The sequence below is a fragment of the Rhinolophus sinicus genome, linkage group LG01 (assembly GCF_036562045.2).
Source record: "Rhinolophus sinicus isolate RSC01 linkage group LG01, ASM3656204v1, whole genome shotgun sequence".
NCBI lineage: Eukaryota > Metazoa > Chordata > Mammalia > Chiroptera > Rhinolophidae > Rhinolophus > Rhinolophus sinicus.
The window spans coordinates 24822646-25111003 of record NC_133751.1 but is presented as its reverse complement, the minus strand read 5'-3'; the positions used below and the strand labels follow the sequence as shown (position 1 = coordinate 25111003).

The window sequence follows — 288358 nt, the reverse complement described above, 5'->3', positions numbered from 1 at the left end:
TATCTTTCTGTGTTTTCTTGCATTTCGTTGTGTTTTTGAAGAACTGCAATCTTGAATTCTCTGTCATTTAAGTCACATATTTCCATGTCTTTAAACTCATTTTCTGGAGACTTTTCATTTTCTTCCTGAGCTGTCTTATTATCTTGGTTATTCATGGCAATTAATGACTTATTATTTCTCTTCCTAGACATCTACAGGAATGGGTTCTGCAACAGGTTGATAGAAAGAGGTCTTTCTTTTGTTTTCTAGTAGGTGTTGGTAGAATGTTTTGTTTTCTCTCCAACTGCAGCCTTTTATTCTCTCTCACACTATAGTGTTATGTCTTCTCTGCATTATTCTGGCTTCTCACACAATGGGGGGAGTCCCTGGAAGGCAGGCTTCCCCTCTGTGAACTGTTTGCCTGGGTCATAGGTCGCCGCTTCCATGGGGGGATGTGGAAAGTTTCTGAAGTTCCAAAGTTCAGAGCCCGTGTGTTTCAGCAGCTTTGTTTACTCCTGCAGGGATCTTCCCAGATATGTGGGGACAATGGTAGGGTGGGTTGTGAGAGGTGGCCCAGAGCAATGGCAGTGACCACCACTATAGCCAGCCCTTCTTCCATGGCTCCCTCCCCCTTTACAGGAACTAGTTGGGCTGCAAGTCTGTGTCTGTGGACCACAGTTCTCAGAGCTGCAAATATGCTGTTCTTTTGATCCGACACTGCTACTGTTCCACTTCTAGCACTGGGCAGGTGGGGGCGGGGAGAGCTCTGGGAGGGTCAGGAAGGGGCGGCAGGCTCAGTGTCTAAGTCTTCCATTCTCTCCTAGGCAGTGAGGGCTTAAACCACCGTTTTCAGTCATCTTCACTCAGTCTTTGCTCCGAGGTCTCTGCCGTGAGCGTTGGGTTCAACCGTGTTATATGCTGTCCCCTCATCCCTATGGGCCATAAGCGGAGCCCTAGCAGTCCGAGTTCTTCCCTCTCCTGCAGCTGCAGTAGGTCCAGGAAGCAGCAAGCTTGGACCACCAAGCTAGTTCTGCACCCTACACCCCACTGTCCCTGTCTCCGCACTTATTCCTTCCCTCCTCCCCTGCTGGCACAATTTGCCTACCTTTAGATGATTTCAGTAGTGCACTTTTTAGTCTTGACTGTGCTGCACAAGGAGTCCTTTGTGGAATTATAATTGTTCAATTTGTTGTAAATTCTAGGGGAGATTTCAAGAGGCTCACCTCATGCTGCCAATTTTATGATGTCCCTTTTCAGCGACTTAATTCCTCCAAGTGCACCATCAGTCACTGTTACTGGTAAAGATTTTGTATGGCAGTATTTCACATGGAGAACAGTCCCTAGTACTTGCCATTTTGACATTAATGTTTCAACTAGTCCAACTCACTTTATTAATGAGAACACTGATTAATAATGTGCTCTCATTATTATTAGAGCACTGATGTGCTAATAATAGCATTGATACAAACACCGGAAAGAAGAAAAGAGCTGTTTAAAACTAACACACCTTTTGTTCATCTGTTTAATATTTTACAAGGAGCAATGGCAGAAGAGCAAATGGAAACACACATGAACAAAACATGCAATAGAAAATGGAAAAGGAAATGAGTGTTGATTTGCTTTTCCCTAAGTATGTGAAACAGGAATGCCAGAGCTCAAACTCCCCTAGCCCTGTCCTAGTGAGATAGGCTTCCACCATTCCATTTTCTCTTTGTCCTTTTGTTAACAGAACTTTTTATATACAATGTTACTATTTACCAAATAACCATGTAACAAGGTATCTGTGCCTCCATTTGCTCATTCATAAAAGTGGGATAATACTGGTATCCTATTATATATAATAAGATGATGCACCTAAGATATTTATCACAGTACTTAGCACATATCAATGAATCAATAACTAGCTCTTATTATTAATATATAATATTTACAGATGGAGGTTTAATAAATTTCCTTGGCATCCAATTCCAGTGCCAGTCACCAGTTCTATCAGTTCTTTCTCCAGTTAAACCTGGAAGTTTTGATCTACAATTTAAACTCATCAAATCCATATTCAAAGCCACCATTAAGCCCCATTCACAATAGTCATTGCCCTTTTGTTAATATCTGTGCTCAATGGGCAGTCCAATGACCTGGCCTTTCGCCCTAGCCCATATTTTGCAGCTAGGTTTTATAGGGTGCTATTTTAAGGTCTACACTTTTGCAACCACCTGTCTGCTACTCATCACTCAAAGATGGATGACCAACTGATACGTCATCAGGACAACAAATATTTTTTCTCTTAACACTGCTTTTGTATACAATGTAATTCGTCCACCTCCCAAGTCACTATAGGATGTAAATTCTACATCAAACATCCTTTATTTACAGTCATTTTCATCTTTGTTTCTTTGCCTTTTTTCCCAGCAACATGGACACCTGGCAGCTATCTAATGAAATTAAGGAATTTTTCGTTCTGTTAATAGAATCTCTGAAGTACACTCCAGCACAGCCAGGACCAAGCACCAACAAGTACATCCAAGAGGATATAACACCTGCCTGTCCTCCTGACATGAATGTATTGCCCATCCATGCCAGAAATGGGAGACTCATCACCTCAACCTATTGAGACAACCTGCCAACTCCACTGGCTCCTTCCATGATAATTACTCATCTGGCCCCGCTCCACAGCCTATGACATTCCAAAATGAAGAATCTGAGGAGATTTCAACATTGAAGAGGCACTTGACCATACCAAGAGCCCTTGGCAATACCAAGGATTTCTCTAGGATATAGTTCACTGGGAATGATATTGGGCAGCAGTTCCTCAAAACTCACTTCCTGCCACAGCAAGCACTGAACACCATTATGTTTTCTAGAGGTAAACCCAAGGTGGAGGTTTGGGGAAAATGAGTCCTTTTTGTCTAGGATCTTTTAAACAGAACATGTCTACCCTGAGAATATGGCAGTAACGACAGCTAAATGTTGAGGCAGACAGTTGCCCATAATCTTGTTTGCTCTTTTAGTCTCTAACTCTGACTCCGATCCTTTTTGAATTCTGACTTTGACTCTTAATTAATATTCATCTTCGAAGCCTTACGCTGAGAATCCATTTCAGGCACATTCCTCTAGCTAGATCCTCAGCAATATTTCATGGTTCTGACCTAGTTTTGCTTGCAGGTTTTAAATACTGTGAATGGTAAGAAATCTGCCTGCCTTCTCTCCAGGTTTTGCAGGCCCGGTGGTACCAGGAAGTCCTCATAGGTCAAAGGGATCAAACAGATGCCATTGACAGCATTACTTCTAGGTATATAGGTATGGAGATTTTCTGTTGCTGATACAATAGTGTAAACAACTGTATAAAACTCATTAGCTATGGCATTAACATAAGCATGAAAACAAAACAGTAAAGGGAACAAGGTATATGTTTACCTATTTTCCTGTATTAATCTCTGAAAGAGACTTACAATTCAGTGTCCAGTCACCAACCAGTTCTCTTCAAATTAAATAGAGCTAAATTCTTATATAATTTTAATTAAAAACTAAATATGTACTTTAAAAAATATATGTTTTCTTATGGACTTCCAAATCTGTTTGTAGTCTTCTTTGTTATTTTCATAAATTAAGTCATGTATGCAATTTAGAATCAAATAGTTTTATAAAGCTTTGGGGGGTGGGTGGAGTTCTCTCTCCACCTCGTTTCCTGCCCCACATAAGCTGTTATTTTGAACTTGCTTTGATGATTTTTAATGCTAAATATCAAGCATACTCTTTGTTTTTAATTTTTAGGTACTTTTCTATTGATTTAAAAATAACTGATTAACAATTGCACAATTTTGAATAAAATAAAGTTCTTACTTAACATAGTAATTAGAACATAAGATTTCTATTAGAAACAATTGTTCCCTTTGTACAATTGAGTGGTATGTTGTGATTTAATCATTTTCTCTCCTGTTGGATATTTATTTCCAACTTAGAGGAGGGGTGGACTTATATAAAGCAGAAATTAAAATGCCTGGTTTAGGAAGCCAGGCAGCAAGATGGCATTAACTTTCTCACAGAAGGACTTTCCACCCTGGAGTGAAAATGCCTTTTGGATTCTTGACAGATGGACACTGGCTTCAAGAACAGGGTTCCACAGAGCTGGAAAATGCACTAATATGTCCTTAAGAACTAACACCCAGCAGGCCAGCAGGCCAGCTGGCTGGAAAATAGGACTCTTGATGTCTTGCTGGAAAACAAAAGCAAAAATAACTAAAAAGATATACTACTGTTAAACAACACTTTGATAAAAAAATATGATCAAAATCAAAATGCTTATGAAATTTAAGGTTACCGGTGTCAGCAGAAAAGCTGTAGAGGGTGATGAGTCATTTCAAATATGGCAATGCCTCCTCAATCATAGCAGAATGAAAGCCATCCCAACAGTTCCAGGCAGCTGCCCGCTGTCAGCCAGAATATCAATGGCCCCGAGGGACAAGAGATGAGGAATGATGAAGATGACAAATACTGATGTCACCACAAGCCCTGTTGAAGGTTAGAAAAGCCAGCCAAGAAGCTGTGGCTTAAACAGCCATCTGATGGCAGGTTTCACGTTGTCATTTTTAAAGGTTTGGTTTAGTTATTTTATTTTAGTGAAGAAAATATTTTACTTCTCAAAATTTTAAGAAGTAGTTATGACTCCTGCTGCTATTGGTATCTAGAACCATTTTTCAATTTATTAATTAAAAATGAAAATACCATAAATGACATAAGTGACAATGCCATAAGTGACAACAGTGGCATTACACAAGGACTATGAAAACACTTTTCTCAGAGGACATACACGTGCCATTTTAAGCCTGTATGCCTCTGAATGTTCGGTTTTACCTACCTAGAGTCCATCTCTTCCCGCCCCAATCCCCCACCCCCAGAAACACACACCAACCTGCCTTGCCATTGGCTGGTGAAATAGTTACCATTCAAAACCCAGGCTCCAATCATCTCCTCCCCCACGGGCTTGCCAGAAGTTAATTTTCCTCCGCCCAACTGGCAGAGGCTGCTCTGCGCCTCCCTCAGGACATGATGAGGATGCTGCCTGATCACCTGCCTGCGTTTCCACTCCCCAGCTGTCCTCGCTCAGCCTTGTCCCAAGATCATTGTCCCCATCTCAACAAGCTCTTCCTACATCCCTGTGAATTTGTCAGAGAACTTCTGGACTTTCAGCTGGAGAGGACCTAACCCAGGGGCCTGTTACAGGAGGCTCACTGGGAGGCTCAGTTGTCCAGCTAAGGGTCCCACCTTTTAAGGTCAGAGAACCACCAAAGGCTACGCCATCCACCTCACTGTGGGGACTACTCAGAAGTGTCAGTTCAAAGACTCTGCTGCAACACCAACATCAGCACAAGACATTTTAAGGGGAGGACCAAGAGAGAGAAGGTGACCTTTGGGTAATTCAGTGTTTTCAAAAAGAGACTATTCCCATCATCTTACTTCCACCCTCCCACAGTCATAGAAAGGGAAGGAGGTCCCTTCTCCTTCCAAAAGCAAAGGAGGGGGTCTCCAAAAGCATCACTAATAATATGACTAGAAACATAATGTATAGTTTTATTTTCCTAATTTGGGTTCTCCTAGAAAAAAACTTTGAGATGAATTCAAATGCAAAAGCCATTTACTTGGGAGGTGCAGGAAGCTGTAAGGAAGAGAAGTGGCAAAAGAAATGGAGGGCAAGTAGAAGTTAATCCTCCCAGGAAAACTCAGAGTCAGAGTAAAACACATGCCTGAGTTTTCACCAGCTCCAGTCGGTAATTTATTAAAGGCTACCTGGGGAGAGGGCAGTAGTGCTAATCCCAACACTGTGAGCCTGCCTCAGGTGACATAGTAATGGCAAGTGGACTCCAGGAGCAAGAGAGAAGGCGCTCAGGTGTCTGGCTGTCTAAGGTCCCAGTAAGAGCGTTACCCAGAAACTGAGCTGGTCCTGTATGCTAGCAGTGCTTCAACTACCAATTAAACACTTTTAACCTCTCAACATCCGTTGTTTTCTTTTATTTCATTTGACCTACATATGGAATAACATTTTAGTCAGAGAGGAAACTGAATCATATATTCAAGAGGCTTTAAAGGAGTCATAGCTAATGGCAGTTGGACTTATTATCCAAGACTCCTAACCTCCTGAGCCTTTCCTTGACTTTCAATTTTTAAAAGTATCCAGAATCTGGGGACATTGTGACAATACTAACATCAGTGTATCTCTATTGCCTGGAATGTGATGATACTGATTCTCTTGTCAAACTGACGTTCACTTCATGATATCTCTACTGAAACAAAATTCCCCTCCCATCTCAGACATGATAGGATGAACTGGAGGATCCACATACTTAGAGGAGTTGTGTCCTAAGTTGCTTCAAAATGCGCAGTTCCAAAAAGATCCATTAGTTTTCAGAGTGGGTTTCAGAGCCCCCTTTGGCAATACAAAAGGTAATAAGCTCTTTTTATTCCCTGGGTTCCCAGATATACCAATAGTGGAAAGCAATATTGTAGGGAAACAGCTGGGAAAACACTGCATTAAGAGCCCACACCACAAGCGTGAGGGCCTTAGGTGGGCTTTGTTCTCTGCTCATGATATTCCCATATTCCTGAAAACGGGGACTCAGGGATGTGATGAATGGAGAAAAAACAACCAGACGATGATCCAGTAAAATTTTCCCTGGGAGTAGTAGTTTTCCTTTGCAAAGAGCCAGCACAGAGGTTTTGGATGAATGGTTACTTCAATTAATTTGTTTTTTTCCCTTCAGTGTCTTGGTTTTTATTTTTTGCTTTTTGGATTTTTTTTTCACCTTAGAAGTACAAAGGGCTCACATTGGCTTTCTGTTTGTAAACATTTGATTTCTTTTTGTTATTCCACTTAGACCAATATATTGATGACTGATAGTCATTTAGTAAGAATCAAGAGAAGATTCATGGATGGCTATGTATTTTCAAGAGCTTCAGTAATTATGCATCTGAAGGAAAGACAACAAGCACCACAGACAGCTACAATGCACATATATTAATGTATACAGATTCTACTTAATATCTGGAAAGGCAATAAAACAATTATTGGGAAGGTAATAGGGTGCTGTGGGAATATAAGTGGGGGACAACCAGCCTAGTCTTTGGGATTCAGGGAAGGCTAGCAGTTGGCCTTGTGTGACATGGAGGACCTAGACATATACACCAGGCAAGGGCACTGTTGCAGAGGCAAAGGGAAGTACAGCATTTGGGGGGAACTGAAGCGAGTTCCGTTGGCCCACACAGTAATGAGCAAGGACTACAGACTAGTCACCAATGGGGCTGGGGAGGCGAGGGCTTACAAGTCAGGGGCCTTAAGGAAGAAAGTATAATCTTCTGCACTTCTGAACAATTACTCTGGCTGTACCATGGAGACTATTCTTGGAAAATGGAAGACTTGTAGGCAGAAAAACCCATAAGGATGCTCTAGTAATCATTCAGGCAAAAGACAATGGTGGCCCGAACTAGAGTGGCATTGATAGGTAAAGCGAGAAATAGGTGGATTTAAGAGATAGTTAAAAAGTAAACATTGTAGGCTGGCAATTGGTTGGATGCCACTAGGAAAGACAAGAAATAATCAGGACTTCTGTGTTGGGCAACTGGATAGGGGCTTTGCCACGTACCAAAGACTGGAAACTGAAAAGGAGATGCAGTTGTTCTGTGTATAAGCCACTCCCTGGAAATAAAATTGGTATTTTCATAATAGCAACATTTATAATTGCTTTAAATTATCAAAGTCCTTTACTTTGCCACCAGGCACATAATAATATATATTTCACAGGTGAATTCAAGGTTTACAAAAATTAAATGACTTGTCCAAGATTACATAGATCATAAATGGAAACACCAGAACTGAAGCAAGATTTCCTGGGTCTAGTATCATTGCTTATTGCACTCTGCCTCCCTTCCCTGCAAGCGGCATTAACTCTTATGAGCCAGAGGGATAATATCTTCAGCAGTATTATCAGTGATTTCCTAGGTGATGTTCTGATTACCTGAGAGATGATGCTGCCTTCCAAGCTATTCAATCCACTCATCCAGCAAGGCAATTTCAATCGTCCGAGTTTGCTGTCTTCACTGGGATCTTATTTTTAAAAGAACAACCTTGAAGCAGTTTTTCTACCTTTCTCTTAAAAGTACACCACAACTAAGTTAGAAATACATATTTGTTTTTAAAGGAATAAACATTCAGAAGTAGGTCCTCATCAGATACTTAAATCATCATATGCTTATATTTCCATGATAAAATGTCATGCAGTCCATTTTCTGACTATGAGTAGATTATGTACCATGGCAGTTTTAACGCATTGTTCTATTTTCTGCAGCTATTTTCTCTGTATTACTGTCTCAGCACGATGGAGGTTTTCTGAGACCAGTATCCAGTATCAAAAAGCTGCCCTGCCATATAAATCAACTGAAATCCAATTTTTCCAACTTTTCAAAAATATTACTACTAAAAAATAATAAATAGACTCTTCTCAATTTTAATTTTCTTCCATACATATTTATTAAAATTTGGCACCTGCTACAAATTATCTATATCAAAATCTAGTGTAAGAGGATTCTAGGAAGGTGGTGACAGCAACAAGCCTTGAATCCCAACATAAAAACAGACAGAACAACCCCTCAGGATAACCCATGGACATTAGGTGACAGACTACCCTCATGAACCTCAAAATACAAGCAGGTGAAGACAAACTCTCTATAGCCACATGACTTGATGGTATTGGCACTTGAGCAGAGAAAGAAGAGTAAAGAAACAGGGAATCTTTGCCTCTAAGAATAGGAAAACCCCCCAAAGAATCAACAGTTAATCGCTGGAAAGCACAGCAGGCTGATTTGGAAACAACAGTTAAAATCAGAAGTGGTTTTGCTCAATTCAATATTGGATAAATAAAAGGAGTCTATCTAAGTATTGCATTGTTTTGTACACCTGAAACTAATAATTAATTAAAAAAAAAAAAAAGATTGAGGAGTCTAGCCCATGGACCCTTTGTACTCTTGAAACCAACTTGCCATGCCTCTCTTTCAAGAGAGAGCCCACATGGGGGAGAAACTGATGAGAGTGCAATCAGAATCAAGCAGGGTAGGTGAAACAGAGATGAAAGACACAGAAGGTCCATCCAGATAGTAGTGGGGAGGGGGAAGAGAGCCAGAAAATCTCAGAAAGTCAGTTGCCATCTTTTGGAACACTACACAAAAACAAAAGAGGAGAGAGCATTGTGAAAGGAGAAAAGTTATCTGAGCAAAACCTCCTTTAAAAATTGCAGGAAAACTAATTTCACACAAAAATGAGCAAAGATTTAGTATTGAAATCAAATCCCATACAAACCTATTATAAGCCAAGAAAGAAAATAAGGAACAGGATAATTCACTATAGATATTTTTAAATATGGGGAAGACACGCTCAGAGAATAGACCAAAATAGTAACCATCTAGTTTAGACAGTGCTAAATAAATAAATAAATAAATAAATAAATAAATGAATAAATGAATAAATAAATAAAAATTAAGAAAACCTTAGAAATGAAACGACAGAACTCAGGAAAAAAAACAGATATAAAAGAAAAGGGGGACTAAACCAGAAAAGGATACATAAGTAAGGAAACACCAGAGATGATGATAAAATTCCTTTAAGAGAAATACATGGTTTAAAGGAGAAAAAAATATAAACCAAACAGAAATGATGAAGGTTCAAAAGAATTTGAGAGAATGTGATAAAGTAAAAAAGAAAATAGTCCAATGTATAAATTAAAAAAAAAAAAAAAAAAGTCCTTGAGGAGAAAACCAAAGTAAGGAAACAAAACAAATACTATAAGTCTAAAAAACTTTTGTCAAATTAAAAAAAAAAAGAAAAAATTTGGCCCCCAGAGTCTCTGTGGCTCTAGTTTTGAGATAACTCATCTGACACTTGAGGACCACCACTTTAATGAGCAACGACTTTCCCCACTGGTGATATCCTGCTTTATGTTGATATTCCTACAGCCTGGCATATGTAAATAGTCAAAAATATCCACTAAAATAATAATGGCTGCTTTTCAGATTGCACATTTGGTTTTGAATTTTAAATCATTTGAAATAGACACTTGTTCATTTGCCAACCTTCATTAGAGAACACTACTATGGTATGAGAAAGCCACATAATTCTTTGTAATCTCACCATTAATCTGGGGGAAAGTCTATCTTTTACAGGAAATCCTAATTATTTGACCAATAATAAGTATTAATAATAAGTATTAATCTTGTTTTCTTATACAAAAATTTTCCTAGAGAAACGTTGACTTATTTAATATTTTAATCTCTTTAAAAATATAAATAAGTAAGTAAAGAAATGGTAGGTGACATTATATAAATACAATGTCCATGACACTAGACATTAAAAAAAAATTAAATTTTAGTTGGAGAATAGGCAGTACCAATAGAAGTAATCTTCCATTTATCACCAGAAAATGCACATCAAGATTTTATAAATCAGACAATGATAACCAATATAAAGCTTTCGAGAAAAATAATGTGTGCTTATGGTTATTTGTTTGGTGTTCAAACCTTAGGATCTATTTCATCTATTTCAGATATAGATTCATTTTTAATTATGACCTGAGATTCTCCTAGTAACTTTCATCATGGTTATTTAACTGCTTTCTACATTTTTTTCTTTCCTTTGTTCCTTCTCTTTAGAACTCTGATTTCATTTTTAAAAGTGCAAAATCTACCTCTACATTCTAAATATGACAATTATATTTAGGTCTTTTTTAGAGGAGAGTTATTTTGAGCTGTTGCATTTATTTTCCAAAATCATTACTTTTGTCCTGGACAGAGAAACCTCAGAATAGTCACAGTATCTAAAAAGTAATTATCCTTGATTTTTTCCTTGAGGATGCAAAGCCATTTTTATCCTATGCCCTAGATAATCTCTCCCTGATCAATTCTATTTTGCTGTTTGTGGCGTTGTTTCTAAGATTTGACAAATTTATACTATCCCTCCTAGAAATAGCTTGGCAAATTCCAAAATACAAAGACATTTTAAAGTTTAAGTTTATAATCATGAGCTCTTCTAGTCCTGAGCACTAATTTTGCCAGCAACATCATTTTTTCATACCCTTGAGTTTGTGATCACAGAATATCATCCCGTGCAGAACTCAGTAAATAGTAATATACTCAGAACAGGCAACAAATTCACTAACTTCATAATGATTAGCATCAAAATTGAAGCTATTAATTTTACTCAGCCATAAAAAGTTTAGATAAATCTATAACTTAATAACACAAGTGGTTTATGTGTAGATAATATACTGAACTTAATACTTGGCCTCCTACAAACACAGGTGATGGAGGAGAGTCAATTCTGTACATTAGAACATATCCAATGGGAAAAAAATAGTAACTCAGAAGTTGTAGTTTCCCAACCCACATGTACACAACGAAGAGAGAGGCAGAGGCCTACAGCCAACTTTCACTTAAGGAGAGCTCAGTACAATGGCCTCATGAACAATGACAGAGGGAGAGAATATGCAGATGTCACAATCTATTGTGGGCCCTGCACAAGTGTCTGCCCAAGGAAGCAAAGAGTGCTAAAACCCATCATGTGCTCCATTCACTAAGTCCAGCACCCTGGCCTGGGACTGCCAACCCCAGGATGTCTTCTGATAAACAACCCACGATTCCAAGTCATGGCACCCTCCAAGGGGTTCCTTCTTCTATTGCCACAAAGGTAGTGCTCCTGTAACTGGAACCGCTGAAGGAAAATATACAGCAGTGGCTCCCATCACTTTTTATTTTTAAAATCCCCTAGTGATTCCCAAGCACTTCCCATGGCCAAGGGCATGGGAACACAGAATGTATGTTGAACACATAATGTGGGTGGTGAACACATAATGCGAGATATTGATGATGTATTACAGAATTGTACACCTGAAATCTGTGTAACTTTACTAACCATTGTCACCCCAATAAACTTTAATTTAAAAAAAAAACACAGCATTATTTCTGGTATATCCTTTCAATACATAGAAATAGGTATAGGCTGTGAGAGATGTTTTCCAAGTTGAGTGCTGCCTGTTATGACACAACAGCTCCTTACACTTTGGTTGTCTTTTTTTTGTTGTTGTTTTTGTCATGAAATGTGTAGTACATACCAGAAAGACAAAATTGAGTCTGTCTTGCATTATATCCACAATGCCCAGCACAGAGCCTGGAATAGATTCAATAAACATTTCTGAGTGGTGGAGTACGAATGTATAAATGTGTGGGTGAATCGAAGATGAATGAATAAATATGTTCAGCTGAACCACAAGCTTTGCATTAAACTGCTTTATCCTCAGAATACATGGGCTAAATCTAAGCAGCACAAAATCAATCTAACGATAATTTAAAAATCTAGTCACTCTACAACATGCCAGATATACATATTATTAAATAGATAATTTGATTTCCCTTCCATGGATTTCATCATAAGTTGGTCACTTTGGCATTGAATAGAAACAATATAAATCACAACTTACAGACATGATAAAAGTGAGAACAATATAATGACAGAAAGAAAAAAAAGACACAAGTAACTTTTGAATACTCTTAAGTCAGGAGAATTTGTGGACTATTTTATTTAGATTGTCTCAAATTTGCTTAAAACTGAGATTGCTGTTTCAAGGAAGACAGACACAGAAGGAAATAAAGAAAAGAAAAATTAAGTAAAAAAATTTAATAAACTATGGCAAATTTAATAAAATTTACGTTTTCATGCTATGTAACAGCATGAATGGATTTCTCCATGGTGCCATCAACAGCAACCATTGTTAGACTTGTGTATTAATGTGTCTTATAAATGGTGGTATTAAGATTCCTGACCAAGGTAACAGCATGAGAAAATCAAGGGTTTGCAGTCAGACCTTTTTTAAAGTTCTAGCTCCATTAGGTATTACCTGTATTACATTAATTAATCTTGTTAATTTTCTTCTTCATGCTCCAGTTTATTCATCTATATTTCATAGGACTGTGTGCGAGAGACACACAACAAATGCCTAATAGTGCAGAGTACAAAGCAAACACAAAGCCACCATCTCACTAATTGGCAGGATTGCTACTCCTTAATAGCGTGAGTCTGCAATGCTGAGGGGGCAGCCAACTCCCTCCTTCAGGAGGGATCCAACGCAGAGATGATGAGAGTGAGCCGGGAGTGTCAGGCATGGATGTTTAGAAAGGAGAGAGTCAAAAAGACAGAGCCAGATTTCAGTGTCAACATTTCACAGTTGTAAGCTTACAAACCTCCCTAAAACATTCATTTGCTTCTCACATCCTTCAACTATAATTTCTGCTAGTGTGTTTTAGAACATGTTTTCTCTCTTGCTTTCTCTCTCTCTTTCACTCTCTCTCTCCCTTCTCTTCTCTCTAGCTGATTTTCTGCAGTGTCCCCAGCTCTTTAAATTCGTGCACCTCATGGAAATCTGTTGATCTTACCATTAACCATAAACCCCTTCATGTCTTCACTTCCCTCTTTATCCAGCTGGGTACAGGGAATCCATCGCTAGCATCGCCTTCCTATACACGTCATTCATTCCCTTGCTCCTCTCTCCCTCTGCCCTACTCTTTTGGAAAATACTAACTTCTTATTTCAACTCCTTACTCCTTCTGAGCAGTCTTTCTCCAAACAGAGCAGGAGAAAGACAACTGTAGTCTCCCTTCATTACCATAGGCAGAAAGAATAGGACCACAGGGAAAGAAAGGGGAGGAAAGGAAGGAGGATATGAGGGGAAGACAAAGGAAAACAAGAAGATGAGATCAGTCTTAAGAAAAGTGCAGCTACAGCTAATTGTAATGGGTTATACTGTGTTTCCTCGAAAATAAGACCTAACCAGAAAATAAGCCCTAGCATGATTTTTCAGGATGACATCCCCTGAATATAAGCCCTAATGCATCTTTTGGAACAAAAATTAATGTAAGATCTGGTCTTATTTTGGGAAAACACAGTAATACTAATAGCATTGTAGGCAGGGAAAAATCTCCACCCTGTGTCACCATGACAATTCTGAAAAGGACCAAGTAAGGACAAGGGAATCCCACCTCCCTATGGGAGGGAGCAGTCAGGGAAGACCGGCCTTGGGAATGTCTACAAAGCCACCCCTAAATCTTGAGTATTTTGCACTTTTGTTGAAATAAAATCCAAAGACTCTTTGTTCTTCGAAGCAGTTGTCCTCCTCCTGGCCTGCCCAGTCCCACTATTTTGGGAGTGTACTCTACCTTTCTTTTAATAAATCTACTGCTTGCTTGGCTTGGTTTGTTTGGCTTATTTAGGGCATCCTTGAATTATTTCCTGTGACGATACCAAGAACCCATTCTCCAGTAACACCTTAAATTTGAAAATACAGTGGACACTAGGCCCTGCCCTGCAATCTAGCTGCATTCTCCTAGTAAATTAACTTTCTTCTTCTCTTAGAAAACTAATTCACACCATTTTTTCTTATACTCAAATTTCCATTATCTCCTCCCTCCTCTCTCACTCCCTCCTGATGATCTTGACATCTATATCACTCAGAAAATTAGAAGCAATAGCAAAAAAACTTCTCCAACTTCCAACACACATCGGCTAAACTCCCTGCTTCTGCACCCTTAGCCTCTGCCTTCCCTCCTGTTGCAATCATCTTCTTAATCTATTTTTAAGCCCTAAGACCAATTAGCAGTCTGGTGAAGCCTTTGGACTCTTCAGAATAATGTGATTAAAGGCACTAAATAAAATGCCTAGAATACAAAGGAAACCAATTATATTAAAATTCAACTATCAAAATGTTTAAAAGCTTGTGATATAATAATATAGGTGCTTCTTTATTAATGCATTATATAAGATTATCAAGCAGGTAGTCTAACAGCCACCATATTTTAAGAGAGACAATGATATTTTAACATATTTCCAAAAGTTGATATGTGATTCAAAAATATCTGTATTGGTAGCCAATTCTGATTTGTTGATCACATTCATTACTGAATGAAATATTAAATTTCAATTAGAGATCAGTAAAAAATAAAGATCCAGTTTTTGCCCATTCAAGTTGATGAACCTTCTGAATTGTACCTATGATCTTCTTGGAATTTGAGGAATATGAGATTTAAAATCTCAGAAAAAGCCAACCCTTCTACTTGTACAAAAACTGATCAAATGTTGGGCCAAAAAGCAAATATTAAGGGATTAAAATCTGACCTTAGTGGAGTTACAGTAGAAATCAATAACAAAAAGATTACTAGAGAAATACTAAATAACCCATGTGTCAAATAATGAGTTAAAGTAAAAATTATAAAAACTTTTAATATGAATCATAATAAAGTTACAACAAAAGATTAAATATCAAAAATTTTTTGATGCAGATAAAGAAGTGTTAAAAGAAATGTATAGCCTTTGAAATTAAATGCATGCCTTTTTGCCTTGGCTTTCATTGGAGCCCACTCTAAACTCTTTGGAGTGTACTGTCCCTTTTAATAATGGTACTTGAGCTACAGCTTTCTGCCTGGGCCCACATCTATTTCTTTGAAGTGTACATTTTCTTCTAATAAACTGCTTTTTCATTACTTTAAAAAATAATTAATTAAATTAAATGCATGAATTAGAAAAGAAAGTTTGAAAATTATGAACTAAGCATTCATCTCAAGAAGAAAAACAAAAGCAAAATAAATCCAAAGAAAATGGAAGAGCAGATATAAATAAAATAAACAAATACACATTAAAATGAATAAATAAAGCCACAGATTGATTCTTTGAAAAGACTAATAAATTGGTAAAACTCTTGGAAGAGTGATCAAGAAAAACAAGAGGCAGCATATATAACGCAAGGAACACTGCTGTAGATACAACAGACATTGAAAATAGATATATGAGCATATTATAAGTAATTTTATGCTGATAAACTTCTGAAAAATTAAGTAATGTGGACAAAAGTCTAATAAAGAACATTTACCAATAAGAATAAAGAAGAAATAAAAATGTGAATAGTCCTGTGATTATTAAAGAAATTAAATTCATAATTTAAAAACCTCTTAAAGAAAACTCCAGGTTAAAATGGTTTCCCTGGTGAATTTTTCCCAGCATTTAAGGAAGAGTTATCTTCAATTTTACAAAACCCTTACAATATAGGAAAAAAGTGAGCACCACACTATTGTTTAGTGAAGCTATCATAATCTTATCAAAATCGGACAAGGAAACCACAAGGTAAGAAAATTAAGTCAAACCCTGCTCATGAACATACACATAAAAATCCTAAACAGATGTTAGTTAATCATAGTTAACAAATATAAAATGAATAAAATATTATAATCAAGATGATTTATTCCAGGAAAGCACGGCTGTTTTAACACTTAAAAATCAATGAACATAATTCAGCACATTAACAAAATGAGAAAGAAAAAAACAAAAGTGTGACCTCAGCAGATGCAGGAAAAAATGTTTCAGAAAATTTGACATACATTTATAATAATTAAAAAATACTCCGCAAACTAGGAGCTTCTTTAATATGATTTTTTAAAAATAATGTACAAAATATTAAACTTAGCTAGGTTAGTGAATATGAAATATTCATACAAAATTTTTTTCTTTTTTCAGAATACCAGCAGCAACAATTTAGAAAACAGCCTACATAAAATAGTACCACTCAGAATAGCATGAACAAATATCAAATAAGCAACTGTGTTCCCATTTTCTGGGTGAGGAGACGCCTAAGGTACCCCAGGAGAAATGAGTAGGGGAGACAGAGATAGACAGGGATGGCATTTAAGGCAAAGAGGTGAGAAGGAGGCTGAAACTTTTTAATGAGGAAGTGTCACAGATTGACTAACCAAACATGAGGACTGCAGGTGCTGCAAAGATGGTGGCAGCTTGGCAGAGCTTCTACTGGCATTTTATGTGTTATTTCAAGTACTTGAAAAAAATTTAGGAAATCAGTTGTGCAACATAAGAATTACACACATCTGCATGCTTTGCCAAATCCCCCAAATGAAAAGATTATGCCAAGACGCATTTTTAAAAGAAAGTTAGATTTATTTAGCTACAACATAGATGCAATAAATTTTACTCCTTTTGTTGTGAGTTTTGACAAACACATTCAGTCATGTAACCACCACCAAGACCCAGTTAGAGAATACTGCTGTCACCCCTAAAAGTTCCTTTGTGCCCATTTGTGGTCAATACCTTCCCCTCCCCCTTAGCCTATGGCAAAGTTTGATATGTTTTATGTTCTTAAAATTTTGTCTTTTACAGAATGTCACATGCCTCTTTGCTTTCAGAAACATCTTTTAAAAGAATATGCATAGGTATTTCTAAAACACTTCAAAATTTCCGCATTACAACATTTTTTTTTATTATCGCAATCTCTGGTAACTATACTCTAAGCACAATTCTATGTAAATATCCCATGCATAGAATAGTTACATGTATTAAAACAGACAAAATGCAGCACAGATGAACATACTATATGAGATTAAATTTAAGAGCATTTACGTAGTCTCTTCTATGTGCCAGATACTTTAACATATATTAAATCATTTCATCCTCGACTTTTAGAAATACTTTTACATGTAACAACTCATTTAATCCAACACAACTATGAGGAAATTATTATAATCCAACTTTTATGGATGAGGAAATTGGGGCTCAGACAGTTATTTTCCCAAGGTCACATGGCTAGCAAGTGACAAAACCAGGACTCTAGCCTAGACAAGTAGATTCTGTATCCTTTGGTGTAGAAAAAGAGAAGAAAACAGAATATTAAATGTAACCATAATAGATTTGATCATAGCAACTAGGAGATTGAGGCTGACCTAGTCATGCACCTACACTTGTACACTAACAAATTGATGAAATCATAGCACACGCGTATGGAAAGTAACTCGCAACTCACCCTGTCCAATTCCCTCATTTTATCACTAAGGAAACAGTCCCAGAGAAACACAAAAATTTACCCAGTATTACTAGGCTAATTTATGGCTTACTTGGAAGTAAAATACAGGCGTTCTCTTCCACACTATTTCAAAATACCCTTAATCATCTTGAAGCAGATACTCCATGCAAGCTGTCTGTCATAATCAGAGCCCTCTTGTGAAAACCCTCAAGTGCCTTCATCCTCACAGGCCCCTGTTGAACAAAGACAGACAAGATGCCTTATACATAGGTGATCACGCTTTATTCCATGTGACTTTGCTCGTCCAAGATCTTTGCATGATCAAAGGAGCAGGTAAGGTGCCTGTTACCAGAGCTATGACCTACCAAGCTACTCTCTGCCGAAGAGTGACTGGAATATCCAAGCAAACCATTCCATCCCCCAGGGATTTTGAATGTGACACACCGACACAAACGGCAGGTAGAAACGCAGAGATACAGAGAGTCAGGGAGAAAAAAAGCAAAAAGGGGAAGTCATGAGGCACTAGATTATGAGTAAGCCAAGAACTTAAGATAAAAGTGAGATCTGGTATCAGAATAAATCAAAGAGAAAATGTAGAGGAGAGTGGAAGGAACCAAGTCACCAGTACTAGATTGCAGCGAGGTCAGCAGAGTGGCGTTTGTACTACCCGGTCAGAGCGCTGGAAGCACAGATCCGGTCCAGTAGCATCAGAGTCACTTGGGAACTGGTCAGAAGTGCAAATCCTCAGGCCCCAAGCAGACTTACTGAACCCAAATGGGGCGGGGCCCAAAAACTGTAACAAGCGCCCCAGATGATTCTGACGCACTGCGAAGTTCAAGAACCACAGCGTATGTCAGCAAGCATATCCCCAACAGAGCTCTGAAGGACATTCCATTTCCTTACTTTCTTACTTTCCCTAAATCCTTTAAAATAAAATCCTACGTCCTGGAGTAACCCTGCAGTTTCTGTTCCTTGCAGCAATTTAATTAACATTCAGCTTCAAGTGTTGGAGAACTATATATAACCAATTTTAATGGATTGTTTGAACTTTAATTATTCAAATTATGCTACTCTTTTGCATATTAATACCTCCTTTCATTCATTAATTATTTCAATACATGTTTATTAACTGCTTACCATGTGCCAGACAATACATAGCAGTGAACATACAAAAATCCATGCCTTCACAGAACATTGATTGTGGTGAGAGGAAACAGATAATAAACAGATAAATCAATAAAATATGAACGTATGTCAGATGGTGATAATTATAACGGGAAAAAAATAAGGAAGCAGGGAAGGTAGAAGGAAATGTAGAGAAAGTGTTCTGATTTTAAATAGAAAGACATCTCTACTAAGGAAGCATTTAAGGAAACTCTTGAAAACTGCATGAGAGCAAGCCTTGTGGATACCTGAGGGAAGGGAGATTTTAGAGGATTAAAGGAGTGGCATACAGACGAGCATGGCTGGGAAGAGCAGCAGCATAAAGCCAGGGAAACTAACAGAAGGCAGGATAGTTTAAGAATTCACAAGTGATTATAAAGACTGTGGTTTATGCATTAGTTTTGTGAGGCATGGATATTATATTTATCCAATCACATAAAATTTGGGATTGTTTATTTGATAGGAATAAGTTGCCTAGCCTTTTAACCAACATGTTAGGTACAGTCGTGCCATTTGAGAATGCCAGACTGATCAGGTAGCTTTGTGACCATAATTCCAGGCTGGCCGTGGAGAGAATACCAAAAGAGTAGTCTCAATGATCTGAACCACTGCAACAAGGAGAATCAAAACAGGAATCCCTCTTCTGGTTCTCTGGAGACCGGTAAGTTCTGTGCAGCATTTTGAGTAATGTTACTTTTTCTGAGGTGAAAATGACTCCACAATTCTTTTCAGGATAGAATATAGAATGTATCATTGAGCTGGGAGGATGCATGAGTTGCTTTCTGAAGCCTTTTGTTGCCAAGTACATAGAAAGTTATATGAAAATATAGGGCTTGCCACGGCGCAGAGACCCAAATCCATTTAACAGATGTACCTGAAGAGAGAAGTGATTATAGATGGCACATTCCTTCACTGTTCACTGAACCAGGCACTGGGGGTCAGCAATAAACACAACAGAACAGTCCCTCCATGTGGAACTCATATTACAGGACAGGGAGGCAGGAAACAACACACAAACTGTCAGTAGGTGGATTTTAGTAGTTACAGGTGGTAGAAAAAGAGTAGTAGGGTCTAGGAGTTCCTGGTAGAGGCTGTGAATTTCTACTTCAGATTCATTGGTCAGGGAAGCCATCTCTGAGAAGGTGACATTTCTAAATGATGAGAAGAAGCCAGCATTGCAAAGATCTGGGAGCCAAGATCAATTCAGATGGTTTATAATCCACAGTGACCCTTAACATTTATGTTATGACCTATGGCTGTCACTTCCGTTTCATGTACATTGATGTTTGTTTGTTTGTTTGTTTGCTTTTATCCTCACAATAACATTGTGGAAGATGTACAGTTGATATTTTTTGGCCTGTTTGGCAGATGAGATACCATGTTTCAGAGAGGTCTAAGGGCCGGCCAAAGGCAGGATTCATAAATGAGCCTTGGCACATATTCCTTCCTGACCCAGGTTGTAGCTACTGTGATTCCGAAGAGACTCAATGAATATTCCCCAGTTGAGAAACACCAATGTCACACAGAGGACAGAGAACAGGAGCAAAATTATATTTAGGTTTCGGTTATTTGCAAAAGATGAAAGATAAATAATCTACCTTTAATTTGTTAACGATAGGTTTTAATTGCTCTTTATTTTCATTTAAGAGTTTAGTTTCAGTCATCAAGGTTTGAGGAGTCATAGTAGTCTCTTATGCTAAGTCTTGATTTGCATTTCCTTCTAATTTAAGCAATAATAGATACTTAAATGTTATTTATTGAATGAGGAAGGATTTAATAGGACTTCAACATATAGCCTACACAAATGTCTGCTGCATTTTGAGCTTATGTATTCCTTATATGCATGGATCTTCAGGATAAATGTATGTCCAACTTTCAAATCAAGAGTGATCAGGGCAAGAATATATTTGATCAAATAAGATTATTAAAAGTTAAAGAGTTTTGAACAATACAAATACAAACTATTATACTCTATTATTGATATTAGTATTAAGATCTATGTAATGGTAAGTTTTTCTTCACTTCCTAGAGGCTTATATCACAGAGAAAAAACCTGTGTTTTTCTGAAGAGCCTGTGTTCTAGCATTCTAAAAGCACTGACTATATAAATAACAAGAACTTTTTTCTAGCTATTCTGGAAATGTGCGGTTCTCTTTGTCATTTTACAAAGATAAAATTCAGACAACAAATTTAAGAAATATTCTCGTCATTTTTTCATGAAATGAGAACTTCCTACTTTGTCTTATGGATCTCAGAGGACTACAGTAATAAGTTCGGCTGCTATGCACCACAATTAAATGAGAAATATTTCTAAAATTAACTAAAATAAAATATTTTGAAATTGTAAGATAAAATGTTATCTCATTTACCATTACAGCTCATTTTGCCACAGTAAACTATAATCAGTACATAATAAGCCAGTGTGTACTGTCTAGGCTTTTTGAAAGTCACAGCACAAGGCAGGAAAACAGAGGGATATCCTGTTTCCCTGAAAATAAGACTGTGTCTCATACCATATTTACCTGAAAATAAGACCGGGTCTTATATTAATTTTTGCTCCAAAAGACGCATTAGGGCTATTTTCAGGGGCTGTCTTATTTTTTCATGTACAACAATCTATACTTATTCAAATACAGTCATGTCATCTGCTTCACTGCCCAGCAACCACTCAGCCAATGGAAGCCTGTGACAGCTCAGCCTTGAGAAACCACACTTCGAATTTCCAGTTTCCTCCAATGGATTCTTTATTTACAAAAGCCCCTCTGAAGCTCCTCCTTTTCTCTATAAAAAAACATTCCTCTACTTTGTTCTCTGTAGTTGCACTGGTTCAGCATTAGACTGCATGTCCCTAATTGTAATTCGTTGTTGTTTCCAAATAAACATATTTGCTGAAGAAATATCTGCGGTCTACTTTTTTTTAAGGTAAGCAATTCATTTACTAAATGAATACTTACTAAACATATAGTATATATTATGCACTATTAAATACAATTCCTGCCTTTCAGTGAGACAGACGGACAGGCAGCATTCATGCATAACAATAAGTGCTCTGACAGAGGGGAGTACTGGCTCCAATGACAAGCACAGGCAAACAGCTAGCTCAGCTTTGAGAAGGCATCCCAGAAGAAGTATCATCTGACATTAATAAGATGAGTGAGTGAGCAAGAATTGGAAACATTGTTCTAGGCAAAGAAATATTCAAAGAAATGAGAAAGACCATGCAGGATTGGGTACCAGCAAGTTGATCTTATGGCAACAATGTACCCTAAGGACACAGAATACAGAACAATAAGGCTGAACAATAGCCTAAAGGCAAATTTTGCTGGTCCTAGCATTCCTAAAGAATTGGAACTTTACCCTAAAGTATAGACCAAGGATTGATAAACCTTTTCTGTAGAGGATAACATAGTAAAAATTTTAGGCTTTGTATGACCTCTTTCACAACTACTTCATGCTGCCACTATAGTGAAAAACTAGTCATAGATAATAAGCAAACAAATGGATGTGCTAGTGTTCCAATAAAACTTTATTTAAAAACTGGTGGTTGACTAGATTTGGTCCATGGGCTGTAGTTTGCCTCCCCCCATGCCCAGTATATATCTTTGCTTCTCAGAACTTCATCTGAGGTCCAGCAGCAGCAGCTGGAAACTTGTTAGAAATACAGGATCTCAGACTCCACTTCAGACCTTGTTTGTATATGCATATTCAAGTTTAAGTAGCACAACTGGAAAACACGGAAAGGTTTTAAGCATGAGAATGAAATAATCAGCTTTGTTTCAGCTGCAATATGAATCATTCTGAATATTCACCGTCTAATGATTTCCATATCTGCAAACTCTTAACATTGTTCCAGCCCCAGCTTGAATCTACCTCACCCATGAAATCATAGGTTAGGATCTACTCAAGAATAGGAACTATATCCACGCATCTTTTGTATTTCCAATGAAACCTAACAATGAACTCTATGGAGTAAAAAATGTATTCCAAAAGAATGTTCCTGTTTAGTAATTGCTGTTGGTAATTTAGACTGGGGCTACAGAGTTGTTAACTGTAGCACTGGTATTGCCTTAGGGCCAGCTACCGTTGGGGTGGAAATTCTGTAAAAAGTATACCTCTAAGCCATAAATACTCTCGGATGCAAGAGGGCTGGGTCAGAGGGATTGCATGGCTCAGAATAAACTCATCTAAAATTTTGGGAGAAAAAACTCTGAGCAAGGGCATCGTCTTTGGATATTTCCTCAAATCTTGAAAGTTTGATCTTCAGAAACACCCATCAAAACCTTGTTTCTTCATTTCAAGAAGTCCGTTCAATTCCAAATCAAGGCCCAAAAGTGTGTTTGAATTCACTTCAGACATTTATGGAATTTGTTAATATCTTGGTCTCTAGCATCGTAGGATCATCTCATTTTCTCCATGGTGGGGGTAGAGTGGGATGTAGTGTGTGGGGGTGGGTCTGTGTTGACCCTGAAGGCCTCATTCATACAACCTTGGGTCACTCTGCATAAAAATGAACATGAGCTCCTAGTTCTCCAAGAAAATCTTTAGAATGGAATATTTGAGATTTGGGGTACTTACTGACCCTCAGTCTCTGGACAGATATAGGTCTGGGGTAATTTACTAGAGCCAAGGTTGTGGATGCCAGGATTAGGGATGGAACATAACAATGCTGGTCCATGGGAAGTACAGCATAGAAACAAGGAGTAAGAACTGAAAGAGCGACTGTCCAAAGTCAAAACCAGAATTAGGAAGACTGTCCAGTAAAAATGATCTGGATAGCTAGAGAGGAAACTGGAACCATAAAGCAGAGCAAGTGCATGACTGGGGGAAGATGGAAGGCAGAGCCAAGAGGGATTCCCAGAGGCATGGGAATGGAACAACAGGGCTTTATGGGGTGCCAGAGATGTTTCCTGTGGGAGAAGAAGAAGCTGTTACAAACACTCTGCGTATTGGAACAATTGGAGATTGGTCTAAGTTGAATGTGTTTCACATAGTTTTATAGAGCAGAAGATAGAAAGGATAATGTTAGTCTATTTACCCCACAGTTTCATCTACATAATGGACGTCACAACATTTTAAAAAAATTTTTCATAAATGGTTTTGGAGAGATTTAGATTCATTAACCTTTAAAAGGAAATAGCTTTAAATTCCCTTCCCTGGCCAACTCAGTCCTTCCTCACGCTCATCTATAATACAATGAGGACTGGCACTAAAACAGGGAAATCCCATAAGAAATGAGGCCTGGCAGCCACAGTTCAATTTAATGCCTAAACATTATCAGGTTTTCTTCAAAGAAATGTCATCAGGGAGGCATTAGAAAAGCACTGGGCTAGCATTTCAGAAACTGCCTATAAAAATGACGCTATAAATTATAGTAATAGAATCCAAGTCAACTTTGAGCACTTACAAAACACTAGGCCTCAGCAATCTATACAGATGATCTCACTGTTTCCTCACAAAAAGCTTTTAAGATAATATAGTCCCCAGTGTATTCCCTATTTTATAAACGAGGAAGCTGAGGCACCAAGAGGCAGGTTCACACTGAGCCAAGCCAACTCTGCTTTTCACCACCACACAGGATGGCGCCCCCCATGCTGCCTGCTCAGCACCCTACGGAATCCAGCCTCCTAACATGATCAGTTGTCTAACATAAAAGATAATCACCATCAGTGCAAAAGATTGTGTCAGACATTCCCTTTTTATGAATGGTTTTACTAAAATAAAATACTATTAATTAAATTCACACACTTTTCAAATATCAATGACAGGTTTGTTTGTTTTTCTCACAAATTCAGCCTTAGTGCTGAAACTTGCAAGTTGTTTTGTTTTGTTTTTACAATGCAGATAAGCCTAAATATTTCTCCAAATGTAATGGTTCCATCGATTATCTTTAGATATCTTCCTGTAAAAAGGAAACTAAGATTCCAATGACACTGAATTTAATCAGCATACAATGATTTACAGAAAATTGTAGTATTTGAGCCCACACAGTTTTTATGTAAATGTTTCAGATTGGATTATGACAAGACCTCAGTGAAAAACAAAGTTGAGTGTCCTGAAAATACAGCAATTAATTGATTTTAACATGATAAATGAAAACTAAAGAAGCTCTTTTCATAAGAGAATAAGAATTATTTTATGCCTGCTTCAAGAAATCTATAGTCGAATGGTTGAGTAAAATATATAATTCATTAGAAACAGTAACTGTTTTTTTGTGTGTGATTGCTTCCTTTTTTGTTTTAGCATTGGACACATTCTACTCCAAATTTTTTATAATAGCTGCACAGTCCCGGGTGAAGTCATTAGTCTTTTGCATTTCAGAATAGTTCCTTTCATTCTTCAGGGAAGATAGTAACATTATGCCTTGATTTGCATTTTAAAATCTTGACATTAGGACTTACGAAGTATGTACTCATGCAGAGGTGCATTTGGGTGTTCCGAAGATTTCTCCTATCTCCATTTCTCACAGAGATATTAACTATTTTTTAAAAGACTGTATGTATGTTTCGTATTTATTTAAGTTATTCTTAAGAAACATGGGAACTATAAAATTCTGTATACTTATTCTTATTTATAGATCTTGTTTGGAATGAAAAGAAAACTACTTTAAAACAGCTCATTGTCTTATTCCTTTCAAATCAAACACTCTTTAATTTATAATTCATCTTTTACAAAGTTTTGTTATTTCCATAAACTCTGAATGCAAGAGAAATATGGATCATTTAATAAGGATTTTGACTATAAGTATGTGTACAAAGTACCCGGAATATTTTAATGAGGTTTCAAGATAAACTAAATTACTGAGAGCCAGTTACGTAATAATTATACTATTTGTCCTCTCATACACATTATGAAAGAAACTGTGATGTATATTGCTATCTCCATTTTATAATGAGAAAGATAAGTGACCTACCCAAAGCCATACAGCTAGAATAAAACCTCAAATTACCATTAAACTAGTCCTCATCATATCCCAAATATTTCTGCATTCTCACTGACACAAAACAGATCTTTGTATCAAATCGATCTACAAGAATCTGGAATAAAATGAGAATGAGTTCAGAATAAATGATAACAATTATAATGACACTGATGATATTTAAAATGTTACTATAAGCCAGGTATTATGTTAAGCATTTTATATGTATAATTTCATTTAATCTTAAGACTAGCATATGAAATAAGTAGTTTTATCATCTGCATTTTATAAGTAAACAGAGACAAAAAAGAGTTAAAAAACTTGTCTCACTCCAAAGTTAAAGATGATAATTTCCCCAGGATTAGACAAGAAAATGTATAGGAAAATTTGTCAAACTTAATTTTATATAGTACATTATAAACCTATTAAAATTGTAGTTATGAATCCTATAAAATAATGGAAATGTCTATGATATGAAAGTTAAAAGGATATACATATTTAAATGTACTGCATTATTAAAACTATATAAAAACAGGCTTAATGGAAAACTATACGAAGAAATGTATGCAGTAGGCAGAATTCTAAAACGATCTCCAATGACCCATCCCCTTGGTGAAACCTATGAATATGATAGAATTTCACTCCAATGACTTATTATGTTATATGACAATAGGATTTTTGCAGATGTAATTCAGGTTCCTAATCAGTGGAGTACAGCAAAAGGAAGACGATTGTAATTCCTTCTAATCAGGTGAGCTCATTTTTTTTTAAAGCTCATTTTTTAAAGTTTATTGGGGTGACAATTGCTAGTAAAGTTATGTAGATTTCAGGTGTACAATTCTGTATTACATCATCTATAAATCCCATTGTGTGTTCACCACCCAGAGCAGTTCTCCTTTCATCACTATATATTTCATCCCCTTAACCCTCATCTACCACCCCCCTCCCCCCTTACCCTCTGGTAACCACTAAACTATTGTCTGTGTCTATGAGTTTTTGTTTGTCATTTGTTTATCTTGTTCTTTTGTTGTTTGGGGTTTATACCACATATCAGTGAAATCATATGGTTCTCTCCTTTTTCTGTCTTACTTATTTCGCTTAGCATTATAATCTCAAGATCCATCCATGTTGTCACAAATGGTCCTATTTCATCTTTTCTTACCGTCGAATAGTATTCCATTGTGTATGTATAACACAACTTCTTTAGCCATTCATGTATTGAAGGACATTTTGGTTGTTTCCATGTCTTGGCCACCGTAAACAAAGCTGCAATGAACATTGGAGCACACGTGTCTTTATGGATAAATGTTTTCAGGTTTTTTGGGTAGATACCCAGGAGAGGGATTGCTTGGTCATACGGTAATTCTATTCTTAATTTTTTTGAGAAACCTCCACACTGCCTTCCATAACAACTGCACCAATCTGCATTCTCCACAGCCTCTCCAACACTTGTTACTATTTGTCTTGTTGATGATAGCCATTCTGACTGGGGTGAGGTGACATCTCATTATGGTTTTTATTTGCATTTCTCTGATGATTAGTGATGTTGAGCATTTTTTCATGTCTATTTGCCATTTGTATGTCCCCTTTGGAGAAATGTCTCTTCAGGTCCTCTGCCCATTTTCAAGTGAACTCTTACAAGGGGTTCTAGAAGACAGAAGAGATGCTCGTGATGGCCTGGAAGAACACCAACATCTGTGTTGTGAACTACCTTTAGAAGCCTCATGGCAAGGAATTATGGGCAGCCTCCAGAAGCTGAGAATGGTTTCTGGATGACAAGCTAGAAAGAAAATGAGGACTTTCAATATAGAGCCTCAGGGAACTGAGTTCTGGTAACAACCTTAAAGAGCTTGGAAGAGGACTTTGAATTCAAGATTAGAGCTGCAGCCCCAGACTAAACCTTGGTTCTAGCCTTCTGAGACATGAACAGAGGAGGCAGTAAGCTGTGCCTGACCCAAAACCATGTCTCAATTTTCTCATCTATAATGGAGTTAAAAATAGTACCTACCTCAGTGTTATTACAAGGATTAATGAGTTAATTCATGCAAATTGTCTGCAACAATGAATTTGTTATCTATTGTTATGTAACAAATTACCCCCAAAATTTAGTAGCTTGAAACAACAAACATTTATCATCTCACAGTTTTTGGGTCAGGAATCAGATTGAATTATCTAGATTCTCTATCTTAGGGTCTCTTCAAAGGCTAAAATCGAGGTGTTGGCTAGGGCTGCAGCCAAGGCTTGACTGAGGAAGCATCAACTGTCAAGTTCACTCACGTGGTTGTTAGCAAGATTCAGTTCCTCTGAGATAGTTGAACTGAGGACCTCAGTTCAATGCTGGCTGTTGGCTGGAGGCGGCCCTTAGTTCTTTGTCACATGGGCTTTTCCACGCAGAAGCTTACAACATGGCAGCTTGTTTTATATGAAACAGCAACCAAGAGAGTGTGAACACAATGGAAGTCATGGAAATCATGTTCTCTTTGTAACTTAATCTCAGAAGTGGCAGCCAATCACATTTCTTGCATTCTAATCATTAGAAGCAGGTTATTAAACTCAACCCACAGTCAAAGGAAGGGATTACACAGGAGCATAAATATCAGGAGGCTAGAATCATTAAAAATCATTTTAGAAAGCTGCTTACCACCAGATGCCTGAAACAGTAGCTCTCAATAAATGTTAGTCATTGTTGCTACCATTAAGTGTTTTTAAGAATAAGCACAAAAATAGTGATAATACCAAGATCCCATTAATTAATGTTTATTGAGTACTATGTATCAGACACTATCCTGAAAGGTAGGATACAAGATGAATAGGGCATGTATACTTACCTTTCAGGGAGCTCATGGTCAAGTAGTGGGAGGAAAAAAACCAAAAATGCCATTTGATATGATGGAAGTAGGCTTACGATTCAGTGGGGCTACAAAGAAAAGAGTGAACTGTCATCTTAAGAGGCAAGGAGATGTTTAAGCTAAGCCTTGAAAAATAAATCAGTGTTCACAAGATTGAGGAAGAATACTTCAGGCACAGAGAAATGTGTGGGTGAAGATAAAAAGGGGTCAAAAAGCATGACACATACGGGAAACTACTGGTTGAGCAGTGTGGCTGGAGAGTAACAATAAGTAAGTCTACATAGAAAGTATAGATTTCCAGATGATGATTCTTTCCAAATGAAAGAATTATGGTTTAGCTTAGAATGTAAATATGAAGGTTTAGAGGTGGGACATCTAGGTGTTGAAGTCTTGGAGGCAGACACATACAGGTTTCTAGCTGAAGGGGGTTATTTAAGTTGGAGAGGTAGACTTCAGAACCATTAGCAACCAGGTGTTAATTGAAATCCTGGGAACAGATTAAGTCACCTGGAGAAAGTGTATAGAACAGTTAAAGAATGGGCCTATATTAGAAACCTTAGAAAACCAATATCTAAGGAACAAGATAAGAGCACAAGAAAGATGCAAAGCAGTCAGAGGGTGAGAAGAACAATCAGGAAAGCGTGATGTCTTAGAAGTTAAGGGAATAAAGATGTTCAAGAAATAGAGTGGTTAACAGTGTCAAATGACACAAAGAGGTCAAGTAAGAGTGACTTGGTAAAACGTAGATTGTCAAAAGAAATCTAACTTAGTAGGCGAAGGAAAAAGTCCATTATTAATCCATACCAAAACTCTTTCATCCATCAGCCTTCTAAGATCAGTATTATTATTCTTAGTTTGCAAATGTACTCACTGAACCAGTCACTTGCCAAACATCACACAGCCAGTGGGTAATAGAGCCAACATTTGATCCCACCGCTTTCAGACCCCAAAGTCCATTTCTGAACTCTGAAAATAAACTAAAGTTTGGGTAAAGTTAGTATGGTAAGTTAAATGGTGGCCGCCAAAATGATATGTCTACATCCTAACCCTTAAGACCTATGAATATGACCTTCATTGGAAAAGGCATCTTTGCAGACATAATCAAGTTAAGGATCTCAAAGTGAGAACATTCTGGATTGTACAAGTGGTCCTTAAATCCAGTGACAACTGTCCTTACAGGAAACACACAGAGGAGAGATACACAGATAGAAGAGAAGAAGGCCATGTGAAGATGGAGACAAAGGTTAAAGTAATGCAGCCAATTCTGCCACTAGCTAGCTCCTAACCTTTGGTAAGTCACCTAACCTTTCTAAGCCTCAGTTTCTGCCTCTGCAAAATAAGGCATTTACTAATGATCTGAAAGGTCCTTTGCAGCTCTGTAGATCTTTGATTTTAACAGCAGATTGAGAATTTAAGCTCTTCCAAGGCAACATAAAATACATTTTTTTTTTAATTCATGGAACTATTGCAGGGACCCTATTATCTCCTTTCTGTGTGCAATAATACTGTCTACTCTTAAAATTCATTCTGTATTTTAGACTTTTATTTATAATGATACAGACTGACACCCAGTTTAGGATAATTACTGTGGACCTCGAGAAGGAATATATCTGCCAAGAAGAAGTCTTTGTGGTGAACTGGGCACAAATCCATAACTAGAGTCTAGAAGCCATTGCCGACTGAGGCCTTCCATGCACACTGAACTTCAGAAAAAAACTACAGACTGACCCTTCAGGCTCCTGCTATCTGAGTCAATCCTTATAAAAAAGTTATTGGTATCATCTTTCCACCAATGGGCAGAGACCTGCCCTATCCAATTGGAATTGTACAGCTATATCCTCATTTACATCTACACTGACCAATCAAAGCATTTCCATAATGACCAATCAGAATTTTCAAAGATGTCCAATCAGGAGAATGCTATTTGGACCAATCAGACTGTGTAAATTTGTATTCCTCATTTACATAAAAATAGATCAATTGGGAACCAGGGCAAGAACTTTCCCTATAAAAAGCAATCTCCCATTTGTCTCCAAGGAGCACACTTACAATTTCCACTAGAAGCTATTTCTCCAGTTTGGAAATTGTTCTCTTGCATAAAGTTTCTCCTCTTTCCACATCCCAGATTTAGGATTTTGGTTGACATGAGATTGGTGGCAGCAAACTTTTGTTGAGATTTCCAAACAACAGAACTTAATGCCCTAGATCAAATTTATTTTTAGTCACCCATCACAACTCTGTAATAACAAAATGCTATGAAAATCCTAAGTCTCTCAAGAGTCTTTGTAAAAACTAGCTTGAAAATATTACAATACCTATTTATTCTTGAACAATTTATTAGTAAAACTTAAAAGGCTATTCCCATCATATGGGTTATAGTTGCTCTCTAGACTTAAAATAAAAAACAAAACCATTAACTCTGAAGTGGGTAGGGAAGAAGGATGAGTCACAGTTCTATGACTTTTTATGTTTAGATGCAAAATGCACATAGCATATCTAGGGATCTATGTCAAACTCAGGTTTAAATGGTGGAAAGTTATTTATCTATTTACATGGTTCACAAAGGCTCAGTGTCTCTAGATAATTAATCTCTCTCTTTGCAGAAAGACCTGCTATTTGAGATTTTGACCATAAAACCTACTACGCCCTCCATGTGCTATCTCTAATTTTCTTAAAATCTCAGTTGACAGAAAAGTTTACTATACTCAGGCTTTGACAGCTTCAGAGAAACACTTCACTAGATTCTAAGGCAGTCAAGCCATACCTCCAAAGCAGAGGCCAACTCCCCAGAGTCTCCTTCAAAAATTACTCATAGCTCAGCTACTATTGGGGCCATAAAAGGCATAGCTTCAGAACCACAGAGTGAAGACAGAAATGAGTTCTTTATTTTTCTAATTCCACCAGGGATAGTTTCCATGTTATCAAGATCTCTAAAGCCCTGTAAAATATCACATTCCTGTCAACATCAACTTCAGATAAACACTCCTAACAGCAAAGTAGTTCTCAGCAACTGAAAATCATTTCTTTCTTTGAAATATAGCTGAAGCTTGTCATTCCTAATTCAACATTGATCATATTGAATATTTCTAAGCAATCTAGAAAGTTGGAGCCATGTATTAATTTACCAACAGTTTTTCCCAATTTGTACATGAGAGGTCTTTTGTGTAGGAGGGAGAGATTTAGCTTGTGAGTAAATCTAGTTGAATACACAGCATATCAAACTCTGTAAGTTTTGGTACCTATTTGTGAACATAAAAATTTTGTTCTTTATTTAAAATGTCCTCTGTAAGAGAGTCAAATGCTCATGATGGGGACTAACATGCAGAGACTCATAAGCTTTCCAAAAAGAGAGAAATTATGACCAGAAAAAAAATTATTTGGAGAAATTATATGCCATAGCAAATTATTGTATGTACACACTGAAAATTTTGAAATGTAGCTATAGCAAATGTTAAAGGTCTGTTGTCATATGCAAAAAGCAAATGATAGGGAACTTCCCAAAAGCAAATGGGAAGTATTTGTTAAATCAACTATACTGTAGTGAGAGTATAAATCAGTTTAAAATGTAGGTGAAATTCCTTGATAAACTGTAAATCACTTTACAAATAAACAAAAGTAAGAGCTATGTAAAGAAACATACTAAGAGGCATCATTTTTGAAGGGTGCTGGAGTGTAACAAAAGAGACTATTTCTGTAATCCTGCTGAGAAAACAAAATTCTAGTTACATTTTGCCTCTATGCCGTTCATGTTTCCACAAGTTCTTAAAAGAGAATTTTGTGTTTGGAAGAACCACATTAGAAACAAAAAGAGACAGAGTGAGGGAAGGTAAGAGAGATGATCTTAACTAATTATCTAGAATATTCATATATTACGTATATTTAACTGTGGAAAAGTGGAACTGTAAAAAGAACACTATAGTCTCAAAGCATGCTTGTTGTCTTTTCAATAAACTGACGGGAGTTGGTTACTGGTTATGTTAACAGCAGAGTAAAACTCTCTTCTGGAAATGTGTTTAAGAGAAACAAGTGTGTCTTATTGGTTTTATTAATCAAATATTAAATAGTTCACAATTTTTTTACTTTTGTATGTGTCCCAAAATCTTGTACAGTAAGTTCAAATCTACTGATGACTTCAACATCTCAATATCAAAAGCTTATTCTTTTATTCTAAAGATATATAACTTTCTTTAATGAGATCCAAGAAATAGATTCTAGATCCATAGATTTTTCAAAACTAGAAGTCGCTTTTTATGTCACTCAGTTTAACCTTCAACTGAAATTACGAATTACCTCTAAAATATCACAGGTCAGTGGGAACCCAGGTGTTCTTTGAACACTTCCCATGATAAGGGATCTCACTACTTCAGGAGATCTTCATTTAAATTTCAAAGAGTTCTGGTACGCTCTTTTAAAAATTCATATATTCACTTTAAATCTGCCTCTTTTTGATTTCCTAATCCCCTTCCATAGGAAAACCCCATAAATGTTCAGAAATGGCTATCATAATTAAAGCACTTGGAAGAGACTCTAGTACATAATAACCACTCAATAAAAGCAAGCTATTATTATTTTTATCGTCGAAACCCAAAAAACATTTCTTTTCTCAGACTTTCCATATCTAGTTTCTTCAAGGTCCTCTTATTAAGAATGTTTCAAAGACCTCTTTCAAACTCAACTTTAAGCCACGTTCGGGACACTCAAATTCTTTACAGAGAGGTTGAGAATCTGACCTAATGTGACAGGTTGCTAGTCTCTACCTCCATCTTTATTTTTTTTTCACCTTTTTTTTGTTTATGAAGGCAGCTTACTTCAACTTAATAAAACAAATATTTATTGAGTGTCTACTCTATACATACAATATAATCTGAATTCATCATACCAGGTGGCTCTTCAAATTACCATGCAGGTTTTCCTTTGCTCTTTCATAATCATTATTTATAAGAACTGTTCATCCATTTCCAATATATATCAAAATCCATTTTTATGCTTCATGTTAATTGGTTGTCTTACAAGCTGATACTATTCATTGGCTTTAAGAAAGCTTGACTATAATATTTATATTAAGAATATATTATAAAATTTATAAAATACAAATGCTGAATTTTTTAATAGGCTAAATCCCATTACAACCAAAGTCTATATAAAATATTTCAGGCTTCATTCTAATAATCCTCTGAGAAGATTTGAAGAATCAGAATCTTCAGGACAATAAAATTCCACTATAAAGAGAAAACTGGGGGAGTCCTATAAAGAATTTTTACTATAGAATATGAGTATAATGTATGTTCTTTGCTTTCTTTGGAAGCAAATGCATTATTGAGTTCTACATATTAACTTGGGATTCATTATCATTATTATCTTCAAGTTGTATTTTAAAGTATTTACTAGGGGAACCTCCAATCAAAACCAGTGGTAAAAAGGTATTTCTATTCAATTGTGCTCTACAAAACCAACCACCCCTCCCCATCAAAAGGAGAATGAAAAATAGAGACTACAGCTCCATATTTAATGAAGTGAACTTTGTACTGAAGCTGGTGGGAGGATGACAAGAGCAAACACATGTCTCTATTGTTAAATTAATTAAATAAGGAGGCCATTAGAAGGTGGTGGCTCTAATGCACAATCTACACAAGCAAACAAAAATCTAAGCTTGTAAATGTCTCAAGGTTAGCAAATGGAAATCTAAGGACAACCAATCACAAACAGCCAACTAGGCTATGAGCTACATCCAATCAACAATTTTCTTTCTTTGCGTCTGCGTCTTGTCTATATAAGTGTTCCCCTAGCTCCTGTCAGTAAAGCACTCCTTACCACTTCTGGTTTGGTGCTGCCAATTTGAACCAATTTTTGCTCAAATAAACTCTTAAATTTTTAATATGCTTCAATCTATCTTTTAACACTGTAGTCTAGAGCAGAATTATACAAAAGTCTGTCAAATGCTGTATCTTAAAACAGAGACTATATCTTCTTTTTAAGTGCCCATGGATCTTACATAAAAATGAACCAAATATCAGACCATCAAGAAAACCTAAATTTATTCAAAAATTTGGAAATAATGTGCATCCTTTCCTCTTATCCACCATAATAAAACTAGGAAATATATAAAAAAATATGACCAACAAATCCTCCCACCTGGAAATTAAAACTCTTTCAAATAATTTTGGATCAAAGTGAAAAAAACAGCCCAAACTGCACGTAATTGAAAAAAATGATGGTGAAAGTAATATAAATCCCTACAATTCTCCTTCATCTGCTTCTCTTGTGTTGCACATTCCATGCAAATCTGCTGACTGTTTTATGAGGACGCATCTAGGAAGACTCTAGTGTTCACCACAGTCAGGGAAAAACCCAGGGAAACAATCAAAATCGAAAACAGAAACTTACACATTTTCAAGCAGCAGACAAATTGTGACTGGCAGGGTTTGTCATTGAAATTAAAATAAGATCCTAATTTGATGGTTGGTCATTCAATAAAATAAACACATCCACACAGTCAAAAATGGAGGAGCAAGATTCATCTGAGCTCAAAAGAAAAGATGCTACTTTACTCCAGGATCATTCCCCAATAGACAACAATATATTCACAATTGGAAAATACCCTCTGGTTCCAGCACATACAGACTAATATTTCTGTCCTCACTCTAAATCAGAACCTATGGGATTTAGCTATATCTGAGTATAGATTTTAAAATATAATACTAATTACATTGTACACACATACACACATGTATCCTCAAGAACTCACATTACTAAGCGTGAACAAATGAAGTTAAGTAATTAATTATGCAATCCAAGAAGTTAAAAAATACATTTTTTAATTTAATGAGATAAAGAAGAAAAACATTGAATTGGTAAGTAAATCCAGAAGCTGGTGCTTTGAATAAAGCAATAATAGATTACTCACTACAATCTAATCAAAATAGAAAAATGCCAAAACACAAATATTCAAAATGGAACTCAGAAGGAGAGAGATAGCCAAGATATACACAAATTGTAAAAATGATTTCTTCATTCTATGCAAACATGTTTAAAAACCCAGATGAAATAGATGATTTCATTTTTTTTTCTTTTTCCCCTTTATTTCTATATCCCATTCCCATTTCCCTTACCCCTTAGGGATCCAATCTCTTGTGTTTAATATTTACACTTTTGTTTGTACACACATATGTCCTTACAAACTGTGAGTTCATGTTTTATGTGTATTCATTTCTAACATACATAAATAGTATTGTACTGTACATTTCCCTTCTGTTTCTTAAATGTTCTTTTTTTAAGCACCAAAGTTTCTAAGATCCATTCATACCGCTTTGTCTATAACTAACCAGGACTTTTCATTGCTTCATGCATGCATTCATCACATTTTATATATTTTTCTCTCCACTTACATGTACCCAGATTACTTCAATTCAACACCCACACAGCTAAGACTATAATGAACACACTGTTACATGTCTACTAATGAATATGTGTGAAAACTTCATATAAATATCAGGTAATAGGTATGCATTTCCTTACTCTCTGAGGAGTGCCTTCTCAGAATGGTTGCATCACTCTGTACTCTGACCAGCAACGCCAAAAATCTTTCTGTATTTCCATATGCCTGCGAAACTTTGGCATTATCTAGCTTTCTTATTTTTGTCACTTCAGTAGGTGTAAAATGATAGCTCATCATTGTTTTAATTTGCATTTCCCAACTTTTTACATCTTTTCATATGTTTCTTTTCTTTTAGGATTTCCTCTTTGATAAATTGCCTGTTCATTCCCTTTGCCATTTTTTCCATTGGGAATGTTGTTTGAGAGCTATTCCTTTTCATTTTTTTTTAAATTTCATTTTATTGTTGTAAGAATATTAACATGAGCTCCACCCCCTTAACAAATTTTAATTATACAATATAGCATTGTTAGCCATTTCAAAGAGGTAGTAGTACCCCCATGTTTACTGAGGCATTATTCACAATAGTCAAGATGTGGAAACAACCTAAATGTCCACTGATAGATGAATGAATAAAGAAAATATGGTACATACATATAATGGAATATTCAGCCTTAAAAAATAAGGAAATTTTGTAGTATGTGACGATATGGATGAAACTTAAGGACATTTTGCTATGTGAAATAGACCAGTTACAGGTGGCGCTATTCCTTTTAACAGATATTAGCCATTTGTTTGTTTGTTTTTAATTGGTTTTAGCAATTGCAAAGATAGTTTTTTCCTTTTATTATCTCCCCACAAATCTTTTCCATGCTATTTGGGTTTTTTCCCCTTAATTTTGATGTAAAAAGCTTCATCAATATTTTTGCTTTATGATTTGTATGTTTTCAGTTTTATTAGTAAGACATTCATTGTCCTGCATAACAAAGAAAATAGTTGCCTTTTATATTAGGTCTTTGATCTATCTAATATCACCTCTGTATGTGGTACGAGTTCAGGATCCATTTTTACTTTTCTCCATAAAATAAGCCATCACCTAGACTACAGCTCGTCCTTCATGGGGCCGTGTTTGTGATATAAGTCATCATATATTCATAGGCCTGTCTCTGAACTCGCTTTTCTGTTTAATTGGTAGTTCATGTTTACACACTACCTTTAGAACGATAGCTTTATTGTAGGTATTACTCATCTTTTATAACAGTGACTTAGCTATTCATGAACCTCTATTCTTCCAGACATATTTTAAGTTTACTGAGTTTTTCAAGAAATTCAACCGGAATTTTGATTGGGATAGCATTAAGTATATAGATACAGTTAGAAGGAGTTTATATCATTTTAATACTAAATCATTTTATCTAAAATCATAGAACATCTCTCCACTTATTTAGATTATCTTCTATGGCCTCTTACTACATTTTTCACATTTTCTCTAAGTAGGGCTTGAATGTTAATGGTTAAATTAATTCCTCAAACGTTTCATGATTTTTACTGCTTCAAAGACTGAAATTATGAAAATAAGTATTTCATATATTTTCTAGTTTGTTATTGCTACTACTGATTTTTAAAAATTAATCGTTTGCCCAACAAGTAAGTTCTCTTTTCAGTTGTTATAATTTGTCTATAAGTTCTTCTGTTTCCTAGGTTTACAATCATATCATCTGCATAATTTTCTTTCTTAACTTCCATCCCTTCCAAATTCTTATTTCTGTTTTTACTCATAGCCGTGGCTAGAACCCCCAGCGATATGTTAAAGAGTATTCACAGTAATAGTGGGTATACTTGTTCTGTTCCTATTGGGAGACAATTATCCATGAATATCTTGTGTTTCTGCTTGTCTTACAAACAGAGACACTGACTGCTTTTCCATATTCTATTTTCAATGATGTCTGTATCCAAAGCAAAAGGCAGGTTTGCCTTTTGGAAGAAAGGGAGAGTGTATTCCTCCAGACATGATAAACTATTTGCATACCCCAAGCTAGTTCTGGGTTTCTCCCCTGCAACATAACTGCCGTTGTTTGTGCAGGTGTCACCTGGCCCTCTGTATGTGACTCAGTGGGAATTTAGGCTTGGGATACTGGCAAAAGGAAATTCTGATACTCTACATCTACTGCTCTGAGTAATAAAGTTCTTCCTTTCTGAGGCAGGAATCCCCTGTATTCCACCATGAAATTGATCAACTGTAGAATATGCCTACATTTGGAATACTATACACCCAATAAAAAGAAACACGATGCTCAAACACATGGATGAATCTCACAAGCATGATGTTGAACAAATGAAGCCAGACACACAAGAGCACATGCTTTATCTTTGCAAGGAAAAGTAGCCTATGATTATTGATTAGAAGTCAGGATACTTGTGACCCTTGGGGTGTGGCATGTGGGGGCTGGTGGGGAAGTGGTAGCTGGAAGGACAGAGAGCTTCTGACCTTATGGTATGTGTTTCTCATCTACCTGCCATTTACACAGGTGAGCTCACGCTGTGACAATTTATTTGTACATTTATCGTTGGTACACAGTTCTGCATGTATGTTACACTCCAGTGGAATTTATTAAAAACATATTTTCAGTAGAAAGGCATTAATAGAAAATAATCTGTGACACAGAATAGAAAATCAGAAAAAAGACACAATTCATATGGGAAAACATAGCCGTATATTGAAGGTATGGTATCAAATCAGTCAGGAAAAGGAAGTTACATAAAATTATGTTACAGCAACTGGATAGCTACGTGGGAAACAAAAATCAAGCAAAACTTTTTCTACATCCTTGTACCAAAATATATTCAACAGGTGAAAATTTAAATGCAAAAAGTAATTGCATACTAGTCCAAAAATAATGACAATCTTATGCTTTTGGTGTGAGGTATCTTGTGTGACACAAATGAAAGTATTAATCAATTTGCCTTAAAAGTAAAATTTCTTTTATAAATGAACCATGAAAAGATTAACAAGTACCCCTGAGAGACTGTTTCTTAGACTCTGCTTCTTCCCACTCATGAGTCTTTGATTACCTCTAAGTTGTTCTGCAACAGGATTTTTGAACAAAAGGGAAGAATGACAACGTTAAACTTTATCTGAGCCCTCTGCTCCCAGAAAGCAGTAATGGTTCAAAAATGTTCAGGCTTTAAGTTCTGTGAAATGGCTAAGTCTAAAGGACCACCACATTCTGTCATTTTCCCAGATAAGACCCTCCTCCACCCTTATCGATAATTCCTTTGTTTACATGCCTTTATACAGCCCAGATCCACTCCTTTTCTTTGAGTTGTTTCTCAGTAATGAATGCCCTCCCAATGGCAATAGCCTGAATAAAATAATTTCCTTAAAAATAAAAATTAATCACAAATAAGATCATAATACAATTGATAAACTGAGATCAATTATCTGAACATACAAAGTTCTTATTTCCTTCATATACAACATGCACTTACAAATCAATATTTGTTAACAGAACCACCAAAAATTTCTTTTTAAACTCATAATGTTCAGTACTGGTGAGAATGTGGGAGAAAGAGGCAGTCTTAATATACTGGGGGTGCCCAAAACATGTATATATATGACTTGTATTCATCTTTTGTTATTGGTATATATTATTGGAATTTCAATACAGTTTTTTCATTTCTTAAAATGTGTATACATTTTGTTGGCACCCTCTGCATTTAGGCTGATGCTACTCGTGCTTACTGGTTATGTACTTAACCACGCCTGTTAAAACTTAAAGCAATTTTGGAACAGCAATTTCTTAAGAATTTATCTTTAAGAACATTCCAGACAGAGGGAACAGCTAGTGCAAAAACCCTGGGAAAGATAAGTACTTACAAAAACATGTGCATGTACTTACAAAAGATGCCTTGATATATATACGAGGATGTTCACTCATGTTATTTTTTAGAGTACAACAATAGGGTAAAAAAATCTTACATTCTCTTTAATAAGGAACTAATTAACCAAATTATAGTTCATCCATACAGTCAAATACAAAACAGCTATTAATAGGAATGAAGTGCTGATATAGTAATCTCCAAGATGATTTGATACATAAAAAACAAGATCTAAGTATATTACATATGCATAGAGATTCCATTTGTGTGTACACATGACACTGCAAATAGTCATTACTCCTGCACAGTGAGAGCATAGTTTTCTTTTGCAGTTTTTTGTTTGTTTTTGCCATACCTTTACAGTTATATTTAACCTGTTTTCAAGTCTGACTTAATGGTTTTCTTGTCAAAGTGAGTCCTTTCTGGGACAAATGGATTTTAAAATTTAGAATTTTCACCTATCAATTTGTCTGTATCTCTCACCGCTGACCTTGCTGGGCTGGTCATATTCCCTTTAACCCCAGTGCCTACCATCACCAGTACCACAATCTGTCAGCCCAGCTACCCCAGGTCTCTCTCTCTCTCTCTCTCTCTCCCCACACGCCCCCCCCCCAGTCCTTTCCTCTGCCCTCTTTTCATTGCCCATTTTATTAATTTGAGCATTCAATGGTGAATGGCATAATATGTACAGTGACTTCTGTGATTCTGATGTGCAGTGGACATGGAAGGAAACGAAGGCGATAAATGCCTCACTACAACTACTTCCCCTGTACTGTCATCTACCAGAAAACGCAGAGCTGGTGATGGTGTAGTGTTTCACTTTGAAGAAAACTGCCAGTTATGGAGGTAACTATACCAGAAACTCATTATTCTACGCTCTTCTGATGCTTTTCCTCTGAGCTTTTCAAGTTCTTCAGGAGAGGTATTATTATCCTCTCTAGGAAGATAGAGGAACTGAGCCATAGATGCGATGGAGTGGCTTGCTGAAGGATTTGAAGCATGCCCAGTGAGAGCTAGAGATCACATTCAGGTGGTCAGATTCCGCTTCTCCAACACACGGACCAGAGAATCGATATCACTTTTCAACTCTATAAGACTATTATTCTAGTCCCTTACCATATCTCTCTTTCATTCAAGATTTTAAAAGTCCATAAGTAAATAAAAAATTTTCACTTTAAACACACCCACTACCCTGGGTATTTCTCACCACATAGCTCAGAGATACCTCTGCCCTTATGAGTATACAACAAGTGAGGAAAAGGAGGAGAGTTGATTTAATTTCCACCTCAGTCACTGGTATTATCTTGAACAATCAATTTTGCTTGCATGCATTAACTTCTTAGCAGTAGAGCTGGATAAAACTTCCCTTCCCTTAGGAAAGTAAGAGCTGCTGAGATAATTTCTTTAAAACCCTTGGAGCTCAATGAAACTAAATGAAAAGAAAGAACAGGCTGCCATCTACATCATTCTATTATTCTATTACTGATTTAGGACCTCAGAAATTTGTATTGCCTCAGGAAGTTCTCTTTCCCAGCAATTCCTCTGATTTATTAATACTCACAGGATGTTTGCAAAGACAAGAAATCTACAGAACAGGACAGAAAAACAAAGTACATACAATCCTGCTTCTATAATCCAGGGTTCTGCCTTTGCATAATCCTAATTCCTACATTTACCAGTAGTGTAATTTTAGGGGGGTTATTTACTCTCTGTGCCTCAGTTCCTTCATCTGAAAAATGGGGCTAAATTAGAATTAAATTAGTTACCACATATGAATAACTTAGAAGAATGTTCAGCACACTATAAAAACCAAATATTATCCATTGCTATAATTGTTATTGATATTATTATTATTAATTACATATAATTTATATATATATAATTTATATTATTACATATGTTAGAATACATAAGATGTGGATATGTCTAAGTCTCACAAATGACCCAAACATTCTACCATTGGGAGATTACTTTGCTTTGAAATCTTCTTCTTTTAGGTAAATCAAAGATCAACATTTTTTTTTCTGTAAAAAGCCAGATAGCAAATTTTTGGCTTTGTGAGTCACAAAGTCTTTATTCACAACTATTCAGGATTCAGCTCTTGTTGTAGCTTGAAAGCAGCCATAAAAGACTTAAACAAATGGGCATGGCTAAGTTCCAACAAAATTTTATTTACAAAAACAGACCATAGTTTGCCAATCGCTAAAATAAACCAAGAAATCTTTTAAAGTCACTGTTTCTACTTAGTTAAATAAACAAGGACCTTAATAAGGAAATGACTCTTCCTGCCAAAGGACATGAGATAAAACATATCATTACCGTGCCCCGGATATCACTTTGAGGCATGATGCTCCTATAGGACAGAGTGCTCAGGTTAGGAAGCAAAGCCATGGCAGTGGGAGCAGAAGGAGAAGCCACTCCGAGGGCAATGAGTGGCATTCATTTTGCAAAGGATTAGAAAGAGCAACCGTCTTTGAGAACATGGTTGATGAAGCTTTGGTACTTAAAGCAAACCTTAACCATGTATAGATGTAGCGACTGAGAAGTTTCTGAAAATATGAGGAAAGGCTTTATTTAAAACAAACATCCCAGTACACACTGCTATGCAACAGTAATGATGGCGGGCACACACAATAATTAAGGATTGGAATAACATGGACCATGCAAGATGAAGAGAAATCTGGGCCAGACCAAAACCAAGAACTATTCTCAAAGCTACTTCAAACTTTTCACCAGCTCCCTAGTGGAAAGAAATTAAAAATTAACATCAGAACTTCTTTGTGTATCACTTATAATGATAGTACTTAGTGCAAGATATTATTGTATCATTGAGATTCTGAGATGTTGAAATAATTTCTTTGAAACTTTGTAGCTCAAATGGACCCCCTGAACATAAAGTACAGGGGTCCCCTTGAATTACCAATTTAAGCCTTGGTCAATTTGTTGTTCATCAAGACATTATCATCCTAAGCAATAAATATTTAATATACTGAATCCCTTAGGATGAAAAGTTATTTTCAGAGAGGATTTAAGGGAGAAGATAGTAAAAAATATGACTAGACTGTAAGCTTCACAAGGGCAGAAATTATAAAGCTCTGTTTACCACAATGCACACTGTCTGATCTTTAGCACTCAAATAGATGTTGAATGACTGAATGAAAGAAAGTCTATAGCATGCAATTATGTTTAGAAAAGCTATACATGTTTATATTTATATTCTACAGGATGGGTCCAGTCATTCTTAATCTATTTAAAAGCTTCACGCAGCTCTTTATAAAACCTCTCCTCCAGATATTAGCTTTATTGTAGGGCTAGGCAGACCTTAAGTAACTATCATAGTCCTTGCCCAGAATAAATAAAATTGAACATGCAATGACTATTAATAACAAACCTTATTTCTCTCTGTAGCTGTTCTACATTAACATACACACACACACACACACACACACACACACACACACACACGCAAATACCTCTAAATTTTTCTCTTTTCCAAGGAACAGGTTTTAAAAAAATCACAGAATTTCCCATTTGAGAGATGTCTGAAACAATCTCCACAAATATCAAGGAGGGTCTTTGTGTTGACAATGTATTTAACAGGTTTTCAAAGAATAGATTCATGAAGTTAGCCTCTTTGACTTGGAACCAAGTTAAACTGTGTCCTTATTATAATTATTAGACAGTATTAAATATCATAGGTTTCTGATCAGACATTTAAAAAACAGCTAAATACATTGTCAAAGCAAAGATGCTCCTTGATATTTGTGGAGATTCTTTCAGAGGTCTCTCAAATGGGAAATTCTGCGATTTTTTTTAAAACCTGTTCCCTGGACAAGAGAAAAATTTGGAGTCGTTTGTGTGTGTGTGTGTGTGTGTGTGTGTGTGTGTGATGATTTATTAGATCTTTCACTTAAGCTTTGATGATTAAGTTATTAAGAGTCTTAAACTGGCCTAGTCCTCTAACATGTTTTGGCTACATAACACTGTATTTATAGAAACAGAGAAATATAGTATCTTCATGATTAACTTTATCTGTGATGCTTTTTTTATTTTCATAAAACAAGACAAGACTGTTTCCATTTCATCCTTTGTTTATTTTCTTACTGCCAAAGCCCACATTGCTAGGGATGTTCTTTTGCCACATTCAACTAGAATTCTTTTATGTAGCTTCCTACTCTGAGGATTTTCAGATACAATGTAGACTTTGAAAGAAATGAATTGCCTACAGTCCTTTGCAAAGGTGTAATTACATAAAGGACTGCAAAACCTAAAAAGACTAATGAAATTATTGTCATGTAATTCACTGTGGGTTTTTTTTTATAGTCTGTAATGCTACATTTGATATATATTTTAAAATTTAAAAAAAAGCAGCAGTAAGACAACAATAAATAAATCTTTACTTAAACGGTTCTGTCATAATCATAATTTCTATTTAAATTGATATAAATTTGTAATATTAAGGAATTTGAGGACAGAATTTTAAATAATTGAAGACACAATAATTGAAGCTTTATCATAAGTGAGACAGAGGAATGAGGCTCACTCACAAGAACTAAGTAAAAATTTTTTCTGGCACAGTCTTCTTAGAAATCTTTCTTCTTGGTTTTCTAAAAGTGGTCCTGGTTCTTTGAAAGGTATTTAGAGTGACTTTTTAAAATTATTATTAGAATGAGATTATGTGAAGGGAAGGCTTACAGCTTTCAAGAAACTCCTATGTATATAATATGTATATATTATATGTACACAAATACTCATATGTATATATTATATATATACATACTTGTGTATATATTATATATGTAATATATGTATGTATTATAAAACATAAAGCTTGGTAAACAGTTGTCTACAAATTAAAATTTTGAAAAATGAGAAATTCCAAACATGCTTTCTGAGAAAGGAAAGCAGGAAAAACCTCTATGATTATTAACACCCATTAGGAGTGTTCCCAAACATGGGGTGCTAAGAACAGGTAACCGGAAGTTGTATCTGTTGTGATTCAGAATGCATGGGGTGGCCGGTTAGCTCAGCTTGTTAGAGCGTGGTGCTGATAACACCAAGGTTGCCGGGTCGATCCCTGCATGGGCCACTATGAGATGTGCCCTCCTTAAAAAAAAAAATTAAAAAAAAATGCAGAGCCAGACTATGATTTTAAAATCTGGCTCCACCACTTCTGACCCACGTGTGGACAACAGTATACCTAACCATAACTGGATGAGCTAGGTTACGATCCAGTAAAAATGAACCCGCCCCCCAAGCTTAGTGACTTACACAATAACTTTTACTTCTCACTCATACAAAGCTACTATAGTGTCACACAGACCTCCAGGGCAACCATGATCCTTCAGTTGTCCCAACATTCCAGGCTTCTTGAATCTTATACCATCTTCATATAGATAAGGGCTTCCATGCCATCATAGAAAAAGAGAAAGCACAGAGAATCCAGGCATCAACTCTACAGGCTTCCACCTTTTATTTGATGACAATACTGGTTATTGTGAAGTAGGCAGAAAAGAAAATTAAGATAAAGTTAACCTGAGCTATTTAAAAATTATTAAATATATAGTAATGGAAGAAGAACTAACTCTGGGTGGTGAACACACAATGTGATATTTAGATGATGTATTATAGAATTGTACACCTGAAACATGTAATTTTACTAACCATTGTCACCCCCAATCAACTTTAATTAAAAAAATAAATAAAAATTATGTCGTCCAATTTTAGAACTTGAAAGGGACTAAATACAATCCAGTCAAGCCCCCTTATTTTACAGATGTGGAAACAGACACTCAGAGGAAGCACAGAACTTCTGCCTAAGGTTACACAGCCAACAATAGCAGAGTCTGGAGTCAAATGCTGATATCTCTCCTAGCTCTCAACTGGTTGCAATGTCACCACCAACCTCTGGACATGTGCTAACACTGTTTTCTCTTCTGCCATATCCTAGAGACCAGGGCAACATAGTGGTTAGGTGTCCCTTTTACTTAATTTACATTTAATGGAAAACCCAGGAATGATGGTAATTATAGAAGAAATGTCCCTAGGCCTCAAGTGGTATTGCAACGGCTATCATTTTCCATTCATTGTATTTTAACAATATGATACTTATTGTCCAACCCAACTGAAAATCCAGAATTAAACACCATAGTGAAGAACAATATATTTGCTTATGGCAGGAAAGAATAAGATCTGAGAGACAGAATAGCATGCCACAGAACTTTGAAAATGGCTAAAAATAAGGTCTGTTCATCATTGTGTGCTTTCTGAAGCAGCCTTATTTTAAGATGAATTTACCCCCAGACCTTTCTTACTCCCGTCACACTGCAAGGTCTATTACTCTCCGTAGGGAGAACTAGAGTGCTGAGCTAGCTATCACAGGTGGTTTTGTTTCCATTTGCCAAGTAAAGGGGAAATCAAATGTGCCAAGATACTCCAAGCGCCTACTGTATTTATTGCAGGGTACGGCTGGCAGTGACTAAGACAATCACTGCCCACTTGAATAGATGTAGGTTCAAAATGTAGCTTCAGTTATCTCTAAAATGAAAGGACTGATCAGATCTCTGTTATCCCTTCCATTCATTTAGATCATCACCACATCAACCTTCTCCTTTCCCTTTCCCTGCTTCCATTCAGCTACTCCCCACCCCCCCCGCCCTTATACACACTCTGCGTGGCAAGGTAGCCCACAGGCTCAACTAACGAGGGTGCTTTAGCGTAGGCAAAGAATCTGGGGAAATGGCTGACTGGAACTACTGCTGTCAGTTACTTCTTTGCTAAGCATCCAGCTTGCACAACTGACAATTTTTAAAATGAGTGCAGAGTGCAGTTATTCTACGCAACACCCCAAATACTCTGGCTAAAGATGTTTTTGTGGGGTAACCTCCTTTTTAGGCCCTATAGGTCAACTGACTTTCACAACGAGAAATCTTATTTATTCAAATGGTAGCTCGCTTAGGTGAACATTGACAAAAAATAGTTACATTCCTAAAACTAGGATGGCACTACCCAAAGATTCTGCAGAATTGTGTTTAGATGTAATGGGGACCATTAACGACATTCTTAAGTACTGTATACCGAGCGTGTCAAAAAAATGTATACACATGACTTGTATTCATTTTTTGTTATCGGTATATATTAGTATAATTTTAATACAGTTTTTTCCTTTCTTAAAATCTGTATACATTTTTTTGGTACCCTCTGTATATGTACATATATACACAGACATATATGTATGTATATTAAAGAAACAAATCCTATTCTTTTAAAAAAGGCATTGATGTGTTCCTCCTGTGGACTGTGAAAGAGGTCTAGATAAGCATAAAAGCAGCCCCTTAGTGGAGTGGCTTGGACCTCTCACAGATGGTATTTGTCATTCACATCAAACCTGAGCAAGGATTGGGCTGGTTTTAAATGTCAAAACCAAAGGGGAAGGCTTAGCAAGGACCTTGTTTCTTGTTTCAAAGCAGGCAGGCTGAGAAGATGTACATCGCGTCGCTCCTACACTGAACTCCCCTCCCTTTTGTTCCTGCTTCTCTCCTGCTTGGAGTTGACTCCTCCTTCCTGCAGCTCAGAGGATCACGGCTGATTGAAGAGCACAGCGGTTCAGAAGGGGAGCTGTGCTCTGCCTCTCTCATTCACTCTCATTCTCCCTCTGTCTCTCTGTCTCTCTCTCTGAACCTACACAGCTGAAACCTACCTGATAATCTCTCTGCCTTTGCATCCAGCTCTGGAAACAAACGCATCATTTTACTGCTCTTAAAAAGTGAATAGAGTTTGATTACCTGAAGCTACAAGCTGCTTTGCTCCATAAGAAGGACCCAAAAGGATCCAGGCATCATTGCTTTTCAAGCTACCTGAGGAGTTTTTGCTTTCATGCCTGAAACTTGATGGTTTCAGGAAGGAGCTTTTGGTTTGTTTTTTGTTTTGTTTTTGTTTTGTTTTTTAATTGCAGTGTTGGAAAGTTTCTTGTTGATGCTTTCAATGGAACCCGATTTTTAAACATGGGTTCAGTCAGATTAAAGGAGACATGCCTGACCATTTCCTGCTGGACTGCCCGGGGGAACCTCTAGAGGGAAACTTGGTAGGAGAAAATGAGATCTGATTTGCAACTAACAGCCATGCTTTATTGTGAGAATATTTACAGGCTCGCTGAAAGGGAAATTGAGTATTGACCAAGGACAATGTCTGTATTTCCCAGTAATTTATCAACAAATGACTCTAGCCTATGGAAAGAAAATCATAATTCGACAGAACTTTTAAATCCTCCAGGACCTCTGAATATCTATCTTTTTTGCCTGACATGCTTCGTAACTCTTGCAGCCCTGGCAGGCAGCATTTACTCACTAGTTTCCCTGCTGAAAATGCAGCACAGAACTGTTGTGTCCATGCTTGTGGCTTCCTGGGCTGGGGATGACCTCATGAGCGTCCTCTCGGTGACCATCTTCCTGTTTCTGCAGTGGCCAGACGAGGTCCCTGGCTATTCCCAGTCTCTGTGCACCACCTCTGCCTTACTATATTTATGCCAGGGCCTCTCAAGCAACTTGAAGGCGTCTCTCCTAGTCTCCTACAACTTTTACACGATGCACAAGACTGGAGGGAGCCAGGCAGCCTCCGCAAGATCCGGCCAGGTGCTCTGCGTGGCGCTGACAGTGTGGGCAGCCAGTCTGCTGCTCTCGGCGCTCCCGCTGTGGGGCTGGGGCGCCTTCGTGCGCACGCCGTGGGGCTGCTTGGCAGACTGTTCCAGCTCCTACGTGCTGCTCCTCTTTGCTGTGTACACTTCGGCCTTCGGACTCCTTGCCGGCCTCTCAGTGCCGCTTACTCACCAGCTGCTGTGTTCGGAGGAGCCGCCGAGACTCTATGCCAACTACCAGGAAATTTCCCGCGGAGCTTCCACTCCCGGGACCCCTCCAACTGGGGAGAGAGCGCTCTCCCTGTGTCCAGATGACGCTGTGGGCCCTGCCCTGCGTTGCTCTGCCGGGTGCTCCCCGAGCTCGGACACTGTACTTGGACCGGGTCCTCTCGGGAGGGCCGGAGCCTGCAGGCGTGAGAACCGGGGGACTCTCTATGGCACCAGGAGTGTCACCGTGAGCATAGCGCAGAAGCGCTTCTCTTTGATCCTAGCGCTGACAAAAGTCATCCTTTGGCTGCCCATGATGGTAAAAGTGCAGTTGCTCACAGTGCGCGGGTGTGTGTGCCAGACAGTGTGATTGCGTGTTGGGACCAGCGTCCCTGGTTTGGAGAGTCACCAGGAGACGCGCAGTTAAGTTCGCTTCCAAATGTGTCTCCCACGGTTTTAGGGAAGCACTTGTAGGAAGGCAGTTGAAGGGTAGCGCTAACTGGCAGAGAAGCCTTTGCTAAGTGCTTCTCCTTTGAAAACTGAGGAGGGGGCGGGGAGCACATTCAGGTGTTAGAGTCTTAGTTTTCCTAGCTCTGTCGGGGCCAAGGATGTTCTTTTCTCGTAGCAATATCTGGGAGTATTCAGAAAATAAGGTAGTTGCAAAAAGGGTGTTTGCACTCCCCAACTCCCCCAACCTTCTGTCACCCCCTTCTTTCTGCTCCATTCCTGCCTGTTAAGGATGCAAAGCCCCTCCACAGCAGGGAGAGCAGAGGCTCCATCAGAAGTAGAGAGAAGAGAGGGGACAAAGCATGATGAGGAATCCTAGTTGAGAGGAGGCAGGGTGGCACCCTACTATGACAGGCATGCTGGGACTGAGATGGGGGTTCCAGGGTATTTGGGGTACCAGGCTCAGGTTTCACAGACACCTGCCTGTTTGCCCCCTAAACTCCCCTACATTGAGGACCGTGCTTCGTTGGTGGAGACTTGAGCTGGCAGCAGGTACAGACCAGACACTCAAGAGTGGAAAACCCCAAAGTCATGTATGTCTGGAGCAGTGGGCCTCCTCCCAAGGGACCCCAGCGGTCCACTGCTCAAGCCGCGGTGCCAGCCCAGAAGCAGAGCTCTGGCTCTCAGGCAGCCAAGGGGACAGGAGAAGGGGGTTGGGGCAGCGTGCTTGTTTGGGGGAAAGGCCTGGGGAAGAGGAAAGTGAGATGCGGGGATATGTCTGAAGCTCTGTGACTTTGCAGATCCACATGGTGGTCCAGCATGTGGTGGGGTTTCAGAGCCTTCCCTTCGAGACGCTCAGCTTCCTGCTAACCCTGCTGGCTACCACGGTGACCCCAGTGTTTGTCTTGTCGAAGCGCTGGACCCACTTGCCCTGTGGCTGCATCATCAACTGCAAGCAAGATGCACGTGCAGTAGCCTCCGGTGGGAAAACAAGTAAGTCCTCAACAGGGTGGCTGTCAGGAGCAATTTGCATATAGTCAAACACCAAAACGTGCTCTACAGAAAGAGTTGCCTGAGTAGGATGAAGAGTTCAAGGACAAATGTAAGTGGTAAAGAAATTATAGTGTGAAACAATTCTTAGCATGGTATTGAAGGAAGTTTTAAATGAGGCAGGTTTAAAACAACTCTGTGAAGTGCTGGTACATTGACTGATTATTTTAAGTAAGAAGGGAAGAGAAAATTTATTCAAAACAGCATGAAGTCAACAAATGCCCTTAGGCGTTCTAGCCACCATAGCTCTTAGCCCAGAGTAGAAAATAGATCCATCTTCCAAGTCTACATTAAGAAACCTGTATCTGAAAAAAGATGAACTCTCTAAAGAGTTAAAAACTCATTATATTATAGCCCATTATTATCTAATGGAAGAGTACAGAAAAGCATTGTCATTATTTTGCTGCTCGTATTCTTCCAGTGTTTTGGAAAGTTTTCAGAGAACGCCAGAAAAGTGCCTGGAAACAGTACCCAAACCAATTTTCAGTGTATGCCTCTGCCTTTAGAAAATATATATACACACAAAACAACCTGCCCCCACCCCAAGAGTTTGTCACTGTATGCTATATATGAATCTAGTCATGCTATTTACAGAAAACAAACAAACGAAACTGTTCCTACTGAGTACACCTAGAATGGTAGTCAGTCGATTATAAAATCACTAGAGTGTAATTGTTCCCATATGGAGACAGGAAAGGTTGAGTAAAGGCCTGTATATTTTGACTCTGCCAGGAAGGAAAAAGATATTATTTTGTCATTCCAGACAAAAGATAGGATCTTTTACCCTTTAATAAATCTAAGAATGCATGCCTGTACACTAAATTAACTGTTCCATTAATTGTCCTTTGCTCAGTATAAGGAAGCATATTATTCTTTACCAGAGAAGAAAGGGTAAATAAAAATAGTTCACATCAGACTATTTTAGGAGTATAAAACCTAGATAATATTAAAGTATATTCTGTAATCAATTATACAACAGGGTTATTTTATAAACATCTTATAACCATTTACATAGAGTCAGGAATTGGTCATTTTCCATGTATTGTTAACATTTAAAATTTAGTATGTCTAAATATTTTTCACATGACAGAAGATTTTTAGTGTGTGTTAAGGGTGCCATAAAGTTTTATTGTTAATAAATGCCAAATGTCTTAAATAAAATAACCATAGAACTTAAAAAGAATTATGTGCTTATGGAGATTAATACCCAGAGCAACAGTGACAGAGAAAATTAATAATGAATCTTTTGGGGGCCACACAGAAGAACAAAGAGCTTACAAAAATCATTTACGAAACTGAAAGTGCTAACATTTTCTCCAACGTTAACCTTTTGCCACTAAATCAGTGAAGTAAGGACCGTGCTTCCTTGGTGGAGACTTGAGCTGGCAGCAGGTACAGACCAGACACTGTATTACAGCCCTGTATTACAGTATTTAAGAATCTGAAAGAGACCAAGAGTCTAGTGCCAGCGAAAACGAAGTCTTAGTGAAGTCATTTAGGGCAGTCATTTTAAGAAGTAATGGACACCCATATCAGAGTTGAAAATAAAGCAATGCAACAGACTTATCACAGCAAATGGTCTAGAAAGTACCCTGGTCATGTACTGCCAAGATAGAAGAGCCTATGGCAGGCTACCAGAATCAAGAATCACATTCATATCTCATGTTTGAAATTGAAACCATGCTCATCAAGATCAAAATAATATGTATCCGCTAAAATGAGCATTTATCTTATTTGTAGTTTTAAGATTCAGGGAAGGTATTGAAATATGTAAGCATATAGAAAGAGGCATGGCTTCAAAAACAAAACCTTGGGAGAAACATTAGTTTAAATGCTTATAGTTCAAACGGCTCTATTCTCTTTTAAGATCTCAAGTTCTGAGATAGGGACATTCTTTTATAAGAATGATGTGTTTTCACTGTACGAGGACCCCTGCCCCATAAATTTTCCTATTGGTAGGATGACACAACAACATAAATTTGAAACTCTAAAGATGGCTCACCTTCGGGTAGGCAGGTGCTTGATCAGTTATAAAACTTTGATCTTTTAGGAGTGTGGCACCAGGTTCACATTTAAGCTTTTCCTCCTTAACAAACTAAGATCCTTCCTTTACATTCTTTATCGGTGAACCACAGAAGCAAGAAAGGAAAAGTATTTTCCCTAACTCATATTTACCAGGTTCATTTGCAGATATAAATATAATTCTACATCTCAGCTTCACTGAACGGAAACTGAGAGACATGCAACCAGAAAATGAATGTCAGTCATGAAAAATAATGCACAGCAATTATAATTCTCTCTTGTTTCCAACAATAATCTGTATTACTAGTGTCTCAAAACAATTGTTAGAAAATGGTTTTATAAAGAGGTCTCAAGTGACAGACATATGAATTGGGTGTGGCTTTCGCTCATTTTGTTTGTATGACTTTTTTTTAATTAGTTAAAATAAAATATTTTATATAAAAATCAGATTTTCAGTTTTCATTTTTTTGAATGAAAAATCAGAGTATCTCATGGCATATTATCCTGGAGAATTATTTATTTTTCTAAGCTGATATAATTACTTATGTCTAACTTGTAATTAGCAAGATGTGATTGAAGCAAAAGACTAGAGCTAATCATGTTTTATCTATGAGTTTGTTTTTCAAAAGATACATTATATTTTTCATAAGTGTAGTATAGATTTCAAAAGATCCTAACTGTATTCTGATGGTCTTTAAGTTTCTTGTAAGTTATTAGTCAAACACTGTCAACTGTGTCATATTGTTCTAACCTATTATCTACATTAGTTATCTCAGTTGGAGATACCTGTAGCATCACAGAAAGTCACTAACAATAAATGTTTCTATTGGTTAAACATCACAATTAATATACACCCCCTAATTTAAAGACAACACATCTTACACATTCTGCTTCTGTTAACATATTTCTCTCATGCATCTGATTAGTAGTAAAGCAATTTCACATAGAGGATAATGACTCCAAATCTGGAATCAGTTAGCTTTAAATTCATATCTCTTTAGTAGGTAAGTAATCTTAGGTAGGTTTCCTCTATCAGCCTCCATCTTCGCAGCCGTAAAGTAGGACTGATAAGCTGTTTATTATGTAGGGTTGTTGCTGTGTTAAGTGACGTGACCTACGATATTCTATTTCCCCACAGTCTATCTCAATTCCACTTTCTTCTCATAGCCTACCTCAGGCTGTCTCTTGCACCTCATGACATCTCCATTGACACATTTTGAACACTCCTTCAAAAACATTAGTCATTTTTGCTCTGTATATTTCATAGCTATAATATTCAGCTAATAAAATATATAGCCACAGACATAAATTTTATTGTGCTATATGATAAAATTGGGATTCTATGACAGTTTGCTTAATGTTCCTAAATAGACTATTTGTCACTTTATATGGTTTTTAAAGAAAAGGGAATGCGACCAATAATTAAAACAATATTTTGGCTCCTTCAGTCTTCATACCGGTAGAGTAAGTCGAAAGTCCTAATTCAATTTGACTGGACTATGTTATTAGAAAAAGTAAGTAGACCTATAAATGAGACAGTGTATAAAATGTTTACATTTACCTCTACTTTTCTATTTTCTTTGAACAGAAATTCTTGTGTTCTGGCTCAAAAAATGAATGTTTTGGCTCAAATAATGAATTGTACCTATAAATTCTAATTTTTTAGTCAGTAGAATTTGTTTGTAAATCTTCAGTTCTGGGAAATTCTAGTAATAAAATTACCATGTGAATGACAGTAAGATAGCGCAATGTCTTCTATAAAACACAGAAGTATCCAAGCAGAATTTTTTTTGAAAGAGCCATGTTTTGAATGAAAACCAAAACATTAAATTGCATTTTGTCTTACATCTTGATATAATTTCATTCTTAATACATAAAAACTATCTAGTATCTAATGACATTTACATAAAAAAGTATCACGTTCTGTCACAATCTCACTTGCTATTCTACTAAGACTTTGTACCATACCCACCAAGTAGCAGTGTTAGAGTTAGGATACCATAATATTTCACTTGATTTAAACCATACAAAGTTTTATGTGTTGCAGCTAAACTTATATTCTACCTCCTCAGGTTTACAAACATGTTTTAAAGTGCTTCAGTTCACAGAAATATAAATCTGTTTAATTTTACAATTTATTTCAAATTTATTTGTATCAAAAATGTATCTGTTATTTTAAAAAGTTTCAAAACTGTATTGTATCAATGTCTAATTTTTAATGTAGGCATTTATAAACATAAATGTCAGGAATATTCTACATCAGAATATTTAAAGTAGTTACATCTGTTGACGATATTGTCAGCTGAATAACTCACATAATATTAAGAGTTACTTCATAATTAATTTCTACCAAAATAAAATTTATAAACAATACATTTTGTCCCTAAATAAAGAATGGTACAGATAATTGGTAGACTGGAAAAGCTAACACTAAAACTGAATGCAAATGAGAGTTTTATGGTTATATTTCTGTTATACAAATCTGCTTTGATGACTGCATGATTCTTGGGATGGTACATATTTCAAGCCCCTCATTGTGCAAGTGAGAAAAATCAAGCCCAGAGTGAAAAGATGACTTGAATTTGCGAGGCACAATTGCTTTGCATAATGGACAAGAAGTAATGGAAGATAGCTTTTAAATTCATAGAAATCAGTTGAATGCACTTTCCTAATTTTATTTACAATGTATATATTCAACTGTTGTTTCTATCTACCTTCCTAACCATGGACTTTTGTTTTTGTTTTTACTTAGCCAAGAGGCGAGCCTTTGAATTCAATCTATCATTTGAAAGAAGTTATGGAATTTATAAAATAGCACATGAAGATTACTATGATGATGATGAAAATTCTACATCGTTTCACCACCTCATGAACTATGAATGCAAAACTACAAAAGACTCTCTGAGAGCTGCTCATAATATCTTCAATTCCATAAAAGTGGAAATCAGCACCACACCCTCTCTGGATAGCTCCACACTAACAGGCATCAACAAATGCACAAGTACCGATATTACAGAGGCTAAACAGGATGCTCATAATGAAAAGGGCATGGATCCACTGCTCCTTAAAAAAACAGAAGGTGATATTCACTATGAAGAAACCACCTTTTTGGAAGGACCAGAAAGAAGACTTTCTCATGAGGAGAGTCAGAAACCAGACCTTTCAGACTGGGAATGGTGTAGGAGTAAATCAGAGAGAACCCCTCGTCAGGTACAGTAAAGATTGTTCTTCCTGTAAAATTAAAAGTGAGACCAACTGTGACAGGCATGAAAAAACTATCAGTTGCTTATTTCATTCAATCAAGTCCAAGGCTAATTACATTGGCCTCAAGTAATTTCCATAATACTAAATTTTATTTCAAGGTGTCTTTTGAAGCACTTTTTAATTTTTTAAATCATTTCTACATTTTCACTCAAAATCTTTGTTTTGGCATTGGCCCAGCTAAATAGGCTCTTTGAGAATGGGAGGGAATTCTAGTTTCAATTCAAGTAATCTGTGTAAATTCAGACTAGACCTTCAGAACTTGTTTCAAATTAGTAAGCTTGTAGGTTGTATTTTTCCTTCACCCAAAGAGTTCACTACGAGTCCCCAAGAGAAGTTTTTCTATTTTTTTCTTTTTTACTGTGATGATAAATATTTATACAGCTAGTGATGAGGAGGATAGTCCTGCTGCAACTATACTAGACAGCGTGCCTGTTAATTTTGCTAGGACTAGTCTTTCGAGTACTCAGCAAAGAAAAACAAAGTTCTATTCCAGAATACACTCAAGTGAGTCCTTGCAAGCCCTGATGAATGTTCCATCCCTTTAAAGATCAAAGAATGGTTTTATAAACATGAAAGAATGCACATCTTAATTTTATGCCATTCTCTCCTAGATTCTGGCCTGCCTAGAATGAAGGAAACTTCTTATTTCATTAAAATTACAGTGTGATATTGATATGAGATTGTTCTTTCCTCTAAAGTCTTATATCTGGCAATTAAATTTGCTCTTGCTTTCCACACTATTGATTTACTTGGAAGAGAAGCCTTTTCTACATGATTTAAATGGAAATCAAAGTCCACTTGCACCTCGTCTCTGGAATCAAAACCATAATTCTAGAAATATCTACTAGAGATAATGCATTCATTATATGACCACATAACAGCAATTATGAATATGAGCAGAGTAATCTGAGATTTCCATTATTATTATTTAAAACTACTAGTCTTACTCTGATAACACCATTTTAAAAGTTGGATAATAAAACAAAATATACAATATAGTATATTATTAAGGTAATAATTCATATCGTTTAGTGATTAGGTATCTCAGAAAAACATCACTAAATTATTTGCCATAAACTGAAAAATACAGTGAAATGATTGTGTCCTGTTATGATTGACAGGACAAAATGCTCTGTATTTTTAGAACCATATGGTACCCTACCTAAGAGGGTAACCTCTATAATTTCACCATTAATTTGTTCCTGAATAATCTAAACCTCTTGGCTTTCTCACACTGAAAAATTGTTAATATTCATGATGAGGCGTGTGTGTGTGTGTGTGTGTGTGTGTGTGTGTGTGTGTGTGTGTGTGCATCGCAATAACTTGCAACTATCTACTATTCTACTGCTCTATCCCATCTTCATGCCTACCCCATAGGGATTACAGATATCTTGAATCTTGCTCATGCTTTTTTGTTTTGTTGTTTTATCACAAATGAATATGCTTCTATCACAATACATTGCTTAGTTTTGCTTATTTTTGAGCTTTCTAAAGAGGATATCCTACAGTACCTAGGCTTATGGGACATGCTTTTTTCCCATTGAACATTATTTTAAATGACTGTTGTCTTATATATTTTGTCAAAACATTGGGAATTATTATCTAAAATATCACAACGTATTGCCCTCATTTAAATGTCTTGGTTGTAGTTTGGAAAGCACAATCAATTAACTACACCTAGAAACACATGAAAGGATCAGACACTGTTTACATATAAGTACATAGTCCTATGGAAATGAAGAAGTACAATTTACCCATAACCTCTGTAAATCAAAAAAAATAAAATGATATGTGAAAAGCACAAAAGTTTGATCAATCCAGATATCTTTTAACTACAAAAATTTGCTTATTGAGTATTAATATTTTAACATCTGTAAAGAGCAAGTAGTTCAGGGAACTGATCTAAAATGGTTGTTGTGAAAAAACGATTAGTAAAAAATAGACAATATAATATTCAGGAAAGGTAAAGATTTTATTTTCAGAGACTAATTGAAATTAAATAAAATGCTGTTATAAATTTAAAAACAACAGTAAGAAATCCTTCGGCCACAGGCTGATGTTATGATACGATTTTCCCTTTGCAAACTTGCCTGTGAACTTTAAGGTTCACATTCTAACCAAAACACCCTTAGGCTTGAGAAGCTTACGAGAACTTTTTCTATGACCCAAAACAGGTTTTGGGTCATACTCTATTCTTTACCAGCAGATATTAATATTTCACGCGAGTAGATGGGACTGGGAAAGCACATTCATTTCATCCTTTTCTCCTAAGTCCTATTTTGCTCTGAAATAAATGCTAACTCACGTATCTTATAGTGCTACTGTAACTATAGGAATTGCAGTTACTGTATGAAAACACCATCTCTTGATTTTCAATGGTTGTACTTTCAAACATGTAGGCTCAGTTTATCAGATCATATCTAATGAGACGACATTGAATAGTGTGTGCTCTTTGTTCTTAGGCTTGAAAAAAGCAGGTTCGATTTAAAACATATTTAGTGAGCCTTACTTTATTTTTATAATACATGTTGCTTAATTTTTTCATTAGAGCATATTAGTCAACAAATTCTCAGTATATCTTGTTGAAAATCCTGGTAGGAGTGAGAGTGTTAGATCAAGGTTAAAGTGTAATGAACATGGTAGTAGACTGGCTTAAACACGTTTTAATGTGACTTAATAAAATTTATCAGAGTTGAGAGTGTTTGTAAGATTGAAATTCAGTGTTAAACTTAACCACACAATCACGTCTCTTTGGACCCCCCAGGAGGTAGAATGCTCAGCAGTTCACTATTAAAATGCTCAGAAAAAATAGCCAGAAATGTCAGAGTTTTTCAGTTACAAAGTTTTAATGTGGTAGCCATGGTGTGACTGTTCCTCAAATGCAATAATGATTTTCCAGAATCTGAACGTTTTGCCATCTATGAATAAAGACAACTGGATTTATAAAATAATTTAATGACTTGTGGGTGATCACTCTAATTTTCTTTTTTCTTTACTTTCTTTTTTTAAAATTTTCTCTTTTAATTATAAGTTCATCGAATTACCCATGGGTTCCATTCTCTTGTCTTTTAAGTAGTGTCTTAGAGTTCTAGAGACTCATTCATTATTATAAATCGGAAACAAAGATATGCTGCATCTATGCCACTTAATCCCATTTATAATCCTATCATCACAGCATCTAAAAAATGAAAGGTCCTCCACTATGGCAGGAGAATATAGAAAAACAGATATTGAAACAATCCTCAAATGAGAGACAAAGGAAGGGGAAGTGATTGCATTTGACTAGCTACACGAATCACTTAGCATAAGGTAGACTAAGCCAACAAGAATTAACAATAATGTCACCTGAGAAACAACGAAATTTTATTTTCACTTTAAGGAAAATGTGTTAACTATCTAAAAATAGTTTTACAAATTAAAGTTGTGTTGTTTGCTAAGAGTTCAGCAGCAACAGTGATTTCTATAATCTTTTAAAAATATTATTATTTCTCTTAGCAATTTTCATAGAAACATACGAAACTCAAAAGTTGAACTAGACTATGCTGGGTTCTTTAGATCAATGAGTAAATACCATGTTTCACCAAAATTAAGACCTAGCCGGAGAATCAGCTCTAATGCTTAAATTATTATAAGCTTAATTAATAATAATTAGCTTATAATTAAGTTAATAATAATTAGCTTAAATTAATATAAAACCCGGTCTTATTTTACTATAAGACCAGATATAATATAATATAATATAATATAATATAATATAATATAATATAATATAATATAATATAATACCAGTTCTTACATTAATTTTTGCTCCAAGAGAGCTGACTGTCCAGCTAGATCTTATTATCGGGGAAACACAGTAAGTCAAATGGGGATCTTGTTAAAACGTAGATTGGGATAGAGTAGAACTGAGGTAGGGTCCAAGATTCTGTGCTTCTAACAAAACCCTGATGCAAAATAATAAAAATCCCATACCAGACTTACAGAAACAGAAACCCACAGTTGGTTCAGATGCAAACCTAAGAAATACTGCTTTAGTGTCTAATGACTAGGAGATGGATATTTTAAAGAGCAAGGCTAAATTTGCTCCCAAAAGTGAAACAAGACTAGAAAAAAAAATCATATATTTCTTTCCTCTCCCTAAAAAAATATGCATCTTCTCTTTTCATTAGAAAAAAAATCTATTAAAACATTAAATCAGACATATGATGTGTTTCCTGTGATGTTGTTACCGTGAAAATGCTTAAACCTCTTCATTGAGTGATTTTTAACTGAAGTGACCATAGGAGAAAAAGTCATTCACCACATTTGTAGCCACAAATCATCCTAATACAGATGATTGTCACAAGTACAGATATTTTATATTTGGCTACATCCATTTGTCTGGAGTGGTTCGTTCATTACTCACTGTTCAGAGACCTGAAAAATTGTTACATTGCTTTCTTTTTAAAAACACTTAAAACCCTTATTATTTTATGATTATAAATTAATATAATTATTTTTGAAAATTTAGAAATGTCTGATTAGCAAAGAAAAAAATACATACTTCCAATCACCCAGAGTCAACCACTGTTTATGTTTTATCATATAAAACTTCAGGCTCTTTCCTTTACATGTATTTTTACTTTTAACAAAAATGGATCCTATTGCATGTACTATTTAGAAATCTGCTTTTCTCCACTTAAGAATATAATTTTCACCTGATTTAAATTGTTAGAGTCCTTTGTGTGAATATACGATATAGTTTAGAACGGCTATTTGAAGTACGGCTGAAAACTCATCCATAAATGCAAATTTGTTCACAAGTATTTAAAGTCTTGGAAGTTGAAGCTAAGGGAAATGAAATACAAACTAATTCAAACACCTCATAACACACTTTGTGAACCTCACAGCATGTATCTTTTACTGAAATGAAGTAAAAGTGAACTGTCTAACTCTTCACTTTCAAGGGGATTATTCAAGGGGATTAGCCTGGCATCAAAGCTTGTGTGGAAAGCTATAATTCACCTTTTAAGCTAATAATTCTGTTAACATTCTTTTAAAAAATCCTCACAGTTTAAGAAAACCTTAAAGACTACATATAGAACTTAGTTATGCCTTGAATGTCTTCCACAACCTCCTGTTGAGTGACTATTTTTTTACTTGAGTTCAAATGCCTGGGAACTCACTACATTTTAAAAACTTTTTATTGAGAACTTATTTTAGATTTACAAAACAGTTTTTAAAATAGTACAGAGACTTCTACTATATCCTTCATCCAGCTCCCACTAATGTTAACATGTTATAGGACAATCATGTAATTATCAGGAAATTAGGGATTCATTTATAGATCTTATTTCGAACTTGCCAGTTGTCCTGTTGATCTCCTCTCTCTGGTCCAGAATCTAATCCTTGATCCCATATTGCACTTGTCGTCATGTCTCCTCAGTCTCCTGCAATCTAAAGCAGTTCTTCAGCCTGTCTTTGTCTTACATGACTTTGACACTTTTGAAGACCTCTGGCCAGTTTGTTTTGGTTTGTTTTGTTTCTGCAATATCCTTCATTTGTAATTGTCTTATATTTTCCATTGATTAAATTGACGTTTTGCGTTTTGGGCAAGAATATCACAGAATGTTTGCCCTTTCCAGCACATCGTATCAAGAGTTACATGATGTTGATATGTCTTACGATGGTTATGTAAACTTTGATCACTGTGTAAAGGTGATGCCTGCCAAATTTCTCCATGTAAAGTTACTAGTTTTCCCTTTGTAGTTTATAAGCATCTTGTGGGGAGACATTTTGAGACTATGCAAAGTGTTTTATACCATACTTTTGCCCAGTAAGTTTAGCATTAATTGATGAATCTTGACTGCAACAATTATTATACAATGGTGATTTTCCATTACTATCATTCCTTCTATATTATTGAAAGTTATCTCGTCTCCATTTACTTATTTATTTGTATCAGCATGGACTCATATTTATTTTAATCTATAGGTTATAAGCCACACTATTACTATTGATTTTGTTACTCTAATTGCCCTGGATTTAGCCATTGGGAGCTACTTCAGGTTGATGCCTATATCCATTCAACGTGCTCTCCTTATCTTGTACTTTTATTTGTTTGTTTGTTTGTTGTGTTTTAACACTTCCTTAGTTTCTAGCAGAACAAGATATTCCATCCCCATCTTTCATTTTCCTTGAGCCAGCCCTAGAATCAACCATTTTCCCAAGGAGTTCTGGTTCCTTTTATTGGAGAATGGCATTGAGAAACCAACATCTGGGTACAAGATATGCTCATTGCTGCTGGGGTGTCTTGTTTCTAGACCTTATCATTGGACAGATCTAGGAAATACATATATGTATGCTCATGTACATATCTATATTTCTACATCAATTTCTCTGTATAAATAGTTTAAAACTATATATTTATACTGATACCTCCAAGTCCAATCAAATACCACAGGGTTCATTCATGCCTTTCCCTTTTCTTATTTGTTAATTCTTTATTTGACAGTGTGAAACTGGCTTTCATCTTCACCAATCTATTTACTGATTTGCTCAGTGCTAGCACGCACATAAAGCAGTTTTAGAATTGCTAACTCACATCCCTGAGGGGGGAAATATTAACTACAGTATAATAGTCATGTACAGTTCTTTTTATCTTTAATCTTACAGTTTATATAAAAGTATAACCTTCCACATTTACTTAAATTAGTTCTTTTCATTTCCATTCCCTTCATTTTACATTACATTTTTAGTTCCTCCTCTATTGTTTTTTTTATTTTGATTATTTATGTTAGAGCACGTAAAACCATGTTTCCAAGAGTCAGAACTACATAAAAGATAGAATTTCCTTCCTCATTTCTTCCCTGTTCTCATTTTCCCATTCTTTCCATCCTGTTCCCACCTATCCTCTGTAAGTAACCAATCTCATAGTTTCTGCTTTAACATTCCTTTATTTCTTTTTGCAAAAATGAGCAGATACATGAAAATCTTCTTATAACTCCTTTCTTACTTACACTCTTCTGCACTTTGTTTTTTTTTTTTTTTTTTTTTCACTAAACATTGTATCCTAGAAGTCACTCCATATCACTTCATAGAGATCTTCCTCATTCTTGTTTTATAGCTGCATGATAATCTATCGTGTGGATACACCACACTTAACTCATCCACTGCCTGATAGGGGCCTTTAGTTTGTTTCTAATACTTTACAGTTTAAAACAATATTGCTCTGAATAACCTTATGCATATGTATTTTCATATTGTTGGAGATGTATCTTCAGGATAAATTCCTAGATTAGAATTTCTGGGTCAAAATGTAAGTGTAGTTTTGTCAAGAATTGCTAAATTCCCCTCTAGAAGGGTCATCAGTTTGTACTCCCACCAGTAATGTATAACGGAGGGCTCTTTCCCCACTATGTCAGTAATGAAGTATCATACTTTTTACTTTTTGCCAGTGTGATAGGAGAGAAATGATATCTCAGAGTTGTTTTAAATTATATTTATAAAATTATAAGCGAGTTTCAATAGTTTTCATATGTTTAAGAGGCTTTTTCATATTTATTTTTTAATAAACTGTTTTTATCTTTCTCCCATTTTTCTATTCGGTTGTTGCCTCTTTATCCCTTTTCTTTTTCTTTTTTTTTTAAAGAATTCTTTATATGTTAGGGATCCTTTATGATGTATATTGCAAATTTTTTTTTCCTACTTTGTCAGTTGTCATTTAACTTTGCTTATGGTATTTTTATTTTTTTAGCATGCTTTTTTTTAAATTTGTTTAAGTGAAAACTATCCATCTTTTCTTTAATTGCCTCTGGATTTTGAGTCATAGTTGTTAGAAAGCCAGTTTAAAATGAAATTCCCTGTTTTCTCCTAGTATTTCTCGTTTTAATTTTACATGTAGTGGGCCAGATCCATTTGGATTGCATTTTTCTATTAGGTGTAAGCTATGAATATAGTTTTATAATTTTTCCAAATGGTTACCCATCATTTATTAAAAGGCATCATTTATTTAAAAGTCAATTATTACCCACTGTGTTTTGAGATACAATTTTCATTGTATACTACATTTCCATATTTATTTGGGTCTATTTCTGGGCTTTATATTCTATTCCACTATTTGCCTGTTTATGTACTGGTATCTCACTGTTTTAATTAGAAAAGCTATTATAGTAAGTTTTAATGTCTGGCAGGGCTGCTGCCCCCCCTTTTTTTCTTTTTCATTATTTGTCTCACTATGCTTGTATGTTGCTTTTTCATATCAAATTTACTTTCCACTTGTCTAACTCCATAAAAAAGATTCATAAGGGTTGTGTTAAATTTACAAATTAGCTCAGAGAGAACTGACATCTTTATAGCATTGAGTTGTCCTATCCAAGAACAGGGAATGTCTTTCTATTTGTTCTAATCTACTTTTGTATCTTTCCCCTGAAAGATTTTAAAGTTTCCTTCCTATAATTTTTGTTAAATTTATTTGTAAGTATTCAATCTTCTTGGTTTTCATTGTAAATGAGGTTTCTCTACCATTATGTCCTCTAACTGGTTTTTGTTTTTGTATATTAAGGATATTGATTTCCATCTGTTAATATTATATATGCCACACTACTGAATTATTTTTAAATAAAAGCATCGATTATCATTGATTATCTAGGGTTTTCTAGTTATACTATCATATCATCAACAAACAGAAAGAGTTTTACTTCTTTTTCAATTATCATGCCTCTGTTTAATTTCTCTTGTTTGGTTATATTGGCTGATACCTCTAAAACAATGTTTAATAGTTAAGCAATGTTTAACCAGGCATTCTTGCCTTGTTCCTTATCTTACTGACAGGATTTTGATGTTTTCTCATTAAGGAAGATACTGGTTCCCACTAGTTTGTAACGTATCTAAATTTAATCTTTTGATGATGATGATGATGATGATGATGATGATAACTAATATTTATTGAACATTTGCTATGTGTCACACATAGTGCTAAGCACTTTACATATAATTCTGATTAGTATTCACAAAGATTACCTGGTAGATAGTATTACCCTATTTCACAAATGAAAAACAAACAAACAAACAAACAAAAAACTGGAACATGAAGAAGTTAAGCCTAAAGTCTGTCAGAGCCTGGGAGCAAACTCAGGCCATCTGACTCCAGGGACATTCCTCATACCCAGTACCATAACTGCATCAGAAAATAGTTCATGGTGAGCAAGCCATTTCTTACATTAAATTCTAATCTAGTCACCTTACATGGGAAGATTAAGATCATCTGGGGAACCTTTAAAAATGCCCTGGTCCCACCCACAAAAATTCTGATTTAATTGGTCTGGAGTAAGATTGGGGTTTCAATATGTTTTAAAACTCCCTTTGTGCAGATATATAAAGAACATACAATAAAGAAAGGACTTCTGGTAGAATACATAATTTATAAAGAACACCAATAAATCAATAAGAAAATGACAGATAACCCGATAATGTATAATAAAAGATTTGAACTGGAACTCCACAAAGAGGGAATTCAAATAAACATACATGAGAGTACATCACATCATTAATAATCTGGAAATGTCAATTAAAATAACAATAAGAGACCACTGCACACCCACATGTATAGCTACAATTAAACAGCCTGACAACACCAAGAATTGATGAGAATGCGGATCAATAGGAAATCATATAAACTGTTGGTGGAGTACATTCTTAAAACCACTTTGGAAAACAGTTTGGCAATATCCATAAAAGTTAAATACATACACGACTCATGCTCCAGCAGTGCCCTTCTTAGGTATACAACCTAGAATTGTACCATCTGATACACCAGCCACTAGTCACATGTAGCTATTTAAATGTAAATTTTTTTTTAAATTTAATATTCAGTTCCTTAGTTGCATTACCCACAAATAAAGTGCTGAATATCCAAACGTGACTAGTGGCCACTGTATTAGACAACACAAATATCAGTATTTCCATCATTGCCGTTCTACTGGACAGTGCTACCTGAGAACATATTTATGTTTCTGGAAGCTCTGCTTGTTATAGCCCCAACATTGAAGGTTAAGTCAAAAGTCCATCAACATGAAAATGGATAAATTATTGAATATTTTTATAACAGAATATCATGCACAAAAGTGTATTTTCCAACACAAGTAATATAAACTTCAGGCTTTAAGTCTCCCAAAATCTGGTTCAGCTGCTAACCAAACAACAATGAAATTTAACAATAAAGCTACATAAAATGTGAGTTTTGCAAGTATAATGAAAAAAACAATGCACTCTATGATTGTGTTTAATAAAGCTAAAAAGCAAGTACAACTAAATTACATGGTTTAGGAATACATATAAAAGTGGTAAAAACCCTAAAAATGACCTGGAGGTGGTGATATCACAGAAATCTGAGGAACATTTGCCTTTAGAGAGTAAGCAAGAAAGTACAAATAGGGTTGGTCCCCTAGGGTACCGACAATAGTCTATGTTTCATCTTAGGGAGTAATTGTACTCTCTTATCCCACGTATTTACCCTTAATGCTCTCTTGAATGTACGTCATAGTTCCCAATCTTAAAGAAGGTAAAAATAAATAAATATTGCCCAGATGATTCTCATGAGCATCCATTGTCCTAGGCCTTTCACCATGTCCTTCCTCAGCCCGTTGGGCCCATCTAGAACCATCTGGTCCGTTTTCCACCTCCTGGTAAATTAATGAAATATGGTTATCTAACTCTTCACATTACAGTCTTTTCTCATGTATTCTAACTACAGGTAACCCCCGTATAAACAGTCGTTAGGTTCCTAAAAAATGCCTTGTTATGCAAATCTGTGTTATACGAAACAAATAACTAGAACAAAAAAAGGGGTTAGTTCCAAAAATTAAATAAACATACCATTATATTTTTATAATTAAGAGAAATATCTTTATTAAAGCAATTTTCACCCAAAGTATAACATATTAATATGCATTAAATAATGTTTCCTTCAGCATCACTACTAAGCACTACTAAACAAAGGCATTTCCTTTTTGACAAGGTATCTTCAGCCTCTGAACTTAACTCCATGAACAAAATGGATTTAAAATTCTAATAAATTTTAAAATTCTGCAGTCAAATCTGATACAACATCCACACTCAAATGAAAAATTTCAAATGAGATATCTTTTGCTCCTAAAAGCTCTTACTACGCTCCGTGTTGTTCGGGGATTTCTCTAACTCTTAAACCTTGTTAGAGTGAAACCGTGTTCTAGGATGCCGTGTTGTACGAGGGTTTCCCCCAATTCTCAAACCGTGTTAGAGCAAAACCGTAGTATAGAAGTGCCATGTTATATAGGGGTTACCTTTAAACACTGTTACTTTCCTCAGCCTTCCTCATGATAAACTCACAATAGCCCATAGCCATTTAATCATGTAAAGCCCAGAATCAAACAGAATATTCAAGTTGTCTTCCCTCCTTTACTCTATGAGCTACACTTCTCTTCGTGCCTCTTAAGATCACATTCACTTACTTGGCAGCCACATCGCATTGCTGATGTGTTTAACGTCAGCTATCACCCTTAGGCCCTTTGTTCATGCTGCTACTTAGCCATTTGGTACATTTGTGGTCTATTGTATGGACCCCATTATATCTCTGTTCATTTCTTCTTGTTCCATTTCGCTCTTCTATTACTTTCAATAGCCTTTTCTAATGCTACCAAAAATGGTTTTGGATGCTGATTCTAAGACCTGACTTCTATACTGTCATTCATAAGTTGGTATCACTCATGGTTTAATACGTAATTGTTCATATTTTAACCTAATTATTAATTAAAAGTGTGGAGCAAGATAGGGCCAAAGACAGAGGTCTGCTGCACACTAGTAAAAACACGTCCCCTTGTTCATTTTGGCTTACTTAAAAACACCTTTAGTATTTTGGTTCTAATAGTTATTAATCTCCTTAGTTTCCCTTGCAATTAATATATTTTCCTCCCTCTTGTTCATATGTATATCATTAGGATATTATGAGATGCTTTAATGAAATACTAATATAACTAATGCATTTCTTTTATCTGCCATTAATTAATTTATTTAATAAATATTATTTATAGAAACCACATGGACATAAAGATATAAGCTCCCTGCCTTCACAGCCAAGCACGTGTAGGAAATAGACTTTCAAGGACACCTCTTGACAGGTGTACTTTCACTGAGGGCTGCACTTCAGTAAGAAAAGAGCAGACAGAGAACAGACAATGCACTTTTGGACCACAGAGGATAAAGTCGTAAGTCCATCAGCCATGAGGAAGAAAGGAATTGGTCTCATAAGACAGTCTGAGTGAACTCATGCTGTGTCAACGTTTTATAACTTCTTTTACTTCACTCTCAAACTTTCATTGGTAGATCTTAGAAACTTTCCAGGCATAGACATAAATATCACTTGAATAATTTATTGATTTCACTTTTTCCCATTTTAAAAATGAGAAATATCTGCACGTTTCCAGGGTCCAATTTCCTATTTGCTTAAAGGTCATCAACCGTGTTTATATGGCAACTTTTCCTAGTAACTTAGAGTACAATACTTTCCAGAGAGAAATCTTGTACTCTCTTACAGTAACAGGGTACTCTCCTATTGTTTCTTGTTTTAAATTGTATTTCATTTACCCTCACAAGTGTTTTCTTTATGTTTGAAATTCCTTTACAAAGGACATTTAAGGAAATTAGGACTGAGGATATTTGCTTTACTGCATCACCCCTTGACTTAATGGCAATGGCTGCAAGGAGTAGGCCTATTCCTTCCTTTGATCTTCTTATCTGAACATGTTTCCAGAGGACTTCTTCAATGCCCTTATTATTTTCATAAGCCACAGATCATTTTCTTAATTTAGTCTTCCCAATACCAATCATTCCATCTTTGGTGATGTGTCTTTTGGTCTATAGGTCCCCTTTAAGCCTGACCTAACCTACACCGAATTATAAGATACAATCTTCTTTTCTTCCTTAATTTGATCTCTTATAATTATACAGACAGAATTATAGTCTTGACACTCACATCTGTTTTTTGTGTTTTTTCACATTTGCCTTCTCAAATTTAAAGGTATATAGTTACTCTGTCCAATCATTCCCTTCCTGACAGCATGGATTCTGGGAACAAATAGTTATTTTTCTCCTTATGTATCCAACTCTTCCAATTTTGCCAGTTCTTTCCCCTTATTGGTCAGAATTGGATTCTAGAAAACTGTTCCCTATTGCCTCCTATACTCTATGTGAGATGAAAGTGTCAGCAAAGCAAGGCATAAATATGCTAAACAATCTCCTTTGTAGTTAAATACAACTTTAAGCAGAATCAGTGGAAAACACTGCCTTGCCTCTGGGCAAACATAGACTCTGCCTTCATGACTATACTCTATTCAAGAGTCATCTTTTGTACATCTTAAGCCATGATTTAGAAGTCTAAGTTCAGTTTACTGGCACTATCTGCAAAGCCAGAAAAGTTTTAAAACAACCAGTAAATTAATTCCACTTACAAACAAGTCACCAATATATGATAGTCACCAATTTTAAGCAGTTATAAGAATAAAGGGAAAAAATTGTAAGAATGTTAGAAAATAACATTGTTTTGTATTTCATTATTTGAAGAAAGATAAATATTGAAACAGCCCCCTTCTCCCATGAATCTTACAGCTATAAGTGATAGAACCACGACTCAAAGATACCTCAGGCCATGCCTTCAAATACTTCTAACAGTCATACCTGGGTAAATGGACTACCTATCTCGGGGCCAGAGGAAAGCTGCCAACTACTCTGGAAATACTACAGGAATTTGATTCCAATGTGGAGAGTTATGTTCCAGGAGGGACTTGGGTTCAACATAGGATCCAGAGTGATTGGAAGGGAGGAGTCCAAGACTGGTCTAAGAATAGAGGTGACATTTATTATACGAACTGATGATTGACAATTTTTAAACATTTATGGTAAAAGATAGGTTATAAGTGACTTTTCTTATCTTCAAAATATTAACTTTATAGTAGCATTTATTCACTATTCAATGTTACTTAAGCCCTATTTTTATGTGAGAATTTTAGTGTTGTCCAAAGGTGAAGAAGAAAAATCATTGTAGCTTGAGTCTTTGACAAGATAATCACATTATGGATCCAAGCTTTGACTTATATTTAATGAGCCTGATCGCTGGAGAAGTGCCTAGTAAAGGAAAACATCGGAATCCAGCCAGTGGGTCTCAATTCGTCTGGACATTAAAATTCTGTGAGGTGCTTTTAAAAAAATATCAGTACCCAAGCCCCACTTCAGAGCAACCAAACAAGGATCTCAGCTGGATGTATCTAGTTATTCAATATTTTTTACACCAATGATTCCAATGAGAAACGTAGGCTGAGCACCACTCATCTATACTTTATAAACCAAAATCATAAAGTAATAAGAAAAATTGCTCCAATTATAATTAGATCCCTTCCTCCACCTCTTATTTTTACTGGAGTCATGTTCAGCTCTGTGAATGAGATGAGACATCATTTGTTTCTTTAATCTGAACAAATGGTGAAAACTAAGCAGGATGACTTGATCCTCTCATTCTTCCACCTGCCAAGTTGATCAAGTGGCAATGACTGTGAGCAGCACTCAACTAATGGCATTGCTTCCTCTGAGTCAGTTCCTATATCGATGAGCTGAGTAACGGACACTTTTAATATTTAAGATCCAAGAGCGTATATGGAAACAATTGGGCTTTTGAACTTGCCATTGCAGCCAAATTTCAATTTTAGTAATTATAGTCTGCTTACCTCATTTCCCCATCATGTTTCAGGATTTTCTTTTGTTTTTCAAATTACACTCAAAGCTTTATGTTCTCAGCTGTGGATATTAGGAAACCATAAGGGTTTCAATTCTGACAGACACAGAAATAACCATTCTAAATGATCTATTTTTAAGTTTAGGATAAAAGGCCATAAAAATAAGGAAGAAAATATCAGAAACTGATGAAATTGACACAACTTTACTAGCCCCATAAAGCAACTTTCTTCCCCAGTGAGTGTTTCAAAGAGTATGGATTCTTTCCATTTAAAGTCTTCTAAAAAAGTGTGGATCAGAAGGAAAAAGAAGGTGGTTTAATTTCCCTAATCAAAATCTGAATTTTTATTTGTATAGCTCTTAATTATGGCTTAATCTCATCTGTCTAGACAGTCGTGAAAGATGTTTTCATCTGTTATGAGGAATAACTAAAATGAAATGAGATCAATATTTTCCCTAGGTGTATATGTAGGCATATAGACCTACAATGTTTATTATGAATTTTAATATAAAGGATAGGTAGCACACAATTTACAAATAATATTAAAATAGACATTATTCTTTATTGTATATTCCACATAGCCACTTGATTCTTACAGAATGCTTTCACCGATTTTTGCCAGAATCTTAAATCTATAGCCAACCTATCGATTGGCAAATAGATGTAGTTCCAGGATAAATGTTGGTTAATATTTTCATATATTAATAAGATGAAGGTGAAATAACAAAGACATATGTTGTCTTCTGTTTGTCAATGTATAAATGAATTTTTTTTCATGAATCAGATAATAGTTTTCAATTTTCTGTGCTCTTTACAATATAATGGCTATAGACAGACATACTTCCAATTCTAATATGTAGCATTAACATTTTCTCTATTACTTTAAGTCTAGGCAATTAATTTTAAAAAATCAAGCACTAATTTGTAGCATTTGCTGACTTCTATGATATAAACACTCCTACCATGGCTGATTTCAAGCTACCCGAGTAACATCACTGAAAACACAGTTAGGAAGAGATGTGCAGTAGCACATTGTATGATATTTCCAACATATAGGTACAATAGATGTAAAGAATCTCAAGAGCATATAATATAATAACAAAATGTACGAGTAATTAAATAGGAAGTGGTGAGTTTTGAGTACTCATTATCTTTGTCTTTAGTATAATTTAGTTTACGGAAGTTTATATAATTTAATTTTTTAACAGCTGGCCCTCAACATTGCTGAAAACCTTACCAGTCAGTACAAGCCACTTCCAACTCATCACTGACATAGTCCGTGCTTTAAGAACATCAAACACATACAACAACATCCAGTGTCTGATCACATGAGCTTCAGTCTTTCCTTCCCTGCTTGGCATGAGCATTGTGGACTCTATCTCTCTTAGAATCTGATTCTTTCTCTGTTTTTCCATTGATGAATCTATCCAGGCACCTCGCCCCAAAATTGGTTTAGGCGGTCAGTCTTCTAGCTTGACTCTCAACTTTTCCCAAATAATAGGAGTTGGATTTGCTTCCATTTCAAAAGCAATTGCTAATTCATGAAGATTTACTTTCCTTCCTCCCCCACCAATGGACATACAGAACAGTGGGAAGGATTCAGACACCTACATTACATGGCTAGTATCATAAGCTTTAAACTCAAGACCATATCTTCTAGTTTAATCTTTTAAAAAACTACATTCTTTAAAATAAGAAGGAAGAGACAGAAGAAATCATTCTCATTTTTTCCCCTGTCTCCCTCCCTGCCCACTGGTAGAAATGGTTGATGAAGACTTACCATGTTAACAGAAAGGGAAGAGAAAAAGGATCTCTTACCCCTACAAAGTCAGAGTGAGATAAAATAAAAATCGGATCTTAATATTTACATTTCTAAACATATTTTATTGATATCAAATTTTATCTGAAGTTGTGTTTTTAGAATCACAACATTTTGTTTTCCTCCAGACATAATTTTGATTTTTAAACCCTCTGAATACGACACCCTATCAAAGTATATAATGTTTAATTTAGACGGATAACTCCTAAACTGAGTATTAGATTTAGGGAGCCTTTGAAGCAAAGAAGAGTAATAAAGCCAACAACTTATTACAGACAGAAACATTTTTAAGCCTCCCATTGTAGTAAAACTCACAAAAGTCTCTCTCTCTCTCTCTCTCTCTTGCACGCACGCACACACACACACACACACACACACACACACACAGGCAGATATATTTATAATTAAGAATACTATTTCTTTAGTTATATCTTAAAATATAAATTCCTTAATAACAGAAACCAGTAACATGTGACCTCTACTATTTCTTGATAATTAATTTGCTGCTTGACTTTACTTCTTAGTGTCGAAGTTAGCTACCTCATAAAATGACAAGCTACATTGTTTTCACACTAAATAAAAATTCCCTAATAAGAAACAGAGGTTGATCTAAATAAAATTTTTAAATATAATTTATAAATTGAAGCTTATCTAGCCAACATAAAATAAAAATCTGCTTGGAATGAAATGTTCCACTGAGAATCTTTCAAAATTCCAACCACTTCAGAATTCTTTGAATTTAAGATTCAAAACTAGATACACATTAGAACATTTGCGATTCTTGAGAGTTGCTGCATCTGCCTGAGCCTATGGAGTCAGGAAAGTATTAGTAGTGAAGAAGTATACAACGTTCAGATAGTAAATCAATATTTTGAAACCCCTGGCTGTATTTTCCTATCAAGAAATTACTTTTCCATGATTTCCTGCTTTCCCACATCTGTTTTTGTTGTTGTTGTTGTGTTGTTGTTTTTTTGGCTGTACACATCAAGGTTTGAAAATATTACCTGTACTTGACAGAGTATATGATTTTTTAAGAGAATAGATTTTAGTTTTGTTCTAGAAATTACTAAACAACTTGATTTTAAAGATATTTCCCCAAATCTATCTCCTTACAAAGAAGAAATCAGAGAGACTCACGACTCAAATTCCAGCCTACCCACTCCCAGCCCAAGGTTAGTGCCAACTCAAACCCAGGAGGCTTCAGTCTGCACTAAAAGATCTACAAAACATTTGCTTTCTATATAATGATCTCAGTAGACCCAGTGTTTCCCTTGCTTTTCTCTGACTGGGAAGACTAATGGGAGATAAGGTCATTTCCAAAGATGATTTCAGTAAGATTGGAGGCACTCTATCACCAGCATAAGTGATTGCTCTTCCCGCTACGCCTTTTTAAATGAATCTCTTTCTCTCTACCTTATCTTTAATTCTGTGTGCTTGTAACTATCTGTCTGCCATCTCCATTAGATTATGATTGAATCTTTTTATTTCCCAGAGTCTTGTATGGTGCCTGGTGTGAGCTTAATGTTCCATAGTGATAAATGAATGAACAATCTGGGCATCAACCACTGTCTCCCAGGTTTTCCTACAAGTGGTTACTTTTTCCTGGAACTCGGAGGAAACCTATTTGCTCTTCCTCCTCTCCTGTGTTAATTCCCATTCCCACTCACTAGGGAGTGGCCTCATATGGCAAAGTGATTCCTTTACTTTATATGAGCACATGTTTATGTTTGTTGCATGTTTAGCTTGACAGTGATCTTGGTTTTCCTAATGGTGGTTAATTGGTCAGGAAGAATTGTGCCCTTCCTCCATCTGTGCAATGAATGATACAGTTCTGTGCTAGCACAGTCAACCTCCACGTGTCACACAGATGGACTGGAGTCAAGTTCAGGGCCCCAGAGTTGGGTAGAATAATCAGGGGCTGGTAAGTAATAGAGTATGATCTGCCTGCCCCCATTCCCGCCTGTCAGCTACACAGGCCTTGCTGGGGAGGAGGCAAGAGCTATGTCTTCTGAATGTTTCTTCCAAACTACCAGAAACTTATTCCTGAATTAGTCCTCAGGTAAAAGCATAATTTGAGGCCTGAGTATTTAGAAACTCAGAAAATTAGAAACTCAGAAAGGGCTTGGAGTACAGTGAAAAACCGGGGGAAGAGAGAGAGAAAGAGACAGAGAAGTTGTTGGAAATTTTCCTGATACACTCAGGGGCTACAAAAAGGAAAACTGGATTCCAAATTGCTATTTTCCCACAAATTATAGTTCATAAGAGTACATACACTTTGAAATGTTGCTATTTACTCAGCAATTTACAGTTAATTTTCCACAACCAGTTTTGTAGATGAGAAAAACTAAATGTAAGTGTACTTTAAATGTAAGGTAACAAAGAATCATTGTGATCTTCCGAGTAAGTTATTAACTGAAACAGTTTTCCAAAAAAAGAAAAAACAGTGGTGTTTTAAAAAATGCATTAGAAACTGTGTATGGTTCACACGTCAGTACGCTTCCCTCCATCCAACTCAAAATAGGGGAAAATACTATTTCTTTATTTTAAATGCCTCTGCACCTTGAGGCAAGTTACAAAAATCCGTGGTCCTTCACAAAAACAATGCTTAGGCTTCCTGTTCTCACTGTCTTATCCTCCGCTTCATTTTTCTAGCGTCATAACATAGGGTTTCACAAGATATGTACTGTTTCATAACAGGAAACAACACAGGTAGAGTGAAAATATTTCCAGGTTGTTTTTTCTTCTCAGGATAGATTTTTCGGCACTTTCGAGAGTGCCAGGAGCCTGCCGGATGTGATGGTAATGCATTCTCTAATAAGAAATTGTGGTTGTTTAGACGCGGTCTCATTTAGTTCCTACCACTCCCATGATGGAGGAAAAGGCCCCGTTTTGTGAAGTTTAATAAAACATCCAGAGATAGTAGATGATTGAACCAGGGAAATAATTTAAGCTTACTGATTCCTATGCTACCAAAAGGAAAGGAGACGCAGGGTCTGACCTATGCTTGGGTTCAGTCAGGTTTGAGTTTATGTTAGGTCACTGCATCTTGACATTAGTTAATATGGGGAGAGTGAGAGGGTCCTTTCTGCCTGGGCTTATATTATTGACTCAACAAATATTCATTGAGCCCAGACTTTGGTATTAATATTCAAAGGCAATAAGTTAGAATCCTTGCACTCAAGTAACTCAGAGATAAGGGAGGGAGAAAGGGCACAGATAATGACAATATGTCAAGATAATTGATTACTGCTGTTTGTACAAAAGTGCTACAGGCACAGAGAATTCTGCCAAAGGGAGAACTGAAATCATCACAGCTCTCACTGTGAACCATAAAAGGAATAATAGTTCACGGGGCAGAAAGAGTGGGAGGAAGGGAGAGCTTTCTAACACCCAGAGGCAAGAAAAGTCTAGGAACTTTCCACATTTCATTTTGGTATGAAATTTCTGTTCAAAAATTGCTGTGATAGGTATTGTTTATATATATTCAGTTACACACTTTAAAATTCAACATGTAGTGAGCATAATCCTGAGATTTTCTTGGATATTTCTTTTAAAGGGAAAAGAGAAGAAAAATACTCTTGAACCCTTTTTTTGCCAAAAAAGAAAAGCTGAATTTATCCCATCAGTAGGAGGAACATACATAATCATAATATTTTTAAGACATTGACTCTTCTATTTAGACATTCCTAACTTTACTGATTGGAAACACCTTTGTAAGAACAATTATAAATTGCTTTTTAGATGACCACATCTCAGCGTCCGTCTCAGCTCCATGAGGATTCAGTCTGCAGGGGCTACATGTCTTTTTTGTCCTGAACCTGTGTTTTCTTCAGCAACATCTTCCACAGGGATATTTTGCTCATATAGAATGCACAGTCTTCCTAAGGCAAGTGATAGATGGCATCAAAGAGTGAAACGTGGTCTCTCCAGAGGGGATGATGAACGTTGCCTTAAGGAACAGGTTTACACTACAAAGGGCTTCCCTGTGCAGTCAGGGAGATGAATACAGGCTCAAGTGTGGAATTCTGATCTGTACAAACAGCCCATTTCTATGATCACAGAGTCGCACCCAGAAACAGCACCATCCTCCTCCCTCTACAGGGTATTCCCATTGAGGTCCGGTCTCCATCTTTTTGGTGGGAACTTGTCAGGCTCAGGTTATGTGGATGCAAACAAAGGTAGACAGGTGTACTTGGGTCTTCAGAAACTCTGTCCAGCTCTTTGCAGTTGTGTAGTTGTAACTGTGGGTCTCTGCACTCAGAGCCAGATGCTCCAAGGCTGGCACTTTCTAGTTCTGATCTGTGACTAGTGTTTGACCTCTTTTTGACTCTCAATTTCCTCAACTGAGAAGGGGAATAAAAATACTCACCTCACAGGGTATTGAGGTGAAACAAGCTAAAAGTATGAAGCACCTTTCAAGTATTAGGTGTTTATTGTTCATTAAATATGTATTTATTCATATATTCATTCACCTGTTTGTTATGAGCTGTTAGTCATTCCCCTTAACCCACACTAAAAGGTCAGAAAGTTACAGAAATTTGTGAAAGTTACTATAATACATTGGAAATCTCTGGATTTATGTCTGTCACTCAACCAGTTCCTAAAAGTATAGCCCATGTGTATACTTGATGGTAAACAAACAAAGAAACAAACAAACAAAAAACGAGCTCCCTTAAAATCACACAGCTAGTCAATCAACATTCTGGTCAAGAGCATACAGGAGTGTCAGACTCCAGGATTCTCTTTGACCTCTCTTCTTGCCCTCCTCACTCCCCACCCTGCACCTGCCAATAGCTATGATAGGACTAGGCAGTCATTGAAAGATGGCAATGATTAGTTTCCTGAAATTTTACAGAAAGGACAAATAGTTGGTTTATTGAAATTTTATGAGTTTGTACCCAGGGTGCCATGCCTATGGTAAGAGTTCCTCTTCTGAGTTTTAAGCTTCTTAGTACTCACCATCACTATAAAAAACATGAATGCCTCTTCTGGATTTTCCATTTCAAAACGGTCCCCAGGGACTGGGGATGATAACCAGGTGGAATAACCTGCAAACACATCCTTGCCCTGTCCTATAGCAGGCATATTTCAAGTTTCTTTTCAGCAAACAACTTCTCTACCTAACTACCGCTAAACACCAAGTCCCCAGACACAGACTGACCCATGTACAGCCTATAAACTCAGATATGAACTATACACTTGTATCCTTTAAGAAACACACTCAAGTCTTTAAGACATAATCAGTTCTCAAAACACAGGCATGTATACAAACACACAAAATAAATAATGTATACTCAAGGCTGTAGTTCATTTGCATGTTCATTTGGGGGAAGTTCAGAAGAGAAGTTGATAGGACAGAAGGTGAAGAAGAGTCAGCAATGACTCAAATGTCACCCCTCTTCTGCTAGGAGTAGCACTGATAACTTTTCTATAGTTATTCTGTAGCTAAAAAGAGTAACCATCATGGTGATGGAATTCCAACCACCTAAATGAGTTAGCTCTATCCTGACCAGAGGAGTAATTATACATGAAGGGGCTTCAGCCCCACGACCCCTGAATGGAGTTCTTTTTGCTGGGCGGAATTTGGACTCCAGCTCTGGCTCTGAGATGGATTATGTGACACTGGTCAGGCTCTTCGCCTTTGTTTTCTCATCTGACAAATGAAACATTTAAGGAAAAATGGAAAGTCTGGAACTTAACAACCCTCAGATCTTTTCCAGCCTTAAGATACTACAGCCTATAATTCTTTCACTCATTGATTGCACTGTCCTCCAAATTGACTTCAAAATGCTTCTCTCTCCAGAGTATTAGGGCTTTCTTTCTCCCAGTTATGTAAGCCCAACTTTTAGGCTTCTATGGCCTAAACTACACAATTGCATCACTTGGTATGTCTTATTGTATGTAACTTTCTTTCCTTTTCAAAGGTATGACTGCAGCACCTCTCAATCATATGCCTGTGGAATATAGGGCTCTGAGTACTGGGGAATTGGCTGTACAAAATATAAATTAGAACTTTGTCAGGAGAAAGGCCATAAATGACTTGATAAGAGTTTTGAGAGATATAGAATGGGATCCAGTGAACAGGCATTTTGTAACCTATGTCACTGTGCTCAGTACTGTGCTCCATGTTCACCGCCAAGGACTGAAAAACAAAATGAAAATGAAAATGCCTCTTCCTTTCAAGACAAGAAATCTATATAGAAGCAAGTGCTCATAGCCTCAGCCAAACCCCACTTGAATTGTCTCCTATCTTGGGACCACCCAGGACTGAAAGGAAGCAGAGATGATAGTGTGTAGTCTGAAATGGTTTCAGTGTGGCCTGTTCAGTGGAACTTCTCAGCCCCGTGCCCATTTTCAGAACTTCTGCTTTCCCCAGTTCTCCAACAGCTGAGTCAACATATTTCATTTTCTGCAGATCCAGACTCACTATTTATGTTCATACAATTGGGTTTTAGTCGGCTATAAATAAGTAGCCTCATGCCCAATGCCTCCATTCATTCCGGCTTAGTACAGCATCCCTTTCCTGCAGACTGGCACCAGATACAGGCACTGCGTCCTGGATTGCCCTTACTATGATCTGAATAAATTAGGGCCATTTTCCTCCACTTTCCAGATCTCAGCCCTAATTCTAAACCCCCCCGCAATCACAGAGCTCACATAGAAGACAGAACAATTGACCAAAAAAAATCAATTTCCTGAAGGAGTAATTTTCTGAATGATCAATTCACTGGATTTAATACATTTATCAATATAACAACTATTTGTTTTAAGAAACACTCCTTTTGAATATATTAAATGAATTTAGATATATTCTCATTGAGAATATAGTCAAGAATAGATTTTACTTGAATATGATCAAGAATATACTCTTGTTGGGGCAGCCGGATGGCTCAGCTGGTTAGAGCGTGAGCTCTTAACAACAAGGTTGCCAGTTCAATTCCCACATGGGATGGTGGGCTGCACCCCCTGCAACTAAAGATTGAAAATGGTGACTGGACTTGGAGCTGAGCTGCACCCTCCACAACTAGATTGAAGGACAATGACTTGGAGCTGATGGGCCCTGAGAAACACACTGTTCCACAATATTCCCCAATAAAAAAAATAAAAAGAAAAAAACATTTTTTAAAAAAGAATATATTCTTCTTGAATATACTGAATATGAATACTCTTCTGATGAACCCATTCTTCATGAACATACTCATAAGAAAACTTAATGACCCTTATGACCCTTGGCATTTAATAAATTGAACATTAATTAAAATACAGCTCAAGTAAAATATATTAGTTAAATATATTCAAGAGGTATTTCTCAGTATGAGCTTTTTGATAAATGGTAAATTTGATCAAATGATCACATGATCTTTTAATAAATTGGCTTTCTGAAAAATGATTTTTGGCAAAGGGATCTAGAGGCAGATGGGTGCTGTCTGTGCTTTCCTGGACAGACCTCCTATACCAATGGTCAGCCTTCCCGGATTTCTGAGTATTCCTACACCACCCACCCTTGGCTACCTGGCTGAGTCCTGCTACAGCTGGTCCCCAGTGCTGACTGGAGAACTTCCTGAAGTAGCCGGGTCTTCCCTGTACGATGGAAATGCCGTCACTGGCTACCTGGCCTTCCCCACATGGAGCCATATCGTGCTAACTGCTCCTCCCCACTGCCTCCTGCTCAGCCTCACTGATAAATTTCAAGAGCCAAAGGCCTGTCCTCTTTTTTTTTTTTTCAAGCACTCAGTTTTTAAATTTTTCCTAGTCTCTCGTAATAATGCCAGAGTTATAAGAAAACTTGAAAACCCACAGGGAAACTCACTACATTGAAAAAAGTATATTTCTGAATTTTAGCAGAATAACCTGTGTTGGAAGATTTCTTAGTGTTTGGATGATGACCGAGGTAGATGGGCAGCAAAATGGGCAATGTTAGCATCAATTTGATTCATTTAGGTTGAGAATACTATTTCTCCTTACTCCCTTGTAAAACAAATGCATATTCCTAAGAAATTTGTGCTAGGAAGTAATCAAATATTTTAAGAAAAGTAGTGCATATCACCAGATTTAATTTTGACTCAACAACATATGACTTCCCTGTTCTCGCATAAATGGACTTCATTAATGTTATTTCTCCAATTAGATCTTAGTATGTCCTTATGTTAGTTCCACACCATACATTGTAAAGCGTATTTTATCTTGCAGTTCCTCACCCCCACCAAATATAATGACTTGGTATTAAATATCTTAAATCAATTAGACATTTCTGATACGTTAGGGAACATTTCAAAATAATTACTGGTTATAAGAAAAACCTAAGTGACCAACAGAACTGAATTAATTTTAAAATATAGCAATTCAAACAACATTCTGTTGGCACTCAAGAAAAAGCACATGAAAATATCCTCAACATCTTCAGAGAAATTCAAATCAAAACCAAAATGAGATACCACTACACACCCACTAAAATGGCTACAATCAAAAGGACAGACAGTAGTAAGTGTTGGTGAGGATATAAAGAAACTGGAACATTGCTGGTGGAATGTGAAATTGTATACCCACTTTGGAAAAAAGTTCGGTAATTTCCCAAACTGTTAAACATGAACTTATACAGCCCAGCAATTCCAGTCCTAGGAATTTACCCAAGAGAAATGAAAACATACGTTCATGCAAAGACCTGTACATGCACATTTATAACAGCAGTATTCACAATGGCCAAAAACTGCAAACAGTGCCAACATCCATCAAGTAGAGAATGGATACAAGATGTGGTATACCCACACAACGGCATCCTCTTCAGCAATAAAAAGGAATGAACTAACAATACATACTACCACATGGAAAAAAGTTCAAAAACATTAAGCAAAGTGAGCGAACCCAGACTCAAAAGACTACATATTGTACGGTTCCATTTATGTAGAATGTTCAGAAGATTTAAATCTACATAAAGAGAAGAAGATGAGTGCTTTCCAGGGGCTGGGAGCCAGAATAGGGTTTAACTGCAAATGGGCATGAGGAAACTTTTGTTTTGTTTTGTTTTTTGGTGGTAAGGATGATGAAAATATTCTAAAACTGGATTGTTGCGATGGTTGCACAGCTCTATAATGTACCAGAAGTATGATAAATTGCGTTTACAACGGAGGAGTTTAGCAGTATGTAAATTATACCTTAATAAAGCTATTTGTGAAAATAAAACAATAATTGCAGAGCAGAGCACGAAGATGTTCTAGCCCAGAGCACACTGTTCATATTGGCTGACACTGCCATGCTTTATAAATGTAAAACCAAAACGTCCTTTACCTAAAATCTCTGTTATTTTAATACTTTATTCTTGTTCAAGGACCATTCTCAAATATCTTAATGAATATTCTCAAATATTCATTAAGCAATGAGATAACATACTATCTTCCCACTCATTTTAAAATTATGTTCTGCTGCCAATTCACATCTTCTTGCTTTCTACCACAATTTACTACCCTCACCTACCCGATGTATTTTACTGACTGTTATCTTCATTAGATTTTTTTTTTTTGTTTGAGTTCAGGACTATTAGTGTTTAGAGCTTACAATAATAGCTAACGTTTCTTGAAACATACACTCCTCTAAATACTTGACACATCTGTTTTACACCTCTCATCTTATTTCATTTAACACTCAAAATAAACTTGTGAAGTGGGCATTATTGTTATCCCTATAATATGTTAAAGAAAACTGAGACACAGAGAAGTTGCCTAAGGTCCCCCATATCTAAGGTGGTGCAGCCAAGATGTGAATCCTGAACCCAACCTCCTAACCACTGAAGTGGACGGCCTCTCAGGAGCGTTGTAAGAAACGGAGTGTTCTACAGGTTATCTTCCATTTCTACTCAATAGCCTTGTTGCCTTGGGTATTTTTAGATAAAGCATTCTAAAACAGGAATGCCCTGTAAAATATACACTGCTTCTTCCCTCCAGCTTCCCTAAGAGAAACCATGAAATATGTGGACACATTATATGAATTTGCTATCCATTCCTCCAAAATAAGATTTGTTCAGTATTAATTACATACATAAAATATAAATTAACATACAGTTATACATTGTTTGCCTTCTTGGTAGAACTTTGAATTTAATCCCAATAATTAATCTCTTTATACACATTGCTTCATCCTGACATGTATAATGTATGAGGGGTGATCAAAGAATACAATGAAAGTTTAAATTTAAAAAAAAATTATTACAGTAAAAGATACTTTGCCATTAATCTCCCTCAAAATACTCCCCCTCACTTTGAACACACTCATCCCATTATTCTTGCCACTTTCTGGAGCAGTTCTGGAAGTCCTCTTTCATGTGTGTCTTTAGTTGCACTGTCATGGCTGCCTCAATGTCCTGAATCAATTCAAAACATTTACCTTTCATGGTCATTTTGACTTTGGGGAAGAGCCAGAAGTTGCCCGGTGCCAGATCCAGTGAATAAGGTGAATGAGGACACATCATAATGGTTTTATTTGACAGAAATTGCTGTACCAAAAGCGATGTACAACACGGAGCCATTCCATTGTGATCACAAAATATGGTGAATGCTGCTGCCACATGCCATCCAACAAAAAGGCAGGATCTTCAACATTGGAAGCAGCATGTGGAACCTTAGTAACAGTGGGTGTCAAGTTTCAACTTGTTCGGTACAATTGGGTGTGACCTATGGTTGAGAGAAGGTGTGTTTTAAAGTGTGCCGTAAATCATCCTCCATCATGACAACATTCCGTGTCACACATTGCTTCTGGTATGGACATTTCTGTCAATAAAAACATTATGGTGGGTCCTTATCCACTTTATTCACCGGATCTGACACTGTGTGACTTCTGGCTCTTCCCCAAAGTCACAAGGATTCATGACATTGAGGCAACCATGACAGCACAACTAAAGACACTCACGAGAGAGGACATCCAGAACTGCTTCAGAAAGTGGCAAGAATGACGGGATGAGTGTGTTTGAAGTGAGGGAGAGTATTTTGAGGGGGGATTAATGGTTATGTGTCTTTTACTGTAACTTTTTTTTTTTATTTAAACCTTCACCATAGTTTTTGATCAATATAAGGAGCATCTTGAATAGAAAATTTATTTATAAAAACATAACGCTACTGTAGAAGTGTTTTTAGAAACTTTGATTGTAGTGGAGGAAATGAATCTCACTAAAAAAACTGAAGGCCAGACTATATGACTTCTTTAAAACCAATGAGATGGGTATTGTGAGAAATGCCTCTCCCATCAACTAAAGGTTGAATAACTGAGGAGCAAATTATAAAAACAGAGATCATTTTATATTTTTCATAAACAGAGATGTGAATATACACCCAATTGTGGCATAACTCATCGTTTCCAGTTTTTGTTTAGACTGACTGCCACTATCGATTATAAATTACGAGGAAATATAATGTGATTCATGATAAATTTCAGTATTAGAATTAATTCAGCATATTAAAAATTAATATTCTGTCATATCTAGTCCTCTGGTGAAAATAATGTCCTACATTCTAGGTGATAAAATAGCCTAAAGCAGGGGTGTCAAAACTGCGGCCCGTGGGCCAACTGCGGTCCGCAATCCATTGTTAATTGGCCCGCAGCAAATTCCAAAAATATATTTAGTTTACTTAAATAAACCAGGTGAGGCAATATGTACTTCACCTCAAGTGAGTGGCCCAGTTGTTTGTGTATTTTACCACATATGGCCCTTGGTAAAAAATGTTGAAAAAAGTTTGGACACCCCTGGCCTTAAGGTATCTTGAATAGGAATTTATACTGATGTAATACTTACAAAGATGCCCTTTGTTGAGCTTTTATGATGGTACTAAAGAGTTCAATGAGGAGAAAAAAAAAATTCTTTTAAGATAAAAGTCATTTGCAAAAATGCAATATTTACAAAATATAATATTTTGGCATGAAACTATTGAAGACAAACTGTTCTAAAATAATTTATTAATTTGAGGTAATGTTTCCTATGTAACACAAATAAAACTGCATATTAACATAGATTTTTGTATCTCTACTAGGAAAAGAAAAGGAAGCAAGTGATATTAAAAAGTGACTCTTGGGTGAACATTTGGATTAAAATTTCATATTGAATATTTCCTAAGGAGCGTATGATATTAGAATTTCCAGAAATAAACCTCTGTCAAAAGCTGCTAGTTTTAAATATTTCTTTTTGCTCAAACTGTACCACATAATGTAAGGCTTGGAAGACTAGTCAGAGAGAAGAAGGCTATTAAGCGCCTCTGCGATGGCATTCCATTAGAAAGGATGGGCGCTTTGTTGAAAACGCCAGGAAGTTTGTTCAGTCCAAGAGTTTCTCTGAGGAATGAAGCTGAATTTCCAATGATGGTATCACAAAAGCAAGAGATAGGCTAACAGTCAACTGCTTTTCAATCTTTCCTCACTTCCCAAGATTTGCCAAGAATCGTTTTTTCTCCTAAAACAGAATGAACTGTATCTCTTCTTCTCATCATGTCTAGTCCTAAAATATACAGTGACCATATTTCCTTAAACAACAAAACATCTGATTACCAGTTCTCGTACATGACAAGAAAGGACTTTTAAAACTGAAGCTATCAGAGAAAATCAAAAGCTATATGATCAAAATGTTTGGCCATCAGGGGTGAAGTCTCCTGAATTTCTTTTAAAATTTCCCAAGAGCTTCATCAGCCACTGTCCCTGTATTGGCCCCTAAGAGGAAAGACTATATATGTGCATCTTTTCATTGACTCCGTTTGTGGTAGCCTGATTCCCCATCTCAGATTCCCTACCTCTGCGGGGATCAATGAACTTCTCAGTCCTTACTTTACTTGCAATCTCAGTAGCCTGTGCCACTCCTGTGTCTTTTGTCTATTCTTTCCTTGGTTTCCATTACATTCTATAGTTATGATTATTCTCCTTCCTCTTGGGCTCACCCTTCTTGGGCTCCTTTATGATTTCCCCCATCTCTGCTTATTCCTTAAATGTTCTTGTTTCTCAGGATCCTCTTCTCATTTCACACATACTCCTAAATCAATTTCATCCCAACTATAGGCCCAAATATATATTATATCCCACGTCCAATCTCTCCTGAGCCCCAGGCTCCAATAGCCAACCTCCTGCTGAATTTCTCCCGTTGCATACCTACAGGCGCCTCAATTGCAGCTTTCCAACACTGAACCCTTCTTGATCTCCTGACCCCATGACCCCATCCTCCCAAACTTGTTTCTCCCCTGTGTTCCCTCTTTCTGGAACTAACACCATCACCTCTCCAGTCGCTCAAGCCAGACACTTGGTCAACATTCTTGACTCCTCTTTTCTGTCACAACTCACATCAAATCAGTCACCAAATCCTGCATCCTATGTCTTGCTATTCCCGTGTCTCACCATAGCCATGGTCTCTCCTCTAATTTAAATCTCCATTCTCTCATGACCTCTTTACTGGTCCTCCTGACTCCAGGTTTGAACTCCTCTAATCTGTGTACTGACCACAACCCAGGATATATTTGTAAACATGTAATTTTCATTATGTCAACCCCCTGTTTTGAACATTTTGGTGGTTCTTTTCTCATTCTGGACAGGGTTGAAAATCCTTACTGTGGCTTAAGTGTTTGGTTCCTGTGGCTTCATCTCTCCTCAACTGCCTCTTGAACTCTTTGCTCCAATCCTTCTATTAATAATTTTACTTCCTTGAGTACGCCATGTTTTTTCTTTCCACTAGACCTTTGCACCCTTTATTAAAGTGCCTCCTAGAGGATTCTTCAAAGATGATCTGGTATTTGTATTATCAAGTGATCTCACGTCCAATGTTTCTCCAATAGCACATCTCTAAATAAGCCTGATATTCCTGCTGTGATTTCTTAATACTGACCCTTAAGACAAGCGTGTACACAGGTTATGTGGGACTTCAATATCATATCTGTTGGTGAGACGACTTTTTAAAAAAGTATGCAAATCTTGAATACAAAATTAGGTATGAAAATAAATATTTATTTAGAACAAGAAATCACAGTAAATGTATTGGTGCCTTGAAGATTCAGGCATCTTTCTTCTAAGATCTCTTTCACCATGTCCCAGATACACTTACCTACAAATGCTTTCTGACTGCAAGCTGGCTTCCCCTCCCCATTCAGGACATTACAACTTCCAACAGTAATCAGCACTCAGAGTTGCCCACGCTTGTGAGGGGCTCTGAAACTTTAGTTTCAAGGTAAATTTGTCTCCTCCCTGAGGTTTTGATATTTTAAAATAGTTTTTAAGAGTCCCAGCTAATGCAAATACCCATTTGCTTTTTTAGCTTGGGAAATCACTAAATCTTAGGAAATAACAGGATATAGGCATAAAGGATGCTATTTCGGAACATCCTTTTCTGAGATGTTCAGTAAATTAACCAGGAAATTATTTACTCTGTGTGACATCTCTATGTTTATTTCCTAGTATCTTCTAAGTCAGTGGTTCCCAAATCTGGCTACATGTAAGAATCATCTGGCGATCTCTTTATAAGTTCTTGGTTCCAATTCTAAACCTACTGAGTTAGAATATCTCACAGTGAGGCCAAAAATCTGTCTTTTTAACAAGCTTTGCTGGTGATTCTTACATGGGAAGTTCAGCACCAATGTAAGACTGTCATTTGGAAACAACTAGTCTACAGAACTGAAGAAGCTGATCTATAGGCCTGACTCACTAAAGAACAAATAGTCTCAACCAGTGGATTTAATTTTCTTCAAACACTTTTATAATACAGAGAATCATTGATTCTAAGAACCTAGAAGCCCTATTGCAGATTCCGAAGGCTGCCACATTAGGATAGCCTAACTACTTATTCTGAAACCTTAATAATCATTGATAGGGAAGAGCATAAAACACACTGTGCACTGGCCCATATAAAAAAATAAAAGACTTTGGAGCATCACAAATTTTCCCCCTGTGAAATTAAAATATGCATTCGTGCACATGGTTGTCCAATCCACTACACAAATAACTAATGTAAATTAACACCAAAATCCAGAAAAAATTTAAATGTCAATATCTTAGTAATTCCATCAATAAAAAAAAATCCACCATCAGGCATATTACAAACATGTAAGTTTTAAAGTTTTATCAGGAAAAGGACTTTTATCTATTCCTGATGTTTTTATGTATGTGTATATTATTCTTTCCCTAGGAATAAGAAGGTTAGTCAGATACACCATTTCCACTTTCACAGGAAGGCAAGTGGTTAATTTCAGAGTGTCCATATGGATGATGTCCTATGTATAACGGCATCATTAACATTCTATTTCTTTGAGATCCAATAATATCATAAGATTTTTTGTTAATTCTTTTCTCAAGAACTTCTATAACAATGTGTTTTAAAAGAATTGCTTTAGTATTTGCTGTGTGGGATGGGAAGATTTTAGAGGCCTTGCCTTCTAAAGCAGTCTTAGAAAACAATGTCCACATGTCATCTTCTATTATTGCTTTGTACGTAGTAAGAAGAAAGAAAATTTGTGAGCAGAAAGCACAAAGCAGTCTTTTCATACTCCTTTAAGCTTAAGATTTGAAATTTTACTTTGTGTTTTCTTCAAAAGCGACATGAGTTGCATTACGTTTTGTCTTAAATATAATGACTTTATTGTTCATTATGTTCACTATTTTTAAAACTGAAGAATACAGAAAAGAATGAGGAAGAGAGTGACGACTAACCTAAAATCATACTACCCAGAAAGAACTATAGCTTTCTATGCACATACACAGAGAGAAGGATGGAAGGAAGGAAGGAAGGAAGGAAGGAAGGAAGGAAGGAAGGAAGGAAGGAAGGAAGGAAGGAAGGGGAGAGTGGCGGGAGGGGAGGGAGGTGAGAGGGAGGGAAGGGAAAGAAAATCATTTTATGACCCCAGCCCCTGGAATAGTGTCTGACTCATCTTAGGTATGCAATAAAAATGTAGTGAATTAATGATTTGGACTGTATAATTTTTGTTTCAGGAGCCGTACTGCCCAGATTAGAATCTCATTTCTACTACTTAGTATCTGTTTGACCTTGAAAAAGGTACTTAAGATCTCCGCATCTCAGTTAACTCATCTATGGGTATAATAACACTCACCTCATCAAGGACATTCTTAAGTGAAATTGGAGTGTGTGTGTGTGTGTGTGTGTGTGTGTGTGTGTGTGTTTGCATGCAGCAATGAAATATAAAACACCTACTAACAGAATTTGGTGCCACTGACTTGAATCATTAAAGTGCCAGCAGTTCTACACATCATTTCTTTTGTACCTTCAGTGAACATGTCAACACAGTGAAAATGGTAAATAAAGCTTTAGTATTATTATGAAAATAGTGTGGACTATACAGACCCTTCCTTTTGAGAACAAATGCTTCAAATCACCTCTTGCCAAAATGGAGTCTATATACCAGAATTTTCAAATATTTTCAAATCATCTTCTTTCCATACAACGACCTATGAAAGTGGGCAAATCATTTGTTTCTTTTCGTTAGTAGCCACAACTTTTAGGAGCTTATGCATGAGGTTGAGCCCCTTCTTTATTTGGTTGCTGCTTATCCATGGTTGTTTTTCTTTTTTCTTCATTTTCTTACTGAATGACAGAGATTCTGTGGAACTACACGGTAGCACCTGCAGCCCTAAGTGTATTTGGGTTTTAGAATTAATTAAAAAAACATTGCTTTTTTTTTTTTTTTAACTATTAAAGTTGGGGTTTCTCTCCCATGGACGAGGATTTTGTATTTCCTCAGGAGAGCAGATGCACTATGACTATTACGGGATAAGAGCTTCATGTAGAATTGTGGGAAAAGTTGGGGATGTGCCGGTCTGGATGAGCACCTGGAAGGTCAGAGATGGAGTTACTGAGCATAAGCAGTCAATTTGAGAAGCCAAACATGTCTAGTCACCAAAGCAGGAATATGATGGGGGAATTTGCATAGACGCCTATGAAAAGCTGTTGCCTCTGAATAAACTACAAACTCTGTGGCTGCACTGCCAAACATCTGGATGTAGATCAAGGTCACTGTTTGTCAGGAAGCAAAGCTAGAGGTGCAGCAGGAAAGGGAGATGAAAAGCTGGCACCTGCCAGGCAGCTCTTCTTCTGTCTCTGAATCTACCTTTGAAATGAGCTTCTGATGGTTATGGCCACTGCTTTGTTTCTGCCTTTCAAATACTGAGTAAGACCCTGTCTCGATCAATTCTTACCTAGAAACGTATACAAGGAAGGGGATTCAGGAGACTGTATTTCCCAGCTTAATTACACTGACAAACTACCAGTCTGATCGCATGTATTGCCTTTTTTTAAGGTATAAATATCAGTTTTATTAGATAATTTTCTAGAAGAAGTATAAAAGGAAGGTAGAGAATTTTGCCCCTATTTTGCAAAAAAAAAAAAATACAATTTTGTAAAAAATTAAAATAAAACCCCACTCATTTATATAACTCATAATATCCATATAAGTTATATCGCTATATAGAGTTGAATAATCACTTTTTTTCAAAAGGATTAAAATTATATTCACATGGACATCACCCTTAATTTGCTATAACCTAAGGATTGCTTGGTGCATATTCTTCAGATGGTATTTTAATTGCGAATATTAAGCAGTAATGTGTTATTTTTATTATCAGGAAAAAATTAACTACAAATTATTATACATATTATACATATATAAAACACACACAAACCCATTATATTCATATATGCAGTATTCTACATGGTCTCTTATACCTAGTGTTCAATAAATGCTTCTTATGATTGATAATTTAAACTACATAAGCATCATTAAAATCTCCTTGTAGGTTACTTTCTAAACATTGGTTTACAATCTGTTTCACTTTTTTTCTTATTTTATCTTCCTACCACAGACATTTTCTTTGTACAGTATGCATGGTGGCTTAGGTTTCATGTAGTTTGAAATCATAAAAAAATGTTCCATCAGCAGTAATGCTTTATTGATTAAAAAGGGGGCGAGTCTTTGAAGAAGCTTGAATCCATAATTTATTTTGGCAAGATTTTAAAGGAAATTTTGTGTTGTTAATTTCTTTCAGAAGTGCATCTTACTTAGATATTTTTAAGGAACAATAGTGCTAACTATGCCACCATAGAGAAATAGAATATTAAAATGGGGAGACACAAGAGATACTATGGGGTTCATCTGCCTCACCTCCTTTTTATGTAGACAATGAAAATAAAAGATCTACAGTGAGTTCACTGCTTGACTAGGGTCACACAGCTATTTATTCAGTGGCAGAACAAGTACAGTATTTCAGGGTCTCTCGAATGTCAGTCAAATGCTCTTTAAGACATGGAAACCACCAAAGTGTCCTTCAATAGATGAATGGATAAAGAAGTTGTGGGATATATACACAATGGAATACTATTTGGCCATGAGAAAAGATGAAATAGGACCATTTGCGACAACATGGGTGGATCTTGAGATTATAATGCTAAGCGAAATAAGTCAGACAAAGAAAGTAGAGAACCATATGATTTCACTCATATGTGGCATATAAAACTGAAAACAACAAAAGAACAAGACAAACAAATGAAGAAACAAAAACTCCTGGACATAGACAATAGTTTAGTGGTTACCAGAGGGTAATGGGGTAGCGGGGTTGTAGAAGAGGGTAAAGGGGGTCAAATATATGGTGATGGAAGGAGAACTGACTCTGGGTGGTGAACACACAATATGAAATATAGATGATGTAATACAGAATTGTACACCTGAAATCTATGTAATTTACTAACAATTTTCACCCCAATAAACTTTAAAAAAAAAAAAAAACTTTACTGAGGAATGTTTTACATATCATATAATTCTCCAATTTCAAGTATACGATTCAATGATTTCTAGTAAATTTACCAAGTTGTACAATCATCACCATAAATCCATTTTAGAAAAATTTTTATCACACCAATTAGATCACATGTATCCATTTACTCTTAATCTATCACCAGCCCCTGTCCCAGAATATCCCCCACCCGCCCCCATCAACTGTCTCCATAGGTTTCTTTTTTCTTTTCCTTTTTTTTTTTTTTTTTGGTTTGACCTTTTTGTTATATTATACTGTCTGATAAAAACATTTTTGTCTTCTATACTTTTACAAATGACATCAACATGAATTTTAACACCTTTTCTAGATTAATAGTAATCTTACCAAAACCACTGTATTTATCTTTTGCAACTGTCTTACAAATAAAAATAAACCTTCATTCCTGACCTAATTCTGGTCAATGAGATATGAGAAAATTTTTTCATGAAACCACTTTTAGTAAGATATTCCTAACTGATACAATACCCAATTGAATGAGTGTTTATTATTAAGATAAGAAAAAAACTATTTCATTTCTTAGGATTCATTTATTTCTGATAAAATCTTATTTCTCTTCTAAATAAAATCAATGTATACTCCCTTTCAAATGACAGTTTATTCTCTATTTCGTTGGGAAAACCAGAAAGAATCGGTAACACATGGAAATAAATTTGGATATACATCATATCTGAGTTGAAATGTCATTATTAGAGATAAGACAAGAGATTTTGCTTTATTAGACCAGAGAATGGAAAACACTTGTCCAATAATTCCAAGAGCAACAACACACTTAAATTCAAAATTTCTCGTAGCTTTGATGGTTGTGCTCATGGGCTCAGGTAAAGTCAAAAAAGTATGAATTAAAAATATGAGAATACCAATTTCTGTAAATAATAAATAATTTAAATGAACGCTACATTCATTTCAGAAGCTTATAATTTGGCCGTAAGATCAAGGTAGAATAAAGATTCACACTGGAACTTGACCATTTTTCATCAAAATAGTTCATCATTTGCAATATGTATCACTTGACTAAAGCATTAGAATATATTAAAGGCATTTGAAAAGGTAAGATTTGTTTTTAATTCTATTTAGCTATAACGTTGTCTGGGGGTGTGTGTTCTACTATTCTTTCAACTGATACTGCGTTCCATTTTCTACTTCTCTAAATTGCTAACACTATAAAATAAAATCTATTTACCCAACCCATGAAATAATGTAATTTTAGAACTGTAAGGAGGCTTACGGATTTTATGTCCTTTGCTACTCAAAGTGTGGTCCATGGACCAGCAGCCCCAATACCAAGTGAGAGGTTTCAGTCGTGCAGAATTTCAGACCACTACAGACCTACTGAATCAGAACTGCATGTGCAAAGGACAAAAGTTTTTAATTTTGATGAAGTTTAACTTATCAATTTTTCTTTTATGGATCATGCTTTTGGTACCAATTTTGAGAACACTTTGCTTAGCCCTAGAACTCAAAGATTTTCTCCTTGGGTTTTTTAATTTCAATTAAAGTCTATTGGGGTGATGACGGGTATAAATATCTAACTATTACATTGTTTTCGCCTATGTGTTTCATAGAAGTTTTGCAGTTTTACATTTAAGTTTATGATCCATTTTGAGTTAATTTTTGAATAAAGTATAAAACTTAGTTCTAGGTTATTATTGTTATTATTATTATTTGCCTATGGATGTCCAACTGCTCCCGCACCATTTGTTAAAAAGGCTATCTTATCTCTATTGAATTGCTTTGCACCTGTCAAAAAGCAGTTGCGCATATTTGAGTGGGTCTACCACTCCTGGGTTCTCTATTCAATTCCATTGATCTGTGTGTCTATTCCTCCACCAATAATACAGACTCAGTTATTGTAGCTATATTGAAGTTAGGTAGACTGGTTACTGCCACTATATTGGGTTTTTTCATAATAAGTTAATTATTGTAGTGTATTTGCCTTTCCATAGAAATTTTTAAACAATCATTTCTATATCAGCAAAAAAAATCTTGATGGGATTGTAATAGGAATTGCATTAAACCCATATATCAATTTGGGGAGAACTTACATCTTTACTATGTCAAGTCTTCCAGTCCATATACATGATACATCTCTCCATTTACTTAGGTTTTGATGTCTTTCCTAAATCATGTAGTTTCCAGCATATTAAGTCCTATACAGGTTTTGTTAGACTAATACTTAAGTGTTTTACTTTTTGAGCAATTGTAAATGATACTGTATTTGCAATTTTTATGTCCATATGTCCATTGCTTGTATATAGAAACACAAATGATTATGTATATTTAACTTACAGGCAACTTTGACTAGCTCATTTATTACTTCCAGGTGTTTGTATAGACTCCTTGGAATTTTCTACCAAGACCAATCATGTTATCTAGAAGTATCATCAGCTTTAGTGCTTCTTTTCTGATCTGTATACCTTTAATTTCATTTTTTTGACTTATTCCACAGGCTAGAATTTCCAGCTCTATGTTAAATAGGAACGGTAAAAATTGACATGCTTGCCTTGTTCTTGATATTAAAGGAAAGGTGTCTCTCACCTTTATGTTAGCTATAGGTTCCTTATAGATGAGGAATTTATTCTAGTCCTAGTTTTATCATGAATGGATGTTGAATTTTGTCAAATAGTTGTTTCTGCATCAATTTAAATAATCATGTGATTTTTCTTGTTTCGCATATTAATACAGTGGATCACATCAACTTACCTTTGAATATTGAAACTAACCTTGGATTTCTGGAATAAACCCCAGCCAGTCACAGAGTACAATTTTTTTATTGACTGCTGAATTCCATTTGCTAATATTTGTTAAGGATGTTTGCATCTACATTGAGTGATATCCACCTGTCATTTTCTTTCTATTAATAGTTTAAGTATCAGGGCAAAACTAGCTTCATAAAATGAATTAAAATGTTCCCTCTTCCATTTTCAGGAAGTGATTGTGTAGAATTTATATTAATTATCCTTTAAAGGTTTGGTAGATTCCTCCAGTGAAACCATCTGTGTCTGGAGATTTCCTTTTGAGAGTTTTAAAAATTATGAATCCAATTATCTATTTCATAGTAGGTGCATTGTTGTAGTTTGTGTTTTTCAAAGATATAGTCCATTTCATCCTAGTTGTCAAATTTAAATGTGTGAAGTTGTTTGTAGTATTCCTTTATTATCCTTTTGATGTCTGCACAGTCTGTGCCTTCATTTTTACTTAGTGTTGCTAGAGGTTTGTCAATTTTATCAATTGGTTAAAAAAAACAGCTTTTTGTTTCATTGATTTTTCTCTAGTGTTTTGTTATCAATTTCATTGATTTTTGCTCCCAACTTTAATATTTCCTCCTGTATACATTCCTGGAATTAATTTTGCTCCTTTTTTTCTAGATTGTCAAGGTGGGAGCTTACATTGCTAACTTAAAACTATTTCTGTTTTCTAATATACGCATTTAATGCCTTAGATTTCCCTCTCAGCACTGCTTTAGATGTGTCCCACAAATTTTGATAGGTTGTATTTTCATTTTCATTCAGTTCAATGTACTTTATTTCCCTTGAGACTTTCTCTTTGACTCATGGATTATTTAGAAGTGCTTTGTTTAGTTTCTAAGAGTTTGGAGATTTTCCTGTTGTCTTTTTCGTTATTTATTTCTACCTTGAATCCATTTGTGGCTGTAGAACACACTCTGTATAGTTTTAATTCTTTTAAATTTATTAAGATTTATTTTATGGCCTAGATATGACCTATCTTGGTATATGTTCCATGGAACTTGAAAAATATGTATTCTGCTCTTATCAGATGGAGTTTTCTATAAATGGAAGTTTTTCTTTCTATAAATGTTGATTAGATCATGTTGGTTTATGGTATTCTTCTATATCCTTGCTAATTTTCTGTGTAGTTATTCTATCAATTACTGAGAGAAGGGTGGTCAAGTCTACAGCTGTAACTGTGAATTTAACTATTTCTCCTTTCAGTTCTATCAGTTTGCTTTACATGTTTTGCAGCTCTTTTGTTTGGTGTATACACAATTAGAACTGCTATGTCTTCTTTTTTTTAATTTATTGGGGTGACAATTGTTAGTAAAATTACATAGATTTCAGGCGTACAATCTGTATTACATCATCTATAAATCCCATTGTGTGTTCACCACCCAGAGTCAGTTCTCCTTCCATCACCATATATTTGATCCCCCTTACCCTCATCTCCCACCCTCCACCCCCCCTTACCCTCTGGTAACCACTAAACTATTGTCTGTGTCTATGAGTTTCTGTTTCTCATTTGTTTGTCTTGTTCTTTTGTTGTTTTTGATTTATATACCACATATCAGTGAAATCACATGGTTCTCTGCTTTTTCTGTCTAACTTATTTCGCTAAGCATTACACTCTCAAGATCTATCCATGTTGTCACAAATGTTCCTATATCATCTTTTCTTACCACCGAATAGTATTCCATTGTGTATATATACCACAACTTCTTTATCCATTCATCTATCAAAGGACATTTTGGTTGTTTCCATGTCTTGGCCACCGTAAACAAAGCTGCAATGAACATTGGAGCACACGTGTCTTTATGTATGTTTTCAGATTTTTTGGGTAGATACCCAGGAGAGGGTTTGCTGGGTCATATGGTAATTCTATTCGTGATTTTTTGAGGAATCTCCACACTGCCTTCCATAATGGCTGCACCAGTCTGCATTCCCACCAACAGTGTATGAGGGTTCCTTTTTCTCCACATCCTCTCCAACACTTGTTACTATTTGTCTTGTTGATGATAGCCAGAATTGCTATGTCTTCTTGGTAGATCCTTTTATCATTGTATAATAATCTTTCCTGTCTCTAGTAATTTTCTTTGCTCTGAAATCTATTTTATCTGATATTAGTATAGCTGTTTTGCTTTCCTTCTATCGATGTTTGCATGCTACATCCTTTTCCATCCTTTTACTTTCAGTCTGTCTATATTATCAAATTTGAAGTCAGTTCTGTGTAGACAGTATATATTGAGTCATATTTTTCATCCACTCCAGTAATCACTGGCTTTTATTTAGTATATTTAGACCATTAGACTAAAATGGGGTAGAGGAATATGCTGCCTAAATAGGAGATGAAGATTATAAATGTAGGATTACATGTCTACATCCCCCTAAGCTCCTTATCTCAACTACTGGTACTAGACACAAGCACTAGCAATCTTAAAGGCATCATGGATTCCCCTTATGCACATCCCAATAATAGCTAATACTTTTGGAGCACTTTGTGTGAGGCACTCGGCTAATCATTTTACATGCATTAACTCATTCATTCTTCCTATTTTGCAAACGAGATAATTGAGGCTTAGAGAGGTAAAGGTTACAGAAAAAGTGACTCCTAAATTCAGAGGTAGGTCGATGTATGTAACCCCACAGAAGTACGTCACCATGATCCTGCACAGTCTCAAGTTTTCTCTCTGCAATTCCCCTGTAGTCCATTCCACATTTGTCATTTCTACTCCCACGACTGGAGTTCAAATCCCCTTTTCTTTTGCAAACAGTGATTTTAAAAACCTTCTAATTGGTCTCTCTGCCACCACATTCTCCTTCCTCCAATCTTTCACAAGGTCCCCAATTATCTTCTTAGACCATACATGGCATGGTGGAAAGTATCTGAAATCTGAGCTGAGTTTAGATCACATTTCAAAACTTAACTTTCAATGTAATCTAAGCAAGTTACTTAACCTCTTCACACTTCAATTTACTTCTCTGTAAAATAGAAATAGCTTTACTTCCCTCATGGATCATTATATTAAATGAGATTTCACATGTAAAGTGCCAAGTGCAGTGGCACATAGGAGACGGTCTATAAATCTTAATTTCTTTCCATTCTGCAAATGCGAAAACAAAAATCTCCCTTGTTGCCTGTATGATACAATCAAAACTCACTGTCCTGCTGTGCGGGGCTCTCAGCCCTGGGCCCAGCCTCTGTACCCAGGCTCATTTCCCTCTCCTATGTCATTCCCCCCAAATTCCATTTGCCATTGCTCTTACTGTTGGCTCATCCTGGAATGCGTTTGTCCTATTTTTCTGACTACTGAAATGATCTTTTAGGGCCCTATTTAGAAACCATTTTCTTAAGTATCTTCTCCGAATATTCCCTTCACTTCCTAATGTGAATAAATTCCTCCTCTCCCTAGTTCCCACAGGACACTGAGGGTTCCAACTGGATGAGGAGAGTGAGGTGTTATTCATCTTTTAACTGCTAACACCATGCCCTGAAGTAGCAGACTGGCTAAGGACAGAGGGTGTGAGACAGATTGCTCTGGATTTGGATTTGACTAAGACATTTTCTCACTCGAATTCTCTCTCCGTGAGTCAATTATGTCATCTATAAAATGAGGATGATCAGTGTCTAAAGTTCACAAGGTTGATGAGAAAATTAATAAGAAACTGTATATAAAGTGCCTAGTAAGCAGGCTGATAGATGGTTTATGTTCAGCAGGATCAGTAAATATTTCTCATGATGAATATCAATCCTAAACCTGTTACACAGGTGTGAGACTTGCCACTAAAAAGGAAAAGCATAATTTACAGCTCAAAGGTCTGTGAGGATTAAGTGGGAAGTATATTAAAATACCCGGCATTTTCCATGCCATATAGTAGGTCAGGATTTTCTCGCCTTTTCCTTGAGCAGTTCATGTATAGCCTTCTTCATTGTGGTGTATTAAACATTTAAATGAAGGCGACAGGATGACACAAGGAATATTTTGGGGCTGAATATATGAAAATAGAGTAATCACATAGTTTTAAATAAAATTCCACAAATAATTAAAAATCTACTTTATTGTTTTTCTTAAAAGTTCTTTCTCTCCCTGCTATTTTTTCAGTGCTTCTATCTCTTCTCCCCCAAACCTAGATGGTCTGCTCGACTTAATTCCTCAAGGTCTGTACTTTTAGATGCCTAAAAGCCACCCAAATCACCTAAAGATAACCTATATGATTTTAATTTAGATGAAAATTCTTAGTCACTTGGATTATTCATGAATTAATGACAGAATTCTAGCTGCGAGGACAGAAAACCCATGATCCACTCCTGCTAAAGCAGATTTCTCGTAAAGTGACCACATGGTGAAAGAGCACTAAACTGGGAGTGGAGGAACCTGAATCGTGGTGTCACTGCTACTGCTGTTACCCACGGGACCCTGGGCAAGTCGTGTCACCTGGCTGGCTGTCAGGTCTCCCATTATAAAATGAGAAATTAGAACTCCAGTCCAGTGTACTTTCCACCGGTGAGTGCTATATTTCATGTGCCTAAATTTGTCTTTCTTAAGTGATTCAGATAATCAACAGAATACTTCATCCTGTTAGCAGCAACTCTTTTTATATTGTAATTTCACCCTGAATTCACCTAGAGGCTTATAGTGAAGAAATAAAAAACTTCAATATGCCCAAGGTCAGTAAGTCTGAGTCAATTATCAGAGCAGATTATTTGTGCTAATGTGTTTACATGTCATACCCTCTCCTCCTGAAGCCTTTCTGAGGTTTAGAGACTGCTTTTCATTTCTAAACAAAAAAGCTCCCAGCCACCTACACTCAGGAATACAGCAATAATGGATTATCATTCTTCCTGACAGCATATGCTAATTCACTGACTTTTAAATGGAAATAAAGCAGCAACTACTAAATGAGTAGTTTTATGTTCTCTGAATCTATCGTTTTTTATCATGCATTAAACTTTCATACACATTCAGTCCCCTAATATCCTATTTTATTTTTATGAAAAGAATTTGTTCTAATATGTTCTCCTGATGTACTTCTATCATCATTTATATATAGGGCTGTTAAGATACAAAAAAAAAAAAAAAAATTAAACAGCAACGGTTTTAAAAGGTGATCTTATTTTTTATGCTTTAGAAAGTTAAAATGTGGAATCTTGCAGGCTTTATAGTCCACAAAGTCAATGTCTCATATTTATTTATCCAACAAATATTTTTTGAGGAGCTGTCACGTGCTAGTCACTGTTATAAATGGCAGAGAAAATAAAGATCAACAAGGAAATGTTCCCTTCCCTTGAGGAGGTTACATTCTATGTGGATTTGACAGAAACGCCTCGTAAATCTAGTCTCCTTAGAAGAAAACAGGCAGTTGTCAAATTCTACAAAATGTTTATTTACACATGTGTTTCAGTATCTGTTTGCATAAAACATACCAGCTTCCTAGGGCAGCAGTAACAAACTAACTACCACAAACTTGTATAGCTTAAAACACCAGAAATCTATTGACTCAGATTTCTGGAGCCCAGAAGTCCAAAATCAAGGTGTATGCAGGGCCACACTCCCCTGAGGCTCCAGGAGGGATCCTTCCTTCTTGGCTTATGACAGCTTAACTGCAGTTGTTGTCTCCTTCTTCCCATGTCCATCTTCCCTATGTGAGTCTATGGCCAACTTTCCCTTGTCTGAAAAGGACACCAGTCATTGGAATCAGGGCTCACCCTGATCCAGTATGACTTTATCTTGATTTGATGATATCTGCAAAGACCTTATTTCCAAATAAGGTCATATTCACAGGTAACCAGTGGATAAGAATTTTGGAGGGGACGCTATTGAATTTAGTACAAAGATCAAGATAAATTGAACCAATATTAACAGTCTTTTATATGATCTCCTTTTTGTAATTAATGTTAATTTTCTTTTCAGGTTTTAGTGTTTTTGTTTGTTTGTTTGTTTTTACTTTTAGTGTTGTTTTGAACTTGTTCATGAACTTTTTCAATGGTTTGCAAATCTGTGGGCTACACTGTAGTTTGTAAATCAAGTCCTGCAGTATTATTTCTTTTCTTTTTTCTAAATTTCAATTCTTTATTTGAACTTAATGTTTACTTTGATTGCTTGTGGGACTCAAATGTTTATAACACTTTTTTTCCAATAAAATTAGTGAGGAGAATCTGAATCATTAGAGACCTTCGCCACTTTGAGAGCATGATAAATTTTTGCCTGCCTAGGACCAGTGGATCCTTTTCCTTTTCGATATTTTTTTATTTTAATTTTGCTTGTGATAAGTGCCATTATCTATGCTTTTTAAATGTTAATGGAAAATAAGCTATACCCTAGTTGAAACCCTCACGCTAATCAACCAAACCATTAGGGCAATATTTTGAGACAACACTCTCTACCCAGCTTGTCTCCTCTCTCCTAAACTAAAAATACCGTGTTTCCCTGAAAATAAGACCTAACTGGAAAATAAGCCTGAGCATGATTTTTCAGGATGACATCCCCTGAACATAAGCCCTAATGTGTCTTTTGGAGCAAAAATTAATATAAGATCCAGTCTTATTTTTTGGGAAACATGCTAGCTAGCACAAACCCCAAAGGCAAAAAACAAAACAAAACCCAAATGCCACACAAACACCAAACTATCACACTGAACTCTAAGGATGACCACCATCACAGACAACCCACATTCATTCCCCTGCCCATATTATGTCGTTGATGACCTTTCAGTAATAGTATTTTACTCTCTGCCTCCTCTATTACCTAATCAAATTCCGTGAGCAACATCATCACCATCAAATCATTTAGAAATATGAAACATAAAAGTTGAAATCCTTCCCCCATCCACTTCCCAAGAAAACAATTGTTTGGCATATAAATTTTCAAACCTTTTGTTATGCCTATAACATATATGTGTGTGCTGGTGTATCTGTATATCTATTTTTATTCCTATAAACATATAATTTGGTTGATTTCTGGTGGGTGTTTTTCTACATGAAAACTGGATCGTATTATACATACCATTTTGCAATTTGCTTTTTTAACTTAAAATGTTTTGAAATTATTTTACACTGGCAGAACTTATAGCTTGAACTCATTTTTTCAAGATAGTTTTCCAGTACATAACTGTACCATAATTTATTCAAGTATTTTCTGCGTGATGTACATTTATTTCTAATTTGGGGGCTTACAACAGTGTTGAAATAAACATTATTATGTGTTGAGATTTGGGGTTGGAATTACCTCAGAAATAGAATTGCTGGTAGACGAATATATGTAGCTTTTATTTTACCATCAAACACAATCAAAATGCATTCTAAAGATGTCATCTATCTTTTTATTTCTTGTTCTTTTGTGTGGAGCAATCTGAGATGCTAAAAAATGATCTATGGTTTAGATCCAAGGGGTGGAAAAATCTGTTGATTTAAATTCTGTCAGCTCTCTCTCTGAATCTCTACCCCATTACAGCTCCCTTAGTTCAAATTTTCCCTCACCTAGACCAATGTTTCTCTAACTTAATAGACAAGTCCCTTTAAAAGGAAAGAAAAAATTCTATGAACTTCATTGTGAAATCAAATTTTCACCATTTTGCTTAAAGACATACAAACAAAATTTGGTACAAATGCCTTACATTTATAGTTCTTACACAAATCTAAAACCAAAATGACTTATACATTAAATACTTTCCTAACCAGTAAAATTAAAACTACTAAATTCGCCTAAAGTAAAAGTAGTTTTGCTGAAACTAACTTGCCAATTTTGAGTTACTTTGTTTCTGGATAAACTGTCTCTGTGTTTTTACTTCTATGACTCTCAAAAGGAGACCATGTTTCAATACTTTGAATTATATATATATATGTATGTATATACATATAACCTTTTAGCACATATATCCTGCTACTATAAACATGCATGAAAGAAAAAAAAAGAAAGTGTCACAAAATGATTTTGATAACTCAAGATTCTGTGTGCTATCTCAGATTAATCCGACTTCATACTTAGCTACTCTCTGGCACTATGCATTTCTCAAATGTCAGTTTTAATGAGAGGGATTTGATAACTCAGTAAAGCTTGTTCGTTCATTTAAAGATAAGGTTAGCATGGGGTAGTTATTGTAATCTGCACTATGTGGATGTATAACACCAGATGCAAAGATATTCTTTATTCCATTTGCTTTCATATGAACCACTCACCACTGATGCAGGTTGGTACACATAAAGGCATGTTATGCTGGTGATACTCCAGCGACGGTGCTTTTAAAATAGACATGCCAGTACTGCTTGGCACTCGTAACTCACTTTTCTCATTAGTTTTCTGTTGTTTTTTTTTATTAGTTTTAGGTGAACAAAATAATGTAATAGTTAGATATTTATCATTTATATACCTCACACTGTGTCAACCCCCCTACCCCTATCCACTACCCCTCTGACATTGCACAGAGCCATTGCATTTCCACTGTCTCTATTCTTAATGCTGTACTCTGCTTCCTGTAACTATATACATATATATACATATACACATATATATATACATACATATGTATATATATATGCACTTGTAGTTGACGTTCATTATTGTTCAGCTTCAGCTTCAGGTGTACAGTGCAGTGATCAGGCATCTACATCATCCCTGAGGTGGTCTCCCTAACGAGACAAGTGTCCATCGGATACCCTACAAAATCTTCACAACATTATTGATTACATTCCCCAAATTAACTTTCGTAACCCTGTGGCCATCTTGTGGTTACTGACTGTGCTTTCTAAACCCTCACCTTCCCCCTTATCCCCATCCCCCCACTCCCATTTAGCAAACATTTTTTCTTTTTTAAACTGGTATACTCCATAGGACTTTGGTTATATAGTGTACCATATAAAAGAGAAAACTTATAAACAATTTTTTAAGTAGTGATATAGTTTGTTTGTTTATTTGTTTTCTCTTCTTGCAGTACAGTGTAATGTAAGGAAGTTAGCTTTCAGGTTAACTAGTTCCGGAATAAAGAAGCCTGTATTTATAATTCACATTATTAAGCGACAGTCAAATTTTCTGTCTCAGTCAATTTTGATTTAAGAAAGAAACAGAAGTTTCTGACTTTGTTAACAAGAAATATTTTCTCAGGGTGGAAAGTTTTTAGGTTGACCCTTTAACTCATGACTCAGGAAGCAAGGCTTTTAAAACTGTAAATTTAAAATTGTAAATCTTTTCTTGATTCTTGATTAAGATCTTTATTCTTAGGATCCAAGTCAAATACCACCCCCATATGGAAGCTTTCTATCAGGTGGTCATTCCTGGAACCCGACAGAGCCTGGTTCCTATCGCTATTATGACGGTGACAGATGAAATTTTTATTTTGTTTTCTCACCCAATTATCTGTGAAGTCTTTGAATCAAGCATAGCACATCTTGTACATATTATTTTTATACACTTTTGTACATTTATTATTTTTATATACTATATGTTCAGTGTATAGCATATCTACACATGCAGGCCAAGCTCAGACTCTTAAATAGCCACCCAGAAAATGTTTAATAAATGGTTTAATATTAAGTAAATGAAGGTCACTTCTTTGCCAAAAGTTGCCACCACTCCAACAATGCTCTTGTACAGTAATGAAGCTAAGTATTGTTCCTCTGCCTTTCCTCCTTCAGTCAACATCACACATGTGAAGTTCATGAAGTTTTGTGCCTCAGCAGAAGGGTAAACTGAAGTTCATAGTATGAATTTTCAAAGTTTATGGCCCTTTAGGGTGCAAGGCCATAAAGTTAGATTTCCAGGTCCCCTTACGGACAGAGTTCAAGACTTCTCCATAGGGAATAATGGGGAAAGCCTGGCAACATGTCTCACACGTCCTAGTCTGTACTTTTTGCAGCCCCGAAATTCAAGGAGGCATGACGGCACCACAAATGGAATTCATGAGCATGCTCCCCTAAACATTTATCCGAGTAGACAAGAACCCTAGCTGTTCTCCAATATGGGACATTGGTCTTGGGCTTCCTCTAGCCACTCTTAGGGCCATATACAAAATGCCCATGGCTAATAGGTTGAACAACCATCCTGGTTTCCCCGGGACAGAGAGGTTTCCTGGGATGCAGGAATTTCAGTGCTATAACTAGGATAGCTACTGGCAATCTGGAAAGGCTGACCATCCTAAGATGTGAAAACACCATGAGCCCTCATGTTGACTCATAAGACTAACATGTAATAAAAAAATGAGTCAACTGAAAGTATGAGAACATAAATCAACAAGAAAAAGTACAGACTATTATAGAAATCGGTCTTATTTTCTTCACTTCTGAAGTATTTCTTAGCAGTGAGTACAATTTTTAAAAAGTTAATATACAAAGTTTAAAATATAATATAAAAGGTTTACATTTTTAGGCAATTTTTTGCAAAGATATGGGGGAGTTCTCTATTATTGGTTTTACTTTGATGACTGTGATTTCTCTGCAGAAAAGGAAGCACACTGTAGCACAGTTGTAGTGACATTTGGTTCCTCTTCTGCATGTGCAAACCTAACAGTTGAAATATTTCTTGTACTTAACCTGAATCATACTTTCACAATTATCATTCTCTCTGCCATATCAAACGGGGGGCGGGGGGGTGCATTCTGATAACAAACTATGCATTTCTTTCAACCTATGCAAACTTCTTAATGTAACTGAATATGTAACAAAAATATAAAAGCAATTCCAGATTGTAAATACGCATTCAATTCTATGCTCATATTCTGCTCTTGGAAACACCTACTGCTGCCCGTCAATACACAACTTTTGCCTTCAATGGTGGAAATGTGTCCCATATCTTCAAAGAAAGGTTCCTGACTGACCCTCATTTAGATGTTTTGTTTCTAGGAGAAAGTGAACAGGGATGGTACTTTGATGGCAAAATTTAAATCCCTTGCCTGTAAAAGGTTTCTAGGGAGGTGGGTCTGAAATAGAGAAACGTTATTATGTTGATGAATAAAATGCCTGTCTAAATGGCCTAATGTCAGTAACGAGTTTTCAGTAATAATTGTTTTGTTTTTGTCCCCAGCGTTCCGGTGGTGCCCTTGCTATTCCCTTGTGTGCATTTCAGGGGATGGTGTCTCTCCAAGCCCCGACAGGGAAAACCTTATCTCTTTCCACCTATGAGGTAAGCGCAGAAGGACAAAAAATAACCCCAGCCTCTAAGAAAATCGAAGTCTATCGATCCAAAAGTGTTGGCCATGAACCAAACTCAGAAGATTCTCCCTCCACATTTGCGGACACCAGTGTGAAAATACACTTGGAGGTTCTTGAAATCTGTGACAATGAAGAGGCCTTGGACACGGTGTCAATCATTAGCAACATCAGCCAGTCCTCCCCACAGGTCAGATCTCCATCCTTACGCTACTCACGCAAAGAAAATCGATTTGTTTCGTGTGATTTAGGGGAAACAGCCTCCTACTCACTCTTTTTACCCACGAGTAATCCTGATGGTGATATCAACATCTCCATTCCGGACACCGTTGAAGCACACAGGCAGAACAGCAAAAGGCAACATCAAGAGAGGGATGGCTACCAGGAGGAAATCCAGTTGTTAAATAAAGCTTACAGGAAAAGAGAGGAAGAAAGCAAGGATGGCTTGTGATCACTTGGCCGAATGAAGGCAAGAATGACTGCAACTTCAGACTGCTAAACTGACAGCTTTGTTCTGAGGCTATTTGATTTCCTTTTTTTATTTGTTGATTTACATAAGCTTTACAGATTTACTAGTGATTTTTAGTGTGAACAGCTGAACTAGTGCAAACACGTAAGTGCTTTTGATGTGTTACCTATATAGATCACACACTGTGGTAATTAAAAGATGTTTCTTACCCGATTTCTAAAAATCTTTTCTAAACCAAATCTTGGCCTAGTTTACTAATGTTTTTGCCTATGTTTGTCAACCTCAACGTAAACAAAAAATTGTATAAACTCAATGAGTATACTGTTCCCATGCACGTGTTTCTACACATAATGTTGGCCTTTAAACTGAAAGGAGGAAAAAAGACACTTGGGGAATGGAAGAAATGCAGCAAAACTCTTGAGTGGTATTCAAAGAGGCTTGCCGAAATGTGGCTAGCAACGCAATCTTATTAGTTACAGCTTTAGCATTACAGTGATGTCTAGGAAATATATTCCTGTGTAAAATGGCAAATAGCTTTCAACTTCAAATCATGCATGTCCCTAGTCTGTAAATAGTTGTTTGTTTCCTTCATTTCTATAAAATACAAATTGTTTGTTGACGTTTTCTTTCTTTCTTAAATATAACTGTTTTCCTTTCACCTTTTCAGTATGTCAAGACTGCCCTTAAAACAAATATGCTGTGTGTTACAAGTGGAATTAGAAATAGTCCACCATTTCTAGAATTGTTTTGTTTATTTGAATGGAAATTGGGGGAAGCACTGCCAGATTAAGTTCTGTGAGGTGTGCCCAAATACAAGAAAAACTTCTGGGTAAAGCAGAGGAAAATCCTGTAAGCCCAAAACAGAAGTATCTGTTTTTAAAGCTGCAGATTTGGCAAGCTTTCTAAGCCATTCTTGAAGCACAGGAAATTTTATTTCAAATATTATTCCAAGTTAGGTGGTTTTTAGTTTCTTTCCCAAAGATATGTGTATCTCAAGCAAAGAAACAATCCAATACATTTTATTAAATGATTGTAAGGTATACATTTCAAGATTAATGGAAATCAAGATTTGAAGGACACAAGAATTGGACCGGAAGACAGTAATACCCCTTTTCCCTCTTGGGTTCCAGTCTCCCCTCCCCCACCCACACTGGACCTGGGCCTATACTGCCACAACTGTAAAAAACTAGGATATTCCCAGTTAGTTGCCCTTGATTGTTGAACTAATTATACAATGGATACACTTAAAAGGTCTGCTGTATTGACACAGTACCAGGATAATTTAAGCTCAAAGCCATAGTTTGAAAGGCTAATCAGCATCACATACTAATCTGTAACACTTCAAACTCCAAACCAAGAGTAGTGGAATCTACAAGAAACCTCTACAGGGGCTGTACCTAAGCATGGATGGTTCCTCCTCCCGAGCCTTGTTAAGAGAGACGGGTAGGCTACACTAGTATAAAGTTTACTTACTCGTTAATGTGATAGTGATTGTAAAATGTGTTTCTGGTATAATACCCTTATAAATATCTTGTGCTACATTTAAATATCTTACCCTTGCATTGTTATATTGCTTATTATTAATAAATACTATATTTCGTATAGTTTATGTCTTTTCTCTATAAAGTATGTATCTGAACACAAAAAGTACTTGTTACCTAATAAAAATACCACCATCTTGTGGCGTCTCAGAGGTATATTTTAGTCTCCATCAATTAGCAGAAATACAACTCCCAGAAACTTTAAAAGGTCAGGGTCATAGGTTTTAGACAAATCCATGGTCACACAGTTATAGTAAAGGTACATATCTACATGTCAACAGAAGCCTTAACATCTTATATTTTCATTATATTTTTAAAAACTTAGATTAAACATGTAATTTGATTTTTTTCGTACTCATTCATTTTTTTCCTTAATTTCAAGATGTGTGCTTAGATCAGGCAGAGGAAAAACCATTAATTTAAAGAGATTATGCAGTTTTCAAGGGAAAGTATGTTATGAAAGACACTCAAGGTCTTTAACATGGATCCTGGAATCCCCTGACCTCTAACAATGTTTTCTTTTTTCCTTTTCCTTAGAAAGAAATAGAACTAGCAGATAGTGGCAATTGTTCATAGTTAGAATGACAGAATGTCTGATTTGCCTGGGATAGCCCCAGTTTACAATTGCCATCCTGGCATAACAATTGTGTTCTCTTTAATTATTAAAAGTGTCCCAGTTTGAACATTAAATTATATGGTCACTCTATGTTATGTTAATCTTTATGCTCTTTTCCCCAAAACATAGGACACGTACTGTAACTAAAAAGGAGTTTCTATAATACTCCAAGTTTCCTACTAACAGTATCTCGTTTCCTTTTTATGTTTCTATTAGAGAGTTAAAAGAAATTTCCTTTTCAGTATTTTCAGTGAAATAAGAAAATTACAATAGGATGTCATCAATAACCCACCCTTAGAGAAGATAATAAAAGGAGGAAAGTCTGTCATGCCTTCAGAACTTAGCTGAAAGGTGAGGATACCCCTACTCCCACTCGTAGCTGTAAAATGCCCCAAATGACAAAAAAAGCAATGCCATCCGGAGCTATTGAATACTTGGTCAATTAAATTCAAAAAAGAGGCTGGAAGCCAATTAATATCTGCAATTGTAGAGAATAAAGGGACAGAAAATTCGGATTGCTCTCTGCCTCTTGGTGGTATATTTACAATGCACTGCGACTAAAATATCAAAATATGCATATGCTCTGGATCAGAATGTTGGTTATCTTAACTTTTCTCCTACAGATTCCTCTAGTTTTCTCCATCCTACTGTGCACTAAGAGACTGACCTGCACCAACTACATCAACAGACAGAAGCGAATGCCCTCTACTTCCCATTAGGTTTAGCCAAATGGGACGTCCAGGAAGAGATCAGACAGAAAGATGAGAGTGATTTCAGGGTATTTATTAGTCTAAATCTTTCCCTGCAAGATCACTTTGCAGTGGATTTGCCTCTTTACCAATGGTCACTGCTCCTTTTAGGCAGCTAACTCTAGGATACCAGTACGTGCTCCCTTTTGTTATTCATTTGGGCCTAGAGATGGTAACGTCTCTGTTACTACTAAATCCAGTTTACTGAAACCTTTTATAGTCTCTTTACATTTGCACCCAAGTGCATAGTTGCAATAAGTGTGTGTATGTATGTGTGTGTGTATATATATATATATATATATATATATATATATATATATATATGTATGTATATGTACACACACACACACATATGAGGAGTGATCAAAAAATACGTGCCATCCAATGGAAAGGAAGGGATCTTCAATACGGGAAGCGGTGTATCGAACCTTAGTAACAGTGTGTGACAAGTTTCAACTTGTTTGGTGCAGTCAGTCGGGTGTGAGCTACAGTTGAGAGGTGTATTTTAAAGTGTGCCATAATTCACCCTCCATCATGATAATGCTCCATGTCACACATCGCTTCTGATATACAGCAATTTCTATCAAATAAAAACCTTACACTGTGTCCTCATCCACCTTATTCTCTGGATCTGGCCCTGTGAGACTTCTGGCTCTTCCCTAATGTCAAAATGACCATGAAAGGTAAACATTTTGAATCAATTCAGCACATCAAGGCAGCCATGACAGTGCAACTAAAGACACTCACAAAAGAGGACGTTCAGAGCTGCTTCAGAAAGTGGCAGGAACAACGGAATAAGTGTGTTCTAAGAGAGGGGGGAATATTATGAGGGGGATTAATAGCAATGTGTCTTTTATTGCAATTTTTTTTTAAATTTAAACATTCACCATATTTTTTATCACACTTTGTGTGTGTGTGTGTGTGTGTGTGCATATTCTTGAATTACTTTAAGTTTGCCATCTGTTTTCTGTAAGAACTTTAACTGATATATCCACAATCTATAACCTTTCTTATATGTAACTACCTTTGTTGTACATGGAAAGAGCACTGTGCTAGGAATCAGAAAGCTTAATTTCAGTTTCTGATTCTGACTATGACTCTACCACTGTTTGGCCTACATTTAAACTCTTTAGAACTCAGTTTATTCTAGAATGGATGTTAGAAAGATTAGGATGAGGTCAACCCAGGTAGATTAGATTATCTCTAAAACCTCTTAGCTATTCTAACATATTAAACGAAGGCTATTAATCTTTACATCCTCCTGGGTTATATGAAAACCTACTATGATTTTCTTCTTCATTCAGGAAGAATACCCTTGATGGATTTGGATAGATAAAGGGTTGGCTATTCTGAGATCAAGAGACCTCAGTGTTCACCAATTTTAGGATTAAGGTCAGGAAAAATCCTGATTTGTCTAAATGACTCCCCAAAGGTAAGTGAGGTAAGAATAGCTGGTGGTAGGAACTGACAAAATTGGCATACAGGAGGACAGATCAATTTGAGATAATAAAAAAGTAAAACCTCCTACAATTCCAGGGGAATACAAGGCTTCAGTGAGTGTATATATATACACATTTTACTCAATTAATTATATATATATATATATATATATATATATATATATATATATATATATATATATATATATATATATATATGGCTTCAAAACATGGTCTGCTTGCAGGACTGTAAGCAGGAAATGTGGCAAAAGCTGCAATGGGGGAAGGAGGTCATAATACAAACACATCTTCCCTTCTTTCTCCCCTATACTGTTTCCACATTCTCCTATGATAATATGGCCACGTTGTTGTTCTACTTCCTATGTGCCAGGGATTTTCATTTCTTCGTATCACCCTTCCCCAGGCAGACTTCACTCTCTTGCCTCTCTGGAGTTATAATTGTGAAATGTCTATTGGGGAACATGACTTACGGGGAAGAGAATTGAAAATATGTCTATTTAGTATTTTAAAAATATCTCTGATAAATAGATAAATGAGGTTTCAGTTATGGAAAATGGAAGCTTTATAAAGCAAGGAGGCATAAGGAATGCTAGATTTTTTTTCTAACATTCATAAAATTTCCAGCATTATTTTTCATGAATTACATCAGTGATAGTGATATCCTTTCCTTGGAGAGGTCTCATTCTTTGTAGTCTTTCTGTTCCTTGAGTTTCTTGACCTAATTGTAGTAAAATAGAGTGAAAATAGTACCTGACATAAAATAAACACTCACTAAATGCTACTTATAGTATTATCATTCGTTTCCCTACTTCTGGTTAACACCTGGATAACAGCAGTAGTGCCTGTGATGCAACATGAGAAGTCTGTAAAACTGTCAAAAGGGTGGTATAACATGGTTTTGGAGAAGGCTTGAATTAGCACTGATAGCAGATTGTATCTTCCAAAGATGGGCATGATATCTCCCATCCCACATTGTCCTTTATAATGTGACCTTGACTTTCCTCCCACAGTGTGCTGCGGCCTAACTGCCCTTACACCTGGGTGAACAGCTGTAACTGACTCAATTAATAAAGTATAGTGGACTGACTCAACTACAGTAAGGTATCTGAGGTTAGTTAATAAAAATGTCATGTACTTCCACCCTTCTCTGTGACACTTGCTCTGGGAACCCAGCCGCTATTTGGTGAGGAGGCTGAAACTAGGTCACACATAGAATCCCAATGGACAGGTTATGGTAGGTGTTCCAGCCCACAGGTAGCCAAGATTCCAGCCCCAAATAAGCATCAACTATCAGATGCGTGAGTGAAGATGTCTCCAAATGATTCCAGCCCCCAGCTATCGAGTCCTCCCATTAGAGGGAAGAATGAGAAAGGCACAATAGGAAGTAGACTTCATACTTACCTGAAACAAACAAACAAAAAAATGAGCTGGCAATTTTAAGACGTTCCTACTATTTCTTTGTTGCCCAGAAAGGAGGGAATTTAGATATTAGATCATGTAGGGAAGATGATAAAGAAAATTTGCTTTCATTGGTTGATGTGAGCTTTTGTCTATTAGCTTTTATCTGTCCCTGTATGTCAAGTGATTTCTGTGCCATGATCAGGGGTTGAGTAAATTCCCCCTTTGGTCTCATTCTCCCGAGCAGGGGAGATAGGGGATGATGTTGCTTTGCTGTCTCCCTTTGGTCTCATTCTCCTGAGCAGGGGAGACATGAGATGAGGTTGTTTTTCTGTTTGGTCTCATTCTCTTGAGTAAGGGAGATATGAGATGATGCTTGTTGTGTTGTGAGGTGATGATTAGCTTAGGGTTAAAGAAATTCTTGATCAGGGGTTGACAGAATCCTCTCTTTGTTCTGTCTGTTTCGCCCACACCAGCAGATGAAGTGAAGAAGTAGCTAAGTTATATCAGGATGACATGACAGACACACTGTGAGGCCTTGCAGCTTATCTGGATGAACTGGCCCTTTGGCCGGATGCGCAACATTCGTATCAGTAACTGGCGGACCCTCCCAGAACTGGCCATTCCTGGACGGGGAGGCAGGAACAAGAAACTTGGCTCTAAGGTACATCTGAGAAAATATATAAGACAGACCTCAGTTAGCAGTGTAATAATTATTATTATTTGGTCATTTGGTCATTTATCATTGGTGATTTTTCATCATTCTAACATTTTGAAGACTTCCAGCAACATGCAGCTTACAACACCAGGGGATGTCCTGACTTCCAGCCGCGGACCTGGTGAGCACTGGCTGGTTCCCGGCATCTCCAGTGTTGTTCCCCATGGTTAGCATTTAGAAAACTTGTATGCAGCTTGTAGCTTACAACATCAGAAGACGTCCTAACTTCTAACGTCCTAACAACAACAGCAACGACAACAACCGCAGCATTCTTCAGATTGTTATCACCTTAAAAACTTATATGCAGCTTGCAGTTTATAGCATCAGAAGATACCTTGACTTCTAACAACAACAACAATGCCAACAGCAGCAGTATTTTTTTTTATAAATTTATTGGGGTGACAATTGTTAGTAAAACTACATAGATTTCAGGTGTACAATTCTGTATTACATCACCTATAAATCCCATTGTGTGTTCACCACCCAGAGTCAGTTCTCCTTCCATCACCATATATTTGATCCCCCTTACCCTCATCTCCCACCCCCCACCCCCCTTACCCTCTGGTAACCACTAAACTATTGTCTGTGTCTATGAGTTTTTGTTTCTCATTTGTTTGTCTTGTTCTTTTGTTGGTTTTGGTTTATATACCACATATCAGTGAAATCACATGGTTCTCTGCTTTTTCTGTCTGACTTATTTCGCTCAGCATTACACTCTCAAGATCCATCCATGTTGTCACAAATGTTCCTATATCATCTTTTCTTACCACCGAATAGTATTCCATTGTGTATACATACCACAACTTCTTTATCCATTCATCTATCGAAGGACATTTTGGTTGTTTCCATGTCTTGGCCACCGTAAATAAAGCTTCAATGAACATTGGAGCACACGTGTCTTTATGTATGTTTTCAGATTTTTTGGGTAGATACCCAGGAGAGGGATTGCTGGGTCATATGGTAATTCTATTCGTAATTTTTTGAGGAACCTCCACACTGCCTTCCATAATGGCTGCACCAGTCTGCATTCCCACCAACAGTGTATGAGGGTTCCTTTTTCTCCACATCCTCTCCAACACTTGTTATTATTTGTCTTGTTGATGATAGCCATTCTGACTGGGGTGAGGTGATCTCTCATTGTGGTTTTTATTTGCATTTCTCTGATGATTAGTGATGTTGAGAATTTTTTCATATGTCTTTTTGCCATCTGTATGTCCTCTTTGGAGAAATGTCTCTTCAGGTCCTCAGCAGCAGTATTCTTGAGACTTGTAAGCAGCGGTGTGGGAGACGCCTGAGTTTCTCTCAGCTACAGACCTGGCAAGGTTTTGATTTATGACTTTTCTAGTGCCGTCCCCCACTCCGGTTTGGTGACCTTTTGGCATCTACTGTAATAGTTACTATCCTATAGAGCTTATTACTGCTTTTGGATACTCCTTACTGATGCTATTTGTGTATTTAGCCAACTGATTTTTGATCAGTAGTAAACGTATTGGGATCTCTTAAACGTATATGTATGTGTACTCCTTTGACATGACGTTGTTATCAATGTATATAGTTTAGTCTTAACCACCTTTACTTTCTAACATTAACACATTCTATTAATTGACTTTGTTTTTTGCTATTGCATATTGCTAAATAAGTTGATTAGATATTAAGTAAATTAATTAATTAGCCCCATTCTAGCATGTGTCCCTCCTCCTTCTTTTCCCTGCTCGTCATTACAGATCAGTAATAAACAAACAACAAAAATCAAAAACTGAAAAAACACCCTATATTTTCTTTGCCCATCTGAGTTGTATTTTAAGTAAATTTGTGATTTTTTTGTAAGTTACAATCAAGAAGAGTCCTATAAATACATTTTCAGTATAACTAAAATTTCCCACTTTGAGTTCCAAAATTTTATATGACAAGATATTCTACTGAGGTACTTAACAAGTTCTTCCGTATTTTTCCTGATATATGAGAGAAAGCAACATTTTCTCCCCTTTCCCATCCTCAAGCAGCCAGATCATTATATTCTATAGATGTCTAAGATTACTTTTATCAGCATGTCCCACCCCAACAGGAGGTAAGACTCACTTAAGGGGTCCACTTTCCAAGGAACACTGAAAATAATCCCCACCCAGGCCTTCATGAATATTAGACCCATGAAATATTATGCAAGAGTTATTTCACAGGGTTGGGGTAAATAAGATGGAGAATGAGAGATTCCCTGAGGCTCGGAAAACTGTGATAGCTTCCCACAGTGATGTGGTGTGTGTGGCTCACACTTGCTGCATTTCAAAGGTGGCTGGACTGGGAGGTAGATGCCTGTGGAAGTTAGATACCAAACACCGTAGGTTTGAAACCAAATGATCAATGGAAAGGACATTTGAGAGAGACATATTTTAACTTACCTAGAACACAGCTGTCGTGCAGGGCAGCCTGCGGGATCTCTGCTCCCACTCCCCACATAAGAACGCAGGATATGGCTAGGCCAAAAGGGAACACCCACGGAGCGATAGGTAGGGTAGTCATACCACTATAGTCTCACTGGCGGCTGGGTTCACACGACGTGCGACCTGCTGTCCGCTTTGCTGCCAACCGACCGACTCTCCGTGACTTCCCTAACGCAGCCGCGGCAGTTATATCAGTGGCCAATGGCTCACTGGTTACAGCTGACGGCCAAATAGCCACAGCTGACGGCCATTCAATCACAGTTGATGGCCATATACTACCTGAGCCAGCAGCTTTTCACGTGAGGCCGAGAGCCTGGAAAATGCTCTCTGGGACTCGGTCCCCACAACAGCACATGGCAGAGTACCAGAAAGAGTAACAATGGCAATTATAATGAACCAGTAACTCCATTTACTTTCTGGCATTAGGCAACCTAAAAATTCTTGTGGTCCCAACCAAGGCAGGAAAATCAACAACGACAACAACAACAAAAACCCCAAAGAAAGGAACAAAAAAAAAATCCCCCAAGTAACAAATGACACTTTTCTTCTGACCAATATCTTTCTGGTCTTTCCTTGAAAATCTCCCTTTTGTGCAGATTTTTACTACAATGACATTTACTCTAAGTGTCTGCCTAAAGCAATAGCCTCAATCAATGTCACACTACTTCATGCTGAAGACGTCAGAAAAAAATAGTAATTTTAAATTTATAACCAAGATTCTGCTTAGGATCAACAAACATGAGATGAAGAGAAGTAATATAATTTATCAGGAAATAGAAATAACACTACCTCTTCTCCACAGTTTTCATAAGGATGGTACGAAATACGAAGTGTCATTACTTTTCTATTGCTGCCACAATCAATTACCACAAACTCAGAGACATAACACAGATTTCCTACCTTCCATTTATGTAGCGTAGACGTTTTGACAATGGTTCTCACTGGCGTTGCAAAGGTATTTCTTTCTGGAGGCCCTAGGGGAGAATCCATCTCCTTTTTCAGTTCTAGAGGCTGTCTGCATTCCTCAGTTTTTAGCCCCCTTCATCTTCAAAACCAGCAACAGTTGGTTGAGTTCTCATATCACATCACTATGAAATTCTCTTCTGCCTCCCTCTTCCACTTTGAAGGATGCTTATAATTACATAAAGCTCATCCAGATAATCCAGGGTAACAGCCCCGTTTTAAGGTCAGCTGACTAGGAACTTTAATTTGCCTTGGCCATGCACTGTAACACATTCACAGGTCCTAGGAATTAAGATTTAGCCATCTCTGGGGGTCATTATTCTGCTGATCACTAATGTGAATCACCTAGCATTTGTTGCAAACGCTAAGCAACAAATAATGCTAGTTCTCTCCTCCACTTACTTTCTGCATTAGTCTGCTCAATCCGCCATAACAAAATACCACAGGTTTAACCTCAGTGACATAGACAGCAGACAATTATTTCTCACAGTTTTGGAGGCTGGGAAATCTAAGATCAAGGCGCCAGCTGCTTCGGTTCCTGGGAGAGCTCTCTTCCAGCCTTGGAGACAGCCTCTTTGTGCTCCTGGGAACTTTCTTCTGAGGAAAGAGACAGCAAGCTCTCTGGTCACTTTTCTTACAAGGATCACTTTTCTTACTAATCCTAATGGATCGGGGTCCCACCTTTATGATTTAATTTAATCACTTCCTTAGAGGCCACGTCTCCAAATACAGTCACACTGGGCATTAGTACTTCAACACATACATGTTGAGGGGACACATTCACTCCATAACACTTTCTCACTGAACAGTCCACACTATGCCCCTCACCATCTCCAACATGCCTATGTAATCTTACCTATTGAACAATTCACAACTTGTTGTATCTTGTGTGCCCAATAGATACTTCAATTGGAACTATTCAATCCTATGGTCTTAATAATTGACAAGAACTCCCAAAATGCATAACCTCAGTCTGCTCTCTCTGCTTTTTAACTCACATAACCAACCGCTTTCTGGACATCTCAATTTGTATGTTTCATAGGTTTCTCAAACTCTACACGCATTAATTAAACACATTAACTCAACCCTCCCTCCACCCAACCAAAAAAAAAATTCTCCTCATGCTATGTTCCTCATCTCAGGATATGGTATCTCTTCATTTGATAGTCTTTCAAATCTTAAATTTGAAAGTCATCTATCTGACCCTTTCCTCTCATTCTCCACATTGAATGAATCACCAAGTCTTAATAATTTAATCTCCTAACATCTCTTAATTCCAGTCCTTCCCATATCCCATCTTGCTCTGTCACCCCACATTGCCTCCCCTACACCTACTCTTGCCTCCTCCATTCTTTTCTATGCAAAGCAGCCAAAGTAATCACTCCACTACTTAAAGTGAACTCTTGTTCTTTATGTGACATATAAGGCCCTCCATGATCAGGCTACTTCCTACCTCTTTGGCCTTTTCCATCAGTCTTTACGTTTCAGTGTAGTTTTCCCACTCTCCAATGTTTCATCATCTCTTGTCACACGTTTTCCCCTCCACCTGTAATAATCTCTCCCCTCCCCGTCAGTCTGGTTAAAGTCTACGTATCTCAAAAGTCACTACTTAACTTCTCTTTCTTTAGAAAGGACTCATCTGACTTCAAAACTAGATTCTTTTTGCTGTAACATCTCATGGTTATTGGGGAGGAAAAAACTTTTCCTCTATCTCCTAGGTTTAGCTCTTGGGGGCCTGCAAATTAAACTGACAAAAGACATAAGCAAGAGAAAAGACAGATTTAGTCACACACCTAAGAAAGGTCACAGAAAAATGTGACTCAAGAAGGCAGTTAGAACTTGGGGCTGATGTGCCATTTTAACAGAGGGAGGAAAAGAGGGAAAAGGCATTTATGGGAAAACAAAAGATATTTAGGAAAGATAATTGGGCTCTGATGAGAATAAATGGGAGATATGATCGAGTTTTGTGACAATGTCTGTTTAGGTGTGGTGCTGACTTCTAGTCTCCAGTGGTAAAAGTCAATCTTCCCTGGTTCTTCCCACAAGGAAGGGATATATGACATTGAGTTCTTTGGGGAGGCTCTGCTTTTAGGCAGATATGTGCTTTTAGGAAATCAAATGCTTCTCTCAAAATATGTATATGAGTTCCAACAATTAGGTTCATGAACCTGTTGCAATGACGTTGCTAATCTTTTTTGATATCAGAGGGATTATTCATTATGAATTTGTACCAACTAGATAAACAGTTAACCAAGTTGACTATTTGGAAGTGCTGAAAAGGCTGCATGAAAAAGTTAGACGACCTCAACTTTTTGCCAACAATTCATGGCTCTTGCATCACAACAATGCACCAGCTCACAGGGTACTATCTGTGAGGGAGTTTTTAGCCAGTAAACAAGTAACTGTATTGGAACACCCTCCCTACTCACCTGATCTGACCCCCATTGACTTCTTTCTTTACCCAAAGAGAAAGGAAATATTGAAAGGAAGATATTTTGATGACATCAGGACATCAAATACGGGACATCAGGACATCAGGACAAAAAAACAGGACATACGACACTGATGGCCATTCCAGACAAAGAGTTCCAAAGTTGCTTTGAAAGGTGGACTAGGTTCTGGCGTTGGTGCATAGCTTTCAAGAAGGAATACTTTAAAGGTGATCGTAGTGATATTCAGCAATAAGGTATGTAGCACTTTTTCTAGGATGAGTTCACCAACTTAACTGTCTGAACATATACATACATACATACATACATACATGCATATATATATACACATATATATGTATATGTATGTATTTAATGCCAGTCTTTTTACAGCATACAGCATTTTCCTTTTTTAACTCACTGCACACTGATTTCTTTAGTCTTTATCTTCTACTCTACACTGTAAGCAAACGAAAGCTGATGTCGTACTTATCTTATTCAGTGAGTATCCCCAACACCTTTAAATCAGTTAAATGTGGAAATAAACTGGTTATCCCCCAGTGAATATCCAAGCCTGTGTGGCCCAGAGACTTGATTATTCAAGAACAGCTTGTGCTAGACACTCAGTAGCCTGGTCAATCAACAATAGATGGCTTCATACGAAAATAAGAATCTTCAGCTGATGTTTTATTTAAATTGCCTAATTGCTCTGCACTGAATTTGGGTAGACATGCTCATCTCATGCTATTGGATAAAGGTAGTAAATAATAACCTTTGAAAAGAGGCAGGGACAATTGGTATTTGAAACAAGTGCCAGGCTTTTTCCAAGATATAGCACTAGGAAAAGAAAACAGATATGATGAACTCATTTCACTTCTTTAGAGGGTTTTTAGGAGAGAATGCATCATCCACGGGTTTTGTGCCAACCTATGTTTAGTATCCTGGGCCTACTTGGACGCAAACTCCACAAGGAATTTTACCACAAGGAATAACAAAACAAAACCCACTTCCTCACATGTTGAGAGTGAGAAAAGTAAACCGACGCGCCTTGAGCTTGCTCTCCCTCCAGACGCACATCGCAAAACGACGGAAGGAACATCCAATAGGACCGCACCTCAACACCCTCTCGGCTTCCACGGCTGTCTACCCGTGACGTCACCGGAAATGGATGCTTGTGACGCTCAAGGGCCCTCCTTCTCGCGCTGGGCGCCGGAAGCAAAGTGAGAGTGGACGTGCACCCGCTTCCGGGCCCGTCGCCATTTGCCGTGGTTGCGGGTCCTCACGCGCTGTGGTCCTCTGGGACAATGAGCGATGACTACCATCAGAACTGGGGCCGCGATGGTGGGCCCCGCAGCTCCGGCGTGGGCTATGGAGGAAGCCATGGGAGGGGCCATGGAGGGAATCGGGGCTCCGGAGGCGGCGGCGGCGGCGGAGGTGGTGGTCGAGGCGGCCGAGGCCGACATCCCGGGCACCTGAAAGGCCGCGAAATCGGCTTGTGGTACGCGAAGAAACAGGGGCAGAAGAACAAGGAAGCGGAGAGGCAGGAGGTAATCTGAGATGCGATCGTGCATGAGGCAGGACAGGTTTTCCTTTCTCATCGCGCCCCTAACTTTTTTTTTTTTTTTGCTTTTTTTTTTTTTTAACTTGGTTTCTTAACTGGTATATGTGATTTGTGAAGCGCAATATGAAGTGCAACGGTACACTAAAGCTTTCTGTAGCGAATATTGTATGGCTTACCGTGCCATGCGCATCTGACCTGAAGCAAACAACTTTATGTGGGCTGAATGTATACTTTGCCTAAAGGATGTGAGAACTGTGGACCAAAGAAATGTTAATTTCAGGTTCCGACTGAAATTAACATTATTCGCGTGTCGCTGTCATAGTGCCTCTGGCTGCCCTTTCCCTTAGAATAATTATGGTCACTTTTGTTTAAGATTTTTGCCTGAGGAACTCCAAAATAGCGACCCCCCTGCATTAGATAAAGGTTTGCAGGGAACAAAAGCTGCTGAGCACTATTTTGAATGTAGATCGTTCAAACGAAGAATAGTCCAGCTTTCATTTTTAGTATTAAAACAGCCACACACCCAGGCCTTTTGTTTTCATGTTTAGTTGGGGAGGTTTCAGCTTCTTAGCAGCTCCTCTTTGAGAAGGAAACTTAGGATCCTAGAAGAAAGTGGAAGAACTTTCAGGAGATGGTTTGGCTTAGGACTTTTCTTTTCAGGATGGTGATTGGTTTGTAGCTTGAAGATTTGTAGTAAAGGAAAGATTGAAGTTTCCTGAGTGGCCTATTCTAATAAATATGCAATTAAACAGAAGCTTTCTTTACATAAGTCTTAGAACAGCTTTTTAGTGACTTCTTTAAAAGCACCCTTTATATTAGGTACAGTGTAATTAAATCACCATTTAGGCTTTTGTTTTTAAATCATTTTTTATTTTTATTTTATCCATGTCGTTTTTATTGAAATGTTTTTGAGCGTTACCCATTCATCTTCAGAATTTAAGATATTATTCTCTTCAAGAAAAACCAGCAGGCTTCTCTGGCAACCAAAATTAACTTGTTCATTAAGCAAACTTTATTTTTTTATTACGGAAAGCACATCTAAGTCATCTTGAAATTAGAAGATAATTGAGTGATTACTATAAAAGGAGGTACACAGTAACTTTCTAAGACTCTTTATCAAGTTTTATTTGCCCATTTCACACAAGGTTTTATGCATGTTGCTGTGGGGATCTGAAGAATTATGATATTCAAGGGGCTTACAGTCTAGTTGGGAAATAAAAGACCTAAACAGATGAAAAGTTAAATGAATGAGGAATAATTGTTCATATTATTTCCATCTAAAATCAGTTGTGCGATGGATCATTGTGAATGAAACTTGCTTTCCAACCCCTCCCCAAACTTTCTCCATTTTAGTAAATGTCACTACCATTTATTTATCCATTTGCCAAGGCCAAGATGGGATTTATCTTGGATTCTTCTTTTTTGTTTCAGCAAATCTGTTTGTTCTGCCTTCTTACTATATCCCAAATCCAGCCACTTATCTCCACAGCAATTACCATAGATCAAGCCACTATTTTGTTTTCTGTTCCTGGCCTCCTAACTGGTCTTCTAGTTTCCACTAGTTATCCTTTGTAGAGCCACTCCTGGTGATCATTTAAAAGCAAAAATTAGATCGTCTTATTCTCTAGTTCACAATTTGAAATTAGAGGCCAGGTCACTTCTGTCTCAATCTAATAATACATTTCAGGGCATCCTAACCTGTTGTCCAGGAATCTTGGTAATCTAGCTTCAACATAACAGGTTTCCCTCTATGTGCTTATCTTGAAAGCAGTGGCTTTCAAACTTGTTGATGCTTTCCACAAGAAGGAATATAGTTTAAATTGCAACCCAGTGCACAGGTATTTATAACTGAAAAAAAAAGTTTCATAAAATAGTACTTAATTACCTATACATTGTTCTGGGTTTTGTTGTTATTTGTACCTTTCTGCTCTTTTGTATTAATACTGGTCATGATCCTTTGATTTTACAGCTGGCAATATGAAAAGCCCTGGGCTAGAAATAAGAGGGCTTTGAAATTGATTGAGTTTTCCCTAAGAACTCCAACAAGCCATTAAAGCATTTTAAGGAAAAAAAACAAATGGGTTTGTGTTTAAATCCACTCTGGTAGTATAGAGAATGGATTGAGAAGAGACAATCCTGGGACAGGGAGACTAGTTAAGTAGCCCTTCCAGTATTAAGGTGAGAAATGAGGACTTGAATGAAGACATTGGCAGTGGAGGAGGAGGGAGGTGGACAGATTAAAGTGACTTAAGAGCTAGACTCAGAATGATTTTCTTTGGAGGGAAGGGGAAATGACACTTTTATGACTTTATAAGGAACAGAGTTGATGGAGGAAGATGATGGACTCGGCTTAAGGACTGAGTTTGACGTTGTAGGGCATGCAAAAGGTGATTTGAGGGAGGTAGAAAGCTACGTCTGGATCTGATGCCTTGAGAAGTCTAGTCTGCAGGTGAACGTCTGGCAGTTTGTGGCCCTCTGGCTAGTACTTGGACAGTGCAGGCCTGAATTCTGTATACCATTGCTTCTCCAACTTGAATGTGCATAGGGATCAGTTGGTGTGTTGTTAGAAGGTAGAACTGGGCAGGGGTCAGAGATTGTACTTTTCTGCCAGACTCCCCGTGGTGTCAGTGCTCTGGTCTGCAGATCCCTCAGGCTGCCCAGTGCAGCACAGGGATGTAATGGGCAGCTGAGGGAGCGAAGCTCGGGAAACGATCTAGGAAGCAGCAGCCAGAGAAGAAGAAAGTAAGGAGATGGGTGTTGTTTTGGAACCGAGGAGTTTTGTTTAAGGGGGAAAAATGTAAAAAAGAGAAAGTGATCAAGGGTGGCAAACACTGCAGATGTCACATAGGGAAGAGCAACAGTCTATTGGATTTAGCGACAGTGTCATTGGTAACCTTGATGAGAGCCTGTTCAGTGGAATGGTGGAAATAAAAACCAGATTGTAGTGGTGTGGCTAGTGAAGGAGAGATGGAAACAATGGAGTGCTGTCAAGCAGTTTTACTGTGAAGAGGAAGAAGACAAATCAGGCAATAACTGATGAAGGTGGGAGATTTCAAGAAAGGACTTTGTTTTGTTTTTCAAAGTGAAGAAGTTTGACAATGTTCGTGTACTGATGGTAAGGAGCCAGTCAGTATAGAGGAACAATATGTCAGAGTAGACCAAACTATACTGCAGTAGTCAACAGCCCCCAGTTCTTAATTGCTTATAACAACAGATTGACCATTGGAGTTCAGTTGAGAATTCTCATTATGAGCAAAAAGCTTACACGGCCTCCACCCATCTGGAACATAACTGGTTTTGGTGGCAGAAGGCGAGGGGAACACCCTAAACCATCACCCCTGATTCTTAGAGACTCCCCACTCACATTTCTCTGGCCAGTAAGTCATGGCCATGCCTAATTCAGGGATGGGAAAATGCACTTTACCATATATCTAGAAAGAAGCAAACCAGAATATTGATCAGCAACCTAATGACTACTAGAGAGAGATTTAGAAAGGAAGATAAATCTCACTAGAAAGACATAGCCCTGAGGAGGTGAAAGGAATTGGACTGTAGGGTGTAGGTGGAGAAATGAACCTTAAGCAGGAAAATGGACTCCTCTTTGATTTTAAACGGAAAGGAAAAGAGCCAAGGATGGGTTCTGATACAGGTGGGTTTAGGTTTGGTGGCAAGCAATTGAGGACATATCCTTTGTTTTTGTTTTTGTTTTTTGGTTTTTTGTGATTAATTTGTGTGAAATTATGAGGCTGATCTGGAAGATGGTATTGGTGTGTCACAGAGAATGGAGTTTGAAATACAGAGGGTGGTAATTGCAGATAATTACAAGCTGATAAGATAGCCATAGACAATTTGCTGGACCTCATTGAGAGTCTCCTTTGCCAGAAATTTATAACTAGAAGCAGAAAGAATATTTGAGGATGTCCAAAAGGGAGGAAAATAATTTTTAAAAGATCAAGTCAAATCAAATAGTCATGAAACATAAAATGTGTGTCTTGAGATTTTCCATAGGGGGAGTGAGGTAAAGTGAAGGGTGATGGAATTGGAAGGTTAAGAGGGAGGCAGACCTACAAATTTTCTACTGCCCGTTGCCTCTGGACCCTCATTGTACAGAAATCCTCATTAAAATGAATTTATGAAATAATGCAAGTTGTGTTTTTATTAAAAGTATAAATGATGTTTTCAGGAGCTATTTCATTTTTAGTCATCCCACTTTTGGGTTTACTTACAATTCAACTAATTATAATTTGCAATTATGAAAGAGCAGTTTTAAAAAAGTTTTTGTTCTTATGTTGTACTGTGTAACTCTTCTCTTCCATGTATTCTATCCCAGTAAAACAATATAACTCATATTTTCTCTGGTGTATTTTTTTTAAATTCTCATTCTATGAGGCAGCTGCATCAGCTCAGCCTTCTTACTTCCCAATTTATTCCTCTTTTTAGTGTAAGAATTTTAAAATAATTTTAAAATGCTCATTGCAACCAGAATAGTATTTCCAGTTTTTAACTTTTTTTTTTTCCCCACAGAACATTTGGGTTTTATTAGGTTGGTGTAAACGCAATTGTGGTTTTTGCAATTTTTTAACCTTTTAAACCGCAATTACTTTCACACCAACCTAATATTTGGGTACCTTTGAAAATTCAAGATGAGAGAACAATCATAGTACTTAATATGTGAGGGTAGGAGGTAAGGAGACCAAGTTTTAAGGGACTTAAATATGCTTTTTTTTCTTTCTTTTTTTTTTTTTTACCAATTACAGTCATGCTAATTTTATACACATATAGTAGAAAAAGGTCTAGAAGGATGTATACAAAAATGTTAATATTAATTAGGTCTAGGATGTGAAATTGGGCAAAAGGACAAGTGTGGGGTAACTTGAACTTGCTTTTATATTTGTTTGTTGAACATATATTGCTTTGCCTTTTTTATCAAATAATTTTGCAGATGGCTTTCTCATGTTGGTAAGGATGTTTTTTCTTTGCATTAAATAGAGAGCTGTAGTGCACATGGATGAACACCGAGAAGAACAAATTGTGCAGCTACTACATTCTGTCCAAGCTAAGAATGATAAAGATTCGGAAGCACAAATATCCTGGTTTGCTCCCGAAGATCATGGGTAAAACAAAAGTATTCTTTTAAAATATGGGCAAGGTGAAACACTTCTTTTATAGCATTGGCTAGGGAAACAAAAAAGATAATAAAAATAACATCTTTAGACTCTTCAATAAGTGAAATGTAGCCTGAAGTAGGTTTTTTTGGGGTTTTTTTTTTGTTTTTTTTTTTTTTTTGTATATAAATAGAGCAGATTTGGTGAAAGGTAAAAAAAAAAAATAGATGGCATATTCATTCCCACAGGAAAGCTAAATTGTAGGAATGGTCTATCTGCATATGAGATTTATTTAGTTGTTATTTATTCTTCCACCCATCATCTTTGTATTTCCAAAATTCTTCTGTCGGGGAGATCTGCAAGAAGTTAAATTGCTGTTTTAGGAAAATCACAGGATCCTGCATCATGTAGAGAAAAAAAAAAGTGGAAGTTTTTCTGGGACTATGTAATGTAGCATCACATTTATAGCTCAGGAGGGGTGGCAGGAAGAAATGAAGTTGTGAAATAAAACAAGGCTCACAAACAGAAAAACACTAAATCATTGCAATGGGGGAATGCCTCTGTGTGTGTGTGTGTGTGTGTGTGTGTGTGTGTGTGTGTGAGAGAGAGAGAGAGAGAGAGAGAGAGAGAGAGAGAGAGAAACTACCACAAGGAAGAACTTATCTGGCATTATCTATTTGTAGGGAGGAAAAATTTTAATTCATTATAGGACTCTTAAGAATTTTTATAATTCCTCTAAGAGAAAAGAATAAAACCTTTAAGATTTTGAAATACTTAAGCAGCGTATTGTTTTGTTTCAGGGCTGAAGTTGTTTTTTATTTAACCCTTTATCATTTTTTTATTTTGTCAAAATAGACACGGTACTGAAGCTCCTGCTGAGAACAAATCAAACTCAGAGAAGAAATTTGAGGACCAGGAAAAGAAATCAATAAATCAAGAAAAGAGGACATTTAGAATCAGGGACAAATATATTGACCGGGATTCTGAGTATCTCTTGCAAGAAAATGAACCAGATGGAAGCTTAGACCAACGATTATTGGAAGATTTACAAAAGAAAAAAACTGACCTTCGGTATATTGAAATGCAGGTAATGGGCAAGCAAGATGTGGAAAAAAAATGTCATCTCTTCTCAAACTTAATAAAAATGTATTTGTGGTTAGAGGTAGATGTATGGTATATAGATCAGTGAGATTTCTCAAACAGGCCTTCCTCTGTGGGAATTTTGTTTCCCCATAAAGTAGAGAAAAGCAACAGGAATGGAATTAGACATAACCTACAGTAGCCTATCTCATCTACAGCAGCTTATATTATGAGGAGAAGAAATATTTAAAAATGGTAGTGCAAATGAAAAAAAAATCTTAATTTAACTTTTCTGGGCCAGTTTAGGGAGATGTCATAAGAGACAAGATTGTTAGAATTGTAAAGTTTCTTCTAGGCCATTTAATGACAGCTCCTTCCTCTTAACAGATGATAAAATTAAATCTCTCAAAAGTTACATGATGTGCTTATGTTCAACATTCTAAAGGCAGGAGTGTGACAAGAAGTGAAATTCTGAGTTTTTTCAGTATTTTCCTGCTAGGCAAGATATTTTAAGTTCTCTTTCTGTTACAATGCAAAATTGTATGCTTTGCAGATGTTCTAGAGATAGATGTAATAAAATAAGGTGAAAATACTAAGGGGATTCCGAGGGTCATATCTTTAATATGAAAAATACTGCCATTTTTGAGGAAGGAAGAGTATTACATCTTCTGTGGGGAAGAAGGGATGCATTGACTGTTGCCAGTTAATATTGGGTATTCTGATTAGAACAGATGAGCTGAGGTTGTTCAGAGGCCAAATTGTATAGCCCTTGGATGCCTGTTGAGTGAAAATATGATACAACGACAGAGGAGATTTCAAGATGAACTAATTCAGAATGCTGTGGTTGAGAGCAGGCCTGATTTTATCATCTGAGGAGCAAGGAGAGTTAGCTACTGTCTCTGTTTGTTTTGTATGAAGGGCAGAACTGAAATATTAAAGATGAGTGATAGATCTAGTTTAGAAAAAGAAGAAATGTGCAAAACATAAAATCAACTGGAGTGGTTTTCCTATTGACCACGTGTAAATGCTTCACATGTACTACGTGATATAAACCTCCCGACAGCCTCGTGTCTGTTAAAGAGATGAGGAAAAAGAATCTTAGTTCAGTGACTCTGGTTCCATAGCTAATAACAGAACCAGGTCTAAAATTCGGATGTCTTTAAGAGCTTGACTCTTTAATCCTTCTTGGTAAAATGCCATATTTTCCTTGTTTATAATTTATTTAGTAAACATTGATTTTCCACTTGCTAGATGCCTGTCATTGTGCTATATTTTCTGAAGAGCAATAAGACATTCTTTGACAGTTTATAATCTCAGTACCTTACCTCAGGTTTATAGCCAGAAATTAGGAAATAGAAGGTTTGTCTACCTTGGGGAAAAAATAATTGGGTTGGAATTCTGTTCAGCAGCATTTACATATGCAGAAAACAAATATGGTTAATGCTATTTTCAAATTTAATGGGATAGATTATTTATACTTACGCCAAGATGGTTGCATTTAACTACATGGAATATTAATATTTTTAGAAATTGTTAAGAAATGGTTTTTAAATAATTTTAAAATTATAACAAAATAAATTACTTAGAAAGTGTGGTGACTTATTATTTTCAAAGCACTGAAATTCATTTAAGTCACCACACTGACTCATTTTTATGACACTGGTATAAATGACCTGACCATAACAAGCACAGCATGGTGACTGTAGTTAATACTACTGTATTGTATATTTGAAAGTTGCTAAGAGAGTGCATCTTAAAAGTTCTCATCACAATAAAAGAAAAATTTATAACTGTATGGTGCTGAATATTAAATAGACTTGCTGTGGTGATCATTTCACAATATATGCAGATAGAACATCATTGTTGTATACTTGAAACTAATGTTATATGCCAATTATATCTCAATAAAAAATATATTAGGGCACTTTGACACAGTCTCCATCTTGACAAACCAAGTTGGCAAAAAATTAACGGGTGATGTTTCAAGAAACTTTTAAAAAGCGTGGCGATAATGTATTAGATTACCTAGGACAGTTATCATTTTAGGTTTTTGTTTTTTTTATCCTTTTCAATAAAAGGGGTTTGTTAAAGCTGTGGCTTATTTTTTTATACCACTGAAGGTTTTTTTTTTTAATGTTATTTGATGTACCTGGTTCAGTGTAAACCATAGTGCTGCTTCTTAGTACTTGTATATGTCATTTTTATGTAGTGGGTGTGGGGTTCCTAAAGTTTTCAAAACTAGAAAGAAATTATCATGTAAAAGATACAGGAAGGAATTAGATACTCCCTCTTTAGTACTCCAGTTGTAACTCACCAAAAATTTGTTGAAGTGGCTTATGTGTGTCAAAAACTGCTGCTTGTTTTTTATATAAAGGTTTTTCAAAATTCAGATCTTTTGGCGGCCCTGAGGTAAAACATTTGATACTCCAATTTTGACTTAACCAAGATCGCAGTTCTTAAATGGTAGTACCTGATTTTCTTACTGCAGATATTACTTGTTTTAAATTTTCTTTTATACTCAAAGGCAAATACCCAGAAATAATCTTTGAATCTGCTCCAGCGCCTAATGGATTGGTAAATAGTGGATCTGTGATGTCTAAATCAAATCTAAAATGAATATACTATAAAACAAATAGAAAAAAATGCTGAAAGTGAGGGATTATAAGAATGCTATTCAATGATCGGGTTTCATTTTACTGCTGCTAACTAAGAATAATAGAATTCTAATTTTCAGTGTTTCAAAAATAGTGATTGCTAATTCTTTTTTTAATAAAAAATAATATTTAAGTCTTGATACTTTACATAAGCTGTGAGATAATAAAAATACTTTTGTATTCTAGCTTATTTATTGATGATATATTCTGATTACCAGGATTATAATATTTCCTTTTTTTGGTGAAAATTAATAACTTTTTTTTTCTTAATTTCAGAATTTCAGGGAAAAGCTGCCTTCATTTGGAATGCAAAAGGTAAAATGAATATGCACTGTTTAATTTGATTTGCAAAATTCTTCTGTACAATATTTTTTAAAACTCCATATCAAGAAATATAAATTAATGGTCTTTTCTCTAAAGGATGTTATTGGAGGTTCATTTTCTTTTGAATTGTTGAAGGACAAAAAGAAAAAATGGTCATGAAACAGTTTTCCTGAAGTTTGCTCGTATTTATGTCCCTAGTTGAAATCTTTAGAGTTTAAAAAATAGAATTTTCAGATATAAGTTATTTTGGTAACTTAGGTATTTAAAACTTGCTTTTATTTTAATTATTTGAAAACAAATGATCTTAAAATAAATTATGCTCTTATTCTTTAAAATAGTATATAAAACTTGTGTTGCAGACAGCTGTTTTTATGAATTATGATATAAATCCCTAATGTCCTCAGTAGTTGTTTAGATATCAGGATTTGCCTTGTACTCAATAGCTCCACATGTCAACATTCTTTTTACTTAATGTTAATTCTTATGCATGGAACTTGTGAACTGTCTCTTTTTGTTCTTACCAGTGTGTTTTCTTTAACAGTGCTTTAGCTCTGTTCTTTTAATCATTTGGTGTTTTTTTAGCTCTCGAAACCTGATAGATCCAGATAGCCAAACTGCCAGCATTATGTGTAACAACATTTAAACAGTATTAATGTTTATTAGAAGCAGCTACCGTTAGTTTGGTAGAATTTTGATAACCATCTTTTCAGACTTAGTCGACATGTAATGTCCTTCACTTATTTTTCCTTTTGAAATAGGAATTGGTAAATATGATCAATAATCATCAGGTGATAGTAGTAAGTGGTGAAACTGGTTGTGGAAAAACCACTCAAGTTACTCAGTTCATTTTGGATGACTACATCAAAAGAGGAAAAGGATCTGCATGCAGGATAGTTTGTACTCAGCCAAGAAGAATCAGTGCCATTTCAGTAAGTTATCTCTCACTTTAAAATTCCCCACTTTATTTTCCATTTTCCTTTGGGTAGTCTTGCTAGTAGCATTTTTTTCACTTATTTTCCCAAGACCTGTTGTTTTTGAATAAGTAGTTTAAATTTAAAGTAGTAAAAAGTGAAATAATGGCCTAAGTCAGTGTATACGGGATATGCTGATTGGGAAATTTTACTTCTGAAGTAGTATTTCTTTAAAATTGGTCATGTCATTTTTTTGTTTCTAGCCTCATTTATCACTATTTGGTCACAAAAAGACTGGTGGTTACTTTTAGTTCCACAGATTATAATAACATTTCGTCTATCCAGAGTTTATCTTTGGCAGCCATAACTTTCAGAGCACAAGAACTAGAAGTTAAGAAACATCAGTCTCTAACAAAAAGAAACAAAAAAATTTTAAAAAGCAACATGTGCCATGCCCCCGAAAATAAGACCAAGCTGGACAATCAGCTCTAATGTGTCTTTTGGAGCAAAAATTAATATAAGACCCAGTATTATATATATTATATTATATTATATTATATTATATTATATTATATTATATTATATTATATTACATTATATTATACCCAGTCTTATAAAACTGGGTCTTATAATAATTTTTGTTCCAAAAGGCGCATTAGAGCTGATTGTCTGGCTAGGTCTTATTTTTGGGTAAACACGGTATTTACCCTTGAATTACAAGTTTAGACCATGATTTCCAACTCTTAGAAAAGACAAAAAGAGGGAGAATATAATGCAAGGATGCTATATAGAAAAGGCACTTTGAAAATAATGATGAGACAGAATTTTTGCCTTGGAGGGCTTTATAAGAGAAAATGAAAAGTAGGCATAAGAAACAAGTGGTCTGCAGCTCTTAAGGGGCACACAATGTTAGATACGTCAGAATTTAATATCTTTTTTTAACTCATGAGAACGTAATGAACAGTTTTTCAACAATCCCAAAGATCCATGGATGTTCAGGATATTTGTACTGAAGGGAATTCTGTTTTCTTTGTAACTGTTGTTTATTTTAATTAAAGGTTGCAGAGAGAGTGGCTGCAGAAAGGGCAGAATCTTGTGGCAATGGTAACAGTACTGGATACCAAATTCGTCTCCAGAGGTAAAGAATGTTCATGCCTTGTTTACTGAGAGATTTTAGTGAAAATGTAAAGCTGGAAATTGTCCCCATTTTTATGCTGATTATTACAGTTAAAGTTAACATTTAAAGTAACTGAAGCATAGGAGGCTTGCACCCACAGAGCCATTTTTTTAACCCAAATTCAGATTGGATTGCTATTTTAATGTCTTTTATGTTATGGAATGATTAGAGAACTAACTTATTTCCTGGCCGTACATTAGAAGACCATCACCTGTCAGTTTCCTATACCACCACCACCCAGCCCCTGACTATTGATTTTGGTATCTTTAACCCTCTGATCCCACTCCACTGTATTTCTTTAGTACTTTTCTGGAAACAAAGTTTCCATTTACCTTTTTAAATCAACTGACTTTCCAATCACTGAATGGAAGTTTAGGCCTCTAAGTAATGTGTCGTTTTCTGAATGTTAGTGGTTATGCCTTTAAAAAAAAAGTATTAACATTGTAGCATGACAACAAAAATAATGTATGATGAATTTGAATGTAGTATTTCTCATTACCCTGTTGTGGTAGGCATTCCTATAACTAAAAAATTAAGTATGAAGGTATTCATTAAATTGACAATTTTCTAACCTTTTGTTAGAAAGGTACTTAGTAATTTACCAGTAAAGAAACTAAGAATTATTAACTCTTGTCTTTCGTTTCCAGTCGGTTGCCAAGGAAACAGGGTTCTATCTTATATTGTACCACGGGAATCATACTTCAGTGGCTCCAGTCAGACCCGTGAGTATGTTTCAGTTCAGGACATTTAGTTATTTTTTAAAAATCTAATGATTAAATTGGATGATATTGATGGTTGACGTAAAAGTATTCCTTTTTCAAATTTCATACTGAGTTACATACTTCACCACACTTCTGCTTTAGGCATTTGTCCAGTGTTAGTCATATCGTGCTTGATGAAATCCATGAGAGAAATCTACAGTCAGATGTTTTAATGACTGTTATTAAAGATCTTCTCAATTTTCGACATGACCTGAAGGTAGTATTGATGAGTGCAACATTGAATGCTGAGAAATTTTCAGAATATTTTGGTGAGTAAAATTTATGATTGTTACTGTAGAAAGTTACCACAAAGCCATTAGATTCAGAGTTAATTTTTCAAAAATCTAACACAGTGCTAAGCATCGAGTAGTCAAAATAAGTGTTTAGCAGTTCATTTAACATTTTCCTAGTCTCATAAATTAGAGAATTGGGGCTATTTTTTAAATAATGGCATCATCTCTGTTCTTGTAGTGAAGATGTAACTTTTTGGTGCTGCCACCAGATAATTAAGGTGGCATCAATGAAGTCAAGCCACAGATTTGAATAATTTTATAATTTTTTAATTTTTTTTTTTTGTGTGTGTGATTCTTCCGTGGCTTTTATGTATTATCTATTACAGGTTAGGGTAGCAGTTGGCTAATAACAGTAATACTAGCGACAAGTTACGGAATACCTTCAATGTGCCAGGTAGTATGTTTGGCACTTTGTGTTTATTAATTCTCATACCACCTTGTCAGGCAAGTGCTATTGTTTCATTTTTACAGATGAGAAAACAGCCTCAGAGCAGTTAAGTAGCTAACCCAAGGTTGCATAATTAACAGAGGGCGAGGGGATTTGAAACTAAATTTGACTAGTTGCAAAGTACCTTTTAAAATTATGCTTCACTGTCTCCTGCTTATTGGGGAAGGAAGGGGGAGATGAGAGAGTTAAAATGGAATAGAGCTGTATTTAATACATGGTACTGTATTTAATACATGTTTAATACATGTCAGACCAATTTAATATATGTTCTTGTATTCAGCCTAGTTGACGCTTAAAGCCTTGTGAGATTGGTTGAGTGTATCATATCTCGTTTTCTGATGAGGTATCCAGAACTAAATTTGAGTGATTTACTCAAACTTACGCAAGTCAGAGGCAAATCTGTGATCCACCTCAGATAATTTGACCTCTGCTGCAGTGTTGACCTTTGTTTACAGTGTGTACTGTTTGTTTTGTTTGGTATAAAATAACATTTTAAAAAACAGTACTAAGAAATGTTTTTTTTAACTAGTGATTCTAAAATAGTAACAATTTAATATTTGGTTAGGTATTGTTTTAACTATCTTGCTTTTCCTGATGCTGGGTGCCACAAAAAGAATGCTTCTTATGTAGATTTCAATAAAATCTGCACTGCCCCATCTTGGCTAATGATGAAGAGAAAATAACTTCTAACGATTTTGAGTCCAAATTAAAAGTCTCTATTCTTTGGTATTCTGGGTTACTTTGTAGAACTGTGAAATGTGTGTGCAGTTTAGTAGCAATGAAGATACTGAGTCAAGACTAGATCGCTGCTTTTATTGAACTAGATATGGAAAAAATAAGGTAGAACTGTAAAAGTTCAAGACCATTTTCTGAAGTTAAAAAAAGTAATACACTTGTCCTGTCTATAATGTTTATTTTTATTTTGAACATTTGGGTATAGACTTATATTGTGTCTACCATGATAGGTAACTGTCCAGTGATACACATACCTGGTTTTACTTTTCCGGTTGTGGAGTATCTTTTGGAAGATATAATTGAAAAAATAAGGTGAGTAAATATTGGGAAAAAATAGGTTAAAAAAGTACTAATATGTCACCTTTCCTGCAAACTTTAGTTTCAGAAACTCACCCTTAACTCCCTTCTAAAACATTGTTTTTCCTTAAATCAGGGATCCCAAACTTGGTTGCAAATTAAAATGGCTTAGAGCATGTTAAAATTTAGATGCCGCATTCACACTCCCTACTTGAATTACATTACAGAGTCTGGGCTGCTATCCAGGCCTCAGTATTTTTTAAACATCCCTGGGCATACAGAGAACAAACTGATGGTTGCCATTAGGGTGAGGGTAGGGGGCTGGGTGAAAAAGGTGAAGGAATTAAGAAGTACAAATTGGTAGTTACCGGGATGTAAAGTACAACATAGGGAATATCGTCAATATTGTAATAACTATAAATAGTGCAAGGTGCGTACTGGACTGATTAGGGGGTCACTTCCTTAATTATGTCAGTGTTTGACCACTGTGCTGTACCCCTGAAACTAATATAAAATAATGTTGGATGTCAAACAAAATAGGTCCCTGGGCAGGCAGCAAAGCTTGGGAACCTCTGTCTTCAGTGCTTAAATCTCACTTCTGGTCCTCATACCTGGTTTTTATTCTCCTCGCACTTCCATTCCCCACCCTTAAAAAATGATTTTCCCCACGGGTTCTCAATTAGCCTTTTCTCAGTCTGATGTGATTTCACTGTGCAATCCTGTTTCCATGACCATACTTCTATATTGTCATAGCTCTCTGAACTATAGCCTCAAAACTGGAGCTCTTCTGAAATGTAAACTTGTTATATAACTCTATACTCAGAAGCATTCCAGTACCATAGATACTGGATACCTAGAACCTCACATTTTTAAAACCAGAAATCATTATCTTACATTCCATTCCCACCATGCTTCCACCAAAAATTAAAACAATGTGTTTTGTTCAGTATGCTTTATCGTGCTTACTGATAGTCTCCACCCAGTCGTCTAAGCTATAAATTTAGAAACTATTAATATTTATCAAGAAGTTATATCCTAGGATAAGTTAAAGGGTTACATATTTAGTAAGTCTTTCTGTACTCCTCGCCCCTGTAAGGCAAACCCTGAGAGCTTTCGCCTTGAACATGTCTTCTTATTTTTATTTCTTCTACTGAAGGGCCATATAACGTCTCCGCTGCTAATATAATAGTTCCTCTTTTGGCACTATGGTCTTCACTCTTGCAACTGCTGCCATGTATTTTCCTAAAAAATCTGGTCATGTGAGCTTTCTCCCCCTAGGCAAGACTGCTTAGAGTTTTCTGTTTAAGAACCTTTATTGATTGATCACAGTGTATAGCAGAGCACCTCACTGGTATGCCCAAGTAAGTCACTGATCCCCACAAAACTCTGGCCATTAACCGTAGCTACTAGCAGCCTTCTTCAAAGGGTTGTACAACATTGGTATTTTGATGAGTACAGCGCTGGGAAAGCGCAGCCCCATAGGAGCAGGTTCCAATTCCATAACAAGTTCTCTCAAGGCTCTTTATAGTCTGACCCCATCCTGTTCTAGCCTCACGCATCCTAAGTGCACCATTCTCTGCTCTGCCAGCATATGCTTTTATTCACAACTTGGTGCTTTGATACATGTTATTTCCACCTTTTAGACATACGTTTGTCTCCTTTCCATCATTTCATCTGTAAGCTGTTGATTATGTAAAAACAAATCCCAGGTTGATTGCCTGTTAAGGCTTCTCTGATACCTCCCACAGAATGAGTTGCTTTCTCATCCAGACTCCCATTGCACTTTTATCATGATCCTTACCTTATCATAACACTTACCTTATTGCCACGTAACATATCTCTTTATATTTGCCTTTTGTACTAGGTTTTACATTTTTCAAGGTCAAGGATTTGTCCTGTTCATCTTTGTAACTAATGCATAGCACAGTGCTTGGCCTATAATAAACATCTGAATAAGTATATGGGCCGATGTAAAACACTTGTGAGGAGATTTTTCAAGATTCTACAGCTTGTTAAATGAGAAAATGAAGAAATGATAGTAGGAAGGTGAGAAGAAAGATCCTACTACGTATTTTACATGGAGAGAAGTCAGCTGAATTTTTAGTAGACATTTATTTAACATATTTTTTAAGGTATGCCTTGCACTGTGTGGTAGGATCTGAGCCTAAAACAAGGAAAGACTTGGTGCATACCCTCACAGCTTATATATCTAGACAGAGATAATGTGTATGCTATTAATATAAAGTATGACTGACCTGTTCTGGGGAAGTAGTTTGTTAAGGATGAGATTATATAGCAGGGATAGGCTGGGCAAGTCAGGAAAGCAGTGAAATTCAGAGTAAGACAGAAGGAAGTGTGTATGTCAGAGAGGATAGGACGTACTAAAAGTGAGGTAGATAGAATGTTCTGGTTTTATCAGTGCCCATAAATTTTTATGCCCTCCCGCAATTCCACTTTCCAGCATGTGTCCCACTTCCCACCACAGCACATTTACCAGTTGTTTTCTAAGAGAATAATAATCAACAGCTTGACAATAATGAAAACAAACTTTCAGAGATCAGTAATGTAAAATTACATAAAGATGAATTGCTTTCTTAAGCTCAATAGAAGACACCTTATGTTCAAGGAACTGTAGCTAAAGGGTCTCTTGAAGCAAAAGGATTGTATCGATTCACTCGTCAATTGGTAACTGGCCCTAAGAGGGGAGTTGAAGGAGGGTGGTCCTTGGATAGAAGTTTTCTGCAGAAACCCCCAGCTATCCCCTTCTCAGAAGAGCTGCACTACAGGAAAGTAGGGAAGACAGTAGGGTGAGATGATACGGAGGGTTGTGATTGGGCCCTTGGGCATGGGGTCGAAGGTTTCTTCTGGTGTTGGAATTGTTGGAAGCGGAGACAACTGGGTCCATCCTGCTGACTAGGACTAATCTCTGTCTCAGGTTGTCCTACCTCACGTTGGTGACTCTATATGTATCGAAGACTTTAGGGGATTCCTGGGTCACAGGTACTGAATAGGGAAGGGGATTAACACTTCTTTTGGGTGTCTGCTGTATGTCTGCTGTATATCAGGCACTGTGCTTTTACTCTCTTTTTTTTGTTTTTAGTCTTACGCCAATACTGTTACAAGGGTACTAAGCTCTCAAGAAAACTAAAGGCCAGAGATTCACATAGCTAGTCAATGGCAAAGGAAGGACATCATTCCCATATTCTGAATCACAAAGCCCATGCTCCATACGCCCTGTTCCATCTAGATGCTGTCCCTAGGTGAACTCTGAGGGGTTTGGGGGTTAAAGTTCAGGTTCATTTTTCTTTGTCTCTCTCCACTGCCATGCTTCTCAGAACCTATTTATAGTAGGTGACATTCTTGCGGAGATGTGCCCTGCTTATAGCAGTTAGTGCAGCATGGTGGAGTCATAGCATAGCGTTGGACAGACATGAGATCTGAATGCTGATCCTGGCTCTGCCATTAGCTGTCTGTGGGCCTGAGCAGAATTAACAGGTCTCAAGCCTGAGTCTGTGGATCTATAGATACACTATCTGAATCTCCTGGAACACTAATTAAAATTCCTGGATTTGCAGTCCCCAACCAGACTTGAATCCAAATCACAAGGTGTAGGATTTAGGAATCTATATTATACAAACTAGGGGATTCTTGTGTGTACTCGGGTTTGGAAACCTATATGTAAAATCTGAGTCTTCTGCTAGGCAATCATAACTATTATTTTGGACTTAATGCTAACTTTTTTTTAGAGCAAACTTAAAATTGAAGGTGAAAGTTATTCTAGTGTTTATTTTTCATTTTGATTGCTGAAGATGATCTAGAGATGTATATACTTCTACAGGGAAGAGTGATTTTTATACAAAATGTCAGATTTTATGTTAATGAATACTTATACTTGCAAATTATATTTAATTAGTGTTCACTAGAAATTATAGTGAAAATGTTCTTTTAAAATCTTTTTCAAAATTGTAAATGTAAAAAGTTGTAGATATTAGCTAAAACCAGAGTTTCAAAAAAGTGAAGCTATTTAAGAATGTTTTTATTATAGATATGTTCCAGAACAAAAAGAACACAGATCCCAGTTTAAGAGAGGTTTCATGCAAGGGCATGTAAATAGACAAGAAAAAGAAGAAAAAGAAGCAGTCTATAAAGAACGCTGGCCAGATTATATAAGGGACCTGCGGAAAAGGTAAGTTATATTTTGTTTGAAAGTAAGAACACAGTGACTAAATGACTAAAACAAAAAGCAGGGATTGTCTTCTTGAATTTGTGCATATGTAAGGAGACCATCACAAGTCTCATATTTCAGCTAAATACTATGCTGACTTGACTTGTAAACACTATTATTATCCCAGTAATTCCCCCATTTGCAGGTTGAGTTAATTTTTAGAATTTATAGGAAGTTAAACCTTAGGAAATGTTACCCAGTATTTCATGATTGTCTACTTTGATAGGTATTCTGCAAGTACTGTAGATGTTGTGGAAATGATGGATGATGATAAAGTTGATCTGAATTTGATTGCTGCCCTTATTCGATACATTGTTTTGGAAGAAGAGGTTAGTTTTGTTTTCTTCAAGTAGCATAATTTTAATTTTATTTATCAAGGCCATGAAAAAGAAAAAAAAATTCTTAAATGCTTTTTTAAAAAAATAGACTATGGAAGAAATTGCTTTTAACACCAGGAATAAATCTCAAAATACCAAAAGATTTAGCCATTTAACCTATTTGAAGCAAAGACTGAATAAATGAAATCTGGTTTATAAATCCTATTTTTAGAAAACAAGTTTATGACTCTTTAGTTATAATCAGTAACCAGAATTAATCCTGAGCTAGTATAATTTTAATGAAGACTTAAGCGTGCACAGATTTTTACTCTCTGTGTATTTTGTTATGTGATCCTTTGTAATGATTATTTCCCCTCCATACAGGATGGTGCAATATTGGTCTTTCTACCAGGCTGGGACAATATCAGCACTTTGCATGATCTCTTGATGTCACAAGTGATGTTTAAATCAGGTATTATAGAAATTTATTTTATTCCAGTTCCAAGAGTGGTACTTGAATCCTGTAGCCTGGTTTTTATCTTTTATTTGCAGAAATGTTGCTTCTAAGGCCACCTCAGTATAAGAACTTGGTGGCCTTAGCCCAGGTTGGGTTTATTTCAAAAGCTGGAATTTTTTTAACCTGAAGTTCCAGGTCATAGATGAAGATGGTGGGTATGTAGTGAAGTTCTTTATTTAATATTACGGTGAGAATATTTTCCTTCTTTTCCTACATTTGCCTAATAAACTTGAGCCTTTAGAGTTAAGATGTTGGCATGTGAGGTTTTTTGTTTTTTTCACTCACTGCTACATTTAGTTGGGCAGAAAAGAAGTTTGAAAGTATCCCTTAGCCCAGTGATTCTCAGCTATGGTTATACAAGTTACCCTTGGCGCTTTAAAATTCAGATACCTGACGCATCCTCACCCCAAATCTAAGAATGTGACCTGAACATCTGAAGTTTTAAGAATTCCTGAGGTGATTCTGATTATTAAACAGCATGTTTTGAGAGACATAACCTCTTCTGTCTTAGAGAAATGCATGGGGACATTTTTTCCTCTATAAAATTCACTTAAAGCATTTTCAGATGTCATTTTTAACTTCAAGTCAATCAAATGCAAAGTAAATTCTATTTAGTGTTTTATAATTCTGAATATAATTCTGACTTTAGTCTGTGGAAGTACTTTTGACAAATTTTAATTTTATAAAACTAAAAAATATTTTGATCTAATTGTATTGGCTAAAATAGTCAAAGGTGTATTTTTTATTCTTTGTTAAGTCCTATTATGGTAGTGCCCTCAAAGCACTCTCTATAATTAAAATCATTTACTCTTTTTAAGTTGGAAAAGTATTTTTATCTGTTTACCATGACCTGTCTATCATGAAATACTGCCTTTTCTTTTAAACAATAACCTTTCTCTATAGAAAAAGAACAGTCATCATTAAACTCTACACTGAATTATTTTTTTAAACAACTGAAATGTTTTGTTTTTTTTTCGGCTGAACTTTCCAACTTTGGCCTCTTTTTCTCCCATCATAAACACTACTTATGGTCTACTTTTAGTTTTAAAAAATGTGATTGTGTATATATATTTATGAAAAAAATCGGGGGAAGATATATACCAAAATGTAATATCATTTCTGGAGGAGTGGGGAAAGGGTGTGATATTCTAGATTATTATAATTGACTTCATTAACTTTTTATAATAATTTAATTATTTTCAAGAATGTAGGTGTTTATACTTTTACCAACAGCTGAATTTCTTCTAAAGCAAGTCGTTCAAAAATTTAACAAGGGTCTTTTCTTCTCAAATAAATTATATTTTAAAATTTAGCCTTAATAACCAGTTATACAGTAGAACGGGGAAAATTGATTGAACTCTATATGCTGACTGAAAAGTAAATCTTGAAACACAATTTATCAAATGCTTATCAACATTCTTATCTCATAAGAGCGTAGACTTTGTTCCTGTTGATTACTTTGGTTGTGTAATATCAGCATTATAAACTATTTTTATCCCAATTGCATTGTCTTCAACAGAATTTTTACTTTTATTATCCCTGACTGCTCATTTTTTCAACTTTGTAATGAAACATTTTAAACTTACAGAAAACTAGAGAAATCATATGACTACCATAAAGCAGTTACTTTAGTGCAAGAATTATTTTTGGTGTCTAATTTTTTTCCTTTTTAAAGTAAATTGTAGCTGTCACATTTATCTCTAAATGTATAATCATGCTTTTCTAAAAATAAAGACAATTCCTTATATAACCACAATGCCATTATCATGGCTAATCTTTTAACATCATCTACTAGTTCAGTCTATAATCATGTTTCCCCATTTTTTCCCCCAAATGCCTTTCACAGCTAAGTTGTTTAAAATATTGAAAAAGTTAAACCAGGTAAATCTTTGACTCTAGCTGTAGAATATTATTCCCATCTTTTCCTTACTTTCCCCCATGGTAATGACTTATGGAATTTTCTGGATTTCTCTGAATTTTTATGGTGTCGTTTCATTTGATCCTCTCTTACATGTATTTCCTATAAACTGGAAATTATATCTGAAGGCTTGATTCAATTTTAGTTTTTTGGCTTGAGTTTTGATTGAGTTGATGTATTTCATACTGTGTAACAGAGACAAGTAATTCAGAGCATTCTTTTCTAGCAATACCAATTGCTTGACAGCATTTCACTACTTTTTAAGTTCAGAAGGATCATAGAGAGTCTATGGGAAGATCTCCTTTGAATAACAACAGTTCTCCTCTGGGAATATAGAGCTACCTTGAATCATTTGGGCACAGTTGCTAGAGATTGAAATCAGTTTGCAGTTTTTGTAACCACAGCTAACTGTGAAATTTACCATTGCTGCTTTAACACTCACCCTCCATTCCATACTGTGCCACATCAAACTTTCTATTAGCTAATAATCATGAATGAGTTTGAGCTATTTCATTTTGAAACTTAAAACATAAATGTAATTTAGATTTCTAACAAAATTAATGTTTAAAAATGAGGGTCACTTTTGGAATGTATTACATTTAACCAGTGCATTAAAATAGTGAGGACCATCCAAAGTACAAACTTAGATCCATTTTAAGTAAAATTCTTTGATCTTCTATTAAGGAGTGGAAATGGAGTTGATGCTTTTCTAGTATTTGAAAACATTGCCTCCAACTTTTAAGCATTCTAAGAATTTGGGAAATATGCTAATCTAATAATAAAATAATAATAAAATCTTGACAGTAACTTATTAGAGCACTCAGAAAACAAGAACATAAGAATAAAGTTGGTCTGACTATATGTAAGAATATAAATTAAGAATTATGTGGCTTAGCCTCTGAACTCATTATTCCATATATGTCTGATGGAGCTTTTCTGCAACTATCTTAAAGTTTAATTTTCCTTTTAATTTTCAGACAAATTTATTATTATACCTTTACATTCACTGATGCCTACAGTTAACCAGACACAGGTATGTTGTTAAATTTATTCACTCTGTCTTTTAAACTGAGGCAAGCTTACAGGACTGATACTTGTGTGTTTCATTTTATTACTATGTTTTTATTTTTAAGGCATATTTTCAAATAGTAATCCATATAAAAAATACTCTTTAAGTAAGTACCTTTCCAAATGAGTCTTCAGGGGATGATTTTTCAAAAACTTGAATAAGAGGGTAATCCACAAATCAAATTAATTTTGTCAACAGTAGGGAAAAGTTTAAAGATTGGTTTCACCAACAACTTGTGTGGGTTTCCTGAATGAAAGAAGAAGAGGTATGTGAATACCAAGAAAAATAACTCAACCTAGAAATTAAGTATCTGACATACTATATACCTTGATATTTGAAATTGTTATTTAACAGAATTAGTATATTAGCATGTATGAGATTGGCCTATTTTGTATGGTTTTGAATATTTTGGCTCAGTCAGATTCAGGGATCCCTAGTTAGAATGAACACTGCATTCTCAAAGGCAAGGTAATTTTCTGCAGTGTTTGTGGGCCCTGGTGGAATGTGATGGATCAGAAAATCTACTTCTCTTCCCTTTTAGTTTTTCCACTCTTTTTGTAAGAAAATATCAACACATTTTTTTATTGAGACCCTTTTAATATCCTTTCTGCTGGTTCCATAGTACTGAGTAAGGCTCAGTCAGCTGAATTAGATGTAGAGTGCATACCTGAGGGAAAAGAAGAGGAAACAGAGAACCCTTGATTCCGAAGACTGGACGGCAGAGTATCCAGTGAGAAGGCACTTCCATCTCTGACACCCTAATAGTTAATTATTTATTCCTTTACTAGAGAATATGTGACTCGACTGGGAAACAAGATTTCTCTATTATTGATTATTATTTTTATACTATAGGGGATAAGTTTATGCTTTTTTTTTCCCTTTGCTTTACAGTCAAGTGGTACTTGGCTACATGTCTTCTCATCTATTTGGGTGGCCTTGTCAATGCTGGTATTGTTTATAGGATTCAGCGTTTGAAGGGGATTTTTTTTTTAATCTAATTAGATTTCAAAAGCTACTATAGATGGTACATCCAGCTAATATCCATTCTGATGAGTTAGGCATTTGCCTGGTTGATTGGTGTCCTTACCATATAGTTTTGGGTAATTCATAATTCTTATCCTTAAACTAAATTTCTGTTCCTTCCTTAAATGTTTGATTAGACTCTAAGATGTTTATACTGTCCAGTTTTTGTTTAAAAACATTCTATAAATTTAAACTATATTTCATTTAAAATCTTGTTTCTGACATCAGTGGAGATTTCGTTTGGTTTACTGAAAAGGAATTTTGTAGTATTGAAAATGTGTATACCTTATAAATGCATCTGTAAATATTAGATGTGTACATATGTCAACTAATGAACACAGAATACTAAAAAAGAACAGTATCTGAAGGAATTCCTCCAATTGCAAGAATGATGTATCAGAAATTACTATACTTTTGGAGTTTTGATCTATTTATTCTTACAGGTGTTTAAAAGAACCCCTCCTGGTGTTCGGAAAATAGTAATTGCTACCAACATTGCAGAGACCAGGTAAAAATAGATTTTAATATCAACCTAGTGATTACATTAGTTTTGAGCCTGATAAATGATGAACATACCTTAATCTTTTTTCTTTACAAAATGCTTTGCAATTTCTTGAAAATTAATTTAGTCATGGTAGTGAGCATAGGTTTATTTTATTGTTTTGTTATTTAACCTATACTAATGTTTTAGCCCTCTTCAGAAACAGCCTTTTAAGTGGTTTTTTTTCCAAACCTTTCCTAAAGAATCATGGGAGCTGATGTCAGTTTTGTTCTCTTTGCCTTTTGTTGGTTGGGGATGGACTTACTTGGTAATTTGGCAGTCATTTATTAGGTTGGTGCAAAACTAATTGTGGTTTAAAAGGTTAAAAATAATTTCAAAAACCGCACTTTTACACCAACCTAAATATGTACATCTTTTAAAATGTATTCTCTTGGAGGTATACCAGTATCACTGCAACAGATTGTTCTGTGGAAACTGATATTAAACCATGGCACTGGGGGCGGTGGGGGGTGGCGGAGTGTCCACAAAGCCAGGTACAAATATCATCACACAAGCTGTGAAGTCTGGCTGGGGACAAATAAGAACTCAGCAGGTCCTCTGCAGAATTGGCACTGTGCTGCCACTGCAGCTGCTGAGGCTGCCTGCAATGAGGTGCTGGATCCCGTAACTGCTAAGTGTGGGGAGAGGGGTGAAAATCCTGAACTGCTAAAATCTATTTCATCCAGTAAAAATGCTCTAAAATCCCTCTCTGTGGGCCTGTTATAGATTAATGTGCTTTTAATACTTCATATATCTATTTTCCAAACAGCATTACCATAGATGACGTGGTTTATGTGATAGATGGAGGAAAAATAAAGGAGACACACTTTGACACACAGAATAATATCAGTACAATGTCTGCTGAGTGGGTTAGTAAAGCTAATGCCAAACAAAGGAAAGGTCGAGCCGGAAGGTAAGATGGGACCTTTGTCTGAAGCCTTTAGAACACACAAACATTTTAGGTAGTAGTAAAATGTACTGCTGGCATTTAAAAGTATTATCTATTAAGAGTTACCTTTCATATTTTTTGAAACTTACTGTAGCACATTTTTAAATGGGAAAGTTGTTTTAATCATAGTTTCTTTGGAATGCTATTTTATGATTTTTCTTATTTCTCGATCCAGTTAATGAAAATTAATATTTATTTTTAATTCTTATTAGCTATATTACCTATATATATTTTTTTCTTAAAAGCATATGTACTAATGATAATGGCAACTACTAATACTCTGAATGACAGGCCGTCTCCTAATCATATTAACTTGCTTAATCTTCATCAGAATGCTCTGAGGTTATTATCTCTCTGTTAAGGCAAGGAAATTAAGGTACAAGGAAATTAAATAATCCATTTAAAGTCACACAGCTTTGTAAGTAGCAGAGCCAGGAATTGAATCCAGCAGTCTGCTTCCACAGTCTGGGCTCCTAATTTCTGTACTGGACGGAGCTGTACTGTTAGTAACTGGTGAAAACACAGGGAAAGTACCTTTTTCCATTGATGTAGTGGAACATAAGAAATGAAAATATCTCTGTGTTAATGGGAGGAAAATGATCTGCCTTTAACACAAATACTTGTACTTCTTGTTCATTTTGATGCATACTTCACAGTGTTTACATCCTTATGCATGTGCGTGGTAGAATCATCATCTGGAGTTGTAGAAGAGAGGTTTTCTTTAGCCTCTTACACGTAGAATGAAAAGATTCCCATTAGTCTTCAGATACTGGCGTAAGTAAGAAAAGGAGAGTTGAAACAAAACTTGACAGACCATTTTAAGTTTGTAATAGATCTATAAAGCTCTGGCTCACTTGCTGTAATCTTTGCAGATTATCCCAGTATAGCTTGACTTCCATGTAGTTTATTAGATTATGTAATTGATGCTGTCGAGCCTAAGTCATGGCTTAGTCCAGGAAGTGTACTCCTCCAGTCATTTATTAGGGCATAACTTGATTGGGGACCAGCAAGACTAGGGTCTTCCCATGCAGACCTGTCACACTACTGGATACAGATTTAGAAAATATTCACCGTAGTACATGGGTTTTGCACACTTTTATATGTGAATAGTACATACTCCAGGCCTTAGGTTTGATCCATGAAACAATTATGGAAATCAATTAAACGAAGTATTAAAGTTTATCTGACTCTTCATCCCCACTATCCTAGTGGAGGTTAACTGTGGAATTACAGTGTTTTAATTCAAATGGAAAATGGTCCCTTGTAGGATCCATAGATGTAAATTCCTTTAGCAAAGCCTAAGATTGGTAATTATTTTGAAGGAGAGAGCAAACTATATTATGTGCTCCTCAGTGGAGGCTCTCTCTGTTTCTTCAGGCATGATACAGATGATGGGTCTTTGTAGACTTGTGACAGAAATTGCTAAGAATTTTAGAATGTATTTTTATTTCTATAGGAAAAGGGCCTCCCCCTCATAACGAGCCCATAGAAACATTATTTTGCTTGAAAATACGTAAAATGAATACCCTCACCTGTTCACATCTATATTTAATGTCCAAAGAATAATATTCTTGTCACTAGATGCAAACAATAAGAAAAAAATGACTAACATTCCTCTGAGAGCTCACTAAATATAGCACATACCGAAAGGCTTTTTAAATAATATAGACAGGCTAGCATAATGTCAGGATTTATTACATAAAATGCTCATAAGGCATTTAAAAATTCACCTGGGTAGACTGCTGTTACTGAGCACAGTAGTTTGGATTTTACTGTAAGGTGGAAACTGAGAACCAAATTACTGGTGGTGGGGAGGGAATCTTGTATTTCTTAAAACTAGGACATGGGAATATCAGATTTAAAGCTCTTCAAAACAGGTGGGGAGAAGAAATACATGATTAATAAAAATAATCATTAAATAAATGAGTTGTGATGTGGCTTGTAAGAAATAGATATTGCCTACTTTCCTTGTCTACCTACTCTTTTCTCTGGAGTTCTAAAAAGTCACTGATAAATGTTCCCCCGACACATTTTTTTTTTAAGAGTCCAACCTGGTCATTGCTATCATCTGTATAACGGTCTTAGAGCAAGCCTTCTGGATGACTATCAGCTGCCAGAAATCTTGAGAACTCCTTTGGAAGAACTTTGTTTACAAATAAAGGTAAATTAGGTGCGAGGGTTAAGAAACTAAATGGGGTGGGGTTCTAGTTTTTACCATGCATTTGTTTTCTATGTGGGTTTAGTAAACTGTTTTTAAACTTCCTTCAAAAGTTTATTTAGAAGTTTTAATCATGGAGCCAGATTGCCTGTGTTTGAATCCCAACTCCCTGAACAAGCTAGTTTTGTTACATTGGGCAAGTTATTTAAGTTAACCTCATATAAAATTCTTACTGGCACATAGTAAGTGTTCAGTAAATGTTAACCCCTGTTAACTTCATCTTAAGATGTTATCCCTCTTTATAACTACTTACTATTTTTTTAGTATCTTATATATTTTGATATAATTATCCTTATTTTGAAAATAATTGGAAATCAACTTGTTTGTTGAAATTTTAACCAACTATTCTCATTAGTAAGAGTTGGTGAGTGGTAGAAAGTAGTATATCAGCCTTGAAACATGTTTTTATAGAATCACAAATATAATTTTAACTTATTCTGGTACTTGAAAATCATGTATACTATGTTTTCCCGAAAATAAGCCCCAGTTAAGATAGCCAGTCAGATGCATTTAGTACATTATGACGATGTTCCAGAAGAAGATGACATGACTGTATTTGAATAAATGTAGATTGCTGTACATGAAAAAATAAGACATCCCCTGAAAATACGCCCTAATGCATCTTTTGGAGCAAAAATTAATATAAGACCTGGTCTTATTTCAGGGAAACACGGTAGATTTGATGCTTGATTTGAGTGAGTGACACAGGAAGACTAAGCTGTTATGTCAATATATGATACATGTTTAATTATATTTGTCTCTCCCCAGATTTTAAGGCTAGGTGGAATTGCTCATTTTCTGAGCAGGTTAATGGATCCACCATCAAATGAAGCAGTGTCACTCTCCATAAAACACCTGATGGAACTGGTAAACTTGATTTTGTAAATTCTAACTTAGATATAGAGTGTTAGAGCATGTAAGCCAGCTAATTATGTTATATTTACTCTCGTTACTGCAATTTTGCTCAGTGCCAAATTTGATACACTACTTGGTTTTCCAGGTTAGTGTGTGAAATATGAATTAGAAAGTTATAAAATGATACCTTTGTGATGTTCTTATGTAACTGGGCCCTTTCTACACAATATTTTTCATTGTAGGTCTGATTTAAAATTACATAACATTTTGAAATCTTTGAATTACAGGTCTCTGTCTTCATTTGTATTCTTGAAATGAATTTGGTTGATTTACTCTTTCTGATTGCTGTAATGTTGTTAGAGCTTTTGTCAAATCTAAGTAACTTGATGACAGTATGGACATGTTATAAAGGCAACTCTTATATTTTTAACAGGTGGCGATTCTCCAAAATATCATGTTCTCCTACCTGTCATTTTATTCTTACAGATTTTTTTCCTTAGTTTCTTTTTCATGAAGTCAGTGTTTTGAGTAACTCGTTGCAGTATTTTACATTTGATTGGTAGGCATCCCTGCCCAAGACCATGCTGTGAGGAGGCACAGGACTGGCTTTGAGTTAGTGTCTAGTGAGGAGGAAGGTACTGAGTTGAGTGCCCAGGCTGGAGAGAAAGAGGTTAGAGCTGTGCTGTCCAGTACGGGAGCCACTAGCCACATGTGACTATTAAAATTTGAATTCTCAATTACAAGTTCAGTATTTCAGTCACACGCACACATTTTATGTGCTCAATAGGCACGTGTGACCAAGGGCTACCGTATGGGACAGCTCAGAAACAACATTTGTGACATCGTTGCAAGTTCTGTTGCTTAGTGCTGGGTTAGAAGATACCAAAAATGTATTTTGCATACTTCAGTTTTATTTGAGCCATTCATGCAGACTAGTTTGAGAATTTGGCCCATATCAGAACATCGCAATAGCTCTAATAAATTTAAATGAGAAAGCATTGTATACTATCTAACTTTTGTTGGAATATATGTTAGATTTAGTGAGGTTCCCGGTATTAGTAAGTAGTATAGTTTTACTAGTGACCTCTGTCCTCTCCACTTTTGTCTAATAGAATATAGCTCTGGAAAGCTCGGTGGTGCTGAGAATAAGCTTACTATTTATGGTAGAGATGGACAACTAACTAGAGGACAGTTTGACTCTGAGACCTGAGTGGGATGACTTCCCTTTCCCAACTGAATTTAAGAGCCAGTGTAAGCAATTTGCAGCAACAAAATCATGAGACGGCCAGAAAATCCTTGCCAGCAGTAGGGTCTAGAGCCCAGATTTAAAAAAACACAAAAAAACCCCACAACTTTTTATTCTGAAATACAGCATGCCTATACAGGATAAGTGAACAAAGCAAAGGTGCCCAGGTTAATGATTTATCACAAAGTGAGCACTGTGTCATCATTACTATGTCAAAAAGAACATTCCCAGTATCCTAAAAGCCTACGTGCTCCTCTCCTGATCACGTCACTGCCCCTCAGCCTAAAGATAGCCTCGATCATGACTATGATGGTAATATTTTGCTTGTTTTTCTTGGTGGTTTTATCATACAAGTGCACATCTCTAGAAAGAGCTCACTTTAATTTGGCTTAATTTGTGAAATTTACATGAACCTCTCACTGGATGTAGGGGTTTGGAGGGGGGAACAGGATTCTGGATTCTTTCACTTAACATTGTGAGATTGAGCTGCATTATTGCTTTTAGTTGTAGTTCGTTCATTTTTATGTCTTTACCATACTTTGTTATATGACTACTGAAAGACATTTTGGTTCTTTACAATTTGAGGTTATTACATATAATGCTGGTAAGAATATTCTTAAATATTCGGTATTTCTTGGTACACATGTTTAAGTATATCTCATGGGTATATGCTTAGGAGTGAATTCACTGGGTCATAGGTATGTTGTGTGTGTGTGTGTGTGTGTGTGTGTGTGAGAGAGAGAGAGAGAGAGAGAGAGAGAGAATCAACTTGGTAGGTAACACCTAGTAGTTTTCCAAAGTTGTGGAACCACTTTACACTCCTACCTGTGCCACTGGTACTGGTAGGTGAGAGTTCACATTGCTGTAGCATCACCACCCTAGGTAATCTTTAATTCTAAGCATGCTGGTAGGTATATAGTAGTTTTGTGGTTTTAATTTGCATTACTGTGATTATTAAATTTGTGAGCAGCTTTTCATGGTTAATTGCCCATTTGGATAGACTCTTATAAATTATTGATGCCTGTTTTTCTGTTAGGTTGGAGGAGATCATTATATACTTCCTGTTTACTCTTGATCTGAACCTTTTGTCAGCTGTGTATTGCACATGTTTATATTTTTACCTTTTTACTTTTTAATAGTGCTTTAATAAACAAATTCCTAATTTTAATGTAGTCAAATGTCTCAGTCTTTTTCTTTGCTATTATTGCTTCTTATCTTTTAGTCAGTCTTTATCTACCCTGGAGTCACAAAGATATATATTGTTTTAATTTTACTATTTTGTTTTTCACACTTAGCTATATAATCCTTTGCAGTTGATGTGTATGGGGGTTTGGGGGATAGGAGGGGAACTGGGAGTCCAAAGTTTTTACATATGTAGATCAGTTGACCGAACACTGATCGGTCAACTTATCAGACTTTCCTTTGTTCTGCAGCCTTGGCCATAGATCTAGTATCTGTAGGTCCTGTTCTACTCTGTTGGTCTATATTTCTATCTTGAGCTGGTGCTACACTGCCTTAATTACAATATTGAGTCTTAGCAAACCAGAACATTATCCCATTTATTTAGGTATGTAATCTTTCTCAGCATTTCATTGCTGTCCGTGTAGGGGTTTTATAGAGCTGTCATAAAGTTTTATTTTTTGGTTACTTGTTTTTTTGGATTCTACCCTAACATTTAAATTTTTCATTTTCTTGTGAATCTGGTATTCATAAGTAACATTGGTTTTTGAATATTAACCTTGTATTCATCAATGTTGTGAAACCCACTTATTCTAATACTTATATGTAGATTTTTTTCTGCACAGTCACATCTATATATAATTACAATTTTATTTATTTCCAATCATCTAGGACCTCTAGTACAATGCTGAGCAGAAGTGGTATGATAATGTGTTCTTTTTCTCAAAGAGAAAGCTGTCAACAATTCATTGAGCATGTTGAAGGTTTTTTTGTAGAAACTAACAAGTTAAGGAAGTTTCTATTCTTAGTTTACTTAGAGAGTCTGTCATGCAGGGATAATTGATTTTTATCAAACACCTTTTCTGTCTCTAATGAGATTATATGATTTTCTTGTTTAATTTGTAATGTTTTGAATTACATTGATTTTTTTTTTCTAAAGGTTAAACCAACTTTCATTCCTGAAGCAAACCTAACCTTCTGGGATTCGATTTGCCATTATTTTGTTTTGGGTTTCTCATGCATAAGATTATTCATTAGTTTTTCTTTTTCCAAAAGTCCCTCTCAAGTTTAGATACCAACATTATGCTAGGTTCAAAAAACAAATTGGTAATATTATATACTTTTTCTTTTCTTATTCTCTGAAAGTTTTTGTAAGATCAGGGTTATTTCCTCCATAAATGTTTAGTAGGAGTCTGTGCCTGATGGGACACACATGGGGGTTTTTATTTTATTTTCCTTTTTGTTCATATTTTCCTGTATACCTGGTTATTTTAATTGTGCATTGGACATTCTATCTACCAAGTTCTTTGTAGATAAAAATTTGAAGCCTGGGGTGATGGTCGTTTCCATCATGGAGGATTTATGTTGCTTCTTCCAGGAAAAAAAAGCCCTAACATTGGGGTCACTTCCTGGACTTCTGTCATTCCTCACATCCTAGACTTGTAATTCTTTTGTTATCTCCTCTGTGTCTTCAAGCAGCTTTGCTAGCTATGCTCAGTAGAAAGATTGGACCAAATTATCTAGGTAATCAGAACAGAAGTCACCCCCATTTTTCAGGATCCTATGTATGTTCGTTATCTCTTGCCTTCCTGTCTTATACCTCCTAAACTATTAATACTAGAATCGATATATAATATTCTCTGAGTTTTTTGTTTGTTATATTTTTTCCAAAACTCTTGCTCTTGTGAGTAATTTCTTTATTCAATTGAAGGTTTTCTAATGTGTTACTTCTCTCCTAACATTTATAGTAAAGCCGAGATATAGATAAATTTAGTTTTTATTTATACAAGTTTAACTTTTGCTGACCTCAGAACTTATGTTTTGATAAAGAAAATTAAAACTGATGAACTATCTTAAATATTAGGGCATTTGGGCTTTAGAGTGAGGAGTGGCCTCTTTTTTTCTGTTTTAAGCAAACTAAAATTAACTTTGAGTGTGATGCTTTACGAGGTATGTTTTAAATATAAATCCTTCCTTTACAGAATGCTTTGGATAAACAAGAAGAATTGACACCACTTGGGGTCCACTTAGCACGATTACCGGTTGAGCCACACATTGGAAAATTGATTCTTTTTGGAGCTCTGTTCTGTTGCTTAGACCCAGTACTCACCATTGCTGCTAGTCTCAGCTTCAAAGATCCCTTTGTGATTCCATTGGTAAGAAAGATACAAAGAAAAGTCTGGGCATTTTTATATACACGGAATAATTGGTGCTTAGATCCAGTTTTCATTAGCTTTTTATTAGAACACTATTATCAGAGCAATTTAAGTTGCCTTTTCTGTATTTTTTAAGGGGAAAGAAAAGGTCGCGGATGCAAGAAGAAAGGAATTGGCAAAGGATTCTAAAAGTGACCACCTGACAGTTGTGAATGCATATGAGGTAAAAAAAACTTGTTCTGGATTGTGACATTTATTTACGTGAAAAGCTGATAATAGAATAAGACCATATTTAACTCTTTAAAATCTATATTATATAGATATTATATAGCCATCAGGAATAAATTGCTAAGTGAGATGAGAACATTTAAAATCAAGCGAATGTTTAAAAAAATTAACATCATTTTTAGTTTTGTAATAGCTTATTACATTTACCCTTTTGGAAAAAAAGTTTGTGTTTTGATGATAGAACAGGAGAACAATTTATTTAAAAATTTTATTTGACATTATTCATTTGTATCTTACTGACATTCATGACAGAAAGTCTCTTTGTTCATTAATAAACTATACCTATATTCAGATTTAACATTTTGATAGAGTATTATAATCTTGTACATTATTCAGAATAGAGGGACATTTTCTGTTCCCAAAAGCCAGGCTTATCTGAGGGATAAACATTTATTACCCGTCTTTGCAAAATATAAATGTAATTTAGTTTATCGAGACAGCATCTTTTTACTGTAGTTCTAGACTCAGTTTTATACTGCATATTAGGGGAAAGTTTATGTTTTTTTCCTCTGAGTTCATTCATTATTACTTTGCCCCATTTTCTGTCTTCCTCTAGCTAAAATAAAAAGATGAAAATTCATATTTGTGAAGTTGAAAAATATATCATAGCATTGAAATTTGTTCAACAGAATGCTTGTTTTTGATTACTATATTATTATAGTATGATGCCATTTTATATAAAATACACAATATATTAATACATATAACTTAAACTTATTTATACAAAGGTTGAGAAATTCAGTTAGTGGTGGTTATCTCTTAACTAGGATTCTGGGGAGTTTTATTTTGTGTGTGTGTAAATTTCAGAATTCTTTGGCCTTTGTACAAAGAAAATGTCAGGAGATTAAATTATTACGCAAATGAAAACAAACAAGTAAGTAGTCTTTGCTTTGGGGAACGGTATAGTTTTCTTCATTTCTTTGCCCCATAGGGCTGGGAAAAAGCCAGACAACGTGGTTTCAGATATGAAAAAGACTATTGCTGGGAATATTTTCTGTCTTCAAACACACTGCAGGTAATGGTGAATGTTCTGAAGAGATCCTCGTATGTTAGATTATTGTGTGTGTGTGTGTGTGTGTGTGTGTACATTTTGTACACTTAGATCTGTGGCAAAAAAGTTAATGGTGTGAGTTTGTCTTATGAAGTTGAATCCTTATGCAAAATAGAAGTAATCTTTATTAAATCAACGGCAGCAAACCAAGAAAAGATGAATAATGTAATAAGCAAAACACTAATAGTTGAGAAAAGACTCAAGAATCTGTAATATAGCAAGAAAACACAGTAAGGCTCGGTTACTGTTCCTGCACCATCCTCTACTTGACATTTTGATGATTCAACCTGAAAATTTTCACTAATACTCCTAAAATCTGTTTCTAACTGTCTTTCCTTTAACTTTTGGTTAGGTATCTTTGTCTTTAACTGATTTAGTGTAGTGAGGAAACGCTGGACAGGCAGTGTTTGTGAAATGGAAGAAAATAACAGAGGACAGATGCACTGAATTGGAGAAGTGATCTCAAGCCATTGTGAAGGCGAATACCCTTATTATTCCTCATTACGCATGTGTGGCATGAACCCCGGTTCTGAACATTTAACAAATCTACAAGGGGTTAAAAGAATCCAGAATCCAGCATATTTAATTAAAAATGCCCAAACATTAACTAAATTAAAAGAAGAGTCGTGACATCTCTGACACATACTATAGCCAAAGGATATGAGGAATGGAACACAGCATATCTCAACAGACAATACCTTACAACTGCTTCGTAGTAAGGAATAGTTTAAGAACATGAATTCAGAAAAACAAAAATAAGAAAATAAACCAACCGAATGAATGAAGAGTGCTGAGCTAAGAAAATTTTAAGACCAAAAGATTTGCAAGGAACAAAATGGACACCCTTTTAAAGCACATTGTTGCCATAGAAGAAAGGCTTGACATAATCACAGTTTATAGATGCAGCTGCAAAAGAAAAACGTTAAAGTAATAAGTAAAAAACTTGTAGACAGTAAAATATGATTGATCCATCCTGAAGATTATAGGTGTCTACACTTGGAAAATTCACGTGTAATTGAATATTTATTCAAAGAGATGTGTAACAACATTTTCCTGAAAAATGAAAAATGAAATGAACCACAAGTATGAAAAGATGGCTGAATCCAAGTGTTACTTGAGCATACTATATTCAGTCAGTCAAGATATTAATTCAAGTATAAAGAGAAAGGATAGGCATTCAAGAAAGCACTTGAAATATGACACCCATGAGCTGTTCTTGGAAAACTCAGTGACAGTGAAATGCTCTCTATTAAGAGATGAATCAAAAAGAATTCAGGGATGGAGCATGCATGCTAAATCAACTGGTGGTATGCACTGAAATTATTTAAACACAGAACAAATACAAAACAAGAATTATGGATACAGAATGTAATGTAAAGGTTATTATCCTGGACAGTAAAAAATAATGGTAATAAAAGCCAGGAGGTAACCTAGAAAGTCAGTTACAAGAAATCAGGTAGGGAAACTCAAGTCACACAGTTCATAAAAGGAAGATGCATTTAAATATAACCAACTTTATGTATCATAATCTTATTTCAAGCTTACAAGGATACTTTATTAAATACCGGGGATGCCAAAAAATGTATACACATTTTAAGAGATGTTTATGCTCAAGCAGTAGTTTGCCATAATCAGAAGTATCTGGACGCTGGTGGTAACCACTTTGAGCCCCTTTGTAATTTTAGAAGTCAAACGTGACTTGTATTCATCTTTTGTTACCTGTATATATTGAGTATTACAATTAATACAGTTTTTTCCTTTCTTAAAATGTGTATACATATTTTTGGCACCCTCTAGTGATTATGACAATGTGAGATTCATCTAGTTCAGTTTCATTTCTATTTAACTTTCTTTAAATTGAACCTGACTTATTTTTTTTTTTAATTAAAGTTTATTGGGGTGACAGTGGTTAGTAAAGTTACATAGGTTTCAGGTGTACAATTCTGTAATTCATCATCTATATCTCACATTGTGTGTTCACCACCCAGAGTCAGTTCTCCTTCCATCACCATATATTTGACCCCATTTACCCTCATCTACCACTCTCCTCCCCCCTTACTCTCTGGTAACCACTAAACTATTGTCTGTTTATGAGTTATTATTTGTTTGTCTTGTTCCTTTGTTGCTTTCAGTTTTATATCCCACATTATCAGTGAAATCATATGGTTCTCTACTTTTTCTGTCTGACTTATTTCACTTAGCATTATAATCTCGAGATCCATCCATGTTGTCACAAATGGCACTGTTTCATCTTTTCTTATAGCAGAATAGTATTCCATTGTGTATATATACCACATCTTCTTTATCTAATCATCTATCGAAGGACACTTTGGTTGTTTCCATATCTTGGCCATCATAAATAAAACTACAGTGAACATCGGATAGAATTAATTTTAATACTTCTATAAAACAGCTTCTATACTTTTACCCCATTGTTAGGATAGCATTTCTAATTCTTCTGTCAGTATATACATAATAAGTACAGTATTATTTTGTAATGATTTTTCTGACAGTATTGAATTTAGGGAAGTTGCTTTATTTGTACTTTTTTATATTAATTGAATGCTTTATCTAAGGAGCCATGCATCTTTTTTAACCAAATAGTGATTTTTCTTGAAAATAACAAAAAACAGACCTTAAGTTTTTTTGTGTCAGTACACAACAGTAACTAATTCTCAGTAGTAGAAATATAGATTTTGGTTATCTTCTTTATGCTTTTCAGTATTTTTTTCGAAATATGAGGTGGAGAACAATATTGAAAATTATATTAGTCTTTTTGCAAAATGGAGTAATCCATAAAAGTAGTGGTTATTTCCTAAAATTAGCAAACTTTTTCTGTAAAAGAACACGGTAACTTTTAGGCTTACGTCTATAAGGTTTCTGTTGCAATCACTCACCTCAGACACAGTGCAAAGCGACCATAGATGACATATGGATGAATGGGTGTGATTGTGTTCCAATAAAACGTTATTGACAAAAACAGATTTTTATAAATTTTGTAGTTTTTATCAACCCCTGCTCTATCTAAAACATTACAGTTTTTCAAAAGTATTTTATAAAGCAGGGAAAGCTTATAACTATACTTATTCGTGAGTGTATGCTTTATAACACCTATAAATCTGTGAAAGGTATTTTAGTTCTGTTTGTTACCATTGCTCCTTAGATGCTGTATAACATGAAAGGGCAGTTTGCTGAGCATCTTCTTGGAGCTGGATTTGTAAGCAGTAGAAATCCTAAAGATCCAAAATCTAATATAAATTCAGGTAAAGCAGAAAATGTGATGTAAATAACTTGCTACTATTGTCCATTGTATCAGTATTTTACTTTGTTTTCTTTACCTCCCCACTCCTAATAGATAATGAGAAGATAATTAAAGCTGTCATCTGTGCTGGTTTATATCCCAAAGTTGCTAAAATCCGACTAAACTTGGGTAAAAAAAGAAAAATGTAAGCATTGAAGATTATTATGAATTCTTTGTAATTCTGTCCTTAAACTTTTGAAATCCTGTAATGCAACAGGGCTTATATTATACATTTGTTTTTAGTTATAGTCTGGGCCATATTCTTGTTCTGTACTTTTGAGCATTTAAGAGAAGGCAAACTGCTTAACAGTGGCATTGCTTTCCCATCATGTCTCTGAATCAGCTCTCCATCACCCATTATTCACGAAGAATGTTAGTAAAATATCAAAGCATTGTAAATATGAGAAAAGTAAGCCAGCTATTAAAATCCAGTGCCTTGATGGACATTGCTTAGAATTGATTTTGCTTTAGGATTTTCTTCCTCTCTCATAAAATGGATAGTTTCATAATTTTTCTCTGAATAAAATTGTGATTCACTATTTTGAAAAATAAAGTATAACTTAAATATGTGTACAAAAAGAGTCAGCCTCAGGAGTAATTGGAGAGAACAACGAGGCATATTTTTGCCTAGTAAATGAGCTAGTGAGAAAACAGAAACTGAAAGTCACAGATTGCGAGTGATGTGTGAATTGTTGCCACCCATTTGGAGGGCACCCTAGATTAGAATTATGTACCGAATCTTTAAAATAGTCACCGGCCCAGTGGCTTATCAGGTGAGTATTTTAATTTCAGGCATATGTCCTAAGCATGTAATTCCACATTTTTATAAAGGTTATATTGTAAACAACATGCACTTAGATGTCTGGTAGCAATGGGAAAATTATGGTTTCATAATAACACAGTATATGGCATTTCTGTTAGGTGGGCATATAAAACAGTCATTGTGTGGTAGCATAAAATATTTGAACTGGTATTAAGTAAAAAAAGTTGTATACCCTATGATTATAAACAAAAAATATAGACCTCAAAGCACAAATATCGTTCTAGGGCAGTTGTTCCCAAATGGGGTGATTTTGCCCCTTGGGACATTTGACAGTCTCTGGAGACATTTGTGATTGTTATAACTGAGGGAATACCTCTAGTCACTAGAGGCCAGGGGTGCTCTTAGTTATTCAGTAATCAGAGGACAACCCCCTACAACAAATTATTCCATATGTCAAAAATGCTGATGCTCAGAAACCTTATTCTCATGTATAAGATAATGCGCAACATAAATTTTAACCATCGTGGCTGGATTATCCAGTACTTTAAGTGATCCAAGTACTTTTTGACATCAGTACTTGGTCAAATTCTTCTTCATGTCTATCCCTAACTTGACAGGTATCTTAACAGAAATACAAATATTTTACATATCCTTCTGCCATCCTGGGAAGGCTTTATGGGGGGAAAAAATGTAGTTCTCTTTGGATTGGTGCTTTGGTTTGGTCTAGACCAGGGGTCAGCAGATTTTGGCATACTGGCCAACACCTTTCGGTATATATTTTTATTGGAACACAGCCACACCTGTTTGTTCACGTGCTGTCTGTGTCTGCTTTCCTGCTATACTAGCGGAGTTGAGTAGTTGTGACAGAGATCAGAGGGCTCACAGAGCCTAAAATATTTTCTCTCTGCTGCCGTACAGAAAAAGTTGGCCAAACTCTGCTGCTCTAGTGAGATAGATAGGGTGCAGGGTGGCATTGGTTAAATTGTGCAGTGAGTAAAAATAATTTATGATTTTATTCTGAATAATGACTCATGACTATAATTTATGATTTTGGTAGAAGTATTACGGATTCCTAGAAGCACAAAAAAGGATGTTCTTAAAAACTAATATGAAGAATAAATGGATTATCAGCTTTTGTGTTGTCATCTATCTAATATAAGTAATTATCATTGACTGCTTAAAAACAAACCACCAAATATCTCCCTGTTGAATTATAATTAAAAATTCGTACAAATTGAGGTAAAAATTTTATGACTCAAAGACCCATAGGAATGACGAGACTAAAGTAGAACTGTGTCAAAGTACATTTATTCCAAGTATTCCTGTTTTGAAATTTGGGGAGTTGAATGAATGTGCAACATTTAAAACATATTTTAGAACAGGTTTCTAAAAATCAATTGTAGCTAATACCTCTTCTAAACAAAATTCTTAATTTTTTGTTTATATTATCTGTGAGCATAACCTGTGAAATTTTTTATTTGATCATTTCACAGTTATTCTGTAAATTAAGGGCTACTTTTTATTATGATTGACAGTAAAATATATGGACTATTCTCTTGGTCTGAATCACTTTGAAGTATTTCAGCTGTTTATTTCATTCTTGCCCTTCAGTGGTATAGTATAAACATAATTAAGGAATATTTTGTCACCTTTCTAATAGGTTGACTAATTATACCTTCAAGAAGAGAATTCGTTTTATGATTTATATAGCATATTCATATTTAGCTGATATTTTTCCATGTTTTATTAAAAAATGTTCTTTCAAATAAAATTTATATTGCAAAAATATACTGAGGTCATCTGTGGAATTTTTTTAGATTGAGGGATTGGTTTGGAATCTCCCAGAATTTTTTTTAACAAATTACATTTTAACTTTTTTAAAGGGTGAAAGTTTATACAAAAACTGATGGGCTGGTTGCTATTCATCCCAAATCCGTTAATGTGGAGCAAACAGAGTTTCACTATAACTGGCTTATCTATCACCTGAAGATGAGAACAAGTAGTGTAAGTAAATACTTAAAATAATCACAGATCTGAGTATCAGCCTTGTATTTTTATAATTGTATAGTTTTCATAATTATAAACAAAATTCGTTCTCTCTAAAAAAATTTTTTTCTGATGTGAATTATAACTTCCTTAAAGAACCTATACTTTTAATGTGCAGGTCTGTCATGATTGATCTTTTTATTTTAATTAATTGGGACAGTTATTTGATTTGCATAATTTTCTTTCAAAGCCTGCATTCAAGAAATACTGCTGTTTACACTGTACACATAATTTGTTGGCATATTGGTCAGAATATTAAGTGGGATTCTGTTTATATAGAGATAAAAATAATTTCAGGTACATTAGTGTTTTGGTTTTCTCAGAATATTTTGATTAAAGAATACTACCATTGTTTGAGTTGAAACAAAAATGGCTCATTTAAAATGATATTTCTTCAAAACTAGTATGTAATGACATTAACAGGGTAATAGCTATGTTAAAAGGATGGATTCTAATTGACTGAGACTGGTGGTGGTATTGAATTAATGTAGCAGTAATTCAGACTGCTTACGGTATTAATTTGCTTTAATTCTCATTGTAGATCTACTTGTATGACTGCACAGAAGTTTCCCCATACTGTCTCTTGTTCTTTGGAGGTGATATTTCCATCCAGAAGGATAACGACCAGGAAACTATTGCAGTAGATGAATGGATTGTCTTTCAGTCACCAGCAAGAATAGCACATCTTGTTAAGGTGACTGACTTTATATGATTGTCTCTGAATCTACATGCAATTTAGTATGTGGTCTTGTGGTTTTGTTCCAGACGCTATATATATGTTACAGTTAACATTTCCTGGTGTATTTCAGCAGAGAAAATAGTGTTGAGAATTTGATTCATATTTTTTTGAGGTAGTTACAGACCAACAATTGTAAATGCCTAGTGTGATTGGAAGTTTGAATCTTTGGATTTTACTGTACTTTAGTTGGCTACTCAAAACTGCACTTTAGTTAGTTGCACACTAAATATTTCAGGCTTTTGTAGAATAGCTTATGAAGTTCCTTATAGTGGCCAAAGTCACTTTTACACATATTACAATGTTTGATAGCACATCTGCCTTTATTGAACTTTTGTAATTTTTCCAACCATAGGAATTAAGAAAAGAACTAGATACCCTTTTGCAAGAGAAGATCGAAAGCCCCCATCCCGTAGACTGGAGTGACACTAAATCCAGAGACTGTGCAGTTCTCTCAGCTATTACAGACTTGATCAAAACACAGGAAAAAGCAACTCCCAGGAACTTGCCACCACGATTCCAAGATGGATATTACAGCTGACAACTTTTCTGTGGTGGTATGAAAAGCCAATTTGACAGCCATTTTCCATCAGTTTAATTTTTGGCTAGATGCCAAACTGGGACATGAGTAATTTTCATGTGTAAGGTAGGAACCTTCAGTAGGCAGTGAAAACTGTGCATGAGTTCACAATGTTGTGTATAGTTGTTATAAATATACCATAAAAAACAATATGCTCTCTGATCATATGCTCTGTTGTGGTCATGTCCACACTTTGGGAGTATTCCTCTTATGTATATTGAGTGTTGTACCACGTGAGAAATTCCTTTGTTCTGTTAAAATTAATTTTTCTGCCCGAAATGACTGAGTATAGAACCAATAAAAATAGAATGGTTAACCAAAAAGTGTCAAGTAGGAATTTGAACACAGCCACATTTTTTAAGTAAAACTTCTGTCAGAAGTTAATTTGTTGTAATAAAACCCAGTATTTAATAAAATGTACAGTGTGTAAATCTCAGCTAACTTTTTGGCTTGGTTTCTACATCTCCACCTCTCCCTTCGTGTATTTGTGTGTTTTTTTCCGTCTTTTTAGAATATATCCATACCGCTTTTACGTCACCTTGTGCAGCATAATGTAGCAATTGAGAACACGGGTCTGGAGCCTGACTACCTAAGTTCAAATTTCAGCTCTGCCACTCCTAGATATCTTGGGCAAGTTACTTGGCTTATTTCCTTTTCCTTATCTAAAATACAGATAACAATTGTGAGGACGGAATATGTTAATATACATCAAGTGCATAGATTAGTGTCTGGCACGTAGAGTGTACTCACTGAATCTTAGTTATTTGTCCCTAAAATATTTTTTTAATAGTCTATTGTATTACACTTTTTTCCCCACACTGCTATTTTACCCTCTCAGCCAATAGAAGGTAATGTGACATGTACTGTAGGTTTATAACTCTATCCAGTTGTGACAAATACTATTGGCTGCTATCCAACAACAGCCATCCTGTTCCTTCTTTGTTTGCTTATGTTCCGTGTTTCTGCTCTGTGCGGCCCTGTGCCCAGGGACGTTGGACCCTGCATGGTCTTACGACTGTGTGACCCTGTCCTGGCCACTGGCCAGAAGAGATCTGCCAGGAACATCTGAGGAAAATTTTCCTCACTACTAGTCGTAGAGGAGGAAATTCTGCTTTCCCCCTTTGGAGATTGTCTTATCTGAATCTGGCCCTGGGAACTGTGGCAGCCATTTTATGCACAAGGTTGGCTCAGTGGGAAGGTGAAAATCATCAGAGTCCTTGATGATGCTAGTGAGCTGCTGGATTGTCAACTCAACCTGTCACTGTTTTCGCCTCTTTTGGTAGGGTCTTTTGTGTAACTTGGCAGGAAGCATGTTCCCTGAAATACACTATTCATTGAGCATTGTTTGCTGAGGCCTCTGTTTCTACCATTTATTTTGTGATCTAACAGTTTGACACAAATGTCTGCAAAAGTGGTAGTACTGGACATACTGCACAAAGAAACTTAGGAAGGACATCCTGCTATACCCTAGAAACTACATATTGTGCCTTCCAGTAAATGCAGAGAAACCAAAGGAAAAGAGTATTGCAAGGGCTGAGATTTACTGATAATTCTATGATGATCTGTTAACAGCACTGGTTCTGGTACTGCTCCCATTTCTGGGAACATGTGTCCACCTATCATTGCCTTCCAAGGTTTTGAATGTACTGTGTACTAAATTGATTCTCTGAGCTAGTCTTCCAAAAGTGACCTGGATCTCACTGAATTCTTGCACTGAGTCATGCCACAATATTGCACCATATTAGTTTTGCCCCTAAACTCAAGGTGACCATTAGGTCCTGTTTGTTCTAAAGAGTGTGACTCTTTTTTGCTTTTACTATACAGTCAGTTGGCCAAAATGGTCTTAGCAGAAAGCATTTTAAAAATCTAAAAACAGATGACTAGTTAATTGGTTCCATGTTTGCAAACCCTTATTTAGTCTCCATGTAAATGGTGAAAATGGTCCTGAAGAATTTTCTAATGGTGAAGTTACTCAGAGATTAAGCAGTTATTATCACCCCCAATTTGTGTGTTCTCTATAGCTCATTAGGATGGAAATTTTAATTGAAACTATTATCTATAGTTTTCTTGTTTGTTTTGTTTACAAAATAGGGTGTTACTATTGAAAATAAATTACAGGGCTGAGAACTATTTGTCATTTGGTCATTTTAAAGAATAAGGCATGAAATTAAGAAAACGTATTTATTTGCCTCACAATTCTGAGTGATACTGAGAATCTCTTGACCAAGTAACCGTGAAACGGAAACTTATGGAAAAAACAAAAGTAGTAAAGAAATCACTTAATCTTTAGAAAGTGTCTTTGAAAAGTGAGTCTGTGACATCTTCCTAATTCTTATGTAGGGCAAAAGCTCTAGATAAATTTATACCAGTAATTACAAGTGAGTTTCGTACTGCATTTTTAAAATAAAGTCCACCCTAAAAGCTAGAAAACTATAGAAAAGCTTTAGAAGGAATTTATTGTAGTACCCTCTTACCCAAATTAATCGTAATTTTCCTTCCACGGTTTTTAGCTGAGTTTGTGTATATTTATTTTATGAAATTGTAATCGTGTGGTAATCATATTTATAATACGCTAGTTGTTTTTAAATGGCATTTTTATTATGATTTTAAAGCAATACATCCTCGTCGAATATTTAGAAATTTCACATAAAAAAGCATGTTACCCATTTTGATATAGTTCTGTACGCTAAGCTTTAAGATATTATTTTATATGTAATAAAATTAGCCAATTTAAGTGTATAATTCTGTGCATTTTGTCAAACGTATAAAGTCATGTAATCGCTACCACCAGAATCTTTATATAAAACATTCCCATCACTTAAAAATTTCCCTTGTTACCCTTTGTAGTCCGTTCCCTGCCCCCTCTCTGTCCACTGACAACCATTGATCTGCTTTTTGGTCATTAGTGTTTTGCCTTTTCTAGAATTTCAAATAAATGGAATCATATGTAGTCTTTTGTGTCTGGCTTTCCCTTAACAGTGCTTTTGAGATATTTTGAGATATTTATGTTGCTGCATGTTATCAGTAGTTAGTTCCTGTTTTATTTAGTTGTATTGCATTGTATGGTTATACCAGTTTATTCATTCACCAATTGATGGACCTTTAAGTTTGCTATTATAAATAAAGCTGCTATGAACATGTGTTTACAAGTTTGTGTGTAAATACGTTTTCATTTCTCTTGGGTAAATACCTATGATTAGGATTGTTGTGTTATATGGTAAGTTTGTTGGTAAAAAACTTTCAAACTGATTACCAAAGTAGGTGTATCATTTTACACACACACCAGCAATGTGTGATGGTTCCAAGTTTTGTAAATCCTTGCCAGCGCTAGTGTTGTTAGTTATTTGTTGTTGCTTTGGTTATGTTAGCTTTAGTGGTTGTGGAGTTATAGCTCGTTGTGGTTTTATTTTGCATTTCTATGATTAGTGATGAGCGTATTTCACGTGCTTTTTTGCTGTCTTCCTTAGTTGTCTGTGTGTGTGTGTTTTGGTTTTCCATCTCATATGGTAAGCAACCGGGGCATTCGGGATATATATCTGACCAGGGAGAGGGACGAGGATTCTTTGAATTTTAGAGATGCAGAAAATCTCGTTAACATAGAAAATGGCAAAATATGCCTCTCTCCCGTTGGTTGGTACAATAGAGTTAAGTCACTGTTAATCAAGTGCCAGAAGAGAATTGTACCAGTTTTAGATGACTGGTGTGAAAGCATGGGAGCTAAGGAAGAAGCTGACCCGGACGCACTGCAGAACCAGCCCGTACTAGGGATGAGTCCCACTGTCCTGCTGAGATAGGGGACTTCTCAATTGACTACCCTTTCTCTAGTTCTTAAGTTTGATTTTTGTTTTAATGGTCTGATGTGAATTTTCAAGTAATTTTTTTTTTCAAGATAATGTGATATATCTCTGAGTCTGCACAGTGTATATCATGTTACCTTCACACAATGAAGGCAACTTGGTGAGGAATAGAATTCATTTTAGCAAAGCTTTCATTTAATGAAATAAAGATTCCTTGATGATTTCTTTTTCTTGGCCTTTTAGCTGTATACCTCTTAGGTATTACAATGCCTGACTTGCCAGACACTTCCATTCACCCCATTTTAACAGCTATTTCTCTTGTTAAATTATTTGATTATTTTTAATTGTTCCTGGAAGCGCGTTTTTTGTTGGTTTGTTGGGTTTTTTTGTTTTGTTTTTTAAGGCAAAGATGGTTAAACATTTTTGTAGGGTCTGGAATAAGAATACAAATGGAGGCTAAATACCAGAGGTCTGAATATTTTTATAGTTTACATCAATTTAACACACTGGGATGAAATATGTTCTATCCTCCTAACTGGACAAATATACATTCATAACAACAAAATAAGAAATGGCATAAACCATGTTTTTCCTACAGCTGAAGGTCAGTAAAATATCAAAGATGACTTCTAGCCCTAGTTTGCTGAGCGCTTTCCCATGTATTTCAACTTTTTCCAAATATTTTTCTTTCCATCAATTGATACAACCTTATGTGTTTTCATTTTTCTAATTAAACCTGTTAAAATGTTAGATTGCATTGATTTATTTTCAAATATCGAACCAGTCTTGCACTCTTGGAATGAACCACACTTGATTGCAGTGTGTAATTATATATTGCTGGATATAGTGTTTCGCTGCTCTGTTTATGAGGGATACCAGTCTATAGTTTTCTTTTTGTGAGGTAATGCTGGCCTCATAAAATGAGTACGGAAGTGTCACCTTCCTCTTGTAGTTTCTGGAAGACATTGTATACAATTGTTAATTCTTTAAATGTTTGGAAGACTTCAGTGAAACCATATTCACCTGGATATTTCTTTTTCAGTTTTTAAATTAAGAATTCAAAGTATGAAGGTCGAACAATTAAGTTTGCGAACTCATCCTAGGAAAAGTGCTACATACCTCATTGCTGAATATCATTATGGTCACCTTTGAAGTACTCCCCTTGGGAAGCTATGCACTGATGCCAGAGCCTAGTCCACCCTTCAAAGCAATTTTGGAACTCTTTCTGGAGTGGCCATCAGAGCTGTCGTCGTATTACCCTTGATGTCCTCAATGTCACCATAATGTCTTCCTTTCAATATTTCCTTTATCTTCGGGTAAAGAAAGAAGTCACTGGGGGCCAGATCAGGTGACTGGGAGGGTGTTCCAATAGTTATTTGTTTACTGGCTAAAAACTCGCTCACAGACAGTGCCGTGTGAGCTAGTGCATTGTTGTGATGCAAGAGCCATGAATTGTTGGTGAAGAGTTCAGGTTGTTTTCGTCCAACTTTTTCACGCAGCCTTTTCAGCACATCCAAATAGTAAACTTGGTTAACTGTCCAGTTGGTACAAATTCATAATGAATAATCCCTCTGATATCAAAAAAGGTTAGCAACATCATTGCAATAAGTTCGTGAACCTAATTGTCAGATCTCAGTAGTTACAGGACTATTTAAGGTTTTGGTAGTTTACGGTTTTCAGTGAATTCATCCATTTTATCCAAGTTGTTGAATTTGAATATCTTAAGTTTTGGCCATTATGAATAAAGCTGCACATTTTTGTGTGGACATAGTCTTCAACTCATTTGGGCAAATAGCAAGCCGTGTGGTTGCCACATCATACGGCAAGCCTTTAGTTCTATAAGAAACTGCCAAACTCTTCCCAGTGGCTTTTGCATTCCCACCAGCAATGAATTGTTTGTGTTACTTCACATCCTCACCAGTGTTTGGTGTTGTCAGGGTTTTAGATTTTAGCCATTCTAATAATTAATGGTAAACTCGTTTTAATGTGCAATTCCTTAATGACGTATGCTATTGAGCATCTTTTCATATGCTTGTTATCTGTATTTCTGGTGAGTTTTCCAGATCTTTGCCCATTTGTAAATTGGGTTGTTTTCTAATGGTTGAGTTTTAAGAGTTCTTCATATAGATTCTCTTCATTCTCCTGTCTTTTAATGAAGTTCAACTTACCAGTTTTTTCTTTAATTAAGCTTTTGGTGTGGTATTTAAAAGTCATTTAGAAACCCAGGATCACCTAGATTTTCTTCTATGTTAATGGTCTAGTTTTATAGTTTTTCATTTATTTAGGTCTAAGATTCCAAATAAATGGATATTTCTTAATTTTATTTTTGATATTTATTTCTAACTTAAGAGAACTCATCTTGTAAAACTTCAATCCTGTAAAATTTGTTGAAACTTGTTTTACGATCCAGGAAATGTAAATATTCTGTGTTTGAAAAGAATGTATATGCTAAAATTGCTGCAGTGTCCTATTATGCATATTGTTGTAGTTCAAGTATTCTATTTTTAATTGATTTTTACCTATTTCTGCACTTTTATTTTTACCTATTTTCCAACCAAGTGAGAGGTGTGTTCAAGTCTCATGCTATGTTGGATTTCTTATATTTCTGACAGTTTTTGCTTTATATATGTTGAGATCATGTTATTGGGATAATGTATATTAGAATTGTATTTTCCTGGTTAAATGAACCTTTCATCGTTATGAAGGCTTACTGTCCCTACTCGTACCTTGTATCTTTGACCGTTTTATCTAATACTGACACGGCTACCTGCAGTGAATGTTGTGATGTTCTGCCTAGATCCTCCCTCAGGACTGACAGGCTTCCTCCCTGAGCACTGGAAGTGCTACCAGATGACAGCTTCACCCATCAGCCCTCTTCAGGAATTGTCCTCAGCTGAAGGGAGTCGCCTTACCCAAGGCCACTTCCTCTCTCTGGGGACAGTCTACATCCTATGACTGGCCAGAGCAGGGCTATGAAGATGCAGTCCCCTTACCAAAGCTCCCTCTCCCTCTCCTCTGGGGCTTCAGTTCAATTCTTGCGTCCTCCAGCTCTCTTCTCTCCGTGCTTCCTTGTAGGTTTCTTCTAGCCTCTCTTCCAGTTCACTGATATCTTTAACAATCTAATCTGATGTTAAACCCAGGTCTATAAGTTCTAGTTTTTATCTGTCACTTCTTGTAGTTAGTAGTTCTGTGTTGAATTTTAAAATTTGGCTATTTCTCTCCAGAAACATAGCTACCAGTATTACCATTATTCTATTGCCTCTATCTAATGATTTCAGTATCTAGGGTCCCTGTGAGTTTGTCAGTTTTTTTCTGTGATTTTTTTTTGGGGGGGGGCTGAACCTTTGATAATTTGTTTTTGGAAGTAACTGAGAACTAAGATGACGCTAGCTTCTTCCAGAACAAGGTTTTATTTCCTGCCAGGCCCTTAGTACTGTATTATGGCTGTATTTTAACTGCAAGGGATGCTAGGAAACAAGTATCTAGCATTTTAGTTTTATGTCAGGTGTAGTAGGCAGAATTCTCTGCTCCCGTGGTGTTGGTCCTGTGATTATGTGCCATAGCACGGCAAAGGAACTGTGCACATCTATTATGACCCCAAAACAGTTGATTTTGAGTTACTCACAAAGGAGATTATCCTGTGGGTCTAATATAATTACATGAGTTTTTTAAAAGCAGAGTTTTTTTTTTTTTTTTTCCAGCTGGTAGCATAAGAAGGAGTCAGAAATATTCCAAGTGGGCGAAGTATTCAACATGCTACTGCTGCCTTAAAGAGGGAAGAAGCCACATGACAAGAAATGTGAACAGTCACTGGAAGCTGTATCGCCCCGTCCCCACTGGCGGCCAGGAAAGCCACGGGTCTCAGCCCTGTAATCACAAAGAACTGAGTTCTGTGAATAGCAGGTAAGACTGGAAAGAAGACACCCAGCGCCAGTTCAGAAAGCAGCCAGCCAGCATTTTGGTTTCAGCCTGTGAGACTCTAAGCAGAAAACTCGACTTCTGACAGAAGTAGGAGAAAAAAAATAGAGAAGTCATTCTTGGCCTCCAACAAGATTCACAAGGTGGTGAAATTTCACAAGCACAAAGGTTCAGATACTGCATGGCCAAAATGAAAAAGATACACTCCAGGGATCAAGAGCAGTTAGGGAACTAGGGACTATTTAAGATAAGCTATGTGGTCATGCAGTTTTGTGGCAACTATGAGGAGAAACAGAAAGGCTCAGCTCTTAAAAATGCTCCAGCCTTCCAGGGCAGCGGATGGCAACATGTACCCAAAGAAGAAAGGCCAGTGCCCCCTGTGTTAGCTACAGGGACCTTTTGAGTAGAACTGTGGCCAAGAATTCAGCAAACTGTATACTTAAGCGAATACCTCCTGCAATAAATTAAATCACATCAGCACAAAAAAGTATATACAAAATCTTTATAAATTCACATATTTTGCCAAAAGTATACTAGCAGTCTCAATTCACTGGGACAAAAATGAGTACTTGTGTTCTCCACAGGTCACTGAATGATACTGTACAATTCAGAGAAGCTAGTCAAAGAAACTGAACTAGGTTGGAAAACAATACTGTGGCATGTAAAAATGACAATTCACGGTTGAACTTAACCATGTGAATCTGTTAAATACCTGCCGTAAAACAACTCTTTATCCACTAACGGCATTAACCTGTTTGCTAAATAAGGCTTTGATTTATAAGATGCACACATTTCCAAAACCGTTTAACATCTCTACTTATAAATTAATTCACAGGATTCGTATAGTTGCTTTGTAGCTTCAACTGGGTGTTAGCAAAAATAAAACAAAATGATCCCTTTGCAAAGCAACAAATTTACCTTCCTTCCTAAATAAAAAAACATCACATTAGATTAGATTACAACTTGTTAGCTTCTCCTCCACAAAGCCTGTGACACAAAAGAGGAGACAGACTTCTTGATTTACCAGGTGGAAAAATCTCTCGCTGTGGCCCATTGCTGTTACTTCATTGACGGACTGCTTGGGACCTCAGGGAACTCAGGGCCTAGCATGTATTTTGCACCCAGAAATGTATGCATAGGGAAGAAGAGCAATCCAGAGGCGAGAAAGCCCAGGGTGCCCCACCGTGGCTCACTGTTGAGATGGCAGGATACAGGGCGTGTGAGCTAAGCATATTTACCTCTGTACTACTAGGTTTCCGCAACTTGACTCAATTTAGGGAACTGGTAGGCAGACAGTAGCTGGGACATGTCACACAAAGATCTGAGTCTTGAATAACGCGTATCCTTTGCCAGGTTTAACCCTTTGTGGAAGAGAATGGAATAGAGAGGGAACATAGCTGCCAGTAAAAATCACTTCACCCCCTCTGTCTTCTAAACCCTCATTTCCTGTTTACGAAACATACTTTAAAAATGACTTTTCTCTCTTCTTGCACTAGTGGAAATCGTTCTGCAGAAATCTACAGTAAAGAGAGACTCCAAATCCAGCAAACGAGGCCTTCAGCGCAAAATAAAATGGGCTCCCATCAAAGTCAAAATGTTATGTTTCAATTAAGTACCATGCTGGCTTTTTGATACCTTGTAAGACGTAATTTTATCTTCTTTGAGACAGTTAAAGTGTGTTTCAGTCCATTTCCCAGGGAATGGGACTAGGAATAGTCAAAAACCTTGCATTATTGAAGGCAAAGCAGCCTCACGTCAGTTTATCAGCTCATTTGGGCTTATTTTTAAATATAGGACCCCTGTCCTATAGTCAAGATTTTCTCACACATGTGAAGCATCTAAATTCTATATTGTTAGAGTAGCTTAGGTTGTAATAGACTACTTATCTAAGACAAACACTGGGTGAGATGGACTGTCTTTTTTTAATTAAGGCTCCTTCCCTTCTGTTGAGGAAAGAGGTGGCAAAGATTCAAGTGACCATTTCCCTTTCTTGGGAATAGGTTTAGAAAAACTTAGCTCATCAGTTCCTTTTCAAATCAACATAGCATTATAATCAGATCTGTAATACAAGAGGCAGAAAAATATTTATAAAACTGGGCATTCCTTAAAGATACAAAACCTTGCTAATACGAGGAGAACCGTATACAGGAGATGTTTAAAGAGGGATAGTACGTTCTTGGTTAAGTGAGGATAGGGAAAATCAGGCTACAGCATCTTCCATGCTTTTCTTTATGTCAGACATGGTGCAGCTAGAAGGAGCTGAGGCCGCCGGATCCCTGAGGTGGACGGCTCAGCTATTCTGTTTGCCTAGAGGTTTGCAAGAAGGTTGTGGAACACAAACTGAGCTTTGTGAACTAACTATCCAGTAGCTGTTCTCCTGAGAGAACATAACTACCTGGCAAGCTTAAAGGCAAATGTTTTCATTCTTTTAATTCAATAGGCTGTGTTAAAATGAACAAAACCAGCCCAGAACCAACCAGCCCACCATGATGTAGTGCAAATCGCGCAGTAACAAAAGGCCATCAGAGAGGCTACACGTTGGTCTCCAGTCCTAGCAAACGTCCCATTCTCTCCACATTCTTATCAATTGTAGCTTGACAGGTTATCTCCTTGGCACATTCCATAGGAAACCAGCCCCTCTCTCCATCTCGCAGTCTTTCCCCTTCATACCAGCCTGCAAAGAAAAACAGGATCCTCATGAAGCATTTGGATGAGTCTTGACCACGCTCGGCTCCGGGGAGGATATTGGGTACCACAGATAATGAAAGGTGAGGAGAGAGGTGGAACAGAGGGCAAGGTTTCAAGGGAGAATGAGTGACATACCAGAGGCAGAACATGATCAGAGGCCCTGAAGTGAGGCAGCCGAGAGAGTGCATGAGCCTGGCTGAGCTGTGGAAGGAAGAACCTCTGGAAATGAGAACTAGGTCACTGGGGGAGCTGAGAAGGGAGGCTTTGCATGGTTCCTTTTGAATAACAAACCATGTGACTGCATCCCTATTCAAAAACATGTAAAAGCAATAAAGTGTAGATAGCGGAGAGGCACGTGCATAAGAAAACCGAAGGGATGTGGAAAATGAACATTAATAACAAAAAGGAGACTTCTTGGTTCTTCACACTGAATGCTAGACCACCAGTGTCCCGTAAGCACACTTCCACTCACCATCACTGACACGTTGATAAATGAGGACCACGTCTGCCACCTGCAGGGAGAGTTCATCTGGCTGCTTGGCAGTAAATGATCTAATGATTTCCACCTGGGTTAGTGCTGCGGAGGAAAGGGGACATACTGAGCTTCCAGTAGCAAACGAAAAACAAAACAGGTACAAATCAATAGTGTACATTTACTCAGTCTTTCTGTGCAATTCAGGGCCAGCATTGATCCAAACAAGTCAGGCTTCTATCAAGAAGCAGAAAATCTTTTCCAAGAACTCTCTTACTCGGCTCAGAGCTTTAGAATTTTAGCAGCTCAAAATCGAAAGGCCTTTTATAATGTATGGACTCCCTCAATAAAAGCCTTGAGAAGGAGTCATTAGTTATGTCACATCATGGAGCAGAAAACAGCCATTGTGCATTGGGGAAACCAAGGCAAGCAGACAGATAATGTGCCAAGGGCATGCAACTGGTGATCAAATCCGTTATATATCCAGTTCTCCAGGCTCTCATCCGGCATGCTGCCCCAGCCCATCAGAAGCAGCACGTGGAGGCTGCGGAAGAAGCTTAGAAATAAAGAGATCTGTACCCAAAAGTTAGGGAACATGTCAGGGTTTTCCCAAAATGCTAACTCATAATAAAACAATTAACTTCGGGGATTTCGTAATGACTGACGTGACTTCAAAAAACTTGATTCTCGGGAACTTTCACACCAATCACTTTAGCTTTGGCTCTAAGCTGAAAGCTATAATTTTTGCTCTAGGATAAGCAGTTTTGCTGCCCTAATTCTTTGAATTTGACCTTCCAGCTAGAATCAGCCAGAGAAGCATATCATCAAAGATAAGGAGCCAATAATCCCATGATACCACCCTGTACCACCCCAGCTCCTAGCTCTCTAGAAGAATGAAATACATATTTTGTTACTATTGTCACTTTAATAAAAAAAAGGTCAAAGGGAGTGGTTATATTCTTTAAGGTTAAAAATGCATTTCAGCTTAGATTCAGTCAGTATGGAGAAGGCTTAAATATGCAGCTAATGACCATTAATTTGCATCAGAGCTTTACAGTTCAAGCAGGGCTTTCAATGTATATTATTTAACTTCATCCTCCTGATAACCCTGTGTTGTACATATAATGATGCACCTGACTTGCAGATTAAACAGGCTCAAGAAGGAAATGCGACAATTCCCCATGTGTATACAACAAAGACCTGCACCTGGAATTTGAATTCAGACCCCTTGACTTCCAAAGCAGGGCTCACCCAGTTCTGATGTAGAGCGGCAGGAGGGAAATCTTGGGGGAAATTTATAAAGCAGGGAGTGTGGTGATAACCATTAAGACGGCAGCGACCAGCAGAGGGCAGAACCCCTCCGCGTTCCACCTTCCAGAGCAGACAGCTCCAGATGTACTTACAGGTTCGGTCCGGGGGCAGCTTCCCACTGCTGTGTCCCAGCGCGGTTATCCAGCGGGCTCGATCACTCCTAAACACAGAGGGCATATCCGGTTGAGAGATTCAAGGTGTTTAGACACAGCATGAAGAATGTTCTAGAATGAAAAGCCATTTCCAAAACACAGGGAAGACATTCTCTATAGAGGTATGGGGCTGGCCTTCAAAACAAGGGTAAGAAATTAAATGATAATCTGGGAAATCGAAAATAGGCCGAAAACTAGTCATTGTCAAAAGATACGGAATGAATATGGCTAGTTATTCAGTGGAACTTCTTACATGACAGTTAAACATTTAATAAAGAGCTGATTACACTAACACATTGTAATCTCCAAAAGATGTTTTAGTACACTTAGAATCTAATGTTTAATATTTCAAAAAATTCAATTTTATTGTAAAAATCTTCATCAGTCTCTCTCCACTCCCTCTCTTTCCCCTCCCCACCCCCAAACTATTTTGGAAAAGATGAGAAACTTGACATATTTAAAGTTGTTTTGTTCCCCATACAACTAATATTGCCAAATATGAGCCTTATTGAAATAGAAATTCTTTGACCTTTTTTAGACTGTTCTCAAATGCTTAAAATGGTTTAATGAGTACAGCCAAAAATAATTCTTTAAGGAAAAAAAAAAGACATTTTATACAATATAAAGCTATAGTTACATGGAACAAAATAATAACTAAAGGATCAAAAGTTTCAGACAAGCAAGCACTACTCCATAATACAATCACCTTCAGTTTTGACTTGGAAAGTCAAATATTAGGATTGCAATTAAGTGAACCACACACACACCCATGCATACTTTGAGTTCTCTTAAGAAGCATTTATTAAACCCATATTACCTGGCAGATACAAGCACTTGATATCCATCATTTCATGTAATTCTCCCAAAAGCCTGTGAGAAGAATGAGAATACTACACAGAATTCCCAACATCTGCCAGTCTAACCAACTTTTATTAGGCCCCTCTCCCTTCTTACGAAGGGATGCTTTTATGCCCAGTACTTGAACATTTTTCTCCATCAGAGCCTGCACCTAAAAGATGCTTCCCACTGTCACCCCACCATCACCCCCATTTATCTCTATCCTTCCATGCAAACAGAGCAGACTTGTTACAGCCCTGGAATATGTCATGCTGTCCCACACCCTTTCCTCTTTGCTCTTCACACTCTCAAATATGACCTTCCCTCTGTTTTTACTTAGCTAGGCCCACTCATCATCACTAATTTTCAACTGAAGAACATACTTAAAACACAGCACTGATCTTAACGTGTATACAGCTCTGTGAGTGTTTACTTAGGTATATCCATGTATACATGCTGCCGGGTCAAGGGTTTCCCTTTTGCCAAGAGGTTCCCTTTTGTCCCTTTCCAATCAATCACCTCCCACAAAGGTAGCTACTGATGTGATTTCCATCACCATAGACTACTTTTGCCTATCCTGTCCTTTCTGATAGTGGAATTCTATAGTGTGTCCACTTTTGTATCCGGCTTCTTTGGTTCAACATATCCACTCCACACTGAAAATATCAGCCTCACCTCCTCCAGGTGCTTCCTGATGCGTGAACCCACACTTCTGTCCCATCCCACTCTGACACACCTCTTCCGACACACCGCTCTGCACAGCTCTTTCACACTCCGGGCCAACAGTAAGCCTCATGAAGGCAGGCATCTTGTACCCTGTTTCCCCGAAAATAAGACCTAGCCAGACAATCAGCTCTAATGCGTCTTTTGGAGCAAAAATGAGACCTGGTATTGTATTATATTAATTAATATATTACATTATATATTATATATTATATTATATTATACCCGGTCTTATAGTAAAATAAGACGGGGTCTTATATTAATTTTTCTCCAAAAGACGCATAGAGCTGATTGTCCAGCTAGGTCTTATTTTCGGGGAAACACGGTATTTATAAGGTTCACTGCATTATCGCCAGTGTCTCTTACCAGGACATCACTCCCAAGAAGGCAAGAATTGGGTCTTGTTCTTAACACTTACGGAGCACTCATGTGTCAGGTGCGGTACTTTTTTTTCTATTTTGAAAGTATCATCTAATCCAATCTTTCCAACAATCTGGGAAGAAGACAGTACCATAATAATTTCCGTTTTTCCAGAGGACAGAGCTGAAGTCTGGAGTGTTAAGTGCCTGCTCACAGTAAAACGGCCAAGTGGTGCAGTCAGTATGTAAAGCTGAGAGGTGATGTCCCCGAGCAGGTGCTTACAAAATAATGAGGGAAGGCAGGAGGCGTGGAAACTGCAGTGTGCAGAAAAACAGACTTCTTTTTCAAAGAATGAGGCTGGGCCTGGGCACGCTGGCATGCCAAGGAGCAATACGCACAATTTACATGAGAACTGATGATACTGTCTTGCCTTTAAAAACTTTGTCTCTCCCTAATACAGAACAACAAAGGGTGTTAGGATGGTTTTATCAGGAACAAGTAAAGCACAACTTCCTTTAAAACAATCCCAAGCAAATACTCAAATATTTGATATCATCTCTTTGTTGGGTAAGATCTATTTTTTTTAACTCAGGCTCAACTGGAATTTGCCAAGTATAAAGGCAACTGAAAACGAAAAATCATCTTACGGATGGAAGAGCTTTTCCCCAAGAGAAATCTAAGATGACCCATTTGTGTCTGTCTATACCCAAACAAGTCAGACTCACTCGTCTTTGGCTTCCCATGCATCTCTCCACAGGCCTCACTGCTGTCTGCAGCCATTCATTGTAAGATTTCCCCAGCCTGGCCCTTGTCTGGCATCGAGTGGCCAGTTTCAGCGGCGGCTTCACCCTGCAGCCAGTTTCCAGAAGTCCAGATGAAATCTTTCCCTCCTGTGGCAAGCTGCCTGGATGCTAATGGCATCCCTTAGACACGGCGGCCCCTCACAGGGACTCCAGAGGACAGAACAAGACACTCCTTGTTGCCTCGCTAAAAGGAGCCCCTTCTTGAAATGGCTTCAATTGAGTCAGAGGCTGTCAAAGCCGCACGACTTCCCCGGGGGCTTCCAAGAGCCCTGCCAAGGAGCTCCCTCCCATCAGCAAGCAGAAAGCATTGCATCTCTAAAGCAGGGAGGAGACTCGATATGAGAAGGAATTCAAGAACAAGAATAAACCAGGCCACAGACATACCCATTCTTAAACTTAGATATAAAGTCCAGGGCTCACTCCAGACAGCTATGTTCTCCAGGGACATTATGAAACAATCGACATGAAGTCACAATCTCCCCCATACCCAGTTCATAGAATGTTTTTCCCTTTGTCCAAACAAAGTGATAGAATACACAGGGCTGCAGTAATGTCGACCTGGGCATATCAACTTCTAAGACTCCACTGGCCACTCCTTTCTTCCGCGTTCACTGAGCACCTGCCTGGGCAGGGGCCCTGTGCGAGTCTGAGGCTGCAAAGTGAGCAAAACAGGATTTCTTGCTCTTCACAGCCCTCAGTGTGAAGGAGCAGACAGAGCAGAAAACAAACACGCTGCATGCGACGTGCTGGGATAAAGTGCCCTACACAAAACACGGGGAGAAAGACTGGGCTGAGAAGAGACTCTTTTCACATAAATATCTTAAAAGCATAACCCCCAAGTTCTCTGTGCATAGCATGAAATGCTGCATCGACAGCTCCCTATACAGGACCTACCTGTGGTAAACACCTTGCTCTGCCTCTCATGTAATTAATTAAGCATAGTAGGTTTCAACTTAATTGCACGAAGGTCAGAGATACAGCAAAGCTGGACTCTTCACTGAATAGCAGGCATTTGCTAGAAAAGAGAGATACCTACTGAGAAAGTGGAACGCGAACTTTGAACAGAGCAGGGTGGTGGATGAGAATGGAATGGAAAGCCCACTGAGGACTTCATCACTGACGGAATCTTCCTGATGTTTCAGTAGAAGCCAAGAGACCTCAGCTGCTGTCTAACCTGCCTTGTATCCTTCTTACAGTGGCATTTGGTCGCCTACCTTTTGTGTTTCTTCTCACAGCCTACAAATTCACCTGTATTCCTTTTGAAACTCCTATCCCCATGGCCTTGGGGGAAAAGTCTCCCAAGCCTTCACAAGGAGCAGGATGTGGGGAGGATGTTTTGGTTCCTTCTCTCACACACTCAAAGAGATGAGTTCAATAAACTGATCCATGGAAGAAAGCCCACAGGGTTAAGAAATGTCATCATGATGCTGTGTGACAAAGCCTGAGAAAGCTGGACACCAGCTCAACTTACCTACTTTACAAAATCTGACCAAAGCAAAATAATTATCGTAGCCCATTAAAAGAGTTCTCCAATTTAGACTTTGTGGCATGTAATAAAGGTAAATCAATCATTTCTTATTTATCATATTAAGTAGCTCTTGAGACCTCATCTGGTTCAGAATCCTGGAGTTAACCTAACGTGGGTCAATTATCTGTTTCCTTGATAATAAAAGACCCATACCATCACCTGTCCTCCTGTTTTATCGGGGTCAGTGGTGAGGATTACACAAGACGAAGTATTCTGACAGGCTCTGTAAAATGTACAAGCCCATTACTGGGCATAGATTCCAGATTGAATGAGGGAAACACACTACAACTTGTAATAAACACATTTTTCCATATAAATTGTCATCTTGATATTGTGGGTTTTTCTTAAAGGATGAAGTAAACGAGTATGTCAGACATACTAGTTACAATTTTATTCCATCCCATTTACTTCCTGCTGTGAATTAAATCATTAACAGAAGCAGGAAGAGCGCAAAAGACTCCCTGCAAACAATGCCCCTTTATCAGGAGGCCCAGGAATTGCTTTATCTGAATGGCTGACAGGACCAACCACATTCATTAGGCTTGTAGCTCCTTCTGTGAGAGAGAAACTTTGAGAAGAATCTTTGATTTACACTTTAAGGTGATTATATCCTATAGCTAAATATAATGGGTGAAGAAAGTTTGCATTCATCACTGGACATGTCCTGATGTCCCATCACTGCATACACTGGACCAAAATGCTATCCAAATTCCACTGTGAATGCGGGATGCCAAGGACGCCACTTGTCGTGGCCTCTGGTCGGTGCCAGCTGCAGCTGTCTGTGCTTCATTTTAATGAAGGCAGACAAAGGGGGCTCTCTGGCTCCCACATTCCTCTTGAAAGACCCGGAGGGAAAAGAAATGACAGTGGTAAAACATTCTTCCTTTGTCCTTTTATATAAAAGGGTAAGCTTTTGTATTTTTCACAGACTACTGTCTCACTAACAATACAATGACTTAAGATCTTTAACAGGCAAACTGATATAACAGAATATACATGGCTTCAATGTATATTCTTAAAAACAGTTGAAGCACATCCTAATAGCAAACGTTGAAAAACAAGTGGAACTTGGAGAAAACATACTCCAGCAGCACAAAAAGGATGGTCAAGATTGACAGAGAGGCCGTATTTCCCTACATGTAGCTACTACTCTACCTTGCCTTGGATATAGAAAAGCTAAGTATATTATTAGTTACGGATCAATTCCAAAAATATTTATTGGGAACTTGCTATGTACAAAGTGAGAAGAGGACAAAACCAGAGCTGAGTGTGGGAATTAGTAATAAAACCATGAGGCACTGACCGGACAGAAGGATGCTATTGGGTGGTTCCAAAAGTAAGCGATACATGGGTTGTTCTAGGAAGGAGGTGGTGGGACGGAAATGTGTGGAAAGTTGCAATAGACTTTTGTACAGGAAGAACTGGCCGATGATGGATGTGTTCAGACCTGGAAACATCAGAAATGAAACCAAGTCTCCAAACTGGACAACGCAAGTTGGTGTCGATGGCACCATTTGCAGAAATGTGCTTGTTAGGGAGGCAGTGGGTAGCAGTGATGACTGGCTTTAGACAGTCTGCACGTCTGAAGGGAAGGCGAAGAGGAGTGGTTAGACGTGGCAGGAAAACTAAGTGAGCACAGGTAACAGGTTGAGACAGAAGTTCAAAAAGGGGTTAGCACGAGAGCTGAGGGTCAACAACAGCCGAAGATGTTAGAGGTAAAGAAAGAGGAAGACTTGGCTGCTGGATGTGGAAACTTTGAAGTCACTGCTAATCTTTTGATTAGTGCCCTCAACAGGGCGGCAGAAGAAGCCATACTGAACATGGCTAAGGAGCAACTTGATATACGGTGACAAAAACCCAGAACGTCATCGACTCCTTTCATTCATTGTCACCCCAACTCATCCAGTCCACGAGTCGGTCCTGTCGTCCCTGCCTCCAAAGTATACTGTTTCCATCTCCTTTCATATACCACCGCCCAAGCCACCACCAGAATTCCCTGTCCTTACTCCAGCGTGGCCCTAACTGTTCTCCCCATGGAAACTTCTGCCTCCACTCCAGTCTTCCAGGGAACTCCTGACTATGGCTGATAAGGCTCTAGGTCAGTGCTTCTCAAGACATCTGTGGTGAAGAAACGGTCTTCATCATCCAAATCCACCGTGAACCAAGCAGTCTCAGAAATCCAATAAAAATAAAATCCTGGTAAAACAATCCCATGCTTTAATGCTACACAAAGGTCACATTACTGTAAGCTTACAACTGCTTCCCTCGTGCCAGGCTGGTAACGGTGTGAAGGCTGAAAGCCCACAGACTACCCTGGGACAGCTCTGCTCTGAAACGCGCTGGCCTCTGCTGGCGTCTGGAACACCCATCGCCTCTGGCCCACCACCCTCTCCCTGGTTTATTCGCATCTAGCCACAATCACTGCATTCAAGGCCAAGTGTGACGACGTCCAACACGTTTCCTTAGGAGTTCTGCACTGGCCGTTCCCTTTGCCTAGAACATGCTGGCCGTGCAAACTGCTTCTCGTCACTCAGGGCTCAGTTCAAATGTCACCTCAAAGAAGTCCTCCTGCACCATCTAATTGAGAGAACACATCCCCATGCCCAGCACTCGGCATTCCCTCCAGGTCACGTCAACTGGCTTTGTTGTCTTCATGGCACTTATACATGTTTTTAACTGGATCAAGAAGCAATACTTCCCCACTGTCCCAGCTCATTGCAGGCCATGTGCCCAAGCAGACTGGCAAAAGTTCACTGCCATCCACAGTCACTCTCCTTGAGGGCGGGAAGCACACAGGCATAAGTGGCTCACTGGGACAGAAGCCCCCAAAGGGCAGGAATGTGGTCTCTGTACTATGCATCCTGGTGCTTAGAATAGCGCCTGAAAGGGTGCAGGTGCCCAATAAAAAGCACTGTTAATAGGGAGAAATGAAGGCTGCTCTCTTGAGAAGTTCAGCTGTAACGGGAAGGAGAGATCCAGGGGTAGGTGGGGTTGAGGGTACTACAGTGGAGGATGGATGGGCGAGACAGAAAACATGAGAAAAATGAACTAACCAGCGTGGCACACACAGCAAGCACTCGTGATTCCTGGGGACAAGATGGGCCCTGAGAGGCTTGCTGGTAGAGGAAAGAGCGTGGGCCCAGAGAAATGGGACCCTGGGTAATTCGAGGAAGTCTGATGAGGGCATTCCAGGCAGTGGGAAACTCACAGGCAAAGGAACCAAAAGAGGTAGTTATAAGTGGCAAATAATTTTGGGGATACAATATCTAGTTGGCATTCTATTATAAAATATTTCACACCATATGATACCCTAAATTTACCATCTGAGTTTCTACAAACTATTTCCTTTTTAGAGTCTATGGACTTAAAATCCACATTTTAGTAGTTTCTCACGTTTACTAGCAACTGGTTTCCTAGTTTCCCTTTCAAATCCAGAATGGGACCAACTGAGGCAGCAAGATCGGGGAAGAACTGTCTATGGGTTGGTGGATTCTCAGTAACAAGATTAAACTTTGTTACTAGGAAAAGAAACACTGGATCCAGACTAGTCCCAGCTTTGGCAACAACTCACTTCCTGTGCAACATCAGGTAAATCACCTCACCTTTGTGAGTCTCAGTTTATGTCGGCGGGGGGTGGGGGGGAAGGAGTTGGACTAGAGATCTATTATATAATCAGGGTCACCGTATTATTTCCTGGGGAAACGGGATTTAGGATCACCTTACTCAGATGCTCCCTTCAGCTCTGAGGTTTTATGCTTCCCTAGAAACAGCCATGGGGTCCCTTCTTCGGGCTCTATACCTGGCTCCGTGCCTGGGACATCCCAGATGTTCACCAAGTGTGTGCCCCATTTCCTTTGCGTGAGCTTTTCCGCATTCTTTGTCATCAAAGCGATCGATCTGTTCTTCCACAATGTCACTGTCGCGATTATGGAGTTGTCCTTGTACCAAACAGCTGTACCCTGTCTACTGCTGATTTTATATTTTGTGTATTCCCAGGTGGCCTCTACTAAAAATAGCTTTTCAAAGAAGGTAAATATTTAAGTATGAACCCCATTCTTTTTCAAACCAAAGAATGAGCAACCAAAGGATATACATAGACTGGTGTGACATTCTGCAATTAGTCAAGGACAGCATGGCGGTGAAAACCTTGTTTTCTTCACTAGATTGCTAACGAACCATATTAACTACATATAAAAGAGAGAAAACCTACAAAACATGTATTTACCCATGCATTTTGCGTTCTACATAGACCAAAACTCTGACTGCTCAAAACCAGATAGACCAGTGACGATCTGCACATTTCCCAACACAGCATATAACAATTTGCTAGACTTTTAAACAGCCAATTGTGTGTTAAAGGAAAGTGCATCTTGGCTATATTTTCTTTCAATATCAATGCTATTTTAGGCCTGGTGTGCTTAAAAGTATTTGCCCAGTTATTTCCTTTTCACTGTAACTGAGATGGTGGTAGGGGAGAATGAGGGAATCACTCCTTCTGTCCGTGCCCAAGGAGACATCTGCCCCCCTGCCCCTTATGGAATGTTCTCTTGCTATTAATTAAGGAACTGCAAATATGAGTCATACCCATGGGGTTACGGGTGACATAACTAGACATTCTGAAAACATTTCTAACTGAGGAACATCCATTAAGCCCATGGCAAGACTGAAAAGCAGGCGGGTAGAACAAATGCTACCGAGTGTCCCAGGAAAGGATGTTGCCTTGGTGAAGAAAGGACTGGGCAGGTCGGCTTAATTCTTACTCTTTTCAAGTAATCTCAGACACAAGTGGTGCGGATTACATCAACTATGAATAAGACAGTCAGGAAGAGCTCTGCTGATATGTTGGCAAGGTCTGAATAAGAAGCAAACAATGCTTATAAACACAGAGAAAAGGAAAACACAAAGCAAAACCAACTGCACTTTCACCCTTATGAACTGAAAATGACGAAAGAAAATCTCTAGTTTCTGAGAATTTTCTGGAACATCTGGACAGCACTAATCTCCGAAGTGTTTAAACTTTTTCATCCTTAAAGTCATAGAAAATCCAAAGCTCAGACATAGCAACTTCTCAACAAGGGGTTTGATCACTTTTAGAGTTGAAGAAATGCCTTCCTGGGCCTTGGTCTTGGGTGTGTCTCCTGCTGGTGTGTCACCTGCACACACGGGCAAGCACCACACCCACCCAAAGTCCCCTCTCCAGAGGGGCAAACACAGAGGGGCAGGCTTGGGAACGTGTCCGGGCTTCTCAGCCGGTTCACGGGAAGAACTCTGGGATCTTTAGGGAAAGGCATTGCTTTGTCTTATAAACAAACACGTTGGATGAAGCTCCTTTTCTTATTCATCCCCTCTGTTAACGCTCAGGTGCCTTTGGAATCCTCTATTTTGGCTGTTTTCAACCCTCAAATAGCTTTACATTAACCTAGCCTTCCTTGTTTCCTCCAGCTTTTAAAAAGTTATTTCTAGTGCCAAGGGATATAAAATTTTTTAACGTTTTATATGAAACCTTTCTAACTTTAACTCCTCCCCCACTTTTTTTTTTTTTTTTTTTAATGTATGTCTCTAATGATCCAGGAACACTGTTAGAATACTCTTAAAAAGTAGAGATATTCGTTGGGTTTACTCTCACTAAGATTTGATAGTCTCCGGATGGTTATTCACCAGCTGCTGATCCATTTTAATTACACCGTCTGGGAACCTTGGAGGTCATGGGTGGGAGATGTGCCCAGGGAGGCAGAGGAGAAAGAATTAGGGAACCTCTCATTTCCTTCCGCGGACCCATTTTCTCACCCAACATAATACCTGCCTATAATAATAGTTCTAAGAGCAGGTTTCCAGTGTCCAAACAAATAAATTGGTCAAGTATCTCTAAATGGACCAAATCACAAAGCTGGACGTGAAAATTCTGCCCCCTTCCTTTCATCCAGTGGGAGGAGGGAATGCACACTAATAGCTCGCAGAACTGCAGGCGCAAACACGATGACTCTTTAGCGTCTGCATAAACTCTGGATGGGAAAGAGGATTTGTCAGTACATTTCTCCAAACTGAGTATCTCTTTGGACAGAACTCACTGAGCTTTTTGCTGTCTGCTTGAAGATAGGTGATTGAGAAATTACCTCAGTTCCATTATCTAAGAACACTTATGGCCTAGCCTCAAACTACCAATTAAGTCATATTACTAGGGCTCACGCATCATATCTTTTATCAACGATTAAAATAAAATAATTGTCAAGCCACTCTCTGAATATAAAATTACATCACCTAAAATACAGTAGTCCCCCCCTTATCTGCAGTTTCGCTTTCTGTGGTTTCACTTACCTGTGGTCAACAGAAGTCTGAAAATATTAAACAGAAAATTCCAAAACTAAACCATGCATAAATTTTAAATTGCTCGTCATTCTGAAGAGCGTGAAGTAACCTCACCCAGTTCCACCTGGTCCCACCCTGGATGTGAATCATCCCTTTCACATCCAGTAACTATCATCAGAAAGTCAATGTCTCAATGCCTACGTCACTCACCTCATGTCATCTCATTATACAGGCACTGTACCATCTCACAGGTCACAAGAAAAAGGATGAATGCAGTACAGTAAGATATTTTGAGAGAGAGAGACCCCATTCACATAATTTTAATGACGGTAAACTGTTATGACTGTTCTATTTTATCATTAGTTATTGTTCTTACTCTCTTACTGTGCCTAATTTGTAAATTAAACTTTATCATAGGTATGTATGTATAGGAAAAAACATAGTATATACAGGGTTTAATACTATCTGTGGTTGCAGGATAGTATCCACTGGGGGTCTTGAAACATATCCCACTTGGATAAGGGGGAACTGCTGTACAACGCACCCATCAGGATTCATGGAGACAAAACTAATATCCATCTCTCAAGACACTGAAAGGATCACAATGAAAAGCCGAGATCTATATAAAGCAGCTAGACCCAGGGCTTGGCACATAATAGGTATTCAACAAAAAACAGTAAATAGCTACTGTGTACTGTTTCTAGGGAGTCTGTAGACCGAGGGCAATTAGGTATGGAAAACTGATACCAGTATTCTGAGACCCTCTCCCTGTACATACTTACTGTGTTTCAGCCCCCAGTAGCATTTCCACTTTCTCGTTCGCATGGTTACTAAGGACCGTCAGCCTAAAGAGGTGACTGGCAGAGCTCTGTCGTGAATAAAGCATCGTGGAGCTGTTCTTCCCTGGAGAAGAAGTGACCTCTTCATTGTCACAAGACTCCACCAATAGCTGATCTCTTAAGGAATAATCATTGACGTTATAACTTTCTTCACTATAAAGAAAGAGGAAAAGAACATGTCAATAATTCAGTGGATAAGACTGTGACATCGTCACTTTTCAAGTCACAGTTTGAGGGGTGATGGCCGGGGAGAGAGGGAAGCACAAGGAAAGAATGATTTATTTTAAAGTATGAATTGGAATCTGTAATTGTAGCTACTGATCATGAATCAATATAACCCCCCAAATTAAACCTATTCATTTCTATTTTTCTGTGATATACTAAATTGTATAAAAGCAATGTTTAAAACAGTAAGTGAGACACGCATGCATCATGGTAACGCTCAAATAAGTGGACATCCCCCCAGTCTTACCTCCATCTGCAGGAGGAGGTGGGAATCCCAAATGTACCCATGCTCTGGGTAACAAGGCCTTACTCCCAGCCTCCAAACCACCAGGCACAGCAGGGAAGAAGAGCCCCTGAGGTCTGCTTGCTTCTGGCACGATGCCCAACCCATCCTTCTCTTCAACACGCACAGCCTTACCACCTGCTTCAGAAACCACAAGGACTAATCTCTCTCCCCCTGCTTATGCCCAAGATGCCAGTTTTCATCGTTACCCTGGACTCTCCTCCCCTATCACTGTGAACAGAACTAATCTAGTCCCACCTCCCTGAGTTCCTCGCTGGTTCCTGAACCCCTTCCACTGTGTCCTCTGGAAATGCCCATCATTTAGGGAAATCAGCAAAAGTCTTCTAAGTCCTTAGCCTCTTCTCTACACCCTCCCTTTACCTTCTTGCCTTAACAGAAACTTGGCTCTCCCTAGAGAACACTGCCTCACCTGAAGGCTCTCTGCCTGCTTGCTTCTCATTGCTGCTTCCTGACAATGACCACTTCCTCCTCCCAAAAATTCTCAGCTCTGAAGCTCATGCCATCAGTCTCCATCCCCTAATCACAGTCATTTCCAGGTCCAGGGATCACTTCTTATCCTCCCTCATGACTCAGTTGGTGGCTCACTGTCTCTCCCCAACACTACTTCTTTCTTAATTTCTATGTAGCAGATGCTTCCATTACCCTGGCCTCTCAGCTCCTTGATGTCCCCTTCTCAAACGATCTTGTCCTCTGCCCTACTTCAGCCACCCCTCCATCATCATACCACAGACCGTGTGATCACTGTCAACCACAACCTCTCTGTAACCCCAATGTCAATAACCACTCTCTAACCAGCATCGTCTGTCTCTCCGACTCACCTCTTCTAATCAACCCCAATAAATCTTTTTTTTTTTAAATTTATTGGGGTGACAATTGTTAGTAAAATTCCATAGATTTCAGGTGTATAATTCTGTATTACATCATCTATAAATCCCATTGTGTGTTCACCACCCAGAGTCAGTTCTCCTTCCATCACCATATATTTGATCCCCCTTACCCTCATCTCCCACCCCCCACCCCCTTACCCTCTGTTAACCACTAAACTATTGTCTGTGTCTAGGAGTTTTTGTTTCTCATTTGTTTGTCTTGTTCTTTTGTTGTTTTTGGTTTATATACCACATATCAGTGAAATCATATGGTTCTCTGCTTTTTCTGTCTGACTTATTTCGCTTAGCATTACACTCTCAAGATCCATCCATGTTGTCACAAATGTTCCTATATCATCTTTTCTTACCGCCGAATAGTATTCCATTGTGTATATATACCACAACTTCGTTATCCATTCATCTATCGAAGGACATTTTGGTTGTTTCCATGTCTTGGCCACCGTAAACAAAGCTGCAATGAACATTGGAGCATGCGTGTCTTTATGTATAAATGTTTTCAGATTTTTGGGGTAGATACCCAGGAGAGGGATTGCTGGGTCATATGGTAATTCTATTTGTAATTTTTTGAGGAACCTCCACACTGCCTTCCATAACGAAACCCCAATAAATCTTTGTCCCACCACCGCCTACAAGACATTGACACTACCACCTTTCCACCAGCCTTAAACCCTTCATGTCTACTCATTCATGCTTATTCAATTATCCAGCTTGGATTTCTTGGTACTCGGGTATAATCACGCCTTGCATACACAGTCATCTCCTTAAAAGACCCCAGCCCTGTTTCAATACAGCTTTCCCTCTATTGTGCATCTGGACCCTTGCAGCTGAACATGGGAGAGCTCAGTAAATAACTCTTGAATAAATGGATGACTGTGCAATAAATCAGAATATATTTTAGGAACAATATCAGATAACTACTTTAATGATAAACACACGTATGAACTAAGGGGACCTAAGAAAAACGAATAACCCTGTGCCCAGTCAACTATACCAGGAATTTCAGAATAGGCCATTTTGCTCAAGATTTCTTAGAATGTCTTTCATTATGTGGTGGACATCTGCCTGTCAACCACTCCCCTTGTAACTCTCCTTGAAAAACTTGATGATCTTTTCTAAAATTTAGTTTGATAGATTCTCCCCTTGAAAAAAAGAAACCAAACACAGTTATCATATATAAAAGCAAAAACTACCTTATGACCCTAGTCTTTTGTTGCTAGGGTCATAATCTATATTTATTGAAAGTTCACATGGCACGATCATCTCAAAAGACTCCTGAAACTGCCTACAGACCAGCACAGCCACACTGAGGATATACAAAGTATTTCTCATATCAAAATGAGACTTATCAAAGCTCACGAGATTTTTATAGAAAGAGGAAGCAGGATAATAGGCTTTATAAACAAATAAGGTTATCTTTTTAAAAGACCATGTTTACCAGAAACAAAGCAGTCAGTTTTTGGCAGAGCAGAAAAAGTTTTTAATGTTTTTCTAGGTATCTCACATAGAGATTTAATAGCCCAGGACTCAAGATAAAACAAACAAACAAACAAACAACAGCAAAAATAAACAAAAGCAAAACCTCAACAACATCAAAAGCAAGAGAAAAAACAGTTCTCTCTCTTCACCTCTTGTTACTCTTGGTCCAATTCACAAGTTCAAAAAGATGATCTGTTAGTCAAAGACACCCATTTCCGGTGAAAAATAATTGTGCTTCAGAAAGAAAACCCCAAGTACCCTAATGCTGTGCACATGAGGTGGTTATGTGGTGCCCTAAACAGTGACACTGCATAGGTAGTCCCTCTATTTCCAAAGAAATAAAAGGCAAAGAAATGTTATGCTATAAAGCCATCATTCAAGATGACTCAAGTTCCAAAACATCTTCAGCATGAAGTGGTTTCACCCAGTACAATTCCAGATGAGGCATTCACAGGAAACTAAATGTAAACTAATATGAATAAAATACTGACGTCTCTTTTTTCCTCTTAATTTTCAGAGTTCACATTTCCCCCTGTGTCTATCTAAACGTAAACAGTACCAGCAATTGTGTTTCATCCATGCTTTGAATCTTTGTCTTTAGGGTTATTAGAGACAAAAGAAGTAGATAAATGAATAGCATGTTTTCAACTGTTCTCCTAAGTGGTAGCAACTACTATGCCAGTAAGAGCGAGCGTGACCGTTGAGACCACGTATGCCAGGCTGGATGGTAAACTGCAGCCACCTCATTCATAGCTACGTGAGTTCCCCTCCAGGTGTACATTCCTACACATCTGTACATCCGTCGCATTGAATAGGCCTGAATAAGGAATTTTCCCACTGTTTCAATTTCTGAATCCAAAAATAGGATGCAGGAAATCTGTCTGCCTTTTTTTAAAAAAACAGATTCAATAGCAATCATCCAGTATCATTATTTTATCTAGACCTGTAAACTTCATCACGTAATAAATAACGTATACAACTTCTTCACTACTCTTAATGAATTTAATATTAAAAAAACTTAATTTAGCTCTAGTAAATTATTTATTCTTGTCCACTATTATTCAAACCCAATAAAACAAAAACGAAAAAGTAGCTCACTCTTGCTAGCCTGCTCAATGTTCTTACTCTCTCACACACATACACATTTACACAATCTCATAAAGTAAAGGTTCAAAATACTCATACTTTCCCCTCTCCAAATCTGCTAAATAGTGAATGAAATTCCTTCGCCTAGTATGAATCAGCACCTCTCTCTCTCATGCTGATACCGAAGGAAAAAATATGTGTTAAAATAGGTGCTTACGCAGAAGGCAGACGGGAGAATCTACAGCCAGATGCAGCTATTCCCAACCCTACTTCCCTCCTCTGCTCACCCATGTCCAAGAAGGATAAAGCAGGCTAAGCTGGGCCGGGAAAGAAACCCCTTTCCTGAGGGAAGTTGATGCTAATCAGACTTCCCCATGTTTGTCTCTACCATTTAGCAAACATATGGTTTACATAGTCTCTGAAACAATTTGAATCATGTAATTAGGAAGTTAAATTGCTCAGAAAAAGGCAAATGGAAAAACCACCTTTCCTTGCATGGAGAGGTTTATATGTAGACTTCCTCTGATTGTCTTATATGTGCTCCAAGTTTACCAGCTGCTCATCAAGGCTGTCTGCTTTGTGCAGGCAACGGCTCCTATCAGCTGCAGCGATCAAATCTATATAAGTCTGTTGCTCTGTGGTATAAACAATGAAGGTTCTCCCTGTTGAAACCCATTTAAAGTCCAGTAACCTTTGTTGAGATTCCTGTCTTGTCTTTTTTTTTTTTTTTTTTTTTTAACAAGATAAAGAACTATCAGTAGAGAACAGGATATGGTGGTAAATACATACCACAATTATTCTTCCCTGGGGAAGGCATTCTTTTGTTAAGCAGCTCAGATAGTGTTTGGTTCTACCATACGTGACCAAGTAGCATGGTTTGAAACAATGATACACCTTATTGTGAATAGCGGCGTTCTTAAGAGATTATTATGGAAGCCCTTTTAACTTTCTGTCCCATAAATTTCTAGAAAGGTTGGAATTTTCCATAACAGGTATATATTTATTACTTTTAAATCAGGACAGCATTTGACAACTACATACAACATACATTTTTAAAATACCAAAACTACATATACACTTATGTGGTAGGGAGTGTAGGATGACAAACACCAACTTCAGCACAGGAGTGACTCCGGGAAGCAAGAGGCAGAAGATGGGATCATTGTGGAAAGACTTTACATACACCTGCAGTATTGTATCAGGTTTTTTGCTGTTGTTTTTTAATTTTTTTATTGGGGAATACTGGGGAACAGTGTGTTTCTCCTGGACCCATCTGCTCCAAGTCATTGTCCTTCAATCTAGTTGTGGAGGGTGCAGCTCAGCTCCAAGTCCAGTTGCTGTTTTCAGTCTTTAGTTGCAGGGGGCACAGCCCACCATCCCATGTGGGAATTGAACAGGCAACCTTGTTGAGAGCTTGTGATCTAACCAACTAAGCCATCCGGCCGCCCCCTATATCAGGTTTTTATGTTTATAAAGGAGATGTCTTATAAATATGGCAAAAAAGTTAGTATCTTAAATCTGGATGATAGGTATGTTAGTGTCTGATAATTTTCTGTATGATTGAAATATTTCACAATTCAAGGTAAAAATAAATTAAAAAGTAATAAATGCATAGAAGTGAAAACTACCATAATTCCAGGTGTCTGTGGATGCCTAGGGGTGTAGCTGAAGTGACTACTGGACAATGGAGGTTTTTTTTCCCTATAAACAATTGATTATTTGCAGATGACATCAGTGACTGAAAATGTATTACAAGATGAGAGTAAATTCGGTAAAGTGGTTAGGTTAAAAACAACAGGCATTCCTATATACAAATGACACTCAAAAACATAACACAAGAAGTAACCTTATTTATAATAGCCACAAAACATATTAAATATTTAGGACTAAATTTAACAAATTTCTGCTCTATGAAGAGAGCCTTCAAATACTGTACCTCAGAAGAAGGCGGGAATAGACAGGAAAGTTTGATATTATAGAAGTATTGATTCTTCCTAAATTAATATATAACTTTAACACAATCCCACCAAAAAATACAAATGGGTGAAGAGGGGGAACAATCAAATTGATTCTAAAATACACACAAAAATATAAACATATAAAAACAGTCAGAAAGGCTGAAAAAGAATGAGAGTGAACCAGCCGTATGACATATTAAAAACACGAGGGGGAAGAGTTAGATTGGAAAGGCCAGCTTTCCCACAACCCCCTGCTCCTCAGCCCTAACGGGGTGAGTTGTCTCACTTCCACCTTAGCGTTGGCTCTGCAGCTTTATTTTAGAGCCCAAATCTGACAGATGGAAACCCAACCAGCACTTCAAATTCTTCCTTTTGTAAAAGAGTTAAATTAAATTTAAAAGAAAAACATGCTGTCCAGTATTTTCCAAAACAAAATACAATTTTCTGCATATATTGCCAAGATATTGACATTTATTTTATTACCTATTTGGTAGCTCCTGTTGCACAGGTTTTGTACAAAACATTAACACAACTTCCCTATCTTGAAAAACCTTTGCTTGAATCTGCTGGTGCCAAGACAAATGTCTCTTCAGCTAGCAGCTACCTGTGCCTATCTATCAGTGAAATTGCTCCCCATTGTGGCCCAACACCCCACCAAATCCAATGACCTGGATTTCACCACCATTTCTGGAATCCATAGAATTTGAGGATGTTGAGTATGTGACCTCCTGAAATTCTATCTTCCTCTTCTATGGCTCTGTGACATTTCTAAGTCCTCCTTCCTTCAAGTCCTTCTCCAAGATTCTCTCCTAGACCCTCCTGCTTTTCTCTCGGGGGTTAATAATGACCCTGCCATTCTCCCAGTGTTCTGATCCATACAAGTCCCTGAGGTTTTGTAAGATCAAAGGAGAGTCTTCCTACTTTCCTTCATGCATGAGAATTCTTCCTCTGCAGATTTCAGCGTGTTTCTCTTCCCCACCTGAAAACATGATTTCTAAATCCCCATATCTGATCTTGTGCTTAACTGGAATAAAAAATATTTGACAGTGAAACATTTTTGGGATGGAGAATATTGGACTTCACGGAAACTTATTTTGAGTTCTAAAAGGTCAAAACTCGCACAACCAATAGTAATTTCAGAATTATGCGAACAAATTTTCAGTGAAATAATAAATGACTGTAAAGAAATAAATATTTACTAATAGTTCAAGTACAGACTTGATTTAGAATGTCTATAAAAATCCCAGTTCTATCACTCACTCACTTTGTGATCTTGAGCAAGTTACTGATCCTCTGTTTCCGTTTTCTCATATGTAAACAATACCAATCCCTTTGTATTATTTTGAGGATAAAATGAGACAATACATTTATTATCTTATTGCATGTAAAGCCCTTATAATCATGCCTGGCTCACAGCCAGTAAAAGTTAGCTATTACTTTTAATTTTCCTTACAGATCATCATGCATTTAAATTCCCTGACACTTTGTTAACAGACTGATAACTACGGGAGCTTTGCAAATGGGCAAGAGGACTTTCCATAATTATAGCTAAATACCTATACCGAGAAAGTGATAATTTGGCAAGTGTTCTGAACAGCAAATCAAGGCATGGTATTTATCCAGAAACTGATTTCAAATAGCCTTACTTGCTCAGTTCCTCAAAATAATCCTGAAGTCTAACAAACATGCCATGTGCTTCCTATTTCATTGTCAAGAATATAACAGTGCAGACAAGGACCCCATTCGTTGGTAAGATAAACATCTGTTGTGATTCCTGTCACCAAATAGATGGTCAGTGCCCCACAACAGGACTAGAAAGCCCGAGTCCTGTCACCATGGAGGCGCTGAACCCAATGTCCTTGACAGAGAAGATGGGCAGCTCGGAGAGGCTGGTAGCACCTTGCTGAAACTTACTCCCTGGCATAACCAGAACTAAGCAAGAGCTGAAGAACAAGTAGGCTGCTTCTTAAACCGGTAACAAGGTTACTCCAAATTACCGGAGTAATCTACACATTCCAATTTAAGTTTACTTTTACCAACTTCCTTGAGTGAAAGGGAAAAATATACTGAATTCCCTTTTTTCAGCCACAGAGTTATAGTGTCTCCTACTCAATTGTGAGGGGTGTTACAAAAACATCACTACTACAAAAGTGTACATATGATTCGCATCAACTTATTAAAAAATAGAAGTAAATCAATGGTTCTCTCGCTAACTTGCCATCTGACATGGGTTCTTGATGGGGAGGGAGAGGCGTGGAGTTAAAAGCATTTATCCTCAAGGCTGTATTTTGGAGGCCATAAATCCAGGTCTGACCCCAGAATGCAGCATGACCTTCAGATGTATATCAATGGCTAAAGGTTTCAAATCATTTTTTTTAAACAAGAAAATATTCTAGAAGCAGAAGGGCAATCATTTGACCTTGAAAGAAAAAGACAATATGAGGAATAATAATGACACTCAGCATGGATCACTCACTTGCTTGGCAGGGACTATTCACTGTGTTAAGAGCTTCACATTCCTCACTTAATTCTCATCTCATTTCATTCTCACAGAAATCCCGTGAAGATGATGGATTTTTATACCCATTCTACAGATGAGAATACTGGGGCTCTGATAGATTTAGAGTAACATGTCCAAGATCACATGGCCAGGACTTGAGCCCAGTTCTGTCTGACTCCAGACATCACTAGTGTGCTTCTCAGGCACTGCAGCTTTCCACATTGAATGCAACGTCAACTTCTCTCACAGACTAGAGGAAACAATACCTTTACTCCTCATGACATCAGAGGAATCAAGGGTATGTGGAGTGGCCAGAGGAAAGAGGAGGAGGAAAACGGAAACGGGGCTCTCATTTTTCTCCCACCTCATCTAACCATCTTGAATTTAGAACCTGACACCACAAGTGGTCAAAAATAACCAAGTTCTATGCTCCAGGAATAAAAGCGCAATGAGTCAGAGAGTCTTATTGCCTTTCGTTTATCCAAGAGACTCTTAATTTCCCGAGGAAGGGGCTTATTCTTCAGAGGAAGAGAGACAATGTCAGGCGACTTCATCTTTCTATAATGGGAAAGGCTTCCAAGTGGAAAACCTCAAAGTGGGGCCAAACCAGGTCATGACCCTTTCCAGGGAGCATGCACAGCTTTAAACCTGGGCATTCAAACTAGTGGGGAAAACGCAAGTTGTAACTTATATCACTGAACTTATGATAATGATCTGGTAGTATTCTGTTCCAGAAAATCTTTTTTTTTTTAAACCCTGAGGATTTGTCACGTGTCACAAAGTTCAAGTTATGTCAATATACACAATATTTATGGAACAGGAATCAGGAAGTGGAAATCTACTGTCTTGAATGTCTACAGGAAGGAAATGTTATGAAAAGGAATCTTTTCTTTACACTCTGATGCTAGATTAGCTAAAGGTAGAGGAAAGCTCACAAATGCAATTTGGTGCTGGTTCTAGTTTTCTTCTACAACCAGTACACCTACAAACACATTGAACCAAAACTTGCTTTGGAAAAGGTGTTGATCAAAACAAACAAAAAAGGTGCAAGTTTCTAGGCTATTGTTCCCAGTGAGATTACAGGATGGGGAAAGGTGAAAATATTCTCAACAGATGAAGTCAAGAATAACGGACATAAAATAAATTGTTTAGAGAGACGGCTCTGAAGTCAGAGACACATTAGAATCCTAGCTTTGCTGAGACCTTAAAAAACAGACTTGACCTCTCTCTCTGTCTCAGTTTCCTCATCTGTAAAATGGAAATAATGCAAAGCTGCTGTGATAACTCAACGATATGTTCCACATACACTCTGAGGTCAGTGAATGGCATACTGTACACGCTTGATAATATAGATTACCACTGTTATTACTATTACTACTTATGAAACTACAGGGCATACTGGAAAACACCATGGCTAGACCATTTGTGGGTAGAGAACTCAGGAAAAGAAAACAAATCGGAACGTGATTATATTTACTGTTATAGATAACAAGACTAGACTAGATTTCAGCATTCTTTTGGTATTGTACCCAACACCCAAACAAGGCCCGTCTGTGTGTTTTACATGTGCTGACGGACACACCTTGCCTGGTGGAAGCAAAAAGGCACTGCCGAGAACATAGTCAGTGCACCACAGCTGGATGACGAACACCAGACAAAAGAAAGTGGATTCTAAATCTCCAAACACTTCCGTCTCCTTTGAAACTGATGCCTCTGCATCTCCTGCCCCCTCACCCCTGCCCCACACACATATTAATCCTGAAGGCAAGGTGCTAGTACTTTTAAAGAGCTCTTCCTGTTTCCCAAACTCCTCATGTGTTCAGTGGTGTTCTGTGGGAAAGAGGATTTCCTAGTTGTGGTTGGAAATGTCTCTTAGCTAATCTGCTGCGAGCCTCCCCTGCTTCTTGCCCATCACGCCCCAGTGTGCCTAGCCCCAAGGGATGCATCATGGCTGAACCCAAACAATCACGGCTCCCCTGTTCCCCTTTGTCATATGCAGGCTTTCCCAGCCCCCCTCAGAATGACAAGTCTTGTGACCCAAGACTGACCCATGAGATATAAGAAGTTTTCTGGGAAAGGTTTTCCTCTGCTGATAAAAACAGAAAAGCCACTTGAGGAAAGAGTCCCTTTGGTCAGCCTCGGCTTCTCACCCTTGCCTCCCTTCTGTGTCTTTGAATGAAATGATGATGCCTGGATCTTCAGGACCTTCTGCAACCATGAAGCTATAGGCACAGGGCACAAAAAGTACACCTGTCTTTTAAAGAGCACAGCACGGCTGAAGGATAGAAAGGGGCTGGATTTCTGGGGACCACTGGACCCTGACTGCCCCCATGCTCAGTCTTCATGTTTGGAGAGAGATAAATGCCTTTAGTGTTTGAGCCATAGTTATTTGGGAATTCTATTCTATATAGCCAAAAGCTTTCTAAGTGATCCAATAGTGAATCTCCCAAAGATAAATACGCAGAGTATGGAGCATTCCCCAAACTTACAGACTTCTTATTTTGTGTGTGTGTGTGTGTGTGTGTGTGTGTGAGGTAGTTCAACATTTTTATTGCTTAAACCCTTTCGTATGAGTATACTTTGACTTGCAGCTCAAAACATTAGTTGACACAATAGCACAAAATGAAAGCAAGCCAAGAACACTTCTTCCTCGATAGAGCATAGTCCTAATAATGATCTAGCCGTATTCTACAGGTAAAACTCCAGAGGACATAAGCCACATGATAAACCAATGATGAGCTCCAGAGAGTTTTTGCCAAATTAATTAAATATGTTTACTTAAAAATGAATATGTAATGGAACAGAATTCAAATATCACGTATCTTTTAAACATAAAGGAGAATTCAAAGAAATTTTAGGTTGGGGGTAAAATGGGAGGCTGCCCACTGAGTAATGCATTTAATGAAATTGTTTATATTTAGTCATCTGCACAATTGGCTGACATTCAACAGATATTAATAAATGATCATTATGGGCCAGGCACTGGGCTATACACTGAGGATTCAAACAGACGTGAATGCGTACCCTGTTTCCCCAAAAATAAGACCTAGCTGGACTATAAGCTCTAATGTGTCTTTTGGAGCAAAAATTAATATAAGACCTGGTCTTATATTATATTATACCCAGTATTATATATTATATTATATTATATTATATTATATTATATTATATTTATTATATTATATTATATTATACCGGGTCTTATATTATAGTAAAATAAGACCAGGTCTTCTATTAATTTTTGCTCCAAAAGACGCATTAGAGCTGATTGTCTGGCTACGTCTTATTTTGGGGGAAACACGGTAGTAACACAAATGTTATGGCACAGTAAGTACAGAGTTTTATGGGCCCACAAAGAAGCAGAAATAAATCCACTCCAGAGGACTGGATAAGAACTGCCCCTTATCCAGGTGTGAAAATTAATCACAACCTAAACAATGAAAGGGACTTGGTCCAGAAAAGGTCTGGGATAGAGTGGAATTAGTGGGAGAGGGCAAGTATTTAGGCAGAGAAAGAAGCATGTGCCAGGTCCTGGTGGCTAGAAAGGTGGTTCAGGGAGATTTTATGCTAAGTACTGGGTGGAAGGGCAGTTTGCAAGGGATGAACTGAGCAGATCTGTCTTTTCAAAAGCACACTCTGGCTGTGCGATGTAAAATGGAGGGAAGAATGCTGGCATGACTCCAGGTAGCTGGGTCTTACGGCAAATGCAAGGTGGCTGGTACAAGAGCAGCGGCGATGTGAGAAGAGAGAGGCAACTTCATGGGCTGCTTACAAGACTGGTGACTGGCTGGATAGGGAAGCGCAGTGAAGAACTGGGAGTCAAAGTGGTCTTTCAGGTTTATTGTGGAGCAGCCAGGTAGACAGAGTGCCTTTTTACAGAGGAGGGAACAGACTCTGGAGAGGAACAGGTTTGAAGGTGAAAACTGCAATGAAGGTAAGCTACGAGACCTCCACATAGAGCTGTTCAAGTCACATGACCATGATGACATTCCAAAATTATGAAAAATAGCATCAATCGATGTTGAAAAACAATAAAAGTATGTTCTGGAACTAGCTTAAAACATTACAGTGCATTTAAGGGAGGTAGTGGTGAAGGGCTGGGGGAGTGTATTGGGTTGAACTGTGACCTCCAAAAAAATACACTGAAGCCCTAACCCCTGGTACATGTACACGTGACCTCATTTGGAAATAAGGTCTTTGCAGATGTAATCAAGTTAGGAATAAAATGGGCCCTAAATCCAGTAACTAGTGTCCGTATAAGGAGAGGGGGATTTCAAGGAACACAGAGACAGGGGAGAGAAAAAGCCATATGAAGACAGAGTTAGAGGTTGGAGTTACACTGCTACAAGCAAAGGACTCCCAGAAGCAAGTAGGAGCTGGAAAAGGCAAGGTGGGTTCTCTCCTAGAGCATTCAGAGGGAACGTGGCCCTGCCAAAACCTTGATTTCAGACATCTGCCTCCAGAACTGTGAGACAATAAATTCTTATTGTTTTAAGCACTTTGCTACAGCAACTGTAAGAAACTAATACAGGGAGAAAAAATTATTTTCAGCTGCAGAAGAAATTGGGAAGGAAGACCTAAGCCAGATATAAGGCACTGAATGAGAATAATAAGACAGTGAACTACCTTACACGTCTTTTGGGATTTTGAACCTATTTAGGTCTTGGATTCAGTTTTCACATTTCAAAACTGGGGATAATAGTGCTTAATCCCTAAGGCTGTACATGGGGTATAGTCTGCACTCTTTAATGGATAATTATAAGTAAGTTATTACTAGGCAAAGAGTGCATATTATAATAAGTTAGTCATTAATCTATGAGTACAACATGGCAATCTATTCCTGTTTATTACAATATTACTGTTATTGCTGTGTCAGGTCTGATAAGCTTGCATACCTTTTGACTCTGAAGGCAATGCTGGTTGGCAGTTTGCCATCACTCTAGTACAGTGGTTCTTGACTAGAGGCAATTTGGTCCCCCAGGGATATATGACACTGTCTAGAGACATTTTTGGTTGTCACAACTGGGAGGAAAGTGCCATTAACAAATAGTGGGCAGAGATCAGGTTGCTGCTAAAAACATCCTACAAAGCCCAGGGCAGCCTCACAACAAAAAGCTGTTAGGCCTCAATAGTGCAAATTGCAAACTCTGCTCTAGGAGTACCCAGGTCGTCTGCAGTCAAAGCATCAGCTACCAAAGAATTCACTTTCTCATCCAAAACAGTCACACTGATCATATATCCTTTTGAAATGTGGTCGAAGAGAGATTATTAATACAGTGACTCACACACGGCCCAGAGCTAACGGAAACTTTAAAACTTCCTTTTGAAATTCTAAAAAAAGTGAAAATTCCTGTCCTAGAAGACAGCCCTGTGGTCACTAACTGCTCTGCCAGCACCAGCAGGAATGGCTCACGGCAAGCTGAGGTGGCCTCACACCCCAGCCATGTGTGGGCCGTGCTCAGCATAAACCATCTGCCAGGCTGGGGCGGAGGAGGAAGAGCACGTCTTCTCCCAAGCTGTCTCTCCCGGTAGCCGGCTGGGGAGCCTCCCTAAAGCTGCAAACCACTGGAGACCCAGCAGCTAAGCTCCTTGACTGAACCTTGGAATTACAATTAGGCAGTGAGTGGTTGGATCAGTCCTACAGAGCTGGCACAGGTAATTATCCTTTATCTGTACCTGGTCACCAAGCCTAAATTACTGCCGTGTTCAAAGCTGTTGTATCTCCTTCGCTGCTGCCTCTGGCATGCGAAGCATTTGCAGTTGCCTCCTTGAAGCTCCAGAGTAAATACGGCTGTGCATACTGTACATTTTTAACCAAGCCTGTTTATCAAGCCTCTGTGCTCTGCTTGCCACCCTCACCACATATTCAGGTCATAAATAAGTTGAGCCTCCGCTCCGAGTCAAGAGTACCTTAGAAATATGATGAGCTAATTGTAAGGGAAAGAAAATTCCAGTGTTGGTAAAGGCAGAGTTAGGTGCTCAGGTTGCCCTCTCCATTGGAGCTGTGTATTTTGCTCTTCCTTTTCTTATAATACAAGTTCAAACATACTTGAGTAAATAAATGTGGGCTGCTAGGAAAGCAACATTAAATGTAGTGGCAAGATCGCCTCAGGGGGCAAAGCACGCTGCTAAGTAGAATAGCACACAGCTTAACACTAACTTTCAAAAGTCAAAAGTATTTATTGGGTAGCTCTATGCAAGCTCAGGGATAAAAGTTGTACTACACTGGTTTAAATATCCTTAATGGCTTCATTAAGTCACTGAGGACATCATAATCAATACTATATTTATATCTAAAATTGTTTTGGTGTATTTTATCATGAAAATCAAACGTTTAGGTAAAGTTTTTGGTCCATTGAGACAACAAATATTTCAACAGCTGGAAGATGTTAAAAGTCAAGGGCTCTGGCTTTTGAAGAGTCATATATAATTACTCCGCCCTAAAAACAAAACATCTCAAAGAAAGCCAAAGAAACATGGTATCTCATAGGAAACCAACAAAACATAAAAATACAAAAATTATAATGCCTCTCTAATCTTTATTTATAAAATTTACTTAGGTACTAGAACTAGTTAAACAGTCCCTTGGTAAGAGAAATAATTTCTTCTTAAAGTTAGGGAAACACTATTTTCCTAAGTATGAAAAATAATCATCAGCATCTTTATGGATTTATCATAGTTGTATTATGGCTTTTCAGGGAAAACCATACAAAATTTTCATTTAAGCTAGGCAGCCAAGCAGCTGAAATCATAATACAGCCTGACTAAAAGGAGCAAAATGAAAAAGCTCCACCTCTATTTCAAATTAGTCTGAATTTTCTAGCTAAAATGTCAACAACTCAGAAGTATTAGGTTGGTGCAAAAGTAATTGCGGTTTTTGCATTTTTTTAAACTTGTTAAACTGAAATTACTTTTGCACCAACCTAACAGAATTTAAATAAATACTTCATAAGTTTGGAAATTTATTTCACATATTCATAGAAGCCTGTTTCCATGATTCTCTTCACCTTGTCTAAATTGTACCCCAGGGACTAGCCTCACTGCTATTATGTACCAGCAGTTCAGCCCAGCAGTCTTGCCTTCATATGTGGGAATAACACACCACCGATTTACTTTTTTTTTTCATCTGAGTTCATATTCTAGGAAAGATGGAATATTTATAAAGGAGCAGCAGGAAAATATTTTACAATCCTACATATATTGAGTACAGTTAATAATGTTCCCTAGAGAAAGGCAGATCTGATATGAGAGAGAGAGAGAGAGAGAGAGAGAGAGAACAACTAGAAAAAAAATATTGTAAAGAAAAGGCTTGTATAGTATTCCTCCTGGATGTCTCCCTAGAGCTGGACATGAATACACAACCAGAAGACTGAAATAAGAGGAATAAACTCTCTGCCACCCAACTAATTTACTTCATTTCCTTAAGAAGGGTGTATTGGAATATTGCTAACATCTTCCCAGTCACTGGGAAGTATTTTAGACTAATAATCATTAAGAGCAGTGGATTTTAAATTAAGTTACAAGGAGCACTAGGCTTGTGCCACAGCTTGTTCTCAACTAAAGCAACTTTTATCTGTTTTATACAAAAGCTCTATGGAGAAGAACTTTGAAAAATGCTGATTGGGAATAAGTGTTATCTTGCGAGGAATGTCATGAAAACTTGGTGATATGAAAGTGTAAAAATGCTTAGAAAAGTGGCTGGCACACTGTAAAACTCCATATATACAGGCTGGCTAGAATGACGGTGCTGATAATGATTTGAGTCTTTATTTTACAGGTAACTTAAAGAAAATGAAGCACAGGTACTACTATGATTCCATGTGTAGAAACTATACATCTAACATCTCAGGCTTTTAAAGGATGATCACGTCTCTGAGGCATTTAAGTTACAGAGTGTACAGAGGATGTACAGCCAGCAACACCGCATAAAGGCTTACCTCTTTTTCTTGGTGATGATAAGCACGTCGTTAAAGAGGAAGAAGTAGACTTGCTGTCTGGATGTCCTTTTTGAGAAAAGCACAGTGTCTTCTACATAGGCTGTCAACTCTCCTCTCTTTACCAACCACCGGGAAGAGGAGACTAGAGGGAAAGGCTACAAAAAGAGAAAAACTCAGCACCCAAAGTGAAATTAAAGTCCATTTAGTTCAAGTAAAACATAAAATTTGCATTCAAACAAATGACACATGTTATGGTATACATCATTATTTTATAGGTACATAACAGTGACATATAATTAGAGAAGTGTAGTAATTCCCCAACAGAAAATGAAAAAGAACAATTTATTTTCCATCGTAAAAAAACCTCTTCACTTGCCTATATGACAATAAAAAATCAATGAGAAAATGTTATTGGGACAACCAAAAAGCATTATTCTTCCACAAACTCTCAAGTGAAAAAGAAGATTGGTAAGGAGTCACTAAAAACAGAAAAGGCTAAAATGAAATCTAGCAGTATCAACTGCAGGTATTTTAAGTACCACAAATCAAAATCTAAATATATGGAGAAACATAGATAAAGGTAGTTAACAAGAGACAAATATAAATGTCCGCACTCACTTTATGAACTAAAAGACTATCAAAAAGAAAGAGAATCCCCGCAAATTTTTGATTTGTCTACTAGTTATCTACTTAGCCATACTCTGAAGAACACCTGCAATTACATGGAAGTTCATGGAAGTTCATCCCTGAAAAACATCATGCCATTTTCTGGCTGGGGAAATGAAGCTTTTCCAAAGTAATCCATCTTAATCTCATAGAAAAGGCTGTACACAAGAAATTACATACATTTTTTTAAAATTCAGTTTCCAGTTTCCAACTGGAAAACTCTCAAAACCACAAAATAATCCTTGCCCTTGAGAGCCCTTGTTTTTTTTAAGTTACCAGAGAAATGCTACTGCCAAAAATATGATTTGAAAAAAAAAACTACATCCATAAAATAAGCACAAAATTTTAGTCACACAAAACATAACTGTTGTGGTATAATGCAACAAAATGTCTTCCTTTTCAGGGAATAATGATTATAAATAGCTAAAGGAATCAAAAGTATTAGGGAGGAAATAAGGCTAAGAAAGGATTTCATGTTTCTCCGTAACTCTATAAAGGACATTTATAAGAAGATCGCTCATCAGTTATACGAGTATGCTATTTTCCTGAAGGTTGAAAAAGGAAGATGAAAGAATATGGCTGACCTCAAACTTGCAAAACTTGCTATTAAGGAAGTTCATAGACATTCCAGCCCCCAAATCTCAAATCAGACGATTATCCAACAGGCATGGCTGAGATTTAAAAGAGCAACAGACAGACAGATTGCTTAGATACTTCTGGAGAACCCGACCAGCACACACAAGAGGTCACCACAAAGAATCGCGTGTCAGGTTGGGTCCTGCCAAAGGGCTGTAATTACCGAGAACACAATGCTATCTTACTATTGCATGTAACCCTACAGGATGAACCAAGGACAGCATTATGGTTAAGTTCCAGTGCACATGCCACCCGATGGCTGTTCTTAGTTTAGAGGACAGGGGCAGAAAGTTTTTAAAACTATTTTTGTTGTTTTTAAAACAGATGGATTTTTATGGACTCCTCACACTCCGCTAGGTACAAATCAATTTCTAATGAATGTCTAAAATTGACAGTGGCTTTCAATATGTCTGTGCTTCTTTTGGAAACAAAAATCCAATGTTATCAACGCTTTCTTTTTATTCAGAATTTATTGTTAGAAGATTAAACTCATTCAAATAGTCTTCTTTTTTAAAGAGGAAACTATGAAAATAACCAAAAGAAAAGAATCAGAACAACCCAAAATAAGCATAAGTGAATTCCCAGCATTCAAAACTCTAAGACTAGAATCCAGGTGTGAAACAAAAACTAGGAAAAAAAAATTCGTGAACAAAAACATAATCCTTAAAGGAATTGATATAGTAACTCCTCTGGAGAAAAGACTCGTCATTATTTTTTGGGTTACTTAGCATCCTAGAAAACTGGCTTCTGCATAAAATTTAACTAATTTTATGGGCCTGAGAAACAAGAAAAAGATGCTGAAGAGCAAATTTTTTTTTTAAAAATTGAGATAATCATTTAATCATTTAAAAGTGTGTGTGTGTGTATCAGTGGCTTTTAGTACATTCACAATGTTGTGCAATGATCCTCACTAATTCTAGAACATTTTCACTACCCTAAAAAGAATCGTCATATGCAGGAAGCAGTCACTCTCCACTCTGCCTTCCCCTATTGCCCTGACAACTACTATTGCACTTTCTAACTCCATGGATTTGCTTATTCTGGACACTTGATATAAATGGAATTATATGTGACCTTTTGAGTCTGACTTCTTTCACTTAACATAACATTTTCAAGATTCACCTGTGTTATAGCATGTATCAGAACTTCATTCCTTTTCATGGCTGAATACTATTTCATTATATGGCTATACCACCTTTTGTTTATCACTTCACCAACTTTGTTGACGGATATTTGGGTTGTTTCCACTTTTTGGGCTATAAGGAATAATGCTGCCATAACCATTCATGTGCAAGTTTTTATTCAAACAACTGTTTTCATTTCTTTTAGGTATATACCTGGGAGTGAAATTGCTGGGTCATATGGCAATTCTGTTTAACTTTTTGAGGAACTACCAAACTGTCCTCTACAGCGCAAAGACTTGCTAACACCTTAGAATCCTTCAATTTTGTCTGTATATCTTGGACTTCTGCTTGCAAGGCCCCCAGACACCAAGCAGCAAACCCATCCACCAACCAACACACCATTATCCTACTCAGTCACACTTAAATCATGGCTCATGGAGTAGCCTGGGAATCCTCAACTTCTCCACATGCTGATTTATAGGGTCAGACTTTCCATTATAAGACCAAAAAGAATCCTCCCAACTTTGCGAAGGCAACTTTTAGAGAAAGCTGAAGTCTAGCGAGAAGAACCACTGGATTTAAGACACAAACTAAGCTCTGGTCTCTGATCTCAGTTTCGTGTTTTCCTCACCTTCCTTTCTGCCCACCAAGCGTCTTGAAGGAACTCAAATCTGTTTACACTGTTTCATACCCCTGTTCACTCTTTAACATGCTGCAACACACCCACCATGTCTGTGAAACTACCTGGCAAAGCATCCCAATGACACTTAACTATATGTTTACCAGGTCCTTTACATCTATTAGTTAATTTAATCTTCACGATAACTCCGTGAGGGAAAGTACAATTATCAGCCCCATTTACAGATCAGGAAATGAAGACATGAAAGGTAAGCAATGCCCAAGACCATACAGCTGGCAAGTGGTGGAGCTACGGATGGAACTCAGGCAGGCTGGCTCCAGAGTCCATGCCTTTAATTTGTACTGGCTTCTGAAGTACCAATCCAGTGGAGTCTTTCTCCCCCTCTCATATTACCAGTGTTACACAGGGTACTCTTCCAGAAACTCACATATTTAAAAATGAAAAGCTTATGCAAGTGTGTTTATGCACACACACATACATAATGTATTACATATATACTTACTCATGCACGCGTGTGGACACACACACACACACACACACACACTTTTTCTCTCTCTTCAAACCAGAGAAAGACCAGCATTATTATAGTCCTTGTTAAGAATGTGGACGCTGGAGTCAGCTGCAGGGCTGAATCTAGGGTTCAATAACTTCTTGGTGTACGACTTTGAGCACATGATTTAATATCTCCAGCTTCAGATTCCTCAACTCTAAAATGGGAATATTAATACCATACTTTATGGATTCCTGTGAGAATTAAATGAGACTGTGTGAAAATGGCACATAATAAATACTCATTCTTTTCATAGTGGTAACAGCTATGATAGTACCATAAACCAAATATAGCCACACAGAACTCACTACCTTCTCCTCAGTGTCAGGATTCCCTATCTAAGTGGATGGTGTAGCTCTCCACCCAGCCCACCAGACTAGAGCCCTGTGGCGCCATCACTACTGCCCTCCTCCAGGCTTCCTGCCAGTCTCTCCACATCTACTTCCAGTCTCCTAACTGGTTTTCTGTCTCCGGTCTCACATGGTCCGAACTCATCCTCCACATAGTTACCATAACACTTTTTTAAGTAATAAATTTAATTCAGTGTGTACAGGACAATTCAAACAAACAAACAAACAAACAAGTACTATTTAAAAAGGGCTAAGTGAAAAATCTCCTTTCCACCCTGGTCGTTATCTACCCAGTTCCCACTCAATCGCTACTGCCCACCGCAAGGTAGTAATAACCATTATTAGTTTCTTCTGTCATTTTCCAGAGATTTCTTCTGATAAGCAAATTTTATATTCTTTTTTCCTACTGCTCTGCATGTTACTTTTTTCACTTAATAATACAGAAGAAAGCTTTCCATATCTGTACCTAAAATTCTCCTTCATTTTTTTTCTTTTAGTTGCATAGTATTACCTTATTTGGGTGTACTATAATTTATTTAATCAGTCTCCTATTAATAGATATTTAGGTGATTTCTAATCTTTTGCAATTAAAAAAGAGTCAGATGAGTAACTGCAGGTGTTGTGTGTGTGTGTGTGTGTGTGTGTGTGTGTGATTTCATACATTTATATCTACAGGAGAAATTCTCAGAAATAAAAATCACTGGGTCATAGTAACTTGCATTTGTAATTTTGATAGTTATTGCCAAATTGCCCACTATTGGGGTTCTAACCATCTCTCACACAAACAACATATAAAAGTCCCTTTCCCTACAATCTCACTGATAAAATGTGTTATCAAACTTTTGAATTGTTTATAAATCTAGAAGGGAAAATGCATTACTTTAATTTCAATTAACAATTTTCTTCTGCATGAAGTAAAGCATCTTTTCAAGTGCTTAGTAGTCATTTGTATTCCCTCTTCTGGTAGAAGTTTTCTAATGTGCAAAATTCTAATGAGTTTTTTTCCTCATCTTTTCTTCTCATTTTGAGTTTATATGTTGGGGATATTAAACCTTTTGTCTATATGTGAGTTGGAAATATTTGTTTTCTAGTTTGCTACTTACTTTTCCCCTTATTTTTTCCTCTACAGCAAATGTATAAAATTTTTCATATAGATGAATTATCAATTTTTCTGTTAATGACTTTTGGATTTGGAATAAGTTTGAAAGGCCTTTCCCATGTTGCTAAAGTCATCTTTACTAAACGCACATCTGATCGTGTCACTTCCCTGCTTCAGTGCCTCCCAAATGATCTTGCTCAGCAACTCTTCTTGGCACACAGAGCCCTCCACATGAGCTTCTGCCTGCCGCACCCATTCTGCCCTCTTGGATTCGCACCACAACTCTATCCACACCAAATGCATACAATTCCTGGGCTACAGCAGCTGAAACCATGCCCCGTGCATTTGTTCCTGCTCTTTACTCCTGGAAGACCCTTTCTAACTCACCTTGCAAGATTCAGCTCAAACATACCTCTACTATGAAGCCCTGCCTGACTCCTCTGCCCTCTATCCCTCAATCTTAGAACTGACCACCCAATTTCATGTTCAGTGTTCTCAATAGTCTTCCAACTATTGTGATGGCTGCAGATTTCACTGACTCCTTTGTATTTCTGTAGTCTTCTAGGAGACTGTACATTTCCCAAGGGCAGGGATCACGCTTTTGCCTTCCCACTGCCTTCCACAAAGAAGGTGCTCATTACACTTGTTGAAAGAATGCATGTGCTTGGACAAATCACTTAACTTCTTTGAACATCCATCTTCTCATCTTTAAAATGAACCGAATAAAAATGTCCATTGTTACCCATAAAGTGTTATGCAAATAAGATCCTAAGATTTTATTAGCATTTCTAAGTGGTCCAAATTAATTGCATCATAAATCTAAACTTAGAACATTTTTTCCTTGAAGCTTGCAAATATTGTACTCATTGAATCAAAAGAAGAAAATAACCAAAAACTGATTAACTCAGTTGATGTTAATCACTTATTTTTAAAGACCTTTGGGGTAAGCATTTTTCAATTACAAACTAATTTTGGGTTCTAGAAAAATAGAGCTTAAAAATATCTTAAATCAATTGATTTTCAGCAAAGAAAAAAAACAGTTAGGGAAGGATTTATCATCTTTAAAAAGAAAAAGTGCTTAGGGATTTGGTTACCTTCATAAAGGAGGGAATAAAAAACAAAACTTCTGAAGTTCACATATACTTTTTCTCTTGGGAGAGGAGGTAAAAAAACGTCCAGATAAAGAGACCTTAGTAGGTGTAGAGTAAAATAAGTAACTTTTAACCTAAGGAGATGGCTTGCTTTAACAAAAAGAGAAAGCCCCAGACTAGGCATTAACTTAGACTTGACTTTGATGCCAAACAAGATGTGATGTTGGCCAATTCACCTCCTCTCCCTGGGCCTCAGTTCTCCCTGCTACCATGTTGTGGGGACAGAGCCAGGAGAGCAGTTTCCAGGCTCTTGGCCTCACATGGAAATGTGCTGGCTCAGGTAGTAAATGGCCATCAACTGTGATTGGTTGGCCGTCAGCTGTAACCAGTGAGCCATTGGCCACTAATATAGCTGCTGTGGCTATGCTAGCAGCAAATGGGGGCTAGCAAGAAGATGGTGGCTGAGCTAGCAAGAGCGGATTGCAGTTAGCACGGTGGATTGCAGCTAGCAAATGAGGTTGGTTGGCAGAGAGAAGTGGACAGCAGGTTGCGGATAGTGTGGTTCCTGCTTCCTGTGTCTCCAGCCCAGCCACCAGCAAAAATATAGTGGTATGACTCCCCTATTTATGGCTCTGTGAGTGTTCCTTTTTGGCCTCACCATGTCCTGCATTCTTAAGTGGGGAGCAGGAGCTGAGACCCCGCATGACACCCTGCATGACACGTTTCCCAAAAATAAGCCCCAGTTAAGATCGTCAACCAGATGGATGCATTTAGTACACTATGACGATGTTCCAGAAGAAGAGGACATGACATTATTTGAATAAATGTAGATTGTTGTACATGAAAAAATAAGACATCCCCTGAAATTAATATAAGACTGTCATGCAGAGATTTTGCTCCTGCTCCCCGCACAAGAATGCAGGATATGGTGAGGCCAAAAAGGAACACCAACCGAGCCATAGATAGGGGAGTCATACCGCTGCATTCTCGCTGGCGGCTGGGTTGGAGACACAGGAAGCAGGAGCCACATGATCTGCAACCTGCCATCTGCTTCTCTGCCAACCAACCAACAACCAACTCCCTAGTGTAGCCACGGCAGTTGTATCAGTGGCTAATGGCTAACTGGTTACAGCTGATGGCCAACCAGTCACAGCTGATGGCCATCTACTACCCAACCCAGCACCTTTCCACGTGAGGCCGAGAGCCAGAAAACTGCTTTCTGGGACTCTGTGCCAACAAAGACCTGGTCTTATTTTCGGAGAAACACAGTACATCTCTATATTGAATAAAATTGTCTCAAAGGCTTATGTTGGCTGGAACATGCCACAGCTCTAAGCTACTCAAACGTTTTCAGGGAAATTAAATGCCCTGATGGCAAAAGAAAGTCATTGCTGTTACATGATTTATGAGTGAGATTTAATGGGGTTATGGGGCTAGGATGAGGCGGGTGTGGTTGAATCAGCCAAAGGTAGATGTGTTAACAGTCCAGTTTTGATGTGTTGGTGATTTTATCCAAGTGACGCTGATGGTGTGATGTGATGTGCTTGCTGTGGGATGACAGTAAGCCTGTTACTCTGCTTGGTAGATACAGGAGCCACCAGCATTTCCCAGGAGAAATTTTACAAGTAAAGGACAATTTTACCTTTGCCGTGGATGGCATGTCTCAACTATACGAATTACCAGATATGTTTTCTAAAATATTTAGAAACAAATTACAGAGAAGGATGAGTCTTTTTGAAAGACAGGAGAAAGATGGGTTTTGACATTACTGTGAATTTCTGTACGAAGAGAACATTAGAACTATTAAGTGTATGCGTGTGCCTGTGTTGTTTTTAACAAGTACCCATCTTTGTTTGTTTTAAGAATTGTGGATGATGTTTCTGCAATTAAACTGTCAAGATGCCACGGTGGGAGAGTTTACACTGATCTGCAAGTCAGGACATCTGGACCCGAGTCACAATTCTAGCACCACTACAAGCTACCCTGCTAACAGCAAATTATTTTCTGGGCTTTGTTTTCCTCCTTTATAAAATAAAAGGGTGCCGCTGTACTCTATCAGTGGTCCTCAGATTCCGTGACATGGCCGAGACTGCTGAACGCAGCCTGCCATGAAATGATGAGCACTCTAATTCCACTGCATGAATTAGAACACTTTTAGTATGTGGGTGCGAAAGTCATAACGGCTTTTGCAATTATTTTCAACCTTTTAAACCACAATTACTTTTGCACCAATACCAAAAAAAGAAGTATGAGCACTCACTTTAAGTTGCTTAATTAAATCTACATGGTATAAAACGAAATAGAATCACAATTGGGAGCATTCACATCAATTAAGAACTCAGCTGTGCGCCGACAAAGGCCTGAGCGTGGCCTCCACGGGCCAGCCACGGGCCTTTTCTTCTGTGATCATCCTGTCATGTACCCCTGACCAGTGTCAGCTAAGCAGAACAGTCAGCACATATTCAATCAAGAATTATGGGACAAAACAAATTTGAAAAGAACAACCCACTAACAATACTTTTTGCAGACTGGGAAAGGAGGGTCACTATCTGATTTAGAAGAACACCCTGCTCCAGCTCATGGGGTACCACTGTTTTCCAGGACACTTTGAGAATACTGAAGAAATCTCCTTTCCATACTAAAACGCTATGATTTTTAACTAGCCTTTCTCCAAGTTCGGTGTGTTCCTGGAGCGGGAGGTGATGTGCTAGTTAGAGAATACCTAACTCTGTGGCCCAAAGAAAGGTCCCTTTATCCAGTATAAGCAAAAGCAGAATCACCCTGAGCATGTGCTACTCCTGCAAGCCTCTCTCTAACCAATGTGTGGCCCTTCTTTGGAAAGTTAATTCCTATTCAATTTGTTGTCCTTAACTGCCTCTCTATTTACATAAGATTTAAGCAATAACAAGTAGTAACAGTCATAAATCTGTTTATGAAAAAGTATGAGAATACCTTAATTTTAAATTCCAGCTGGGAGTTAATTGTGTACATCATTTCAGTCCTTTCCATCTTCCGGGCTCCTTCATTGCACAGACGAACCAACTGAGAACAGAATAATAAGGAGTGTTAAGAGGTCAAGGAGAGAAACCTCACTCTGTGAGTGTTTGTGTGTGTGTGTGTGTGTGTGTGTGTATGTGTGTGAGATACAGTGCCTGGCACATGGGAAGTGTTTATTTTTTTTTTCATTTTTAAATTACAGTTGACATTAAATATTATTTTATATTAGTTTCAGGCACACAGCATAGTGGTTAGATACATAATATAATTTATGAGGCGATCCCCCCAATTAAGTCTACTACTGTGTTTTCCCGAAAATAAGACCTAACAGGAAAATAAGCCTTAGCATGATTTTTCAGGATGGCATCCCCTGAACATAAGTCCTAATGCGTCTTTTGGAGCAAAAATTAATATAAGACCCCGTCTTATTTTCAGGGAAACACGGTACCTACCTGGCACTATATAGTTGTTGCAATATTATTGACTATATTCTCTATGCTTTACTGTACATCCCCGTGACTATTTTGTAACTATCAATTTGTACTTCTTAATCCCTTCACCTTTTTCACCCTGTCCCCTCACCCCACGCCCATTTGGCAACCATCAGTTTGTTCTCTTTCTCTATAAGTCTATTTCTATTTTGTTTGTTTGTTTATTTTGCTCTTTAGATTCCACATGTAAGTGAGATCATGGTATTTGTCTTTCTCTGTCTGCCATATTTCATTTAGCATAATACACTCTAGTCCATCCATGCTGTCGCAAATGGTAAGATTTCATTTTTATGGCACAGTAATATTCCACTGTGTGTGTGTGTGTGTGTGTGTGTGTGTGTGTGTATACATACACACATCACATTTTCGTTATCCAATCGTCTATTGATGGACACTTAGGTTGCTTCCGTATCTTGGCTATCGCAGATCTTTCACAAGAAACAATTAGCACTGGGGAAGCTCGAGAGACTCATTTCTGACAGCTAAGGAGCTGTCGTATATTGGTCAAATCACTCCCTCTCCCTGGGCCTGTTCTGAGTGTCCTTGACACACCACACCCTTCGCACACAGGTTCCTCACACAGTCCGGGTCTCTGTCCCCTCTGCTCCTTTTCTCTGCCCCTTCTCCTCGCCGTCACCCGCGGGAACCTCACCCATCCTCAGGGCACGATGCACCTTTCTCCTCATTTCCAAATCAGAGCAGCTGGAGGCAAACTACCAACTTCAAAGGTAAATTCTCAGCAGAGTGGGATGTGCAAAGTCCGTGAGCAGTAAACAGGATGCTGAAAAGGGAAGCCTTCAGCAGGTGGAACCTGATGGTCAATGATTCTTCAAGGATGGCCAAAGGACATTCAGTTTCATTAGCATCACTGAATCATCTACAAAGCTAATGCATTCACAGCCCTTTGACGAGTGCCTATAATATTGCGATTTATAACAAGAAATATATGGTTGGTCTTTGTCCACAGTTCCCAACATACAGCATGTAAAACCCTTGTAATTTCCTATGTAGGAGCCATAGGGGCATCTTCAGTTATAATATGATACTCATTCATAACAAGCCCCTTTCAAAAACACTGCGTTTATGTTAATGAGGTAACTTTTGAAAAGCCCCTAAGGATGGGATGGGGCTGATTGCCAGGAGAACCAGCCAAGTGATTAGAAAGAGGGTTGGACCTTTCACCCCATCCCCCAGACTTCTGGGGAAGGGAGGAGGGCTGGAGCTTGACTTGCTCACTGATGGCCAACGACTTAATCAATCAGGCATGCCTATGTAATGAAGCCTCCTCCATAAAAATCCCTGTACCTCAGTTGGTGAATAAGAACATCCACATGCCGGGAGGGTGTTGCACCCTCAACACCATGCGGTCAGAAGCTCCTGTGTTCGGGACCCTTCCAGAACTCACCCTATGTCTTCATCTGGCTGTTCACTCGTATCTTTGGTATCCTTTGTAATAATCCGGTAATCGAGTAAGTAAATGGTTTTCTTGTGTTCTGTGAGCTGCTCTAACAAATTAATCAAACCGAGGTGGGGGTGATAGGTACCTCTGATTTATAGGCAGTCAGTCAGAAGCACAGGTGACCAGCTGGACTTAAAACTGGCAGCCCAGGTGGCAGGGAGGGTAGTCTTGTGGGACTGAGCCCTTATCCTGTGGGATCTGATGCTCTCTTCAGGTAGAGTTACAATTGAATTGAATTGTAAGACACCCCGCTGGTACAGCAGAATTGCTTGGCATGGAGAACCACCCCCACACGCACACATTTGGCCACCAGAAGTGTCGGAAGTGAAGTATTCTATGAGTAGAGTATTGATAGTAGAGGAAATACACAGGAGTTTATCCTTTACACGGTACTTAACGCATAATTAGTTCAATGACTTAAACTAAAATTTGTCCAATTTCTTATTAATTGAAATCTGTACAAAATGTCCATAACAAGGTACACTGCCCATGAAGACAAATGTGATTGTTAAAAATAAAAGCTGGAAATTTTAATTGGATTTATTTTTAATATTACTGCTTTATGAAGTAAGTTATATAATATATGATCACTGTAAAATAATAAATAAAAGTAAACAATAAATAATAAATAAAATAAACACATAAGTAAATAAAATAGGCCCTAAAAGATTCTGACCTAATCCCACTCCACAGGATAATTGGAAAAAGGCTGGGTTACACACTTTCTCTTTTTCTCCTATGCTTATATGAACACGTAAACGCACACATATTGTATGTGCAGAAGTTTTTCCTTTATTTTTGTAAAGGGATCATTCTATGCTTGTCTGTTACTTGATTCTTTTTTCATTACCAATATTTCCCTAATATATATAACATGTACTGAAAACGTGTTTATTTTGTATGTGGCAGGTGTCAGGTACTAGGGTTCCAACACTTAATAAGGGATATACAATCTCGATCCTCACATACAATGTTGGTCCTCAGAGAAGGACAGAGGGGAGAAACAGTCATTATAGACTGAGATCTTAAAGGCAAAAAACAGGGGAGGTAGAGAGGACATGATGAAAGTGGAGCCAGGGGCTTCTCCCGAGAGGTCATTTGAGCTAAAAGCTGAAGGCAGAGGGAGAGCAGTGGCCCAGGCAGAGCCTACACCACACACCCAGGGCCAACGATGGGAAAGTGCTGGTGTGCCAAGAAAGTGAAAGACCCTGACACACGGAAGCTGGCACAAGATAAAGCTAGAGAAACAGGCCAGGGTCAGAGCATGCAGGTTCTTAAGGGGTCTGGACTGTATTCTAAGTGCAGAGAGAAGCCACCTGTAGCCTTTCAACAGGGGAGCGATAAGATGTAATTTATGCTTTGATCATATGGGCTTTGAACAGTGTATTTATTCAATCCCTATTGATGGATGCTTGAATGATTTCCAATTACTGAACAGATTTCTAGATTTGGAGGCTACATCAATCTTCTGTCACAGTGCAATTTTTAGGTCTGATTGGTCTGAAGAGTTCACTGATCAGGGACTGACAGCTAAATCTGATCAAAGCTAGCCACTGAAAATACCCTGGCTTTGGCTAGGGTTAGTGGCAACTTGAAACTGCAGTATCTTCCAAGAGTTGAGACATGTCAGAGTGCAGTCCAATCGGGCAGCCACTGCTCAGGGCATTTGTATGCTTTCTCTGGAGGAAATATGCTCATAGTTTTCAAATCTATGCTCCCGGACTTGTTCCATCCTCCCGGCTCTACATCCAACTACCTAGACGACATCTCTTTTTGGATGTCCCAGAGCCACCTCGAACTCAGAGAATGACCAAACCTGAGCATTACTTCCTTCAACCCCCTACCACCCGGCCCAGTGTTCTCCGTCTCAGTAATAAAGATCCCAGCATCACCCACGTCCTCAAGTCAAAAACCGTGGTCCTCAGACACCTCCCTCTCCTTTGTCCTCCACCTCCAAGCAGTCATAAAGTCTCCTTAACGTTTCTGTCCTGCTGTCCACGTTCGTCCCTTTGCCCTGCCCCCTGAACGTAGGTTCAAACCCCTTCTCCCCTGGATTACTAGCCTCCTGATTGTCTGCTATCACTTCTGCCCTATCCTTATGTATCCTCCAAAGAATGTTGTCCATATTTCTAAGTTCAAATATGATCATGAAACTCCAGGGCTTAAAATCCTTCAAAAGTCTCCCCACAGCTTTCAGAATTAAGTCTTAGCACGACCACGATCTGGCACCTACCTACTGATCCCTAACCTCTCGCTGCTGTTATTTGGGCCTGAACCCTACCAAACTTCCAGCCAAGGGCCACACTCCATCCTGCCTACACAATTTTACACGTTTTTCCCTCTGCCTGAGCACCCTTCACCCCACTCTACCCCACTGACCCCTTCTGATCTAGACGGATTCCCTCTACTTCTCTTTCAGGACTCATCTTGGACATTACTTCTCCAAAAAGATTAGAGAGCAAAGATGGTAACATTTCCTTATTTGTAAGCCCAGTGCCTGCCTAACCCAACGCAGCACCTAATTCACAGCGAACATTCAGTAAATGTTTCTGTGTAAACAAACTGCCTCCAGAGACAACGTATAAGTCACTTAAAAAAAAAAAAAAAAAAAGAACAATTCCTTTATAATTATCCCATATTAAAATGAATGGGGAACAAATGGAATTATTAAGTTTGGGTTATCATCTTAGTTCCTAAACTTCCAAATATTGACTCCACTAGCAAAAGATAGTCATGCCACCACTTCAGAAAGCATATTAAAAACAAAAAAGTTCCCCAAATATCTTAAGCAATGGTATCATCAGTGGACTCCAATTAATGACTATTTTGAAGGGATAAGCACTAATCTGGGTATGTGTGGTCTGGTGATTTTATTAAAATCACCCTCAGTATATTAAAGTTGGGCCTTCCTTCAGCATCTGTCAAAGTGTTAATAAATTTAACTCACTGATTTTTTTGTTTGTTTTATGCCAAATTTATTTGGGGGGGACTCAATCCCTCTAATAAAGAATTATCAATTAAAACAAAACTAAAATCTTTTCAATCTATCAAGTTCACAAAGATTAAGACAGTATGTGATGCCAGGAAGTGTGTAGGAAGATAGACAATTACAAAGAGTTCTGGTGGCCGTGGGCATGGGAAGAACCTTTCTTCAAGGCCTGGGGAGACCTTTTAAAATACCTACATTTTTGTCCCAATAAACCCACTTCTCAAAATGTACCTTTAGAAGGAATCAGATGAGCATGACCATTTAGAATAGTAAATGAAATGAAGTATGCATGAACATCTATACACTAGTATTGGATAGAAACCTAATGTGAAAGCTATACAGTAAAATGGCAAGTCATTATCTTTGATAAAATTACTGATACATTTTATTTTCTGTCTCTTACTTACATTTGCCAAATTTTTGGTACTGTACACTTATTAGTTTACTTTAAAATATATACCTTTGTAAACTTTCAATACATTCTTACAGAGCAGTACTCTGAGTGAAAAATAGAAATCTTATTAATTCCTCCTTTCCACATTCGGCCCCCTTTACCACAAGTAATGATGGTTGAAAGTTTGATGTGTATGGTTCTAGGACTGTTTCTATATATCGATAACATACATACAGGCAAGTAAAAATATTTTATTATCTAGATGCCATTACACTCTTCGTGTTATTCTGCAACTTGATGTTCCTCACTTAATAATATAGCTTAGAGATCTTTTCATGTTGATAGATCTACATCCAGCTCTTGGTAAACAGCAGAAGCAAAAGTCACAGGACAAGATTAAAGAGACTTGTTTTTTGTTGCCACTAGGAGAAAGGCTTATAACTTAATACCATCTCCAAATATAAGTAGATTTTTATGAGGTAAGAGTTAAAGCAGTTCTTCTCTTTCCATGGGAGAGTAAACAGAGCAGAGCAGCAGGGAAGATTTCATTGGCATAAGAAACCATCTCTTGACCACCACTCCTTACACACCAGACACCACTTTGCACAAGCTGAACTATCAGATTCCCTAGAAATTTCCCTGCCCCCAGGTCCACCTCAGCATGTGAACAGAAAATCGGGAAATAAACACATTTTTCATTTAACAGAAATATCTTTCTTGTTTTTTGTTGTTTGACTAGGGCAGTAAGTCTTCCAAAGGCCCCAATTTCAGTTAAGTTGTCACAGTCACTTCGGAAACATGCATGAGCAATTTTACTGAAGTATTATTCACACTGCAAATAAATTTCATTAGTATTTTAATTATCAAAGAGGGATTGTTTTTTCTTTTTTTCCCCCAAAAAGGAAGGACTATCTAGAGAGACTTGCCCAAGGACCTGAGGTGGAGTCTGGTGGCAAAAACTCTCTAAAATAAATATTGGGAACTCCCAATTTCTTTCATTTCAGATAAAACAAACAAGTGAAATTCTGCATTTTCATTGTGAACTGAAAATGCTCAATATGCACAATCTTTCTGTTGAAAATGCTGGTACTGTTTTCCCAGAATCTACAAAACCCCATCAGTAACTTTCACAAATGAAACAGATGAATTCCTGAGCTGGACATGTCAGTGACTTCAGTTTCCACTTAACACTAGGAGACTAGGGAAATAATTCTGAGATTCATGACTCACGCTTGAAAGAGAGAAAGAAATGCTGCCCTACAGAGGAAACAAGTCATGGAACAGCATTTCTTCACAGAGAGGCTTTTTTATACTTAAAATTTATATCAAAGTAAGGCAACTCACTGATCTATGACATTTTGCCAGCCTTTCTCCTAAAGTACAATTGTTGAATCAAGTGAACAAGAGTTGCCTGAAGGAACATGGTCATCTACTGTAACTGCAATGGGAAATTCTCGAAAAAAATTAAATGTCATTCACAGTCTAATTCAACAACGAATTATTGCCATCTTCCTCTTTTCTCTCGTCTGTGTGAATTTTTTCAACTTCTCAGTAACAAACAAAATTTGAAAAATCTCTTGCGTGTCCAAGGCTAGAACGTTCTAGTAGCTTGTCCTAAAGACCCTCCCCTCCCCCACTCCTCTAGGAAGGCAGCACAAGGTTTGGGGTCCCAGAGGAGAGATCCACTGGCGGTAGGACTTCAGGTGACCTCGCATGTATCAGGGAAAGTTTCTTCACTTTATGTTTCCCCAACGGACGCGCAGACCACTGAAGGGGCAAGAGCTGAATTTCAGATTGCTATGGTTTAAATGTTTGTATCGCCCTAAAATACATTGATTGAAATCTTAACCCCCAAAGATGATGGTACCAGGAAATGGGACCTCTGGGGGAGGTGCTTAGAAGTCTGAGGGTAAAGCCTTCATGAATGGGATCAGTGCTTCATAAAAGGGACTCCAGGGAGCTCCCAGCCCCCTCCACCACGTGAGGCTACAACGAGAAGTATGCAACCTGGAAGAGGGTGCTCATCAGACCATGCCGGCACCTTGACCTTGGACAGCTCAACCTCCAGAACTGTGGGAAACAAATTCCTGATATTTATAAGGTACCAGTCTGTGGTATTTTGTCATAGTGGCCCAAATGAACTGAGACACTTACAAACTTATTTTTAACATAAACATATATGTCATAAATAACTAGCTCATAAAACCCATGATTTTGTAATTATTGGCAAAGGTGAGCATAAGTAAGATTGAGTCAATTCAAAGTTGATTAAACTACTTTGTAGTAATATGGTACAAAGACTTGCTCAATTCAAAGTGGAGCATAGCTTTACTACGTTTAGGAAGCTTCTGATGCTATCATGATCTTTGCTCATACATTACCCTCATTGACTCCTAAACTTTCTATTGCTTTCTCTCAGCTCGATAGTTCTATCAGCATTTAAACGTATCCACATTTTTCTAATCTTTAAATGGAAAAAGACCCTCTACTTCTCTTTCAGTGATAGCTTTCTTTCTCTTTCCACTCACAGCCCCTTTGTTGAAACCGCTAGCTACACTTGCTGGCTGGCTACATAGTCACACCTCCCACTCTTTCCTCAGCCCGCTCCAATCTGGCTTCCGCGCCCACTGCTGTCAGGGCACAACCTACCAGATGAGAAACCCCATGAATGCTTCACTCATTATTTCCCTCTATCTTCCAGGAGCACTCAACAGGGCTCACCTTCCTTTCACCAAATCATTTGCTATTTGCCAGGAACCTTATGGTTTTCCTCCCTCTTTGGTCGGATTTCTTCAGTTTGTTAAGTCTCCTCTGCTGGTTCCTTCTGAACCAGACGAACGTTGGTGTTCTTCATGGCTGGATCTCAGACTCACTACTTCTACACACTGTTTCTGGGTAATCTCAGCTGCTCTCCCAAAATCATCTTCAAAAACCACCCAGATGCTGATGATTCCCAAATTCATGTCTCCAATTCCAGTCTCTCCTCTGAGCTCCTGACCTATTTATTCAGCCAACTTGGAGATTCCACAGGAATCTCAATTACAACATATCTGAAGTGGAACTCATCAGCTTCTCCCTGTTTCTATTATTAAGATAAGCAAAAGCATCTATCTAGTTGCCTAAACCAGAGACTATATTCCTTGACTTCTGACCCCAATATGCTCACCCAATCAATTTCCATGCCTAGCTCCCCAATATTATAGGTTTGCTTCTCACCATCTTTCTATCACATCACTGTCATCTCTACCCTAATCCACTACACAAGCCTCACAACTGGTCCCATCCCCATTATCACCTTCACAGGACAAGAATCTGTAGCTTTTGCGTAATCTTAGGATAAGGTCCCCAATTCTCTAACATAGCCCCCCAGTACTCTCTCTCCTAGACTAGGCTCCATAGTCAAATGAAGAAAATTCCAGTTCTCCAAATTCTCCAACATTTTCTTGCCTTTGGATCTCTATGTATAACTGAGATACTCTCTGTCCCTTAATCCCTGACTTACAGCTACTCCTGCTTTAGGTTCAGCGTAAACACTACTATGTTTTCCCCGATCACGTCACTCACCATCCTTTATTGTAATTTCTATTTACTGTCTGTCTTCCCCTCTACAGGCAAATTCCACAAGGGGAGTAACCACAACTGTCTTGCTCATCACCGTTTCTCAAGGGCTAGCATTATGCCTGGCACACTAGTCAATACTCAATAAATATTTATTTAAGAGAGAATGAATGGACAGCTTTTCAGACACCACCAGAAAATATCTAGGCTCTCAATGCAAGACTGTCTGAAACTGTAAAGATACACATTTCATTTGAGTACAGCAAACACGATTTTGTCTTTCAGCTAAAGAATGCTGTGCACATGGCTGCGAGCATTTACCAGTTTTCAGCATCAAACCCAGACACATTCTCTTCTGAGGAATTTGAATGATTTATTGGCTGATGCATTACTCAAGAGTTACCTTGCTTACTTCCTTCAAGGCCCTTTTGCAGACTTCATACTTGGGAGAGTCCTTAGGTGTTTTTTGACAGATAGTCTGCAATGAAGTAAAAGAAGAAAAAAATCAATTGATTTGTTTTAGTAAGTGAAATAAAACCAATGTCAAGACATATCCTCTTATACAAAGCAAACTGAACAATGCTGAACAAAATATGATGGGTGAGTATGACAATGACATTAAAATCCAGTTACAAAACTACAAAATAGTCTTTAAACACACAGGATCAGAGGAAATCCAAGGAATGGCTAAGTAAGAAGATAGAGTTCAGAGGTGGATGAACCTGGTTTCACATCTGAGTTCTGTCCCTTAACTAGCTACTTGACCTTGGGCAAGTCATGTACTCTGTCTCGATAAGCTTCAGTTTCTCCACTGCAAAATGAGGATAATACTAGCTACATCACAAGGTTGTTGCAACGATTAAATGGCAATAGATATAAAGTTCTCCATGAGTGCCTGGCATATCTCAGGCCCTCGATAAATGATAAAATTACTTTATCATCACTATTATTAAAGGTAACTAACAATATTTGTAGACGATACAACTGAATGCAAAGATCAAGAAAAAAAGGCTGCTGGATTTGCTCTTGATATGGTTATACTGCAATTTTTTGTGATGGTAAAATTAAGCTCAAAGAGTGTCCATTCAAGGTAAACCGATTACATGTAACTTTTGAAACTACTCATTTCAAGTCATCGGGACCATTTTAATTGTTTAAAATGTTCACCACAATTAAGAAGTTTAACTAAATCTCTAAATGAAGTAAAATTGAAGAGACTGTTTTAAGTACATTTAGATTCTGTCTAGGTGGCCAGATTTTCACACCTAGAACACAGATTAGGGCAACAGGCATCAAGCATAAGCGGCAGGTTATTGGGATCTAGCAAACCACTGGTACCTGACACGTAGATGAGCACCAGGCCTGTAAATCTGACAGGTTGTAGGATTGTTCTCTGTGATATGTGAGAAGCACAGAGTGTGCCTCCTGTGGGTTTATATTAATGGCTCTCAATTTTTTTTTTTTACTATGACCCCCTGTTAGAAATATGTTTAGACTGTAACCAATACATGCAGACACAAAAATGAAACCATTTTTTAATGAAATATTTAACCACATTATGAAGGATGTACACGTCATATACTGCATGTTCTATTCTACTTCATTTTTTACAACACTGCCCATGATTCAAAAAAGCAACTTCACAACTCACGAATGCATATGAAAACAGTTTGAAAAATACTGGTTAATGTCCCAGAGAGCAGGCATGCTGAGTGCCGAGTGTCTTCGTACACATCAATTTTATGTAAAATTTTGTGCATACTGAATTTTCTAGGGAGAACGACTACAGCTTAACTCAAAATCTCAAAAGGGTCTCTGACCCATAAAAATGTAGAGCCCACTGGGCAATTATGGCATAAACCTCCAACAGCGTATGTTAGATTTTGAGTCCCAATCTATTCAAGCAATTTTACCAAAATTAAACAGCGAGAGACTACGAAAGGCTGAGAGATCACAGCATATACAGAATCTAGAGAAACATGGCTAAAGCGTTTTCAGAAGGAGAAAAAGAAGAACCCTAAAAATTCATAACATTACAAAAAATGTTACATTTAGAAAGCACCCATTTCTTGTTAAAATATAGTAAAATTTGAAATAATATTTCCCTATATAAATCAAAGTTTCATATTTTTATAAAAATCTTAGAAGTCACATGAAATAAACCTTTTTTTAAACAACTTACTTCTGATAAATTCTTACAGAAGAAAGCACAGTAACTGTTCCTTAAAGGTATCTTAGGAAAATTTCACAATATTAATATAACTCAGCACAAGCCTGTACTATATTTATGAATTTAGTCAAGAAACATCGTCTATTATTGTCAAGCTTAACATTTACTATTTCATTTGTTTTCATGCCAACCCTGCAAGTACATATTACACTTAGATTTCAGATGAAGTTAAGCAATTTGCCTGAGATCGTACAGTAAGTGGCAAAGCCAGGATTTGTACCCAAATCTGTCTTATTCCAGAGCCAGGAAAGGATTTCACTACACTAAGTTTACATGTCAGAGTTCCTTCTCTCGGAGTGCTGTGGGTGTTCAGATGGGAAGGAAGATAAACCTGGTTGGCGGAGAATCGAGTAAGGCTTTATGAAAAAAAGGAGCACTAGAGCTAGTGCTTGTAAGATATACTTGTTTTGATCATGTGGAAAAGGAAAGTTGAGAAGTGGAAGCCACGCACAATGTGAGCAAAGGTGCAGAGTGAGCAAGTCAGGGCATACTTAGGGAGCAAGTTGGGATAGAATGTAAAAATAAACTTTTGTTAAGCCAAAAACAAAACTATCGTCTATGTCTATGAGTTTTGTTTCTTTGTTTGTCTTGTTCCTCTGTTGTTGCATTGCTTTATATTTGCATTCAGTTTTATATCCCACACATCAGTGGTTACCAGAGGGTAAGGTGGGAGGGAGGTGGTAGATGAGGGTAAAAGGGATCAAATATATGGTGATGGTGGGAGAACTGACTCTGGGTGGTGAACACACAATGTGATATATAGATGATGTATCACAGAATTGTACACGTAAAACCTATGCAACTTTACTAACCATCGTCACCCCAATAAACTTTAATAAATAAAACACACATGCTCTCTCTCACACTCACACACACTCACACACACAGATACATGCACACAGACACAGACCCTTTTAACTCACCCACAGTCACACAAAATGAGAGAGCTAAATTTTCAAAATTCTGCAAGTTTCCCAATATTTATGTGGAGAGAAGATGCTGGACTTTTCTCATCCGCTTCGCACAATCTCACATAGAGGTAAGTAGCGTGCCTTGTGATGCTGGAGACAGTCTCATCCCCATGTGAAAGGGAAGCATCTTGGAACATTACAGGGAAGGGATCTTAGTGATCAACCTGAGGAAACTGAGGCCCAAAGAGATTAAGTGACTCGCTCATGGTCATGCACCTAGTGGCTCAGCTGGAACCGAAATCCAGGACTCCTGACTTCAAGAAATCAATATTCTTCCCATTTCAAAAAATGGCAAGTGAGTGATGTGATCTAAATTCTTCACAGTGACCACACAAACCTAAATTGAAGATAATTCCCGAAGATAGACACAAGGGAGGATTTCCAATCGAATAACACCTTCTCACTCAATTAGAGGATTTTATAGAGGGGTCAGGCAACAATATAAGTGGGATAAGAATAATTTTCTTAATCAGATTTATGGTGGTGCATTTATCTAGAGAGGAAAGAGCCACCAGATCATGACTTACATCCATCAGCAGCGGAAGGCGGGTTACCCTCTGCATGGGGAGAATGAGAAAAGAGATCATGGGTAAGTTCCTGCAGTCTTCGTGGGACTCAATTCGTGTCAATACTTCCTTAAAAGATGGATTGGTCGCTCTGCGGGGGGAAAAAAGAAAGAAAGAAGAAACTTCAAAAAACTCCCTCCTCAACTTAAAAAACAAGTAAAAATGTTATAACAAAATATTGTGATAAATTCATATATTATCAATGATTTTTAAATATACAGAACAACATGAATACATAATAACATAGGCAGACATAGATGGCTTGTCTGCCTTTTATAATCAAGACTGAATATAAGATATAAGTTTAAGATAATGGTATGAACCATAAGATGGAATTGTATGAGCTAGAAATTTGAGGAAGTGGAAAATAAACAAATGAAGAGGAAATGGTATCATAATGGTGAACGTATCAATCACAAATTAGTATACAAGCTAGACCTCATATCTCATAATCTATGAACATTCCATTAAAAAGATAACAAGTGATTTGGTTTAGGCCACTTCTGTAGCCCTAGACAATAATCTAAGAAAGAAATGTCAGACCAGCTTTACTAAGTAGGAAGCTTTTGGATTTGCTCAAAGCTTCTAAGACAGAAAACCTTCTTACCATGTCGGCCAGAGTATTTCTTCTCTCCCAGTGACACAAGAACAACAATAATACTGTCACATTTTTGCAGACTTTAGCAAGATACACCAACATATATGATCTTATGTGGAACTACCCATACAACTTTTAAGGGAGGCCAAGAGGGGATTCCAATAAGAATGGAGACCCAGAAAGGTGACTGATTTGCCAGACAATAACCTGGTATTTGACGAAAGCACAAGTCAAACCTAGGTCTCTCTGACTCTCTCACTTCACCTCACCCCCAAGAGGAGCTCTGAGGGGCTGCACTGTGACTTGCAAGGAGGACATGGGGAAGGGATGGTCCTGGGAACTATAATCCCACACTGGAGGGCAGGGGGAGGCCAAGAAGCAGGCTAATAGTGGCAGTTGTGACCTTTTCAAAAAATACATATATTTTGAAAATTAGGTGATTTGATTCAAGTCTGCTAAGAATAAATTAGGAAATATCCAAAAGAGTAATTAAATTAAAAGAAATTACACAAACATGATTTAAGTTCACTTTCTTAACATGAGTTTTAAATTTTCTTCCCTGCTAGTTTTGAAAAGATTTTTAGGAAGTTTTTTTTAAAAAAAATCAAACTCTAAACCAGTTGCATCTTTAAATCACTTAGGTATCAGCCACCCCCACCTCCAAAGATTCTGATTAAATAGTCGGCAATGGACCCTGGGCTTTGTTTGTTTGCTTGTTTTCGGATGCCCAGGAGTTTCCAAAATGCAGGTAAGGTTGGATGTCATTGCCCTAGGTGTAAATTCACATCAACTGCTACAAAGCTCCTGAAAACACAACTACTAATTCCCAGGTGAAAGCTCAAATGATGGTATCATTAAGCGAATTTAAATAAAACCTTTATTGTTTTCAGTTACATAATATATAGCAGCTCCTGTTCCCACTTTTTAAATTGTACAAAAAAACAGAAAAAAGAAAACAATATGAAATTTAGCTCTAATTTAAGGCTTTGTTTTTGAACATGTAACTTGGTGTTTTCTAAGTTACAGAGCAACCATTGTATCAGCAGTTCCCAGCAGGAGTAGGGTGGTTAGGGAAAGCGAGGGGTGTGATTCCCGCCCCCCCCCCCAAGGGACATGGCACCGTTGTAGGCATTTTTGGTGAACACAACTGGAGTGACGGGATGTCCCAGCACCTACTGGCCAAGGATGCTGTTAACACGCTACGACGTGCACGGTGTCCCCACAAGACAGTTATCCAGCCCACAATGTCAGTAGTGCTAACAAACCCTGCTTTGCACTAAAAACCTCATTTGGGGGTTGGCAGCTGTGGGTTTCCCTCCCTGCACAAGAGCTTCATGAGGATGTGGAAGGCGAAGGGGCATAATCAGCCATTCTCACCTCCTAGGGGCTGTCTCTCCAAGCAGCCATAGGGAAGCATCATCAGCCCCCACCTCATCATAGGGCTGACCCATTGCAGGGATGCTGCCCCGAGTTCCAAGCGAAGGTCACAAATGCCACAACTAACAAGAGGGAATGAGAATGATAACAGCCCCAGTAAATCCCCAAACTAAGTTCACAGCAATGCACAACTGCACTGTAAAACAGCTGCTACTTGTGATAAACAAGTCCCTCCAAAATAAAACAATATAGACATTTCTGAATAATTGCTGACCTTTAAAGACAGAGAGGGCTCTGAGTAGCCTAGATGGACAAAGGGAAAAGGTGTGGAGGGGAAATGTAAAACTTAACTCTTTTTTTGTTTTATAATTAAAGTCTTTAAATACTTTTCGTTTCTTTGTTTTCCTTCAGACCTTCCCTTCTCAGACTACCCAGAGGGGAACATCAGCTATTCCTATAAACAGCTTTTGTCATTTCAGGCAAGGAAGATTAGGATACTAGAGAAAACTCTGGATCCTAGGCACAACTCAACCTACTCAAAAACTCTCTGGGCCTCAGTCAAACTACTTAATGGCCAGTTAAAGGTTTAGCAAACTGGGAAGGTAAAATGAAGATCACAGCAACAGAACAATTTATTAAAAAACAAAAAAAAAATGGCAAGGAACACAACAACAAACTATATTTTCATTAATTGCTTGAGAGAGAAAATTCTCCACAGACTAGACTTTTTCCTACTCAAAGACCCTCAGTCTGAAAGCAATCCTCTTAAACATTTCTCGCTGGCAAATAGGAAGTATTTCTAAATATGATATAGGAGATCAATTAATTTCAATCAATGTTATTGAATCAATTACAACAAGGTGAGACAATTAAAGTTGTAACATTCAATATAGCTTACAACAATTTTTGTAGTGTTCGTTGTTGATAGACTTCATTTGTGCAGTATTTCACATACGGGTCAAATGTTGATGTTGTATGTTTTTCCACAATGTCACTTATGTCATCTATGAGGATATTATTCTGATGCCTGGCTTCCAACTCTGTAAAGAATCTGAAAAAAACAAAGAACAGCATTTATACTTTCTTCCATATGCTTTAATTGACAACAGATTATCCTCACGTAATGCGATTATTCAGGGTTTGAAAATATCAACCGTACGTACCAACTCAAAAAGATACAAGAAAAAAACTATTAAAAATGTCTAAATTTAAATCTATCATGTTGATACCTTATAACGTCAAGTGGTCAGTTTAAAACATTGATAATCCAGTGCATTCCTGTGCTTTCAGACATATTTCAGAATATACAGATTTCACTATTCTTCAACAACTATCTAATTATTGAGGGGAGAGGTTGATGCTTACATATTTTATTGTATTGGAAAGCACATGAGTAAAACGTGTAAGTGTTTAAGCAGCAAGTCTGAAATAAACCTAATTCTGTGTCTTCTCTGTCAAAATAAAAATAATCGTATTTTAAATCTAATAATATGCACGGCATTTAAGTATCTTCAAAAATTATTTAGATTGTAATTTAGGGTTGCCAGACTGTGTGTGTGTGTGTGTGTGTGTGTGTGTGTGTGTGTGTGTCTGCGGATATTGAGTCCAGTCCAGTTCAGTTAAAATTAAATTTCAGATAACAATGAATAATTTTTTTTAGTACAAGTATGTGCCAACTATTGCATGGAACAACTCAGGCATCTTGTATTTTATCTGGCAACCCAAGATTGCATCCAATTTTAACAGAACATCAAAATCAGGTATTTGTAATTGTGCCAGGTTCCACCCAGAGTATTGCTGCTCAGAATGTGGTCCATGAACCAGCAGCACTGGTATCACCCAGGAGCTTCTTAGAAACGCAAATCTTACCACCCACCTCCCCCCATCTGAACCTGCGTGTTATCAAGATCTCCAGCTGATTTAAATGAACAGTAAAATTTGAGAACTGCCCTACAGCCCATTTATTGCCCAATTTCAGAGTGGTAGGAAAATCTATTAGAAATAACTATCACACGAAGACCAAAGCACTTTCCAAAAAAGGGAGCTGAAGGTAAAAATCAACAGTAATTTCTAACGTTGATTTCTGGAACAGTAATGTAAGGGAAATTTAGTTTTCAATAAGCTCTTTAGAATTAAGTACATCATTGCTCCTTACCAGCTTGCTGGACGGACTCGATCATAATCCAAGGCTGACAGTGAATGTGACAACAGAAATTGTATACAAGACAATAGTAAATATGGGCTACCCTTTTCTCATGTTTATTCCTCAGTTATTTTCAAAGAAATTCCTGACACTAAGATATAAAACAATCACGACATTAGGAGGCTTTGGTTTTATATATGTACATGTACATTAAACTCATTTTAGTATAAACTGTAGTATTAGCTTGTCCTCAATACTTATTTTAGCTTTTCAAGTTTCCATAGGAGCTTAAAAGAAAACTACACTTTAACTTCCTAGAAGAGTGAAATCATTTATACTCTGAGAAAGCACTGACATTTTTATTTCCTTTAAAAAGGACACAGAGAAAATCATCAATGATTCCCCTCCACAGATGGTAACTGGCCTACTCATCCAAGCCCCTTGTTTTAAAACAGCAAGAGAAAAAACTTAAAGCAGACTTTGCCGGACCGTTTGCCTTTCTTTCCAACTGTATGAGAGTTAATGTGCACAGTTCTTAGATAGTAGGCCAGAAAACACACCAATATGTGCCAAAACCCAGTCAACGGCTTCATGACACTTTGTCAGGACTGAGTCCATTCATATTCAAATAAAATATCAAACCTGCTTCTTCAAGTTTCAGCAATTTCAAAAACAACCAATTCTAAACTCCCAAACAAAAGCCATGTTTCTTAAAGGATATTTTCCTATATTGACTAGTCCTTGACTTAAAGAAATGTATGCTGTATCAGGAAGGTAAGAATGATAAACATAGATGATACAGAAAGATAACATTCTTGCATATAACTACATGTTGAGACATGAGCATATAAGGGTGTTTGTTGGTGGTAGTATCTTTTTTTAAAATTACATGAACTATAGTTTTTTCATTGTGAACTATTTTTCATACGTAACATAAAATTTGCCATTTTAACCATTTTTAAGTGTACAATTCAGTGGTATGAAGTCCATTCACAATGTTGTGCAACCATCACCATTATCTATTTCCAAAATCTTTTCATCACCCTATCAAGGCTATTCCCATTAGGCAGTAACTCCCATTTCCCTCTCTCTAGTCTCTGATAACCTCTGATCTACCTTCTGTCTCTGTGTATGCCTACTGCAGATATTTCATAGAAGTGGAATCACACAATAGTTGTGCTTATTGTTGGCTTATTTCCCTTTGTGTAATGTTTTCTAAGTTCAGCCACATTGGGGCATGTTATCAGAACTTTATTTCTCTTCATGGCTGAATAATATTCCTTGGTATGTATGTACCGTATTTTGTGTATCCATTCATCTGCTCATAGATCCTTGGCCATTGTGAATAACGATGCCGTGAACATTCGCATACAAGTGTCTGTTTGAGTCCCTGTTTTCAAATCTCTGGGTTAGGTGCGTACCTACAGGTGGAATTCCAGCGTCATGGACTCTGTGCCAACAGCAGTGTCCACAAGAGAAGACAGTATAATACCACTAACTGACACAGAGGTAGCTGCGTTATATGTCAAGGGGAGATTATTTCATTAAATGAAAGTTGAGTAAGAAGGAAGCCTTCCCTCCTGACACGGACAGTGGAGTGGCCCCTGGGAGGTATGGACCAATTCATGACAGAACAAGATCTGTAACAGAGGCAGGCATACATGAAAAGTCCTGAAGGCAGGACACAGGTAAGGGAGGGTGTGAGGCGGGTCTTCAGCGATAAGAATGTCATGTCTGGAAGCAGAGGGCCACAGCACCATGCGCTGGGTGAACAACGTGGGCCCAGCCATGAGTCTCATTCAAGAAAACGTGAGTAGTTGAGTGAGGCTGAGGTGTGGACCACAGGAGGAACAATGGCAGAGAATGACAGCCAAACAGCAGGTCAGAGATGACTGCAAAGGTTTGACTGTATATACTAAGGAGCTTGAGCTTCATCTGTGGACCACAGGAATCCACAAGACAATAAATCACCCAATCAGGGAAAATTAGGGCAGTGGAGGGATGGATTCCAAGTGGGGAGAGACATACTTCAACCAGGCTAGTGAGACGGTTACACTGGGCAAGTGACGATAAAGACTGGCAGTGGGAAATGAAAAAGAAGGGACACAGATTAGGGAACGAATTTGGAGGAAAAGTGGATAGAATGGAGAAACTCATTGGATAGGAAAGTCAAGGAAGAATTTCTATTTAAGGTTTCTACCGAGGCATCAAATTGGGTCATCAAGCATTCACGAAGACAGGGGTTTAGGAGGAGCAAGAAGCAAGCAGTGTAGTTTTGCCTTGCAGATGTCAAACGGCCAACTGAAAATACACATCTGTGAGAATTCTGAGCCATAGCGATTCTAGATAGTATGTAGTCAGAGGCCCAGCTCATTTTTAGCTGGTTTTCATATACATGCAAAATATTTGTACTTTATTTTAATTTCAAGTGTCATTTAAGAGAATGTTTACAGAAAATTTAAAAAATAAGAAACCATTCATAAGGTCATTATCATGTAAATCTAAGAAATAAATATCTTAGAGGCAAGTGTCTTTTGCAGTTTCTTGTCTTTAGCTAACTGTCACAATCTGAAGGAATGCAACTATATAACCAAAAACAACAGTAACTTGGCTTTTCCAAATGAAAAGGAAAATTCATTTATCACAGTAAAAGGCTTGCCAAAGTACAAGATTAAAAACAAAGTACTAATGAAATACATGTTTATGCTACTTACTTTAATATAATATAAACCAAGCCACTCATTTTATATTTTGACATTAGCATAATTAAGACACAATTTAAAGCTTTCTGTGTTCAATTATCTATTGGTTATTTTGGCAAATTTTGCGTACTTTACTAAGTGAGCTGAGCTACAAAAAGACCAAGAAAGTGTTACTGAAGAATGAGGTATTATTCCCATAACCAAGAATGCTGCTGATCCAAATAAAATCTGAAGCAAAAGTAAAAGCATTCTGGTTCCCTGCATGAAACCTGAGTGAATTTGTAAAGTCATTTGGCTTATTTTAGGCACAACTTTTTAACACATTTTTTGCGGGAAACGAGTAAACTCGTCATATCGCCTCTAGTTGGAACCGGCAAAAATTTTGCAAAGTAAATAAATAGAGACCTCTTTTTAAACTAAAACACTGAAAGTTTCATAGAAAAATATCAAATAGATCGAAAGATATGAATATTTTACGGAAAGTCTAATTTTGGCGAGAAAATGTCAAAAAAGCCCCGCGTTACGACGCGATTTGGCGGGAAAATGCCCGCTTACTTAAGAGAAATATACTTCAGTGCTATAATTTTTTACAATTTTTCCATTTTGTAGCATTACCAAAATGATCATATTTTCCAACCAATTGTGTTACACAACCTGTCCCTCTTTTTTTTCTTTCTACCAAAATTCTAATCTTATCATTAAAGTCTAGATTTTGAGAAACTTCTGATAAACCAGAAAAGGCTTCCTGAAAACACTGCCTCCTAACTAGAAACCCAAGTTAGCCCAGCTTGACTATTGACTCACCGTCACCACCTCAAATGAGTGCTTCAGAGAGTGCAGCCTGCCCAGGTGAGCTTCTGGCTGTGCAGGCAATAGTCAGACCACCAAGAACACCAGGGCGGCCTCCCAGGAGGTGGGACTTCAAGGTGATGACTACAAGACCATGTTTGAAGAGCTTGCTCATGGCCTGTAAACTCTCCTCTAATATTTCCTAGAACTTCATTCAGGGACTGTGTATATGCTTTAGGCTTTTTCTGGTTGCTTTATCAAGTGATAGGCTTAAATGTGGCACTGCATTTTTTTGGGAAAAGAACAAAGTCAACTGTGAGATAGCCACATAGTGCAAGTACTTTTCTTAGCTTCCCTTTCTCCCTTCGGCAGTAGGCAGAAAAGATCTACAAATGTGAGGTGTAAATATCCCCATACCATTACTAACAGCCTTCTTAAAACTCAACTGGTAATATAACTGGCCTATCAGATATGAGCGTTCCTGATAGCTCTTGAAGACTGTACAGTCAATCCATCAATCTACAGGGGAGATGAAAACTTATTTGATACAGACAATAAATCTGTTTTAAATCAGTCAAACCAACAAAATCTCCTTCCATGTGTCTAGCAAAGGATGACAGGCTTTTCCGATGTAAAGCAGCAAACAATCCATAATTAGGACCACCAATCATTGTACCAAGTTCAGGGCTACTTGCTTCCCATATACTGGCTCATTTAATTTAATCCTCAAGCCTACTTTATGAGATGGCCATTATACCTAAAACATTTTACAGGTAAGAAAACCAAGGCTAAGAGACCTTATGTCAAAATTCAAAACAACCGAACCTTCGTGTGAACCCAGAGCCAGGACCTTTCTGAGTCCAGAGCCTGTGAATCAACCATCACACCTACAGCCTTTGCTCGCAGGTGCCTGCTCTTCTTGCCTGTCTGTTATTACGATCCAGCCCTCACACTAGACATCCAGCAAGAAGACTAACAGCTGAACTGAAAAATAAATTAAAACTACTTTCCAAGAAGACAAGCTATGGAATCATCTCAGCATGTAAATTACACACATCGACATTGTCAAGACTTTCATAGTGGATTCACTCTGCGGCAAGGTGAGCAGGACACTAGAAGAGTCAACAACTGCCTGAGGTCAGCCTCCAGGGGAGGGTCATGGTGTGTTCTGGTCCTGCTCGACACAGTGTGAGCAAATAGGGGATTCCAGTTACCCTGTGAAACTCTGGGAGTCATTCATTTTGGCCTTTCCTGTTCCCTGCCACCCTCCTCTTTGCCCCTCATCCCTCAAGTCTTGGATTAGATTTCATCTCCTTCAGGAAACTTTCTCTGGTCCTGGGAAGCTTGGTTAAGCTCCCCGATTTTATGTGCTTATAGACCCCTCTACTTCTTCTTTGGTATTCCTACCAAATCATAATATAATGACCATAATTAATTATATTACGATTTAGTTTACACTTGCTTTCTTAGCAAGGTCTGGAGGACAGAGGCCATGGCTGTTGTGTACAATGCAACACTATGTGCCCAGGTCCTGGGCACAGTACCTGGAACATAGGAGATAGTCAACTATGTGATGCGAACAAATCAAATTTGTGTTTTAAATAGAAAATTATAAAGATGAAACCTGGTCAAGACATTTTGTTCTAGTGCTATTTTACCAAGTATGTAACACCCACAAATTGGTCAGTCTCTATCTACCTTGCTTTCCTCACTGGTAAGTCAAGTCAGCATATATTTGGGAACCTATCTGGGAACCTCAAACTGGGTTCCCAGAACTGTGGTAGGTGCAGTGAGGACCACCAGTGAAGACACAAACTTCCAGCATGAACGTTTACAATCCTGTCCAGTAAGGTCACAAAAATGAGACCCAAAGCCAGCTGCACTTACTGAAAAACCTACCAGATCAACCCCTGCCCCACCCAATTTAGGAAGGATTCCAGAACAGCTAAGCAGCTCAGCACTGGACACTCACGCAGGGAAAGCACAGACAGCAGGGATCTGGTTATAATCAGTGCTATCCTGTGCCCTTCTCAGAATGGCATCCTTTCAAGGTACTTTTTCTTCATTAATATCCATCTGCCTAAAGCAAACGCAAATCATTCCTGGACTTCTTCCTCGTCCAAATGAGCTGTCAATCTAAGCGGCTGCAGCATCCCAGAGAGGGTCGTGATCACTTATCCTGGAGACAGGAAACATACCAGGCAGGTTTCACATGTCTACAGTTGCTCTTATATAGTAAAGTGTCTTCACTGAACAAAGAAATATTCCAGATAAGTGACAACAAACTATGTGCTGCTGGAAATATTTTCCTAACAGAACACCAATAGAACATTCTGTACTCTACCAAAACGAACTTATATTCTGCTGTGGATATGTGAGATTCGGGATTTGTATGGGGATTTGTTTGGTGGTCAGTTGGACACTAAAGATCAGCATCAATTTCTTTTAATACGTTGGATCAGGGGTAGCAAAAGCATGGCAAGGGTACCACCAGTAACCCATGGCAGGCGTTACTAACTGCACGTGGCACTCTGCCTGGATTCAGAATTTGCTCTCCAGGCAACTATTCCCAGTCAATCAATACTGATGATGAACAAGGTCAAGCTCATCTATGAATCCTTCCCCAGACTAACACTGATAGGACATCTGCTAATTTGACGAAAACACACAACTGTTTTTCCTCAATGAGTATACCCTACATCCTGATCTGGTAAAGGTCTCACAAGGTTTCTTCCTTAGCAGACTATACGTTTTCTCACATTCTATTCTAGCATTGTCTTCTGGAATTCTATCTCCAGATTAAGAATGAGGAACTAAAGGTTGAAATTACCAGTGGTTGGGAATGTGAGAAAAAATATGTTCTAAACAAAAGTGTTCTGGTAGCCCTCCTTCCCATTCTGATAGCTACTCTTTGATCCTTAAAATCCACAGGATGGTTTTCGATAAAAGATCCTTATCACCTTGTTAAAACCTTTAAGATGAGCCTGGAGATAGGGCAGAAGAGACTGAGGTGAAAGAAATAAACTAAGGGTTTTCTTATCCTGAATATCACAAAGCACAGAGCCTGCTCAGTGAATCCGGTTCCCCAGACACCTTCAGTTCAAGGTACCCAGCAAATCCCAAAGGAGGAAAGTGAAGTGTGGGCCGGGGGAAGGGAAGGCAAAGGCAGACTACAGAACTAAGTGCCCCCAAGACCCCTCCGTATCAGGGCTTGGGTTTCCTTTGTCCTTCTCGCTGATAATGTACATGCCAGAAGGAGTATGAACAGGACCATACACAGACAGAAAAACAGTGTTTCAAAAGTCCTTGAAATCCTAATACTATTAGACTGAGTTTTCACTTAAAAATGAGAATTCAAAGTATTTATCATCAGAATCTGCTTCGCAAAAATAAACTGGAGGAAAGGGTGACTGTTTCCATGGTAACATTTGGTGTACTTGATTCTTTTGTCCCAGTGCTACTCACATGCATTCATCCATATTTTAACTTTTCCCAGAAATGAGGATGACATCAATGGATGCCAGAAAGCATGGGCCAGCACTCTTATCAAAATGTCCGTAAAAGAAATGAAAGCCTGTGTGTGTGCCTGGGCTTGGGATACTCTGGGCTATTCCACACAGTTTGACAGCTCTTCAGTATTTTTTATTTGAGCGCAACTATTAATTTACATCTCATGGAAAATCTCCCCCCCCCCCGAAACCCCAATTTTAGATATGACCCTGCAGACTGAAATCTGGTTCACCCTTGGATCTCTAGGGTCTAGCAAAGCATGAGCACTTGGTACGTGTGCTGAATGAATCAATACTAGATACCTGTCCCTCCTCCTTTCCCCGCTGTTAAAGTGCCACCTTCCAAGGAGAAGAACAGAGAATGATCATATGAGGCGAGTATCTACCAGGCCTGATTTAAGAACGACATTAAATTATCAGGGTGGTCACGATGGGCCTGGGCTGGGGTGAGGTGGCACTGAATAGCTCTGCTGGTTGGCAAATATCAAAGGCGGTTGTATATGCTTCTTACACAAAATCTGAAACACCGGGCTTGTAATTTCACGAATAGTTTTGCTAATCCATTGCCTGGCAAAAACTCTTTGAAAACTCAAAACCTAGAAAAGTTTTATAACTTCTGAGGAACTATTAGATGATAATTACAAAACCAATTCTGTGACCCTGTCACCTTGGCTGCGTGAGAGGGTTTTGCAGGGCACAACCCTCACTCCTCGTAACTACCAGGAGAAGCCGCTGGGCATGTGGGCTCTCTTCGTCCCCCCCTTGTTTTCTGCTTCCCACTTAAACAGACTCATTGTGCGCTTGCCATTTACCGTAAGTAGCCTTGAGCCTTTTGTGGACGCAGTTAGAGAATAAATTATAAATTATAAACAAACCAGGAAAATGTGGATTCTTGGTTGGGCTTGGAAACAGCACCAAGAATAAATTTATAGGCTACTGGAACAAAGTCAAGTCAAACAAAAAAGCCTTTTCACGATGAAGCCCCATTTCCTATTGTGGGCTGGTCATTCCGAAATAACATCAGCAGAGGGGACAACACGTTTCTCTTCAGGCACTATTATTACCAGATCCTTATTAGGTAGCCCCATGACATTTCAAGTTAGAATTCAATCCAAGGAAGAATAACATTTCAAGTTAACCCCAAATCTTTGCATCTTGGTTTTTCTTTGTTAAATACGTTCCAAAAGGTTATCTTCCTAAATGAAAAAAAAGCTTTCTATGGCTCCCATCAGTTTCATAAAAAAAGAAAGAAAGAAAGAAACCAGGACACAGAATTTTGAACACTCTAGAGGTCAGTTTCTATAATATTCTAGGAAAAACGATGCTTGTCTGCATGAAAGAAATAGAATTGTATGTCCTTTCTGACATTTTTCAAACCTGGTCTACCTGACCCAGTATGCCCTTTTCAGACACCCCTCTCCTCCAACTTTCATCAGGGATTTTTAACATAGTATTTTCTTTTTAGATGGTTATTAACACTGTTTAGCAAAAGACAGAAGACTAGGACCCATGAGGTAAACAAGATCTCACCTTGGCTTTAAGTCAATCTGGGATCATGATACGTTTCTGTTTCTTCATTTGGTAAAACAAAATGAACAACTGAGTGGAGACCGGACCGACCTTCAGTCCTGCCACACACAGTCATTAGCTCAAGAAAGACCCCAGGCAACACAGTGAGAGGGAAACACACCAGAAAGAAGAGACAAAGATCCTACAGGCCAATGGCAAAGAGGCGAGAAGGAGTGAAAAGGGAGATCGGTGACTATTAAGCCTCTAAATCAGCTCCTCAACACCAAAGACCAGGCTTCCCACTTTGTCTTTCCCAACCTTCATACTTTCCTTCAAAAGTAGTGATACGTGGCCTCTTACCTCACAACTATATAATGATAACTGTATATGGTACAGTTATGTATCATATGATACAGATAATGATACAGATAATGATAAGTGTATAAATGAATACACGTCCAGATGAAGTCCATTGCACACTGTACCATTACATCACACTCCGGAAAATCTACGCAGGGTATTGGCTACAGGTACAAGCTCTGGAGCCAGATGGCCTGGGTTCAAATCCCAGCCTCCTCTTTTACTAGCCATGGAACCTTAGGCAACTTGATTAATGTCTCCATGCCCTATTTCCTCATTTGTAAAATGGGAATAATAATGGTATGACCTCACATGGCTCTCATGATGACTGAACAAATTAAAAACATATTATGTGCTTAGAACATGGTCTGGCACATGGCACATGCTCATTAATTACCATTTAAAGTGCAATAGAGTGCCTTTCTGTCCTATATGAATTCACACAATTCACATGTCTTTTAAAGAACGTCACTGGGCTTTCTTGCCTGTCCAGTGCACTCTGTACAAGGACAGCAAGCCAAGCTCCTCTATGTCCATCAATTAAATCTGGGTGATCAGGTGCAATACAATCCTGCCATATACCAAATCCTCTCAAAATCACAGCTATACACTTGCTCATCAACTTGTAAAAATGTTTCATAGGTATTTGTCAATGCCAAACTGAGAGGAAGATCTAGCTCAGTCTTCTTTAGGTCCTATGTGTTGTTGGTGCCTCCTCAGTGAGTTACAGATGGGAAAGCAATGAACCAGAGCAAACTTAACAACTTTCTGCCAAGAAGCGGTGGAACATTTCTTTACATGTAAACACTGTTCTTGGCTGTGCCTCCTAATTATTGTGAGGAAGAAGTCATGTCACAATTAAGAGGCTTTAAGCCAGGCAAGCCACAGACACACTTGGCAAAAACACAAAGGGCACCATGTTTATTTTTAGAGCCCCCTGGGGTAGGCTAAATAAGGGTCCCCAGAGATGTCCACGTCCTGTGACTATGTTGTCTTACATGACGAGAGTGACTATGTAGATGTGATTAAGGACCTTGAGATGGGAAGTCATCCCGGATTATCCAGATGAGCCCCAGGTCATCACAAAGGTCCTTATAAGCAGGAGGATCAGAATCAGAGAGAAGATGTCAGGATGGAGGCAGAAATCAGAGAGGAAAGAAGATGTTACGCAGTTGCCTTTCAAGATGGGCAAAAGGGTCATCAGATAAGAAATGCAAGTGACATCTAGAAGCTGGAAAAGGCACAGAAACCGATTCTCTAGAGCCTGCAGAGTAATCAGCCTCGGCATAACCTTGACTTTAACCCAGTGAAACAGACTTCAGACTTAACAATCTTCAGAAGGAGAAATTTCTAAGAGGATAAATTTGTGTTGTTTTAAACCACTGAACGTACAGTAATTTGTTACAGCAGCAACAGGAAACTAATACATCCCCTTTATCCATTTTCGATTTAGACCTCTGTGTATTCTCACCTCTTGTTCCCTCCTTAACATAGCCAATATCTAGGATCTGCATACCAGTCCCTTGATTACTCCTGGGCCTGACTTTAGAGCTTCATCAATTCCAGAAGGCTGGAGGCTCCAGACCCAACCTCCTCTCCTCCCCTACTCATCCATTCAGTGACTTTTAACTGAACACTTACCATGTTCCAGGCTCGAGTCTAGGCACACAGAACACACAGCACAGGGAAATTCCAACAAAAATCCCGGCCTTCATGGCACTGACAATCTAGTTCCTAGGACGGTGAGCCCTCCCTGTTCTACTCCCCTGGGGCCCTCCTGGAAGACCACCCAAAAAACTGTTAGCACCACTTGTAAAAAAAAAAAAAAAAAAGGAAAGAAGAACACTTTCCCTTAAAGATCCACTAAAAGACATTTTCAAAAGCAAGTGACTTTCACATGAGGTGATTGCAGGAAGGAGGAAGGGGATGGGCGAGGCGAGGTGTGACATGAGCAAAGATGGGAACTCGCAGATTGCGTCTGAGGGACATGGTGGTGGATTTCAGGGTCTGTTAATGGAGGACTTTCAAAGGGGTCTGTGACACACACAGAAGTTGAAGAACCACTGGCTTTGTATAATGAAAACACCTAACACAGAAAGATACATAAATACTGGGAAATTACTAGAAGATGAAATTATACATGTAGCCTGGGCCCAGACGGTGAAGAGCTCAGAGTGTTAAACAGCTCCAGTTCCTCCCTTAAGTAATAGAGAACCACTGAGATTTCTTATATTTTAGGAAAGTAACTGTAGAAGTAGCAGGGCCAAGGATAGGATGGAGAGCTGAAGGCTGACCTGAAGTCGGAAGAAGAAGGCAAGAGACCAGCCACAAGTCTACACACATAATCCACTTAAGAGAAAAGAAGGCTGGCAGTTCTTTAAAATGCTAAACACCGAGTTACCATATGACTCATCAATCCCACTTCTAGGTGCATATCCAAGACAAATGAAGACATCTGCTCACACAAAAGCCTGTACACAAATGTTTCTAGCAGCATAACTTATAATAGCAAAAAGGAGAAACAGCCCAATTTCCACCAACTAATGAATGGATAAATAGAATGTGGTATATCCACACAACGGAATATTATTCAGCAATGAAAAGAAATAAAGTACTGACACGTTACGTCAATGAACCTTGAAAACATTATGCTAGGTGAAAGAAGCTAGTCATAAAGGACCACATATTGTACGATTCCATGAATATGAAATGTCCAGAATAGTCAAAACCATGGAAACAGAAAGTAGACTGATGGTTGCCCACAGGTGGGGAAGTCTGGGGGTAAATGGGGAGCGACTGCTCATGGGTACAGCATTTCTTTTTGAGATAATGAATACGTTGTAAAATAGATTGTGATGCTTGCTCAATCTGTAAATATATTAAAAGCCACCAAATACAACTTAGATGGGTTATTTATATGGTGGTTGAACTATTCTCTCAATAAAGCTCTTTAATAAAAAGGGCAGCACCTGGGAAATGGACAAAGGACTAAAAGCTGAGTACAGACTAATTCTGTTCACGTATAGAACTCTCTCTTTCCTACTTTCCCACAGAATGGATTGTATACGTTTCCTCTCTTCCAGGATTTGAACAATAAAGAACTGTTCTGGTTGAGGCAAGGTCAGGAGGCCTAGAGTCCAGCTGTTTGGCTTCCCTGACACCCAAATTGGCCGACCCGAGCACGCCTTCAGGGAATTGTAGGCCCTGTGGAACGCTACCTGAAACCGCTCTGCAGACTCCGAGGGCTGAGAGAGGTGGGAATGTTAAGCTTCTCTCTAGGAGCAGTGACAGGGAAGCCAGCCAAGATCTCCTGAGTCACACGAGGGGGCTGGGGACAGTATGTCCACATCAAAGCAGCCCTGCCCCACTTCACAGGCCTTTAACCCAAGTAACAGCTGCCATCCTCTGCTTCTTCACCATAGAAGAGTCCCCGGTAGGAGGGAGTAAAGGTTTCATTTATAGAAAGGTTGGTTTTCACACCCTCCCATGAGGCTTTCAGAGAGGCTCAATGATGGCAATGTTTCAAAAATCTTGCCTAGCATTCGATCACAACCAAGATGTGGCAGCCTTTCAACTTTCTTTAATAATGAATTTAGAATTACAAAAACCAAAATATGTTATCTATTCCTTTAGAGAAATGTCTACAGCAGATGTACTTCTTAAATCTACATTTCCTGCTGCCAGCCAGTAATTTATAAATCATGAACTGTCCCATTTCACCACTTTGTGTTCTGTTTTATACATGCACTCCTTCCTTCTCTTATTTCTCTACCAAAACCCTGGCCCCAAAACACGCATCTCCTGCAATGGTATTTTGCACTTCATGGTAACCGCCCCCCCTCGTTTTTCCCTGCTTTAATCTACTTTTAAGGAATCTACCAAATCTCCTACTAAAAGCTCTGGCCTCACCTTCCCCCTCCTCTGAACCATCAATGGGACCCAGCTGTCCAAACCAAATTCCTAACTGTTGGCTTCTACCCACACAACTTCCTCTCCAGAAAACCCACGGATGCACACCTCTGCTTGGTTCTTTCCCTGCCAGCTCTCTGAGCCACTATAAAGCCAGCTACCCGCCTGCACCCACCTACATACTGTGCAAGGACAATGCCATCGCAGAATCATCTTTTATTACTTGCTAAGAATGTCGACACTAGATCACTACAACTATGTCAGTCGCCAGGTTACACAGCAGCTGGATTGTAGAAATGTGACCACTTATAGTTTGCAGGGAGTTTTTCATTCTCTAGATTTCCTTTATTTTTTTAACTGACATCTTAATACTTGTGGTGCAAACCACTGCAAAAACCTAATCTGGACTTTGGTCAATATGCATATACACTCGCATTTAGTCACTTCTCCAGAAAAGAACCATATTCTCCATCCTCGCTTTCTGCCACAGAAGCAGAGCGGACTCCTAGCTAGTTGTAGAAATTTACGGAAAACCAAAGAAACTGCCTTCTTGTGGTTTACTCAAGGGGCAGTTGCACCATGATCCCTTCACAAGGTGACGGTCTCCAGTTTGAAGGGAATGCAGGAGCCTACACCTGTGGGAGGGAAGGGACTTGTTACTGAAGAGCTGGGCTGCGGGATACACGCTCTGCCGAGGCACGTGACTTCTCAGGTTGTCAACAGCTACTCTAGTTTCTGTAATACATCAGAAACTCAAAATGCCTTGGCACCAATACTAACAAGGTCAGCACGAATTTCAACTACAGAATTGTTATCTGTTATTACACCAGAGTTTAACTAGACCTTGTATAGTGTTTTACAGTTTACAAGTAGTTTTATACATCTTTTCATTAAACAGTAGTACTTTTTCCAATGGCTTTCCTTAGAACTCATTATAGCTATGCAAAATAAATACCCACCAGTTTCTTTCTAAAATAAAACTAAACTAAACTAAACATATAGTCTAAATACTTTCTTTTCTTTGGCTAAGTGAAAAACCATAATTCAGCTATAAAGAATTGTTACATGAGAAGTAGTCTCTGAAACAAAAAATCATTTGTAGATTTTATTACTATTATTAATCAGTCACATATTAAAAAAACAGAGGCAGTTAGCTTTATAAAAAGTATGCACAATTTATCTTTACTATGTTATGTCTAGGAAATTTTTTTTTTAACTGAAGGCTTTTGAAAAATATAATTGTTTTAGTTTGCTTTTCTTTTACAAATCTTTGGGTTACTGTATACTAATTCCTTACGCTTTTTTGTTTGCTTGTTTTTTTAAGGTGAGCTTGAAGATAACAATAGAAAAAGAAGTGGGAAGTATTTTATTTCCTTGGAAAGTTAATGGACAAGTGAAGCTCTAGGTAAAAAGAATTAACAACAGTCAAAACGGCCCGTGCTACATGGCTGTCACACTCTGAGCTATACATGCAGGCCAAGTCAGACTTAAACAGTTTGATTAAGTGTAGTTACAGGTATAGGGACAGAGGTTAAAAAAAAATCTAACCATTACCTGTAATAAAGACCTTTAAAACAAGATGAAAGGGATGCCATCATTGTTCCTTAGACTTTCAGAATTGAACTTTACCCTATATTCTATGACAGAGTGGTAAATTTCAGTTTTTAAACAGGAGATGCTAAAAGTATTACAAGTAGGAGACCCTTCACTGATAAATCACACCTTGCCTGCCAAGGGCGTTATCACTACATCTAAAACCTCTAGAGCTTCAGCATAAAAATAGTTTCCTTCATCTTGTTCATATAATACAATATAAGACCCGGTCTTACATTAATTTTTGCTCCAAAAGACGCATTAGAGCTGATTGTCCGGCTAGGTCTTGTTTTTGGGGAAACACAGTATGTGGCAAAAATAAAAACAAACCTCTGGCTTTTCACTCAGTTCCTAGGAAAAGCAATATATTCTTCATCTGAAATAAGTTTTATTCATGCATCAATCTGTTCTCTGTCCCCGAAAAACTTCTCATGTTAATATAAAAAGAAAAAAACTACAACTTTTATTAACCTGCAAAATGTTATTTAAACTTCGAGGAAGAACTAATTGCTGCAGTTAGCATCCAGTTTTATTAAATGTATGATTGTAAAGTGTACGTCTTTCATTATGAAGGCTTTGGAGTCTGCAAATTGCAATAACTGATACCTCTATAACAACTGTAATTAATCGGGACCGTTTACAGTTCAATCATAGAAAGAATAAAGGAAGAAAAATGATACCTAGCCATCTCTTCATAATCTCAATGCAATCTTGCTGAACTGAAATCAGTAGAAAAGTCTGGTCAACTTATATCCATAATCTGAGCCAGAAGAAACTAGATGAGATGCTAAGTCCGATTATTTATAGCATGCTGGCAAAAGTCCAAGGCAGTACAATAATGCATTTTTATAGGGGTTCGGGGAGGAGGGAAAACTAATCCATGGAAACCTTACTAATGAATTATCTTGAAATGGCATATTTAAGGTTATAAAAAGGTATTAACAGCACCTGGTTGAACACAGCATATTCTGATGATAGCTACAGTGTGCTGTAAAGCCTTAACAATTTTTCAAATGTTGATTTTGGCTACTGCACATGTGCAAATTGGTATAAACTAAGGCTCAAGTATGAGCCTTATAAGCATTTTCCTTCAAAGTCACTGGTAGTAAAACATAGCCTATCCCTTACACAAGAGCAACATGAAGTTATCATATAAAAACAGGTACCTTTTTTATGCAATACCTGTTTTTATAAAGGTACTATTTTTGTAAATCAAATCACTACCGATGACCCAAAAACTCTTGGATGGTTTATGTTGTTTAAAAAAAAAGGCAATTTGGGGGTAGAAATGCTCCCCATTAGAATGGATCTGTTCTATACATTTGGACCTTAGGTCAACCTGTCTTTAAACACAACCTGCACTTCCTGTATTCAGAAAACAAATGAAACCAGGAAGAAACATCTGTGTCCGGAGGGTCACAGTGGAACTTCAACAATGGCGGCACCATTGCCATCTAGAATGGAGCACTTTACCCCTCCTTTGTCTGTTTGGAAGTGACGCCAATTACTTTGATAATCCCCGGAAGGCACACACGCCAGGCTGAGACTAAGGGGTTATGAAGGCCTGTCATTCATCCATTGACCCCACAGTTAAGTGGCCCTTGGGTAACTACTTCTCGTGCAGAACTTTGTTGTCTCACACACACTGCACAAAATATGGACCCTCGACAGTTTTCCACAAGAGATTAAAGTCATTCATGAGTTATGTTGATTTTTCCTTTATAAACATATAAAGAAAGAAAAGTTTGATGGGACTTGGCTTCTAGAGCACACCATTCTCCTGGGTTTCCTCTATCTCCATACGCTCCTCTTTCTCAGACCCCTTTGCTGGCCCCTCTCTCATTCCCAAGCTCTTGGTGTTGGAACTTCCCAGGGCTTTGTGCTGGGCATTCTCTTCTCTATCTCCAGTCTTTCCCCAGTAACCTCATCCAACACCATCCTTGAAATTCCATCTATATGCCAACCACTCCCAATATGTCTCCACCCTTCAAACGGCCCTCATCCAGATTTACATATCTAACTGCCTGTTCAGCAGTGCCTGTAGCTGTCTCATGGTCATCTCAAAAGGTACAGAGCACGTGGAACAAATGACCACTTAAGAACCGAACACTACTGTTAAATGTGAAACTATGGAGACAATTAAAAGGTCAATGGTTGTCAGGGGTTGGGGAGAGGGAGGCATAAATAGATAGAACACAGAGGACTTTTAGGGCAGTGAAACTATTCTGTATGTTACTATAATGGTGGATGCATGTCATTACACATTTGTCAAAACCCATAGATGGACCACACCAAGAGTGAACTCTAATGTAAAGGAGGACTCTGGGTGATTATGATGTGTCAATGTACGTTCATCGAGTATAACAAATGTACCACTCTGTTGTGGGATGTTGTTAGTGAGAGGCTGTACAAGTGGGAGGTCATGGGATATATGGGAAATCTCTGTACTTGCCACTCAATTTTGCTGTAACCTAAAACTATTCTAAAAAACAAACAAACAAACAAAAAATGATTCACCAGTGAATGAGCAAAGTGAAGAGAGGCATACTAAAAGCATATAACTCAATTTCTGTTCTTCTGTATCCGTGTGTAATAGCAGCATCCCACCTGGAAATGTATATAGTGCTTTACCTAAAGATCTCCAGAAGAGAGGGTACTAATCATCTTTCAGAAGCAGTGCCATCTTTCAGTAAAGTGCCACCACTTTATACTCGCTTACGTCAAATGGAATCCATAGGAACCCGGACTCTTCTCATGAGGTTAAAATTTAAGACAAGTTTCATGGGCTGGTATCACCACATAATGTATCCTCCAAATTGGGACACATTTGAGAATGAAAATGTACAATTAATAATTATACCCCCCAAAACTGAAATTATTCTGGACAAACAAGGATGTGCAATTATCCTAATAATATAAAGAGCACTAACTGTATCAGGAACTATTCTGCTTTTCATGTATTGACTAACTTAATTTACACAACAACCAAAGTAGGTACCGCTAACATCTCCATTTTGCATACATGAATACTGAGGCACAGATGTTAGGAAGCTTGCCCAAGGTCACACAGGACAAGAGGTAGAGCAGGGACTGGAACCCAGGCCAATTGATGATGCTCTTAGAGAAAGACAAATGCCATATGATTTCACTTATATGTGGAATCTAAAGAACAAAACAAACATACAAGCAAAACAGAAACAAATTCATAGATACAGAAAACTTTTTGATGGTTGCCAGCTGGGAGGGGGGTTGGGGGCCAGTGAAAAGGGGAAGGGATTAAGCACAAACTGGTAGTTACAAAATAGTCATGGGGCTGTAACGTAGAGCGTAGGGAATACAGTCAATAATGTTGTAATAACTATGCATGGTGTGAGATGCGTACTAGACTTATCAGAGTGATCACTTCATAAATTATATAAATGTCTATTCACTATGTTGTACCTAGTGATTATAGTATACCAACTGTAATTGAAAAATAATTACTAAAAACTAACTAAATAAGAGAAACTATTTGTGTTTGCCTATATTTGCACAAAGACATTCTGGAAGGAGAAATCAGACATCTAATACATTAACTGAAGGTGAGGGAGAACAGTGCCGGTGGGGATGGGAGGGTGAGCAAAGCATCTCAGAATATAAGTCCATACCATCTGATAGTGTTTGCACTTTTAAGCCATGTAAATATATAACTCACTAAAAACACAATGAAATGTTCCTTCCTGTAAAATAATGAGCCAAGGTCAGAAGTCCTGGGCTCTGATTCTAATCAGCTGTGAGGCCTGTGGTACTGCCTGTAAGTTCCAGAATGGCACAGCGGGCTAAGCTCCCTCTCAATCCCCAAATTCTACGGAAATAGCTTATTGATCACAAAACAAAGTAAAGGAGCAAACCAAACTCAGTTGTACCACAGTATTTACTTTGAGAAATAAATTAACAGCAAGTGAGCTATACAGTTAGTAAAACTAATGATCTAACACGGTTGATACTTTTTATAATTTCTATTTCCTATTTCGAATAAATTGGGAGTTTGAAAAATAAAACTGTAATCATGAGTTACAGAATTTTAACAAAACTAAACATTACGTAAGAACATGATATAAAAGGACTTTCTAGTGAATCTGAAGTACAAATCAGACAAACTGACAGTATCCAAATCCCCCAGATCTATAAACTATTCAGAGGCAAGCGAATCAGAGTCATGTATTCAAACTAGAGGTATGTTTAGTATTTTGAACCATGACATAATCCAGGCTTTGTTATTCTTTAAATAAAACTCTTTATATTGCAGTTAAATGATTATTTAATTACATTGCTAAAATGTTGGTTTAGTACGCTTTGTTCCATACATCCCAGTTACCCATTGAATGAAATTACTTGCAAATACAAAATAACAACATATGACTAGTATGGTATTTCTGCATATACTTAGAGCCTACACTGAATTATATTTGAATTAAAACATCTGCTAAAGGTCATTAATCCTACGAGAATACTATGAAGAGAGAGCTTCTGAAGAAAGAAGAGTAATTAAGGGCTAGAGAAAAAACACTTCCCGGGTTCCCCGGGGCAGGCCGAGGTCCTGCTTCAGGGGGTACCCTGTTCCTCAGGCAGCTCTTCCATGTATGTTTACCTGGGATCTTACCTGTCATATTGACTGTTATATTTCCAATGCCTAGCACACTGCCTGGTATACAGTAGCTGCTCTATGAATTATACTGAAAAAAAAAAAAACAAGAAAAAAAAAAACCTCCTTCCAAAATAATTTATCAAAGAATCAGATGTACTGCTCAATAAAAATCTCATATTCAGAGCAATGACTATTTCCCCCCAAAAAACAATTTCATTAATCATGTGAAACTGTTTATTGAAAGTTCCTGAATAGAAGCAACTAGATAGAAGATGCCCTGGCTTATTTGGGGAAGGTAGTAGGATAAGAAAAACAAACAAAAAAAAGATATCCAGTTATTTTTCATTTAAGACTCTGGCTATTTGACAGAGTAAAAGAAAAGTAACTAGATTCTGGTGCACAAGAATGTGTACAGCAGGCTATCACTGTGTTTAAAAATCCTGCTTGTATATGCAGAACACATATTAAGCAGCTACACCACAGACCAGCTGTACTGGGGGACTTCTCACTGCATAGCCTTTGGCACAATTTGAATTTTTCACCATGTATAAGTATTATTTTGGGCAGTGGTAGGCGGGACCTGTCGCCCACTGTTTCTTGGATTAAAGCCGGGTAGCTTCCTCTAGATGAATCAACAGTGAGCCAGGCCGAGGAGGATGTACATAGCTCACGAGAAAAAAAAGCCATCATTTTATAAGGACTCAAGCAGTTTCTGGACAAGTCCAACTTTTTATTATGTCAAACTTTGCCTCAAAACTCAATTCCAGGGTGGCCGGATGGCTCAGTTGGTTAGAGCGTGAGCTCTCAATAAATAAGGTTGCCGGTTCAATTCCCTCATGGGATGGTGGGCTGCGCCCCCTGCAACTAAAGATTAAAAACAGGGCGACTGGACTTGGAACTGAGCTGTGCCCCCCACAACTAGATTGAAGGACAACTTGACTTGGAGCTGATGGGCCCTGGAGAAACACACTGTTCCCCAATATTCCCCAATAAATAAAATAAAATAAAATAAAATAAAAAACTCAATTCCAGGCTTGTTAAAAAAAAAAAAAAAATACCTCCACTAAGATTATCAAAATGTCATGCCACGTTTTCCTCAAATATGGTGTTCAAGGGTTCCTCGAGGAAAGGAAAAGTCAGCTTTGTTTCTAGTGCCCTCTGCCCCATCTGGTTTTCATAGCTTAGATGTTCACTCGCAGAAAACCATTTTCATATATTATCCTCCTATTAGCAGGTTACTCAAATCTTTACTCTAGCCAATCTTTCCCACATTAAGAAAAAAGTACTGGCAATGTGTATAGCTACATTTTTTCATACCATTGCTAAAAGGCTCTTACCACATCCAGGCACTAATGTAAGTCAGACTTCTGAGCCCACCCTCTGTGAGACCAACTTTCCCCAACCATACGCCATGGGGAGAATATAATGTCTAGAAAAGGCACTGATCTGAATAAGTAATTCTCCAGGGTGAGCTGGTGATAACAGACTCACAGCAGGCGTGGACCTCAGCGCCCTAGTTTTAGATTCCTTAGTTATTCTGATAAACATTAGCTTCGTGCTGACAGAAAACTCACTCAGGAGCTGATGCGCAGAGGAATGAAGAGATCTGCCTAAGGATGAGACCAGGATTCCTTGCTCCAGCCTCAGAACAGAGAAATGTAATCAATAAAAACTAGTCGTCAAAGTTAGGAATTAGTTCATGGCAGCAAAGTCTGCAATAAAACAGGCAAAAGCAAGCCAACGTTTCTCCAGTTTCAACATCCGAGTTTCCGAATATAAGGGTCTTTAAAGAGTCCAAAAGAGTATGTTTTATTCAACAGTATGTGGGGGAAGAGTGTTTTGAGTCTACATAATTACACTTTTCCCCCACCCTTCCCCAAGTTGGAAAGGATACTTCATGAGGAAAAAGCAGAAAATCACCTAGTGTGTATCTCTCAGAAACGTTTATAAAACGATATTCTGATCTCTAAATGTATTAATGGATAAAATGATACTCAGATATTCTAAATTAATAAAATTACATTCCAATCACAAGAGCTGTTTTGTGGAAGTAAACTGGATATTGGCCAGGAAGACTGAAAAGGAAAAAGGTTCAAGTTGGAGGCACTTCCTTACAGTGACCCCGGGGACAGCATAAACACAAACAAGAGAACTAAACTCTTTGCCCATATAGAATGTGTTTTAAAACCTGCAAAAGATGAATTCTTAAGTGACTCTATCAGATGTTTCAAAATTAAAGAAAAGGTAGCTAAATCTGTTAATACAGCATTATTTTTGTTTTAAAGTCCTCCCAAAGATCTTTAACTTAATGCTACTTACTGACGTCCAATAGAAGAATTTCATGGCTTAGTCATTCCTGCTCTCTGTTCGTTAGAATAGACTTAAGTAAAATTTCAACTTGAGAGAATGGCTATCACAGATGTGTTGGAAAACATCTTATTACCAGCAGATTTTTCAGAGATATCTACCTATATACCCAACTGCATACATAAATATGTATAATTAAGTGTTGGGCATCAAATATACACAAGCTGCAAGAGAAGAAGAAGTAGGAGTTACACGACAGGACTGCTTCAGCAGATAAACACAAACACTGCTATTGTGCCCTGTTCCAGTTGTTCGTATCACTCTTCTCTGCTAGAAAAGAAAATCCAATGAACCGCCAATACAGAGAAAGTTTTCTTGCCACAAAGGGACCTTTGTTTGAATCCCCCACAAGTGACAAGGTCAATCTTAACCAATCTTGACATTTCTATGGAACCTCTCCACCAAATTTTTTTCCAAGTTCAAATCATTTCCCGAAACCTTTCTGAAATCCAAAGAAAACTCTGTATAGATAAAGTATCAGTTAAGTTCTTGAACAAATACCATTTATGATACACATTTTCCTCAAGATACTTTTCTATAAATATACTTATAAAATCTAAAGTTGAAAGACTTGTATGATTTAATCCACATTCTTTAAAAAAAATTAGACTCGAGATTGTGGTAATAATACACTGAATTAATACTTAAAGCAGTATTCACCTGCCTTCTTAGCATACAGAATTTTTAAAGAAAATCGTATTTTCACAGCTTCTACCCAAAGTTGACATTTAAAAAAATTAAAATATTTTGCCATGAAGTTGTTCAGTATTTACATTATCACCTAAGGGGAAAAGAATTCTTTCATTTAAGTCCTAAGGAAGGCTTGCAAATTCATTCTATGTGAAAGTTTGTGCTGGAAACATGTTTTGCAGACGAAGAAGCAGAAAGTTATCATCTGAATTCAGTCAGCACTTTCCAAACCTTTTCTTCCTCAAATCACTGTAAAAGTACTCTAAGGAGTTTAAGCTACTTGGATGTCTTTTTCATGTTTATTGTAGTGCTGCATGTTAGGGCATCTGATGACATGGGAACCACAGGACACTTTTATAATTAGCTTCTTCCTGGCGAATACTGCACCACTTCCACCATGGAGACCCATTCTGAGACTGCTTATGATAAAGACACTGGACAACATACCTCCCTTAGGGAACAATGGCCACAGGGAAATGACAAGACGATGATGCCTGTGATGTACCACAGGGCTGTCAGAAAAACAGCGAGCTGCTCTTTGCTTGCAAGGTCCCCACATTCTAAGAGGTCAAGACAGTCAAATATGAGGTAAGAGTCTAATCACGCTCCATGACGAGTCCCATGGGGGATATACACCAAAAAGAGCACATCCTAATAATGTTCCAGATGGGTAACTCCTCGCAGAGGTCTAAACTGAAATTTAGTTCTTCAGACTGAACCCTTAACTGCACTTTAAATATATGTGTATTTTTGGATTAGTGATCCAGGGGAATGCATTCTGAATAATCAAAAAACTCACTAGTTTCAATTCCATTTAAATAAATAGATTAATTAATTAATTAATTAAGCAAATCCACATAATTAATTTCGGTCTCAGTGTCCTGAGCTGCAAAAAAGGAAACGCTGGTACTTCACAGGATGCTATACAGGATTAAATCAGATGAAATAAGGAAAGTATTGGAAAAACACAAAAGTGATACCCAGGTGCTAATAACAATTAGGGGCAACATCTCCTGATCAACAAGCAATCAGAAAGCTTAAAAGAGCTTACTTTTGAAACTTAACTCATCAACCATCTTCCTTGTGCTTAAATCAAGTACTAGATTTAACTTGGCTAGATCACAAAGTTTACATTGAAATCGTTTCCACCAGCCAGAAAAACTGTGTGGTCCTGCTTGTTTAACTCACAACTGGCAGTCAAAAATCCATGTAATGGTTCAAAATCCACAGCTGTAAATGCGATGCAGATGAAATACTGCAACTAAACCCCAGCCATTGTTTCTTTTTCCACAAAATCCTACCCTGGTTCAAGATTGATAACAGCTAATGGCTAAGCTTGGTAACACTTTCATCTGTCCCAACCAGGACCACTATCCAAGTTTAAATCTCCATGTGACAACTCCGAATCCACAGACTCTTCTTGGAGCTTGCAAAAGCAATGCAAAAAGGCAAAAAAGCACGTAGTAGCCCCAAATGTCTGCGGAAAAATAACCAGAACAGCCTAATTGGCAGCTGGAGCACGTCAAGGCCTGTTCTGAAGCAATGATCCAAGGATTCTACCAGTCACGAGGCTGAGAGGAAGCAAACAGCTCAGGTTTTAGTCCTAACCTAAAACACAACTAATATGCTTGATGACTAGGGAAGAATCCATTTATTTTGACTGTGTTCACTGTCAAAATAAAGACGATCGCTACAATGCTGTAAAACTTGCCATCTTTAAAAACCATTTCTAAAAGCATAGGCATGCAAATCATTGTGCTTGAGTCTTTATAAAACAAGGCCTGTTCTTTCATCTCATCTTAGACCAGTGCTGGCAGAAACAGGCACACGCACAAAAGTCAACACAAAATTCAGAGACATTTCAGAATATCCGACGTAGATGCTCAAAAGGACAGTAATAGTATCAACAAAAGCATTGCTATTTGCGAGCTCACGTAGTGCTATGCTAAGCTGAGCACTTTACATGTATTATTTAATTCTCGTGACAACCTATGAGGATGGCTATACTTTCACCTCCATTAAACCGAGGGAGCAACTAAGATTTAGAATTAATAAGTACTTGCCTACCGTGTTACTGAAAGAGATTTTTTTTTTTTAAGTTTGAGGCTTTATGTATTTGTGCTGTAATCTTCAGCTTGTTACTTCCTGCACAACTCAATAATGATAATGATGATAATATATTTGGACATAAATATTGTTGCTGAAAAATTATAAAATGTTACTTAAACTACTCCAGTCACCATTTGACAAAAATAGGGTGAAGGGTATACACATGCGCCTGGCTACCAGTGCTGCAAAGGAGAGTGGGGGCAGAAGGCTTCATGCGTCAACGGTCACCTGTACAGCAGCCCTTTTTTCCCTTGTGCCTGGGTCCTCAGGTCCAGAGCTTATCGATTTTGCCCTGCTGCTGGGGTAAAGCGGGGCATCATCTAGCTGAAGAGGGGGTACAGCTGAAGAGGGGTTCTGGGCTCTGACTACTTCTCAGACAGGCTTGCACAGAACTCCTATTTTTAGTCACAACTGACATCGGTGTCAATTCCTGTACCTTCTAGAGGTTCCAGGGTTTCCATCTGGTCCTTTCTTGGCTTTCTTCACTGGTTTGCATTTTTCAGATTGCCTGAAATAGTTCCTGAGTATCCAAGTGTTTTTCAGGTTCCAAAATGTTGTTGCTGTTGTCTTTGTTTTTCTTTCCTTTTTTTCCCTTGTGCATTTGTGCAATGACTTTCCCATCATTTTTAATGGGATTTCAGAAGGGAAATGTGAAGTTATGTATCTACCTAATCAGTCATCTTGAGTTGGTGGCATCTCCCATCGGCTTTTACCAAGCCTTCAGATACCAGGGGTATCTTTTCTGCAGTCTTAACTAAAAGGATTGCACCTATTATTAAGACATCTGGAGACTATTTCTCTACTTGAATGACACATGAATACTTATTTCTTTTACTCTTACTTCAGACACTGGTCATTGATAAAAGTCTAACAAGGTGGGCTAAAATACCGTTATCGTCGAGTATTTGAGGTGAATTTCAAATGAACGTCTTTGTCAGAACAAAGTCAAGGAATGTCACAAAAAACAGCTTTTGAATGTCCCTTTCTTTCAACTGTCAGCTGAAGAAGTTTACTTTTAGAAAGAATAAAGTTTCTGTGTTATATTAAAGGAAATAAGGCAATTGCTCTATTCACTAAAGATTCTGTGGTAAACTTATATTGTGTATCGAGTAAGGAAAGAACATTTGCTAATGGAAAACAATGGCAAAAGCCATACTTTAGGACAAAAATTAAACAGGTTCCACAACATAAACAGTTCCATATTCTCCGGCCTAGTTAAATTTAATACATTGCTCTTTTAAAATTTAGCTTTACGTATTAGTCAGGAAGGATGAAATGCTAATATTAATACTGTAAAACTTTTGAAGGTATATTATTAAAGCATTAAAGTTTCGAATGTTAATTACCAAATACAAAACACATTTCACAATACAGCTATATTATGTCAGTATTTGAGTAAAATGTCATTATTTTGTAATAGGAAGGGATTACATAAAATAATATTAAAGCATGTGCATTTAAATCAGTACTCAGTGTCCCATATTTCATTTTTAATATAATGTGTTTAGAATTAGGGGGATAAACCTTCTGGAAAAGCAAGTATTGGGTGAGTCCCATTCCAAATGTTTACTATTATTGTAATTCACTTTTCCACACAAAGCAGAAAGTGGAGAATGTGGTATTAGTGACTCATTGTAAGTGGGGAACAAATTCAGGTCCTCAGGACACAAAAGCAGAAGGATGGATATTTGTATTTTGTTTTGCAGAAATTGAACCCAAGTATAGTTTTATATAATATAATATGATATATGATATGATATATGATATGATATGATATGATATGATATGATATGATATGATATGATACCAGGTCTTTAATATAAGACTGCGTCTTATATTAATTTTTGCTCCAAAAGACGCATTAGAGCGGATGGTCCAGCTAGGTCTTATTTTCGGGGAAACATGGTAGGAGGGGACCAATATAAGACCAGTAGGATTCCAGCTACCTCCCCATATACACCTTTAAAGAGGCTTACAAAGCAAACAGTTGCTGGGCCCATGGCACAGACAGAGAGGGTAACAGGAAGTCATTAAAGAGAAATCAAAGCCTCCACAACCAAGAAGCTTGAGAAAGGTCCATGCAGCTCTTATCCTATTTACTTCATTTCTTTCCCAACCCACAGGCTCCTTAGATGTTTCTGTGCCAAAATTCTGACCCAAGAAGGGCACTACTAGCATTTGGATGGGACAATTCACGCCTATGTTGGACGTCATACCAACTGCAGAGTGTCTGGCACCTCTGGCCTCCACCTACTAAAGCCAGTAGAGCCCCCAAGTCCCAGGGGCAACCAAACATGCATTTCCAAATGCCCTCAGGGGTAAACACAACCGCCACTACCACTTCAAAACTACTGTTACAAGCTCTAGTATGTCATTTAAACCTTCAGTGTTGAGAACCACCTATATGACTGAAATCTACATCTCCAGCCAAGATTTTTCTCGAGTTCTAATCTGATTTTTATCCTTTCAACTACACGCCTTCCCCTCCTGCCCCACAGTCACTTCAGACTTGCCCAAATTTGAGTTCTTTATCTCCCTCACTAAGCCCCAACCTGTTTCTCTTGTATCCTGGCCAATACAACCACCATCCACAGTGAACTAGGTAGAAGCCTGGAAGGCAGACAAAACCCCTCCCTCTTTCTCACCAAGTCTTCTATGTTCTAAATATCCCTCAAGTCCTTTCTTTTCAACCTCCTATCAGGTTCCCATCATCTCTGGCTACATTACTGGAATGGCCTCAAATCTTTCACCATCTTCACTCTCTCAGTAATGCAAACACCACACTGTTACCTCCCAGGTCACCTAGTCAGTCCCCTACTCAATGGCTCAATGTTTCCATAAGCCTTCAGGAAACAGTGAAAACGCCTCAGCAGGGAACACAAAGACCTTCACCATCCACTCTCATCCTCACCTTTGATTCCCACCAGGGCCCTTTTATTCCCACATAGGCCCTTAAAGCCATAACCTCCAGCCTGACCCAAACTTGCCCATATCAGGGCAAGTGCCTGCTCTGGGATGCCTCTGCAAACAGACTATGGATTTTCCACCAGCCACCTGAAGACCAGCAGCCAGGGAGCAGATGCCATTAGCTGATATGTTCTAGAACCCAGGCACCTTACAAAGTAAGAGATTCGATAAGTGTTGACTGAAAGGAACAATTTTTATAAAGAAGAAAAGAATTTAGTAGGGACATACCACTGATAAAAAAGCACATTCCCAGAATCAGCATGATCTTGTCCCTGCCTATTTTCAAATAATGTCATCTTACATAAGGGCTGCTTAGTGTTATTTATGGGCAATCAGTGAAGAATCTGAGCCACTATAAAGGGACCAGATGCCGTATCATTAAGTTGAAGGTCAAGCATATTCTGACCTCAACTTACACTAAACATCCCATCACCTTAGCTACAAATGTTCACTGGGCAAATGTAAAACAATGGAGTTAATCCTGATAATACCACACTTAACAATGCCACACACAATCAGTAATACCTTATTCAGACACTGACCGTTTGTTTTGTTCAAGATTTTATCTTTCATTTTATTAGGACTGTAAACTCTTTCATGGGTAGCACATTAAATAGTTACCACTTGAGTCACTCTTGGAGATTAAATGCTGAAGTTCAACAAACAGGCATTACATAACAAATGGGCTTTGCAAATCTGAGCACTTTGCATTTTAAAAAGGCTGTATCTGAAATGAGTGTTTCAAACTAAATCAAATAAACTTGTGCAATACAAGTTATTATGATAGTCATGATTATCAGGAAGAAGCTGAACATTCTTAGTTGAAATGTATTACCACAGATCAAATATCACATAGGCAGCTATCCAAATTAAAGCATTGCATTTGAAATAAAAAAAAGAAAAAAAGGAGAGGAAATTTCTTTACCTTTTAATGGAGGCTGAGAAGTTTCTAAGTTTTGTTTTGAATACAAACTAGAAAAAAAAGGTTCAGGGCAGCGTCTTCCTATAAGCTACTATAGAAAGGAAAACGTTTAAACAAAATCATCAAAGATTTAAATTTTGTAAATAATAGAAATTAAAATCAAATTTGAATCTATAATTTAAATGAAATGACTTATTTCAGGATTAACCAATGACGGATTTTTTATCCCCATTTTATAGATAAGAAATGAGCTGGAGAGGTAGCAACCTGCTCAAAGTTAATCAGGTACCAGAGGAGAAGCGACTGCTGGAGTCCAGTCCCCTGACTATGCAGATAGACGAGCGGTGCTGCCAAGACCAAGGACTGAAAGCATCCTCAGGTCAAGAAGAACTGTCATTACCCGATAATCAGAATTTACTAACAGCTTTCTCTGGAGCCATGGATACACTGCGAGAAGCTGACTGATGGCCATCTGATTCAAAGCACAATCCCACAATGGAGTAAAAACATGCAACCAGGGTTTTCAGAAAACATATTCTAATTAAAATCATGACGTACACTTTACAGTTGTCAAAACAATAACAATTCTTGAGAGTGATGGTGCTACTTTGGAGCTTTGTTTTCATTCAACCACAGTACAAGTTAAAATGAAAGAGACTCACTTTGAAAGCTAAATACCTTTTGAACAAGGACACACCATCTAAGGCTCTTGTTCTGCCCTACTCACTGAAGGGAGAAAAGAAAGTTTCCTTTCTTTTACCGAAACTGGCAAGACTGGTACCAAAAGGACCAATGGGATGACCACAGGCAATAACCCAGCTTCTGAAAGAGGACTCCCAAGGTGGAGTATGCATCGCCACCCGCACACCACCGGCCCGCTGTTCCCTAAGGCCCAGCTGGTCCTCCAAACATTTTTAAGTATCCATGTCAACAACAAGATTGCCCGGATCTTTTCTTGTGCCAGAATCTGGCTTCTGAAGCTGCCCCACTATCATAAAATATTTGGAGAGTTCAGCGATCTGACCCCGATTTCCGGCTCTCTGAAGTAGCCCTAACTCACATGCTAATCTGTTCAGCATGGATATTCAATCTTGGAGCTCAAAAGAAAAATCTACCTGTACACAGTGATGGAGCCAGCAGACACCAACATGTTATCATCACTGTCTATGGGGTTCTGCCCTGAAGTGACAAAAGAGCAATGTCCAGACTCAAAAGGAATACTCACTCATACCAGAGACAGATTCAGTCTCTAGGGGCCCTGAAGATTGGGCAATTTGCAGGCCGTCTGTTTAAGTAAAAAGTAGGCACAAAGCAAATACTGAAAAGTGCTCTTGCAAGTGAGGAGCCTTGAAGCTTATGTGTTATTAGTTGTACAGTAAACCCACCTTTGACCTAACCACATAAAATTGCCAATATTCAATCTATTTTGACCTACCAAAATAGCAACTTCATACGGTTCAATTTAGTATGCTGCTGGCACATAGTTCCAGTACAGACTGACTAATTCACTTGGAAGGATATAAGAGGTCACCACAGGTATACCAAGCTCCTGCACTCATTAAAAATAATAAAGACCTAGAAAAACACACTATTCCCCAATATTCCCCAATAAAAAAATTTAAACAAAAATGACACGGAAAACTCTTCCACTTGTGCTTATGGAATATTAAATTGGGAAAACCTACAGAAATCATTATAATCACTATAATTACGGTCACTACATTTTAAAAATAATATTTACATAGATTAACAAAGACAAGAATATGAAAATGTAAACAAAAATCATTTTTATATTTGAATGGTATCATTGTAAATTACTTTTTTCTTTCCCAACTAAGTTTCGTTATATTATTGGCATAATTAAAAAGGATACTAGCGAAGAGTACGGAGAAGAAGTGTGGAAAGAAAAGGAATGAAGAGACTTTAGAAATGATTGTCTGCTGTAACAATTAATTATACACTTAGCATCTGTTTATACATTAACAACCTAAAACATATCTTTAATTTATTTCAAGAAATAAAGATAAAAGCCAACTGAGTGAATGAGAGACTTCATATCTCTAAATGTCTTACTTTTGGGATAACACAAATGTTTCTTAGTAAGCAATGTGTTGTGTTGATATGACCAAAGACAAACTGAACTAAACTTACTTTTTGCTTGCCTCACAGACGTCTGTAATATTGGAGAAAAGATGGTGGCTCTCTGTTTTGGTCATCGTATCGCTCAGTTCTTTAGAATTTTTAAACATTCGTATCAAGATCTCCAAGCTGAGTAAATATGAATGTTCAGAGGATATGACTTCAAAGATAGCCTGGGAAGAAGGAAAAAGAAATGTAATATTAATTCCTTTAATTGAAGAACTAAATACAGCTCTCATAATTCTACTATAAGAATGACATAATACCTTGAAAAATACAAAAAGATTAGCATTAAGAAAACTGCATCCCCAAACTACTGTCTTTATATGAGGCACTCATACCCAAATCTTGATAAATAGTCACTGCCCATAGTGTAAATATGAACAAATGCAAGCATTTTGAGGACTAGAGATTGCATCCTGAGGTCATGCTTGGCAAGGAGTGGAATCTATGGAAGGAAGCTAGGCCATGTCATAAAATCTCAGTGTCACATTAATTAACCTTTGAGGTCATCTCCTTTAGCCCTGCTTTCAAAGTATGCTGCTCTGGGACAGTAAGGATTTATGGACACCACTTGGGATTCAGAAAACATTTCTCACAAATACATTCCTTCTTTCCTCTCTCATGTGGGCCCTTTCTCACCCTCTGTTTTAATCTGACTAATTGGCAGTCAATAACAGCAAATATTCTGGGTGTATTAAGAGAGCATGACTGTACCTACCCTTAAAAGGCTCTTATCAGCCACAGGAATTCTTTTATATAAACTCATATGACTTGAAAGTAATCCTGTCTGTTCAACAAGCCACCATCTCTGCTCTCATCGGTGTCTCAAGAAGAAGTGAAGGACCTTCTGCAAAAACTCTTGGTGTCAGGCACACAGTGGTTTTCCTGATAAGAGTTCATTAGATGAAATGCCAATCCACACAGGTGGATGGACAGCAACACCCTGTGTAAGGAATTCATCTAGCTCCTTAACAAAACCAACTTCAGATCCACCAAGAATGGCAACTCAGGGAGAATTCCTGCGCAGGGAGGGGTGGTGAACAACCCTGCAGGCCTGAGATTGACATCCTTCCTGGAGACCTCCCTAGTAACACTGCCATCATCACCTTGGCCTCCAGGGCTCCTCCCCTCAAGCCCTTGGCCCAGAAGAGGATTCTTCCCATAACTTCCTGTGCCACTGCTGAGGCTGGGTGGGGGCAGGGCAGATGGGGGCAGGGCAGGCACAGACAGGTAGATGCCCAGCTGCCGGTGGGTGGGCCATAGATGTAAATCAGATGAGTGGTGCTAATCTCAATAGTCACCTCCCTTTTTAACATCCATAAACTTTTAGGGAAATCTTACTTAAATCTGCTGGTCTAGCCTTGGTTGTGCTCCAGGGATTTCGATATAACTATCTAAAGAGTAAAGAGTAAGAACATTAAGTCTTACTTAACCTGTGTCTTGTGCAATTCTATTACACACTTATCAATGATCATCTCCAGGAAATGTAATGCAAATTAAAGAAGATTGTTACTTCCTCACCCAAAATAATGGATTTCAAGTTGTTGATGGATATGGCACCTTGGAATGACATAAAATATTTTCAAAAGTAAACAAAGGCTTTTATAACCAAATAAAAAATACTAAGATTTGAACAAAAAGATATAATGAACTATAAAGAACAGATCACAGGAAAAGATGACTAAGCGGCAGTTTAATATAATAGGTTTAATGTAATAATTATTAAAACACCCTGCAATAGAGCCATCAACTACTTAAAAACAAACCAGATTACACTTGCTAAAATAGCTATATAGAAATAGAAAGGAACTCTCAGGTTAAATTTGCTGCTGTCATTACTTTTTTATATCACAAATCTGAATAAATCTTTTCAAAATATAAGGGAACTAGGATAGGTTTAAATAGAAAAGGTTAAAATAAACCAGAAATGTTCAAATGGAATTAGGACCCTAGAAAAGCTCTTGAATTTGTCCAGAAGGAGAGAAACACTGTTTATGCCAAAATATTAACAATAAAGAAAAAAGCATATCACCTGTCTATCATGTAGATTTTTTTAAAAGTGGTATAGAATGGAATATTATATAGTGGTTTGAATGAATGATCTAGACTGATATGTTTTAACAAGGATAAATCTCAAAAATAATGTTGAATATAAAAAATGAGTAAATGTGATACATAAATGATGTATTACAGAACTGTACACCTGAAATCTATGTAACTTTACCAACAATTGTCTTTAATTAACTAAACTTTAAAAAAAGTGAGTAACCAAAAAATATGTTCACAATCATCATTTATCTATATTTTAACACACAAACAGGTATATGTATATAACTATTTGTAATACATGATTTAAAAACACAGATTGGAAGGAATATATCAATTCATAATTATAGTTGCTTCTGGGGTGGAGAACAAGGGAATGGGACTTAGGAGGATAATATGATTTCTACTTTATTGAAAGTCTTATCTTCTTTACTTTAAAAATATGAAAAATAATTACAAATGTAATACATTTGTTAATTGTCAGTGATTGGTACACCAATGTTATGTACTCTTCTTTTTTTTTTAACATAAAAAAATGGCACTATAATGTGCTTTTATATTTTTGCATTATTCCACGCCAATGAAATAAGAAAAGGATACCTCATGCCCTCTGTGGAATTAATGTATACACTTATATAAACCCATACTAACATGAATAAGACAGGAGGAGATTGCTTTGAAAACTTCCCAATATTATTACAATGAGAAATTTTCTTAAAACTGCATTTATTTAAACTTCAAATTGTAAAAGCCTATTATTATCTGTCTTATTTTTTATTAAGTGAAGTTTTAGCTTGGTAGAATTTTGGATTTATAGAAATATTGCAAAGAGGGTTCAGAGTTCCTGTGTATCATTCAATCCATCTTCTCCTAACCAGGGTACATTACATTCTGTCCATAGACAAATGTATATACTTTATTCAGATTTCACCAATTTTTCCATAAACAGCGTTTTTCACCTCCAGGATCTAAAGTTGGTTTCATTTTTCAACATATTTCTTCCAGTTTAACTATCTGGACCAGGTGCTTTGTTGTTTAAATTAATGTTGGGATATTTTAAATTTTTCTTTTCTGGGGGCTTATGTGTAGTTTTATTTGACAATGATCATATACTTCTTTTGTAAAAAGAACTCATTTGGTCTTTTTATACATCTATTCATTTTATACATTTTCAAAGGAAAACACGTTGACAAGCGTACATAGTAGGTTAAAGCACATGCACTCTTCAAAGCTCTAAAGCATCTTCTTGGAAGAAAACATACCTCTTGTCTCTTTCTTTCCTCCTGGCTAACTGTCTGAGATAATCCATTTCTTTTCACCTAGGGGGAAAAACAAAACTGTTCTGAGGTCATTCACTTTAACAAACAATTTCTTTATTATGTAAGGCACAACTTTTAAGCTCTTCAAAAATGAATTAAGAGAAATTATGCAAAATGTTGAATTCAGCACATAGGAATTTTGGGGTCTCATACCTCTCAAATAATATTTAATCACATTAGTAAATTAGCACAGTTCAATAATAAAGAACTGACAAGTGTCTAGAACATTAATCTATCAGGCTGAGCTAATCTGTTCTAGTCTTAGTTCTGGATATTCCTAAAATACGTATCAAATTAATCTCCCAAATCATAAATGCAGACATCTAATAGTAAACAAATGAAGTCCCCACTCTGAGAGTTTACTGCCCAGGATCACACAATGACAGCGTAATGTTAACACCGTTTTTTATACAGACTCCACGGAATACCAATGCTCTTTATAAAAAAAAAAGCCCGATCAAAGAAGAAATCAAAGTCCTCTGCCCCAATTTCAGCAGTCTTTTCAGCATATTTAATTTTGACAAATAAGGATATTAGCCTGACTTAGACAAGCCACAGAACCCATAAGAAGCAAGAATATCAGTGTCATACTTAGAAAACTGCCGCTGTGTCATTTAACTGAATCAGTGTCATCATTACCTCCATTGCCACACTTTTTTATTTGCTTGCTGAAGTTCCTGAATCACAATTCAGTTTCTAAAGCACAGATTCGAAGCTGGACTATTATTACCTCCATGAAAGGAGGACCTGGTGTCTCTTCTGGTACACCTGGCACTGAATCTGGCGCATGAAAGACATGCATGTTTTTCAGTCAAAGGTTAAATTAGTAAAAAGTACAACATAAGTAAAATACCAACCAATTAAATCCTGTGCTTCAGAGAAAAGAAGAGCAGTTAAGAAAGACAGTGCCCTCCCTTTGTGTTAGAAATTAATAGCAATAAAATAAAACAAATAAAATGCAATATAATAAAATATAAAGCTCTTCAAACATTTTGCTATCATACTTCCTAAAATTTTTTTAAAAACTATGTTCCCCTAGGCCCATTTTTAAGTAGACATCTCAAATTTTTTATCTTAAGTTTAAAGAATTTTAAAGATGCATTTTCCTGTTAATTATTGATCTAGACATTTTTAAATGTGTGTTACTGTACTCTTCTAAATATATCCAAGGGAATGTAAAAACCATATTGATTTGATATCCACCATCATCCATTTAAAAATAAATAAACTTCCCTTAACAGTCAGTAATTTTACACTAACCTTCTTTGTCCTTGAAATCAAATTTCTATGTCAATTTTCCCCCAAAATTTCATAATGTAATATAATTCTATGTGTTAGGGTATCTTATTAGTCACAGTAGTATACTTTGAAGCAAACACATGTTTTTAAATGTAATTTTCTAAAATTTCCTGTGACCATTGAGCTTTAAGTATAAGAGAGACTCTTGTGGATTCTATAATCGCCACAAAAATCACCACAAATACCATCAGTAACCTATGATCAAAGCAACATGATTACTTCCAATTTTAATGCATTAATCCCTTAAGCATAAAACATTACTGAGAATGCAACTCTTAGTAAGATGGGGGTAGGTTATGGTGGTTTAATTAAAGGAGGCTTCACTGAAAACAATATTTCAAAATGACTACCTTTTATCTTGTGCTCCAGTGGTTTGACACTTCAGGGCAATGAACCCTACAATAAGTGTTGAGATGGGCAAGAGAGATGCCTTTCTTTAGTAAAATGGCAAAGGGGCAATTGTGAAAGGGGAAGTTGGAAAAAAGATATGGTGTAACACTTTAATTGCAAGATGCTTGTCAGTTTTAGAAAGGAGAATAACTAGGCGTGGAGGACCTGAAAAGTGGCAGCCTTAAAACTATCCCTGTCCACCTCTCATGAATTCATGAGTCTTCGTGAATTCCAGAGGTGTGATGCCTACCCTAGTGTGAAGACCACTGTGCACACTTCTCTATATCGTGCTGTCATGGAAACAAAGACAATTACACGTCACTGTCATTAATTTAATTTTTGGAAAAAGTTAGAAAGCAGTACAAAAATAGATAGAGCCCAAATCAGGGGTAAAATTAGCACTCATTTACTAAACATTAACTGTATGACGGGAAATGTGCGAAGCATTTATATCTATTTTCCCATGGAACCCTCATAAAAACTCTAGAAAGCCGATACTATTCTTATCCTAATTTCACAGATGAGGATAACAATTTAGGCTTAAGACCCAAGATCACGCACCTAGTAGACAGCAAGGCCAGGACCTGCATCCATGCTTGTCCAACTCCAGGGCTCACGCTCTTAATTATGATATTAAATGGGTTAGGGCTCCCCTCCCCCTGCCCTCTATGAAAGGCAACTCATTTCTAGGGTTGGGCAATCACCACTAAATCCCTTTCTAATGCCAGGTCTGTATCAAGTTTCCATATGTCTTTTTTCATCCGCCCATATCATGGAATGTTCTTAGCTTTACCCACCGTCCTGACCCTGGGTCAGCCTGTCAGCAAGAATTCATGGCTAAAAAGGCTCCTTCATACATTTTAATAAGGGAGGGGACTGGCCAGAAGAATGAAACTGTTCAGAGTTGCTCCCGTTTGGTTAACCCTGAGCAGGAATTTCACAGTATTTCCTGCTTGACACAAAGTCCTGGCAGATCGATATCCAGGCACCATGCCCACAGTCTCTGCAGGTGAGGTCATCAGCAAGAATTTCCACACCACTGGCATCTCCATCCAAAACTACTAATGAGTTCAGACCCGGAAATCTTAAATGGAAAAGAATGAACCATGTGGGCGTAGAGACCTATACAGATGACAACTCGTTTACTGAGGGATTAAGAGTACTGCATCAGATTGCAAAGGAGAAAAAAAAAATCCCTAGCAAAAGAACTTGGTCTTTTGAAGGGAAAGAGAAGGTAGTTTTAAAAAAGGCAAAGTATCAATGCATAGAATTATATCTTTCACTAATACTAATACAAAAAAAAAAGATAAAATATTCCTTTAACCAAAAAGCCATCAGTAAGAAACCAGTAGCCCGTTACAGAAGAAAAAAAAAAATTATAGGAATCATTATTGGATCATAAGAAAACTAAAGTATAACACATTTGGGGAGACTGAAAGTTTGCTCTGGCGAGTTATGAGAAACCATTTCCTCCTGACTGGCTGCCAGACCACTGCCCCAGAGCCTGTCCTCTCTCAGCCCTTCCATACCTGCACAGGGCAGGCTGGACAGGTTCTTCCTCTAGAGCCAAGGGGACTCATGTTATCCACCTGAGCCCTCCTTCCACATTCAACTCTAAATTAAGTAGTAGCTGAGAGCAGGTGCCTGCAGGTAATAAGTAGGTCAAGAGCAGGCAAGATTGCAGAGACTAAGGAGTTGGAGAAATGAAACCAGAGAAAGGGGGAGAGAGTGATATACAAAGAGGGCCCCACAAAGACTGGCAGAAAGCAGAGAAGACAAAATTGGAGAATGAAAACAGGAGCAAGGATCAAGCAGAGAAAAACAAGAAAGGAAAGAGGGAGGGAGGAATAGGGAGGAAAGAAGGAGAAAGAATGGGTGCCAAGTTTTTAACAGTAAATACCTCTGGAAATTTTCTGATTTAAAAAACAGTGACCTTATCAGCAAACTTAAGTAAAATCACTGGAAGGCCCAGACTTTTTTTGCATAAAAAGAAAAAAAAATATGTGTATAAAGCATGTATTTGTACCTATAGTTTAAAATCTTACACGCGTTCTGCAGTTTGCATGTTTTTGCTAAGAGAATCTAAAATACTACGTTTATCACATTTCTTCAAATGCTCCCCTTGTTTCCATATGTAGAAAATAAAAATATAATAATAATATATTAGCTTCGAAAACTGATTCCTATTGCGCTATCAAAAATTAAAAAAAAATAAAATGTGCAGGCTCATTTTATTTTTAAAATATATATTTCCTATTGGTAGCACTGCCTGAGTACAAATGGCAACACTTAAGACAGTTGAAGCAAAAACACTCCTTTAAAAGTCTCTTCTGACCTTGCCAAATCTTTCTTATTCCTCACTATCTCAGCCTGACCTAAATTTTTTATTTAAGTATGTCATCAATAAGTAGAATTGTGAAAGTAGTTTAATGAAACATTAGGAATTGGACTCAGTTTGGGATTCTTGATTTTATATAATCTAACCAATTCACAAAACTGTTCAAATCTTGCCACAGCAGTTTCTAGACTCCAAGGAGAAAGTATGAATGCATGTCAGTATCTTCAACACTGTAAGTAGACAAAAATTAATTCAAATAAAACAACAAAATTGTAGCCCAAGACTACAGCTCTGACATCAGTTAAAAAATATGAACATATATATGTGGCTTGTCCAGACAACAAATGCAGAGAACTCAGAAATGTTATAATAGTTTTAAATTTGCAATTATATTATATTTTTACTGCTGTAACTGGCATTTAAATTCTTCACCCATGAGCTCTATTACTGATATATATCCCATGTCCAAATGAGACAGAAATGAATAAATGGCTGACAACAAAGAACAGTACAAGATACTCCATGCATGGATATGCTACCGTGTTTCCCCGAAAAGTAGACCTAGCCGGACCATCAGTTCTAAAGCGTCTTTTGGAGCAAAAACAAATATAAGACCCGGTCTATAATATAATATAATATAATATAATATAATATAATATAATATAATATAATATAATATAATATAATTAATATAATACCAGGTCTTATATAATGTAATGTAATATAATACAATATAGTATAATATAAGACCGGGTCTTATATTAATTTTTGCTCCAAAAGACGCATTAGAACTGATGGTCTTATTTTCGGGGAAACATAGTATTGTTTAGTTGGACCCAAAACATAGTTTTTGAAATTTATAAAAGGGTAAACTCCCTAAAGTGTCGGCCCAAAAGTTAATTATTAGATACTCCGTCTAAAATTCATGCTGGTTTTCTTCTTGGTAACTTGCAAATCTGATATTCTTAGATGACTATCCTATGAAGGAACAGGCAGCCTTTAGGCAGAGATTCCATTCCTGCGTTCCCCCATTACAGGCAGCTTCACCTTTCAGAGAATTCTGTCAGGAAATCCATAAACTTTGTGTAATATTCCTTGGCCTTTGACTCCACTGATTAGAACAGGGTATGAGCCAAGTTTTTGAAGGCCTGCAGAGAGCCCCAACACTGCCATTGATACAAGGCCCATCTACAGGATAGAGCAACTCCTGTATCTGTGGAGAAAGCCAAGATTAAAAACACCAGTTTCTTGCTGATCAGATCATCATTTTCTATGAAACAAATAGGGATATGTTCTCTGGCCCTCCAAGACTTGATATGGTTTGTAGATAAGATGGGTACACATTCCTTCTATTTTTACCCACCAGCCAGGGAAACCAGAATGGAAGGGCCCCAAAAAACTGAACAAAAAGGCTTGGAAATGTAGCCAGTTAAAAATTAGATTTGGATATTTATAAGCCAAGATCACCGGGGGTCCATAAAGCACTAACGTACACTGCATACCCAAGTGAGCTAAGACCTTTATACTTTGCCAGTTTACCCACTTGCTGAAAACCTGCTGGTTATTCATGCCTCTTGGTGATTCCCTATTCACCGGCTTCCATGCTTAAAAGCTCACGTGGGAAGGGAATGAATTGTAAAGCAAAATTACACCACAGGACACAATCACTCTCAGGTCCTTTCTACAGACTTAACACAACCCAAATGGCCTCTGAATTACAAACGACCTAGAGTTCTTTCACTGTAAATAACATGGGGACAGCAGCTTTGAGAGTATGTTTGAAGTTCCTAAACTGAAAAAAAATCTGCCAGGTCCAGAAATCATGACCTCTGTAACCAGGCCCCATAGCCTCTTTCCAGCCCCACTCTGTCCACGAAGAAAAAGCCCTAAGGTATCACCCTACCATCTCAAAGGGCCAGAGATCTATGAAACCAAAGATCACATAAATAAGGTCAAGGTGGGGAGTGTCACATTTTTAGGGAGGGGTGGGTAAGCAGATAGAACACTACTTTTTTGTCATCAAATAAGAGGTAGAAGACAATGGCTCATTCAATAAAATCATATGCTTAATTTGAAAATATGTCCAGTGAAGTGCCAGGGACTTCCTAATTCATTTGTTCAGAAAAAACGATCCCCTCTCTGAGCTACTGTTGTTAATCTTAATTCTATAATCCTCACCAAAATCCTTATATCTCAAGAAACAGCAAGCACTCTTAGTTCTCCCCTCCCCCCTCCAGGGAACCTCAGATCTACGAAAATGATGGCAAACTCTGATAAGCAGGCCAGGGCTTGAGGCTCCTGCCCCTCCTCCAAGGGCTGCTTGCTTCGTCATCCTCTAAGACAGAGCCAGGATTCCTGAATGAAACCAAATTATTTCAATACAGATATGAGGCTGAGAGTACAAACCACAAACAGGTAGCTAATTAAATGTACAAGAATAAACTGTTACACTTTGTATGATGTAGGAGATAAGCGTGCATTACTTCACTGCAGCCAGCCCTCGCCTGCTAGTTACCCTAGCTTGCCATTTCCTGAGTCAGAGTTCTGCTTGGTAACCACTTTGATTTCTCAAACTGCCATGCTATCAAATGCTTGCCATGCCCCAGAACATGAGAACTTCAAAACTTTATAGCAACCCTGCAAAGGAAGGGAGCACTATCCATATTTTACAAATAAAACATAGGATCACAGAAAAATCATTAGCCCTAATAAGGGGCAAAGCTGGGATTCAAACCCAGGCCTACCTCCTTACCCTCAGAGGCTGGTTCTTAACCACCCACAGCACTCTGCAACACTTCTGAATTTCTCAGAGCTGTGAGCTGCAGCTACTCTTCCCTGAACTAGGTAAGATCCTCCCTCTGGATGCCCTGGAAACCACCTCTCTCCCTGGAGATGTAGTGAAACCACTTTTGCTGTATTCAAAGTTAAGCTGTCAGCGGGGCAGCCTGGCAATTTAACTCACTGCTTGGTCCTGACATTTCTCCCACTACACAAGTTCCTCTCTGTGGCTTGTGGCTCTTACTTGCCTTCATTCCCCTGTGGGCTACTGAGCCTAGACCCAAATTTACGCATTCTCTGTCTCCTAGATGGGCAAGAGATGCTGTTCTCCTTTATCTATCAACAATTTAGAGGGGAAAAGTGAAGTAGAAAATACATGAAAAGCTGGTGACACAGAAGAAAGGATGAAAGGGAACCTGATTTTAGTAGAAAAGGGCAACTTCACAAAATTGTTTAATAAAAGATGAGCAGTTTTACAAAGTGGAATGTTTAACGAAACATTGCGGAGCCGACCAGAATATCAGTGGTTAACAGCAGAAGGGCTTGGGAACGGATGTAAAATCAGAGCAGATTTCAGTCTGAACCATTATGTTTAATTCTCTTAAGGATAATTCAAATATAATTGTTTTAAATAAGTGAATCAGCTTTACACTTTGAATCTTTAAATTGAAAAATTAGGAACGAACCAATGACTAACAATGGGGATTGGTTAAAAGAACCAAATACCCACCGATGTGGTGAAATACAGTACAGGCTTTCAAAAGGCTGCTGTGGAAGATAGTTTAATGATGTGGAAAATCACTCACAGTGATGTTAAGAGATAAACCAATGCGTTCCAAAACAGCAGGCTTAATGACATGAGAAGGTATTTAGAACATTGTTAAGGGGGAAATATGGGTAATAAGACAATCTTAGTATTATTATTATTATTTGCTTAAAAGAAAAGAAAAATTCTGTGTACACTTTTAAAAAATGCTCTGAAAAGTTATATATCAAAATGTCAACAGTGGGGAGGAGGGATTTTAACTACTTTTCATTTTCTTCTCTTTTTCTATTGGCACTTTCTGATTTTTCTATCATACACGGGCCTTGGCTTTGTCATTAAAGCATCATTTTTAATTAAAGCTAAAATATGTTTCAAAGTCCCTCTCTCAAAAAATAAAAAAAGTAGGGCGGACAAAGGGAATTTTTAAGAATGCCAACAATGCCTGCTCCCCTTTGTTTTTGCCCCCAAGGAAAGCTGGAGAAATGAGAGGTGACCATTAGCAGATGAAAGAAAGGAACGAAGGTAAAGAGGGCAATGAGAAAGGAAGGTTTCAGTCAAGCCCAAATAAGCAGCGGCTTATGCAGCAGTGTTGAAAATGAGTGATGACAGGCAGGTGTGCAAGTGTGAGAGGGAGGAGGAGGCATAATTGAGCATGACATCACAGACACATAGTGAAGCCGTGAGTCAAGCAGGGGTTGACAAAGACAGAGCAGGTCTGAGTGGCTCCTCTGGCAGAAGAGAACACCTGTTTATAAAGGTGATGCCGACACCTTCGTTGCTATTTGATTGTTATTAGTTTTGCAAAGTGGTAGATGGACAGGAATGATCAACTCCAAAACAGTAACTTCCACTGACATTGAAGTTAGTTTCTTACAGTTGCAATAAAAATCTAACCTGAGCAAAATCTGTTCCAAAAGACTGAGTAATAAAGTAAATTGATGTTTTACGTGGGATTTACAACACATGCAATGGTTTCACTGGACAGGAATTACCTGATTGCATGGAAGAGAGCTGAGAAACAGGCACAGAATCAGCATTATTCTTCCATTTACCTACGTATCAAACTTCAGTCAAGCCATATTTTATACATCTAGGGCTCTTATGTCCTATTCTTCTATCCATGTAGCCGATCTATTATAGTTTTGATCATTCTTTCTAGAGAGAAGTTTTCTGACCTTCACTATTCTCTATGATTTCCACGTCATTCATTTTGACATTTTGTCCTACATTCTTTCAAAAACTAACTTAGACATTTCATGTCTACTGTCTTTTAAACCAGCTTCTAAGTTCCTGCAATACAGGTCCTGGGTTTTAGGTTTGTTTGGTTTGCCCCATTCACTAGGATGTACAAATGAATTTTGAGGTCTCACACACACACAGTCGCACACATGAACACATCCTGGGTTACAAACTAAAATGTATGTCTCATTACGTTAGGCCACTGATACAGACCACAGCTACAATGTCAACTCCACCAAGTGTAAATTTACACTAGATATATCAGCCATGTCGCTTAACACTCCCACAGAGCCCTGCAAGAAAAGCTGTTCTACTCAAAGCTTCCAAGAAAGAAGTAGCTCAAAGTCGCCACATTTCATACCATAGTGCATCATGGAGGCCAAAACTGATTGGAATAGAGCTAGTTAGGCACCTGGCCAAATGAAAATAAAGTAACCTATTGGTGGGGGGTAGGGATTGAGCCAATATGATCCAATAGGATTCTCTCTCAAGAAAGTGGGTAGTTGTATATGGAAGCTGAAAGGATAACATGAGATGGAGCAGGACCATGCTAGGTAACCTCAAGTCAAAGTTATGAGAACTCAGAAACTCTGAGTATGCAGAGCTCTAAGGAGAAAAGACAGGCATAGTAAAGAAGAAAAATAAGCCAATCCATGAGAAGAAGAGAGCCAACAGGAAAACAGTACTGAGTCACGATATTGACCAAGTATCAGAGGGAAATATGGCTCCTGCTCTTCCAGAATCCTAGGCACATGTAGCCCTTATTTGGGGAAACTTGAGAAGCTGTTCCAGATAATCTCAGCACCCCTATGAAAACAGGACAGCAACCATATTTAACATCTCAGAGTCACAGCTGCTTCGATATAATGTACATAGAGAAACAGCACTTGCCCTCATGGTACTGTCACAAGGACTACATAAACTGTAGCGAAATGATCGAGTACAGTCCTTGGTGTAAAGTAAGGTCTCTGCAAATGTTTGGTCAATAATTTAACTGCATGTAAATAAATTAATATCATGATGACCCCATGGCAGGTCCCAAAACTACGGCTAGCCTACAAGTCAACCCTTTCACTGCCTGTTCACATTGAGACCTTGAACCCAGGTGGATATAAGGGCTCTCCGTTGCTCAGCTGAGCAGACAACCACCATATTCCTTTGTACATCACTACCAGAAGCAGGGTTTCCAGCCACCCAAAATGGAAACTACTCCACCTTTGTGTTCCTGCGGTTGGAGAAGTGGCAGAGTTTATCTCCTACACCACAGGGGAGAATAATCTGCAATTTCCTTTCACTGTCAACAGTACTTCCTTCTGCAGTAGCTGTCCACTGGCTCTATAGCCCTTATCTCAACAGGTATACAGATAATAAATACCATAATAACCTTAAGACATTAGAGTACAGACTAACCATGCAGAAAATCAAGTACTCTGGATAAATCGACACAATTTAAGAAACACATTTTTAAGCACTACTTCCATATTTAAAGATCCAATAGGAATTTTGATGGTGACGACGTCTCCAATAATCTGGAGACAAATCAATGTGTGGATGTGGCCCTTAGAAATAGTCCATCACTGGACTCAGGGACGGGACACCACAGGGGACACCTAAGGTCAAGAGGGCAAATATAAGAATCTGATGGATGATTTCCACAATCCAAAGTTCAGTGGTTTAGAGCCTTTCCCCAGTTATTGAGAACTCCTCAGAGTAACGGAGTCTTCTCTCCTTTTACCTAATGACACTGTATTTCTACCGACTGCTATTGTTCTTGAAGGCACCCATCCACATCTCCAAAAGAAACCCCAAGTGGGGAATGAGGGTACAATTTAATTTGATTTCATAGTGTGCAGACATCTACCATGGGCTAACATAGTTCTAAACTTTGAATAAGACAAGTTCCCTGATGTTCCAAAGACACTTATTAAATCCAGGGTGTAGCCACACAACCATCAAGCATGTTTCTTTTAAAATAAAAATTAAAAACAGCCTCCAAATGGCCCCTAAATAAGAAGCTTCCTGGGTGTTTTCACTGCTGAGTAACTTCGTTATTTTCACTTATGGGATTAGGTTTTTGCATTCATTCATTCATTCATTCATTCATTCATCCATTCATACCTTCCTTCAAAAATTCATCAAACTATTTACTGCAAGACTGCTATAAGTCAGGCACTATTTCATATGCTAAGAATATAGCAGGAAACAAAATGGACAAAAATCTCTTTCTTCATGTAGCTTTTATTCCAGTGGGAATAACAAAAAAAAAGTAAATTAACAAAAAAGTAAATCACATGGTATGTTAGAGGGGTAGGTATCACGGAGAAGATAAGACAGGTTAAAGGGGTGTTAGGGAGAAAGCCATGTGGCGCTCTGGAAGAAGAGCTATTGTAAGCTAGGAGATAGGGGATGCAAAGGCCCTGAGGCAGAGTTCACCTAGTATTTGAGGACCATCAGTGTAACTGAGGAACGAGTCAGATGGAGAAACAGATGCGTCCAGAAAGGTAACCAGGAGCCAGATCACACAGCCTCACTGGCCACTGGAAGGCCTGGCCTTTTACTCTGAGTGGAGGAGGAATCACTTGAGGGTTGAGAACAAATAAACAGTACCTCGGTACATTCTAACGGGCTCACAGATCTAAAACATGACTATATAGTTGCTATAGGGAGAAGTGACTAAAAGGGACACAGGTAGATGAGGGCAGGTGAGCTGGGAAGCAATGGGGGTAACCCACTTCTGCGTTGGACAGGATGGCAGCAGCAGAGTGGTTCTGTTCTAAAGGTAAAGGTGACAGGCTTTGCACCAAATTGGAAGTAGGTTATAGGAGAAAGAGAAAAGTGAGGAAGAGTTCCCAAGTTTTGGATTCTGCAACTGGAAGAATGGAGTTATTATGTGCTGAGAAAAAGAAAAAAAAAGATACTGTGGAGGAAGCAGGTTTGGGTGGAAGAGAAGGAAGTGACCAGAAGTAACCTTTTGGACAGTTTAGCCTTCAGATGCCAGTGAGACATCACAAGAGAAGTTGGATATCCTTGTCGGAAATTCAAGGAAAGGTCCCACCTAGGGATAGAAACTTGAACGTCATCAAAGCCTATTATGTATTTAAGGCCACAGATTGGATGAGATCACCAAGTGAGTGCAAAGATAAGAGGGACAAGAACGGAGCATAGGGACCCTCCAACGTTTAGAGCTCAGAGGAATGAGGAGGAGCCCACAAAGTATTAGGTTGATGCAAAAGTAACTGCAGTTCAAAAGGTTAACAAAGAATTGCAAAAATCGCAATTATTTTTGCACCAACCTAATAGATCAAGAAGCTCCATTGGACCAACTTTGTTTTAACTCTTCTTAACCCCCATCACTGCAAAGGGTCCACATGCATGACATTTTCTCTGCCTGGGACACCTCCATCCTCGCCCCGCAACCCCCATTCCACCTTTGCCCAGACACCTATCTGGACACGCCTCAGAGGGCAGCTGTTGTCACCTCCTTTTCCCCCTTCCCTCGACTGACAGCACCTTGCCCATTCCGGTGCCCTCCCCCATAGGATCCCAGAGCAGCACAAACATGTCCTTCACGGTATCAACACAGCTGTAATTCTGCACTGATTTATGGGATTATTTGATGTCTGTCTTGCCCTTCAGGGTGTCTGTAAGGACATGAAAGCAAGGTGGAGTCTGTTTTTGTTCCACCTCTAGTGTCTAGAACAGGGGAGGGCGTGGTGTAGAGACTAGAGGAATAAAGGAATGGCTCTCATTGACTTTCTCCCAATGAAATAAGACCCTCTTCTCTAAGTCCCATGTCTAGGTTTCTGACTGAAATGTCTCCTTTTGTACTTATGTCAACCAAATTTAAATATCCCTATGCTCATTTCCTCCCACTTTCTTGGAGCACCTGTCTCTTTTCTCTGCCTCCCTTCAGGGCCTGGTGCACACACCCCCACACTTTCACATCCCATTGTTCTCTCAGGAGAACCAATAACATAGATATTTGCATATCTACCACTCAATAGTCCTTTAATTGCTCAGTTCCAACCACAGTAGTTTTTTTGGGGTTTTTTTTTTTTGTGTGTGTGTGTGTTTTTTCTCAATCTACAGGTATATAGTTTTCACAAGGGGTTCTATAGTCCAAGTTCCAATATTGCTATAATTCAGAAAAAGAAAAATTTCTAAATGTGATATGAACAACATGGAAACGGTGTTCAATACGCACACAGAGAGCTACAGTAAGGTGCTCCCAGTATTTGGATAGTCAAGAAAAAACAATGCCTTCAAACGGAAATGAAAAAAACAAAAATTATAATCAAGTATTTACACATACACTTATGTGTGCATTTTTCTAAGAAGTTCCTTGGCTCATAGCTTTGATTAGAGTCTCAAAGCATGTAAAACCTCCCGCCAGAAGAAACGCTGGCGAAACACCCATCCATCCTATAGAATAAGGCAGCAGTTAGAAGACTGAAGATCATCATATAGAAACATGAAATGATCTGGAAGACACTTCATTCAGAAAAAAAAAGTGAGTTATAAAATCTGTACAGCGTATTACTTATGTAAACAGACATAATCTTTATTTTTTCCCTTAAATGTATACACGTGGATTTTGAGAATGGTGTTACCAATTGAAAACGGGAAAGATTGGGATTGCAGATATATCAAAAAAGACTTTAGTCTTATCTGAAATGTTTAAACTCCTTTTCACATGGAGAACATGTTACTGCTGTTCATGGAAGTCAAAATTAATCTTCAGAGATGTTAAGAGAACACTATCACTTAATTGTACTAAAACGGCAAAACCATACAGAGCCCCGTGCCTGGCCCAGGCTCAGAAGGCCCCCAGCTGCAGCCCGGGTAGCTACAATACGATCTCTAGTTGTGGTCTCAGGTCTAGGCACGTGGATTTCTGTTTCTGCTTATAGTGAAGCAAACATTCCAGGAGATTCTACTGTTCAACTTAAAAGTGTGGACGGGTACGTGTCTAAAGCTCTAACTAAGTGTTTACACTATGAGAACTAAAACTAAGCCAGACATGAAAAAATGAGAATGTTTCTCTATTTTTTAAACACAAAAGATAAATATTTACAGCCTTGGGGACAGGTTTAACTGCAGTGCTGTGGTCATCTAGGAATAGGGGAGAATTAGAACCATTTAAGAGAGGCATTCAATGGGGCCTTAATCACCATCTAAGGTAAAAAATAATTTTATGACTATTGTGGTGCAAAAACAAATGGAAAATTATACAACTGAAGAGATTATCTTAAGCAGCAAGTCACTGGACAACTGAAAATTATTCCAGAAAAGTACGAAAATTTGAGGGAAAAGAACGAAATTGTCTATGACCTTTAAATGCATTAAGCATTTCTGCACACAGAATGATATATAAATTTATTACATCTGTTGAGCTCTGATTTTTACTAGAAAATAGTATGCCTTTCACAATAAACAGTATAAATTCTAAAAGAATAAGTCCCATCAGTCGAACTCCTAAGACTCCAGTGTCTGTTATATTATCAACTGAACGAAATTATATTCATAACAAAAGTGACATTTTTCAAATTGTCCTTTCTCGTGTTGGCAAATCCAGAAAGTCATCCAGAGGCAAGCTATATGTGCCTTAAGAGGTGAGCCTAGCACTCAAGAGACTTGAGATCCTAATTCTAGGTCTCCTATTACACTGTTAGCCACACTAAGGGCAGCTGAAGAAATACTTTGATAAAAATATAATAACCAGTCCCTGACTAAAGAGTTTAAAACTGTTGAGCAAACTGAGGAAATATTCAAAATATTGAATGTTACTGATAAAGCCACATGTCAGCACACACAAATGAAGAGCAAAGTAGAGATGACTATATTAGGTGTTGAATTCAGTGGAAAGTTTGCCAGCGTGCTTGTTTTTGCCTCTGGAGCCTGAACACTCTTTTCAGAAGCACCTGGCGTGTCAAGGTGATGGAAATTATACAAACACACCCCATGGTGAATAAGTGGGGTGAGGGCACGGCCGGTGAGTGTGGCTTTGGTGCTGTCACTGAACTTAACAAAACAAACCCTGGTTCACAACAGTCATTTTTCAGTATATGCACAGTTCGTGATGGGGGGCTGGGCAGGGGAATCAGGATAAAAAAGCCAAAAGACTCCAGTCAAGATCTAGCTTTTATTTTCTGTAATACTTAAATACTTCTGGGATCCCATTAAAGGAGGAAGCTTAGGGAAAACCTGAAGCTCATTTTGCATCCAGGACTCAGCCGCTACACACTTGGCCCTACCTGTAACAAGTACTTAGTATTCTATCCCAGATAATAACACAATCAGTACTTTTCTTCAAACCCATAAGCTTTACCCAGAGATCCAAGAACTCTTGGCTTAATACTCACACTGCTATCTTAGGTGAGTGGCAGGGAGATTCACCTGTGTGTGGCAGGTTTCTTGTCTCTGGCACAAATCTCCAAAGGTCAAAACAACCCAAAAAACAAAAAACACCTTTTCAAGTTCAAAACTTCAAATCCTTTCCATTATGACCAATTCAAAACAGAGATCATGATCCTTTAAATCATTTCTCATATACTAGTGTTTCTCAATGCCTAAAGAACAGCACAAAGTTATACTCCCTGGAATGAAGAAATCGTATAGTTCCAATTAAGAATAAACACACTCCGAGAATTAAATGAAGAAAGTCAGCCTGTATGCATCTTACAAAATTAGGAGCTTAGGTCGTGTTCCTTGCTACAGAGAACATCCCAGCTCTCCATGGACAGCCTGCTAGCAAAGCCCCATTGCTCAACCCATTCACCATTCATTCATTCACTGTAATCCAACCAGAAAAGTCTGTGGCAATCTAAACTTCATTATTCTACGGAAGTCCCATTAAAGGGCTCTCGTCAACAGTTCTCATTCTCCCTCATTCCTAGATGACCACAACACTACTAAATCTGTCCCCAATTCTGTAAATGGAGAGCCACCTGTCACTTGTGTGCTCTTCAATGAAACCAAAGGAGAGATATCATAAGCAATCACACTAAAACAAATGACATTACAGTCTAAAGTCTTAAAGACCTTATGGAACAACCATAAATGACTGTTAATTGCCGCACTTCTAAAGAGTCTTTTGCATGCAGAATGCTTCCTACAGTCAACTGATAAGAAAAGTTGCATCATCCTGAGGCAGGCACGTGCTTGCAACAAAGATAAAAATGTGTAGAAAATAACAGAACCAGCAGCAGCTAATATTCACACACACACCTCCCAAGTAAAAAGTCAAGATAGATGCTTGAGATCTAACCCTTTGCCAAAAAAACGCTGTCCCACTTTCTTCCTGAGATCGAGGCCTTACTTAAAGCAGAGATCTGTGTTAAAATGATATATGCAAGATTAAATAGGGGCTACCCTACTAATTTGGTATATTAAAAGCTAAGCATGGAAAGATGTTGTCAAAAATATATAAAAAACAGAAGTTTTCCAAGACCTGCCCCAAACTCTGAAGCCCCTTTACAAGGAAGGACCAGGGCATGAGGTCAGACAAAGAAATGGAGGTGCCGATCCTTTATGAAAAACATCCTAACATTGTTCATAATTCATGAAGCCCCTTCTCTGTAGGGTCCTGAATGCAACCTGGACATACCAACTGCTAGGCGTCTAAAAAAGTAATAGCTCTTTTCTTTGTTAAAATATTTACTTTCGTAAAATCCAGAGTCACTTGCATCTTTTTGGTGGACAGAAAACCCACGTGGGAAGGACAGAAGAGGGCTTCAGGACAGTGATTACCCCTGGGGAAGCAGATAGGAGAAAAGGACTGGAGAGGAGGGTGGTAACCTGGATATGCCTAAAAAATAGAGGCCTGAAGTAAATGTGTTTAAACGTCAATATTTGTTCAGTGTGGGCGGTGGATACCTGGAAATCTAGTACACATACATGTTTTTCAATTCTTCTGGATGTTTGAAGTACTTTATAATAAAAAAATTAAAGTAAAATGTTTTAAACGTGAAAAGGAGACACAAAAGGCACAAAGAAAATGCATGCTGGTGCCAAAGTCCAATCACACCGCTGTGATTAAATGTGCTTGCCAAGCAACACTATAAATATACACATGCCTCCTGGGAACAACTCAGATCTAAGATAACACACACTAAAGTCAGAACCCACTTTATAGTTTTATATTTGATCACTAGTCTTTTGATACCAACCCTATTAACAAAAGGCACATCGGTACATTTACTGTTTGCCAAATAAAACGCATGCCCATACTTAAAGTTGTACTGAAGGCTGCAGTATTATTTTAATGTGCACGTTTTAAGCTAAATGAAAACCAAACTCCAGGAGGCGTAAATATGGCAGCCTGATTGTTCGTACTAAAGCTAAGTGGGATCAGCGTATGAGTGGCACATGTCTGGTTAGTGTTCAGAGAAAAACAGCAGGATTTTGGCTTGCGCTAACAAATGCAGTTGCTCTGCAGAAAGAGAACTCAAAAATCCACAGACTCCTTCTCGAGGATTCACTACTGGATGGTCCATACCAACGATGGAATGATAGCCGTTCGGAGCCCACACTGCCGCTATGGGCCTTGTCCCCACTGTTCCCAATTATCTGCTTTGGTAGATGCATATCAGGTCATTAGATTAGGGTACATGGCTACCAACATGCCAGTTCGGTAGAGGGGTGTTACCACCTCACCACATGCAAAAATCACAGAACTACCACAGAAATTGAAAAACAGTGAGCATAAGGGCCAAGTCTAGCCCACAGATATTTTGTTGGGCTCACACAACATTTTTTTTTTTTTTTAATCTGGAATTAGGATAATCCTTGTAAAAGCCTGGATTTCTGTATTTCTTTTTCTATAATAAATATCAGAAGATTTGACAACACTGGGCTGGTTTGAGCTACGTGGCAGCTGCTCAATTTCTATTAAGGCCTGTTCATCTCAGTCCTCATCAACCACCCCCTCTGCCCCCGTGACCCCCACTCACCAGCAGCATTGATTCTCACTACTTGTCCTGTCCCTGGAGGCCTTTTAATCTGTGGCATAATACTAAGGGTGGCACGCCTTGGCGGCACTGGAAATTAATAGATCCTCCTTAGAACAAAATTAGGGGGTGGGAGGGAGACAGGGAGAAAGGGCCTGGTGTCTAGAATTCTGAATTCCAATACGGGGTAGAAGACGGGAAGAAGAGCCTGAACTGCAAGGCATCCCGTCATCAGTTACGCCATTGCCATGGTCCTTTTCTGAGCTCCAACACACACAACTCCTTTTCTCATACTGGTGGGCTCCCTACATGCATGAGATTCCTGACTCTGAACAATGCTCATTTCAGCTTAAGAGGGAATCACCTCTCTTCCTGTCTTGCCTAAGGACTCACTGAGGTGTACTGGCTTGTTTCTTGATGCAATGCTCCCACCATCCAAGCCAGCCATGGGAATTCCTTTCTACTTGGTAATGCATCAGATGCTCACAAATGCGGTGCCCAAACTCATGGCAAGTAAACGAAGCATCAGACTGTGACATCTGTTAAGCCAGGAGGAAAAGAAATTATGGCTAAAAACCAAAGATATTTGATGCAGAAAGAAGAAATTACTCATCAGTGCAAAAATAAGTGTCAGACGTTCGCACACAAAAGATGCACAGAGAAAGATGGAACAGAATGCCATTCATTAATCAACTTCAAGAAAATATAAACGTGTCTACATCAAATGAAATTTCCAAAGAAGAACTGTAACAAGCTCCCCACTGTGCAGAGAGACACACACATGCTTACACACATATATATATGAGTATATACAGCCACAATTATGATCAAGTTCAGGATATATTAAGTTACCACTACATATACACTGCATAAAAAAATAAGGAAAGATACTGAATAAAAAGAGTTTCCAGAATCCATCAGTCTCAAGGCACTTTATTTTATCAAAACCTAATTTTCCTTATCAGAAGTGTCAAAGTTCATATTCTCACTGGTGTCTGCAGATTTTCAAGAAACATTTCACAATCGAAGAAGAGTCTGACTCCTTAGGGTCACCAGCAGAAAACAATTAAAACCACATCCTCGCATAATTTCCATAACTTGGTTTTTTCACGCCTGCAGATAGAAAAGAAGGTAAACTCACTGCAGAGAGCTGGCTCCATGCAGATCTCAGCGGCTTATGGTGAACAACGATTTTTTCGTCTGACTTCGGTTCTTTGGGCTCCGACTCTTCATCAGAGTCAATGTCAAGGGCCTTTTCTTTGTAGTTCTGATATAGGACAGCATTTTCTGCAAGAAAAACAAACGCTACATGTCACTAACTGTCCCCCCCACACCCCATCATTATACTATCTGTTCTAAACAAACATCCGTGTTTATAGAATGTTTGGTTGCCAGCTTAATAAACAAAGAGACAAATGCATTTTGTCACTGAAGAGAATTCCAATAACAAAAAGCAATTTTCTCATTCACACAGCTCTGACCCAAATTCATACATAGGGGAAGGGGAGGGGACCATACATGAAATGACAACTGAACAAAATTTCCATGTCTCTGTCCACCACCCCCCATGCAGCATAATCACACCTGTTAAATCACTGTTTTTTAGGTTAAATGGAATTCACACCCGACCTTGCCTTCAAGGTCCATCACCATTCATTTATCTGTTTAACATTTATTAGAAATCTACAATGTGCCAAGGGCTGGGAGTAAATAGAAAATAAAAGACACTTCTCGTGCCCTCATGAACTAAAAAGTTAATGAGAAAAATAGTCACTCGTTCATTTATTCATTCAACTGATATTTAGAAAATTCCAATTAGATGCCAGTAACTGCTAGGCACTAGGGATACAACAAACAAAAAAGATAAAAATCTGAACCGTCCTAGAGTTGACATCGGAAGGAGGGGAGAGTGACAATAAATAACTTATATAGTATAAGAGATGCTGATAAGTGTCATGGAGGGAAAAAAAAAAAAAAAAACGGGTAAAGAAGGGGGATGTTACAAGGGAGATATGTAGATTTTAAACAGGGTAGTTGAAGAAGGCTTCATTAAGGTGACATTTAAGCAAAGACCTGAAAGAGGTAAGGAAGCAAGTCACCTGTACCGGGGAAAGAACATCCCATCAAAGGGAACAGCAAGTACAAAGGCCCTGGGGCAGGACTCGGCTTTGTATGTCTGTATGTACAAGGATCCACAAGGAGGCCTGTGTGGCTGAAATAGGATGAGGGAGGGGAGAAAGTATAGGAGATGGAGATTAGGGATGAATAGAGGGCAGATCACGTAGGGCCTTGCCTCAATGCCATTGAAAGGACTTTGGTTTTTGCGCTGAGTAAGAAGGCAAGCTATTGTAGTGGTGAGGACACAATGATATTACACAAATACATAACTACACACTGAAAGATTTATATACAGGTGCTCTGAGAACATACTGTCAGCAGGGTGTGATCTAGTCTGGGTGTCAGAGAGGTGTCAATAATGAAAACCTAAGAACTGAAAGCGGGAAGGTACAAAGCTAAAGGAAAAAGCATATGCAAAAGCCCTGAGGCAAGTGGAAATATAGAACCTTAGAAGAACAAAGGCACGGCAAGGTGCCTGAGCATGGGTGAATAGAGGACAATGGTGAGTTGTCCTCTAGATGAGTTTAGGGAGATGAGCCAGATAGTCCAAATCAAACAGAGCTTTGCAGCCAATGTTAACTGAATTTTGTCCAGAGTACAAAAGGAATGAGTTTCTTTCACATTGTAGAGAGACTATTTTGTCCTGATTGCAATGGGAATCCACCGAAAAGAAAGGTGTGATTAGATTAGAGGAGCAAAACACGGGCTCCTTAGGAGACATCGACTACCACTGAGGATGCCATTGAAGTGGTCAGTGAAAGATAATGGAGGTTGGGTGATGTGACTTAGAAAGGACGGGGAGTGGACTGGACATGGAGTCACAGAGAGGGAGGTAGTAAGGGTGCTTCCTAGGTCTGCTGGGCCCACAGCTGGAAAGTAGGAGAGGGGAACACCAGAAGAGACTGAGCTTTCATGGGGAAGATTAGCAGTTTGGTTTGGGACACACTGAGTTTGAAACCCCTTTCCCATTTACCGAAGCAAGTAAATATCTGCCTCTTCTCTCAACTACTGTATGTTCCACATGCAGTGTGATAAAGGAATACTGGGATCTCTGTAAGATCTTACTGTTCTCTGTTCTGCATATGGAAAGCAGATTGTGAGGGGAAAAGACTAAGTTTCCCCTACCTCTAGTGCCCTTTAAAGTACTCAGCGGTTGGCACAACATACATGCATACATTGTTGAAATGATTTTTCCTTCATTCCCACAACAACACTGGCAGTATATTGTCAGCCTCACTTTGCACATGATGAGATCGAGGCTCAGTGAGGTTAAGATGCTTGCTCAGTATCACTCAACAGAGGAACAGAGCAGTAGGATAGGGACCCAGATCCCACTTCACAGGTTCTAACCATTCTATCACACGGCTTCCTAAGTTACATACTTGTTAGTTGTTAACTGTAAGAATCCTGCATTCCTCATGTACATGTATGGGAAAAAGAATTGCTAGGTCATCATATTTGAAAAGAGACCAGAGGTTGAACAGAAACAGCTCCTTATAAAAGAAAACAACATAAAACTAGTTATAATGAAGGGTGTGATCTAGTCTGGGGGTGATCTGTCCTCTAACTTAAAAAATGCTCAACATTTTTAACCCTTGAGGCAAAGGTCCCAGAATCAATGTCAAATTCCAGAAGATGCAAAACATCTCTCTAAATAGATATTAGGTCGATGCTCTGATCACTTCATGGTTATAAAGTGGTACAAGAGGAAGCAAACTGGACTAAGCATCACATGTCTGTCCCAGTACTGGCTGTGTGACAGTGGACAGGTACTAAACCGCTCAGAGTTTCCAGTTTCCTCATTGTAAAATCAGGGAGATAAATTTAGCCAAACCAGCTACAATAATACTGCAATGCATCTGGGTTTCTTCTCCACAGAGAATAGTTTCCTAAGATTGGTGGGATGAAAAAATCTGTATAAACTGGTCATGTTTAAATGCTCTAATGGGAATGATATTTATAAGAATCACATAGGGAATTTTATTAACTCTGGGTGATTTCACATTAGATTTACTTATAGAGAGGCACACCCTTCTTCATTATACTTTAATGGTTGGAAAATGTTAGTATTTCAAAGCATGACAGAAAGGAACTACCCTCACCTCTACCAAACTCCACCAGCCCTACAAGGGCTGCAGCTGGGGCCGCTGCTCCCTTCATGCTCTTCCAGCTGGCTGACACTTGACCCATCTATTTACACAAAGCCCACTAATCTGATTAGGGATTGAACACCTGGTTAAAGCTGCTTTTGTTTCTGAGACCCTTAACAAAAATACTATATGGGTTACAAATTCTTAAGCATGTGTTTCTGTGGCCAGGAGAGTTAGATTTCCCCTAAATTGAAACTTGATAAGGAAAATAGGAAGTCAGAAATGATATACTAAAATGGGGAAAAGAGTAGTATGTCAAAGGAAATATGATCTAAGGAAAAATGACTTAAGATCTAAATGCCAAACTCTCAGAATTTTTAACTAAAGACCTAGAAGTTGTTCTTACTCTTTTTCCATTTGGGGGTCGGGGGGTGGGGAGGGGAATGGAGGTAGAGATGGAGGCAGAGTAGAGAAGAATTAAAAAAGCAGAGAATTAAAAATCTCAGGATATTGGCTGACAGTTATCAGCTTACAAAGAAAGCCACTAGTTTTATTCACTGCTGGTATTGCTAGATAAAAATTTATCTTAGTGCAGTGATTTGTGCTGTACAATTTTGGGAAAAAGCGGGACATTCTTCTCATATTAAGTGTTTTTGTAACTGCGGTTGGATTTCAACTTATAATTGATATTCCACATTGAAACAGCAATAAAAGTCTGGAAAATCAAACACTTACCTTCCCCATCAAATGGTCCTTGTCCTTTCAGCATTTTTTTCTAAGAAACAAGAAAAGCAAAAAAGAAAACAGCAAAGCAAACTATGTATGAATGAGCCAAATAGAAAATACAACTATTTTAAGAAAAAGTACTTTTTTTATTGTTCCATTCATTAGATTTCCCAAAGCATACAGCAAATCCACCTTGGAGTGGTTCACTCATATGACTACTACAATTCACTAAAACAGTGAAATAAAATGTACAACGTCCCTCACACCCTGTCAAAACAGTTTGAGAATCCTCAAATGACCAGCAAGCAGTTCAGCTCATTTCACTACTCATGATTCACTATCACTGTTAAATTGAACTTTGCTATACTTGCAGTTGAGGGGGAAAAAAACACACCAAAAACATAGAATGTTATGTAATTTCTCTGAGGCCATAGGATCTAAAATAAAACACGCTTGCTTGTGAATTACATATGTGACATTTATATAGACTGGTTCCAGTTCTCCAATTAATCAAGAAAAGATGTGGCTGCCAAAATGAATTTCTGTCCTTTTGCTGAGATCCATTTTATTCTGGACAAGGCAGCGCATGCAGATTCCAAAACATCCTTCTCTAGTTTTCCCTACCTCTTAATGTCATATTTGGGAATATTTTAACAAGTGCAACTCCTAGGCCTTTATCAGGGAGCAGCAATACCACACAGTTTACTGGAACCTGACATTATGAGCTACCAACTTGTTAAATGCGCTCAAGGACAAATGGGCAAAAACGGGAATAAAATACAACCAAAGGCCATGTTGACAGAAACAAGTAACAAAGATGACAAATTATTAGTGCCTCTTGCATCTTGTGATTCTGGCACCTGATTTAAATTCACATTTTAACCTCAGGTATTTAGTGTGTGATCACCACTCAAAAAAATCAATAATTAAATAATTAAGGTAAATAATTAAAATAATCAGTGGTCTCAAAGGACATCAGTATTTTCCTGTATCAGCTGTGAAGAATCAGCAACCACTGACTGACACCTCTAAACAAGCACCAGACAGCCTGACCACACAGACAGGAGGCAAATCCATGCCTGCTCTCCACCCCCTTTGCAGCCACCTGTATTAAAACTGTTCAGGACTCACACAGCCAATACTTAATCTGCTGTATTTTCCCTCATTTGTCCCCCACATTTTTGCCTGATCTTAGAAAGTTAAAAGCATGGTAGGAGGTTCCCTTACTCCCACAAAGCTGCATTAACTTGGGCTGTGCCTGCCAACTACAGAATGGCCAACACATACATGTGCACAGGTCTGATCAACAAACAACAGAATTAAAAGATAATATAACTTCTGGTTTCCTCTGTGTTCCTCCTCCCCACTCCCAACCCCTTCACTTTGGACTTAGTGAATGCCGGGGTGACATGCCACACTCCTGCTCACTCTTACCTTTATCCTTCCCAGGCTGGAAAACTTCTCTTTGTCTTCCATCACTACTTTCAGAACCGGCTGGGACATTCTGTTCTTCTTCTTCGAGGTGGTAGGACTGTCAAAATCAACACCACTGACCACCGCTCTGCGATAGGACGTGGACCGCAAGCCTCTCCGCAGAGACCCCGGGCTGTCTACGTCGTTCTCTGCCTCGCTCTCGTCCTCTGCGGGGCCCAGAGTCGTTCCGAGGCCCTCCACCATGCTGCGCACCTTCAGGAGTCTCTTGTGGGGCTCCACATTCTGACTGTTGTTTTTACTTAGTTTAATTTCCGAGGCCAGGCTCTTCGGAATAATCTGTTGCTTCCCCACTTTGAGGGCAGCGGGGCTGTTTGTGCTCAAAACCACTGAATGATTCTCCAGGAACTCGTTCTCCTGTGAGGGCAGCCTTTGGAGGGGAAGTTTTTGTTCCACAGACCTTTTCTGGGGCGCAGGGGAGGGTCTCGAGGGTCCCCGCTCAGAGTCCTTCGCTAGCTGGTCGGATTGCAAACGGGAGCCTGTGGAGTCGGTATTAGGGGTAAACCCATTTGTAGGCGGCGAAGGCAGGGGGCTGGCAGTCAATCTAGTCGGGTCCTCCGGGCTGCAGGGGGCGGATGAATTAGGAGTCCGCGGGGGGCGCAGCGCCTCCGGCTGCGGCGCAGATGAGGTCACCGTTCCATTCGCTGGGAATTTCGGGGAGCCGCCCAACGCTGCTTTGGGGGCCTGGGGTGACTTGGGCCGACGGAGCCGAGGAGAGACTGCTCTGTACTCTGGGGAGACCGTTCTCCCATTGGCCACGACCCTCGGATGGACGCACAGAAGCAGGGGACTCCTGCCATTCGAGGTGGTGGGGACCTGGGCGGGAGTCTGAGCCGAGGGGAGCGGCTCTCGGTCCTCCACCGGGAAATCCGTGATCAGCAACCCGCTGGGGCTCTGGTAAGACTGAGGTCTTGGCTTGCTCCGGCCCAGCAGCTGGGGCTGAGGGGTTGACCGCCTCCGCCACAAAGGGGTTAAACTGTTGCTAGAAAAATTCACTTCGCTCTCGCCGTCCATAGCGGGGCCTGGGGGTCAGCCCCACGAGGAACAGCCCCCAGGTAGTCTTGCCTAAAGAGGAAAGAAATCACAGATCTTTGACTCCAGACAACCGGGCACACCGTGCAGACTCGCGCGCTCGGAGCACGGCGGTCACCCGGCTGCGGAGCCGGACACAACTGCGTGTCATTTACCCTCCCTTTCTCGGGCAAAAACTGCGCCCACCACTCTGCGCCATCCGGAACAGAAATCTGGGCTGCTCCCAAGCAGATTAATCCAATTACCTACTTGTCTCTCCCGCGCCCAAAGACCACCCGCACGGAAAAAGCCCGCCACCAGTTCGCCGGGTGCAAGCTGATGCACAGTAAACTTCGGACAAGTTTAGCTTTCTTGGGAAACTCGCCGCGGACGCTCTCTCCGCCGTCATCCAGCTGCCTGCCCCTGTCGTTGGTTCCCTCGCGCTCAAACTGCCCGGATCCTAGGCAGACCTACCTTCCGGGCTTTGCAGAGCCAGGGGCCAAGGTGCGCCCACCGCCCCGTGGGTGGCCCGGGTTCCGGACCCAAGCGCGGTGGCGGGAGCTCTGGAGAGCTCAGATGCGGACTGAGGCGTCGGCTCCGCCCCCAAGCGCGACCCCGCCCTCAGCCTTGGCCCCGCCCAGGCCAGGCCCGCCTCTGTCGGATACAGCCGCCAGCCAGTGCCTTTCAGCCTTGGCGTGCCTTTGATCCGGCCCGGCCTCTCTTTAAAACAGACAAGCACACCTGGGCTGGGTGCCGAGCTACGGGGTTCCAAGCCTGACGGTGCTGGCTGGAGGCTGCGGCGACAGCGGCAGCGGGCGAGTTCCCGGTGCGCTCGGTGGTTGCTGGGAGCACAGCGTGGGAACGAGTGTGGGCTCCCTGCCGGGATGCAATTTATGAAGCCCTGGGCCCCAGGGGGTTGTCCTGTGTGGAAACCGAGAATGCAGGCAGAATAGGGTTTGCGAAATACGTGAGTATGAGCGCATATCTCTACCGCAGAGAGCCAGTCTCCTCTCAGCGTTCGGATGGTCTTAAAACACAGATCCGATAGCGTTGCTCCCCTGCTTAAAATACCTTTTAATAGACTGTTAGGGTCGCTTGTTTGTGCCCAGAGTATTTCCGGAGTGCTACACACAGGCAGCTCGGAGGAGGAGTATTAAGTGGCTAGGAAATGGAAAGAAGGGAGAGTTTTCATTCAATAATCTTGGGGTTTTGTGTGCTTTGAATCGTTGATGTTACCTATTTAAAAAAAACGCATTTTAAATTACAAAAGTAGCATTGGTTTCCAAGCATACACAAAATCAAATTCAAAATCCTCTCCCAAGTCCGGTACAACAAGCCATACCAATCTCTGCAGCCCAGTCTTTTCCCCATCACTTCTTCCTTCCCTTAGTCCATATCCACTTTAACAGCCTCAGAACCTTCCCTTTTGTTCCTCCTTGACCTTTTGAATCGTCACTCCATCAGTGAGTGCCTTCCCTGACCCCTGGACCTGCTTATTTATTTTCCCAGCTACCTATTCTCTTCCTTTCTACACTTACCACAATTTGTATATATATTATCCATATATACTTGTGTTTATGTTTATCTGTTTTGTCTTCTTTAGACTGGATGCTACATGAGGGCAGAGGCCATGTTTATTTATTGCCCCTCTGTATTCCGGGCACATAGTCAGGCTCTTAATAAATATTTGTTGAATGAATAAATGAAAGAGGAGTGAGGTGAGGACAATGACCACCCTGCCCAGAGTTCCCCGAGGCTGAATAGTAGAAAGTTGGTTGTGTCCTGGCCAAACTCCTGCTATCTTGTTTCCCGGAAAATAAGACCTAATTAGAAAATAAGTCCTAGCATGATTTTTCAGGATGACACCCCCTGAACATTAGCCTTAATGTGTCTTTTGGAGCAAAAATTAATATAAGACCCGGTCTTATTTTGGGGGGGAAACAAAGTATGTGAGAAGAATAAGGCAAATTTGAGAAGACAAATGATTCGTAGACCATATGATCTGTATAATTAATCTATTAGCAAGACATGTGGGCTGCTCTCCAAGCTCCCTTTCAGCATTCATGCATTCAGTAGGGATGTAGTGAGCATCCACTGTGTGCAAGTTAGGCTGCTTGTTTTTGCCCTAGATACATTGAAAATAATGGCCAAAAATGCTAGGAGGAAATTAGATGGTGAGATGAAGCATGATGCTTTTCATATTTCTTTATACTTTTTTGTACTTACCAAATGCTGTACATTGAATACATATTACTTTGATCTGAGATATTTTTGAAAAATAAAAGAAATGGCATCAAAAATTTTATCAGAAAAAAATTTTAGATATTTACCAAATATTTTGGTTGGAAGAAATCTGGCTGATACCCAATTTTTAATACAGGACATTTTCCATACTAACACCTATTCTTTTTACATTGGAAAAACATAATAAATTTAAGTTAAAAAGTGCTTAATTAATGACAAATGAAATGTTACTTAATTCAGGACATAATCTGACTTATGATAAGAATGGTGATGTGAGAAATTAACTTCTCTTCAAATTATATTGGTTCTGCAAGTAAGTATAACTGGTGATCATGAAGAAATCGCAGTTTCTTCTTACCTCATTTCCAACCAACAACGTAATGCCCACTAAAACATGACCAACAACAAAACACCAGGCTTTATTCCTTCACTGAGGGAAGCTTGGAAATTCACAGACTTAGTGCCTGTTTTAATTCAATCTATCATATCTATTCAAACATAAGACATCTTTGATTGTGTGTACAACAAAGAAAGGAAAAGGGGAGTCAATTAAATTATGACAACGTATTATCACATAGGATTTTTGTTTTGTACTCATTGAAACCGTGCTTTTTAGACTGAGACATAAATTTTTCAGTATTTGCATATGTAGAAAGAGAACTATAAACAAAATGAATTGATTAAAGTATTTCTAAAAATTCTATATGCTGAGTCTACTTCCTCTGAATCTCTTTTCATACAAAGCATCCATTTGTGTGTTTTTCCACACAATGTCATTGACAGTGCAGCATGTCTTAAAAAGATACTCCAGTGGTGTCTCTGGGACTTGCTTCCTAGCCACTGACACTCGTTCTGCAGCTTTGAAGCTGGTTCTATCTTATTTGATTAAAAGCATAGTTTTCTTGTTCAACTAAATCATATGTCACTACAAGCTATGCAACTTCTCTATTGATGGCCATAAGGAAGTTTCTGACACATTAAAGTTCAATGCTTTATGATTGTCCTGTATGATTTATGAATTGATAATAGCCTCTTATTGCTTTGGAATTTCTTTCACTTACTATGACACATCTGGCAATTTCTGTTTCCTTTGATTGCACTTCTTGATGTATGGATTTTACACATGTAGTACTACATTGCTTTGAACTCAGTTAAATGATGACAAATCAAATAGTTATGACCGTGTCCACAAATACAGAGGCAATGACAACTATATTATGGCTGCTACTTGACCAATGGCTATTTCTTTGACAAGACATATCCCAGTTTCAGAGGTGTTAAAATGTAGGATCAAAATTCTCCTTAGAACTGGGGAAATACAGTATATTGAACTATCAGGAAT

At 37.8% G+C, this 288358-nt stretch overlaps 3 protein-coding genes across 3 annotated transcripts; 2 read left to right on the top strand and 1 right to left on the bottom strand.

The window, feature by feature from the left end:
- Nucleotides 1–47519: 47519 nt before the first annotated feature.
- Nucleotides 47520–106991, top strand: GPR149 (G protein-coupled receptor 149). The gene is made up of 4 exons (XM_019731922.2): nt 47520–49199; nt 50128–50320; nt 55152–55609; nt 104753–106991. Exons 1-4 carry the CDS (start codon nt 48225–48227, stop codon nt 105326–105328), a joined length of 2202 nt encoding a protein of 733 aa, XP_019587481.2. The 5' UTR covers nt 47520–48224; the 3' UTR covers nt 105329–106991.
- Nucleotides 106992–118867: 11876 nt separating this feature from the next.
- On the top strand, nt 118868–160418 carry DHX36 (DEAH-box helicase 36). Its single transcript, XM_019731989.2, has 25 exons — nt 118868–119205; nt 124209–124333; nt 125180–125411; nt 128335–128373; nt 129141–129311; nt 130352–130431; nt 131118–131192; nt 131334–131500; nt 132938–133019; nt 137050–137190; nt 137456–137558; nt 137931–138018; nt 140959–141014; nt 142517–142581; nt 143384–143527; nt 145607–145724; nt 146550–146648; nt 151044–151217; nt 151354–151440; nt 152437–152520; nt 155720–155819; nt 155912–156002; nt 158504–158624; nt 159208–159360; nt 159758–160418. Exons 1-25 carry the CDS (start codon nt 118963–118965, stop codon nt 159941–159943), a joined length of 3024 nt encoding a protein of 1007 aa, XP_019587548.2. The 5' UTR covers nt 118868–118962; the 3' UTR covers nt 159944–160418.
- A 7767-nt stretch (nt 160419–168185) lies between these two features.
- On the bottom strand, nt 168186–285382 carry ARHGEF26 (Rho guanine nucleotide exchange factor 26). Its single transcript, XM_019731993.2, has 15 exons — nt 285247–285382; nt 283705–284826; nt 282280–282319; nt 278478–278623; nt 259522–259578; nt 256223–256383; nt 224774–224926; nt 221862–221991; nt 218537–218611; nt 209198–209287; nt 200090–200244; nt 183660–183869; nt 172261–172328; nt 170858–170962; nt 168186–170371 (listed from the first exon to the last, which is right to left on the bottom strand). The coding sequence occupies exons 2-15, from the start codon at nt 284773–284775 to the stop codon at nt 170229–170231; spliced, it is 2604 nt and encodes an 867-aa protein (XP_019587552.2). The 5' UTR covers nt 284776–284826; nt 285247–285382; the 3' UTR covers nt 168186–170228.
- Between the last annotated feature and the right edge of the window lie 2976 nt (nt 285383–288358).

What these genes read in the sequence shown, in the direction of transcription:
- DHX36 (XM_019731989.2), top strand. Translation starts at nt 118,963, where the DNA reads ATGAGCGATGACTACCATCAGAACTGGGGCCGCGATGGTGGGCCCCGC. An exon ending in ACATTGTTTTGGAAGAAGAG is followed by an intron (nt 137,559 to 137,930) that starts GTTAGTTTTGTT and finishes CCCTCCATACAG; the next exon opens with GATGGTGCAATATTGGTCTT. An exon ending in ATCCCTTTGTGATTCCATTG is followed by an intron (nt 151,218 to 151,353) that starts GTAAGAAAGATA and finishes GTATTTTTTAAG; the next exon opens with GGGAAAGAAAAGGTCGCGGA.
- GPR149 (XM_019731922.2), top strand. Translation starts at nt 48,225, where the DNA reads ATGTCTGTATTTCCCAGTAATTTATCAACAAATGACTCTAGCCTATGG. An exon ending in TCCTTTGGCTGCCCATGATG is followed by an intron (nt 49,200 to 50,127) that starts GTAAAAGTGCAG and finishes GTGACTTTGCAG; the next exon opens with ATCCACATGGTGGTCCAGCA. An exon ending in CAGAGAGAACCCCTCGTCAG is followed by an intron (nt 55,610 to 104,752) that starts GTACAGTAAAGA and finishes TTTTGTCCCCAG; the next exon opens with CGTTCCGGTGGTGCCCTTGC.
- ARHGEF26 (XM_019731993.2), bottom strand. Translation starts at nt 284,775, where the DNA reads ATGGACGGCGAGAGCGAAGTGAATTTTTCTAGCAACAGTTTAACCCCT. An exon ending in CCAGCCTGGGAAGGATAAAG is followed by an intron (nt 282,320 to 283,704) that starts GTAAGAGTGAGC and finishes CTTGTTTCTTAG; the next exon opens with AAAAAAATGCTGAAAGGACA. An exon ending in GCTGCCCCCGGACCGAACCT is followed by an intron (nt 170,963 to 172,260) that starts GTAAGTACATCT and finishes TTTCCTCCGCAG; the next exon opens with CACTAACCCAGGTGGAAATC.